Here is a 263955-nt window from a genome sequence, read left to right as displayed (position 1 = left end):
GAGATGAGTGGGAGATGTAGGCTCCATGAGAACAGGGACTTTGTCCTGGTTTTAGTCTCAACACTCGAAACAGTGCCTGACATGTGATAGACCCTCAGTTAAAAATATGCACATCCGAGACTGAGGGAGCATTGTAAGCAAATGAGCAGCGTGTAGGTATGTTCCAGAAAGAGCAGGTATTCTGCTGTGGCTAGAACTCTGTTGAGTAGAAAAGAAAGGAAAAGAAAATGGAAGTTGGGCCAGATTAGAGTCTTGTATGTTATACTAAGGAGTCTGAACTTGATTCTATAGGGAAAGAGAAACTCTTAAAGAATATTTGGGCCCAGGCATGGTGGCTCATGCCTGTAATCCCAGCACTTTGGGAGGCCAAGGCGGGCGGATCACTTGAGGTCAGGAGTTTGAGACCAGTCTGGCCAACATGGTGAAAGCCTGTCTCTACTAAAAATACAAAAGTTAGCTGGGTGTGGTGGCGCATGCCTATAATCCAGCTACTCGGGAGGCTGAGGCAGGAGAATCACTTGAACCCGGGAGATGAAGGTTGTAGTGAGCTGAGGTCACGCCACTGCACTCTAGCTTGGGTGACAGAGCAAGACTCTGTCTCAAAAAAAAAAAAAAAAAAAAAAAGACATTAGTGCTTAGGAAGATAATTCCGGTGTCTCTGAATAGCCTGCCTTAGGGAAGACAAGAAAGATTTAAGGGAAGTATGAGGGCAGTGGCCATGGCAGTTGCAATGGGGCATAATTTGACAGAAATCTCAACAATTACTTCATGATTGGTTTTGGGCATGAGGAAGAAGGGAAGAATTAAAGATGACCTTGAGGTTCAGGCCTAACCAAGATAGAGAACCCCTCAGGTGTTAATGGATGATAATAGTTTTTTACTTTTACTCACTTTTTATTGAGTTCAGTTACATATGAAAATATCTGTCTAGAAACGGAGTTCAGGAGAGGCGGATTCAATGTGTTGAAGAAATCAAAAATCATTGTTTCAAATGCTTAAAATCAGCTGGGAGTGGTGGCACAAACCTGTAGTTCCAGCTATTTGGGAGGATTGCTTGAACCCAGGAGTCCAAGACTAGCCTAGGTGACACAGAGGACCCCGTCTTTAAAAAAGAAAAAAAAGCTTAGGATCTATAGAGCCATGTAGAGTGAAGCTCTCAACCTTGTTGTCTTCTCACAAGAGATCTTAATGCCATCCTCTTTAACAGCATGACTACAAGTCTACACGTCAGCGTTTCTGGATAATACGCTACTGAGCTGGAGTGAATATGCTTTCAAACATACTCATTCCAGCTTAGTAGCGTAATGGGGTGTTCTCAGATGGGACTGAGCACATGAGCTTCCTTTCCCAAAGCATCTATTCTCTTCCACACCCCAGGACATCCTTTTAACCCCAGGCCCTTACTCATTCGTCTTGTGGTTCGTTCCTGTAAACATTTTTAGTTTGGCCTTTCTAGGAACCCAGTCTTCCTGATTTGATTCTTTATTTGAATTTTTTTTTTTGTTTTTTTTTGTTTTTTTGAAACAGAGTGTTGCTCTGTTGCCCAGGCTGGAGTGCAGTGGTGTGATCTCGGCTCACTACAACCTCTGCCTCCCGGGTTCAAGTGATTCTCCTGCCTCAGCCTCCCGAGTAGCAGGGATTACAGGCACGCACCACCATGCCCGGCTAATTTTTGTATTTTTAGTAGAGACAGGGTTTCGCCATGTTGGCCAGGCTGGTCTCAAACTCCCGACCTCAAGTGATCTGCCTGTCTCAGCCTCCCAAAGTGCTGGGATTACAGGCATTAGTCACTGCACCCGGCCTGAATTTTTTTTTTTCCTTTTGTTAGATCCCTTTAAAGAAGATAATTGCCTGAAATTTCATTTTTGCTACTTGACTATCCACAAAGGTAGCATTATAAGTCGGCATTCTAAGGAATTTTTCCACTTGTGTTAGCCACATTAGGTAGCTTATGAGGATCCTATGTGATTTCTGTGTTGTCTCCTGCTGGTAAATAGAACTTCAGCGCCTTCCTCCTGACCTCCCAGGCCAGCACCTTCTTTTGCAGTACTTGGTCTCAGTGATCAGGACAGGTGGTGGCATTTTGAAGAGCCCTTGCCATTCCAGATTATTCATACCCCGTTATTACAGTCCCCCCAACCTTCAGATTCTCCTTTCACTAATTTTCTCCACTAAATCCTCTAGGATTCTGTGTTTTAACAAAGGTTGCATTCCCCATCCAAGTAGATTTTGTTTTTACTGAGAAGGCCGAAGCTCAAAGGCATCTAATAACTAGCTGTCATATAGCTAGAATGAGGCAGAGCCGCCCTGAAATCCATCTTTCCCAGCCTTCTGTTCTTTCCATTACGATACAGCTGGGAATATCTTCCAAGCACTGTGAGTCTATGGTTTTCTTTCCCAAGCTCAAAGTTGAGATCTCTCCCTCACAGTAGAAAGGAATATCTTGCAGCCACTCACGGGATACTAGTGCCCAGAAGAGAGTCTTTCTCCTGGCTCCTTTTTGATTTCAGCCAACTTTAATAGACTCAACAGGTGGAGCATTCTCTTTGGGGCTTTCCTCACTTATACTCTTCTTCTGGTTGTGGGTGCCTGAGAGCCACTTCTGAATCCCTTCCATCCTATTCCATCTTAGCAATAAAAACAGCTGCACGCACAGCTTGACCATCGACAAGAGTACAAACACAACACTTCCTTCTCCTCAATTTTCCTTTCTATGTTTAGTTTTATTTCTATTCTAGGTTTTCTTTGGCTTTATACAGCTGCCATCTTGGTCAGTTGGCCCATGCCCTCAGAAGTGAATGCTGCATTTAAACCCTTTAATTAGAGACCATTCATTCCATCTATATCCCATACTCTCTTTTATCTCATTGCTCCTTGGCTATAGCTGTGGTGGTTATTGTTTTTCTTGCCCCAGTGCCTCTCTAGTTGAACTGACTATTGTATAGCTGAAGCCAATTAGGAAGAGAGGGAAACAGGAACATACAAAGGCTTCTGTGTAGGACAGGTAGGTCATGGAGATTTGGTCACTTATCCAGAGATTATCCAACAAGTCAGATCATTATAATAACATACTCTTCAGCTTTGTCTACTCACTTATTTCTATTAGCCACCTATTGATATCCCAGTAAGCAGATATGGAGGAAAATTGTTTCCTATAGTGTGTCAGTAACAGCCCTCAAAGGGATGGTAGTAGGAATAGAAATTGTGAAGCCTGGGAAGGAATCAAGATTCACCTCCAAGGCCTTCATAGTTCTCTTGGGGAAGCCAGGATCACAGAAACAAGAAAATCCTTTTTAGCCTCTGTGTCCATTTCTTGGCCAGTCTTGTCCAACCTAACTAGAACCAATGGAGAAGAAGGAAAGGCACACAAGAATAACTGGATGGCACAACAGGTTTTGAGCCAATCAGAAGTGATACCAAGGCCAGGCGAGTGCCTCACACCTATAGTCCCAGCACTTTGGGAGGCCAAGGCGGGCGGATCACTTGAGGTCAGGAGTTCAAGACCAGCCTGGCCAACATGGTGAAACCCCATCTCTACTAAAAATACAAAAATTAGCCGAGCGTGGTGATGGGTGCCTGGAGTCCCAGCTATTCGGGAAGCTGAGGCAGGAGAATCACTCGAACCCGGGAGGCGGAGGTTCCAGTGAGCTGAGATTGCGCCACTGCACTTCAGCCTGGGCGACAGAAGGAGACTGCGTCTCAAAAAAAAAAAAAAGAAATGATAGCGAAACCACAGACTGCAGCTGGAGTCTACCTCCTACTGAGATGTGGGGAATCAGTCTTGAGCAGGAGAACCTCTGAAACTTGATTTTACTACTACTGCAAATAGCTATCACTTATAAGTACCGATTGTTTGCCAAGCACTGGTCTAAGCATTTTATCTTATTTAAGCCTCACAGCAGTCCTATGAGGTAGGTATAATTACTGTTCCATTTTTATAAATGAGGAAACAAAAGCATAAGTTAATTACTTTGTTCAGGGTCACACAGCCCAGTAAGTGAGGGCCGGGATTCAAACTCAGCCCATCAGCCTCCAAGGCAGACCCCACTGCCTGCCTTTAACCAAGGACACAGTTATACATGCATGACGATGTTTAATTCTATTGTTACTTGGGTTGTTTGTTTTTGTTTTTGTTTTGAGACAGTCTTGCTCTGTTACCCAGGCTGGAGTGCAATACTGCAATCTCGGCTCACTGCAACCTCTGCCTCCTGGGTTCAAGTGATTCTGCCTCAGCCTCCCTAGTAGCTGGAACTACAGGCGCCCGCCACCATGCTGGGCTAATTTTTTTTCCTTTTTTTATTTTTGAGACAGGGAGGGTCTCTGACGCCCAGGCTGGAGTGCAGTGGCGGGATCTCAGCTCACTGCAACCTCCACCTCCCAGGCTCAAGCGATTCTCCTCCCTCAGCCTCCTGAGTAGCTGGGATTACACGCATGTGCCACTACCACCCAGCTAATTTTTGTGTTTTTAGTAGAGATGGGGTTTCACCATGTTGGCCAGGCTGGTCTTGAACTCCTGACCTCAAGGATCCACCCACCTCAGCCTCCCAAAGTGCTGGGATTACAGGCGTGAGCCACCACGCCCAGCCTGAGACCTTTCTTCTGTAGATCCAGAGAAACCAGATGTCAAGGGAAATGCAATTTATCAGCTATTAAGTGATAAGAAAATCTCTCCTCCTAAGGATCATGCCATCTCCCAAGTCTCCAAGAGCTGGGGCAAGTCATTGTAGCCGACTTGAGAATCAAGTTCAGGTATGAGGCCAAGCATGGTGGCTTATGCCTGTAATCCCAGCACTTTGGGAAGACAAGGCAGGCAGATTGTTTGAGCCCAGGAGTTCAAGACCAGAGTAGACAACATAGGGAAACCCCGTCTCTACCAAAAAAAAAAAAATTAGCCAGGTGTGGTACCATGCACCTGTAGTCCCAGCTACTCAGGAGACTGAGGTGCGAGGATCCCTTAAGCCTGGGAAGTCAAGGCTGCCGTGAGCTGTGATCACACCACTGCCCTCCAGCCTGGGAGACAGAGCAAGACCCTGTCTCAGAAAAAAAAAAAAAAAAAAAAAGTTCAAGAATGTGACCTCAGTGCCAGGCAGGAATGCTAGCAGTACCCACTAGGGCCACTAGATGTCCCCCGTGTTCCACATCTGGCTTACCTATCTGGAATTGCCAACACAAGACATCATCATTCTTACTTTGTCCTTATTTTGTTACAGGGTCTCTCCCCTAACCCCATTTAAGCTCTACCAAGTGTGGTGATGAAAGAAACTGAAAGCATTGAGACAGCAGAGAGAGAGAAATGAGAATGGGTATTTATTGAGGAGACAGAGAAGGAAAAAAATACCTCTAAATTTAAGGTCAGAGTTGGGGCCTTGCATCCAGGAATAGCGGCTCGAGGAGCAAGGATAAGAACCCAATCGAATGGGAAGTCAACCGAAAGGGAAATCCAGGGGACTGTGAGCCATCGGCAGCCACCCTGGGACACATGCAGCCCTCGCCAGGTGTCGTCCTTTGGGTGATCTCAGCACCCGCACTCAGGGCTGGGCCACCCCAGGGCCAAACTGCAAAGTTAGGCAAGCCACTAATGAAGCATGATGACACATTCACAGGGGCATGAGCGGTGTCTCATCACAGCCAGGGCGCAGCCCAGACCCACCAGATGACCCTTTTCTTGTGAGGATTCCCAAGTCTATGACTAATGCTAATTAACCCTGACTCACAGTAGCACCGAGCACACAGAGGTCATTATCTCCACTGGAAGGAGTGGGGAAACTGAGGTGTGGAGTGGGGAAGCAGCTTTGCTCTATCACTGTCACCAGGTAAGGAGTTGATCCCTGCCCTTCTCAAAAGCCCGTGAGGCTGTCCTTGGTAATCAGCAGTAGACACTTCCAGTGGGGCTAAGGGCGGAGGGGATAGGGCCTTTCCCCACTGCTGTTTCCACGTGAGTCAGAGCCGCAGAACTGGAAGCAGAGTTGCAGACTACTTGGTCTAATCCCTGAGGAGTCTGAAGGCCAGAGTGGGGAGTGAAGGCCAAGATCACACAGCAGGTTGTGGCTGAGCCACGCCTAGAATCCTAAGGCTTCTTGCTGAGTCCCCTTCTTGCACTACAGTCATGATGACAGAGCAGAAGAGAGGCAGTACCCTGTGAGAGTTAGGAGCACCAGCTCACTAACCAGAAGTGGTGGCATGTGCCTATAGTCCCATTATACTAGGGAGGCTGAAGTGGGAGGATCGCTTGAGCCCAGGAGTTCGAGACTGCAGTGAGCTATAATTGCACCACTGCACTCCAGTCTGGGTGACAGAGCAAGACACCTTGTTTATAAAAAAGAAAAATAAAGGGGGGAAAAAAAAACACCAGCTCTAGGTCAGGTAGCTTGGCAGGTGGATCTAGCAGGCTCTAGGTTCCATAGCCTGCGTTCAGATCCTGGATTCACTGGTCACCAGCTGTGTGTTTCTGAGCCTGTGACTCAGTCTTAGCTCCCTCATCTGTGAAACAGGGATAATACTAGTAGCTGTGTCACAGGAATGTTTTGAGAATTCATTGACACATGTGAAGTGCTTAGAGCAGTGCCTGGCACATGAGAAGTGCTCGGGAAATAGTAGCTGTTTGAGCTGGCTGTTTAAGCCCAGTCGCCTCTCTGGCCAAGTGTCTCCAGTTTGCCTGGTCTTTTGGGACTCCTGAAGGAAGGGAGCACCAAAACTATAGGTGTTGGGATCACAAGAAAGACACATACCGGTATCTCCTCACCAGATTGTCTGTGGTCTCAGTAGGGCTCTTTCAGCCCAGCGGCCTCCATGCCACCATCAGACAGCACAGGTGCTGGTGAATCAGCGCCAAGCCCAGCTTTAGAAGCATCGGGAAGCACCTTGGCAACAAGACGTAAACCAAGATAACCACATTCCTGCCAGTCTCCATGGACCCTGGCTCCGGGCCTGGCAAGGCCACCCTCAGGAAGTGGTGGTACAATGACGACAGGAAAGCTTATGACAGGCATCACCCTGCTGGGCTGAGAATACTGGCTTGTTTGTCCAGCACAGCTTACCTGAGTCACCCATTGTGGAGTCTGCAGCCACCTGGGCCTGGAGCTAGGCCAGCAGGCTGCTTGGAGTCTGGAACACCTTCTGCGGGCTGAATCTGGCTAGGGCCGGCACTTTCTGCCTGTCCCCTCCTCAGAAAGCAGGTCAAGGCAGTTTGGCTCCATAGATCTGGCTCCAAACAGTGAAGAGCCTGGTGGGGCCTGACAACAGTTCGGAGACGCAGAGCCCCCTCTGTGGGGAACAGAACATGAACTGAGGCCTCAGAGTGTTTGGAAAATCAGCTCCACGAATCAGAGATGGACCGGGCAGCAGCTTCCCCCTCTCCTCCATCCCATGCCACACCCGTAGCCACTCTCTGTGCCCCACTGGTCCTCAGGGGGCCCTGGGCTCTCTTGCCAAGCCTCAGCACTGCCCAGGCCCATGCAGCCGGTCAACAGTGACTGGGCTCAACTCCCACTAACTCAACCTGGGGGTTTTCCAAAGTGAAATAAGGAACAAAATAGGTGCTATGTTTCATGGTACCAAGTTTTAAAATACTAATAAAATTAGAAAATACTTTTTCAGGCCGGGTGCAGTGGCTCACGCCTGTAATCCTAGCACTGTGGGAGGCCGGGGTGGGTGGGCCACATGAGGTCAAGAGTTTGAGACCAGCCTGGCCAACATAGTGAAACCCGGTTTCTACTAAAAATACAAAAATTAGCTGGGCATGGTGGCGTGTGCCTGTAATCCCAGCTACTTGGGAGGCTGAGGCAGGAGAATCGCTTGAACCTGGGAGGCCAAGGTTGTAGTGAGCCGAGATTGTGCCACTGCACTCCAGCCTGGGCGACAAGGCGAGACTCTGTCTCAAAAAAAAAAAAAAAAAAAGAAAATACTTTTTCAAAAGATATAAAAAATGAGAATGAAAGTCCCCTGCCGCTTCTGACCCTTGAGGGGCTTTCTACTGGAGGGACCATTTGTGGCACAGTTGGCAAGGGCACCCAAGAAGGCCAGAAGGGGACGACCATGGGTGGGGACAGGAGCCACAGGAAGCAGCGTTTTAAGGTAGTGATCCCACAGGCCTGAGAAGGTGGCTCTGTTCCTCCAGAGCCACTAAAGAGCTGTCATAAAACAGTACTGACTGGGCGTGGTGGCTCACACCTGTAATCCTGGGAGGCCAAGGCAGGTAGATCACTTGAGGTCAGGGGTTCAAGACCAGCCTGGCCAATAGAGTGAAACCCTGTCTCTACTAAAAATACAAAAATTAGCCAGGCATGGTGGCATGCACCTGTAATCCCAGCTGCTTGGGAGACTGAGGCAGGAGAATCGCCTGAACCTGGGAGGCAGAGGTTGCAGTGAGGCGAAATCGTACCACTGCACTCCAGCCTAAGCAACAGAGTGAGATTCTGTCTCCAAAAAAAAAAAAAAAAAAAAAGACTGTCCTAGGGGACTTGGGATATGCAAGCTATGTGTGCTCAGTACTCAGCACGAGGTGGTGACCTGGCGTTGGGGAGGCCCGAGCTGGAATAGGGAGCCTGGCTATCTGGGTGCCCCACCCTGGTAACTGAGCTTGGGCAAGTCAGTTTCCATTTCAGTCCCTTTATCTTTGTTTTTTTTTTTGTTTGTTTTTTTTGTAGAGACAAGATCTCATCATGTTGCCCAGGCTGGTCTCAAACCCCTGTGCTCAACGATCTGCCCACCTCACCCTCCCAAAGTGCTGGGATTACAGTCATGAGCCACCACACCCGGCCTTCAGTCTCTTTATCTGTCCAGTGGGGTAGTAACAAGTATCTAACGTTGTTCAGAACAACATTAAGACGTTCAGAACATGTCAAAGAACCTTTGGAAGAAGTTTGAAACTCTCTCTCACACCCCCCACATGAGGTGTAACTTGGTTTGGGCATGGGGGGTGCTCCTCCAGGTGGGAAAGGTGGCTGGCACCTGAGTCGAGAACAGGGTAAGAGCAGAAGACAGAGGCAGCATGGAAAGCCAAGGATCACAGAAGAATGCCCCAAGAATCGGGCTGCCAGGCACCTAGGCTGTGGGTTGGAAGCAAGAGGGCCATCGGGTGGTGACAGGCAGAGGAAGTCCTTTCTCTCAGCTGCTGCCATCTTGCCTTCTGCAGTCCTGTGGGCCCGCCTGGCCTGCCACCCGAGGAGCAGGAGGTTTAGGCTCCGGCTGTGCCCCATCTCTGAGCCGGAAGTGAGCAGCAGAGCCTGCAGACTGTGCAGGACAGGTCACTGCATCCTAGGCAACGGAGACAAGGCTTTGAGAAAGAAGCCTGATGCTTGCCCCCTTGACTGCCGGAGAGGGAATTTAGTGCCACCCAGGGTCCCCAGATCTTCACCTGTGTCCAAAAGCCAGTCTGTCATGGACAGTCACCATGGTCACCTTACATCAGGTTCTCTGTCTCTGGCTTTGGCTCCTACTAGCTGACCTCACCTACCTCAAAGTCACTTGAGAGAGCCAAAGCTGCTATGTGTCTGGGTGCCCCAAGAAGCTGAGTTCCTTGTCTATGTGGGGATGATAACCCCCTCCCCAATTTAGTGCCCGACCTCATCAGTGCGCCCCAAAGCTGCAGTGCACCGTCCAAGTCTCCAAACCAGTTGTGAACAGTCAGGTTAGCTTCCGACCCTTACCCCCAAACCCCGGGGACTGAATGGAGGCCAAGGATCTACAGGGGAGGGGACACCTTCCTGGTCAGCCATCCTTGGTGAAACCCCATCTCTACTAAAAATACAAAAAAAATTTAGCTGGGTGTGGTGGCATGCGCCTGTAGTCCCAGCTACTCGGGAGGCTGAGGCAGGAGAATCACTTGAACTCAGGAGGTGGAGGTTGCAGTGAGCCGAGATCACACCACTGCACTCCAGCCTGGCAACGGAGCAAGACTCCATATAAGAAAAAAAAAAAAAGACACCCATTGGAACTTCTCAACCACTCCTTTCCCCTCCACCACATGACTTTCCCGTGATGGCAGCCCTGGCACTCAGCAGGTGCCTGGCACAGGGAACATGCTCAGGAAATATTTGTTACCTAAATGAACAAATACATGTTTATCATCAATGTAGGAGTTTGGAGGCGGAGCTAATTTTGCCTTGCAACCTTGGCCTGGGGACGAGGGCTTCCATTCTGGTCCCTTGAAGAACCTACTTTGAAAGAGGTCCGGAAGACATGACTGGCCTCCTCTTGATAAGAAGAAGGCAGACCAGCATAGGCAGTGGAAGAGGAAAGCAGCTGGAGATTGGAAAGAGGAAATTTAGAGCTATGCTTAGGCTAAGAAACAAAGAGCAGGACTGTGTGCCCCAGCAAGCATGTGGCCTGACGTTGATAGCATTAGGAAAATTTTGGGCCAGGTGCAGTGGCTCACACCGGTAATCCTAATACTTTGGGAGGCCAAGGCAGGAGGATCACTTGAGTGTAGTTCAAGACCAACCTGAGCAACATAGTGAGACCCCATCTCCATAAAAAATTTAAAAATTAGCCACTGCACTCCAGCCTCGGTGACAGAGACCATGTCTCAAAAAAAAAAAAAAAAAAAAGCACATTTTCACATAACATACACTTCTATAGCTCCTCTCCATCTCATTTGATGTTCTCAACATGGGAGAGCAAAAAGAGAGAACTTACATGGAAACCCTTGGGGTTTTTTTATGTCTTGTTTGAGACAGAGTTTCAAAAAAGATAAAAACCTTGTCCAAAGACTACAAACTTGTCGCCCAGGCTGCGGTGCAGTGGCGTGATCTTGGCTCACTGCACAATCTCCACCTTCTGAGTTCAAGTGATTCTCCTGCCTCAGCCTCCCGAGTAGCTGGGATTACAGGCACGCACCACCATGCCTTGATAATTTTGTTTTTTGTTGTTGTTTTTTTTTTTTGAGATTGAGTTTCACTCTTGTTGCCCAGGCTGGAGTGCAATGGCATGATCTCAGCTCACTGCAATCTCTGCCTCCCAGGTTCAAGTGATTCTCCTGCCTCAGTCTCCCTAATAGCTGGGATTACAGGCATGCACCACCATGCCCGGCTAATATTTTGTATTTTTAGTAGAGACAGGGTTTCTCCATGTTGGTCAGACTGGTCTCGAACTCCCAACCTCAGATGATTCACCCGCCTCAGCCTCCCGAAGTGGTGGGATTACAGGCGTGAGCCACCACACCCAGCCCTAGTTTTGTATTTTTAGTAGAGATGGGATTTCACCATGTTGGCCAGGCTGGTCTCGAACTCCTGACCTCAGGTGATCTGCCTGCCTCAGCCTCCCAGAGTGCTGGGATTACAGGCATGAGCCACTGCACCCAGCCCCCTTGGGTTTTTTGTTTTTTTTTTTAATTAAAATAAGGATAACTAACCTTGTTTGGAGCTTTATAATTCACAAAACCTATACACAAGCATTGTCTCATTTGATCCTATGATACCTCTACAGAATTAGGTCAACAGACATTATTCTCAACTTTCTTTTGCAGATGAGAAAATTTTGAACTGCCGAGTCAGTAAACCAAGTAAAGTCTCTAACCCAGGTCTATCCAACTCAGGGCTCTGTACTCTTTCTGCTGTAGTTTACTTTTTATTGATTGCATTAACACTATTACAACTCTACAACCAGTAATTAAATAAAAAGGTGGCGGGGGGTTTTTTTGTTTGTTTTGGAGGGTTTTGTTTTTCTGGAGACAGGGTCTTACTCTGGTGCTCAGGCTGGAGTGCACTGGTGCAATCATAGCTCACTGCAGCCTCGAACTCCTGGGCTCAAGTGATCCTCCTGCTTCAGCCTCCTGAGTAGCTGGGACTATAGGACCGCAAGCACGTACCACCACACCTGGCAGAAAAAGATAGTTTGAAAAGTATCTTGTAAAACATAAGGCTTTGGCCAGGCACGGAGGCTGACGCCTGTAATCCCAGCACTTTGGGAGGCCAAGGCAGGCAGATCACCTGAGGTCAGGAGTTTGAGACCAGCCTGGCCAACATGGCAAAACCCTGTCTCAAAAAAAAAAAAAAAAAAAAAAAAAACCCTGTCTCTACTAAAAATACAAAAATTAGCCAGGCATGGTAGCAGGCACCTATAATCTCAGCTACATGGGAGGCTGAGGCAGGAGAACGGCTTGAACCTGGGAGGTAGAGGTTGCAGTGAGCCAAGATTGTGCCACTGCACTGCAGCCTGGGCAAGAGAGTGAGACTCTGTCTCAAAAATAAAAATAAATAAGGCTTTATTTATACATTAAAAAATTTGTTGGCCGGGCATGGTGGCTCACGCCTGTAATCCCAGCGCTTTGGGAGGCCGAGGTGGGTAGATCACAAGGTCAGGAGATCGAGACTATCCTGGCTAAGAGGGTGAAACCCCGTCTCTACTAAAAATACAAAAAATTAGCTGGTTGTGGTGGCGGGCGCCTGTAGTCCCAGCTATTTGGAAGGCGGAGGCAGGAGAGTGGTGTGAACCCGGGAGGTGGAGTTTGCAGTGAGCCGAGATCTTGCCACTGCACTCCAGCCTGGGCTACAGAGCAAGACTCTGTCTCCAAAAAAAAAAAAAAAAAAAAAAAAAAAAAATTTGTTTTAGGCTGGGCATGGTGGCTCATATTTGTAATCCCAGCACTTTGGGAGACCAAAGCAGGAGAATCACTTGAGCTCAGGAGTTCAAGATTAGTCTGGGCAACATAGTGAGATCTCATTTCTACTAAAAATTAAAAATTAAAAAATTGGCCGGGTGCGGTGGCTGACACCTGTAATCCCAGCACTTTGGGAGGCGGAGGTGGGCAGATCACCTGAGATCAGGAGTTCGAGACGAGCCTGGCCAACACGGTGAAACCCCGCCTCTACTAAAAATACAAAAATTAGCCAGGCATAGTGGCACGCACCTGTAACCCCAGCTACTCAGGAGGCTGAGGCAGGAGAATCATTTGAACCTGGGAGGTGGAGGTTGCAGTGAGCGGAGACTGTGCCATTGCACTCTACCCGGGGAGACAGAGCAAGACTCCATCTCAAAAAATAAATAAATAAATAAAAATAAATACATAAAAATATTAGCCAGGTGTGGTGACAGGTGTCTGTAGTCCCAGCTACTTGGGAGGCTGAGGCAGGTGGATCACTTGACCCCTGAGATTGAGACTGCAGTGAGCTATGATTGTGCCACTGTACCCCAACCTGGATGACAGAAAAAAAATTGTTAATGAAATTGAGATACAGCACACAGTCAAAGCTACTTCTGGTCCATATGAAATCTATCTAGCAGAGCAAGGACTGTTTGTATGGTGAGCAACCTGCCCAACTGCACATACGTGGTGAATTATTGGGGGTGAGGTGGGGAGGCAGCACGAGATTTGAAGTCACAGAATCTGAAGCTTAGTTCCAGTTCTGCCTCTATTATTAGCTTTGTGGCGTTAAGCAAGTCATTTTGCCTCCTGGCATCTGTTTCCATGTCTATGAATCTCAGACGTTAATTATGCTGTTCCCTTCATCAGAGTATTTTGAGACTTAAGTGAGGTAAGATGCTGGATGAATGCTTTTGTTTTACAGATGACGAAAGACTTGCCCAGAGTCACACAGCCAGCCTGAGTGGCAGAACTAGGACTCAAAATCCAGCTCTCCTGGCTATAGGTCAGCTCTCTTTCTACCACGTTTGCATTTGATACATATAGTTGGTGGTCTACAAACTAACTTTCTGGGGAAGCCTATTATTATTATTATTATTATTATTATTTTGAGACAGAGTCTTGCTCTTGTCGCCCAGGCTGAAGTACAGTGGTGTGATCTCGGCTCACTGCAACCTCCACCGGGGAGGCCTATTATTCTTTTTTTTTGAGACGGAGTCTCACTCTGTCACCCAGGCTGGAGTGCAATGGTGCTATCTCAGCTCACTGCAACATCTGCCTCATGGGTTCAAGCGATTCTCCTGTCTCAGCCTCCTAAGTAGCTGAGATTACAGGCATGCGCCACCACGCCTGGCTAATTTTTGTATTTTTAGTAGAGATGGGGTTTTACCATGCTGGCCAGGCTGGTCTCGAACTCTTGACCTAAGGTGATCCGCCCACCTCGGCCTCCCAAAGTGCTGGGATTACAGGCATGAGCCACCGTGCCCAGCCTATTATTCTTAATTGTTTTGTTTTTGTTGGAGATGGATATGAGTTGTGGGTAAGTACTTCAGAGAGGGAGTTACTGGTGATCAGGCATTTCCCTTAGATTTCTAGTACAGTTTATCATCTGTCCAACACCCGTGCCCCTTTCTTCCTTCCCAAAATGACTGGGATAGGCTTGTTTTTGTTTTTGTTTTTTTTGAGACAGAGTCTCGCTCTGTCACGCAGGTTGGAGTGCAATGGCATGATCTCGGCTCACTGCAACCTCTGCCTCCTGGGTTCAGGCGATTCTCTTGTCTCAGCCTCCCGAGTAGCTGGGATTACAGGCACACGCCGCCACACCTGGCTAATTTTTTGTATTTTAGTAGAGACGGCATTTCACCTTGTTGCCCAGGCTGGTCTCAGACTCCTGAGCTCAAGTGATCCATCTGCCTCAGCCTCCCAAAGTGCTAGGATTACAGGCATGAGCCACCACGCCTAGCCAGGGGTTGGCTTGTTTACACACTCCCCAGCATTGGCAGGTAAGGGACATACAGCAGCATATCTATTGATATGATACTTATATCTACTGTATTTATCCTGTGGACAGAGATAAATGTGCAGCCCTCACCTGGCTTCAGGGCTGGAATTTTGCAGAGTGGATATCGAAGGACCTGCATGGTCCTCTTCATTCACCAAAGGGTGACTTCATTCACCTTTGTTCACCAAAGGGTGACTGGGTGCCAGTTCACAGAGAGGAGGAAGATATGAGAAAGAGCATACCTGAAGAAGAGTCAAGTTTCAAGTGGGGCCAGGCGTGGTGGCTCAGGCCTGTAATCCCAGCACTTTGGGAGGCCGAGGTGGGTAGATCACCTGAGGTCGGGAGTTCAAGATCAGCCTGACCAACATGGAGAAACCCCATCTCTACTAAAAATACAAAATTAGCAGGGCATGGTGGCACATGCCTGCAATCCCAGCTACCAGGGAGGCTGAGGAAGGAGAATCGCTTGAACCCGGGAGGCGGAGGCTGCTGTGAGCCAAGATCGCACCACTGCACTCCAGCCTGGGCAATAAGAGCGAAACTCTGTCTCAAAAAAAAAAAAAAAAAAGAAGAAAAAAAAAGAGTTTCAAATGGGGCCAGGTGTGGTGGCTCAGGCCTGTAATTCCAGCATTTTGGGAGGCCAAGCTGGGTGGATCACTTGAGGTTAGGAGTTCGAGACCAGCCTGGCCAACATGGTGAAACCCCATCTCTACTAAAAACACAAAAATTAGCCAGGCATGGTGGCACATACCTGTAATCCCAACTACTCAGGAGGCTGAGGCAGGAGAATTGCTTGAGCCCAGGAGGCAGACGCTGTGCAGTGAGCAGAGATCACACCATTGTGCTCCAGTGTGGGAAACAGAGCGAGACTCTGTCTCAAAAAAAAAAAGAGTGTCAATTGGATCATAGTTAACTCTGAGATATTCATTAGAAATTCATGGCTGGGCACAGTGGCTCATGCCTGTAATCCTAGCACTTTGGGAGGCCAAGGCAGGTCCAGAGTTGGAGACCAGCCTGGCCAACATGGTGAAACCCCATCTCTACTAAAAATACAAAAATTGGCCAGGTGTGGTGGCTCACACCTGTAATCCCAGTACTTTGGGAGGCTGAGGCGGGCAGATCAAAAGGTCAGGAGATCGAAACCATCCTGGCTAACACAGTGAAACCCCGTCTCTATTAAAAATACAAAAAATTAGCCAGGGGTGGTGGCAGGCACCTATAGTCCCAACTACTCGGGAGGCTGAGGTGACAGAATGGCGTGAACCCGGGAGGCGGAGCTTGCAGTGAGCCGAGATTGTGCCACTGCACTCCAGCCTGGGCCACAGAGCAAGACTCCATCTCAAAAAAAAAAAAAAAAAATTAGCTGGGCGTGGTGGTGGGTGCCTATAATCCCAGCTACTTGGGAGGCTGAGGCAGGAGAATCACTTGAACCTGGGAGGCAGAAGTTGCAGTGAGCCAAGATTGTACCACTGCATTCCAGCCTGGGCAACAGACCGCACCTGGCCAATAGTTTTGAGACTACAGAAATATCCCATTCCTCATCAAAACTCCCTCCCTGATTTAGCTTTCACTGACCATTCTTCCTTCAGTCATTTTTTAGTATGATGGGCTTTTTTTCTTACTTGTAGCCCAAGGCATTTTAACCAACTTATCTGATTAAATGTTTAGGATAAGGCCAGATGTGGTGACTCACACCTGTAATCCCAGTACTTTGGATCACCTGAGGTCAGGAGTTCAAGACCAGCCTGGCCAACAAGGTGAAACCCTGTCTCTACTAAAAATACAAAAATTAGCCAGGACCAGGTGCGGTGGCTCACGCCTGTAATCCCAGCACTTTGGGAGGCCGAGGCAGGTGGATCACAAGGTCAGGAGTTTGAGACCAGCCTGACCAACATGGAGAAACCCCGTCTCTACTAAAATACAAAAAATTAGCTGGCTGTGGTGGTGCATGCCTGTAATCCCAGCTACTTGGGAGGCTGAGACAGGAGAATTGCTTGAACCCAGGAGGCGGAGGTTGCAGTGAGCTGAGAATGCACCACTGTACTGCAGCCTGGGTGACAGAGCAAGACTCTGTCTCAAAAAAAAAAAAAAAAAATTTTTTTATACAGGTGAACACCTGTATAACTAGCTACTTGGAGGCTGCGGATAGAGGATTGCTTGAGCCCATGAGAGCAAGGCTACAGTGAGCCATGATTGTACCACTACACTTCAGCCTAGGTGACAGACTGAGACCCTGCTCAAAAAAAAAAAAAAAAAAGAAAAAGAAAAAGAAAAGAAAAATGCAGCCTAGTCCTTTCAAACTAAAAGGAAATGTATTCTAAATTGGACTAGAGAGGAGTCAGCCTTCCATCAGGGTGGCAGAATAAGAGTGTCAATTTCTGTCTAGCTGCAGACCTGGAACCTTCTGGCAGGTAAGGCCAGAGAGCTTTGGAGGTGCAAGTGGGGACTCAGGGTGCCACCCTCTGACGAGCTCTTGTTTTCTTTATAAGAAGATTTATTCCCATTCTTCTTTCTCATTTTTCTTTGTCTCTCAGCTCCACACCTACGTTTCTAACCACCTCCTAGATGTTTCCATCTGGCTGTCCTGTTGTCACCTCAAGCTCAATATGACCAGAAGCTACCTCCTGTTTCTGTCAGTGTTGTTGTTTTTGTTTTTAGACAGAGTTGTTGCCCAGGCTGGATGGAGTGCAGTGGTGGCGATCTCAGCTCACTGCAATCTCCACCTCCTGGTTTCAAGCAATTCACCTGCCTCAGCCTCCCGAGTAGCTGGGATTACAGGTGCCCACAACCACACCTGGCTAATTTTTGTATTTTTAGTAGAGACGGACTCTCAGCATGTTGGCCAGGCTGGTTTCGAACTCCTGACCTCAAGTGATCTGCCCACCTCAGCCTCCTAAAATGCTGGAATTACAGGCATGAACCACTGCCCCCATCCACTGTTGTTTTTTTTTTTTTTTTTTTTCTGAGACAGAGTCTCACTCTGTTGTCCAGGCTGGAGTGCAGTGGAGCCATCACAGTTCACTGCAGCCTACAGGTTCACGGGATCCTCCCACCTCAGCCTCCTGAGTAGCTGGGACCACAGGCGCACAACCACCACGTCCAGCTAACTTTTGTATTTTTTGTAGAGACAGGGTCTCACTATATCGCCCAGGGTTGTCTCAAACACCTGGGCTCAAGTGATCCTCCCCTCAGCCTCCCAAAGTGCTGGAATTACAGGTGTGAACCACCGCGCCCAGCCAGGTGTTGTTATAATTATCCCAATCACTCAGGCCGGAAATCTCAGCGTCATCTTTGATATTTGATGTCTCCCTCTCCCTCGCCTCCAGCCATCAGTCTCCAAACCGGTTGCCTCATCCCTCCTGCATCTCTTCCATCCTCAAGTGTCTCCTCACTTGTCTTGCTCTCCCAGAGACCAGGTTCTCATGGCATCATGTCTAGACTGCTCTCTGAGATAGATCTGCCTCCAGACTTTACCCTGTCTAACCCATCTTGCATACAGTCCTGCCAGATTAATTGCTTCAAAACGTCACTTTTACCAAGCCAATGCCATTTGCAAAATCCTTCAATGACTCCTCATTCCTAGGGAATTGGGGCTTTTCCAGCCTGATTTCAACAACCTGCCAGGCCTGGTGTCTCATGCCTGAAATTCCCACACTTTGGGAGGCCAAGGCGGGCAGATCACCTAAGGTCAGTAGTTCAGGACCAGGCTAGGCAACACAGCAAAACCCTGTCTCTACTTAAAAAAAATACAAAAATTAGCCAGGTCTGGTGGCACATACCTGTAATCCCAGGTACTCAGGAGGCTGAGACACGAGAAATCACTTGAACCCAGGAGGCAGAGGTTGCAGTGAGCTGAGATTGAGCCACTGCACTCCAGCCTGGGCAATAAAGCGAGACTCTGTCTCAAAAAATAAAAATAAAAATAAAAATAAAAACAACCGGCAGGGTGTGGTGGCTCACGCCTGTAATCCCAGCACTTTGGGAGGCCGAGGTGGGCAGATCACTAGTCAGGAGATCGACACCATCCTGGCCAACATGGTGAAACCTTGTCTCTACTAAAAATACAAAAATTAGCTGGTCGTGGTGGCATGTGCCTTTAGTCCCAGCTACTCAGGAGGTTGAGGCAGGAGAATCACTTGAACCCGGGAGGCGGAGGTTGCAGTGAGCGGACATCTCACCACTGCACTCCAGCCTGGTGACAAAGCGAGACTCTGTCTCAAAAAAATAAAAATAAAAATAAATAAAAATAAAAACAACCTTTGCCAACTTTAATTCTGTGAGAAGAGTCTTCCTCTAGCCAGCTGGTGTACGTATATACTTCCTGAACAAACCGCTTAGTGTGCTCACCATTCCCGTGTGTTTCTCCCAGGCTTTGAATGCTCTTCCTCGTGTCTCTCTCCCTATCTCAATTGTATTTACCCTTCAAGACTCAGTGCTAACCCCAACTTCACACCAGTTCACGATTCATTGCTCAGAACTCCTGTAGAATTCACTGCCTATAACATATACATTTATTTCATGTATATATGTTTTTATTTTTTTTGTACAGATGGGGTCTTGCTATGTTGCCCAGGCTGGTCTCAAACTCCCAGCCTTGCACAAGGCCTCCCAAGTATCCCCGTGTGCTGGAATTACAGGGATGAACCACTGTACCTGGCCTTTTTTTTTTTCTTTCTTTTTTGAGGCAGGGTCTCACTCTGTTGCCCAGGCTGAGTGCAGTGGCACAATCATGGGTCACTGCAGCCTCAACCTCCTGGGCTCATGGGATCCTACCACCTAAGCCTCCTGAGTAGCTAGGACTACAGGCACACACCACCATGCCCAGCCAATTTTTTATTTTTTGTAGACATGGGGTCTCACTATGTTGCCCAGGTTGGTCTCGAACTCCTGGACCCCAGCCTCAGCCTCCCAAAGAGCTGGGATTACAGGTGTGAGCCACCACACTCGGCCTATTTCTTTTTTATTTTTCTTCCAAACACCAACTCAAACTAGAACATACACATACATTTCTTGCTCACATATCTTGCAACATCTCTGTTTTTGTTTTTTGTTTGTTTGTTTTTTTGAGACAGAGTCTTGCTCTGTCACCCAGGCTGGAGAGCAGTGGCGCAATCTCGGCTCACTACAACCTCTACCTTCCGGGTTCAAGCGATTCTCCTGCCTCAGCCTCCTGAGTAGCTGGGATTACAGGCATGCACCACCATGCCCAGCTAATTTTTATATTTTTGTAGAGACGGGGTTTCACCATGTTGGCCAGGCTGGTCTTGAACTCCTGACCTCAGGTGATCTGCCCGCCTCGGCCTCCCAAAGTGCTGGGATTACAGGCGTGAGCCACCGCGCCCGGCTTTTTTTTTTTTTTTTTTTTTTTTTTTTTCAGATGGAGTCTCGCTCTGTGCCCAGGCTGGAGTGCGGTGGCCTGTGTCGGCTCACTGCAACCTCCGTCTCCTGGGTTCAAGCAATTCTCCTGCCTCAGCCTCCCGAGTAGCTGGGATTACAGGCGCCCACCACCATGCCCAGCTAGTTTTTATATTTTTAGTAGAGACAGGGTTTCACCATGTTGGCCAGGCTGGTCTCGAACTCCTGACCTCAGGTGATCCACCTGCCTCGGCCTCCCAAAGTGCTGGGATTACAGGCGTGAGCCACTGTGCCCAGCCAAGAAATTCATTTTTCTTTTTTTTTTTGAGACAGAGTTTTGCTCTTATTGCCCAGGCTGGAGTGCAATGGCACGATCTCGGCTCACTGCAACCTCTGCCTCGCGGGTTCAAACAATTCTCCTGCCTCAGCCTCCCAAGTACCTGGGATTACAGGCGCCTGCCACCATGCCCGGCTAATTTTTTGTATTTTTAGTAGAGACAGGGTTTTACCATGTTGGCCAGGATGGTCTCAGTCTCTTGACCTCGTGATCCGCCCGCCTCAGCCTCCCAAAGTGCTGGGATTACAGGTGTGAGCCACCACGCCCGGCCGAGAAATTCATTTTTCTAACAAACATGCAGGATCGAACTATCCAAAGGTGTACTCTCCTCCCAAAGTTGAGACTTTGAGAGCATGATACCCCGTACACACACTTCTAACAAGGGTTTTGTTTATTTTGTTTTGTAGCTTTTCTCATGAAATAGCTTTGAGAGCCCCTGGCACATTCTTTTAAATAACCTCAGTAGTGGCAAGGCCTTAAGTGGTTTACAGCAGCTCTGACTTTCAGAAATAGCTAAAAGGCATTCAGAGTTAAGTCTGGCAAATAATTCTCATGATAAAGCTAGGTAATAATACTGCAGGTAAATAAATATATAAATAAGACTCTCTGGAGACTGATTCTTGTCTTGCTCAAGAAGTGTCTCTGGAAGCAATTCCAAAACTGGAGAGCCAAGAATAATGGAGGCATAACAGCATCACTGTTGAGCTTCTGAGGGTGAAAAGGGCAGCAATTATCTGCCTGTGAAGCTCCACAGTGTGGCAGGGTTGTTTCACTCCACAACCTTCGAGCCCCTTTTATTTATTTATTTATTTTTAAAATTTTTCTTTTTTTGAGACGGAGTCTTGCTCTATCGCCCAGGCTGGACTGCAGTGGCCTGATCTTGGCTCACTGCAACCTCCACCTCCTGGGTTCAAGCGATTCTCCTGCCTCAGCCTCCCTAGTGGCTGGGACTCCAGGAGCCTGCCACCATGCCTGGCTAATTTTTGTATTTTTAGTAGAGAAGGGGTTTCACTGTGTTAGTCAGGATGGTCTCGATCTCCTGACCTCATGATCCGCCCCCACCTCGGCCTCCCAAAATTCTGGGATTACAGGTGTGAGCCACTGTGCCCGGCCATTCGAGCCCCTTTTAAACTTGAGAGCCTATGGCTCTATTTGTGTATTAAAAAACAATCTCAGGCTGAGCACAGTGGCTCACCCCTGTAATCCCAGCACTTTGGGAAGCTCAGGAGGGCAGATCACTTGAGGTCAGAAGTTCGAGACCAGCCTGGCCAACATGGCAAAACCCCGTCTCTACTAAAAATACAAAAATTAGCCGTGTGTGGTGGCACATGCCTGTAATCCCAGCTACTCAGGTGGCTGGGAGGCAGAGGTTGCAGCGAGCCAAGAGCATTTCACTGCACTTCAGCCTGGACAATACAGTGAGACTCAGTCTCAAAACAAACAAAAAAACCAAAACGAAACAAAAAAACACAAACAATCTCATTACAGGGCAGTCATAACTCCTAGGAGAAGGAAAGGGCCTTAGGCAGCATCTTCCCACCCCCAGTCTGTGCCAGCCACATTTGAGGACAGGGCAGCGCCAGGGTGATGATGGCCCAGCTACAGGTGCCAGCATCTAGATGCAGGTGCCAGCTCTGTCCCTCATGAGCTGGGACCGATGGCATGTTACTTAGCCTCTCTGTGCCTCAAAATCCTCCTTTTTAGAACGGGAAGTATAATTGCGACCACCTTGTACCCACTCCATAAGAGAGGGGTGACAATTAGATAAGTCAGGACATTGTAGGGCTTGGAGAACAGAGCCTGGCACACGGTTGGCAAGTGAGTATTTTTCCAAACAGATTTTTGGTTCTTCAGAAGCAGGGGCCATGTTTGCACTTTCGTTTGTTATGGGACCAGGCATAAAACTCAACATGACATGCTCAATGAAAATGTATTCCAGCCGGGTGCAGTGGCTCACGCCTGTAATCCTAGCACTTTGGGAGGCCGAGATGGGCGGATCACAAGGTCAGGAGTTCGAGACCAGTCTGGCCAACATGGTGAAACCCCATTTCTACTAAAAATACAAAAATTAGCCAGGCGTGGTGGCATGCGCCTATATTCCCAGCTACTCGGGAGGCTGAGGCAGAATTGCTTGAACCCAGGAGGTGGAGGTTGCAATGACCTGGGATGTGCCATTGCACTCCAGCCTGGGCAACAGACTGAGACCCTGTCTCAAAAAGAGAAAAAAAAAAAAAATTATTTCAGGGCTGGGCACAGTGGCTCACACCTGTAATCCCAGCACTTTGGGAGGCCATGGCAGGAGGATTGCTTGAGCCCAGGAGTTTGAGATCAGCCTGAGCAACATAGTAAGACCCTGTCTCTAAAAAAGAAAAAAAATTAGGCCAGGCACAGTGGCTCATGTCAGTAATCCCAGCACTTTGGGAGGCCGAGGCGGGTGGATCACTTGAGGTCAGGCGTTTGAGACCAGCCTGGCCAACATTGTGAAACTCCATCTCTACTAAAATACAAAAAATAGCCGGGTGTGGTGGCAGGCACCTGTAATCTCAGTTACTCGGGAGGCTGAGGCAGGAGAATTGCTTGAACCAGGAAGGCAGAGGTTGCAATGAGCCAAGATTGCACCACTGCACTCCAGCCTTGTTGACAGAGCGAGACTCCCTCTCAAAAAAAAAATTATTCCAGAATAAAGCCCACATCCTCCAACACCCCCAAGAGCTCTGTGTCCTGGTACTCACGTCTGCTTAGACACCAGCTCCTTGCCTTCCTCTTGGGGACTTTCACTGTGATCATGTCTCCCCTTGGGCTTTGGTTCCCCACAGTACAAGACTCGGAGGCAGTTCCCTTTCTGGCAGGCAGGCAGCAGCGAGGTGTGCGAAGTCAGCTGAGCAAGAGGCAGAGTGAGCACAGGAAACACAGGGCCCTCTGTCTTAAGTTCTCACTTCAGCTGTTTCATGGGGACCATATTCTCGTGATTTAAAATAGAGCCCTCCTGGTGGCCAGGGCAAGCTTGCAAGGCACACCGCGGCCTGGCTGGCCCAATGTGGCAGTGGGGCTGAATCTCCCAGCCCGCCAGCCTGCCTGCCTGCCTGTCTGGCTGCTCTGGAGAAGAGTGGCTTTGTTTTGGGGTCAGGTGCTGGCTACCGGAAGCTGCAGGAGCTGCAAGGAGCAGTGCTGGAGAGAAGGCTGTGGTTCCCTGGAGCACCAACTCTTCAGAGGCCTCTCCATCACTGGGGAGACCTCAGGATCCCCATCTAGCTGGCTTCTTGCTGGCTTGGTTCTATTTTTAGACACTGTGGTAGGTTGGATGATCTTCAGTCCTGAACATGCTCCCAAGGCACCAGCAGAATTTTCAGCACCTCAGGAATATGTTTGTCTCTTCCCCAGAACTGACCAAAGAGCAGAAAACCAAAAGGTTACGGTAAGGGGCAGGTCAATGTTCAGCTGCCTCTCATAAGGGCAGGTCTTGGCCAGAGATGAATGCTGGCTTTTCATGGATGATCTGGTCCAAACCCAGCCCGCTGTGCCTAAACAGAGATGTGATCACAGTCCTCCCAAGCCTTCTGCCCCTCCAGGGCCCAGTTCAAGGCCTCTCATAGTCTCATAGCCCTAGGAATTTTTTTTTTTTTTTTTTTGGAGACAGAGTCTCGCTCTGTCACCCAGGCTGGAATGCAGTGGCGTGATCTTGGCTCACTGCAACCTCTGCCTCCTGGGTTCGAGCAATTCTCCTGCTTCAGCCTCCTGAGTAGCTGGGATTACAGGCACGTGCCACCATGCCCAGTTAATTTTTTGTATTTTTAGTGGAGATGGGGTTTCACCATGCTGGCCAGGCTGGTCTTGAACTCCTGACCTCGTGATCCGCCTGCCTCGGCCTCCCAAAGTGCTGGGATTACAGGCATGAGCCACCGCACCTGGCCAGATTTTTTTTTTTTTTAAGATACGGAGGTGGGGCGTTTAGGGGAACTGGTCTCAAACTCCTGGGCTCAAGTGACCGTCCAGCCTGTCTCCCAAGTAGCTGGGACTATAGATGTGTGTCACCGTGCCCAGAGTCTTAGGACTGATCACAGCTGAATGCTTCCCTTTCCAGCCTTCCTCAGACTCCTCCAGCAGGTCCTCAACATGCAAGTGGGCATCAATGTCACCAGGGTGGTTTGTTATAAACAGATGCAGATGCCTGGGCCCCACTTTAAACTCGTTAAATCAGAGTCTGTAGGGTGGAGCCAGGCATCTGAATTCTTTAACAAGGCTCGGGGTGATTCTGATTCACACCAAACTCTGAGAGTCAAAGCCCTAATCAGTCATGTTCTCTTTGATCTTCACTTCCTGGATTGAGACTAGAAACCCCCGAGGCTCAGATTGGGGCCAACATCATTTCTGCCTCTCTAAAAAATAGTTTCTGTTGAAATTATGCAGATACCAGATCTCCAAAATGAAGGAGTTTCTGTTTGCCTGGGGACTGGCATTTCCCACACATCAGATTCTGCTTTTTAAATATAAAATGTGGGCAGGTCACGGTGGCTCACGCCTGTAATCCCAGTACTTTGGGAGGCGGAGGCCGGCAGATCACTTGAGGTCAAGAGTTCGAGACCAGCCTGGCCAACATGGTGAAACCCCGTCTCTACTAAAAATACAAAAAAATTAGCTGGGTGTGGTGGCGCATGCCTGTAGTCCCAGCTACTAGGGAGGCTGAAGCATGAGAATCGCTTGAACCTGGGAGCCTGAAGGTAGTGAACTGAGATCACGCCACTGCACTCCAGCCTGGGCAACATAGTGAGACTCCGTCTCAAAAACTATATATATATCTACATATATATGCATATATATAAAATAAGAAGGGTCACTGGCCAGGCGCAGTGGATCATGCCTGTAGTCCCAGCACTTTGGGAGGCTGAGGCAGGTAGATCGCTTGAGCTCAGGGGTTCAAGACCAGCCTGGGCAACATGGCAAAACCCTATCTCTACAAAAAAATATAAAAACCAGCTGGGTGTGGTGGTAGGTGCCTGTAGTCCTAGCTACTTGGGGGGCTGAGATGGGAGGCTCACTTGAGCCTGGGAGTTTGAGGCTGCAGTGACCTACTATTGCACCACTGCACTCCAGCCTGGACATCAGAGTGAGGCTCTGTCTCTTAAAAAAAAAAAAAAAAAAAAAAAAAAAGGCCAGGTTTGTTGGCTCATGACTAGAATCCTAGCACTTTGGAAGGCCAAGGTGGGAGGACTGCTTAAGCCCAGGAGTTCAAGACCAGCCCGGGAAGTATAGCAAGACCCCATCTCTAATTTTTTAAATTAAATTTATTATTATTTTTTTGAGATGGAGTTTCACTCTGTCACCCAGGCTGGAGTGCAATGGCACAATCTCTGCTCACTGCAACCTCCGCCTCAGGGGTTCAAGCGATTCTCCCACCTCAGCCTCCTGAGTAGCTGGGATTATAGGCACCCACCACCATGCCCGGCTAATTTTTGTATTTTTGTAGGGACAAGGTTTCACCATATTGGCCAGGCTGGTCTTGAGCTCCCAACCTCAGGTGATCCGCCCACCTCGGCCTCCCAAAGTGCTGAGATTACAGGCACGAGCCACCACACCCGGCCTTTTTTTAATTTTAAAAGAAAAAAAAAAAAGAGTAGATTAGGGCACAGGTAAAGAGGGAAGACCACGTGAAGACACACAGAGAAGATGCCGTCTACAAGCCAAAGAGAGAGGCCTCAGAAGAAGCCAACACCTTGGTCTCAGACTTCTAGCCTCCAGAATTGTCAGAAAATAAATATATGTTTTTTAAGCCATCCAGTCTGTGGTACTCTGTCATGGTAGCAAAACCCATACACCCACCACCAAGAACCCCTGAAGCAGACAGCTCTGGCTTGATTAATTCGGGGACTCAATGGCTTCATCACAGACCCTGCCCTTTCACTCTTCTGCTCTGTTGTCTGCTGGCGCCCCACGTGGTTGTAGCTGGCTCTTAAAGGCACCACACTCAGACAGGATGACACTCCCTGGAAGCCAAGAGGGTCTATTTCATGCCATGCATCCCCTTTTCAGAAAAATAAAATTATTTTCAGAAGCCCCCAGTAGAATCAAAATATTGGCCCTAATGTCCTCCCAGGCCCAATCCCAAACCAAGCACTGGCAAAGCGGTTGGGAGCACCATAATTGTCTGAGGCTAATTAGGATTTACTCCCGAGATGAGTGGGGCTAGGAAGAGTCACCCGAACAAAATCAGAGTTCTACCTGCGAGGAAGAAGGCCGGTGGCTGCTGGGAAGGCTGCCAATAGCATCTGCTCTGAGGTGCTGCAGGAGTAAGACGGCTGATGTGAGACAGAAGGGTAGGGTGAAGGACAGTGAAGAGGGGTGGGGGAAGGCCTCTCTGAGAACGTGATGTTTCAGCTGATGCCCGATTTAAGGGAAGAAGACAGCAAGCAAAAATTGAGGACCAAAGCATTCCAGGCAGTAGAACTGCAAAGGTTGGAGCAAGCTTGCGGCACGCCAGCATCAGAAAGAAGTGGAGCTGGCCGGGTGCGGTGGCCTGTAAACCATTTTGGGAGGCCGAGGTGGGTGGATCACCTGAGGTCAGGAGTTCAAGACCAGCCTGTTCAACATGGGGAAACCCCATCTCTAATAAAAATACAAAAATTACTTGGGTGTGGTGGCAGGCGCCTATAATCAAAGGTACTCGGAGGCTGAGGCAGAATTGCTTGAACCCCGGAGGCAGAGATTGCAGTGAGCGGAGATCGTACCACTGCACTCCAGCCTGGGTGACAGAGTGAGATTATGTCTCAAAAAATGAATGAGTTGTATATGTGTGTGTGTGTGTGTATATATATATATATACGTATACATACAGAGAGAGAGAGAGAGAGAAAGGGAGGGAGGGAGGAAGGAAAGGAGGGGAACTGCTCTATTCCTCCCCTGACAAGACCTTCCTTTCCCCATCCTTCCTCGCCTCTCCCTGCTCTCTGCCTCAGTCCCAACCGGAAAAATGGGACTTAATGAAGATTGTTGGTTCCTTCCACGTGCTTGAGCCATTACCAGGGGTGCACACCAGTCTGGCTGCTGCCCTAAGGATGTCAACAAGAGCAGGAAGCCCTGGACCAACCAGGCAGGCATTCTCTTCCCAGAACGATGGGAAAACTCCAAATGGAAGCCCATGACAGCCTCCACCTGGCAATCCTCATTCAACCCCAAACTCAGGCCCTCAATCCCCCTGTACAGCCTGTGTTCCATAGGTTGTCATGGGGAGGGCGCTAGGTGAAAACACTATATAAACTGCATGCTTATTTATTTATTTATTTATTTTTTCCAGACAGAGTTTTGCTCTTGTTGCCCAGGCTGGAGGACAGTGGCACGATCTCGGCTCACTGCAACCTCTGCCTCCCAGGTTCAAGTGATTCTCCTGCCTCAGCCTCCTGAGTAGCTGGGACTACAGACGTGCCCCACCGCGCCCAGCTAATTTTGTATTTTTAGTAGAGAGAGTTTCACCATGTTGGTCAGGCTGGTCTCAAACTCCTGACCTGAAGTGATCCACCCAGCTTGGCTTCCCAAAGTGCTGGGATTACAGGCGTGAGCCACTGCGCCCGGCCATAAACTGCATGCTTTTTGAGAGTGGTTCTTCTGTCCAGCCCTTTGACCCTGAACTCTCTTCCCCGTATGTAGCCCCCAGTAAAACCCCATGTCTCCTTTGCTGGCTCTGGGTCTCCTTTGGCCTCTTGAACCTGGTGCCTTTCCCATGGGAGTCAATAGGGGTTTGATACAACACCATCACCTCAAACATTTATCATTTCCTCATGTTGAGTATGTTCAAAATCTACTCTTCTAGTTGTTTGAAAATATAATAGGTATGGCCGGGCGCGGTGGCTCATGCCTACAATCCCAGCACTTTGGGAGGCCGAGGCGGGCAGATCACAAGGTCAGGAGATTGAGGCCATCCTGGCTAACACGGTGAAACCCCATCTCTACTAAACATACAAAAAAAAAAATTTAGCCGGGTGTGGTGGTGGGCGCCTGTAGTCCCAGCTACTCGGGAGGCTGAGGCAGGAGAATGGTGTGAACCCGGAGGGCGGAGCTTGCAGTGAGCCGAGATGGTGCCACTGCATTCCAGCCTGGGCGAGAGTGCGAGACTTTGTCTCAAAAAAAAAAAAAGAAAAAGAAAATATACAACAGGTCAGGCACGATGGCTCTCGCCTGTGATACCAGAACATTGGTAGGCCAAAGCGGGAAGCTCACTTGAGCCCAGGAGATTAAGACTGCAGTGAGTCATGACGGTGTTACTACACTGCAGCCTGGGCAACAGAGCGAGACCCTGTCTCAGAAAAAAACAAAAAAGAAAACATACAATAAATTGGTGTTAGGCCAGGCGCAGTGGCTCACACCTGTAATCTCAGCAGTTTGGGTGGCCTAGGCGGGTGGATCATCAGAAGTCAGGAGTTCGAGACCAGCCTGGCCAACATGCACTCCAGTCTGGGCGACAAGAGCAAAACTCCGTCTCAAAAAATTAAAAAAAAATTGGTGTTAAATACAGTCACCCAACAGTGCTATAGAACACTATAACCTATTCCTCCTACCTAGCTGTGCTTTTGTATCTGTCAACAAACCTTTGGCTAACCCTCCTCCCCAACTATTCTACTCTCTACTGCTAGAGAGAATCTACTTTTTCAGTTCCCACATGAGAACATGCAATATTTATCTTTTTGTGCCTGACTTATTTCACTTAACATCATGTCCTCCAAGCTCATTCATGTTGCCACAAACGGCAGAATTGTTTTCTTTTTAATTGCTAAATAGTATTCCATCATGTATATACATACGCCTTATTTTCTTTATCCACTGATGGACACTAAGGTTGATTTTATATCTTGGCTATTGTGAATAGTACCACAGTAAACATGGGGATGCAGATATCCCTTTGACATGCTTATTTCCTTTAATTTGGATGTATAACTGGTAGTCGGATTGCTAGATCATATTGTAGTTCTATTTTTGGAAATCTCCATACTGTTTTCCAGTATGGCTGTACTGATTTACATTCCAACCAATAATATATAAGAGCTCCCCTTTCTCTGCATCCTCACCAGCATTTGTTATTTTTTTGCTTTTTGATAACCATTCTAACTAGGACAAAATGGTATCTCAGCCGGACGTGGTGGCTCATGCCTGTAATCCCAACACTTTGGGAGGCTGAAGCGGGTGGATCACCTGAGGTCAGGAGTTTGAGACCAGCCTGGCCAACATGGTGAAAAACCATCTTTACTAAAAATACAAAAATTAGCCGGGCGTGGTGGCAGGAGCCTGTAATCCCAGCTACTCAGGAGGCTGAGGCAGGAGAATTTCTTGAACCCAGGAGGTGGAGGTTGCAGTGAGCCGAGATCGTGCCACTGCACTCCAGCCTGGGTGACACAGCGAGACTCCATCTCAAAAAAAAAAAAAAAAAGATATCTCATTGTGGTTTTGATTCGCATTTCCCAGAATGTCAGTGATCACGATTTTTTCATATACGTGTTGGCCATTTGTGTGTCTTCTTTTGAGAGATGTCTATTTAGCTAATTTTCCATTTTCTTTTCTTTTTTAAAAATAGAGACAGGAAGGCTGGGCACAGTGGCTCACACCTGTAATCTGAACACTTTGGGAGGCCGAGGCAGGCAGATCACCTGAGGTCAGGAGTTCGAGACCAGCCTGACCAACATGGAGAAATGCTGTCTCTACTGAAAATACAAAATTAGCCGGGCGTGGTGGCGCATGCCTGTAATCCCAGCTACTCAGGAGGCTGAGGCAGGAAAATCGCTTGAACCCAGGAGGTGGAAGTTGCAGTGAGCTGAGATCATGCCACTGCAATCCAGCCTGAGCGACAAGAGCAAAACTCCATCTCGAAAAAAAACAAAAATAGAGACGACAGGATCTTGCCACATTGCCCAGGCTGGTCTCAAACTCCTGATCTCAAGTGATCCTCCTGCCTTGGTGTCCTAACATGCTGAGATTACAGGTATGAATCACCGTGTTCCTAGCCCTATTCTGGATATTAATCCCTTGTTGGATGAGTAGTTTGCAAATATTTTCTCTCGTTCTGCAGGTTGTCTCTTTACTCTGTTATTTCCTTTGCTATACAGAAGTTTTTTGGTTTGATATAATCTCATTTGTCTTTAAAAATATGCATTTATATTTTCATTATGAAAGTAGTAAAAAAATAGAGCAAAAAAGGTAAATTTCACTGGTACATGGGTACAATCACTTCTAAAAAATAACCTTACCTAGTCAACTTGAACATGTTCATATCCTGGAATCCAGCAATTCCGGTCCTAGGAATACATCCAGAGAAACTAATGTACACTCGCACCAGATGATGTATATAGGAACAGTCATGATCACATTGTTCCTAGGAACAAAAAATTGGCAATGATCCAAATTCCATCCAAAACAATACTGGCCAGGCATGGTGACTCACACCTGTAATCCCAGCACTTTGGGAGGCCGGGGTGGGTGGATCACCTGAGGTCAGGAGTTCGAAATCAGCCTGGCCAACATGGCGAAACCCTATCTCTACTAAAAATACAAAAAGTTAGCTGGGCATGTTGGTGCACGCCTGTAGTCCCAGCTACTCAGCAGGCTGAGGTGGGAGAATCGCTTAAACCCAGGAGGCAGAGGTTGCAGTGAGCCGAGATAGCGCCACTGCACTCCAGCCTGGGAGACAAGAGCAAAACTCTGTCTCAAAAAAAAAAAAAAAAAAAAAAAAAGAATAAAAGAAAAAGAAAAATCTCCAAACACAATATGCTCAACACCTCATCCCACATTTTCCTCTCAAGGCTGCTCCTTCTCCACTGTGTCCCCTGTTCGTGTTCACAGCATCCCACCCTCCCACTCATCCAGGTTGGAAGCCTTTTCCCTCTGCCTCACCCCAATCAGTTATCAAGTACCACGGATTCCACCTGGAGACTGTCTTGCAAGACTCTCTCTGCCAGCCTGATTCAGATTGTCTTTACCTCTTGCCTGAATCTCAGCTGTGATAGCAGCTAACTGACACTTTTTCCTCCAAGCTCCCCTCTGATCTAACCTTTACCCTACTACCGAGCTTATGATCTTTCTAGAGATGGGGTTTGGAGATTTCTAACAGACAGTTGGAAATGTGGACCTAGAGCTCAGGAGAGAAGTCTTTCCCTTTATCTTCTGCCCTACTTTAGTGTCTCAAACATGTTCAGTAAAGATGCTATAACTTTTTTTTTTAGACAGGGTCTCACTCTGTCACCCAGGCTGGAGTGCAGTGGCACCGTCTCAGCTGACAGCAACCTCTATCTCCTAGGCTCAAGTAATCCTCCCACTCAGCCTCCCAAGTAGCTGGGACTGTAGGCGCATGCCACTACACCAAGCTAATTTTTGTATGTTTTTCAGAGACAGGGTTTTGCCATGTTGGCCATACTGGTCTCGAACCCCTGGGCTCAAGTGATCCACATGCCTTAGCCTCCCAAAGTGCTGGGATTACAGGTGTGAGCCACCGTGCCCAGCCAAGATGCTGTAACCCAGTTACCCTCTCAGTGTAACCAGGACTGGCTGCCTTGATGCCTTCCGGGGTTGTACCCCACTTTAGGCTGATATCTGGACCTAGAACTGTGGTCTCTGCCCAGATGGGATTATGATCCAGTATTCCTTTTTTTTCTTTTTTTTCAAAATCTACCCCAACATGGCTGGGCACGGTGGCTCATGCCTGTAATCCCAGCATGTTGGGAGGCCGAGGCAAGTGGATCACCTGAGGTCGGGAGTTCGAGACCAGCCTGACCAACATGGTGAAACCCCGTCTCTACTAAAAATACAAAAATTAGCTGGGCATGGTGGCACATGCCTGTGATCCCAGCTACTTGGGAGGCTGAGGCAGGAGAATCACTTAAACCAGGGAGGCAGAGGTTGCAGTGAACAGCAACTCCATCTCAAAAAGAAAAAAAAAAAAAAAAAATTAGCAGGTGTGGTAACTTACCTGTAGTTCTACCTACTCGGAGGCTGAGGCAAGAGGATCACTTGAGCCCAGGAGTTTGAAGCTGCAGTGAGCTATGATTGTGCCACTGCACTCCAGCCTAGGCAACGAGCAATACTCTGAATCAAAAAATACTAAAAATAAAAATGAATGGCTGGGCATAGTGGCTCATGCCTGTAATCCCAGCACTTTGGGAGGCTGAGGTGGGTGGATCACAAGGTCAGGAGTTTAAGACCAGCCTGACCAACATGGTGAAACTCTGTCTCTATTAAAAATACAAAAATTAGCCAGACGTGGTGGCGCATGCCTGTAATCCCAGCTACTCCGGAGGCTGAGGCAGGAGAATAGCTTGAACCCGGGAGGTGGAGGTTACAGTGAGCCGAGATCATGCAATTGCACTCCAGCCCAGGCAATAAGAGCGAGACTCCGTTTCAAAAAAAAAAAAAAAAAAGAATCTACCCCCATCTTTGAGTCTTTTCTGCTCAACCAACTTATGGTACTTACTCATATCATCCCAAATTACCCGAGTGACTCTTCTTTCTGTGGCCATTTCATTTCCTTCAGTAAGATTTCTGAACCCAAAGTGAGGAGCTCTTCCTCTTGACCAGTAAATCTCTCTCAGCCCTCCGGAGAAAGGAAAATAAAGGAGCAGGTGTAGAAGATAGACGTGGGGGTGGCTGGGACTCTAATTTACTCTTCCTCCAGCTGCTCTGGAAGCTTGCAGGTGGCTCCCTCTTGCCTCTCTGAAATCCACCATGAAGATGTCTCTGCTTGGGCAGAAGTTCCACCGTGACAGACTTTATTCTCCCACCTCCTCCGCCCCCATGGAATTCTCGCTCTCACACACACACACCTGGACCTGAAAGGAGGCTCTAGCAGCTTTTAAATCAGGTTCTCCAGACAATCTGGGAGACGGAAAGGAGCATTGCTCCACCCACATGCCAGGCCAGCTGTTTAGTCCTAGGGCACCCGCTGCTCCCACCTTTGTGCCTCCCTGTGGAAGAGGTATCCTCCTGACCTCCCTCTCCTCATGCCTTCTCTGAGCTCCTTCTGGGCCAGGCATGGTGGCTCACACCTGTAATCCCAACACTTTGGGAGGCCAAGGTGGGATGATCACTTGGGGCCAGGAGTTCAAGACCAGCCTGGGCAACATAGCAGGACCTTGTCTCTACAAAAAAATTTAAAAATTAGCCAGGTGTGGTCTAGGCATGGTGGCTCATGCCTGTAATCCCAGCACTTTGGGAGGCCGAGGTGGGTGGATCACCTGAGCTCAGGAGTCCAAGACCAGCCTGGCCAACATGGTGAAACCCCATCTCTACTAAAAATACAAAAATTAGTCAGGTGTGGTGGTACACGCCTGTGATCCCAACTACTCGGGAGGCTGAGGCAGGAGAATTGCTTGAACCTGGGAAGCAGAGGTTGCAGTGAGCTGAGATCACACCATTGCACTTCAGCCTGGGTGACAAGAGTGAAACTGCGTCTCAAAAAAAAAAAAAAAAAAAAAAAGCCAGGTGTCATGATGTGCACCTGTAGTCCCAGCTCCTCGGGAGGCTGAGGTGGAAAGATTGCTTAAAGCTGGCTGCAGTGAGCCATGATCACACCTCTGTACTTCAGCCTGGGCAATAGAGGGAGACCCTGTCTCAAAACTTAAAATAAAGAAATAAAGCTCCTTCCATCCTTACAGTTCCATCTTTCTTTTTTTCTTTTTTCTTTTTTTCAAGACAGAATCTTGCTCTGTCACCTGGGCTGGAGTGCAGTGACACGATCTTGGCTCACTGCAACCTTCGCCTCCGGGGTTCAAGTGATTCTCCTGCCTCAGCCTCCAGAGTAGCTGGGATAACAGATGCACACCCACCACTCCCAGCTAATTTTTGTATTTGCAGTAGAGACAGGGTTTCACCACGTTGGCCAGGCTGGTCTCAAAGTCCTGACCTCAAGTGATCACGCTACCTCGGCCTCCCAAAGTGCCGGGATTATAGGCATAAGCCACCACGCCCAGCGACAGCTCCATCTCACACAACTGATTCTGAGACTCAAGCTCTTAGACTGAGCATGGGAGGAGAACAAAGTTGCAAATATTTCCACTTTAACATTTTTGACCCTGTCGCATTCCATTTCAGAGTTTTATGTTATCTCTGTATATGTTTCTAAAACCATATATTGACCTTTAATTAAATTAAAAAATACATTTCAAGATCCGAGTACATAGTTATCTTAATGGGAATCTTGGCATCGAGCGAATGGAGGCCTGGATCATGGCCTTGTTCACCCTTGCTGAGTTAGAGGTGGCTTGATGGGAGCAGCCTGAAATGAAAAGATGTAGGCTCAGTCCCTAATTGCCTGTGTCACTCACAGTATGTGATGGGCAATTCACTTTTTCTCTCATCTACAACATTAGGATTGATAACACCTGTTCTGCCTTTTTCACAAGATTCCTGTGAAAATTAAATATGGAAACCTTTATAAAAGTCCCTTGTAGGCCAGGCATGGTGGCTCATGCCTGTAATCCCAGCTACTCAGGAGGCTGAGGCAGGAGAATCACTTGAACCCAGGAAGCAGAGGTTGCGGTGAGCCGAGATCGCGCCACTGCTCACCAGCCTGGGTGACAAGAGCGAAACTCTGTCTCAAAAAACAAAACAAAAACAAACAAAAAAACCCTTTGCAAAGTGTGTAAAATCCTGTACAAAGGTGAGATACTGTGATCATCATCTAGGGCGCCAGCATTGGGAGATGGGGCTTCTGCTGTTTCGTATCTGTGTAGGATTCCACGGCCCTATGTGACTTAGCTGCCTGACTGGGACCAGAGTGTCTCCTTGCCTATTCTTTTCTTTCTTTTTCTTTTTCTTTTTTTTTTTTTTTTTTTGATACGAAGTCTCGTTCTGTTGCCCAGGATGGAGTGCAGTGGTGCAATCTTGGCTCACTGCAACCTCTGCCTCCCGGATTCAAGCGATTCTCCTGCCTCAGCCTCCTGAGTAGCAGGACTACAGGCATCCGCCACCACACCCAGCTAATTTTTGTGTTTTTAGTAGAGATGCGGTTTCACTATGTTGGCCAGGCTGGTCTCGACCTCCTGACCTCAAGTGATCCGCCCGCCTCAGCCTTACCCGGCCTTCATTGCCTATTTTCTCAGCTTGCTAATGATCCAAAGCAGTACCAGCTCAGCTGGTGTTTGACTGAAGCGAGAGAGAGAGAGAGAGGGAGAGAGAATGAATCAGAAAGAAATGTGCAGACTTTGGTTTTAGGATTGAGATTTTGCAGGGTGGGTGTCAGAGGACTTGCATGATCAGGGCCTTACTTACCCTTCATTCAACAAAGAATGACTGTCAGGGGTTTGGTCTGAGCTCATGGAGAGAGGAGAGAAGGAAGATGAGAGAGGAGCATATTTGAGGGGGTGTCTACAGTTTTAATTTGACCACAGTTAAGTTTGAAATCCTTATTAGAAATGCATGGGAAAGGCCGGGCATGGTGGCTCACGCCTGTAATCCCAGCACTTTGGGAAGCCGAGGCGGGTGGATCACCTGAGGTCAGGAGTTCGAGACCAGCCTGGCCAACATGGTGAAACCCCATCTCTACAAAAAATACAAAAATTAGCCGGGCATGATGGCAATGCCTGTAACCCCAGCTACTCGGGAGGCTGAGGTGGAAGAATCACTTGAACCTGGGAGGTGGAGGTTGCAGTGAGCCAAGATCATGCCATTGCACTCCAGCCTGGGCGACAAGAGTGAAACTCCATCTCAAAAAAAAAAAAAGAAAAAAGAAAAGAGTAGAGAAATCTTTCCCAGAAGGCCTGCAGCCACCTCCCCTTCATGTTTCAGAGGTAAAAAAAAAAAATGCACATTTCCATTCTTAAACAGATCTCTAGCAAAAGATAATCATCATTGTCTTTAGCACTTATCTGGGTGGGGGTGGGGGTGGGGGTGGGGGTGGGGGTGGGGGCGGGGGAGTCAGTTTCCCACACAAAATTGGAATCCCAGCACTTTGGGAGGCCGAGGCTGGCAGATCCAAGGTCAGGAGTTTGAGACCAGCCTGACCAACATGGTGAAACCCCGTCTCTACTAAAAATACAAAATTGGCCTGGTGAGGTGGCGTGCACCTGTAATCCCAGCTACTCGGGGGGCTGAGGCAGGAGAATCGCTTGAACCTGGGAGGCAGAGATTACAGTGAGCCAACATTGTGCCACTGCACTCCAGTCTGGGCGACAGAGTGAGACTCTGACTCAAAAAAAAAAGAAGAAAGAAAGAAAAATAAAGAAAATAAAGAAATAAAAATAAAGAATAAAATAAAATAAAATGTTCTTGGGGCCAGGCGCGGTGGCTCACGCCTGTAATCCCAGCACTTTGGGAGGCCAAGACGGGTGGATCACAAGGTCAAGAGTTTGAGACCAGCCTGGCCAACATGGTGAAACCCTGTCTCTACTAAAAATACAAAAATTAGCCAAGCATGGTGGCATGCGCCTGTAATCCCAGCTAGGAGGAGGGTGAGGCAGGAGAATTGCTTGAACCCAGTGGGGCGGAGATTGCAGTGAGCCAAGATAGCGCCACTGCACTCCAGCCTTGGTGACAGAACGAGACTCTGTCTCAAAATAATAATAATAATAACAATAATGTTCTTAGCTTTAATTAGAACCACCTCAAACCTACTCACCTGGATTGGAGGGAGGCCCAATATTAACTATTCCAAGGATGGGTTCCACTCCCTTGGATCATCACTAACCCTGGGCACCTAGACAGGATCCCATGGACTCCCAGTCTTTCAGCACTTAGAGGCCCTGGTTGACTTTCCTGTGGCTGCTCTGCCAGCCAGAGCTGCTGCTTCAAATGCTGGTCCCCACCATCTCTCTGGCCATGGACGTTCCAGAGGATCCTACAGCCTCCTAGTCCAGCTCCCTGCTCGTAGCTTAAGGATTTCTTCCATGGAGGCTGCCACTTCAGCATCTCCACCCCTCCCCCAGGCCCCAAGGCCTCTACCAACCTAGTTCTTCTTGCCCGTCCTTGAGCCTTCCTAGGGTCTGGCTGCTTTCTCATTTCCAACCCCTGAACATCCTACAGCTCCGAGATGATAACATCTAATCTTGCTGATAGATTACACAAATGACTCCTCACCTCCTGTGATCACCTTCTAGAGGAAAAGGTTTCCCAGAAATCAGAATAAAGGCCTGTGTACCACACTGGGAGGGGAAAAATACCTTTCATTCCTCGTAAGGCATCCACAGCAGCAAAAACAAACACAAGCTGATTCTCAGTAGATTATTCTGCTACATATATCATGTATGCATTTACATCTCATCCTAACAAACAAAAAAGAAATGAAAGAGAGGTTTCACCTGTGCTGTAACTATGCATGTTTCAGTCTTCCTGTCAGTCTTAGAAATAATTTAAGGGGCCAGGTTCAGTGGCTCACGCCTGTAATCCCAGCACTTTGGGAGGCCGAGGCAGGCGGATCACCTGAGGTCAGGAGTTCAAGATCAGCCTGGCTAACATGGTGAAACCCTGTCTCTACTGAAATACAAAAATTAGCTGGGTGTAGTGGTGGGCGCCTATAATCCCAGCTCCTCGGGAGGCTGAGGAAGGTGAATTGCTTGAACCCGGAAGGCAGAGGTTGCAGTGAGCCGAGATCGCACCACTACACCCCAGCCTGGACGACAGAGTGAGACTGCCTCTAAAAAAAAAAAAGAAAAGAAATAATTTAAGGACAGATACTCCATATTACCAATCTTTGTATTCTCAAGGTGGGTGCTTAATAAATATTGGATGAATGAATGAATTGCCTGTCTAATTTAGAACCCTCAGTACAATATTGTATTTACTGGCCACTTTAGGAGGCTTAACTGCCAATGACTCTGGCATTCTATTACCAACAGAGAGCTGCTGATTGTCAGAGCATGATAGCAGCTCATCCTCCTAGACATGGGGCAAGTTTGCATCAGGTGAAATGTTTGTACTGGAATTTTCTATCGTTTGTGTCCAAATCTCTGCTATTTGTGAAGATCAGTTCCATGATTAGTCAATAGACATGACATTCCTGATTCCAGAAAGTTAATAGCCAAAGTGTCAATTATTTAGCAGATGCAGACTTATCTGAGTTTGTTTGTTTTTTTGTTTTTTTTTTTTTTTGAGACAGAGTCTTGCTCTGTCGCCCAGGCTGGAGTGCAGTGGCGCAATCTCGGCTCACTGCAAGCTCTGCCTCCCGGGTTCACGCCATTCTCCTGCCTCAGCCTCCCAAGTACCTGGGACTACAGGCGCCCGCCACCACACCCGGCTAATTTTTTTTGTATTTTTAGTAGAGACAGGGTTTCCCTGTGTTAGCCAGGATGGTCTCAATCTCCTGACCTCATGATCCGCCCACCTTGGCCTCCCAAAGTACTGGTATTACAGGCGTGAGCCACTGCGCCCGGCTTTTTTTTTTTTTTTTTAAACAGGTTCTTACTCCATCACCCAGGCTGGAGCACAGTAGCATGATCACAGCTCACTGCAGCCTCAACCTCATAGGCTCAAGCAATCCTCCCACCTCAGCCTCCTGAGTAGCACCACCATGTCCAGCTGATTTTTGTATTTTTTGTAAAGATAGGGTTTCACCATGTTGCCCAGGTTGGTCTCAAACCCCTGGGCTCAAGTAATCCTTCTGCTTCGGCCTCCCAAACTGCTGGAATTACAGCATGAGCAACTGTGCCCAACCTGAGAAATTTTACACCCAAGAAGAGCCCTGGAAGAGCATTCATATGATTGGGTAGGTTGGTTTGTTTGTTTGTTTTGAGATGGAGTCTCACTTTGTCGCCCAGGCTGGAGTGCAGTGGTGCGATCTCGGCTCACTGCAACGTCTGCCTCTTGGGTTCAAGCAATTCTCCTGCCTCAACCTCCTCAACCATTGTGGCTGGGATTACAGGTGCCCGCCACAATGCTCAGCTAATTTTTGTATTTTTAGTAGAGACAGGGTTTCACCATGTTGGCCAGGCTGGTCTCGAACTCCTGACCTCAGGTGATGCACCCACCTCGGCCTCCCACAGTGCTGAGATTACAGGCGTGAGCCACTGTGCTGGGCAGGGTAGGTTTTCTGCTTGTTCATTTACTTGTTTGTGTGTGTTGGGGTAGAGGGGTGGTTTTTGTTTTGCTTTGTTTTGTGGCTTGCTCCATCAAAACCCCGGCTTCAAGGTGTTAAAACTGACCAAATAATAAGCAGCTGAATCAACACTGATCTTGAGACAGAGGTGCCATGAGATGAAATGTTTCCACATGTGCTGAAAATGAACATTGTTAGCACAACTGAGCACACTGCAACTGGGGTTATTCCATTCCAGGGCACAGGGCCAAAGAGGTCTCCTTAGCACAATCTTCTTAGCCCTTGTGACTCAAGATCTCCTTCTCTTTACCCAGAAAGAGAAGTAGCTTGGAAACATGCTGAGTTATCTCAGTAACAAACAAATTGCTATCCCTCAGTGAGAAAATTTAATTCTGTGATTTGTGTGTGAGCTCAAGAGACACCAATCAAAACCCCGAAGGGTTTAAGAGAAAGATCTAACAACCAACACTCATTTCTAGAAAACAAGGTGTACCACACAAATTTATAGATTTTTTTTCTCTATTTAATTACTGATCTTGTAAGTAACTGGAATGCAGTGGGAAGCAAACCTCTGGACTATAATAAAAAATATTCCTGCCAGGCGTGGTGGCTCATGCCTGTAATCCCAGCACTTTGGGAGGCCGAGGCAGGTGGATCACGAGGTCAGGAGATCGAGACTATCCTGGCTAACATGGTGAAACCCCATCTCTACTAAAAATACAAAAAATTAGCCGGGCATGGTGGCAGGCGCCTGTAGTCCCAGCTACTCGGGAGGCTGAGGCAGGAGAATGGCATGAACCCAGAAGGCGGAGCTTGCAGTGAGCCGAGATTGTGCCACTGCACTCCAGCCTAGGAGACAGAACGAGACTCCATCTCAAAAAAAAAAAAAAAAAAAATTCCACACCAGGTGCGGTGGCTCACACCTGTAATCCCAGCACTTTGGGAGGCTGAGGCGGGCAGATCACGAGATCAGGATTTCGAGACCAGCCTGGCCAACATAGTAAAACCCCGTCTCTACTAAAAATACAAAAATTAGTCAGGCACGGTGGCACGTGCCTGTAGTCCCAACTACTCTGGAGGCTGAGGCAGGAGAATCGCTTGAACCTGGGAGGTAGAGATTGTAGTGAGCCAAGATTGCACCACTGCACTCCAGCCTGGGGGACAGAGTGTGACTCTGTCTGAAAAGCAAAAACAAAACAATAGAAAAGGAGGTGAGGCACCCTATCTAAGCACTGATTACATCTTTACTGAGCACTTGACTGTACACTCCAGTGACTCTGCTGGGCCTTAGGAATACATTGTAAGAGAGATCTGGTTTTAACACTTGTAGAGCTCCCAGTACCATCAGAGACATTAATCAACTGATTACACAAAGACAACTGAACTTTAACATTCTTTTTTTTTTTTTTCCAAGAGACAGGGTCTCGGCTGGGCGTGGTGGCAGTGAGCTGAGATTGTGCCACTGCACTCCAGCCTGGCAACAGAGCGAGACTCTGTCTCAAAAAAAAAAAAAGAAAAAAGAGACAGGGTCTCACAGTCTCACTCTGTCACCCAGGCTGGGGTGCAGTGGTGTGACCATAGCTCACTGCAGCCTCAAACTCCTAAGCTCAAGCCATCCTCTGACCTCAGCCTCCCAAGTATCTGAGACCACAGGTGTGCACCACCACACCCCGCTAATTTTTTGATTTTTATGGAGACGGAGTTTTGCTATGTTGCCCACGCTGGTCTCGAACTCCTGGGCTCAAGCCATCCTCTCACCTTGGTCTACCAAAGTGCTGGGATTACAGGCATGAGCCACTATGCCCAGCCTAACATTCCACAAATATTCTAGTCTCCTGGCTCTGGCCAGCACTTTGCCCTGGCCATACTCTGATTGTGCTCCAGCTGCAGCCAAAGATAGATTCCTCCCTACACAACATTATGGACATCTCAGAGGATTTTTCCTTTCCTCTCTTAACAGCCCAGAAAGACAATCTGTTGCTAATGAACAAAATTAAGCTAATTTTTTTTAGGTGTGGGTGGGTCAATTATTTACTTAAAAATATCTTCAGAGGTAGGGTGCAGTGGCTCACGCCGTAAATCCCAGCACTTGGGAGGCCAAGGCGAGCAGATCACCTGAGGTCAGGAGTTCAAGACCAGCCTGGCCAACATGGTGAAACCCCATCTCTACTAAAAATACAAAAATTAGCCAGGCATGGTGGCATGCACCTGTAGCCCCAGCTGTTCGGGGGACTGAGGCAGGAGGATTGCTTGAACCCGGGAGATGGAGGTTGCAATGAGCTGAGATCATACCACTGCACTCCAGCCTGGGTGACAGAGTAAGACTCCATCTCAAAAAAAAAAAAAGAGAGATGCAACAAGTTTCCATCAATTGACCAACAGTTAAATACATCATGGTACCTCCATATGATGGACTAGTTTGCAACAGCTAAAACAATGACAGGGGTAGGGGCAGGTGCTCGTGATATAGTAAGTGAAAAACGGTGATACAAACATATATATACAACATAATTCAACTATGCAAAAATACGTGAACATAAAAATAAACATATGCCAAATATTAGGGAAGTTTTCTCTGGGAGGTGGGATTATGATTTTTTTTCTTTTCTTTTTCTTTTTTTTTTTTTTTTTGAGACGGAGTCTTGCTCTGTTGCCCAAGCTGGAGTGCAGTGGCGCAATCTTGGCTCACTGCAACCTCCACCACCCGGATTCAAGTGATCCTCGTGCCTCAGCCTCCCGGGTACCTGGGATTACAGGCATGTGCCACCATACCTGGCTAATTTTTGTATTTTTAGTGGAGGCAGGGTTTTGTCATGTTGGCCAGGCTGGTCTCGAACTCCTGACCTTGTGATCTGCCGCCTCAGCCTCCCAAAGTGCTGGGATTACAGATGTGAGCCACCATGCCCAGTCTTTTTTTCTTTCATTTTTAAGAAACAGGATCTTGCTCTCCTAGGCTGGAGTGTCATGAGGTACAATCATAGGTCACTGCAGCCTCGATGTCCTGGACTCAAGTCATCATCCTGCCTCAGCCTCCTAGTAGCTGGGACCACAGACTTGCGCCACCACACCCAGCTAATTGGGAGGTGGGATTACAGATGGCTGTTATTTTCTTTTTCCTTTTTTTTCTTAACTGACTAAGCTCCAAGACCGTTCTTTTCTTTTTTTTTTTTTTTTTTTGAGAAGGAGTCTCGCTCTGTCATCCAGGCTGGAGTGCAGTGGCGTGATCTCGGCTCACTGCAATCTCTGCCTCCCGGGTTCACACCATTCTCCTGCCTCAGCCTCCCAAGTAGGTGGGACTACAGGCACCTGCCACCACGCCCGGATAATTTTTTGTATTTTTAGCAGACAGGGTTTCACTGTGTTAGCCAGGATGGTCTTGATCTCTTGACCTCATGATCCACCCGCCTCGGCCTCCCAAAGTGCTGGGATTACAGGCGTGAGCTACTGCGCCCGGCCTCAAGATCATTATTTTCTTTACATGTTCCAGGTTTTCCCCATTAAGAACATATTCCTTTTTTTTTTTTTTTTTTGAGATGGAGTGTTGCTCTGTTGCCTAGGCTGGAGTGCAGTGGCATGATCTCTCGGGTCACTGCAACATCCGCCTCCCAGGTTCAAGCAACTCTCCTGCCTCAGCCTCCCAAGTAGCTGGGATTACAGGAGTGTACCACCACACCCAGCTAATTTTTGTATTTTAGTAGAGACGGGGTTTCACCACGTTGGCCAGGCTGGTCTCAAACTCCTGACCTCAAGTGATCCGCCCACCTTGGCCTCCCAAAGTGCTGGGATTACAGACGTGAGCCACCATGCCCAGCCAGGAACATATTACTTTTCTTTTTTTTTTCTTTTTGAGATGGAGTTTTGCTCCTGTTGCCCAGGCTGGAGTGCAATGGCACGATCTCGGCTCATCGCAACCTCCACCTCCTGGGTTCAAGTGATTCTCCTGCCTCAGCTTCCCAAGTAGCTGAGATTACAGGCATGCCCCACCATGCCCGGCTAATTTTTTGTGTTTTTAGTAGAGACGGGGTTTCTCCATGTTGGTCAGGCTGGTCTCGAACTCCTGACCTCAGGTGATCTGCCTGCCTCAGCCTCCCAAAGTGCTGGGATTACAGGCGTGAGCCACCATGCCCGGCCGGAACATATTACTTTTCAAATCAGAAAGGAGGCTGGGCGCAGTGGCTCATGCCTGTAATCCCAGCACTTTGGGCGGATCACCTGAGGTCAGCAGTTCAGGACCAGCCTGACCAACATGGTGAAACCCTGTCTCTACCAAAAATACAAAAATTAACTGGGTGTGCTGGCAGGCACCTGTAATCTCAGCTGCTCGGGAGGCTGAGGTAGGAGAATCGCTTGAACTCAGGAGGCGGAGGTTGCAGTGAGCCGAGATAGCGCCACTGCACTCCAGCCTGGGCGACAGAGTGACACTTCGTTTAAAAAAAAAAAAAAATTAAATCAGGAAGGCTATTAAAAGTGAAAAATAATTTCAGTTCTACAAGCCGCTGTGGTTATTCTATTTGAATTCTAAATGTTCCCTCAGTTTTCCTGCCAGTCTTACTCTGTTTCCTTTTGAGGAACTAATGGCTTGTAAGGTAGGGGTGAGCGGTTGGATTTGTAAGTGTGGAGAAGCATCCTGGCACCTCTCTGAGAGTTTCCTCCCAAACCAGGCCACCTCCCCAGCCTTGGCTGCCCTCCGAGGGAGTGGCCCGCATGCAGGTGAACTTCACACTCCACAGTGTCCGGGCAGGAGGACTTCCATTCCATTGGCCTCTGGAAGAAGCCAGCAGCTCTGAGCCCAGTTGCCAGTGGGGGAGGGAAACTGAGACTGGGAACTCACTGCAGAGCAGACTCCAGGGACTGTCTTACACCTTCCCTACCCCTAAAGACAAGCATTTCCAAAAGCTACTGCACCCCTTCTCCTCCCCTTCAGGGTTGGGGAGAGAGATTTGGGAATTGAGGGTAACCCTGGCCGGGCACGGTGGCTCACGCCTGTAATCCCAGCACTTTGGGAGGCCGAGGCGGGTGGATCATGAGGTCAGGAGATCAAGACCATCCTGGCTAATACAGTGAAACCCCATTTCTACTAAATATACAAAAATTAGCCAGGCATGGTGGCAGGCGCCTGTAGTCCCAGCTACTGGGGAGGCTGAGGCAGGAGAATGGTGTGAATCCGGGAGGCGGAGCTTGCAGTGAGCCGAGATCTCGGCACTGCACTCTACTCCAGCCCGGGCAGCAGAGTGAGACTCCGTCTCAAAAAAAATAAAATAAAATAAAAAAAAATAAGGAATTGAGGGTAACCCGCAAGTCAGAAGTTTAACAAGATAAAATACCAGGCATGACAGACAAGTCCTGGCTAGGTCCTGGATGGGAGCAGGGAAGCTAACTGGTCATCGCTGGTGGCCGGGACCAGCCTTGTGAGTAACCAAGAGGCCAGGCCAGTGGTTCTGAGACCTGAGTGTGTTTCATGGATAAAGGTCTCGGATAAAGAATGTGGGAGGTTTACCCCTTCTTTGTGCACTGCTTGAAAATCCCAGGCAAGGAAGTAGCTTAGATAATGTAGCATACACTGAAATTCTTCTGTGCTGAGACACTTATTTCCTGTCTTTATTCAGTGCCAGTGAATACCAGAAACTTTCCTTTTCAGGAGTTCAAAATTCAGGCATTAGAAAGGTGAACAGAGCCGCAAGCAAAGGCACATGGACGCGTGTGAATCACACAAGCACTAAAAGCCACCAAGGAGTGGAGGAGGGGAAGGTGAGGCCTGGGTGGGGCCTTCTGCAAGAAAACAAGGAATATCTGTTTAGGGGTGGGGGTGGGGAGAGAAGGAAAATAGCCTCAGGGGACCAGAAAGTCAAACACTGACTTCAGGAAAGGCAGTGTCTGCACAAACGTTCCTTCTGAGGCAAGAAGATACAGGTAATGGCAGAGCACGGTGGCTCACATCTGTAATCCCAGCACTTTGGGAGGCCAAGGTGGGCAGATCACCTGAGGTCAGGAGTTCGAGACCAGCCTGACCAACATGGAGAAACCCCGTCTCTACTAAAAATACAAAAATTAGCTGGGCGTAGTGGCGCGCGCCTTAGTCCCAGCTACTTGAGAGGCTGAGGCAGGAGAATGACTTGAACCCGGGAGGCAGAGGTTGCAGTGAGCCGAGATCACGCCACCGCACTCCAGCCTGCGCGACAAGAGCAAAACTCCATCTAAAAAAAAAAAAATTCGTTGGTATCTACATCAAAATGGGCTTCCTATCTTTTCCTCACAGAATTCAACTTAGTCTCCCCCGACCCCAGTCTTAGACAACACTACTGGCTATGTGCAGGACAGTCACCCCCTGTCTTCCTGCCGAGGGCTGGTGCACACCCCATGGAGTACTGGAGGTTGGGAGAAGGGTGAGAGTTATTTTTCTAGTACCATTCCCTCCCAGAGAGGAGAGAAGTTTCTACTTAAGGGTGCAAGGTAGAAAAGCAGGAGGGTTTGTAAAGCTCCTACCCTCAAGTAAATGCATAGTGTGCCTGTCCTAACGTGGCTTCCTAGAAAACAGAGCTAGAGGCAAAGCCCAAGGGTTAATGTTTCACTGGGGTGGGCTGCAAGCCCAGGGCAGCAAGAGTGAGGAAGAGGGGAAGCTAGGCAGCTGAGGAAGGAACGTGTTCTCATTATGGATGACAGGTCGTTGTGTTTTCATTCATTCGGGGGCCTCCAAGTGTTAGAAGAATCACCTGGGGACAAAGCAGCAGCGGAACGAGCAACTGTGGGCTCCTTCCGGCCTCCTCTCTCTTTTCCATAAAAGTCCACCCCACGGTGTTAACTCCCCTTCATGTGCAGGTTGTGTTACTGGGCCCCTCTCAGCAGCTACTGGGGAGCCAGAAGGTCCTGGAGTCCAGTTTGGTGCTGGAGCTGCTGCACCTTGGCCCTCACTCCTAGGGGAGGTTGAGGCAGCGGCTGTGTGAGGAAAGAAGCCATGGCAGTGACAGCTGTGCCTGGAGGGCCACAGAAGGATGCAGCCAGCACTGCCCTCGCTACACGGGAAGCACAGCAAGACTGAGAGACTGAGGCAGGATCAAGGCCTGGGAAGGAGTGGGGCTTAGCAAATCTAAGGAGGTTTACAAAATGGGTCCAGAACATTGACTTAGGGAAAAACTGTTCAGATTCTAAATTTGATGTTCTGAGCAGCCAGATGTATTGTGACTACAACTTCTGTAAGCACTGGTTTTAAAAAAGCATGTGAATTGAAAGATTTCTTGTGTTCTCTCCTCATGACAAAATGATGCAACTATCTTGGCCGGGTGTGGTGGTTTACACCTGTAATCCCAGCACTTTGGGAGGCCGAGGCGGGTGACTCACTTGAGGTCGGGAGTTTGAGACCAGCCTGGCCAACATGGTAAAACCCCATCTTTAGTAACAACACAAAAATTAGCTGGGCATGGTGGCAGGCGCCTGTAGTCCCAGCTACTCGGGAGGCTGAGGCAGGAGAATGACTTTGTCTTAAAAAAAAAAAAAAAGAAAGAAAAAGATGCAACTGTCTGCAAGGCCTAGAGGTCTTCCAAGTTTGCGCTGGGCTTGAAACTATGCAGACAGCCTAGATCACTGGCCCAACCACTGTCCAGGTAACCAAAAATATGGTATTGGAACAGCTTCATTTATTTATTTATTTTTTTGAGACAGATTTTCACTCTTATTGCCCAGGCTGGAGTGCAATGGTGCAATCTCAGCTCAGTGCAACCTCCGCCTCCCGGGTTCAAGCGATTCTCCTGCCTTAGCCTCCTGAGTAGTTGAGATTACAGGCATGTGCCACCACATCCAGCTAATTGCTAATTTTGTATTTTTAGTAGAGACGGGGTTTTTCCATGTTGCTCAGGCTGGTCTCAAACTCCTGACCTCAGGTGATCCGCCCGCCTCGGCCTCCCAAAGTGTTGGGATTACAGGTGTGAGCCAATGCGCCCGGCCTGGAACAGCATCATTTTTTTTTTTTTTTTTTTGAGACAGAGTCTCACTCTGTCACCAGGCTGGAGTGCAATGGCGTGATCTCGGCTCACTGCAACCTCTGCCTCCCGAGTTCAGGTGATTCTCCTGCCTCGGCCTCCCTAGTAGCTGGGACTACAGGCACACGCCACCATGCCCAGCTAATTTTTGTATTTTTAGTAGAGACAGGGTTTCACTGTGTTGGCCAGGCTGGTCTCAAACTCCTGACCTCGTGATTCACCTGCCTTCGCCTCACAAACTGCTGTGATTATAGTCATGAGCCACCGTGCCTGGCCTAGAACAGCTTCATTTTTAGACAAACAGAATGTGATAGGAATCAAGCCAGTCATCCTACAGTTTGGTAAAAATTATCCTTCACCCCTTCCCCTGCTTGACGATACAGAGCTGTCAGCTGAAGGCATGATGGATCCTTTGCTGTGTGACCTCTGGAGGAAAGCCAAAGGCATTTACAGGTCAAGCAACCAGAGCACCCTGGAGAAACCAAAAAGGCTTTAGAAACAGCAGGAGAAAGTAAGAAAGGGAGAAACTGAGGAGGGGAAAGAAATCAGAATCCTGCTTTCCCACTTTAGCTTTTTTTTCCTTTAGCCAACTAAGCAAATTTATACATCTCACTTTCCCCTAATGCAACCTCATTTCTCCTCCAGCAAAATTAGCGGAGGAGTCCTGGCTTGCATTGTCGGGAATAAGAAAACTTTGGAGGCAGGGTGTGGTGCCTCACTCCTGTATTCCCAGCATTTTGGGATGCCGAGGTGGGCAGATCACCAGAGGCCAGGAGTTCAAGACCAGCCTGGCCAACGTGGTGAAACCTCGTCTCTACTAAAAATACAAAAATTAGCCAGGTGTGGTGGCACACGCCTGTAATCCCAGCTACTATGGAGGCTGAGGCAGGAGAATCGCTTGAACCCAGGAGGCAGAGGTTGAAGTGAGCTGAGATCACACAAAACAAAACAAGAAAAAAAATTTGGTTAAGTATTGCCAGACTTAACTTTTTCTTTTTTTTTTTTTTTTTTTTTTTTTTGAGACAGGGTCTCACTCTGTCACCCAGGCTAGAATATAGTGGCATGAACATAGCTCACTGAAGCCTCAACTTTCTGGTAGCCTCAACCTACCATGCTAAAGCGATCCTCCCACCTCAGCCTCCCGAGTAGCTGGCACCACAGGCACATGCTACCATGCTCAGCTAATTAAAAAATTCTTTTTGTAGAAATGGGGTCTCCTTGTTGCCCAGGCTGCTCTTGAACTCCTGGGCTCAAGTCATGCTTTCACCCTGGCCTCCCAAAGTGCTGGAGCTACAGGCATGAGCTACTATGCCAGGCCATACTTAACATTTTTTTTTTTTTTTTTGGAGACAGAGTCTCGCTCTATCGCCCATGCTGGAGTGCAGTGCCACGATCTCAGCTCACTGCAATGTTTGCCTCCCAGGTTTAGCGATTCTCCTGCCTTAGCCTCCTGAGTAGCTGAGATTACAGGCGCCACCACCATACCTGGCTAATTTTTGTATTTTTAGTAGAGACGGGGTTTCACCTTGTTGGCCAGGCTGGTCTCGAACTCCTGACCTCAGGTGATCCACCTGCCTCGGCCTCCCAAAATGCTGGGATTACAGGTGCCCACCACCACGCCTGGCTAATTTTTGTATTTTTAGTAGAGACGGGGTTTAAACATCTCTGTCTCATAACAAAAAATGATAAGCATGTGAGGTGATGAGTATGTTAAGTAGCTAGATTTAACCATTTCATCATGTATTCATATATCCAAATATTATGTTATAATATTATATGATACAATACACAATTTTGGCCTGGTGCGGTGGCTCACACCTGTAATCCCAACACTTTGGGAGGCCGAGGCAGGAAGCCGACAGAGTGAGACCCCGTCTCAAAAAAAAAAAACAAAAAAAACAGTTTTTATTTGTCAACTATACCTTAATAAAAAGAAATAGCTAATAGCAGAACCATATATATTATTACTATGTGTGTACATACATGTATACACATATACATACACATAGATACATATCAATACTGAAATTCACTTGTGTTTTAAATAAATATATATTCAAACTTAAAACATCTTAGGCCAGGCGTGGTGGCTCATGCCTGTAATCCCAACACTTCAGGAGGCCAAGGCAGGCGGATTACCTGAGGTCAGGAGCTCGAGAGCAGCCTGGCCAACATGGTGAAACCCTGTCTCTACCAAAAATACAAAAATTAGATGGGCGTGGTGCCAGGCGCCTGTAATCCCAGCTACTCAGGAGGCTGAGGCAGGAGAATCGCTTGAACCTGGGAGGCAGAAGTTGCGGTGAGCCGTGATCACGCCATTGCACTCCAGCCTGGATGACAAGAGTGACACTCCATCTCAAAAAAAGAAAAAGAAACGTCTCTGTGGCTCCTCGGTGGGGAATAGACTGTAGGGTGAGGGGGGAAGTCACTATGGGCAAAAGCAGGAGCAGAGAGGCCAGTTAGACTGGATCGCACAGAGGATGGTGTCTCACTTTAGGTGTGGGACACAGGGAGAAGGGCTCAGGTTTGGCAAATATGTTCAAGGGGGAGTCTTGTGGAATTTGCTGATGGACTGGGTATGGGGATGATAAAGAAAAAAACAGTAGGCCGGGCACAGTGGCTCACGCCTGTAATCCCAGCACTTTGGGAAGCCAAGGCAGGTGAATCATGAGGTCAGGAGTTCAAGACCAGCCTGGCCAACATGATGAAACCCCGTCTATACTAAAGATACAAAAATTATCCGGGCACAGTGGCAGGCGCCTCTAATCCCGGCTATTTGGGAGGCTGAGGCAGGAGAATCACTTGAGCCCGTGGGGGGCAGAGGTTGCAGTAAGCCGAGATCACGCCACTGCACTCCAGCCTGGGTGACAGAGCAAGACTCCGTCTAAAAAAAAAAAAAAAAAACAAACAGTCAAAAGAGACTCTAAGGTCTTAGTCTGGGCAGCTGGTTGAATGATGGTGCCATTTGCTGAGAAGGGGAACTCTGGAGACACAGACCATTTCTTTTCAGAGGAACATTAATGTGGTTTAGAATGGCCTAGATCCTGCGCGATGAAATTATCTGTACACTACACCCCCTGTGACATACAGTTTGCCTATATAACAAACCTGCACATGTATCCCTGCACCTAAAATAAAAGTTAAAAAAAAAAAAAATGGAGTGGCCTACTCGATTTCTGGTCATGAAGGAGGTAAAATTTTGGTTTGGCCTTAAAAGTAGTAAGTTTTGGCCGGGCGGGGTGGCTCACGCCTGTAATCCCAGCGCTTTGGGAGGCCGAGGTGGGCGGATCACACGGTCAGGAGATCGAGACAATCCTGGCTAACACGGTGAAACCCCGTCTCTACTAAAAAATACAAAAAATTAGCCGGGTGTGGTGTCAGGTGCCTGTAGTCCGAGCTAGTCTGGAGGCTGAGGCAGGGGAATGGTGTGAACCCGGGAGGCAGAGCTTGTAGTGAGCCGAGATCGCACCACTGCACTCCAGCCTGGGTGACAGAGCGAGACTCCGTCTCAGAAAAAAAAAACCAAAAAAAGTAAGTTTCCCAACACCTACAAATTAAACTGACTGAATTAACAAGGTGGCATAGCAGATTGCAAGTGGCATGCGCTTTGACGTTGGGGACTTGGATTTGAATCCTGATGCTTCCATTTACCGTCTGTGTGACCTTGGGCAACTTACATGACTTCTTTGAACGTAAGGTTCTTCATCTGTGCAACAAGCAGAATAACATCTGTCCTGCCAGGTTGGTTGGTTGTAAGTAATGCACCTTGGTACAGTGCCTGGTTCAGAGTAGGCACTCAGGATGTGAGGTTTCCTGCCACTTTATACAGACCGTTAGGAAGAATTAACTTTGTGAGCTTCCAAGGAGCTCCTTTAAGCTTTTAATTTTTTGTTGCCTTTTCAGCTGGTCTTCCTTCTTCATTTCATTCATTTACTATTTGAACACTTACTATGTACCACATACCACTCTAGACATTGGATATATAACAGTGAATTAGACAAAGGTCCCTCTCTTCATGCACTTACATCCTGAATTAAATACAGTATATGAGTAAAACACGGTATATGAGATGGTAGTGAGTCCTCGGGAGGAAAAACAAAAGAAAAAGGAAGAGGATGTACTGGGGTAGAGTTGGTACCGCAATTGAAGGTGGGTACAGTGGCTTGTGCCTATTATTCCAGATATTCAGGATGGTGAGATGGGAGGATCGCTTGAGCTCAGGAATCCAAGGCCAGCCTGGGCAAAATAATGAGAACCTGTCTGTAAAAAATAAATAAACGGCCGGGCGCGGTGGCTCACGCCTGTAATCCTAGCACTTTGGGAGGCCAAGGTGGGTGGATCACGAGGTCAGAAGTTCAATACCAGCCTGGCCAACATGGTGAAACCCCACCTCTACTAAAAACTACAAAAATTAGCCAGGCGTGGTGGCACGCGCCTGTAGTCCCAGCTACTTGGGAGGCTGAGGCAGAAGAATTGCTTGAACCCGGGAGGTGGAGGTTGCAGTGAGCCGCGATCACGTCACTGCACTCCAGCCTGGGTGACAGGGCGAGACTCTGTCTCAGAAAAAATAAAAATAAATAAATAAATAAATAGGCTGGTCTCAGTGGCTCATGCCTGTAATCCCAGCACTTTAGGAGGCCGAGGTGGATGGATCACCTGAGGTCAGGCGTTCATAGACCAACCTGGCCAATATGGCAATACCCCGTCTCTACTAAAAATACAAAAATTAGCCAGGCATGGTGGCAGGTGCCTGTAATCCCAACTATTTGGAAGGGTGAGACACGAGAATCACTTGAACCTGGGAGATGGAGGTTGCAGTGAGTGGAGATTGTGCCACTGCACTCCACCCTGGTTGACAGAGACTCTGTCTCAAAAATCAATCAATAAATAAGCTGGGTACAGCGGCTCATGTCTATAATTCCAGCACTTTGGGAGTCTGAGGTAGGAGGGTAACCTGAGCCCAGGAGTTCAAGACCAGCCTGGGCAACATAGCAAGACCCTATGTCTACCAAAAAAAAAAAAAAAAAAAAAAAAAAAAAGTCAGCCAGGTATGGTGGCACACAGCTGTAGTCTCAGCTACTTGGGGGCCTGAGGTGGGAGGATCACTTGAGCCTGAGAGGTTGAGGCTGTGTGAGGCATAATCGCACCAAGGCACTCCAGCCTGGACGACAGAGCAAGGCCCTATCTCTAAATAATTAAATACTAAGGTGCTCAGGGAAGGCTCTACTGAGAAGTGACATTTCAGCAAAAACTCAAAGGACATTAGGGAGTAGGTCATATGCTTATCTAGGGGAAGAATATTTTAGGCTGAGAAAGTAGCAAAGTGCAAAGGACCCCAGGCCGGGGCATGCTTGGTGTATATGAGGAACAGCAAGAAGCCCAATGTGGGCTGGTCTGAGTGCAGTGTTTAAAACTATTGATTACATATTTCTTTGTTCCTTCTCCACCCCCACTGCTTCACTTGACTAGTCTTAAAATATATATATACATGTGAAAAAAGAAAAAATGAAAAAGACCAGTGTGGGTAGAAAGGAGTGAGTGACAGAATCGGATAGGGCAGCTCCTGTAGGGCCTTGAATGCCTGTGATGGCTTTGACTTTTACATGATGTCACGATGTGAACTGGGAAGCTCTTGGAGGGTTTTGAACAGTAGGGAGACAAGATTTGCTTTATAGTCAGGTTTACTAGCTTCTGAGTTGAATACAGGGGTTGAAGAAGTGAGGCCAACTGGGAAGTGATTATAGCAATCTATGTAAGAGAAGATGGCTTGGTAGAGAAGGCGAGCAAAAGATTCTGGATATATTTTGATGGTAGGGCCAACAAGATTTCCTGATAATTGGATGAAGGGGCTAGAGAACGAGAAGGGTCGGGGACCGTAATTCAAGGCCCGTGGCCTGAGCAGCTAGAAGAATGTGTTAGGTTGAACCAAATGAAATCACCAATATTTGATAGTTCTTAACCTTAAAAGGCAATTTCATATATTTCAACTTAATAGTTGTCATTGACTGAGATGGGGAAAAGTATGTGAGGAAGAGGTGAGGAGGTGGTATCAGAAATTTATTTTTGGACATGAGATGTCGCACAGGCAGCTATGTATATGCCTCTGAGTTCAGGGGTGTCTTAGTCTTTTTTCTGTTGCTATAACAGAATAACACAGAGCCCTCACAACCTAATCACCTCTTAAAAAAGAAAAGACAGCTGGGTGGGGTGCCTCACGTCTGTAATCCCAGCACTCTGGGAGGCCGAGGCAAGTGGATCACCTGAGGTCAGGAATTTGAGACCAGCCTGACAAACATGGAGAAACCCAGTCTCTACCAAAAATACAAAATTAGCTGGGCATGGTGGCGAATGCCTGTAATCCCAGCTATTCGGGAGGCTGAGGCAGGAGAATCGCTCGAACCCAGGAGGCGGAGGTTTCTGTGAGCTGAGATCATGCCACTGCATTCCAGCCTGGGCAATAAAAGCAAAACTCCGTCTCAAAAAAATAAATAAATAGTCGCCGGGCGCGGTGGCTCACGCCTGTAATCCCAACCCTTTGGGAGGCTGAGGCAGGTGGATCACCTGAGGTTGGGAGTTCGAGACCAGCCTGACCAACATGGAAAAACCCCATCTCTACTAAAAATACAAAATTAGCCAGGTGTGGTGGCACATTCCTGTAATCCCAGCTACTTGGGAGGCTGAGGCAGGAGAATTGCTTGAACCCAGGAGGCGGAGGTTGTGGTGAGCTGAGACTGCGCCATTGCACTCCAGCCTGGGCAACAAAAGCAAAACTCTGTCTCAAAAATAAATATATAAATTAATTAATTAATTAAAAATAAGAAAAGAGAAGCTAGGTGTGGTGGCTCACGCCTGCAATCCCAGCACTTTGGGAGGCCGAGGTGGGTGCATCACCTGAGGTCAGGAGTTTCAGACCAGCCTGGCCAACATGGTGAAAGCTTGTCTCTACTAAAAGTACACAAAAAAATTAGCTGGGTGTGGTGGCAGGTGTCTGTAATCCCAGCTACTTGAGAGGCTGAGGCAGGAGAATTGCTTTAACCTGGGAGGCAGAGGTTGCAGTGAGCTGAGATGGCACCATTGCACTCCAGCTTGGGCAATAAGAGCTAAACTCTGTCTCAAAAAAAAAAAAAAAAAAGAAGAGGTGAGACCTTTAAGAGTCCAGGTGTCACTCTGTCACCCAGGATAGAGTGCAGTGACTCGCTCGATCATAGCTCGCTGCAGCCTCCAACTCCTGGGCTCAAGTGATCCTCCCACCTCAGCCTACCAAATAGCTGAGACTACCAGCATGCGCCACCATGCCTGGCTAATTTTTAAAACATTTTTATAGAGACAGGGGTCTCACTATGTTGCCCAGTCTGGTCTCAAACGATCCTTCTGCTTGGCCTCTCAAAGCATTGGGATTACAGGCATGAGCCACTGCACCTAGCCAAAATTCCACCTCTAAATATCATCACATTGGCAAATTTCAACATGAGTTTTGGAGGGGACATTCAAACAATAACATGGGGCAAGGGCCCATATCAGGAATATACATTAGGGAATCAAAGTATAGATGGCATTTAAAGCTTTGAGGTTGGGTAAAGTCACTTAGGTATTACCTGTAGATAAAGAAGAGTAGATAGAGACCTGAGAACTGAGTCTGGGGCTTCCAGCATTTCCAGATCAGAGAGACGAGAAAGCAGCGAAGGCAAGGCAGGAGGCTGCAACTGACAACATGTGGGCTCTGAACAGAGGAGATGGCCCAAGTGAGAGCTCTTTCAATGTAGGTGTGAATAATTTCCAGCCTCGCTTGCTCCTTGAAGCTTGGCATTGGGGAGTGTGTGTGTGTGTGTGTGTGTGTGTGTGTGTGTACAGGGAACCGGATAATACTTTATAGATGACTAGCACATCAGAGGTTGCATCATCTCCTATTTGATCCTATTTGACCTAGGCAAAGGAAGTACAGGTACTATCATCCTGTTTTATAGATGAGGAAACTGAGGCATAAAGGTTCAGTTACTTGCCCAAGTTATATCAATAACAGGTAAATCCTAGGCTGGAAGGGGTCTTCTGCCTCTAAGTTCCATGGGCTAACTGAATCATGCCGCATGCTCCCAAAATCTGACTACTTCTCTGGGGACAAACTGTTACGAAGTTACATGTAGATAACTTGAAACTTTTATTTCCACAGCAGCAAAGAAACTACTGACACGATTACCTTCTAGAAGGGCCTAGACCTGTGATTCCAAACGCCAAGAATGCCAGGTCAAAATGAACCACTTTCCCAGTGAGAAGCAGTGAAATGGAATTGGGGGGCTTTTTAGGGGGGATTTTCACACTTGGTGGGGACAGGGATCAATTCACTTTGGTTCCAGAGCTGTTGGAGTTAACAGGTAACTTCAGAGACAGAGCAGCTTCTGGCCTGGGCTCTGCTACTCATTCCACCAAATAACCAGTTTCATCTTACTCCATCTGAGTGTCTTGCTGAAAGCATTAGATTCTCTCCAAACTTGTTTTCTTGCCCTGGAGAAGCTGCTCCTGAGAGTAGAGGCTTCGTGGGTCAAGCTTGGCCCTGCCCTGGGCAGAGATAAACAGGCCCTGAATACATTTCCCAGATTGCAACACTGGTGAGTCAGGCAGGGTCGGACAGCTGTTCCTCACAGGCACCCCCTGGCTATACCTGATAAGGAAGACCGTCGCTCATTCCAGCACAGGGCACAGGGTGGCTGTGTGTGCACCACATATAAACAGACACTCCCAGCCGCAGTGTTGTCTTAGAGGAAACGACAGACATTCTGAATGGCAGAAAACATTGGTGGGCTTAGCAAACTCACTTCTGCTCAAGGAGGGTTCCAGTTTCATGAGCCAAAATAAGTAAAACCAGGGCTGTCATTTGGCTGTGCTTTGGGACTGCTTTTTGAACCTACCTGGTCAAGGGTGGGCTCAGCTCTGGAAAGAAAAAGGAAGGATTAAAGTGGAGGGATGAGGAGGAGGTCAGAAGAGGGAAGGTGGGTTTATGAAGGAACAAATGGCAAAATGCCCAGAGAAAAAAAATGTCTCATAAAAACGTGAACATACCTTCACCGCAAAGAGAGGGAATCAATGCCATGGCATCTTCAAAAACAGGAAAAAAGGCCAGCACAGTGGCTCCTGCCATTAATCCCAACATTTTGGGAGGCGGAGGTGGGAGGATCACTTGCTTAAGCCCAGGAATTTAAGAGCAGTCTGGGCAACACAGTGAGACCCTGTCTCTACAAAAAATTAAAAGTGAAAAAGTAGCCAGGTGTGGTGGCATAGCACATGTAGTACCAGCTACTCGGGAGGCTGGGGCAGGAAGATCACTTGAGTCTGGGAGGTTGAGGCTGCAGTGAGCTATGATTGCACTACTGCATTCCAGCCTGGGCGACAGAGCGAGACCTTGTCTCAAAAGAAAAAAAAAAAAAAGAGAGGCTGGGCGCGGTGGCTCATGCCTGTAATCCCAGCACTTTGGGAGACTGAGGCAGGCAGATCACCTAACATAAGGAGTTCGAGAGCAGCCTGGCCAACATGGTGGAACCCTGTCTCTACTAAAAATACAAAAATTAGCCGGGCATGGTGGTGGCGCACCTGTAATCCTAGCTACTCAGGAGGTTGAGGCTGGAGAATTGCTTGAATCTAGGAGGCGGAGATTGCAGTGAGCGGAGATCATGCCATTGCACTCCAGCCTGGGTGACAACAGTGAATCTTCGTCTCAGAAAAAAAAAAAGAAAAGAAAAGAAAAAAAAAATCCCCCTAGAAATGAACAGACAGATCTTGAGACCAAAAAAAAAAAAAAAAAAAAAAAGAGTGGCTACTCCTTAAATGATATACATGAGTAAAAAATGGGGCAAATGAAGGATTGATATTAATAATTATATGGTAGTACCACCACCACATTACACCTTGTAATCAACACTTCACATTACCTTTATGAAAGCCATTTATAGTTTACAAGGAGTTTTTACATTAATCTTTTCCATTTACTGCATCAACACATTTGAGTGGGTAAGACATTGTGAGCTACATTTTACAGATGAGAAAACTGAGGCTCAAAGATACATGAAATTAACTGAGATTTAAAAGCTGGGAAGGGGTAGGTTTGTCTTAAATAACCCAGACCTAGATACTTAACTAAAGACACAATAACTTGGCTGGGAATGGTGGCTTATGCCTGTAATCCCAGCACTTCGGGAGGCTGAGGCAGGAGGATCATTTGAGGTGAGGAGTTCGAGACCAGCCTGGTCAACATGGTGAAACCCCGTCTCTACTAAAAATACAAAAATTAGCTGGGCGTGGTTGCGTGTGCCTGTAGTCCCAGCTACTAGGGAGGCTGAGGCAGAAGAATTGCTTGAACCCAGGAGGTGAAGGTTGCAGTGAGCTGAGATCATGCCACTGCACTCCAGCCTGAGCGACAGAGTGAGACTCTGTCTCAAAAATAAATAAATGAATAAAATAAAGACACAATTTTTTTTTTTTTTGAGACAGAGTCTTGCTGTCAGGGCGGAATGCAATGGCGTGATCCCCGCTCACCACAACCTCCACCTCCCAGGTTCAAATTGGGATTACAGGAGTGCATCACCATGCCTAGCTAATTTTTGTATTTTTAGTAGAGACGGGGTTTCACCATGTTGGCCAGGCTGGTCTTGAACTCCTGACGTCAGGTGATTTACCCACCTCGGCCTCCCAAAGTGCTGGGATTACAAGCGTGACCCACCGTGCCCGGCCAAAAATAACCCTTCTTTGTTTTTTGAGATGGAGTCTTGCTTTGTCACCCAGGCTGGAGTGCAGTGGCGCGATCTTGGCTCACGGCAACCTCCACCTCCCGGGTTCACACCATTCTCCTGCCTCAGCCTCCCGAGTAGCTGGGACTACAGGCACCCGCCACCACGCCTGGCTAATTTTTTTTTGTATTTTTAGTAGAGACTGGGTTTCACTGTGTTAGGCAGGATGGTCTCCATCTCCTGACCTCATGATCTGCCCGCTTTGGCCTTCCAAAGTGCTGGGATTACAGGCGTGAGCCACCGCACCCGGCCTAAAAAAAAACCCTTTTTTAGGATGATTCCTTTATGTAAAAAAAAATTTTTTTTTGTAGAGGTAGGGATCTTGCTACATTGCCCAGGCTGGTCTCGAACTCCTGGCTTCAAGAGATCCTCCCATCTTGGCCTCCCAAAGTTCTGGGATTACAGGTATGAGCCACCATGCCCAGCCGGATTCTTTTTCAGTGACTGCTCAGAGGGCTAACTAAATCTTCATTGCATTTTTAAGTAGAGCAGCCCGCATTCTCCAGTATCATCTGCAACTAATTTCTCTAAACACCCTTTTGATTATTTTTTGCCTAGTAAGCATTGGTGAAGAGTAAAGTACCAGGGAAAATATCTAGGCTTTACTCCATGTCCTTGTTTCCGAAGTGTCCCTTCCTTAACCTGTTCTATCATAACCTAACCTGTTTCTGGACTCCACACTCTGGGTTCCAGAAACAACATCTTTGGGTCCTCTAAGCTTGCCACTGTTGCTCTCAGGTTGGGGGGAAACTTTGGAGGGCACTCAGACCTTCCCTTATTTGCACAGGACATTATGGGAGCAGTTAACTCACCTTGAGTAGTCAGACAGGTATTTTCAAAGTGGTGATGCCTGCTAGAATCTTAAAGTCAGTAGTTCTCAAACTTTGGCCTGATCAGAATCATCTGGGGAGCTTGTTAATGACTAGGATGTCCAAGCCCCACCCCAGACCTTCTGAGTCAGAATTCCCAGGGGTGGGGCCTGGACATCTGTGAGCTTAACAAGCCCCCCAGGTGACCCTGAAGAACACCAAAGTTTGAGAACCAGTTTTAGCACTGTCTTAGAGTTAATCACGTGAAAGACAGTGGGGAGTCATTTTAGGAGAGGAGGTAGCAGTAACAGAAGTGAAGAGAGCCCAAGAGGAGACATTGTCAGGAAGACAAATCTCTGCTCTGTCTTTATTTCCCTTGAACAAAGTGGTCAAATAAAGGAGGTTATAGAAATCTCTTCGTTCAGGCTGGGTGCGGTGGCTCATGCCTGTAATCCCAGCACTTAGGGATGCCAAGGAGGGCGGATCACCTGAGGTCAGGAGTTCGAGACCAGCCTGGCCAACATGGTGAAACCACGTCTCTATTTAAAATACAAAAATTGGCTGGGCATGGTGGTGGGCACCTGTAATCCCAGCTACACGGAAGGCTGGGGCAGGAGAATTGCTTGAACCCAGGAGGCGGAGGTTGCAGTGAGCTGAGACCAGGCCATTGCACTCCAGCCTGGGGGACAAGAGCGAGACTTCGTTTGGAAAAAAAAAAAAAAAAAAAGAAATCTCTTCGTTCAGACGTGTCCTCCTTCTCTGTGTGGTTTTCTATGTGCAGTGTATTTATTCTGTCACCCAGGCTGGAGTGCAATGGTGTGGTCTTGCTCACTGCAACCTCCGCCTCCTGGGTTCAAGTGATTCTCCTGCCTCAGTCTCCTGAGTAGCTGGGACTACAGGTGCATGCCACCACAGCTGGCTAATTTTTGTATTTTTAGTAGAGACGGTGTTTCAGTATGCTGGCCGGGCTGTTCTCAAACTCCTGACCTCGTGATCCGCCCCGCCTCAGCCTCCCAAAGTGCTGGGATTACAGGCATAAGCCACCGCACCTGGCCGTGCAATTAATTAATTTATTTTTTTTAAGGCTAGTCAAGTGAAGCAGTGGGCGTGTAGAAGGAACAAAGAAATCTGTAACTGGTTGTGATCAATTAGTTTTAAACAGCACTTCATCCGAACCGCAGCTATGTACAATTTGAAAGAACAATACACTCCTTTCAGAAACAGCTAAAATAGCCCACCTTTTTCAGAACATAAAGAGAGGTTATCAAGGGCTGGGGGGGAAGGGGTTATTGTTTAATATTTGGGATGGTGAACACGTTCTGGAAATGGGTAGTGTGATGGTTGCACGACATTGTGAATGTATTTAATCCTATTGAATTATACCTTTAAATATGGTTAAAATGTTAAATTTTGTGTTACGTATGTTTTACAATTTAAAAAGCACAGGTTTTTTGAGGCATGAAATGATAGCTGCAAAAGATGTTCAATCTTAGCGCATTGCTGCTGCCCCAGGTGTGTGTGCATAGGAGATTATGTAAGGAAGGCTCAACTCACAACACATGGTCTGACAAAGTACAAGTGTATGTTCATGGGAACGAGGGAAAAGATAAAACTTTTGAAAAGGTAGTGAAAATATGACATAAATATAGGCGATGCCTGGAACACTATTCACTGGCCCCTTTGCCTGGTTGACTGCTGGGTTCCATATCACTTCTTTTGGAGGACCTTATAGGGCAGTATCTTTCAGACTTCACTGTGCATAAGAATCACCTGGGGACCTTGTTAAAACTGCAAATTCTCATTCAGTAGATCTGAAGTGAAGCTCTAGCGGCATTTCTAACAAGTTCCCAGGCGATGCTGATACTATAGATCCACGGGCTATACTAGGGGGCTGTGTAAATTTAGTCTTTATTTATTTTTTGGAACAGTCTTGCTCTGTCGCCTAGGCTGGAGTGCAATGGCATGATCTTGGCTCATTACAACCTCTGCCTCCCGGGTTCAAGCGATTCTCCTGCCTCAGCCTCGCGAGTAGTTGGGATTACAGGCGCCCGCCACCACGCCTGGCTAATTTTTGTATTTTTAGTAGAGACGGGGTTTCACCATATTGGCCAGACTGGTCTCGAACTCCCGACCTCAGGTGATCCGCCAGCCTCGGCCTCCCAAAGTGCTGGGATTGCAGGCGTGAGCCACCGCGCCCGGCTAAATTTAGTCTTTCTTAGTTCACCATTATATCCCTCATGTCCAGCAAGGTGATTAGCACATAGGAGGTGCTTAATAAATATTTATTGGATGAATGAAGTATTTAAGGTTGGTGTAGGAGGTTCACACACTTTGCGAAGTTGCCTCATGCTCTGTAGAATAAGGATATTAGTACTAAATTATTTCTGACCTTCCCACCTTGCTGCGTCAACTCTAATCTTTGAAATAGTGGCCGTAGACACGTGGATTGTGATGAACCCTAGTATACAAGCCTGAGGAAGCCTTGCTGTGGTCTACAACCCTTGGAAACAAATTCTCTCCAGCCAACGAGGGAGCGGAATGCAAGGAACCTGCTGGTGTGGGGATTTCCAGATTTTGGTGCTTGAGTAATTGCTACCTTGGCCTCCTCCAAATCAAAGAAATTAACAGCTTGTTAAACAGAGTGTGTGGAGGTTCATTACCCTAAAATCCACGAATGTAATAATATTGCCATTATTTACTCTTATCGTTTAGGATGATGATAACGACACTGGCAGTTGAGCGATGAAGTAGGTGGGGAAGTTGGGGGAGGGGACAGAGGGTGTGAGACAGCCGGAGAAAGAGGAACTACAACTCCCAGAATCCCCCGGGAAAGCCCACGCCGCGGCGGCGCCCCACCCCTTTCGGCGACCAGACCCGCCCCTCCGATGACGTCACAGAGGTGACGTCACGGCGCCCAGAGCGAGGCTGGGGTAGGGAGGCCGACTGAGAAGGAGTCGTCCGCTTGTAGTAGAGGCTGCTAGGAGCCGGTCAGAGGGTGAGTGGGGAGCAGGCGAGCGAGCCAGAGCAGGCAGGAGGGGGCGTCGCGCGGAGCAGAGGAGTGCCGGGGCAGGGCCGCGGCGGAACCACAGCCGGAGAGGGGCAGCCCGAGCCGGGCGCCGCGGGGTCCCCACCCCCACCCGGCCGGACAGTGCCCGGTGTTCCCCCGTGCGGGGGGCGGCGGCGGCGGCTGACGGGACCGCCGGGACCGCGGGGGTGTTGCCACCTCCACCGAGGAGCCGGCGCGGCCGCGGGCTCCTCAGAGCCGGGGCCCCGGGCCCTTGACAGACGGGCCGAGGAAGGGAGAGAGGCGGCGGCGACACCATGTCATCTCCCAGTCCGGGCAAGAGGCGGATGGACACGGACGTGGTCAAGCTGTATCCTTCGTGGAGGGGAATTCGGGCTGTGTGTGGGGGGCGGTGTGGGGATGCCCAGGGCACCCCCGGAACCACTGCAAGGGCCCTGGGGCACTCCAGGCCACTGTCCGAGACTCCCCTCCTCCCCCAGTGCCTACGGCGGCTCCTTGGCACCTCCCAGGGGCCGAGAGCCTTTTCAGCTCGCCTTTTCTCCGCAGCACCCCAAAATATGCGTTGCTGCTCGCTCTTCCTGTATCCCCAGAGCCCGTGACTTTCCTCCGCGACGTTTGGACTCCCGAGACGGCATTTTTTCTTTTTGCAGGACCAGTCGCCTCACTCTCTGTCACCGAGCCCATTTTCAGGGTTTCTCTCTCCCGTTTGCTCGCTTTGGATTTAGGGACTCAAGGCAGAAATTCCCGAGAGGGAAGCCTTTCTCCCTTTCTTGAGATGCCCCCATTTCCTCCAACCACAATGCTGCTTGAACTGGGGTCACTCAAGCGACCTCTTTTATCCCTAATTCCTTTCTATATTAGGAAGAGAGTCGCCTGCTCAGGGCCCCCTCTTCTAAGAAAGAGCTCTGTGTGTTTTCAATCAGTCCCTCCTGTTAAGCTTTCTGGTCCCCGGGAGAACCCTACTGTTTTCCTTTCCACTGACAAAGCCTGTCCCACCCATAGTTGTATGTGATGAAGACCCCCGGGCCCTCCAGCAAGCCACCCTCCATATTGTGGGTATGACAGCTGGGGAAAGAGGAGCTCCTGGACAAAATAAATAGTCCCTGGACTGGCCACTTGGGCAAAACTTCCTCTGTGAGGGTCAGGTTCTTGGGGGAATACTTACCCTGATGTCGCCAAGTGACACCCTTTATTTTCTGCCCCCTCCCCCCAACTTTTGTGCACTCGAGATTGCAGTGGGAAAGCTATAACTGATAAGAGCCCTTCAGGCAGTGGTTTTGGTTGGAGTCCAGACTGATTATTTCAGGACCAGCTAGAGAAATTCGCGAAGGTTCCTGTGACAAATCGAGAATTTTTTTTTTCTTTTGAAGGGTAATTTAGAGAGTAGGGGGAGCCCAGAGTTCTGAACAGCTAGTCCTTGGGGAGGGGGGCAAGTGGAGGCTTAGAGGGTGGTAGTGTGGAACACAGTTTAAAAGTCCTGTCTCCTGTTTCCCTCCTCCCCATCCCCCCACCATTTCCCCCTGTTGCAGGGTTTTGTTTATATAACTCAAGTTGTTTGGCTAAATTCTTCAGGTGAATTCCTTTATTCTTCCTTTTATTTGTTGCTGTTTTTGATTGAGTGTTTTACCTCTTTGTAGAGGTCAGTGATTATTGTCAAAAAATTCAGTTAGGGAATTTGCTGAAGTTTTAAAAAAGTAGTTTTTGCATATGGTTTGGCAGTGGGGGATGGGAGGGAAGTTGTCTGGGCAAAGATTTTTTTTAAATAATCTTTTCAGAAATAAGGTGTTTTTCTCCTTGCTCAGGGAAAACTTGGTTAGAAATTAGGAGCAGCAGATAGACTTCTAAGTTTGTGGTTTGGAGTTTAGAATTTTTGGGGGAGTGGGAGATTAGAGCGGAGCAACTAATAAAGTATAGTGTACCCAATATATGTTCAGGCGCAAGTGAAATCAACTCTTTATGAGCTGTTTGTGGCTGTGATTGTTTTGTAAATGTGTGAATGATACCAGTAATGTTGGCTTTTCATAAGGCTGCAGGAAAACTTGTAACTATGACTGTGTGTACATTTTACACAAAGCAGTTTCGGGTTTTATTTTTGTTTAGAAACTAGGAAATGACATAGTGGCAGAATCTGAGTTATTTTTATCTTGAATTGAGAGTTATTGTCACACCTAATGCGAATTTCTACCTAATGTTTAATTAGGATGGAGTGGGGAGATAGAATTCCAGCTGTTTGTGATCGTTGTCAGAGTCTCAAATTATGTACATAGACATATTTTTAAAAGATTGAGGATAAAGAGGAGGGCCTAACTTGACCTGATGCCTTTTCCATACAGTGCCTTTTGTTCATTTAGTAGTTGTGGCATCTAGAATGATTACCGCATTTAGGAGTCGGGGTGTGGGGGGTGGAGAGGGAGAGGAAAACAGACAAAGAACAGCAGGGTGTCTTTTTTTTCTCCCCCTAAGTGGCTTATTTCATAGCTTATTTTTAGTAGAAGATGAAGAAAGGCAAAGATGCATTGGCCTTCTGTTCTTTCCCCACCTTCCTTCCTTTCTGACAAAAGAAAGCAGAGGCGCTTTAAAATTGTAGATCTCTGAGATAGGAGGATAACAGTTTCGAGATTTAAAAGCCAGAGGTTATCTTTGTTTCGTTTTTATTTTCTGGTATAATAGAGTTTGGAAGTTAAAATGTTTCGGATTTCCTTTTGTGTGTGTCGTATAGGTGAGAGATTTTGTGTCCTCCTTTCTCTGTTGAATTCACAGATCAGTAGGCCCAAATGGAGCCAACAATTTTTGAGTAAGGTATATTTAGCAGAAAATTTAAGGAAAAATTCCCCAGCCCTCTACTAAAATGAGTACAATTGTGTGAAAAGGCTGGGGGTTGAGAAAGATGGTGGAGAGGAAGTAGGAAGAAAAGGTCTGAAGGAATGCACTTCTTGCCCCCCAGTGCCCCTTGATGATTTCTTTGGTGTGGGGGGCGATAGCTGGTTTCCTTGCAGTCTCCTGTTTCAGCCCATTTTTGGATGTCTCCTGAGCGTAATTATACCACCACGATTTACAGCCTGGCAGGGAACCTATATAGTAGGAAAGTAGCAGTGTGGGGGTAGGGAGAGAAGAGGATGTGTAACTAATTGGCCGCTGCCTTCCACCACCTCGCTCAGTTCTTTTGGAGACACCGTCTCTGGTTGTTGTTTGGAGTCAGTGATATTTCTTTTGTGACGGGTTGGTAGGAGGAGAGCTGACTCCCAAGTTATGCAGGGAGTGAGTGTTTTGCACCAATGCACTTAATAATCTGCTGGGTGATTATGTTCTGAAACTCTGACTCATTCATTGTTTCTCTTCTGATCCTTTGCTAAGGGTTGTGCAAACCTCCCCAGGAGCCTAGAAACTGATTTACATGACTTTTGGATCCTTTAGGAATGTGTCCCAGTAAAAAAATCTTGCAGTTAGCCCAGATCCTATGGAATGGTCTCGAATAGTGCGGCCATTTGTTTGCAAAGTCAGGTAGATTGGTGATCTGTGCTGCCCAGAGCCTGGCAACCTTTGAGGTTTCCACCTCCAACCAGCTGATTATTTAGATTGTCTGAGAGCTGGGGCTCTGGTGACCTTAAAGCGTGATTTGCCCTAAAGGAATATCGGTTTAAGTTCTCCCTGGTGGAGGAACAAACAGCTCAGATTACACGGGTTTCCTTGTTGGTGGGGGTTACTTGTCTCACCCTGTTGCACAGCCCTGGTGATCCTTTCATCTGTGAACCAGTGGCCCCTGCTGAAGGCTAGAGCTGCTTGTTTGGATAAGCGTATGCAGGCAAAAGGCCGCAGGCACCGCTCCTCAGCGCTCATTGGCCGCCCTGTTACTACCCGGAAAAGGAGGAGGGGAGGAGCTACCAAACAGCTGATGGAGTATGTGACAAGAGAGTGTGTTTATATACAAAAGAGGTGGGGGCTGGGGAGGCCCTCTGAGTGGTGTTACAGGAAAAAGTGTGTTTTCGAGGGGGTAAAAAGAGGAGAGGAAAACCTGACCTGTTAGAATACAAGAAATGTTGAGAAAAATTAAGGTTAAATCAGAAAAGTAGATCGGATAATAATGGGGACCGGCATACACCATATGTACAATTTTGTAACTTACAATACCAAGACTTTTCAATGATTCTTCTTTTCAGAGGGAGTTCAGTAATAAAATAGGATTCCCCCCCGTTATTTATTTTTAAATTTTTTTATAGAGACCGAGGTCTGACTAGGTTACCAGGCTGGCCTATCAACTCCTGGCCTCAAATCTTCCTCCTGCCTTGGCCTCCCAGAGTGCTGGAATTACAGGTGTGAGCCCAGTGCACCTGGCCCAGGATATGCCACTTGAAATGCACTTAACTGACTCATTTGCAGGGATTCCAAACTATGGCAGAAATGTCAGCTTCCCTTAAGCAAGCATCAAGAGTGATAGAAAGGGATGGTGTCTTACACTAGATTCATTAACAGCCTGAGTTAATTTTACAGAATCGTTGGTGTCTGCTTTAGGGTTTTAGAAGCTTTCTCTAACAAATTCAAAACCTCAGATGTGGCCAAGTGTGGTGGCTCACACCTGTAATCCCAGCATTTTGGGAGGCTGAGGCAGGAGGATCACCTAAGTAGGAGTTTGAAGGTCCAGTGAGCTAAGACCATGCCACTGCACTCATGCCTGGGCAACAGAGCAAGACTCTCTTAATTTAAAAAAAAAAAGCTGGCACGGTGGCTCATGCCTGTAATCCCAGCACTTTGGGAGGCCAAGGCGGGCAGATCACCTGAGATCAGGAGTTCGGGACAAGCCTGGCCAGCATGGTGAAACCCCGTATGTACTTGTACTAAAAATATAAAAAATTAGCCAGGTGTGATGGCGCGGGCTTGTAGTCCCAGCTACATGGGAGGCTGAGTCACGAGAATCGCTTGAACCCGTGAGGCGGAGGTTGTGGTGAGCCGAAATTACACCACTGCACTCCAGCCTGGACGACAGAACAAGACTCTTATCTCAAAAAAAAAAAAAAAAAAAAAAAATCCTCATATGTTTGGGTACTTGCTTTGTGCCAGCATGGTGCTGGGAGTTTAGTAGTGAAAAATTCAGTATGGGTGGTCATGGTGCTTATGCAATTGGTTAAAACTTTTTTTAGTCGGAAAGGACAGGCTGTGTTAGGTCATTGCTGTGTGTAGTGCCTTTTTGAGTAACTTGTATTTACTCTTAGAGTGGACTTTTCAAGGAACAGAAAGGTTAAAAAGTGAATTCTGTGTGCTAGGATGTATATGGGGATCTGTACACCTGTTTAAAAAAATTACAAAACTAAAAATATGTAGCCATTTGTCTTTGACCTAACTTTGGTATTTTGCTGTTAATCAGTAGTTAGTCTATCCCTAAGTTAGTAGTCTTTGTTACTCTTTAATTTGTGTTCAAAGTGTAGACAATTCCCTAATCTTTTAACTAGTTCTAGTGTCAGTTGGGAACCTGTGGTTTGCCTCTTTATTTCCTGTGGCCTCTGTTTTAGTGAGATGATGAGATGAAAGTTGGCACAGCTTTATGGTCTTCAAGCTAAAAGTTAAAGATTTGGCATCTCTCAGTGTTCTGAATTTGTCTTCCCTGCCTAGATTTTGGTGACAAATATAACATACTGGTACTTATTTTGGTTAGGCAGGAACCTACATGAGTAAGCATTCACAGCTTCAGAACATCTGATTCCTGCAGTGCAGTTCTAGTAAATTACACGCAAGCCTAAAAATTCAGCTTTTTGGGAAAAAATGTTTCGCAGATGTGACCCATAAAAGTCCCTCCTGTATTTGTGTATGTATATTAGAACAACCTAGATTTGTTGGTTTTTCTAGTGTTGCAATTTTCTTAGCCCCTTGACCTGCATTTTATAGATATATTTAAAATTTGGTATTCTTTTCAGTCTTAACAGATTTGATGTTTCCAAGAATCACTGGATTTTTAGGCATGTAATCCAGACCTTACGTTACGTTATAATGTTTGCAATGTAATAGCTTTTTACCTGTAGACCTACAGAGTGTACCTGTTAGTAAAATACTTAAAAGAACTTAGTTGGATTTCAAAAGTAGAAAGATGATTGAGAAAAACATAGATTACAAGAAGGAAAACCAGTCACCTGTATCCTAGTTCTTTAAACAGTAGTTCTCAAACTTTAGTTTGAGATTGTGCCAGCCCCGGGGACAGAGCAAGATTCCATCTCAAAAAACAAAAAACAAATAATCACCTGGAGAGTTTGTTAAAACAGGTTACTGCATCCCACTCCTGGAGTTTTCTGATTCATTGGGTCTAGGGTGGGTTCTAAGAAGTTCGCAGATGATGGTCCAGGTCCAGGACCACTGTTTAAGAACTATTGGCCTTAAATGTTAACCTTATGGCTTTTTTCCTATATCTTTTATTCTCCCCAGGATGTATTGTTTTCAACCTGTTGATCATGCTGTATGCGTCTGCCCTGTTTTTGCTTAATATTTTTGCAACTGTTTTTCCCAGTTAAAAATAATGACTAGGGGCCGGGCGCGGTGGCTCACGCCTGTAATCCCAGCACTTTGGGAGGTTGAGGCAGGCAGATCATGAGGTCAGGAGATCGAGACCATCCTGGCTAACATGGTGAAAACTCATCTCTGTTAAAAATAGAAAAAATTAGCCGGGCGTGGTGGCGGGCACCCGTAGTCCCAGCTACTCAGGAGGCTGAGGCAGAAGAATGGTGTTAACCCGGGAGGTGGAGCTTGCAGTGAGCCGAGATAGCGCCACTGCACTCCAGCCTGGGCCACAGAGCGAGACTTCGTCTCAAAAAAAAAAAAAAAATAATGACTAGGCTGGGCACGGTGGCTCATGCCTGTACTTCCAGCACTTTGGGAGGCTGAGGTGGGCAGATCACCTGAGGTCAGGAGTTTGAGACCAGCTTGACTAACATGGAGAAACCCCATCTCTACTAAAAAATACAAAATTAGCTGGGCGTGGTGGCGCATGCCTGTAATCCCAGCTACTCGGGAGGTTGAGGCAGAAGAATCAATTCGCTTGAACCTGGGAGGTGGAGGTTGCGGTGAGCCGAGATCGCGCCATTGCACTCCAGCCTAGGCAACAAGAGCGAAAGTCAGTCTCAAAAAAAAAAAGTAGCTCATGTAATGTGCCATCCCATGGCTGTGCCATTGATTTAATTCTTTGCCATTTTTCTCTGATGAATAAGATTGAAATTAACATCTTTGTGCATAGGCTTTTCTTTGGGTTATTTCTGTTTTCCCGAAATGGGATTCTAGATCAAAGAAGGTAAACATTTGAATTAAAATATTTAATTAAAAATCTCAGAGCCCTACACTCAGCGGGCTCTTGTTTTGTTGTGTTGTGTTTTAGTTGGTATCGTTTTGGCACTGAAATAGCCTGGCATAGTGATTAAAGATGAATTCTAATTTCCTCATTGTTTAAACTTTGATGTTTTTTGTGATAATGGTGATCCTCAATTTAGGCATAATTTTGTATTCTCAGAGTGCATACTGCAAGTCGGTAGGTTAAATATATTTATGAGCAGATAGATTTAACAGGAGCTGTAGAATTGGTTTTGGCATCTTGGATTCTTTTTTGTTATTGAGGTATAATTGACATACAGTTAACTGTACATGTTTAAAGTGATACTTTTGATAAGTTTTAATTTTATGTATCACCCATGAAGCTTATCCTTATCAAGAGAGGAGACATATTTATCTTCCCCCAAAGTTTCTTGTGGCCCTTTGTGATCTTTCCCTCCTTCCCCTCCAACCATTGATCTCATTTCTGTCACTGTAGATTATTTTACATTTTCTAGAATTGTATATATAAGTGGAATCATTCAGTACATACTCTTTTTGTGTGGGTTCTTTCACTCATAATTCTGAGATTCACCCATGTTATTTAGTTCTTTTTTTTTTTTTATTGCTGAGTAGTATTCTATTATATAGATATACCACAATTTGTTTATGCATTCACCTCTTAATGCTTGGTGGCATTTGGGTTATTTCTGGTTTTGGGCTATTACAAGTAAAGTTGCTATGAACATTGTATGGATATACGCTTTTTTTTCTCTTGGCTAAGCTAGATCATGTGGTAGGGTTTGCGCGCGTGCGTGTGTGTGTTATGAGCGCGCGTGCACATGTGTGTTTTGAGACAGGATTTCACTCTGTTGCCCAAATGAGAGTTCATGGTGTGATCTCAGCTCACTGCAGCCTTGGCCACTTGCCTGGCTAATTTTATTTTTTTGCAGAGATGAGGTCTCACTGTTGGCCAGGCTGGTCTCAAATTCCTGGGCTTAAGTGATCCTCTGGCCTCGGCCTCCCAAAGTGCTGGGATTACAGGTGTAAGCTGCTGTGCCCAGCCATGTTTAACAGGTAGTTTGAGTTTAATGTTTACTGATGATGGTCCATATTTCACACTCAAATAAAATTGTGACAACTGTTGTTTCACTTGTGTGTGTTTTTTTGTTTGTTTTTTTGAGATGGAGTCTTCCCTCTGTCGCCCAGGCTGAGTGCAGTGGCGCGATCTTGGCTCACTGCAAGCTCCGCCTCCCGGGTCCACGACATTCGACATTCTCCTGCCTCAGCCTCCTGAGTAGCTGGGACTACAGGCACCCGCCACCAAGCCTGGCTAATTTTTTGTATTTTTAGTAGCGACGGGGTTTCACCGTGTTAGCGAGGATGGTCTCGATCTCCTGACCTCATGATCCACCCACTGTGGCCTCCCAAAGTGCTGGGATTACAGGCCTGAGCCACAGCGCCTGACCTCACTTGTGTATTTTTAAGGAATCATGTTAAATTACATGCTTTTAAAGCACCGATTTATTTTTTTATTATTAACCTTATTTTATAGTATATGAATTTTGTTAATTTTTTTATCAATAAAACAAATTTTATCTTACCGCAATGATTGTGATACCTTTCACTTGAATAATCGTTTACACACTTTATCTTCCTTTTTTTAAGACAGAGTCAGTCTCGCTCTGTCGCCCAGCCTGGCTCTCTGCAACCTCTGCCTCCTGAGTTCAAGCGATTCTCCTGCCTCACCCTCCCGAGTAGCTGAGATTACAGGGGCCTGCCACCACACCCAGCTAATTTTTGTATTTTTAGTTAGAGACAGGGTTTTGCCATGTTGGCCAGGTTCGTCTTGAACTCTTGACCTCAGGTGATCCGCCCGCCTCTGCCTCCCAAGTGCTGGGATTACAGGTGTGAGCCACGACGCCTGGCCAATCTGGTTTTTTGTTTGTTTTTGTTTTTTTAGACAGAGTCTGGCTCTGTTGCCCAGGCTAGAGTGCAGTGGTGCGATTTCAACTCACTGCAACCTCTGCCTCCCGGCGCCTGGCCTTAAAGCATTGATTTCTAGCTGAATTTGGTCAAAGCTGATTTGGTAGCTGCTCTTCTCTCCCCACCTGCGTTTGAAATTAGTAAATTGAATTTTTATTGTGAAATATTTTTGTTAGCCTAAGCAACATGGCAAAAGCCTATTTTTACCAAAACAGATAAAAAATTAGCCAGGTATGGTGGCATGCACTTGTAATCCCAGCTACTCTGGGGGCTGGGGCAGAAGGATCACTTGGGCCTAGGAGGCAGAGGTTGTGGTGAGTTAAGATCATGCCACTACACTCCAGCCTGGGTGACAGGGCAAGGCCCTGTCTAAAAAAAATGTTTTGTGGCCCTTTGAAATTATACTTTAGGAATCTGGCCGGCCATAGTGGCTCATGCCTGTAATCTTGGCACTTTGGGAGGCTGAGGTGGGCAGATCACCTTAGGTCAAGAGTTCAAGACCAACCTGGCCAACATGGCGAAACCCCATCGCTACTAAAAATACAAAAACTAGCTGGGTGTGGTGGTGCACACCTGTAATCTAGCTACTCGGGAGGCTGAGGCAGGAGAATTGCTTGAACCTGGGAGTCAGAGGTTGCAGTGAGCCGAGATTGTGCCACTGCACTCCAACCCCAGGGGACAGAGCAAGATTCCATCTCAAAAAACAAAAAACAAAAAAAAAAATGCATTATACTTTAGGATCATAGTCACAAACAACAATTTTATTTTTATATTTGCTAGTACGACTCTATATCTTTGTGAACAGGTAAGCACACTTTTTGTTGATGGTATTATTTTCTTTGTAAAGTATTGATAAGATTTTTTTTTAACATTTCTTTAGCATTTCTAGTGAAGTTTACAGCAGTTGATAAATATTTCTGGAGCACTCTGTCGAAGTCTGAATAATATCTTCAGTTTTCACATGGAATAAACTCAGGTGAAAGGAACTAACAGCAGCTCAGTGACAGAATGGGAAACAGACTATAAGAGTTAGGATATCCTTTGATATCATGCTTTCCTGGAATTTTTGTGTGTGTGTGTGTGTGTGTGTGTGTGAGAGACGGAGTTTCACTCTTGTTGCCCAGGCTGGAGTGCAATGGCATGATCTCGGCTCACCGCAACCTCTGCCTCTCGAGTTCAAGCGATTCTCCTGCCTCAGCCTCCTGAGTAGCTGGGATTACAGGCATGTGCCACCATGCCTGGCTAATTTTTTATTTTTAGTAGAGAGGTGATCCCCCTGCTTCGGCCTCCCAGAGTGCTGGGATTACAGGCGTGAGCCACCGCGCCCAGCCTGGAATTTTTTGAAGATTTTTTTTTTTTTTTTTTTTTTTTGAGACCAGGTCTCACACTGTCACCTAGGCTGGAGTGCAGTGGTGTGATCACAGCTCACTGCAGCCTTGAACTTCCGGATTCTGAACTCAATCCTCCTGCTTCAGCCTCCCGAGTAGCTGGGACTACAGGCGTGTGCCACCACACCTGGCTTATTTTTGTATTTTTCGTAGAGACAGGGTTGCGCCATGTTGGCCAGTCTGGTCTCTTAACTCCTGGGCTCAAGCAATCTGGCTGCCTTGGCCTCCCAAAGTGTTGGGATTACAGGGGTGAGCTACTGTGCCTGGCCTTAAGTTAATTTTTAGTGAAATGGTGCTTAAAATTTTTTTTTGGCATCTTAAGAGTTATTTGATAGATTATTGGACAATGCCATAATAAAATTAGACATTGATTTGTAATAGTTGTTGTTGTTACATTCTTTCTGATAAATTATAAACAATTTATCTTACGGACATTTACATGTGTGTTGCTAAAAAAAAAAAATTAAAGCTGGATTCAGTGGCTCATGCCTGTAATCTCACCACTTAGGGAGGAGCGCTTGAGCTCAGGAGATTGAGGGTGCAGCGAGCCATCATTATGCCACTGCACTCCAGCCTGGACAACAGAGTGAGACCCTGTCTCAAAAAAAGTTTTAGTTTGGAGCAATGGTAGTATGTTTGGTGAGTAGACTGTTTTGGTATTCAGACACAGGAATGGTGCCCTGAGCATATAAATTCCAGTGTGTTGGCTAGACGCAGTGGCTCATGCCTGTAATCCTAGCACTTTGGGAGGCTGAGGCGGGCAGATTGCTTGAACTCAGGAGTTCGAGACCAACCAGCCTGGGCAACATGATGAAACCCTGTCTCTACTAAAATACAAAAAATTAGCCGGGCGTGGTGGCTTGCGCCTGTAGTCCCGGCTACTTGGGAGGCTGAGGCAGGAGAATTGCTTGAACCCGGGAGGTGGAGGTTGCAGTGAGCTGAGATGGTGCCATTGTGCTGCAGTCTGGGCAACAGACTGTAACTCCGTCTCCAAAAAAAAAGATTCCAGTTTGTTATTTTCTATGCCGAAGTGTAATTTGAGTGCATTGTAGAAACTTTTGAAAACACAGTAGTCTGTTGAGAGGCTGTTGTTGCATTAGTGGTTCTCAATTGGGTATCACCTTTGAGAAGAATTAAGCTTTTGGGGGCCCAGGTACTATGGTTATTGTAATTTCTTCTCTGCACCTCACCAGATGCTTGGGGAAGGTGTCTGGTTGTTTATAGGCTGGTGCTCATGGGGGTATCTGCCCATGCCCAGTAGAACCCAAATCCTCAAGAGCCTGGGGAAGCCCCACATGGCGGCCATATGCTTATGAGGGAAGGAGGATCCTTTTTGCCTCTCCCTGCTTTGTAGGTATCTAGGATGTTAGGTAGGCAGTGTGAATAGTTGCTGCTGATCTTCTGACCTGTCCCTGCAGAGAAGTCAGGGAGGAGTAGGTAGCCCTTGTGAAGGGAGAGGCTTGGCTGGACTTTGCCATTCTCTGGAAGACTTTGTCATTCTCTAGAAGACAGGCATGGCTGGCGGGTCTGTCAATGGACTCAAAAAAGGCACCTGGTCTGTAGCACTTGGAGGATCCGTATTTAGGATATCAATTAATTGAGAATGTAATCTTTGTCTTTGGTTCAATCTCCTGGTTTCTAACTTTTAAACCATTTTTAGGGAAGCATTATATGTGAAGGTAGGAGATACTCCCTACATACAAAATCATGTTATTAATGTTGTTGTGAATTATGCATTTTCTTTTTAGTATTAGGCAACTTTTTTTCATATATCAAGTTTTTATCATGTACACTTTTCAAGGTTTTTTGGATTATAAAATCTTAAGTTGAGGTAATATAAATGGAAAACTCGATACAGAGTGCATGCCTGGTTTGTGTTACCTCAGAAGCAATTGGGCTGTCACTTAGCCTAGCAAAAAGTAAATTTAGTTGTTTTGTCCAAAGGGTGCCAGTATAACTTTGGCGATCTGGATTTTGCTTTTCTTTCCTTTTTTTTTGAGACGGAGTCTCATGTTGTTGCCCAGGCTGGAGTGCAGTGGCTCGATCTCGGCTCACTGCAGTCTCCGCCTCCCAGGTTCAAGCGATTCTCCTGCTTCAGGCTCCCGAGTAGCTGGGATTACAGGCATGTGCCACTACACCTGGCTAATTTTTTGTATCTTTAGTAGAGATGGGGTTTCACCATCTTGGCCAGGCTGGTCTCAAACTCCTGACCTCGTGATCCACCTGCCTCGGGCTCCCAAAGTGCTGGGATTACAGGCATGAGCCCCCGTGCCTGGCCTGGATTTTGCTTTTCAATCTGATGACTATGTTGCATAGACAGTTGCTGATAAGTTGATTAATTTAAAAATTCAGAATTGGCTGGGCATTTCCATTGTAGCATTTGTATGTAGAAGGTTGATTGGTTAGAGTCATATCAATAAGAGATCACCAGGTGTAATATAGTTGGATATAATGTTTTCATGGTCTTACTGCTGGATGTTTACTACCCTTTTGCTATTCTTTGAATCTAAGCCTGTAAATAAATTAGTGATTCTCCTTGGCAGCAAAGCTTGGAACTACATAACTCTTTTAATCTTATTCCAAAAGAAAGAAACTGGGTAACAAATGCTCACTTTCGCTGGTTGCAGTGGGTCATTCCTGTAGTCCCAGCTACTGGGAAGGCTGAAGCAGGAGGATTGCTTGAGTCCAAGGCTGTAGTGTACAATGACTGTGCCTGTGAATAGTCACTGCATTCTCCCACCTGAGCATTATAGTGAGACCCTGTCTCTAAAAATAAAAAAAAAACAAAAACAGTCACTTTTATATGGCCTTTGGTTCTCACAGCTGTGAATTGTACTTGATCAGATCATTAATTCAAACTAGAGGCCGGGCGTGGTGGCTCATGCCTGTAATCGAAGCACTTTGGGAGGCCAAGGTGGATAGATCACCTGAGGTCAGGAGTTCGAGACCAGCCTGGCCAACATGGTGAAGCCCCATCTCTACTAAAAATACAAAAGTTAGTTGTGTGTGGTGGCAGGCGCCTGTAATCAAAGCTACTCGGGAGGCTGAGGCAGGAGAATTGCTTGAACCCAGGAGGTGGAGGTTGCAGGGAGCCGAGATCGCATCACTGCACTCCAGCCTGGTGACAGACTGAGACTCTGTCTCAAAAAAAAAAAAAAAACACATCAAACTAGGAGAGCCTACAAGTACATAATCTTGTAAGGGGAATCTGGGACAGTTTGGGTCGGCTTTTTTTTTTTTTTTTTGAGACAAAGTTTTGCTCTTGGCGCCCAGGCTGGATTGCAATGGCGTAATCTCGGCTCACCGCAACCTCCGCCTCCCGGGTTCAAGCAATTCTCTCAGCCTCTCGAGTAGCTGGGATTACAGGCATGTGCCACCACGCCCAGCTAATTTTGTATTTTTAGTAGAGACGGGTTTCTCCATATTGGTCAGGGTGGTTTTGAACTCCTGACCTCAGGTGATCCACCCGCCTCAGCCTTTCAAAGTGCTGGGATTGCAAGCGTAAGCCACTGCGCCCAGCCTTTTTTTTTTTTTGATGCAATCTCTCTCTTTCTGTTTCCCATGCTGGAGTGCAGTGGTGCCATCATGGCTCACTGAAGCCTTGACCTCCTGGGTGCAAAGCAATCCTGCCTCATCCCCCTGAGTAGCTGGAACAACAGTCACACGCCACCATGCCCAGCTAATTTTTGTATATTTTTGTAGAGACGGTTTTGCCATGTTGCCCAGGCTGGTCTTGAACTCCTGAGTTCAAGCGATCCTCTTGCCTAGGCCTTCTAAAGTGCTGGGATTACAGGTGTGAACCATTGTGCCTGGCCATGGATTTTTATTACAAATTATATTAAAATAGATGAAAACAGGAGGGAAAAGAATTTTCAGTATGTGTAGTAGTTTTGACAGGAGTTTTAGGCTTTTATCTTGGTAGCTGATATTAATGTTGCTCTTAAGTGTACTTAAGCACACTAAAACATTGAACACAATATGTGTTTGATAACACAATTATCAAGGAAACTGAGGATAAAAGCACTCATCTTTGCATCACAATATGACATTATTAGCATCTGTTAACTTTACAAACCTGATTCATTTAGTTCTCCATAGCCACCATCTTGATAATGAATAAAGAAAAAACAAATGGTGTATTTTGTCACTCTATTCATTTTTATCTATAAAGATTTAAAATACCTTTCTTTTGAGTTAGGTTGGTTTTATGGTTGGAAGAAGGAAAGGAGGTAGACCTTTGAATGCCTTGATTGCTGCCCATTTCTCTAGGCAGTGAAGAAAGGCAGCTAAAGTGCTGTCTCTGATTATCAAATGCCATATATTTGAGTATACCTGTGTTATGCTGTTGTGAACACTCACTTGCTTTCATCTTTTTTATCCACGAGCTCTTGCATTAGTTAGTAACCAGTTCTTTCTCTTGGAGTAATTAATGTGACTTTTCCCTTGTTTGAGATTTAGTTAAGAGTTTTATATATAACATATAAACCATGATATATCTGAAAAACTGTATTTGTGGTTCATAAAGACTGTAATTGCATTTCATTTTCATAAATTGTATGTTTTCTTTTTCTTTTTTTTTTTTTTTTTTTGTTTTGAGACAGAGTCTCACTCTGTTGCCCAGGCTGGAGTGCAGTGGTGTGATCTCGGCTCACTGCAAGCTCTGCCTTCTGGGTTCACGCCATTCTCCTGCCTCAGCCTTCCGAGTAGCTGGGACTACAGGTGCCTGCTACCATGCCCGGCTAATTTTTTTGTATTTTTGTAGAGACGGGGTTTCACTGTGTTGGCCAGGATGGTCTTGATCTCCTGACCTTGTGATCCATCCGCCTTGGCCTCCCAAAGTGCTGGGATTACAGGCGTGAGCCACCACACCTGGCCCATAAATTGTATGTTTTCAAGTCTATGTGTGTGTTTGTTTTTTTGTTGTTTGTTTGTTTGTTTTTTTGATATGGAGCCTCACACTTGTTGCCCAGGCTGGAGTATAGTGGCGTGATCTCGGCTCACTGCAACCTCCATCTCCCCAGTTCAAGCGATTCTCCTGCCTCAGCCTCCCGGGTAGCTGGGATTACAGGCACCTGCCACCACACCTGGCTAACTTTTTTTTTTTTTTTTTTCTAGTAGAGATGGGGTTTTCACCATGTTGGCCAGGCTCCAGGCAGGTCTTGAACTCCTGACCTCAGGTGATCCACCTGCCTCGGCCTCCCAAAGTGCGGGGATTACAGGCACGAGCCACTGTGCCTGGCCTGAACTGGATTATCTTAATGGACATATGTATCTTTTTATTTGCTTAATGAGAATTAGAAATTCTGTTTTTTATAGAATCAGAAATTAGCTTGTGACTTGTGTGCTTTTAAATTGGGCATATTACTCACTTGAATGAATTGGATAAAACATCATGGTTTTAGTCTGCCAGTTCTGGCAGTTTTATTTCTTAAATGTCATTCTTAAAGTGTTTTGTCAGCTCTGATGAAGTTCTGATGGCATCTTATTATTTAAAGTTAAATTTTAATAGGTATTAGAGTCATAGATTTTAGCATGTTTTTATACTTCGAGAAAACCTGGACTGCAAATACTAGTATTACAAAGCAATGGTGGCTTTCCGAATATAAGGGCTCTTAGTGTGGAAATTAATAATCATATCCTCTCTAGGCAATAGCATTTGTGGCCTTAAGTAGTAGCTTAAGAAGTAATAATGCTTGACTGTACACTTCATTAATGCTTGACTGTACTGCTTCAGATTAGGAGAGTAAACTCTGGTAACTTTGTTATTATTGATAGAAAAAAATAGAGGTGAAAGTTGAGAGGATACTACTTTTCAACTGTGATTAACATCAGTTTTACTAGTAGTCATGTTTGTTGTGTGAAAAATAGAATGAAAACAACAGCCTAGTAATGTCTGTTAATCCTGCTTATCAATATAAGATTCGTAAAGAAAAATAAAAATGACTTAGTAGATTTTAATATCAGTGTTCTGGTACCTCTCTACAATAGATTAGATGGCATTGCATCTTTTCTTAAGGTGTCAGAATTGTATTTACCCTGTTAATTTAAAGAATAAAATAAGTCCTGTAAAAGTGCCTGATTTGTGGAAGCTTTTGTCAGGATAGAATGGCAGCATGCTGTTTCCTTTCAAAGTTTTATGTATTTAATTACCTGAGTTATATTTTCTTTCTTTTCTGTTTTTTTTTTTTTTTTTTTTTTTTTTTGAGACAGTCTCGCTCTGTCGCCCAGGCTGGAGTGCAGTGGCGCGATGTCAGCTCACTATGACCTTTGCCTCTCGGGTTCAAGCGATTCTCCTGCCTCAGCCTCCTAAGTAGCTGGGATTCAGGCATGCACTACCACGCCCAGCAAATTTTTGTATTTTTAGTAGATACAGGGTTTCACCATATTGGTCTCGAACTCCTGACCTCGTGATCTGCCCACCTCAGCCTCCCATAATGCTGGGATTACAGACGTGAGCCACCATGCCCAACCTTAAATTTATTTTTAAAATTTATATATGTATTTATATATATGCTTCTATGTATACCTCTATATACATATGTTTATTTTTACCTTTCACCTCTATTTTGTGGTGCATATATATATCTATCTATATATATATCTATATATACAGACACACACATATATATATATATTTTTTTGTAGAAATGGGGTCTTGTCCTGTCTGTTTTTGAACTCCTCACCTCAAGTGATCTGGCTACCTTGGCCTCCCAAAGTGCTGGGATTACAGGGTGAGCCACCCTGACTGTGTTTTTAAATTTTTATTTTTATTTTTATATATATTTTCGACTGCAGAATTTTCTAAGCAGTTGAAATTACTCCTTTAAATGAGAAAACCTTGATGATTTTTGATGTATGTATTTTTATTTCAGCTCTTTTTTTTTTTTTTTTTTTTAAGACGGAGTCTTGCTCTGTCGTCCAGGCTGGAGTGCAGTGGCATGATCTTGGCTCACTGCAACCTCTACCTCCCAGGTTTAAGCAATTCTCCTGCCTCAGTCTCCTGAGTAGCTGGGATTACAGGTGCCCACCACCATGTCTGACTAATTTTTGTAATTTTAGTAGAGACAGGGCTTCACCATATTGGCCAGGCTGGTCTTGAACTCCTGACCTCAGGTGATCCACCCGCCTTGGCCTTCCAAAGTGCTGAGATTATAGGTGTGAGCCACCACTCCTGGCCTCAGCTCATGTTTTTGTTGTTCTTTTTTGTTTTTAAAGCAAGGTCTGTCTCTGTTGCCTAGGCTGGAGTGCAGTGGTGCTTTCTCGGCTCACTGCAACCTCCACCTCCCAGGCTCAAGCAATCCTCCTGCCTCAGCCTCCTGAGTAGCTAGGAGTACAGTTGTATGCTATAATGCCCGGATAATTTTTGTAATTTTAGTAGGGATGGGGTTTCACCATGTTGCCCAGGGTGGTCTCAAACTCCTGAGCTCAAGTGATCTGCCCACCTTGGCCTCACAAAGTGCTGGGATTACAGGCATGAGTGACTGCCCGCCTTGTCATTGCTCTATAATGTACTTTTCATTCTAATACATTTCACGTTTATCCTTGCAGCATTTTTGCTTTGAGATGTTATGGCCCACTTTTTGTGGATTAAAAATCTGGACCACACAGGTCAGTTAAAGGTGCTGAGATCAGAGTAAGTCCTTATCACAGTGGATCTTGGGCTAACCATGGTTTCATAAGCTTTTGTCCCTTATAGCTTTGCCTGTGTAGTAGATGCTCAGCAAACACCTGTTAAATGGATTAGACTAAATTATATACTACTGGGTTTTCACCAAGTCCTTAGGTCATTTTTAGACTAAACTTTGGCACCTGCAATTGAATCGATATGGAAATCTTGCAGGAAAGTGTTGAATCTTCCTCCAATGATGGGGACTTCAATTCTCTTCTGTGCGGATGTCATTTGCCTTTTTATGTAGTGTTCATTTTCCCACATGTAATGTGTGTTTGTTTTCTTAAGTGGTCCTAAATGCTAATACCTTATAGGTTATTCAATACTGTTTTCAGATGGTTAAGATTGTTTGATTCCTGGTGTTTAAGATAAAAGGAAATTAAGGTTGTGCATTGGGGAAAGAAACAGCTGAAACTTGCTTTACTTCATTTGTAAAATAGAATACCTTAAACTCATCCAAATTGTGGAGCTTTTTAGTACCCTGTTTTATAAGTTGCAAAGTGTTTCAAGTTCCTCCTTACAAATTTAGAAGTTCTAAAAGGGGCTTTCCTTAATATTTGATACTGTCAACTTCTGAGTTTGCTCAGGACTTCATTAAGGACCTTTATTTTGTGTTTATTTTTACCTTTCACCTGTATTCTGTGACAAAAGAGGACTTGAGAACTACTTCAGCAGCTCACACCTTCCATAAAAGTAATATGTAGCCTTTTCTTAGTTATTCAGAATAATAGGAAAGATACTTAAACCAGATATTTAAAATCTCGTTTTACAGATGCAAAACCTGAAGTTTAGTGTTATATTTAAATGTATATACACATAAGTATAGCTTTTGTTTTTCTTTGTTTGTGGGCATGTGCTTGGTGAAAGAGGAACAGAATTTTACTCTTTGGGTTTTTAGTAAGTGACAGAGGTTCCAGCACAGGTGATGTCTGGAGCCCCCTAGGGATCCCCAAGATACTTTCAAGGGGAATGTGAGGTCAGAACTTGTTTCATAGTAATATTGATTCATTATATGCCTTTTTTGCCCAGCCAACGGTTTTCTGATGTAGACATTTCTGAGAGGAATTTTCTTTTTTTTTTTTGAGATGGAGTCTCGCTCTGTCGCCCAGGCTGGAGTGCAATGGCGTGATCTCAGCTCACTGCAACCTCCGCCTCCCGGGTTCAGGCAATTCTCCTGCCTCAGCCTCCCGAGTAGCTGGGACTACAGGCGCCCACCACCACGCCCAGCTAATTTTTTGTATTTTTAGTAGAGATGGGGTTTCACTGTGTTAGCCAGGATGGTCTCGATCTCCTCTGACAGGATTTTTAATGTATGATGAAATGGTGTCAACATTTGGAAGATCTGTGTAAGTCAGTGAAAACTGTTTTCCAAATGGCCAGTGCATGTCAGAAAAATTATGCCTGGTTAAAAGATCCATTAAAAATGCAAGGTAGGCCAGGCGCGGTGCCTCACGCCTGTAATCCCAGCACTTTGGGAGGCTGAGGTGGGTGGATCATGAGGTCAGGAGATTGAGACCATCCTGGCTAACACAGTGAAACCCCGTCTCTACTAAAAATACAAAAAATTAGCCGGGTGTGGTGGCGGGCGCCTGTAGTCCCAGCTACTCAGGAGGCTGAGGCAGGAGAATGGTGTGAACCCGGGAGGTGGAGCTTGCAGTGAGCTGAGATTGCGCCACTGCACTCCAGCCTGGGCGACAAGAGCGAGACTCTGTCTCAAAAAAAAAAAAAAAAGCAAAGTGGGCTGGGCGCGGTGGCTCACACTTGTAATCCCAGCACTTTGGGAGGCCGAGGCAGGCGGATCACGTGGTCAGGAGTTCGAGACTAGCCTGGCCAACACAGTGAAACCCCATCTCTACTAAAGTACAAAAATTAGCTGGGTGTGGTGGCGGGCGTTTGTAATCCCTGTTACTGGGGAGACTGAGGAGTAGAATCGCTTAAACGTGGGAGGTGGAGCTGAGATTGTGCCACTGCACTCCAGCCTGGGTGACAGAGCTAGACTCCATCTGAAAAAAATAAAGTAGAACAGTGGATTTTAATATAAGAATATGAAAAGTTCGTTGGTACAATTTAAGATTCCACATTGCAGTTAGCCTTTACGAGACAACTGCTTGTCAATTTTGGCATTTTATCAATAAAAAATGTCCAGAATTATCTGAAACGTCTATTAAAGTACTCTTTTCTAATTACATTCAAAACATACCAGATTCAATACAGAAGCACATATGAAAATCCAGCTTTCTTTTCTTAAGCTGGACATTAAAGAGTTGCAAAATGATTAAAAACTGTTCTTACTATGTTATTCTTTGTTTTGGAAATTAGTTTATTTTTTTTCATAAAGATGATTTATGTTTACATGCATAAGATTTACTTTTAAGTGAATTAATATTTTGTGTTTCTAAGATGGTAAATAACACACATAGAAAAGCTCTTTGAGGTCGTCAGTTTTTTTTTTTTCTTTCCCCAAGACAGAGTCTTACTCTGTTGCCCAGGCTGGAGTGCCATGGCGTGATCTCAGCTCACTGCAAGCTCCGCTTCCCGGGTTCAGGCAATTCTCCTGCCTCAGCCTCTCCAGTAGCTGGGATTACAGGTGCACACCACCACGTGCGGCAAATTTTTTTTTTTTTTTTTTTTTTTGAGACAGGGTTTTGCTCTTGTTGCCCAGGCTGGAGTGCAGTGGCACAATCTCAGCTCACTGCTGCAACCTCTGCCTTCTGGGTTCAAGCAATTCTCCTGCCTCAGCCTCCCAAGTAGCTGGGACTACAGGCATGCACCACCACACCCAGCTAATTTTTTTGTATTTAATAGAGATTGGGTTTCACCATGTTGGTCAGGCTGGTCTTGAACTCCTGACCTCAGGTGATCCCCCTGCCTCAGCCTCCCAAAGTGCTGGGATTGCAGGTGTAAGCCACCGCGTCCGGCCTTTTTTTTGTTTGTTTTTTGTTTTTTGTGAGACGGAGTCTCGCTCTCTCACCCAGGCTGGAGTGCAGTGGGATGATCTCAGCTCACTGCAACCCCTGCCTCCTGGCTTTACGCCATTTTCCTGTCTCAGCCTCCTGAGTAGCTGGGACTACAGGCGCGTACCACCATGCCCAGCTAATTTTTTGTATTTTTAGTAGAGACGGGTTTCACTGTGTTAGCCAGGATGGTCTCGATTTCCTAACCTCGTGATCCACCTGCCTCGACCTCCCAAAGTGCTGGGATTACAGGTGTGAGCCACTGCGCCCAGCTGTTAATTTTTTTATTTTTAGTAGAGATGGGTTTTCACCATGTTGGCCAGGCTGGTCTTGAACTCCTGACCTCGTGATCCACTCGCCTTGGTCTCCCAAGGTACTGGGATTACAGGCGTAAGCCACCGTGCCCAGCCGAGGTCTTTAATTTTTAAGAATGTAGGCCACATAAGGTGGCTCACACCTGTAATCCCAACACTTTGGGAGGCCAAGGTGGGCAGGTCACCTGAGGTCGTCGGGAGTTTGAGACCAGCTTGAGCAACATGGAGAAACCTCGTCTCTACTAAAAATACAAAATTAGCTGGTCATGGTGGCGCATGCCTGTAATCCCAGCTACTCCGGAGGCTGAGGCAGGAGAATTACTTGAACCCAGGAGGCAGAGGTTGCAGTGAGCTGAGATTGTGCCATTACACTGCAGCGTGGGCAACAAGAGCGAAACCCCATCGCAGAAAAAAATACAGAGTGTAAAGCGTGCTGAGACCACAGTGTTTGAGAGCTACTACTCCTAACAAATGTATATTGGAAGAGAAGTCATATTATGATAAAGTATAGCATGTGCTTTAATTGTAACCTAGCACAGTTTCTTGTATATCCGTTTTTGTTTTTTTTTTTTTGAGATGGAGTCTGTCGCCCAGGCTGGAGTACAGCAGTGTGATCTTGGCTCGCTGTAACCTCCACCTCCTGGGTTCAAGTGATTCTCCTGCTTCAGCCTCTCAAGTAGCTGGGATTACAAGGGGCCTGCCACCACACCTGGCTGATTTTGTTGTTTTAGTAGAGACAGAGTTTCACCATGTTGGCCAGGCTGGTCTCGAACTCCTGACCTCAAGTGATCTGCCTGCCTTGGCCTCCCAAAGTGCTGGGATTACAGGCATCAGCCACTGTGCCTGGCAATGTGTTAATATAATATTTGAACCAGACTGGATTTGAGTTATTCAGTGAACCATGTAAATACACATTTAGCCAAGAAGGAATATTGGTGGTGTGTGAAGATAGTAAGTGTTTTTATGTTAGTAAACAGTGTCTGGTTTATCTTGTATTTTATAGATTCTAAGACCTTTTTTTCCACATCTTAACATCTTTGAAATTGAGATGTCTTAAAATGGTGATAAGTCATAGTCTAATGGGCAGCTTTTTTCTTTCTTGGTGTGTCATAAAATAATGGTGTGTCATAGATGTGATGAAATGTGCTAGTGTCTCTTTTTGTGTGGAGAGGAGAAGGAAACATACCGGCTAGCAGTTCAGTTCTTGAACTACAGGATGTGGTGCATTAAATGTTACTCTTCTTTTTTTTTTTTGTGAGATGGAGTTTCACTCTTGTTGCCCAGGCTGGAGTGCAGCGGCACGATCTTGGCTCACCGCAACCTCTGCCTCCTGGATTCAAGCGATTCTCCTGCCTCGGCCCCTCAAGTAGCTGGGATTACTGGCATGTGCCACCACGCCAGCTAATTTTGTATTTTTAGTAGAGACGGGGTTTCTCCATGTTGTTCAGGCTGGTCTCAAACTGCCGACCTCAGGTGATCCGCCAGCCTCGGCCTCCCAAAGTGCTGGGATTACAGGCGTGAGCCACTGCGCCTGGCCCCTAAATGTTACTCTTATCAGGCACTTAATTGACTCTGGGCAGTTGACAGTGCACTCATTGTTGGAATATTCTACTCATAAAGCAATTATCTTTATTTCAAGCCAGAAAACTAGATTTCAGAATTCAAGTCTTTTAAAACAAAATGTAGAACTCATATTTGTGTATCTTTTTTAATATGCAGAGCGTTTTTTCTGTTTAACCATATTGTTGATTTTCTCATCTTTATATGTATATATATATTTAGTTTTAATTGACATTTATGGCATACAGTGATACTTCTATAGATGTATACAATGTGTAATGATCAAATTGGGCATATCTGTCACCTTATTTATCACTTCTTTGTGTTGGGAACATCCAAAATCCACTCTTCTAGTTATTTGAAAAGACAAAATACATTGTTTTTATTTATTTATTTATTTTTGAGACGGAGTCTCGCTTTGTCGCCCAGGCTGTAGTGCATTGGTGCAATCTCGGCTCGCTGCAACCTCCACCTCCCGAGTTCAAGCAATTCTCCTGCTTCAGGCTCCTGAGTAGCTGGGATTACAGGTGTGTACCACCACACCCGGCTAATTTTTGCATTTTTAATAGAGACGGGGTTTCACCATGTTGGCCAGGCTGGTCTTGAACTCCTGACCTCAAATGATCCACCCGCCTTGGCCTCCCAAAGTGCTGGGATTACAGGCATGAGCCACCGTGCCCAGCCATAAGTTGTGTTTTTTTGTTTTTTTGTTTTTTTTTTGTTTTTTGTTTTTTGTTTTTTTTTTGAGACAGAGTCTCGCTCTGTCGCCAGGCTGGAGTTCAAGCACTTCTCCTGCCTCAGCCTCCCGAGTAGACTACAGCGCGTGCCACCGTGCCCAGCTCTTTTTTGTATTTTTAGTAGGCACGGGGTTTCACCATGTTGGCCAGGATGGTCTTGAACCCCAGACCTCATGATCCGCCTGCCTCAGCCTCCCAAAGTACTGGAATTACAGGCGTGAGCCACTGCACCCAGCCAAATTTTTTTTTTTTTAATTTTGAGATGGTATCTTGCCATGTTGCCCAGGCTGGTTTTAAACTCCTGGGCTCAACTGATCCACCTGCCTTTGGCCTCCCAAAGTGCTGGGATTACAGGTGTGAGCACTGCACTCAGCTACAATAAATTGTTAATTACAGTCAGCTTCCAATGCACATTAAGACTTACTTCTCTTATCTACCTGTAATTTGGTATTTGTTAACCAATCTCTGGCTACCTCCCCACCAGACTCTAGTAACCACTATTCTGCTCCATTTCTATGAAATTAACTTTTTTAGCTCCCATATATGAGTGAGAATATGCAGTACATGTCTTTGCGTGCCTGCTTTATTTTACTTAACGTAATGTCCCCTAAACTCATTCATGATGCTGGGAATGATAAGATGTGGTTTTAATTTTTTTATGGCTGAATAGTAGTCATATATAGTGTATTACATACCGCATTTTATCCATTTATTTGTTGCCCACATTTTTTTGTTTTGTTTTGATTTTTGAGACGGAGTCTCGCTCTGTCAGCCAGGCTGGAGTGCAGTGGTGCAATCTTGGCTTACTGCAACCTCTGCCTCCCGGGTTCAAGCAATTCTCTGCCTCAGCCTCCCCTAGTAGCTGGGATTACAGGAGCCCGCCACCATGCCCGGCTAATTTTTGTATTTTTAGTAGAGACGGGGTTTCACGATCTTGGCCAGGCTGGTCTTAAATTCCTGACCTTGTGATCCACCCCCCTCTGCCTCTCAAAGTGCTGGGATTACAGGCGTGAGCCACCGCACCTGGCCAAGTCGCCCACATTTTTAAATTTCTAATAGGTTTATTAAAAAAGTTACTGAATTCCATTATTAACATTTTAGTGTCTCTATTTTATTCTGTATAAAAATAATAGGACCATTACATGGAGATACGAAGATACTGTATGAATAAAAAGCCTAGGCATCCTTAGAAGTACGTTTTAAAAAGAATAGGGCCTTGGAAAAGCACAGAGTTGAGTCTATCAGAGAAGGCTTCCTGGTGGAAGCAGAATGTCATAGAGACAGGAGGTAGATGAGCAAGAGGGCACTCATGAGGTATGAGGTGGTTGGTAGGTTATCTTGATTAAAGAATCAGGTTGTAAATAAGTTACTGTTAAGTACATATGTACTACTATGTACTAGAGCACGGCGTTTGTGACCAAGATTATGTGGGTTGCTGTATGGAGAAGGGGCTGAGCTTTTTATGATCTGATGCTCTGGAACCAGTAGGGCCATACCTGATACTTTTCTGGTGGTGTGATCTCTTATCAATCAGCCAGAGGAGGACTCTTGGTAAAGAATTTACCCACAGAGGTTGAAATCCAATCATGGTTGGCAGGGTTTTAATGAATTAGAAGACAGTGAATGGATTTGTGGCACATTATATGAGAATGATTGAGATAATTTTTTGAAATGCCTCTGCTTTTTCAGGTGGCTCATGACTGTAATTTCAGCGACTCAGGAGGCTGAGGTGGGAGAATCACTGGAGGCCAGGAGTTTCTTTTTCTTTTTTTTTTTTTTTTTTTTTGAGACGGAGTTTAGCTCTTGTCGCCCAGGCTGGAGTACAATGGTGTGATCTCAGCTCACTGCAGCCTCTGCCTCCTGGGTTCAAGTGATTCTCCTGCCTCAGCCTGCTGAGTAGCTGGGATTACAGGCATGTGCCACCACACCGGGCTAATTTTGTATTTTTAGTAGAGAAGGGGTTTCTCCATGTTGGTCAGGCTGGTCTCGAACTCCTGACCTCAGGAGATCCACCTGCCTCAGCCTCCCAAAGTGCTGGGATTACAGGCTCGAGCCACTGTGCCGGGCTGAGGCCAGGAGTTTCAGACCAGCCTGGGCAACAGCGCGAGACCGTTTATCTTAAAAAGAAAAAATCATAGACTTTTTCGGATGTGTGACATTTGAAGAAGTAAAATACAGTGGAATAACTACAGGCTTCAGTCACAGATTGGATTTATCATCTCTTTGCCTTGGTTTCCTCAACCGAAAAAGGAAGGAAATACTTATAATTTTGTTTTGAGGTTATTTTATATGAAATGTATGTGAATGTATTTAGCATGTAATTGCTTACTGGACAGATCAGTTAGGTAGTTGGCTGCTAGTAACAGTTCTGGAATAATGTAGTTGTGATGGTAAGTTAGGTAGGCAGATAAGGGCGGGCTTCATGTCATCAGGGAATCCAGATTGCCGCAGTGTGTATTCCCAGCCCTCTTCAGTGCATTACTTAATCTTAAAGGCATCGCTTCTGCCATCACGTCACTGTTTCATGCAGTGGGAGGAAGAAAGGGGTGAGTAGGCAGAAGGCTAAGAGTTAGCTAAGACTATTCCCTTCCTCCAGTGACCAAAGGAACTTTTCTGAGTGTCCCTCCCTACACATTGCCCTGATCATCCTGGGCGAGAAGTGTCCCGTTGCAAGAAAGGCTGAGAAACAAGGCTGACTGCCCTGAAGACAATCGGGGTTTTGATAGTAAGAAGGAGAGAATAGATACTGGGTTGGATCACGTACAGTGTCTTTCACAGCGAATGTTGTTTCACTTTTTTCTTTCATTTACATATTTGGAAGCATTATTATATAGGCATAGCTCCCATGAACTGTCCCACACTGTGGATTTTATTTTTTTCTTGTTTTTTCTCCACCTGGAGAACACCGTGAATTTTTGTTTATGAATATCTTTTTTTTTTCTTTTTTTTTTTTTTGAGACTGAGTCTCGCTCTGTCGCCCAGGCTGGAGTGCAGTGGCGTAATCTTGGCTCACTGCAACCTCTGCCTCCTGGATTCAAGCAATTCTCTGCCTCAGCCTCCCGAGTAGCTGGGATTACAGGAGCTCACCACTACGCCCAGCTAATTTTTGTTTTTTTGGTAGAGGCAGGGTTTCTCCATCTTGGCCAGGCTGATCTTGAACTCCTGACCTTGTGATCCATCCGCCTTGGCCTCCCGAAATGCTGGGATTATAGGCGTGCACCACCGTGCCTGGCCGTTTGTGAATATCTTATGTCTTTCGGGTTCTGCTTTGCTGGGGGACTGGGCTTATGTGATAAAATTACTTACCTTGAGCATTAAAGGAAAACAAAAAGTTAAACTTTTTTTTTTTTTATTCATAGTTTAGCTTGTACCCTCAACCTTTAACTCAGAGGACCTGATTTGGGAGTTCGGCAGTGGTTGAAGGTTGGTAGAGGAGAGGCAGAGTGTTGGGAGGAAAGGAGACTGCGTGGAGGACCGTCCAGGGCTTTCGTCCTTGGCTCTGTGCCACTCAGAGACCTTGGGGCTTTCACTTCCTTCTTGGGTTATCTGTGTCCTTATCTATCAAATAAGGAGTTGGTTTAGATGATTTTAATTCTTTCCAACTTGAATATTCTGATTTTATATGTAGACATTATACATGCAACTCTTATTTTCTCTCTGTGTGTGTATGTGTGTGTGTGTGTGTGTGTGTGTGTGAATGTAAAAGGCCTTCACAACTGTATGTATACCTGGTATTGCCTTCTGGGGAATACAGAATTGAAGGTAGAGTTATGACATAAAGTTAAAATCTCATTTTGAATCTTACTCTCTTTGCAGATAAATATGCACAGTAAAACCAGATAAATTCTGCAATTTATTACCTTGGTATGAATTTTTACTAGGGCTTTTTTAGAAGTTCAACGTAGAAAACCTTTAACATCTTCATTTGGGATTTTAAAATGTGGCAGTGAAATATTTCACATTCAGAAACCTGTGTTAATGTTAACTAGGAAAAGTCTCAGTCTTATGCCATTAGTAATGATGTGTTGTTATCCTTTCATTTCTAGAAATGGATCCCTGGAATTAGATGGAGTATTGTGGAAGTATAATTTAAAAAAAATGTTTTTGCAGAGACAGGGTCTCACTATATTGCCCAGGCTGATCTCTAACTCCCAGGCTTAAGTGATCCTATTACTTTGGCCTCCTGAAGTGCTAGGATTACAAGTGTGAACCCCCATGCCCATCCTGAAGGTATAATTATTAAAATGCTATCCAGTGTTCATAATCTGCTTACCTAATAATTCAAATGCTTTGTTTGCTTTGCTTAGGTCAGACTTTGTCCTACTCTGTGAATGAATCAGTTTTTGCTGTTGTTACAGATGGTAGAATTGAGTCAAGATGTTAATGGCCCTTGTCCAATATGGGGAGCTAGTTAAGAATGTCTTCTGATTCTGTCCTGTGGAGTGAGAGTATCTATTTGTTCACTTGATGGAAACTTATAGTTCCCTTGTGTCTTGTTTCAGTTTTGTTTTTCATGTGGAATACATCTAGAGAGACAGTATGGTTTAGTGGATGGGACAGACCCTTGTGAGAATTATTTCAAATAATTTTGTAATTTCAACCCAGTAAATTTCTCCATCACTGTTCCTGATCCCTGGCATTATGAACAATAGGTTTCAGAAAGCTTCCACGTTTTAGAACCTCTCCTACCTGAGATTACAGGTGTGAGCCACCACATCCGGCCAAGGTGTTGTAGATTCTTTAAGCTAAATTTGGCTTATTACTTGGAAATGTTATTGAGGAAATTGGTAATCAGTTTTATGATTTTCTAAATTACTATATAACTTCTAGTCACATAAAAAGTGTCTAAGCTTGTCCAGTAGCAAGAGAGGGCTGCTTCAAATTATGATTAATGATATTGCAGAACAAATTCTGGGTTGGTAGTAATATTTATTGGTTAAAATATAGTAGTAGGTCTTTAACATGGATATGACTGTAGATCTTTATTTTAGCTGCCACATATTTGTGAATAAAACCAAACTTACAAAAAGCAGGTAAAACTTTATTTTATTTTGGAAGTTAGTTGATAAGGGTAATTCAGATTGAATTGCATAATAATGGCAATATTAAGTTTCTTGTTTAACAGATATGGACTGGAAATTTTTCTTTCAGTACTTTGGGAGGCCAAGGCGGGTGGATCATGAGGTCAGGAGATTGAGAACATCCTGGCTAACACGGTGGAACCCTGTCTCTACTAAAAATACAAAAAATTAGCCGGGCGTGGTGACAGGCGCCTGTAATCCCAGCTACTTGGGAGGCTGAGGCAGGAGAAAAGCGTGAACCTGGGAGGTGGAGCTTGCAGTGAGCCTAGATCATGCCACTGCACTCCAGCCTGGGCGACAGAGTGAGACTCCTTCTCAAAAGAAAGAAAAATCTCAGATACAAGCCAGGTGCTGTGTGTGCACTTGTAGTCACAGCTACTTGGGAGGCTGAGGCTGGAGGATCGTTTAAGCCCAGGAGTTCAAGTCAGTCTGGGCAGTATAGCAAGATCCCCATCTCTAAAACAAAATAACTCAGATACATATAATTAGAATAGTATAAATAAATACCTGTATACCACCCTACTATGTAGACTCAATATTTTGCTATACTTGCTATCTCATATTTTTGGCTGAGCCATTTATAATTTGCAAATACCGTGAGACTTCAGCATAAATACTTTAACATGCATCTTCAAAGAATAAGGACTATTCTTCTGGGCACAGTGGCTCATGCCTGTAACCTCAGGATTTGGAGAAGCCGAAGCAGGTGGATCACTTGAGGTCAGGAGTATGAGACCAGCATGGCCAAAATGTTGAAATCCCATCTCTACAAAAATTAGCCAGGTGTGATGGCGTCTACCTGTAATCCCAGCTACTCAGAAGGTTGAGGCAGGAGAATCACTTGAGCCCGGGAGGCAGAGGTTACAGTGAGCCGAGATCATGCCATTGCATTCCAGCCTGGGTGCCAGAGCAAGACTCCATCTCAAAATAAAAATTAAAAGGCCAGGCATGGTGGCTCACGCCTGTAATCCTAGCACTCTGGGAGGCTGAGGTGGGTGGATCACCTGAGGTCAGGAGTTCAAGACCAGCCTGGTCAACATGGCAAAAACCTGTCTCTACTAAAAATACAAAAATTAGCCGGGTGTGGTAGCTGGTGCACACCTGTAATCTCAGCTACTCAGGAGGCTCCAACCCAGGAGGCAGAGGTTGCAGTGAGCCGAGATCATGCCACAGCACTCCAGCCTGGGTGACAAAGTGAGACTGTCTCAAAAAAAAAAAAAATTAAAAAAGAATAAGGACTTTTCTTACATAAACACAGTACCATTATCACACCAGAGGATATTAATAGTAACTTCAATTATATCATGTAATATCCATAGAGGAAATATTGAAATGGTGAGATGTTTCGTCTAGCCACTTTCAAAGAAAGAAAGCCTATATTTTTACATTTTAAACAACATTAATTAGACAAAGTTAGCGCCAAAAAGATTGCTTTGAAACCCATGCAGTGTTAGTGGGAAAAATGTTCTCATTCATTCTAATAATTTATGAAGTCAGCTTTTTTTTTTTTTTTTTTTTTTTTTGAGACAGAGTCTCTTGTTGCCCAGGCTAGAGTGCAGTGGCATGATCTCAGCTCACTATAACCTCTGCCTCCCAGGTTCAAGCGATTCTCCTGCCCCAGCCTCCCAAGTAGCTGGGACTACAGACATGTGCCATCATGCCTGGCTAATTTTTTTGTATTTTTAATAGAGACAGGGTTTCACTGTGTTGGCCAGCCTTGTCTCGAACGCCTGACCTCAAGTGATCCGCCCGCCTCGGCCTCCCAAAGTGCTGGGATTACAGGCATGAGCCACCATGCCCGGCGAAATCAGCTTTTAAATTAGGGTTTAAATTTGCTTTTGTAGCTGCATATTTTAAAAAGTTTGCTTGAGCCCAGCAGGTTGATCCTGCAGTGAGCTATGATTGCACCAATGCACTCCAGCCTGGGTGACACAGTGAGACCCTGTCTCTAAATAGATGAGTCCATTTTTCTGCCCTTAGAAAATATAGAATAATGAGTACAATTGGACCCTCAAGAGTAAAGACCAGAGACAGTGACACAGTCTAGTAGAAAATAATAGTACCTGCTGCAAAGGGTCATTGTTACCAAGTAAGTGAAATTGTGTAGTAGTGGTTAGCACAGTATCTAACACATAAGCATACCAATGTTAGCTTTAAAAAAAAAAAAACACATGTAATATGTATTGATTTGGAACTATAAACACCAGAACTTTTTTTTTAGGGGAAGAGAGTCTTGATGGGAAGAGAGTCTTGATAGGTTGTCCAGGTTGTTCTCAAACTCCTGGCTTCAAGTGATCCTCCCACCTTGCTCCTAAACAGTGAGCCACTGTGCCCGGCCAACACCAGGACATTTTAAAGGTTGCTTTTTTTTTTTTTGACTTCTAGTCACTTGGTTATTACATTTTTTTCAATAACAAAATATTTTAAGCACCACAACAAATATGTGGAATAAAATAATGGACAGCATCCATTTCCCAGTTGTCAGATTTTAACGTTGTCTTCAGAATTTTTTTTTTAGGGAAATAACACCTGAAGTTACACTAAAGCCTCCTGTGATGTCTTTCCTGTTTCTGCTTCCCTCCCTATCTTCTTGAATTGTCATCTTACCATTCATGTTTATTTTCTCATATACATATGTATGTAGTATTTTGCATGTTTATATAAATATACATTTTGATTCAATATTACTTTTAAGATTTATTGATATTTTAGAAGTATTCTAGTAGCTTTACTTCATTTGTTTCCAGTTCATTTATATTGAGTTATATGTGTGTACCATATTTTTTCCATTTTGTTAATGCACATTTAGGTTATTTCCAGTTTTTCACCATTATATACAGTGTCATAATTAACATTTATGAGTGTCTTTTTGAGCACATATGTGTTTTTCTGGGATAGTGTTTTTCAAGCCTTTTTGTTCACTAGAAACAGTAAGAAATGTACTTCACATTGATACCCAACATATGTGTGTGTGTTTATTTGCATAATGTTCATATATATATGCATAAATATTTACATGTAATGGAAATTATAGTTTTATAAAATATTTACCCTGAAAAAATATTTACCCATACAATGTGAGAGATGCATATTTGAGATATAAATAAATATCCCTTCATTTAAAAATAAGCCGATCAGGACAATATTTGACAAATAATAGTCTAATGTATGTAACCTGAAGCAGAATTGCTGCTTTTGATGGTGCTCATTTTCAGCTTGGCGAGAGATGAAAAATATCACTCTTCAAAGTAGTCTTACCAAACTCACATTCCCATCAGCAACATATGAGAGTTCCTGTTTATTCATATCCACACCAACATTTGTCCAGCTTTCTAACATTTTGCCTGTCTGATGGACGTGAAATGGTATCCCAGTGTTTTCTCAGTCTGTTTTCTAGTCAAATATTTTTAGTGCCTTCTTTCTGTCAGACCCTGTGCAAAGCAGTAAAAAAGATGCTAACAAGAGAGGTGAGACATGGCTTTCCTATTCTAGGGAGCTTGCATTCTAGGAGATGAACTTTGTCTCCCAGTGAGTGGCAGAGGGACACACAACGGGGTGCAATGTGCAGCCTGCCTAGGGATATGGGGCTGTTCCAAGAGATGAAGTTTGACCTTGGTCTTGAAAGATGAGTGGGCATTTTCAGAGAGCTGTGGAGTTGAGGGGCATTCCAGGTGGAGGGGAGGCAAAGGCATGGAGCTGTAAAACCACATTATTCAAGAAACTTAATGAGTGTTCATGACTGTGTAGAGTCCCAGGATTGGTGAGGCCAAGGGATAAGCAGAGGAGAGCCTGCAGACATGGAGGCAGGTGGAGTTGTATGCTGCCGGCACCCAGACTCACTGAAGGTTTTAAGTAGGGTGTTAACAGGAGTTTTGTTTTGTTTTTACAAGTCTAGGAATGGATTCTGGTATTAAAACAAATATGATGGTCTATCAAGTTTTTGTCTTAATTTCAGTTTCAAACTCATTAGCTTAGCTGTTTACTATAGTCTTTTTGAAACAGGTAGATAATAGAAATTATTATATTTCCTTAAACTAGTGTTGGTCATTTTCTATTCTTTCCTAGCATATGACACATTTCCTTTCATCCATGTGCCTTGTTTTTTGGTGCTTTTTTTTTTTTTTCTTTCTTTTTGTTTTTGAGACAAGGTCTTGCTCAGTCACCCAGGTTTGAGTGCAGTGACACAGTCATAGCTCGCTGCAGCCTTGACCTCTCGGGCTCAAGTGATCCTTCTACCTCAGCCTCCTCAGTAGCGGGACTATAGGCGTATACTACCACACCTGGCTAAATTTTGTATTTTTTTTGTAGAGATGGGGTTTCACCATGTTGCCCAGGCTGATTTCAAACTCCCGGGCTCAAGTGATCTACCTGCCTCAACCTCCCAAAGTGCTGGGATCACAGGCAAGAACCACAGTGCACAGCCTTCTTTCTTTTCTTTCTTACATGTTAAACATATACATAGAGAAAGGGTCTACATTGTCCAGGCTGGTTGTGAGCTCCTGGCCTCAAGCATCCAGCCCATGTTCCTTAGTTTTCAGTGGGACAACAAATGGTCTTCACAGGTGTTTTTTTATTGTCAAATATGAATAGGTATAGCTTTGTACAGGTTGGTAATTTTAAGAATTTGGATTTTGGGGCCGGGCACTTGAGCCTGGCCAACATGGCAAAACCCTGTCTCTATATTAATAAAAATACAAAAATTAGCTGGGTGTGGTGGCACATGCCTGTAATCCCAGCTACTCGGGAGGTTGAGCACGAGAATCATTTGAACCCAGGAGGCAGAGGTTGCAGTGAGTCTTGATTGTGCTGCTGCACTCCATCCTGGGTGACAGAGCAAGACTGTCTCAAAAAAAAAAAAAAAAAAAAGAATTTGGATTTTTTGGACAATGTCTTTCATGAGGATACTTTCAGTCTTTATCTCTTACTCTTGCTGCATTGTATGTAGCAAGTATGGATATAGTTAAAAGAACTTCCATTAGAAAGCTGGAGTGCCTCCTGTTAATCAACTGTATGTGCGTGTATGTATATATAAAGCTGATGATATGAGAGATTGCTTTGGACTTCTTGCAGCTTTTGGCATTCCTGGGCTGCCAGTCCCTTTTTAATAGGAGCATTTGTCTTGCTTTAAGACATGAAAGTTTGAGGCCTGCCAGTGTCTAATAAAAGCAGTTTTTGGAGAGCAAATTATAGAGAGTCGTGTTTTGAAATTCTCAGTGCCTTAAAAGAATAAATGTAAACCATAGCATGGAATAGTAAGCACTTATTCGCGTGTGCATACTTGATACTAGCTTTTGGTGTGAAGTCTCACACTTGTGCTAGTGTTAAGGAGCGTATTCAAAGGTATGTTGATATGTTCATTGAGATGCAGGGGCAACACTGAGCATTGCATAGATCCTATTTTTAATTTAGGAGAATCCTATGCAGGTAGGTTAACTTTTTTAAACCTTACAGTTCAAAGTTGTTTTTTTACCCCTCCTTTTCACCTCCCAGTTCAAAGTTTTAATTGTGTTTCCTAGCTCCTTGATATTTAACAATTATATACTTCCCTGCTCTCTCTAAAATAAAGGCTTTTTATTAGTTCAGGATTTAGTCCAGGGAGACCTTTTACTGCGTGAACCATGCTTGAGATGAAAAGAACTAGACAGAAGCATGTGTTGCCCAGTGTCCCTGCCTGTGCCCTTTCTTCTCGGAAAACCCTGGCTAGTTGATTGTCTCAGCCTCATGGTCTCTTGTTACCACCAACCTCCCTGCACCCCAGACTCCAGCAGGCACACACACATATGCACACACACAGTTTAGCTGGTGGAGAAGGAGTAGGGATGTGAGGGTATGTCCTCAGGGTAGGGGCTGGGATTATTTCATTTTCTTTCTGTCTTCAGCAAATGTAATGCATGTTAACACCTTGGCAGTAAAAGTGGGCTGGATCAGTTGGATACAAGGTGACTGTTCTAAAATAAACAAAGTGAAAAACAGCATAATCTCGAATTTGTAGGCAACATGTGAGACCCAGCAAATGGAACTTTTTCTTTGTTTGTTTGAGACGGAGTCTCGCTCTGTTGCCAGGCCGGAGTGCAGTGGCACGATCTCGGCTCACTGCAACCTCCACCTCCCAGGTTCAAGCAATTCTCCTGCCAGTAGCTGGGACTACAGGCACCTGCCACCATGCCCAGCTGTTTTTTTTTTTTTTTTTTTTTGAGACAGAGTCTTCTTGTGTCGCCAGGCTGAAGTGCAGTGGTGCAGTCTCGGCTCACTGCAAGCTCCGCCTCCCAGGTTCACGCCATTCTCTTGCCTCAGCCTCTGGAGTAGCTGGGACTACAGGCGCCCGCCACCACGCCTGGCTAATTTTTTGTATTTTTGGTAGAGATGGGGTTTCACCGTGTTAGCCAGGATGGTCTTGATCTCTTGACCTCGTGATCCCCCTTCTTGGCCTCCCAAAGTGCTGGGATTACAGGTGTGAGCCACTGCTCCCAGCCGCAAATGGAACTTTTGCAGGTGGTTTGGCCATTAGCCGTGTACATGCTCAGAGTGTGTTTAGGCTAGTGGACAGGATGTTCTCTGTACTGTGTAACCTCGAGGCTTTGCGTCTATTTCTATTTCCCTAGAAATGAAATCTAAAACAGGCTGCTTTCCTTCCCCCTAGCTTTCCAAACAAAAGTAAGGCTTGTAGATGTGAACTAAACCGTTGCAAAGTGCTGGAGAGGATGGCTGTGGTTTGGGATTTGATTTTTGGTAGGCCTTTTTTTTTTTTTTGAATTGTTAGAACTTGAGTGTGGTAAATGGCTTCTTTTTTTTTTTAAGTGGGAAGAAAATACAAGATCATTAACCACTTGTGCATATTCTATTTCAAATGGCTTAGAAATTTAAAGCAAACTTGTTAAAGTTTGTAGAAGCTGAGTGTGTTGATTTCTGTGGTGGATAAAAGCCAATGCTGTATCTGGAAACTGTTTTCCTATTTTTCTTAGATACCCCTTGAATCGGATCCATTTAATGGAAGAGGATTTCTCTGTTAAGCTGGTTATAATGCCGGTTAAACTTTGTGTTTAGGATATTAGAGTCCTGGAATGAATATAATTACCTGCCTATATAAAAAAAGCTGAAGTCATTTGATGAAAAGTTAACAAGTGCAGGCATGTGAGGCATTTGAAAATTTAAAATGCATCTGAGAGAGCTTTCTGAGATTCAGAGCGTTTTATGGATTTTTTCTGGCTTTTTAATAATTGAACTTTATATGAAATGTACATTTTAGCTAGATGGACTTACGAGGCTGATAGAGGTCAAGGAATTTTTAAATTATAGATTGTCTTTGCATTGCCTTTGGTCTGTTTCTGTATTCTGAACTGATGATTGAAAGAACGATCTGTGGTACTCAACATTTTTATGGATTTTGAGATACAAAGGGAGCTCAAAAGGAACTGCATGCTGGGGATGGTAGGAGTTCTCTTGAAAGACAGGCAGGGTTAGGAGGGTCTGGGCCACTTAGCTAAGCCGGTTTGCTTTTGCTTTGGCCACAGGTACAGGCAGGCTGTTTTACAAGGAGCTAAAAGTTCTGCTTCTAAACAGATGCCTTTCTTTTTCAATGTTTCTTCCTGGTGCTCTGAAAACCATATGTGGGGAAAATAGTTTGTTCTGTTTAGAGGTTAAGGGTGTTGCCTGCCTGAAAGCACCAGTAGTAGTATTTAGTATTTATTTTTTTGAGACAGAGTCTTGCTCTGTCACCCAGGCTGGAGTGCAGTGGTGCAATCTCGGCTCACTGCAAGCTCCGCCTTTCGGGTTCATGCCATTCTCCTGCCTCAGCCTCCCGAGTAGCTGGGACTACAGGTGCCCGCCACCACGCCCGGCTAAGTTTTTGTATTTTTAGTAGAGACGGGGTTCCACTGTGTTAGCCAGGATGGTCTCAATCTCCTGACCTCATGATCCGCCCGCCTCAACCTCCCAAAGTGCTGGGATTACAGATGTGAGCCACTGCGCCCGGCTGTATTTAGTATTTATTTTAAAGTGTGAAGAAGCAGATGAAGAAACCTTCCTACCATTTAACAAGAGGGAGCCAAGCCCGTGGTTTTTGTCGCAGGAAATGTGCTTCTGCCACTCCTTCAAAGCTATGAAAGTTAATTTCACAGCCTTGGGGAAAGACGTTGTTTCCCCTAAAGATCAGGTCTTGAAGTTGGAAGTTGTCATTTGGTCTGTAACTTACATTAATGAAAAGCCTCTTGGAGTGCTTACTGTGTGCCAGACACATTAATCATAGTAGTAACAGCTGACATTTGAGCGCATCCTGGGCCGGGCATTGTGTTTTTTAGCACTTTAAATATTTTCCTTAGTCCTCAGAATAACTCAAGAGGTAGGTACTATTTTCTTTTTTTCTGTTTTAAAGATGAAACCTTAGGCCCCTATCTCATGCCAAGTAAGTTGCAGAGCTGAGAGATAAGCTTAGTCTGTCTAACTCGGGAGATTTGACTCTGAACCACTAAATTCTCTATTATGGTACTGATAATTCCCTGGACTGTCTGGCAGAGAGGGTGGTTCTTTATTTCATCAAGGGAGTGGGCTCAGAGAAGATAAGTAATTTACTGTCATAAGCCTTGTGTTGAAACCAGAACTCAAACCTGAGTTGGTTTGAAGTGAAAGCTTATGTTCTTGCCACTGAGTGTATCATATGACCTCTTAGAGTACATTACTGTAATATCTGATTTACAAAGATCTTTTTATTTCTTGTGTCAGCTGCCCTCTGTTTCTGGAGGGGAGTTGTTTAAAAGGTTGATTTTTGGTCGGGCATGGTGGCTCACACCTGTAATCCCAGCATTTCAGGAGGCCGAGGTGGGTGGATCACTTGAGGTCAGGAGTTTGAGACCACCCTGGCCAACAAGGCAAAACCCCATCTCTACTAAAATACAAAAGTTAGCCAGGCATGGTGGGACGTTCCTGTAGTCCCAGCTACTGAGGAGGCTGAGGCAGGAGAATCGCTTGAACCTGGGAGGTGGAGGTTGCAGTGAGCCGAAATTGCACCTCTTCACTCCAGCCTGGGCAACAGAGCAAGACTCTGTCTCAAAAAAAAAAAAAAAAAAATTGACTTTTGAGGTGGCTGTTGGGAACTTGGTGTCTGCTGGCAGCTATGTTGCACCTGGTTGTGGTTCTGAGGCTTTCTGGCCAGAGCCCATTGGTACAGTCAATACGTGTTACCTTCTTAAGCTGCTGACATCAATCTGGCTTCCAAGATATGCATTGAATTCCAAGTGGGCAAGACAAGCAGATATGTGTTTCCTAGTGTCCAGATTGCATTTGTTGTTTTATAAGTGTTATCTCCTTCCATGTCGGTAACAAAAGTATGGGGTTGTAGTTAAGTACAGAGCCTCTGAGGTCAGACTTGGTTCTCTCACCCGCTCTCTACTAGGTGACTTGAGGCAAGGCTCTTAACCATTTTTTCCCCTTGAGAGACAGGGTCTGGCTCTTGCTCAGGCTGGAGTACAGTGGCGTAATCATAGCTCACTGCAACTTCCAATTCTTGGGCTCAAGCAATCCTTGTGCCTCAGCCTCTGGAGTAACTGGGACTATAGATGCATGCCACTGCACCCGGTTAAAGGCTCTTAACCTTTCTGAGGCTCAGTTTCCTCATCTGTAGAATGGATGGATGTCCTCATGAGTTATTGAGGGGCTCGAATGAAACGAACAGGCCTTAGATGCTTGGAATGGCATCTAGACATGGTGGGTGTTCAGGAAATGATGGCAGTGATGGTGGAGATAGCAATAACTTCTCTGCTGTGTGGCTCTTCTCTTCTGTTACAAAAGACCAGGACCTTTTGTAACAGGTCGAGGTGAATGCTTTCTGGAGTAGACTGTTGTGTTAATGCTCTGAATTGGATATAAAATAAAATTTGAGATTCCCTTTATTTTGTAGGCACATGTAAGTCAATAAATTGCCTTGTAATTTAAATCCTATATTGTCAAATTCTATGCTGTACTCTTTTTTTTTTTTTTTTTGAGACAGAGTTTCGCTCTTGCTGCCCAGGCTGGAGTGCAGTGGCATGATCTCGGCTCACTGTAGCCTCTGCCTCCGGGGTTCAAGCCATTCTCCTGCCTCAGCCTCCTGAGTAGCTGGGATTGCAGGCGCCCGCCACCATGCCCAGCTAATTTTTTGTATTTTTAGTATAGATGAGGTTTCACTATGTTAGCCAGGCTGGTCTCGAACTCCTGACCTCAGGCGACCCACCTGTCTTGGCCTCCGAAAGTGCTGGGATTACAGGCATGACCACCGTGCCTGGCCCAATGTTGTACATTTTTATATTCTTTAAAACCTTGACTTTTATTGGAAATGCACTTGGTTGTGTTGAACAAAATATTTGAGGAAAATTTTTAGTGATTAGCTTACATAATTATTAAAAATGAGCCTTTTAAGTTCTTGTTGAACTTGAACATAATGTACATTTCATTTCTCAAATGGAGAAATTGAGGTAGGAAGTAGGGATAGGCTTCGCCTAAAGGCTATTGAGTAAAGTATGAGTGAGCAGGCTTTATAAGGGCCAAAAACAGGTTGTGCATCCCTCATCTGAAAACCCAAAATCTAAAATGCTCCAAAATTCAAAACTTTTTGAGCACCTACGTAACACAAGTGGAAAATTCCACCCATAAGTGCTTAACACAAACTTTGTTTCATGTACAGAATTATTTAAAATATTGTATACAATTACCTTCAGACTGTGTGTATAAGATGTATATGAAACATAAATGAGCCCAGTGTGGTGGCTCATGATGTAATCCCAGCACTTTGAGAGGCTGAGGTGGGAGGATCGCCAAGCCTAGCAGTTTGAGACCAGCCTGGACAACATTATGAGACCCCATCTCTTTAAAAAAGAAAGAAATGTAAATGAATTTCATGTTTAGACTTGAGTCTCATCGCCAAGATATGTCATTATGTATATGCAAATAAATCCAAAACATTTCTGGTCCCATGCATTTCAGATAAAGAATACTCAGCCTGTAGTAAATGTTTTAGGCTTTGTGGGCTGTATGGTCTTTTTTGCAACTATTCAACTCTGCTGTTGCAGCACAGAAGCAGCCATCAATAATACATAAATGGATGGGCATGGCGTGTTCCAGTAAAACTTTATTTACAAAAACAGGTGGTGGGCCCTAGTTTGTGGACCCCTAAACTGTGAAGGAACATTTTAAATTCTATCTCATAATAAAGGCCTACCTTGGTCCTGCATCTCTCTGTGTACATGTATTAAAGGTTGTTTTTCCCATAGGCTTCATTCTCAGTCATCTTTTCACATAACACATCCTTTGCTATAAAATGATTCATAGACCCCGTATGGTGGCTCATGTCTGTAATCCCAGCACTTTGGGAAGCCGAGGCAGAAGGACTGTTTGAGGCCAAGAGTTCGAGATTAGCCTGGGCAACATATCAAGATGTTGTCCCTACAAAGAAAAATTTAAGAATTAGCCAGGCACGGTGGCACCCACCTGTAGTCCCACAGCTACTCGGGAGGCTGAGGCAGGAGGATCACTTGAACCCAGGAGTTCAAGGTTACAGTGAGCTATGATGATGCCACTGCCTTCCAGCCTGGGCAACAGAGTGAGACCCTGTCTCTAAAAAATAATTTTAAAAAATCATATATGAGCATTTTTAGTTGAGTTGTTGTTTCTTAAACTCTAGGTTAGTATAGGTGCCTGCCTTCCAAATATCTCTCCAAGATAATCCCAACAGGCCCCTAAAACTTTGCATGTCCAATACTGATTTCAGTACTATTTCTTCCAAACTCTCACTACAATCTGTTTTTTTGTTTACTTATCTATTGCCGAAGTGGGAAACCTGTGTGTCTTAACAACCTCCCTCATCCTGTTTGTTCTGTCCTCGTTTTTTTTTTTTAATTGAGACGGAGTCTCACTCTGTCATCCAGGCTGGAGTGGTGCAGTGGTGTGATCTCAGCTCACTGGAACCTCCACCTCCCAGGTTCAAGCAATTCTCCTGCCTCAGCCTCCTGAGTAGCTGGGACTACAGGTGTATGCCACCATGCCTGGCTAACTTTTTTTTTTTTGTATTTTTAGTAGAGACAGGGTTTCACCGTGTTAGCCAGGATGGTCTCATTTTCCTGACCCTGTGATCTGCGCGCCTTGGCCTCCCAAAGTGCTGGAATTACGGGCGTGAGTCACCACGCCTGACCTGTTCTGCCTCTTTATTCTCTCCCCCACACCTGTCCTCCATCACGACCACCACTATTTGATTCAGGGCCTCGGGACCTTACCTGGACTGTTGGAGATAATCTCACAACTTCAGGGCTCCCTGCATCTAGTCCGTCTCCTTCCAGTCTGCCTTTCATCTTGGCTGCCAGAGTGATCCTGTTTTGTTTTTGTTTTTGTTTTTTGAGATGGAATCTTACTCTGTTACCCAGGCTGGAGTACGGTGGTACGATCTCTGCTCACTGCAACCTCCGCCTCCCGGGTTCAAGAGATTCTCCTGCCTCAGCCTTCTGAGTAGCTGGGATTATAGGTGCCCACCACCACATCTGGCTAATTTTTGTATTTTTAGTAGAGACAGGGTTTCACCATGCTGTCCAGGCTGGTCTTGAACTGCAGACCTCAGACAATCAGCCTTCCTCGGCCTCCCAAAGTGCTGGGATTACAGGCATGATCCTGTTTTTAGTACATCTGATTATGCTACTTCTTGCCTAAAACTCCTTAGTTGCTCTTTAGCGCCCATGGTTTAAAGCCTAACCTTGGTATAAAAATCGGTTTGATGGAGTCTTGGTTTAAAAGTCAGTTTGATAAAGTAGTGCCTTCCTACCATCGGTCTAAGATACAATGCTGTGCTGTATGCCTCTCCCCTAGCCTTCTCAAGGGACACTTCCTAACTCTTCTACAGAGTCCCTTTCTCTTTTAGCTTTTTTGTTTTTGTTTTTTTGAGATAGAGTCTTGCTCTGTCATCCAGGCTGGAGTGCAGTGGTACAATCTCGGTTCACTGTAACCTCCACCTCCCGGGTTCAAGTGACTCTCCTGCCTCAGCCTCTTGAGTAGCTGGGATTACAGGTGCCTGCCATCACACCCGGCTAATTTTTGTATTTTTAGTAGAGATGGGATTTTGTCATGTTGGCCAGGCTGGTCTCGAACTCCCGACCTCAGGTGATCTGCCTGCTTCAGCCTCCCAAAGTGCTGGGATTATAGGCGAGCCACCGTGCCTGGCAACTTTTGTTTATTCTTCAGTATTCCCCTGAAGCCTTGCATCTTCCTCAAAGCCTTCCTTGAACCACCCCCCCCCCCCCCCATATTTGTCTTCGTCCCTTTTCGTGTCTTCTGTATGCTTTAATTGAACCCTTTGTTTTCCCCTCAGACCACTTTATATAATCAGCTGTTTGCTTGCGGCTCCAACTCCCACCTCTTTCAAGCTGCTCCTTAGAAGATAGATTCTGTGTCTTATCTCTTTGTCCCTAGATCCTAGAACTGTTTGTATTGCATCTGGGCTTAAGCATTGTGAAGAATGAGTGGAAAATGGTAAATATTTATTACTAAAGAGGTGGGGCCACATGTACATTTATATATTTTGTAATACAGACAGGGTCTCATTATGTTGCCTAGGCAGGTCTTGAACTCCTAGGGTCAAGTGATCCTCCCACCTCAGCCTCCCAAAGTGCTAAGATTACAGGCGTGAGCCACCACTCCCGGCCCATTTTTCTCTTTTTGAAGGGTTCTTATTTCTACTCTTCCAGGGCAATTAGAAGCAAAAGGAAAAGACCCTTGGACTGGAGTCTGGTAGAAAGAATGCTCAGTGAGCAAACCTGGGGCTCTGAACTGTCCCCTTGTATGTTTTTCACGGCCTTGCAGCTCACTTCTTGGAGCAGTGGTTCTTTGAGGTGTAGGTCAGAAATTCACAGGGTGCTTCATCAAAGTGTGCATGTCTGATGAATACCCCCTGCCTGCCCCTCTCTAGGTATCAGTGGGGCAGAGAATGTCACTCTCCTGGTGATTCTTGTACATGTTTCTTCTTCCCATTTCCAGTCATTTTTCCCACCTGACATTTTCTCCCTGCTCCTTATATTACATAGTTCTTTATGATCTTTCTCCTGTGTTTTGTATTCCTTCTCTGAGAGAGAGGGGCTCCAGTTGCAATGAGGTTCAAATGATGGTTTTAGTGTCTCAATTAAAACTCTGAATGCACTTACATTTTTTTAGTAAAAGCATTGGTATAGATGATGGCTAATATTCCAGAGTTAAATAGTGTATGTACTTAAGATAAAAGTGAGTTAAATTGGCTTTTATATCTAGGAAGTTACATTCTGAGTTCTAAGCAATGGACTTAAGAACTTTAGAAACAAAACTTAAGCCTGTTAGTTAAGGACTCATGGAGTCAGATCTGCAGTAGAGAACATCATTCTATACCTCCTGCCTTATTCCCCTCTTGTGACCCCCCATTTCTTCCCTTTACTGGTAAGAAACCCAGGAGCAGGCAGTCTTTCTTGGGGATAACCATAGATTGGCCCTTGGAAAGTGGGTTGGAAAATTTGAAGGTGGTGCTCATTTGTGTTTAAACAATTATTTGCTATCATATTTAGCAATATGCTTTGCTGGTTTTTAGATTGAACCTATGCAGACAGTTAGCTGGAGCCTCTAAAGAAGAAACCTTTTTATTCTTAAGTGACTGACTGCTTAGTAATCTACATAACAAATGAACCATTTTGCTTCAGAGACGTGAAATAGGCATCTATAAATGAATAGTTTTTGAAACTAAAGTTGTTAAGACAAAGTTCATCTTTTCACAGTAGGGTTTCTCCAGAAAACCCTCTTTACTCTATTGAAATGCAGCTAGTTGAACTAGGAAAGCATATTCCAATAATAGGCCCATGCAATTAGCCTTTAGTATAATGGAATGAATGGTGGAATTTTTTGTGCATTGTCATCATCAATTGGTGTTAGTCCCAAACCACATAATAGCTAGAAACCTTGATTGGGAGACACAAAGGTTTCTTATTCGTGGGCATGCTTTAATTCTTGAAACTAGTAAAATGTTAGACTCTTAAATCTTAACACTTTTTTGATAACCATCTACTGCTGGTAAGATTAAGATATAGTGCTTCGGAATTATGTCATTATTTTGAGTGAGAAGAAATGTCGAGGAACTCTTCATTTAGCACCATACCCAAGCCAAACCTCGTACAGAAATTACACAGTGGTGTGCTGGTGAATATTGAACAGCCACGCTGAGGAGGGGGATAAAGCCCTGATTTGTAATGTTTGCTGATTTCTGAGGTATAAATACTCTATCATGGCTGGTTTCAGGCTGCTAGTGTTATGTTGCTGAAGTTGGGAAAAAATGTGTGTAATCAGCTGGCTTGAATTAATCTCAGCTATCAAATGTTCAGGATTTTACAGCCTGATTTTTTTTCCAGCCTGTATTTTAATAATCTGCTTATTCTTGTCTTTACCTTTGTCCTTTGTTTTTAAAAAATTGGTCTTCCTGAGGTATAATTTATATGCAGTAAAATTCAGCAATTTTAAGTGTATACATTTGATGAGTTTTGACACATGTATACCTCACCACAATCATGATATTCCATTACCCTTTCTATACACAGTTGCCAGATTAATTTTCCTAAAATCGTGCTTTGCATCCGTCATCTACCTCAGCATAAAACCTTCACTGGCTATGTACTGTTCATAGGATAAAGTACAAAATTCTGTGGTCTGGCTCTCTACCGTCTTGCTTTTTGTCTATTTATCTGCTTTTATCTACCACAGCCTGGCTACACGAACCTCTTATTCCAATAAAACTGATCAACTGGTTCTAGGCACAGTTGCTGCATCAGTGCCTTTGCTGTCAGCTGTACCCTGCCTACGATATTCCTTGGACATCATATTCCTTCTTGACTGCTTGGCCTTTCCTTAAAGTCTGGCTCAAGCCCCATTTTCTTCTACGATCCAGGCTTTACTGATTACTTCTGCATCCCGAGAGCTGTCATACCACTTGTTTTGGCACTTAACTATCGCAACTTGTATTGAAATTCCAGAGGTGTTTTTTGGAGTCATTTGATCTTAACCAACAAAATTGCAAACTATGATGGGGTAGGAAACGTACAATGGAGTTTTTAGCACTTTGCTCACAAAAAACCAAGAAAACCCCCTAATAAATGCCTTTGATGATGATAAACCTTTAAGCAGCTCTTCCAACTCAGTGAGTCGCAAATTCAGTAACACTACTGGGGAGAATAGTACTCTGCTGTACCATTGATGTAGAGACTGAAGGTTTGGTCTGTCCCAGAGCACAGATGTGTAGTAATGTCTCTCAGAACTAGTATTAGTCATTAAAATGCACATTGGAGATTTTATCTCTGCCTTGAAAATTCATCCAAAGGTAGTTAGCTTCATGGACTTTGGACTTTTGGCAAGGATTAAGTGTTTAAAGTAGGTCTCCAAAGAAACTTCTTTGTTTCTCTCAACCAGCTTTATTGCACTTTTTGAAGTACTGGTAAGAGGTCAAGAGGGTGTATCTCATTGGTTTCCTTCCTGTACCAGGAAGCCATATTATGGTATTCTGAAAGAACTTTTTCAGTAACTGTACTATAAGCAAATTTTTTTTTCTTTTTAAAACTTGAGTTTTCTCTGTAAGACATTGCATACTTGTTGAAAGCAGACATTAAATGATAACCTAACAAATACTTAACATAATTCTAGATGCCTATCTGTTTCTCAGGATACCTTGTAGGTTCCTCTTCTCTTAAATACTGGCTTTACTCAGGGCTGGGCGCGTGACTCACAACTGTAATCCCAGCACTTTGGGAGGCTGATGCGGGTGGATCACATGAGGCCAGGAGTTCGAGACCAGCCTGGCCAACATGGTGAAACTGTGTCTCTACTAAAAATACAAAAATTAGCCGCATGTGGTGGCACACACCTGTAATCCCAGCTACTCAGGAGGCTGAGGCACAAGAATCGCTTGAACCGGGAGGTGGAGGTTGCAGTGAGCCGAGGTGGCGCCATTGCACTCCAGCCTGGGTGACAGAGCAAGACTGTCTCAAAAAAAAAGAAAAAAAAAATTGGCTTTACTCAGGGTTTCACAGTTCATCCTTATCTCTTGGTAGTTAGTACCCTATTCTTGAGTGATTTCATCTATTATTGCCTGAATGTGTTTTTAGAATAAAAATTCCATATCTCTTGAGCTCTGGTCTTGGATGGCCAAATGCCTACTGGACATCTTCTCTTTGCTGCTTTTCAGGGACCCCAGATTCAACATGTCCTAAATGGAACATCTCTATAAGTCTTTTTTTTTTTTTTTTTTGGAGACAGTGTCTCGCTCAGTGGCCCAGGCTGGAGTACAGTGGCACTATCATAGCTCATTGTAACCTCTAACTCCTGGCTCCTGGGCTCAAACCATCCTTCTACTTTGGCCTTCTGAGTAGCTGGGACTACAGGAGTGAGCCACTGTGCCTGGCCTCTCTGTAAGTCTTAGGCCCTCTCTTATTCCTCTATTGCTGAATGGTATTACCATCAGCAATACCAGGATAACTCAACTTGAGATAACTCAAGCCAGAAACCTTGGAATCATCCTTGGCTTGTCCCTCTTCCTTCTCTTTCTGTATCTGTGAGGTTCACCTCAAACATTTCTTACAAAAATCCTTTTCCTCCTCTGTTTTGATTTCTGGCCAACCTTATCCTTTGTTGGGAAGGGGACTCCCCTGCCTTCCAAGCATCTAATTTGTGAACTAAGAGCAGATCTACTTCCATGGCATCAGATGAACCAAGCTCATAAGTCTGAAAGGTACAACTGGAAAACCAGCATATAATTTTAATTGTGTACCAGTGTTTCTGCTCCCTATAGGTAAACATAGCTGGGATCCCATACTATCATTGGAAAGAAGGTTATTTGAGAAGGCATTAGAACAAAAACAATGAGATTAATCAAATGTATAATGGTCTGACATAATCTGATGATACCACCATCTCATCGTAGATCTGTTGTGACCAGAAACCTCATGTCTATGAACAAAGACTCCTTTTTCTCCCCTATCCAGTTGCTTCAGTGGCCCCTGCCAGTCTTTCTTTTTCATTCTTCTTCTGAGCTTGCAGAGGTGACCCTTTTATGAGATACCTTGATCCTTGATCCTTTGCATGTCTGAATACATTGATTCTGGCTGTACTTGAATCTTGCTATGTGGGAAACCAGATTTTCTCTTCAGATGGCTTGTACTCCCCTCAGTCGTGTGTTGATCTCGAGTTGAACTCTGAGGGGCCATCTTACTTCATGTCCTTGGAAAAAACTTCACTGTAGCTGCCATATAAGAGCAAAATGCTAATCTCCCATTGCATTTAGCCAGCATGACCACCTCTTGAAAACACCTTTGGCTTCCCCACCTCCTGGATTAGGACAGGAGCACCTTCAGTGTGCCTCCTCAGCACTGCTGAGTAACCCTCATATCACTCTTAACTGCCTCTTTGGTAATTTATTGATTGTTCATTTCCCCAACTAAACTTGGAGCTTTCAGAGGGCAGATGCTTTCTTATTTCCAGATCCTACTGTCTAGTGTAGTGCCTGGCACCTACTCACACTACTCATTTAACCAGTTTCTGTTGAGCATCCACTGACACGTAGCTGAGGCTAGGCACTTGGCTAAATGTCAGGAATAAAGGCAAATAAGGTTCTTGCCCTCTTGGAAGTCGAATTTCGTTCGAGGTGTGGGAGGATGTAAAAAGACAAAATAGTACTCATGATAAAACCTACAAGGAAATAGACAATAGAATGAGGTAGAGAATAATTGGGATGGTCTGTTGGGCACGTACTTCAGGTGATCGGAAAGGTCTCTAAGGAAGTGCCATTTAGACACACCATAAAGGCCTGGTGCAGTGGCTCACACTGTTAATCCCAGCACTTTGGAAGGCCAAGGCAAGAGGATCGCTTAAGGCCAGGAGTTTGAGACCAGCCTGGCCAACATAGCGAGATCCCCATCTCTATTAAAAAAAAAAAAAAGACACACCATAAAGGATAAGAATCAGCAAGCTATCTGTCAAAACAGGGAAATCAGGGCTGGGCAGAAGAAATAGCCATTGCAAAGGCCCTGGGGAGGAAGAGAGCTTATTGTGTTTGAGGAAATGAAGGAAGACCAGTGTGTCTAGAAAGGTAAGAGAGGAAGAATGTGGCAGACTGAGACCGTGTCAGGCATATTGTGGGCTTGGATGAGTGAAATTAGACAGCTGTCGATACAGTGAGTGATTCACGTACTTTAGATTTGTTTGGAACTAGCACTGTTATAAATTGGGATTCTAAAGGTTAATTTTGCACATTCTTTTCTGGAATGTTAATACTCAAAAAATAATGATTGAAAGATAACCTAGAACTTATTATTTTTTAAAAGACAGGGTGTCACTCTGTTGCCGAGGCTGGAGTACAGATGCCAGCATAGCTATCTGTAGTCTTGAACTCCTGGGCTCAAGGGATCCTCACATTTCAGCCTCCTCAGTAGCTTGGATAACAGGTGTGTAACACTGTGCTCAGCTAGTTTTGTTTTGTTTTTTAAATAATAGAGATGGGGTCTTGCTTTGTTGCGTAGGCTAGTCTCAAACTCCTGGGCTCAAGCAGTCCTCCTGCCTTGGCTTCCCAAAGTGCTGGGATTACAGATGTGAGCCACCACACCCAGCCATAGTTTTAAAATTTTTGTAGATATGGCGTCTTGCTGTGTTGCCCAGGCTGGTCTCAAACTCCTGGCCTCAAGTGGTTCCCCCACCTGGGTCTCCTAAAGTGTTGGGAGTACAGGCATGAGCCACTATGCCTGGCCGAGAATTTCAGTCTTTATGTGAAATATATCCTACAATTACAGACACTCTTAGGGTGTTCCTCTTCTTTTCTGAATTCCTATCCCTCAGGAGCCTGGAATAAAGCTATATTGAGATTTTTCTGTGTCTTATTGAGAATTTTCACATAGTCTTATTAACCGTCGTTGCATTCTGCTGGTTCATCTATTGTAGCACAACTGTTGAAATAAATACTGTTCATTTAATGCCGCATCCTTATCTGAAAATCAGTTCAAGGATAAGCACAGCTGAGTCATTTAAGCTTGTATGAGTACAGTTTTTGAACTTTGTGGATGGTGCTTTAAACTAGTGTTTAGATTCTCTGTAGGTGTGAGGCTTCTTTCCTCCCCTGCTCTCACACATTCTGTGCCCTTGGCTGCACTAGGATGCATATGCATTATTGAGGTTAATGGGAAGCCAAATGCAGAGCAGGGAGCCACAGTGAGTAGCAGCTCTGCGACTCAATAGCAGTCTGACCTTGGACGGGGTTGCAGCCCGACAGTGTATTCATTTTTTATAATGGAAATAATACTTGCATGATAGGGTTTTTGAGAGGATTAAATGATGTAACATATGTAAGACACTAACACCTCTTGATAGAGGCTTGGTAAATATTTGGCACGTGTTAATCCTCAGTTTCCCCGTAGGGTGAATATGCTTATCCCCACTTTTGTAAATGGTGGGGGGAGGCAAGGCTTAGAGATCATTTCACTTGCCTTAGGCTGGTGCTTCTCAGTTACTGGGGACTCTTGTTAAAATGCAGATTTTGATTCAGTTAGTCTGAAACTGGGGTCCAGTGTGTTCATTTCTAACAAGCTCCTCCATGTTAAATAGGTAGGCTCTAGGCTACTTCCTAGGAAATGGGGGAGATGGGCCTCAAACCCAGGTTTGCTCTGCTCCAAAGCCTTCCCCCGTCCCATGGAGCCTCCCTTATTCTCACTTGTGCAACAGGTTTTTTGTTTGTTTGAGATGGAGTCTCGCTCTGTCTCCCAGGCTGGAGTGCAATGGCGCATCTCGGCTCACTGCAACCTCCGCCTCCCAGGTCCAAGCGATTCTCCTGCCTCAGCCTCCCAAGTAGCTAGGATTGCAGGTGCCTGCCACCACACTCAGCTAATTTTTTTGTATTTTTAGTAGAGACGGGGTTTTGCCACATTGGCCAGGCTGGTCTGGAACTCCTGACCTCAGGTGATCCATCCGCCTCGTCCTCCCAAAGTGCTGAGATTACAGCTGTGAGCCACCGTGCCCGGCCATGTAATGGTTTTGTTAAGAGACTTGTATGTAATTTAATGATTCCTTAGACTACTAAGATCTAAAGTTACATTTTTTTATTCATTTGCTCAGCCTTTACTTAGAACTCTTTATATGCGGAGTTCCCTTTTTAAAGATCTACTTTGAAAGAAGTAAGACTAAGTGAAACGGGTTAATAATACTTAATGTTGTCTGTTGGACAATTACTTGTTGTCTCATCATGTTAAATACTCCACATTGTTCTCTCTCCCCCGCTCCCCCACCAAACTTGCTCCTGCTACTCCTGCCTGCCTTTTATTTTTGTTAGAACAATGTCATCAGCCGGGTGCGGTGGCTGACACCTGTAATCCTAGCACTTTGGGAGGCCGAGGTGGGTGGATTACTTGAGGTCAAGAGTTGAGACCAGCCTGGACAACATGGTGAAACCTCATCTCTACTAAAAATACAAAAAATTAGCCAGACGTGGTGGCGGGCACCTGTAATCCCAGCTATTCAAGAGGCTGAGGCAGGAGAGTCGCTTGAACCCAGGAGGCAGAGGTTGCAGTGAGCTGAGATGGCACATTGCACTCCAGCCTGGGCAACAAGAGCGAAACTCCATCTCAAAAAAAAAAAAAAAAAAAAGTGTCATCATCTACTAGATTGGAAATATCAGATATTCTTGAGTCTTTCTTCTCCCTCATATACAATTAGTCATCCAGTTCTTTTAGTTCTTCAAAATCTCGTTGAAATGTGGCTTCCCCTCCAGCCAGTCTACTGCCTGTCAGCGCTTACCTGTCTGTGCATTAGCCCCCACCGACCTCTATCCCACCAGCATCTCCCTGTGGCGCTGTGCAGTCTCGCTGTTGGTCACCTTCCTCATCAGAACAAGCCTGAGTGTGCCACACTCCTCTCCAGAAGCCCTGTGGTCTTGATAGAGAGAGGCAAATAGGGTGGCTCAAAGAACAGACTTGAACTAGACTGCCTGGGCTCCTGTCCTCCCTCCACAACTCACCAGCCACAAATAGTGAGAAAGGGAAACAAATAGTTTGCTAGGGAAAACATTTAAATACAAATACTCATCTTGATGTGTTTAAATGTGTTGAGACAGTTCTGTCTGAGGTGAGGAACAAATTAAGGATAGATACGTTGGTTTCTTATTAATTTAGTGTTTAAGACAGTGCTTATTTCCTTGGGGAAAAATACTGTAAAGAAAAAGAAAACACCTGGTGCGGTGGGTCACACCTGTTAATCCCAGCACTTTGGGAGGCCGAGGCGAGTGGATCATGAAGTCAGGAGATGGAGACCATCCTGGCTAACACGGTGAAACCCTGTCTCTACTAAAAATACAAAAAATTAGCCAGGCGTGGTGGTGGGCACCTGTAGTCCCAGCTACTGGGGAGGCTGAGGCAGGAGAATGGCGTGAACACGGGAGGCGGAGCTTGCAGTGAGTGGAGGTGGCACCACTGCACTCCAGCCTGGGTGACAGAGCGAGACTCCGTCTCAAAAAAAAAAAAAAAAAAAAAAGAAAACTTAATCATACAATTCTGTATAGCTCAGAAGTGAATAATATTAACATGGTCATAATATAATCTCTAAATAGTGATTTGGCCAACAATGGTGATGTGATTGTATTCCATGGAGAGGAAGAAGAAACATGGGGGTGAGGTTGAAAATCCTGATACTCCAATGTGAGAAAGTCATTTGATAATATTCGAAACTATAAAATCAAATAGTATATACAAATGTTATATAGATACAGTGAATTATCTTCCATGTGTTTGAGTTATCTTCTATGGGATCTCACATTTAAGTAGTCAAGGGTAAACTCTATGGCTTTTAGCAAATTGGAGAGTAACATATGTGTTACATTAATGTTGGATGTTGATGTAATTAAATCCATGTCATTCTTTTGTGAGAACACATTATTTTGCATGCTGTAATAGCACAGTAATTTGGAATAAGGAGCTATTTGACGTATCAGGTCCACCTAAGAAATAAGAAGTTAACTTCATATCCTATTTTGGGCATAGATTTATTTTATTATTTTAATTTTTTTTTTTGAGATGAGTCTTACTCTGTAGCCCAGGCTGGAGTGCAGTGATGTGATCTCGGGTCACTGCAGTCTCCACTTCCCATGTTCAAGCGATTCTCCTGCCTCAACCTCTCGAGTAGCTGGGATTACAGTTGTGTGCCACCACACCTGGCTAGTTTTTGTATTTTTAGTAGAGACGGGGTTTTGCCATATTGGCTAGGCTGGTCTCGTACTCCTCACCTCAAGTGATCTGCCTGCCTCGGCCTCCCAAAGTGCTGGGATTACAGGTGTGAGCCATGGCGTCCAGCCCTGTGGGGGCACAGATTTAGAAGTACAAATACTTTTTAAGTGTTTGAGATACAGGTAAAATACTACTCCTTGTTTGATTAAGTGATGCCGTATCAGACTAAACTCTGTCCTTATTTTTAGTTTTTTCTGATCAGGTTCTGGAGTTAACCTGTCTCACAGATTAAGTGAGATTTAATTGATTAGCCTTCTCTTTGAGATAGTTGATGAAAGATGCTTCATATCTTAGTAAGTTTTTGTTCATGAATCCTGAGCACATGCACGTGTTGTGTTAGGCAAGAAGGAAGGTCATTAGAGCGAATGCCTGTGAAAAGCATGCTTTTCCCCATGGGTCACCTAGCCAGGGCTCTGTTGGATTGGTGAACAGCATGAGAGAAAAAAAGCACTGGGCAATTTGAGCTGCATTTGACAATTGAGGTGGTGTTTAAAGGTGAACTTTATTTTACTATAAAAGCTTTAATACTGGTGTTGGTGAGAGCATGAGGGAAACAGGTCTGCTCATGTGATGGTAGTTAGAAAGTAACTGGATGCAACCTTTTTGAAGGATATTTAAGCATTATATGTCAAAATTAGGTATACAGCCCTTTGAATAGAAGTTCCACTTCTAGAAATTGCAAACAGATACTTGAAAAAGTATACCAACAGACATGTACTGGGATGTTTATTGTAACTAATAGCAAAACAAAACAAAACAAAACAATACAAAAAAACAGCAGACAACAGCCTTCCTATTCACTAATGGATATGAAATTATGGATAGGTAAATTATGGTATATTGACATTATACAGGCACTAAAAAAAGGAGCTTAGATCTATATGTCCTCAAACATATCCTCCATAGATGCATGGGCAGAGGTATTTACAGAACAGTTTGTACCTACATGTCTTTGTGTATGTGATGACGTGGATGTGTGTGTATATAAACGTTTCTATGGAAAGTGCATAAGCAATGGTAGTATCTAGGCAGTGGGACTAGAAGTTGCGGGGTGGAAAGGCTATTTTAAGCCCCAGTCATGTTTTTAAAAGACAAGAAAAAAAAAAGGCCTGCAACTCAACACTTGATCTGATGAGGTTATTTGGTTGTATTGAGGGTGCTCTTGTGTCTTTCAGGAGGGATTCTCCTCTGCACTGTGCCCTCTGATTGCACCAGCACATCTCACATGGTGGCACCTGAGCCTATCAGTTCTACTTGTCTCCGTGGTGCAAACACGAGAGAAGGAAACTCAATAGTTTTTTCACCTTTTCAATGTCAAGTTTTCTTACTATATATACATCCACTGTTGTAGATGTGTCTAGGTTTGTGTTCTGTTGTTTTGCTAAATAGCTTGATTTTTTTCATATTATTCAATTCTTCAGGAAGTACTACTCCTTGTGAGAAACTAGATTTTTAATTTCCTTCTCATACGTCATAACAATACAGCCTTTATTCTTATTGTTGATGCATATTTAAATCTCAGACTTCTATTTAGGTGATTAGGTTGGTTTCTATTATACCGTTTATCACTTCATATGTCCTAATTGTACCTGACAGATCATTTCTTAACTGTATGTTAATCATTTCTGTTGGTCTTGAGCTAGCAGTTTTGCTAATTATGGCCGGGTGGCTTTTTCTCTGAGATCTATCACCTGTTAGTAGTATGATGCTGAAAATAGCTCTGCCACTCTTGTTGTATCACATTGCACACCTAGATACAGTCTGCTTTCACCTCCCTTGACTTTCCAGGGTTTTCTTGCTTATTTACTCATATTGGTGTGATTTTCTTATGGCAGGGTGTTTCTTTAACAGCAGTTTTTTTCCATAAAATAATTCATTTCTTTTGCCTATTTTCACTATGGATTTTTTTAAAAAGCAGCATTCCAGTTTTTGTTGAAAGTTTTTTATCCCACTTCTTTCATCCTAAATGTTGATAAAGATAATAAATACAGGCAGCTTATAATAGCTATTTGAACGTATTATCAAAGAAGGTATTTTCCTATTAACTACACTTCTGTATAGTTTTTAAGCAGAATTTCAATCAAGAAGACACTGCTATTTTTCTATATCTCTTTAGATTACTTCTTGATTTTTTAAAACACCGTTTATACAAGTTTTTATCAGACTTCCAACAGATAATGGGTACTGCCTCTCATAAATCTTCCAAAGGGACAATGGAAACTGGGCCCAGTTGAATAAAGGCATATTCATTTGTTTTGGAACGCAGAGTTCTCTGCATGTAGGTTGCATTTAGCATTCTGTCTAGTGTATCCATTTGTAGTTTTGCTTTTTTCAGTATAAAACCTTGACAGTAATTTTGAACCTGTTACTTTCTTTTTGCATGTATTGCTTTAAAAAGGCCAAAGTCTAGTATTCTCTTCCCTTTTTTAAGTTTTATGAAATCAAGGTTAAATTGATATTAGTGCCATTTAATATTTGACACCTGCTATGCCTAATGAACTTGTAGTAAAGGGAGCAACAGGGGTCAGCCATTCATGTTATGCAAGATAACTGGAGAACGAGTGGACTATGATTAGAGCTTTAGACTAGTGGGTTCTAACCTCTTTATAAGAGCAAACTCATTGTTTATATGTGCATATGTGTTACCTTTTCCTTTTTCCTCTGGATTTATAGGTATTTAAGAATTTTCTTGAGATTATATTATAGAAGTCATTAAGATGGGGAATCGATCTCTAGAGACATAAACTGGTAATTAGCCAGTGTAGGGAAGGAAAGGAAGATGAGGCATGGTCTGGTTTGTGGACGTGGGTCTTCAAGGAAGTGGCTCCATGACTATGAGGTGCCCTGAATGTAATGTAAGAGGAAGGAGATGATGGCATATCTGGCATCTCTTCCTGCTCATTTTTTATGATCCATTATTTACACTTTGATCATCTTTATCTGCTGAATGGGTACCACAGCTTGGTATTTATTATCACCCACCACTCTACAGAGGTAACTATTTGTCACTATGAAGAATGCCAAAGAAAATATTTCCTCGTAAAATTTAACTGCTTACTGTGAATGATTCATAAATGCCTGATTAAAAGGTCTGTGAGTAGAGATTTTTATGCACTGACTTAGCTAAATGCTATCTTCATTGAGTGGCATTGCAGTCTATATGTCAAGTTAGAGTAAAAACTGTATTTAAAATGGAAAAAAAAAAAAAAAGGGCCAGGCAAGGTGACTCACATGTATAATCCCAGCACTTTGGGAGCCTGAGGTAGAAGGATCACTTGAGACCAGTAGATTGAGACTAGTCTGGGCAACATAAGGAGACCTCATCTATACAAAAAATAAAAAATGAGCCGGATGTGCTGCTGCATGCCTGTAATCCAAGCTACTGGGGTGGCTGAGGTGGGAGGATCATTTGAACCTGGGAGGGTCGAGGCTGCAGTGAGCTGAGCCGAGATCTCGCCACTGGACTCCAGCCTGGGCAACAGAGTGAGACCCTGTTCCAATCAATCAGTAAATAAATACAATGAAAATAAAATGAAAAATGGAAGCAGTGTTCTTAAAGTTTTTTTTTTTTTTTTTTTTTTTTTGAGACGGAGTCTCACCCTTTTGCCCAGGCTGGAGTGCAGTGGTGTGATCTCGGCTCACTGCAACGTCTGCCTCCTAGATTCAAGCGATTCTCCTGCCTCAGCCTCCAGAGTAGCTGGGATTACAGGTGCCCGCTACCACGTCCAGCTAATTTTTTGTGTTTTTTAGTAGAGACGGGGTTTCGACACATTGGAGGCTGGTCTTGAACTCCTAACCTCAGATGATCCACCTGCCTTGAATCCCAAAGTGCTGTGATTACATACAGGCGTGAGCCACGATGCCCAGCCAAGATTTTTCAAAGAACACTGGAAACTTGAATACCAAAGGCACTACATAGATACTCCATAAAGTCATATTAAATTTAGCTTTTTATTGAGAAGTTGCTTTGTGTTGAGCACTTTGAGTGGTATAGCAAAGACACATACAGCCCAAAAGGGGAAGTAGGATTTTTTCTGTTTTTTTTTTTTTCTGAGACAGAGTCTTGCTTTGTCGCCCAGGCTGGAGTGCAGTGGCGCGATCTCAACTCACTGCAAGCTCCACCTCCCAGATTCACACCATTCTCCTGCCTCAGCCTCCTGAGTAGTTGGGACTACAGGCACCTGGCTAATTTTTTTGTATTTTTAGTAGAGACGGGGTTTCGCTGTGTTAGCCAGAATGGTCTCAATCTCCTGAGCTCGTGATCCACCCGCCTTGGCCTCCCAAAGTGTTGGGATTACAGGTGTGAGCCACCGTGCCCGGCCTAGTAGGATGTCTTTAAATAGATATTTTGGGGAGGGGGAGTTGGGGGGAAGAAATAAATAGATGTTTTCATTAGGATTTTGCGGAGGGCCACCTGATTATTTGTATGTCTTTGTATCATTTACGGGGAAATTATATGTTGCCTATGACTTGGAAGTTTTCAAGGTGAGTTGCTGTTGTCATTTTTAAGGTTGTGATTTGTTTTCCTTGTCTTGCCAGCCTCCTGTGATTAGGTAGGTTCTGCCTTTGGAATGACAAGGTTCTTCCTGCATGTTTTTCTCATGTGCACAGTGGTTTCGTCTCCCCTCCACCCTTAGAATTTGCAGGTCTAGGTCTTCCGCCTGTGCTTCCCTTCATGCCATAGCCCCCATGTAACAGGTGCTAGAGACTGTGTGACAGCCATAACTAAATGCCACTTGGGACTTCTGCACAGCCTGTCAGATGCACAGCTCATTGTTTGCCTCCAGGCCTACAGTTAACAAGGAAAGATTTTTGTTGTCTAATTTTATAATTTCCTGAGAGCAGAAAAAGTGGATTTTAATTAAGTACCAGATGTCTTTTAAGGTCCTACCTTCTGAAAGTTTTCCAAAAAGTTTTTAAAACAATTTTTCTAGATTTGGAATTTCATTGTGGACTTGTTAATATCTCTGAAGTGTCTCATGTCTTGATAATCTTGTAGGACTTTATTCTCTGCAGTTCAATCCAAGTTTGCAGATTTTAAACTGAATGCTTGACTAGCTGATGGTTATTTGACAGTGAGTGTCTATCTTTCCATAGAAGTAGGATGTACTTTGAGAAAGGAAGTTAAAAAAAAAAATGATGGGGATGGGCCGGGCGCAGTGGCTTAGGCCTGTAATCCCAGCAGTTTGGGAGGCTGAGGCCAGTGGATCACCTGAGGTCAGGAGTTCGAGACCAGCCTGGCCAACATGGTGAAACCCCGTCTCTACTAAAAATACAAAAAATTAGCCGGGTATGGTGGTGCGTGCCTGTAATCCCAGCTACTCGGGAGGCTGAGGCAGGAGAATCACTTCAACCCGGGAGACGGAGGTTGCAGTGAGCCAAGATCATGCCATTGCACTCCATCTTGGGCAACAAGAGCAAAAACTCCGTCTCAAAAAAAAAAAAAAAGGTGAGATTAGATATGAAACAAAAGCACATCATTTATTTATTTAGAGACAAGGTCTTATTCTGTTGCTCAGGCTGCAGTGCAGTGGTGTGATCATGGTTCACTGCAACCTCGACCTCCTGGGCTCAAGCGATCCTCCCGAGTAGCTGGGACTACAGGCGCATGCTACCATGCCCAGCTAATTTTATTTTTTGTAGAGATGGCGTTTCACCATATTGCCCAAGCTGGTCTCAGAGTTCTAAGCTCAAAAGATCTGCCTGCTTTGACCTCCTAAAATGTTGGAATTACAGGCGTGAGCCACTGCACCTGGTCCCATTTGTTTATTATTTTATTTTATTTTTTTGAGACAGAGTCTCTGTTGCCAGACTGGAGTGCAGTGGCACGATCTCAACTCGCCACAACCTCTGCCTCCCAGGCTCAAGCAGTTCTCCTGCCTCAGCCTCCCGAGTAGCTGGGATTATAGGTGTGTGCCTCCATGCCCCGCTAATTTTTGTATTTTTAGTAGAGACAGGGTTTCGCCATGTTAGGCTGGTCTTGAACTCTTGACCTCAGGTGATCCGCCTGCCTTGGCCTCCCAAAGTGCTGGGAGTACAGGTGTGAACTACCGTGCCCAGCCCAAAAGTAGGCTTTTGATTAACCCTTTAGGAGTTAAGAGAGTAATATACTATTTAGCTAATATACTGCTAATTTATATACATGCATTTGTACATTATGTAAATTTGTAATTTTCAGTTGCAAGTAAGCAAATATGCACTATTGCCATAAAACAGCAAAGCAGTCAAGTTTGTTTATTAAGGAGCTATTGATATTTCATCGATAGCCTTCTAGCTTCTTTTTTTTTTTTTTTTTTTTTTGAGGCAGAGTCTCGCTCTGTCGCCCAGGCTGGAGTGCAGTGGCGCCATCTCGGCTCACTGCAAGCTCCGCCTCCCGGGCTCACACCATTCTCCTGCCTCAGCCTCCCGAGTAGCTGGGACTACAGGCGCCCGCCACGACGCCCAGCTAATTTTTTTGTATTTTTTAGTAGAGACGGAGTTTCACCGTGTTAGCCAGGATGGTCTCGATCTCCTGACCTTGTGATCCGCCCGCCTCGGCCTCCCAAAGTGCTGGGATTACAGGCGTGAGCCACTGCGCCCGACCAAGCTTCTAAATATTTTAAAGTGCGTAACTGAAGTTGGAACTTCTCTCAAAATCTTATTTTTGTTTTGACTATATTTCCTTGTTCTCAAGATGGTATCATTATTTTTCCCTATTTCCCTTCACTTTTCTGTCTCTGAAACTGTTTCTGCAATTGGATCATTTCTGACTTTGACTATCTGACTTTGTAAATCTGCTTTTAAAAATATTTTGTTGGGGATGGGGGTGTGGTACTTAGATTTCTTATCTTTCTGATAAACCTGTCTTAAAATGTTTCTGTGAGTTTTAATTTTTCTTTGAAAATTTTTTACTTTATTATTTGGAAGTCTGGTAGAATAATACATTCAGGGAAAAGCCAAGTTATAGTGATGATTTTCCTATATGAGTAACATTTACTTGGTTTTTGCCTATGTTTGGCTTGTGACATAGAAACTCTAAACGAAGCATAACACTAGAGAAGAAAAATTTTCACTCCTAAGGCTAGGCTAATTTAGTCTGCTAGGTGGTAATGAACATGCTTGCCATTTAACCTTACTTGTACCAGTTGACTCTGTAAAATTTTAAAACTGTATGTTACTCTTTACTCCTAAAATAATGGGTCTTTAAGTATTCAGGGTACCGTAGTAAGTTGCCAAATTTTTTTTTGCTTCTGGGCAATACATATTTATTTTGAAATGGCTATTTTTAAATAAGTGATACTTCCCTTATTCAGAAGCTGTTTGACAGCTTTAGCCAACTAATTTAGTTGTAAACCTGCTAAAAGTTACATATTTTATTGATTGGAGAGTGTCTTTCTTAGGATATATTTACCCTTTTTTTAAAAAACATAAAGTAATCTCATGAACTTCGGTTATCTGATTTTTCTAGCCTACTATAGATACATTTTAAAGGATAGTAGCCCAGTGTCATCTCCCAAACATAGCTAAAGGTTAAGAACAAAGAGAAACTAGGAAAAGAACCTCTCAATGCAAGGACTTTAGCATAACAATATGAGAAATTTTCTACAGCAAAAAATAAGTATATTCCTTATTTGTTCCTAAGGGTATCCTTGTATTTTGTAGTACAGTATAGCAACTATTATTCATAATGATGACCCAGCATCAAGAAAGGGTGTAGCTGGCCAGACGCGGTGGCTCATACCTGTAATCCCAGCACTTTGGGAGGCTGAGGTGGGTGGATCACCTGAGGTCAAGAGTTTGAGACCAGCCTGGACAATATGGCAAAACCCTGTCTCTACTAAAAATACAAAAATTAGCCGGGCTTGGTGGTGTGCACCTGTAATCCCAGCTACTCAGGAGGCTGAGGAAGGAGAATCACTTGAACCCAGGAGGTGGAGGTTGCAGTGAGCCAAGATTGCGCCACTGCACACCAGCCTGTGTGATGGGAGCAAGACTCCATCTCAAAAAATAAAAGAAGGGGTGAGGCCGGGTGTGGTGGCTCACGCCTGTAATCCCAGCATTTTGGGAGGCCGAGGCGGGCGGATCATGAGGTCAGGAGATTGAGACCATACTGGCTACGGTGAAACCCCGTCTCTACCAAAAATACAAAAAATTAGCTTGGCGTGGTGGCGGGCGCCTGTAGTCCCAGCTGCTTGGGAGGCTGAGGCAGGGGGATGGCGTGAACCTGGGAGGCGGAGCTTGCATTGAGCCCAGATCACACCCCTACACTCCAGTCTGGGCAACAAAGCAAGACTCCGTCTCAAAAAAAAAAAAAAAATGGTGTAGCATGTGTTTTTAGTATTCTGCTTAAGAATGTAGGAAAAAAACTAAAAAACACACACACAAACTACATTGTAAACTTTGAATTTTAGTTTTGTGGCAATTCATTTAGGTAAAGTTTTTTTTTTTTTTTTTTTGAGACAGTCTCGCTCTGTAGCCCAGGCTGGAGTGCAATGGCATAATCTCGGCTCACTGCAACCTCTGCCTCCCTGTTGAAGCAGTTCTCCTGTGTCAACCTCCCGAGTAGCTGGGATTACAGGCACGTGCCACCATGCCCAGCTAATGTTTGCATTTTTACTAGAGGTGGGTTTTCACCATGTTGGCCAGGCTGGTCTTGAACTCCTGACCTCATGATCCGCCCACCTTGGCCTCCCAAAGTGCTGGGATTATAGGCATGAGCTACCATGTCTGGCCTATTTATTTTTACATTAAAAAAATTAAGTTCCTGTTGTGTCAGCTGCTGGACCTTTGGATATACAGTATTTCATTTAATTTTCCACAATTCTGTGAGTGAGGTAATGTCCCTTCCCTGCAACCCCTCCCCCTTTGTTTAGAGATTAAGAAACAGGCTCAGATTTAGCCAGGTGTGGTGGCACATGCCTGTAATCCCAGCTATTTAGGAGGTTGAGGCAGGAGACTCTCTTGAACTGGGGAGGCAGAGGTTGCAGTGAGCCAAGATGGCACCATTGCACTCCAGCCTGGGCAACAAGAGTGAAACTCCATCTCAAAAATAAATAAAAAATAAAAAAAGAGGCTCAGATTTAAGTGATTTATAAGTTGACTGTTTTTTTTTTTTTTTTGAGAGAGAGTCTTGCTCTGTCACCCAGGCTGGAGGGCAGTGGCACAATCTCGGCTCACTGCAATCTCCACCTCCCGGGTTCAAGCCATTCTCCTGCCTCAGCCTCCCAAGTAGCTGGGATTACAAGCGCCCGCCACCATGCCCGGCTGATTTTTTTTGTATTTTTAGTAGAGACGGGGTTTTGCTATTTTGGCCGTGTAATCCCAGTATTTTGGGAGGCCGAGGCGGGCGGATCACCTGAGGTCAGGAGTTCAATCCCAGCCTGGCCAACATGGTGAAATACAAAAATACAAAAATCTAAAAATGCAAAAATTCGCCATGCATGGTGGCAGGCACCTGTAATCCCAGCTACTTGGGAGGCAGGAGAATCACTTGAACCTGGGAGGCAGAGGTTGTAGTGAGCTGAGACCACACCACTGCATTCTAGCCTGGACAACAAGAGCAAAACTCCATCTTTAAAAAATATATATATATGTGTATATATACATACGTGTATATATACACATATGTACATGTACATATATGTGTATATATACATACGTATATATACACATATGTACATATACGTATATGTGTATATATACATACGTATATATACACATATGTACATATACGTTTATGTGTATATATACGCGTATACACACGTATATATACACATACACATATACGTATATATACATGTATACACATATATGTATATATACGTATACACATATATGTATACGTATATATACATATATATATGTGGTATCACTTCACCTGTCTGAGAGGCTAAAATTAAGGTCTCAGACTGGCAACTTCATTCATGTGTTCATCTTATTTTTAAATTTATTTGTTTTTAAGCGACAGAGTCTATGTTTGTCACCCAGGCTGGAGTTCAGTAGTGTCATCATAGCTTACTACAGCCTCAAACTCCTGCAATTCTCTTGCCTCAGCCTCCAAAGTAGCTGGGACTACAGGCTCGTACCACCCTGCCCAGCTAATTTTTTGGTGTTTTTTTGTAGAGATGGGGGTCTCACTGTGTTGCCCTTGCTGATCTCTAACTTAACTCCTGGGCTCATGTGGTCCTCCCCTGTCAGCCTCCCGATTAGCTAGGACTATAAGCACATACCACCATACCTGGCTAATGTTTAAAAATTTTATTTTTGTAGAGACTGGGTTTTATTATGTTGCCCAGGCTGGTCTCGGATTCCTGGCCTCAAGCAGTCTTTCTGCCCTTGCTTCCCAAAGTGTTGGGATTAAATAGGTGTGAACCACTTCATCCGGCCTCATGTTCATTTATAGTCTACTATTTGCTGGGTACTCTTCTGTGAACAAAATAAACAATTCCTGCTCTTACGGAGCTTGCACTGCAGTAGGAGATAAAAGTCAAATACATAGTATATTGCATGGTGGGAATGTTAGGAGTAAGTGGTTGTAAATAGGATATCCCAGAAGGCCTCACTGAGAGGGAGACATTGGAGCACATATACTTTGTTTACACTTAGAAATTTAGAGCTTGAATTAGAAATTAGAAGATTGATTTGGAGATCTGATTTTTTGGTTTCTCATGAAAATTAGACATTGTAGCAACGTTGGAGCTTTCTACTGGCTCTCCCAGGTCTGTTCAGCTGTGAAGGCCTGTGAGGGCTCTGTTTAATGTCCCATGATTACTGTGGCTGTTATCTTAGTTGAGGTCTTGAATATTTCTTTTCTACTATTTTGCTTTAACTCTGCTTATTCCTACCTTCAGCCAGTCCTACACACCACAGTTGGGTTATCTTTGTAAAGCACAGGTAGATGCACTGTGCATGGAATACTGTTTCCCTGTTTGCCAGATAAAATCCACACTTCAGAGCCCTCCGTAATCTGGTCTTGGCCTACTTTCTAGTATTCCCTGGGGTCCACTCATCAAAATAAAAATGTATTGTTCTGTTTCCTGAATCAGTTCTATACTAAATCTTTGCATTAAATTCCTTCTCCCACCTCGACATGTCCAAATCACACTCTGTTTAGGACATTTTGTAAGTCCTTGCCTTCCATAGCAGACCATCCTTATCCCTCCCTCCGGGCTGGAAGAAATCTCTCCTACTCTAAGCTATAGTAGTACTTTATGCAAACTCTTTCTTTACTTCTTAATGAACAGATCTCGTGTTCCCTTGCTAGACTTCAAACTTCTGGAAGGCAGTCTCTGTGTAAGAGTAGTTTTTGTGGCTGGGCGTGGTGGCTCATGCCTATAACCATAGCACTTTGGGAGGTTGAGGCGAACGGATCACTTGAGGTCAGGAGTTCAAGACCAGCCTGGCCAATATGGTGAAACTCCGTCTCTACTGAAAATACAAAAATTAGCCAGATGTGGTGCCAGGCGCCTGTAATCCCAGTTACTCAGGAGGCTGAGGCAGGAGAATGGCTTGAACCTGGGAGGCGGAGATTGCAGTGAGCTGAGATCGGGCCACTGCACTCCAGTCTGGGTGACAGAGTGAGACTCCGTCTCAAAAAAAAAAAAAAAAAAAGACAGGGTCTTGCTATGTTGCCCAGGCTGGTCTCAAACTCCTGGGCTCAAACAGTCCTCCCACCTCAGCCTCCTAAAGTGCTAGGATAATACATATGGATTTCATCACTGATAGAAGCCCACTTCCCATTGTCTTTTCTCAATGCCATTTTCTTTTTTTCTTTACTTAGCAAACCTTTCCCAAGATAATGCTCATTTTCTGAAGAGCTTTTATTTCTGCCATTCAATTTCTCTTTTGAATAAAAGGCTTCCCCCTCTTCATTTGAAGAACATTAAAAGCCCTTAAAAATTTTTTCAGCTTCTTATTTCAATCAGGAGCCTTCCTATTGGACATGACCATTTTTCCTTGTAGTTTAAGAGCTTTGGTTAGGATGTTGCCCAGAGGCTGTTTGTCATGGATATACAGACACATGCTTGTCTTTCTTCCATGTGATTGAATTTTTCATAGACATCCTTATGAAACCACTTGAACTTGTTTCCTTCAGAATGTTAGCAGAGTATGCTTCTCTTTCAATGTAAAGTCTTTGGTTTTTTTGTTTTTGTTTTTGTTTTGTTTTTTGAGATGGAGTTTCGCTCTTGTTGCCCAGGCTGGAGTGCAATGGTGTGATCTCAGCTCACCATAAATTTGGCTCACCGTAACTTCGGCTCACTGTAACCTCCGCCTCCCGAGTAGCTGGGATTCCAGGCATGTGCCACAACGCCTGGCTAATTTCGTATTTTTAGTAGAGACGGAGTTTCTCCATGCTGGTCAGGCTGGTCTCAAACTCCCGACCTCAGGTGATCCGCCCACTTCGGCCTCCCAAAGTGCTGGGATTACAGGCGTGAGCCACCTCACCCAGCCAGTCTTTGCTTTCTTAAATACTGGATCACTTGCTATTTTTTTTCTTCTTCAAACTGTTGCACCTCAGGAAAACTTAGATTGTTTCATAAATGTTCAAGAGAGGCCAGGCACGGGCCTCATTAATAGTATCACCTTTGGCTGGGCGTGGTGGCTCACGCCTGTAATCCCAGCGCTTTGGGAGGCCGAGGCAGGCGGATCACAAGGTTGGGAATTCAAGAACAGCCTGACCAACATGGGAAACCCCGTCTCTACTAAAAATACAAAAATTAGCCAGGTGTGGTGGTGCCCACCTGTAATCCCAGCTACTCGGGAGACCGAGGCAGGAGAATCGCTTGAACCTGGGAGGCTGAGGTTGTGGTGAGCTGAGATCCTGCGACTGCACTCCAGCCTGGGTGACAGAGCAAGACTCCATCTCAAAAAAAAAAAAAAAAAGGTTAGCATTAGGAGATATACCTAACGCTAAATGGCGAGTTAATGGGTGCAGCACACCAGCATGGCACATGTATACATATGTAACTAACCTGCACATTGTGCACATGTACCCTAAAACTTAAAGTATAATAATAATAAAATTTAAAAAAAAGTTCAACAGAGCTCTAGTAGCTAAACTCTAGTTCTAGTTCTTGTTCTTAGCTCTAGTAGCTAAGCTTTATGCCTCTACAAAGCTAAACTTTTGATGATAACTATGTTATTAGGTTTTAAAGAACTTTTACTATATTATGGAAAACTTAAATGTAAAACAAAAATAGCGAGAACAGTGTAACAAATCACCATGTGCCACTGGGACTCGATCATTAACATAGGATTCAATCATTAACGTTGCCGGCCCTCTACTGTTTCTTCTACACCTCTTCTACCCACACTGGGTTATTTACTAGCAAATCCTATAAACATTTTTATTAGTAAATATTTCCATTTATGTCTCTAAAAGAGAAGGATTCCTTGTAAACATATCCTCCCAAAGCACTATTTTTGTGATACTTACATATTAATGGATTAACAGACATATCTTTTTTTTTTTTTTTTTTTTTTTTTACAAAAAAATAAACCAAATCAGGTAGTGAAAGTTGCCAAGTTTCTTCAGCTTTCCTAGTGTGACTCATCTCCAGGAGAGTAGGAAACAGGTGGGTCTGAACACAGAAATCCACACGACTTGCTTCTGCCCTCTGCACAGAAGCACGTTCTTTATGCCAGGACCTCGTTCCCTTCCACACAGCTCAGGGAGAGCACCCTTTTATTTTATGAACTGGTTATCAGTAAATTTAGGACTCAATGGTCCCTGAATCCTTGGTCCTTGAACTGTTATTGTCAGTCCTTAAGGCCCAGACTTCGCCTTTGGCTTCCTTTCTGGAAAATTTCAGAACTGTATAAAAATCACTTGTAAAACTCTGATAGACACATTTTGCCAAGAATGTCATTTATCTCTTGACAGTTTGGCATTTGCCTTTAAATATTAGATTGTGTAATCATAATGGCATTCAGGGAAAATAATGTGGTAGGTGGCTGGCACTTTAAAAAGTAAAATGGACTTGGGTTCTTGGGAATGTTAATCATTATTCTACACAAAATGGTGATACCCCTTGATAGTGAAATGCTAAGTGGGTATAAAGCAGTATTTGTGAATAAGATCAAAAAAGGTGAGTATAAAATGTGATTTATGGGTTTATTTAATGAGTTTTTATCAGAACAGTGTCTGAAGGATATTTTATATTTTTAAGCTGTGAAACAGAGAAAGTAATGAGGAATCTTCTAGTGAGTCCCACCAGTCTCCCAGCCTGACCAGCACATCCAGAAATAGATCATTATTTTTGTCATTTTAACCTGCCTTCTTAGTGCCTTCCTTGCCCTTGACTTTGCAGCAGAGAGGAGAAAGAAACTCATGGTCTCTCCCATAAATACACATGGTAACAGCAGTGAAGTAATTATTATGTATTTTGTGGCAAGTCATTCATTCAGTGGTGATGGAATGGCTTATTTTTAATGCAGTGTTTTTCTTTAGACTAAACCTAAATTCTTTTTTCTATCTCATTTAGTGCCTGTACCATTCCAAGGCAGCATAAAGTTAGCATAGCTTCTCATTTTACCGGTTTGGTAAAAGTTTTAAAGGTTTAGTTCAGTTTGCTTTTGGGTTTTCATAGGAGGTAGACTATGAGAACTCTTTAATTTATGATGTGATATATAATTAAAGACAATCCCATTGTATCTGGTATGTGGGCTCTACTGGGGATCATGGGAAAGAGAAGGCTTGGAGGATCTTCTTTATAAAATACATGTAAGTATGGACTGAATTCCAAACCGCAAAATGGAAGGAACCTCGTTTTATCGCATCCAGGTAAAGGATAGAAAAGGTATCTTCAGTTTTCCCAGAAGCAACATCCACGAGGACAACTCGTAATTTTAAATGATTAAAAGTAATTGCGGTAGATCAGTGTCATTCATAGCAAATTAGTTCTGATCGATGGAGAATGCTGCATCTGTGGATTTTTATGTTATAAAATTAGTTTAAGACTTCTTTTGTTAAACTCGTTTAATCTTCTGCACTACTCCGTTCTTTCATTATCCTTGTCAGTTTTAAGGGCTGGAATATCTTTGTACAACTAAATTCAGTTGACTTCTTCTGGATACCCAAGTTGAACAGACACATACATTAGTGGAGCTCTGGTTGGAAAGAGGACGCTAGTACACGCTATTAGTAGCCTACTGCATATGGTTTGTGTTTTTTGCCTTTTTTTTTTTTAAAGAGAAGTTCTCTCTCTTTCAGGCTGGAGTGGAGTGGCACAATCATAGCTCACTACAGCCTCAAACTCCTAGGCTCAAATAATCTTCCTGCCTTAGGCCTTCCAAAGTGCTGGGATTATAGGCATGAGCCAGTGCAGCCAGCCACCTATTGTATAAATGGCTTATAAGTCATTTCACCTGGCTAGGCATGGTGGCTCACGCCTATAATCCCAGCACTCTGGGAAGCTGAGGTGGGAGGATCACTTGAGCCTAAGAGTTCAAGACCAGCATGGGCAAAGAGAGAGACCCTGTCTCTACAAAAACTAAAAAAATTAGCTGGGTGTGGTAGTGCCTGCTGTAGGCCCAGCTAGGAGGAAGTAGAGGTGGGAGGATCACTGGGAGGTAGAGACTGCAGTGAGCCATGATCATGCTACTGCACTTGTAGCCTGAATGACAGAGTGAGACCCTATCTCAAAAAAAAAAAAAAAAAACAGTAACAGTAATTCATTGAACCAGTTTCTTATTGAAATATGTTTAGACTGTTTCCATTTTTAAACTTCAAATATTCCAGGAAACATATATGCAGATTTATCAGAAACACTTATTTTTGTAAACTTTTTATTAAAGAATAACATATATACAAAAAGTAGAGAAATTTTTTTTTTTTTTTTTTTTTTTTGAGACGGAGTCTTACTCTGTCACCCAGGCTGGAGTGCAGTGGCGCATTCTTGGCTCACCGCAAGCTCCGCCTCCCGGGTTCACGCCATTCTCCTGCCTCAGCCTCCCAAGTAGCTGGGACTACAGGCACCCGCCACCATGCTCGGCTAATTTTTTGTGTTTTTAGTAGAGACGGGGTTTCACCGTGTTAGCCAGGCTGGTCTCGGTCTCCTGACCTTGTGATCCACCTGCCTCGCCCCCAAAGTTCTGGGATTACAGGTGTGAGCCACCACGCCTGGCCAAAGTACAGAAATTTTTATTATTTTTTTTATTTAGTTTTTTGAGACAGTCACACTCTGTCACTCAGGCTGGACTGCAGTGGTGCAATTTTGGCTCACTGCAACCTCTGCCTCCTGGGTTCAAGCTATTCTCCTGCTTCAGCCTCCCAAGTTGTTGGGATTATAGGTGTGTACCACCACGCCTGGCTAATTTTTGTAGAGAAATTATTTTTGTAGTTCATTGATGAAATCTGTAAAACCCACACATTATGTGTATCAATTCATTCTTTTTTCTTTAAGTTATATTTTTTTGAGACGAAGTCTCACTCTGTTGCCCAGGCTGGAGTACAGTGGTGCAATCTCAGCTCACTGCAACTTCTGCCTTCCGGATTCAAGCGATTCTCCTGCTTCAGCCTCCTGAATAGCTGGGACTACAGGCACCCGCCACCACGCTCAGCTAATTTTTGTGTTTTTAGTAGAGATAGGGTTTCACCATGTTGGCCAGGCTGGTCTCAAACTCCTGATCTCAAGTGATCCACCTGCCCTGGCTCCCCAAAGTGTTGGGATTACAGGCGTGAGCCACTGTGCCCAGCCTATTTTTCTTTTTTAATGCTTTGTAATTTTCTTTTGGGTGACTATACTACAGCTTATTCTTTTTGCCATTGATGAACATTTGGATTGTCTCTAATTTTTGGATGTTACAAATAGTCCTGTGAACATTCTTAAACATGGGTTTCGGTGAATGTAACTATCCATATGTATTGGGCGTATCTCTGTGAGTAGCGCTGACAGGCATAGGGTATGCATATGTGCAGGTTTAGTACTGCCAACAGTTTTTCAAAGTGGGTGAAACCATATCACACTCCCACCAGCAGTGTCTATTTTTAAAAAAATAACTTCATATAAGTAAAATTTGAATAAAAGAGTAAATTCATTTTAAGTTTTGGAATATAGTGCTGGATTTGTCCTCAGAAGTACTAATTCGTACTCCACTGAACACTAGATTTTATCCAGCTCTTTTGTTGTTTTCATTGTTTATAGTGAAGAAATATCTTTTTAAACTTCTTTAATGAATTGGACTTTTTTATACTTCAGTTTTACCCATTTCAGTTTTCTTGACTTGGATGTTCTGGCCTTTTCTTTGTTGGGGTATTTGTATTTTTTTCTTACTGCTTTGTAATAACTTATTTTTAAAATCCACATTTTTGTCTTCCTAGTTTATCCTTTGTCTTTTACACTATAGAAGTGTTTTCCATGTCTGTTTTCTTTAAGGGCTGCTGTATTGTTGATATTTAATTTTATTTTAACTGGATTTGCCTTTTTTTATGTGACACAAGGATGCTTTTTTGGAAAAAGTATTAAAACATTTTAAACATGTTATACTTTTACTTATTACACTAACTTTGAAATATTTTGCAGGATGTCAGAGGGTGACTGGTCAGAGTAGGCATGCGTGTGTCATTTGACCAAGCGAGAAATAAAGCCAATTTTCCTATGTGGACAGTATTGAATCCTTGTAGTGTGCATGTTTCTAAGGTAGTAAGTTATCATTTAGAAAAGAATAAGATCAAATTAGCCTAGACTGAACTATCTTATTTAAATACCTCTTGTGGATACTATTCAGGGCTCTTGGGCAAGGACTTTACCAAAATTACACCTGGCCTCTTGCAGTCAGTTCTGTGTCTCATTGGACACGGGCTTGGAGTGCCAAATATTTAATTTCAAATCTTTAAAAATATTTATTCTCTATGAGATTATTAAAACTTTTTAAATGTTTCTGTTTTGTATTAACAGTATATAATTTGCACTGCTGATGGAGAAATATGAGACCGGTCTATCGTGTTTTCCTTTTTAATGTTACAGTGGGATTTGAGAGCTTCCCAAAGCCTCTGTCACCTAAAATTCCTACTGAGAGAATCATTTTTGGATTTCACCACAAAGCAGACACATAGAACAGATTTTAAACCAGTAGTCCTCTCTTCTAATATGAATTAATTTGGTTTCTAGAATTGAATCTTAGCACCTTAAAGGGGCAAGAATCTCAGGGGTAGGTAAATTTTAGAGTAAGGGAGCACAGCCATGTTACCCCTCTGTGATTAGAGCCCTGGAGCATACCAAACCTTGAGGCAAGTCTGAAGAAGGTGGAGTTTGGGGGGCAGTGAAAACAAATGCTATGGATGAGATAAGAAAAAAATTTTTTTTGTTTTGTTGGTCTTTTGCATTTGGCAGTACTGCTTGTGGCAAGGTTGTATCATTAACTGTGTTGATTATTCCATAAGCCAAGGAGATAATTGTGGGAACTCTCCTTAGTAAATCCCTCATTTTAGGAGCATAGCATTTCTACTTTAGGGGAATTTGTATTTTGCTGAACATTTGAATTTGACTAAAGAGAATACTGGGTTTATATGAAAGGCTCATTAGGGATAGATTGAGGAGGAGAGGGTAGAAAGAGAAAAGCTAAAATTAAGCACCTATTTTTCATGTATATTTTTTATTTTATTTTTGAGACTGAGTCTCACCCTATCACCCAGGCTGGAGTGCAGTGATATGATCTCGGCTCACTGCAACCTCTACCTCCCAAGTTCAAGCAATTCTTCTGCCTCAGCCTCCTGAGTAGCTGGGACTACAGGCATGCACCACCACGCCTGGGTAATTTTTGTATTTTTTAGTAGAGATGGGGTTTCACCATATTGGCCAGGTTGGTCTCGAACTCCTGACCTCAGGTGATCCACCCGCCTCGGCCTCCCAAAGTGTTGGGATTACAGGCGTGAGCTGCTATGTCTGGCCAGTTTTTTATGTATATAGACAAAATGCAGTCTTACACATTTTACATGTTTAACCTGTCTAATCCTCACAGAAATCCTATGAAATGCTGCTTTCCCAATTTGCAAAGAGAAAACAAAGACTCAGGGAGTAAACTGACATTATTTTGGCTAGGCTCAAAAACTCAGTAAATGGCATTCCTGGGATTTGAACAGCAGTCTCTGAATCCAAAGCTCATGCATATTCTTCTCACAAGAGTGTATATTGCCTCCTAAACTACCAGAATTATTATATATATTTTATCAGTGTCTTGCCAAATTTTGGTAACACTTTAAGTGGCACATCCCTGGGGTGTTATTGGTAATTCTGCCAGGTACTGTAAAGCCTGTGTAATTTCCTTTACTGTCCACCTTAGCATTGAGAGTAAACATGAGGTTACGATCCTGGGAGGACTCAATGAATTTGTAGTGAAGTTTTATGGACCACAAGGAAGTAAGTACATGTGTTGGTATGTGTTCTTCTATTACAGTCTTTTACTCTGTTTCTTAATAGAATATCAAAGACAGATGGTAGCATGTGTAGTTTCTGAAAAGCAAGTTTAGTTGGACTCCAGAACCAGTGAGGAAATCTTTCTCGTATCACAATTACTTTATATACAGTCGTCCCTTGATATCTGCAGGGATTGGTTCCAGGACCACCTCATACGAAAATCCAGATGCTCAAGTCCCTATATAAAGATGACATAGAATTTGCATGTAACGTACACACATCCTCCCATGTCCTTTAACTCACATCTAGATTACTTGTAATACCTAACACAGTGCAAATGTTATGTAAATAGTTGTTTATGTATTTTATTTATTTATTTATTTAGTGATGGAGTCTCACTCTGTCACCCAGGCTGGAGTGCAGTGGCGTGATCGTGGCTCACTGCAACCTCCATTTCCTGGGTTCAAGCAATTCTCCTGCCTCAGCCTTCGAAGTACCTGGGACTACAGGTGCCTGCCACCACGCCCAGCTCAGTTCTGTATTTTAGTAGAGACAGGGTTTCACCATGTTGGCCAGGCTGGTCTCGAACTCCTGACCTCAGGTGATCCACCCGCCTCGGCCTCCCAAAGTGCTGGGATTACAGGCATGAGCCCCACCGCACTTGTCCTTTTGTGTGTGTGTGTGTGTTATTTTTAATTGTATTGTTATTTATTATTGTTTGGATTTTTTTCTCTAATATTTTTGATCTGTGGTTGGTTGAATCCAGGGGTGTGGAACCTGCAGATATAGAGGACTGACTGTAGTTTTCTCTTTATCTCTATGTGACAGTACTAGACATGAGTTGTAAATTCTGGGTTTTGTTATGGATGGCCACGTGGATGGTTTCCAGGGAATGTTTTTTGTTGTTTTCTTTTTGGCCTTGGAGGGGGGATTAATATGGGGTTTATTGAGATGGGAGGGAAAGTAACATGGCTATTACTTACCAAATAATTGAATAGTATTTAGTACTTTTGAAGAATCAAGTAAATTGCAGAATGAATCTGCTTATTTTTTTGACTCTGGATCTTTCCAAGAAAACTATCTTAATCTGAACATGGTGCACCTATTGATTGTAATAGGTCCCTGACTCTTGAAGGAATTAATTTGGAAGGTTTTCAGAAGATTAGGGTATAATGTTTAATTTACACTCAGATTTATTTTCTAATTTGGAGATGTAGTTCTGATGAACATTTTTACTTTTATTTCAGCACCATATGAAGGCGGAGTATGGAAAGTTAGAGTGGACCTACCTGATAAATACCCTTTCAAATCTCCATCTATAGGTATGTGACTACTTGGTTTTTCTCCTTAGAGAGTTTTGAAATCTAAGGGGGAAAAATCTTACATTTCAGGGGAGGTAATTAATGCCAGAAATAGCTACCTAATTGAATTTTTCTTTTTTTGGCTTTGGTTAATTAATCAGTGGCTTTTGGGGGGACCTTCTATAGTGTGTTAGAAGACGTTTAAATATACCCTTTGCATAATTATAATGACCATTACTTTAGATTTTTGTCTTTCAGTGTCAGATTAAACCAGCTTTAAGGCCCCACTGTTCTTTAAGCTGTTGGCAGGAAAATAATAAACATATCTTAAGTCTAATTTTGAATGCCAGATTGCAAGAATGAATGTTATATAGTATGTGTTTTAATCCTATCATTTTCAGAAATTCTCCCTAGATCCTACTTTGCTTTTTTGTTCACTCCAACTCTGGGTACCTTACAATTAAATGACCCTTTGCAATCTTCCTACCTCCAGTCTTTTTAGCCCCCTAAACAGCAGAAGAAAGAATAGAAACCTCAGTGGGGTTGTACAAAGAGGTACTTTCTCCTCACCTTCATCTCCTTTTACCTTAATGGGTGATGTTATTTACCTGTCACCCCTATTAAGGCACTCAGTGACAGATCTATCTGATTGAAGGTGGACACCTTTAAATATTTGGAGACTGTAGAATGGTAGTAATTTAGTTAATTTAAGCCAACTTTTTTTTTTTTGCTTCATTTTATACATGTCTAAAATATTATAAAATATTGAACAATTTTAAGTAAGAACAACAAAATTGTAATGTATTGAGCATTCTCTGACAGACTAAGCCTCATGTTCAGAATTGCCAGAGTTCAAACATTTTGCTACTGCTGTGGGCTGTCTTTTTTTTTTTTTTTTTTTTTTTTTTTTTGAGACGGAGTCTCGCTGTGTTTCCCAGGCTGGAGTGCAGTGGCACAATCTCGGCTCACTGCAAGGTCCGCTTCCCGGGTTCACGCCATTCTTCTGCCTCAGCCTCCCGAGTAGCTGGGACTACAGGTGCCTGCCACCATGCCCGGCTAATTTTTTGTATTTTTAGTGGAGACGGGGTTCCACTGTGTTAGCCAGGATGGTCTCGATCTCCTGACCTTGTGATCCGCCCGCCTCGGCCTCCTGAAGTGCTGGGATTACAGGCATGAGACACTGCGCCTGGCTGCTGTGGGCTGTCTTAAGAAGTAATGCCCGATCTCCTGGAGTCTAGACCACTCCCCACTATACCCCCACTCCTAACCAGTCGAATCAGAAATTTCTTTCTTGCTTATAGAGGCCTCTAAGTTTCAGCGTTGTGAATGGTAAAGTGGGACTGGAGCTGTGGAGGTGTTGAGCCTTTGAGACAGCCCCTGAGCACATCTGACTTAGCACCTGTATAGGTGTAGAAATGTATACGCCTGTACACCCTCTCCTTTTGAGAGGGCTTTTCTGTTGTGTTGTGGTTCCCTGTCCCCAGTTTATTCATCTTCTAACTTTAGGGTGTTTCTGTGTACTCAGCCATTTAAAACTCTTATGTTGGTTAGTGATATGACTTTAAAGCCTTTATAGAAGTCCATGCAAGTTCATTCAGATACATTTCATAAATACCTATTTACCTAAAGGCTAAAAACTGGCATACTAAGTCTAGTTTTGTTAACCCCACATTCCTAGTCAAAAAGGAAACAATAGAGTTTGTTGAAACTAAGAGTGAACTTATAAAAATGCAATTTCATATCCTGTAGAAATGTTATTTCTCAGACCTTAATGTATTTTTCTAGATAATATGATTATCTCATCATAACTTTCTAGGTAATAGTGTCTAAACTTTAGGCATTGCTTATTTATTAACTAATGACACAAAAAGCCTCCATGCTTTCTTAAATTAATGATGCAATATGAAATTTGGTTGGGACAAATGACTAAGCTAATTTAACTTCTTCATAATTGTTTCTTTTGCCTTTTTGTGTGCTTTCAGGACTTGATAATGCCTACAAATATGTATCATCTTCTCTTAGGGAAGTAGATTTAGCTGAAATATTTGTACAAGCTGTTCTTGTTTCCTCTAGAGGAAGGTTGCATAAGAGAGTTTCAATCAGTTGTGCAGGGTGACCCATTTTCAGGTCGTCAACAATGTAATTACTGTTGAGATGTGCTTTAAGCATTCAGAAAGGTTGTGGCTCACTTAGAAAAGGCAAGGATTCCTTTTTGAGTTGTATAGATAGTTGTAAAATTATACAGAAGCGCGAGGAGGTAAGATCAACCCAATCTCAACGTTCTTTTTAAATATTGCCCCTGTTATATCTGTGTAGGTGTAGTATTCTTCCTGAGCCAAATTTTGAGCTTTTAAACAATCAGCTGTGCAAATTTAGATCAAACATCTTTAATGCTTGGATCTTGGAATTTTGCAATGTCTATGTACTTTGTTCTATTTTGTGTGTTTGTGTATGGATGTATATTTTAATTGTATAAATGACCCATATCCATTAGAGCAATGTAAGAAAATCTGTAAGCCAAAGTAAAGAAAAATCAAAATGTCTCATAATCTTATCCCTTAAAGGGTGTCATTATTTACATTCTGGAATATGCTTTTTAAGACATTTCTCTGAATATTTAAATATATATGTTCAGTATAATGTGATATGCTTATCTTTGGGACACTCTCCAAATATAGTTTTAGAGGGCTGTCAGTAGTTACATGATTGCATGAGATGTCCCTTTAAAACAATTTGCATCTATGAATGAGTGGGTATTCTAAATAATGGCATAGCTACTTTTTGGAAAGAAAAGGAATATAGGTAGACATCTTGAGAGGTTATGAACCTACTCTTACGATGCCATTATTGTTTCAAACACTTTGAGCTCTTTTTTTGGAATTTTACTTCTGTTTCAGTATCATAAATGATGGCAAATCTTGATGCTTTGAAGCTGGATATGAATTTTTGAAATGGCTAACAGTCATTTAAGCCCAAAGAATAAGATGAATGGAAAAACGAGTAATATCAATTGGGGTATAAAACCGGCCCTCTAGGCACTTTGAAAGAGTAATTATAAAACTCCTTTAATCAACTATAACATCGCTGAATATTTGCATAATTTTCCAGAGAGACTGCTTTGAGATGAATCATATTTGAATCTTTTTCTGATTTACTTGAAAATTCAGACTTTCATATTTTTCATTCAGAAACATTAGTTCCTAGAGTGCTTAGCAATACTGCTGGGTGTTACTGTGTAGGAGTTAGGAGAGTGTGATTGGTAGTGGACTGGTTATCTGGGTAGAGAAGTTCTGGCCCTGGTTCTCCTTGACCATGAGAGAGATACTGAGCTGAACCATTGTTTCCTCTGCTAGAAAATGAGATACTAGAATTAAACAGATTCTGCATGTTTGATATGACCAGTGTATTAAAACTCGGGGTACCTGGCACCCTGCTGGACATGACGAAGGCTATAGAAGATCTTTACTGGTTAGGAGAGAAGAAGAATGTAAATAAAATACTACGTGTACTTAATGGCATGGTTCCATTGTTTTTTAGGATAGGTGTGAGTCAGCACCTCAATTTAGAAGAGAGAGCGTAAGGAAGAAATAAGTTTCTACAAGAAAGATTGTCTTCACAAAAGCTTCAGAGTTGTTGAGGTGTACATGCGGACTTTAGAGATACTCATTCAGAATCTCAAGTAATCCCCAGTTCATGAAGATTTTGTTCTATGCAAAGAAATTGCTGCAGAGACTGCCATAGCTCACACTTCTTGAGGTTCACAGTTTTTAGCCTTTGATACTTGTGCTCAGCTGTTAAGTGAAAGCTTTCACCAAACAGACTTGCAGTTACAGTGTGGGTGAAATAAAGATGAATGATCTCATAGAAGAGGGTAATATAGAGTAATTTTTAATAAAAAAAAAAAAAGCAGAGGATACAAAATGGTTTTATGTCTAATCCAAAAGAATATGCAGATTAAAATGAAAGTACAGTATATGATTTGTCAAACTGGCAGATAAAACACTGTTGGCAAAGGTATTATGCTATAACCAGTCTACCACTATGTATTGCTTGGTGAATATTTTATATCCTTCGAATAATTTTATTTAAAAAGTTAAAAATTATCTAAAGAAATATTTAGAAATGTGCACTGTCAAAAGAATACGTAAATTTTAGTGTTATAATACTTAAAAGTCAGAAGCAACCTAAATGACCCAGTCGGTGATAAAGTAGCTAAGTGATAGTACATCTTAGTGGATAAAATGTTTTACCCATTACTCATGTTTTAACACCTCTTTGAAGGGGGAGACACAGGAAAATGTTTTTTATATAATACAACTCTAATTTTTTCCCATACATTTCACATTTGAATGCCAGACTATTGATGTTATCCTTAGCTGTTCAGTTAAAGGAGACGAAAAACATACTTTTTTGTAATTTCCAAATAGTCTACAATGTTTGCTTTTATTATAAAAGTAAATATTTTAAAAAATATTGCAAATGTATGTCTTTTGACTGTCCTGTCTGCATCATTGTCTGAGTCTACACTTTGCTGTCTTTTGCTCTAGAAAGCCATCAGGCTTGGCCAGAATTCCCCATGGTAGCTTGCTTAGGACCTGCCTAACCCACGTGTTTCCCAGCAGCCTCCCTTCTTTTTTCCTTTAAATTTTAATTATGTGTGTGTGTAAGTGCACACACTGTTTTCCTTCCTTTGTTTTCTGCTTAGAGTTTAGAGTTTAGTCCATCTCAGATACTGTCTTTACGTGCAACTTTCTTCACTTCTTTCTTCCCCCTTTTTCTCTTCTCTTGGGTGGTTACCTCAAGTACTTCTCACCTTTTTCTTTTCTGCCTGACTCTTCCACTTCCCCCTTCCGTTGTTCCATTTTTCTCTTCATATGAACTGAAAAATGCCCCTCTTTAGAGCTAATAATCATAATAGGGATACTTTTGATAAGCCTAAGCCAAGGGAAAAAAATATAAAAGTCTTCTAATAAAAGATACAGGGCCAGGCGTGGTAGCTCACGCTTGTAATCCCAACACTTTGGGAGGCCGAGGCGGGTGGATCCGACATCAGGAGATTGAGACATCCTGGCTAACATGGTGAAACCCTGTCTCTACTAAAAATACAAAAAATTAGCCGGGCGTGGTGGCGGGCACCTGTAGTCCCAGCTGCTCAGGAGGCTGAGGCAGGAGAATGGTGTGAACCTAGGAGGCGTAGCCTGCAGTGAGCCAAGATCGCGCCACTGCACTCCAGCCTGGGCAACAGAGCGAGACTCCATCTCAAAAAAAAAAAAAAAATTATATATATAAAAAAAATTAAATTCAGGGCTTATAGCCACTAAAGATCTTGCAACATCCAGAAGTTCTCTTCTGGATCTATTATATTCTCCTTCATATCATATCTTCTTTACTTAAACACTAGCATTCCAGATAAAATTAAGACATCATTTTATCTTACATTTAAATGATTATTGGCTACTATTAACAGAATTGTATCCTAATTTCAGATAGAACTATAGAATATTTTAGAATCTTTTGTAAATAACTTTAAGAGCAGCCTAGGAACCCTGTCATCATTTATACTTCTTAAAAAATAGAAAACTGTGTTTTAAGGTATAGGTAACAAGTTTAAAAACCAATTTGTGAAATGCTACCGACCTATATCTACGTATTTTCAGTGAGGAGGACCCTCTACTAGGAGCAGGCTGTATGCATTGCGTCTGGGTTGCAATTTGATGATACCAAAGCTGGGAAGGTAAGAGAAATGGTTGAGAACAGGATTCTGGAGGGACTGCTGAATGGTTTGCTGAATGTTGGTAGAATGGTCAGGTACAAAACCAGCAAGTTCATGCTGCCATAGAACTTGATGTGAGGCCGGGCGCAGTGGCTTATGCTGTAATCCCAGCACTTTGGGGAGGCCGAAGCAGGCACATCACTGGAGATAAGGGGTTTGAGACCAGCCTGAGCAATATGGAGAAACCTCATCTCTAAAAAAAAAAAAAAAAATACAAAAATTAGCTGGGCATGGTGGTGTATACCTTTAGTTCCAGCTACTTGGGCGGCTGAGGTGGGAGAATCACTTGAGCCCAGGAGGCAGAGGTTGCAGTGTGCTGAGATAGTGTCACTGCACTCCAGCCTGGGTGACAGAGTGAAATTGCTCTCAAGAAATTAAAAAAAAAAAAAAGAATTTGATGTCAGTGGCATGAAGCAAGAACTTGCCAAACCCATTTGAGTAAATGGAGACAAAATGAAAAAGTCATGGGCAATACAATAGTTAAAATACTCTGAGCTGGCTGGGCGTGGTGGCTCACGCCTGTGATCCCAGCACTTTGGGAGGCTGAGGCAGGTGGATCACGAGGTCAGGAGATTGAGACCATCCTGGCTAACACAGTGAAATGCTGTCTCTACTAAAAAATACAAAAAATTAGCCAGGCATGGTGGCGGGCACCTGTATTCCCAGCTACTTGGGAGGCTAAGGCAGGAGAATGGAGTGAACCCGGGAGGCGGAGCTTGCAGTGAGCCAAGATCGCGCCACAGCACTCCAGCCTGGGCAACAGAGCAAGACTCTTGTCTCAAAAAAAAAAAAAATACTCTGAGCTAAATTAATGGCCTTTAAAATTGGATCAAACTATCAGGATGGTTTAGGTTGCCCTGTTCCACTAGACTAGACAGCCTGTCAGAGTTCCTCTTAAATCTCCCAGTCTGACATATACTCTGATAACCAGTGTGCCATAATTCTTTTTTTTTGATATGGAGTCTTGCTCTGTCACCCAGGCCAGAGTGCAATGGCACCGTTGCAGCTAACTGCAACCTCCGCCTCCCGGGTTCAAGCAATTCTCCTGCCTCAGCCTCCTGAGTAGCTGGGATTACAGGCATGCTCCATCATGCCCTGCTAATTTTTGTATTTTTTAGTAGAGACGGGGTTTCGCCATGTTGGCCAGGCTGGTCTTAAATGCCTGACCTCAGGTGATCCACCCACCTTGGCCTCCCACAGTGCTGAGATTACAGGCGTGAGCCACCGCGCCCAGCCAATATATATATATATTTTTACTCATGCAAGTGATAAAGGAACTGCATTAATCTTTTTCATTGTCAGAATAATAGACTGTTCTGGCATTATACATTTTTTATTTCACTCTGGCCAGAAATGACCTCACACTATTTTTGGAGTGGAGGTTTATAATATGGCATGACTAAACTAACTGTAGAACTTAGAATACTTACCATTTTATCTTATGTCTTCCTAGATGGAATCATTCTAGAGTTACTCCCTCAAGAACTAGCATGAGTAACTTCATTGAGCAGTATTTAAGCAGGGATGGGCCAGTATTTGGAGTAGAGAGGAGTTTGTCATTCACAAGAGGTTTCAGGTTAGTCATTTAACAAAGGCCTACTTGTACCACTGTATTTCCACAAATAAAATGAATTCTGGTACTGGGCACGATGACTCACGCCTGTAATACCAGCACGTTGGGAGGCCGAGGCAGGAGGATCACTTGAGGCCAGGAGTTCAAGACCAGCCTCGCCAACATGGTGAAACCCTGTGTCTACTAAAAAATATATATATAAAAATTAGCCAGGCATGGTGGCGCGTACCTGTAATCCCAGCTACTCGAGAGACTGAGGAAGGAGAATTACTTGAACCCAGGAGACAAAGGTTGCAGTGAGCTGAGATGGCGCCGCTACACTCCAGCCTGGGCGACAAGAGTGAGACTCTGTCTCAAATAAAATGAATTTTGGGGCTGGGGGGCAAAATTCCATTAAGATCACCTATGTACTTCTCTAGTAACCGTGGTTATGAATTTAGTCCTGTCCCAAACAGTTACATAATGGCTACTCTGTAGTGATCTATATCTTATTTTCTTTTCTTTTTTTTTTTGATACAGAGTCTTGTTCTGTTGCGCAGGCTGGAGTGCAATGGCACAATCTCAGCTTACTGCAGCCTCTGCCCCCCGGGTTCAAGTGATTCTCCTGCCTCAGTCTTCCGAGTAGCTGGGATTACAGGCATGCGCCAACACGCCCAGCTAATTTTTGTATTGTAGGAGAGATGGGGTTTCACCATGTTGCCCAGGCTGGTGTGGAACTCCTGACCTCAGGTGATCTGCCTGCCTTGGCCTCCCAAAGTGCTGGGATTACAGGCGTGAGTCAATGTGCCCGGCCAATGATAAGTATCTTTTGAATTCCAGTAGAGAGAAACAAGGTTCTAGTAAGTAAGGAAGGTTTCGTAAAAAAATAAATAGAGATAATGCCATGAGAATATAAGCCATTGTTAAAAGCTCTTTTACTGGTGTTCTGAAAATGACATTTTTCAGGATACATTTTTTTAAAATTATGTCTGGCAGCTGAGGCTTTGGCTGTGGCCTACATCATTTCTTCCAATCAGTTTCACAAAGTTATTAGATACCTACTGCGAGCTGGGCGTTATTCTGGGTGCTGTAGATAACAGAAGTGAACAAATTGCTCTCTTAATACTTTATGTTCTTTTGGAGTACGAAGATAAAGCAAAATTTAAAACTTCTGATAGCTTTATGCAGAGAATTAATGGATAGAATAGGTACCTTGGATCAGATATTCAGGAAGGGTCTGACAAAGTAAATTTAAGCTGAGACTTAAAAAGATTAAAAAAAAAAAAAAAAAAAAAAGCCAGCCCTGATCCTCCAAAATCAGGGGTAAGAGCTTTCCAGGCAGAAGAAATTTGAGTCCAAAGGCCCCAGCCTGGAAAACCGGGTAAAATGTGAGGTGTGTGACACAGGGGCCAAGTGGCAGGCACGGTCGAGTTCACAGACCACTTTGTAGGCCAGGCTAAAGGCTCGACTTTCATTTTAAATGTAATAGAAAGATTACATACTTTTCAGCAGGGGAGTGAAAGGTCTGATTTTGTTTTTTAATGATCATTCTACTGCTGTGGGGCAAGAGACAGTGACGGGATAGAAGCACAGTTATAAAAGCTTTTGTAACTGGAGATGCTGGTGACTTCGACAAGGCTGCCAAGGTCAAGAAACTTTGTTCTAGACATACACCGCTCTGAAGAAATGTGGCTCCATTAAGGAAATCATCCAAGCTGGACTGCAGTGGCATAATCTTGGCTCACTGCAGCTTGGACCTCCTGGACTCCAGGCATGGGCCACCACACTTGGCTAATTTTTTTGCATTTTTTGTAGCCATGGGTTTCACCATGTTGCTCAGGCTGGTCTTGAACTCCTATACTCAAGCGATCTACCCACCTTGGCCTCCCAATGTGCTGGGACAGCAGGTGTGAGCCACCATGGCTGGCCTGTTTTTAATTTTTAAATGGAAGATTCTGAAGGATTTTAAAGTGCTTATTGTAGAGAGATGTTTAGAAAAGGGACAGCTTGGTGATGCTGGAGTTGGGAAGAGAATTGCAGGGGCACCACCATTGAGAAGGAAGGAGGGAGCAGGATCAGAACCCAGAGGCCTGGTGTTTCAGAAGAGGGGAACATTTGTGCAAGCTGTTGAGGCAGGGAGAAAGAGTGTGTGTGCAGGGAGGAGTTTAGAAATTTTTATGGAAAATGAGGGATCCTGCCAATTGGCTTTCATCTTCTCAAAGAAAAGGGACAAGGCTATTTAGTGAAAGAACTAGAGGAGAGGGTTAGGGGAACAAAGGGAGAGAAAGAAAGTAGATTTGCAGGATTGTGGTAAAATGTTAACAGTCATGGGAGACTGGGGGAGCGACCCACTAGAGAAAGGGGAAGGGAAGATTGTAGGTGATGCTGAGTCCAAGAAAGGCTGTTGAGCATGTTTAGATAAACTGGTATATATTTGTTTACTTATGTCTCTCCCCCCTGCCAGGTCAGTAGATGTGAACTCCATGAAGGCAGCCCCTGGGTCTGTTTTACTACCACCATCCCTGTCCTCCCAAATACTCACTACTCAGGGCCTGATACAGTGCCCTTTTCTGCAGAAGAATATTCGTGTGAGTGAATGAATGCCTACCTACTGGTACCCTCAAGTCCAAGTTGAGCAAATGTGAATGATGCTTCCTGTGGTAAATTTGCTAGATGGGCATTTTGGAGGGGAGAGGACGGGATTTGCAGAGGATTGCTTGAGAGTGAGGATGGTGATGGCTCTTAAATCTTAAGCTGAGTAAGAAGCCAGTGAAGGTAAGAGGGCTGGTAGTTGGGAAGAAAATGGGAGAATCTTTGGATTACAGTTAACAGGTGAAAGAATTAATGATTCCTGGGGTGGGAAGCTTTTGGCAAGGACAGGGGATTGGTAGGATAGGAGATGTCTGAATTTGTGATTGTGGAGGGAATGATAAAGGTCAGGGTATGTCCTGGGGAGCATGAAGTGGAATGGAATAGAAGAAAGGTCACTGGAGAAGCTTAAGCAACAAGCCGGGCACGGTGGCTCACGTCTGTAATCCCAGCACTTTGGGAGGCCGAGGCAGGCAGATCACCTGAGGTTAGGAGTTCAAGAGCAGCCTGACCAACATAGAGAAACCCCGTCTCTATACTAAAAATACAAAATTAGCTGGGCATGGTGGCGCATGCCTGTAATCCCAGCTACTTGGGAGACTGAGGCAGGAGAATCGCTTGAACCCAGGAGGCAGAGGTTGCAGTGAGCTGAGATAGCGCCATTGCACTCCAGCCTGGGCAACAAGAATGAAACTCTGTCTCCAAAAAAAAAAAAAAAAAAAAAAAAGAGAGACCTGGGTGTCAGGAGTATGGTTTGTATTGTCACCAAAAATGACAGGAGTTGGGGCAGAGAGCAACTTGGGGGCCAAGCCAGGTGCTGAGGTTCTCAGTGAGAGAAGCCAGTGGTCAAATGGGCCCTTTTAATGTGAAACCTGCTGTGAGCAGGCTGTAATGTCTAAATTCATTTACCTTCATCTTGCTATTAGCCAGAGTAAAAATAGTACATTAGCTTTCCCACCCCATTCCCCAGGCTGCCACCTCTAAGGATAACCCTGCTTTTGCATGTGCTTGTTACTATCAGAGGACTTGTCCATTTCTTTCCTGAAGTTGACTTATGCCAGTTTTAATTCTGCCTTTGACAGCTCATTATTATGTAATCTTTTCATTTGCTATTTAAAACTTCCATCACACTTGCTGCCTAGGTTAGTTCCTGCTCTGTATTGGGTGACCTCTAGCTTTTGAGCTGGTTATTCAGACATCTTTTTGGCATTAAATCTATTTCTTTCCCTTTAGGATTTGGTGTCATAATGAAAACAAGTATTTTTGGCTTCCTTTTTCTTTAAACTGAAATTCTTTTGAAAACAACAAAAGCAATGTTTTAGTTCTTTTTAGAAACCTGTTCACGGTTTGAGATTTGCTTATATTCCTGGTGTTGGTGAAAACTGTGTTGTTAGGTGGAAGTTTAGAGATTATGACATCCAATTTGCCTGATTTTAAGGATGGAAAAAAATGAGGCTGAGATGTATGACTACTCACTAGTTGCAGAGTCCATCTTCTGGCTTCCAGTTTAGTGTGTGTGTGCTTGTTTTTTAACTATACCAAATGCAGTCAGGATTTTTTTTTTTTTTTAATCTAATTTTTGCTTGCACATCAAGAAAGGATGGTCTTCTTAATAATAAATATGGGGCACATGTTCTCAGGACCTCCTGGGGCTGTGTCACACAAATAATAAATATTAAAAATAAAAATTATAATTGTATTTTCCATTTCTAGTGTGACAGAGTTATGGGAAACATATCTCTAAATCATAATATCCTCTCATGTTCTTGACACTTGTAAGAGCATTAAGAGATGGACACATAGGGTAAATATTAATCAGTTTTAGGATGAGGACAGTCAGATGAAATTACTTGTTCATTAAACTTATTAAGCTAATTCTAACATTACTGCATGCTTACTGTATGCCAGTTACTGTTCAAATGCTTTACATATATTAACTCATTTAATCTTCACGATTAATGATGTGTAGATACCATTATTTAACCTAGTTTTAGGAATAAGGGAACAGAAAGGCAAAGAGATGAAGTAGATTGCCCCAGAGGCTCACACAGCAGCATTTAGGCATTCTGACTGGAGCCTGGTCCTTTTTAAGAAATGTATTGTTACATTAGTTACACACATTTTTGGGGTACATGTGCTATTTTGGTACATATATGCAATACGTAATGATCAAAACAGGGTAATTGGGGTATCTGTCACCTCAAACATTTATCTTTTGGAGCCTGATCTTTGAACTACAACTCTAAGAGTGGTAGAGAATTGTAGTTGGGTCTTGTGAGTTCAAGTCCAATGTATTCTGTACTGTATTGTCTCTGACCATGAAAATAAGTACTGCCTGATCCCAACAGTGTGGTTATGTGAATGACCAAGCAATCGAAAGATAAACTATGAAAACAAAACAGAAGTTAGTCTCCCAAAAATGAAACCATAGGAAAGTAGGCCAGAGGTTTTGGAAATCCACTAGGTTGGTAGAAGGGTTATGCTATTGAAGGATAACACTTCACTTTTTCTTAGTTATAAATGAACTTTTCTTATCCATCTAGCCCATTCCTCAGACTCCATATTATCAGAGAGAAAGGAAGAAACAGAAAAGAGGACCCCTTGTTGAGTTTAGATCTCCTGAACACACACAGGATCAGTTCAGAAGTTCCCATGACACAGGGCATTGAGAGTGAGCTCCTTGCCTGGTTCCTCACCCAAGAAGAGACCGGCCCAGGTCCATCTCTCCTGAGTAGGAAAGGCTCAGCTTTCTGAAGAGATTTCTACCCAGGCACAGGCTGCCTCAGGCGGGGCCTGGCTGTCTGAGGTAAGATGAAAATCTATCAGATTGTGGACTCCTGCACACAGCTGGCCAATGTCTGTCACTAGTGGAGCTGGCAGCATCCCCCGCCCTTACTCAATTGGAACACCCCAACTCTGGTCACCCTGTGTGCTAGGAACAGAGATCCAAGTTATTACCCTTAAATAATTTATAGTCTGAGATAACTGCAAGGGAAGATGAGATTCAGTCTTTAATAAGAATATTTTAAACAATTATACCTACTCAAAAAATAGAATTAATCAGTTTGGTTGCGAATAGTCTACTTTATGTGGGCAGTTGTTCTGAAGATAGACAATCAGAATGACTTAATGTATTCACTTAACTATTTTCTCACAGGAATTCATAAGCTTATAATGAAATTGCATCAGCCACAGCTGTCTGAACCACCTTAATCTAGGCTCATTTTATCCCTGGGATGTAGCTGCTGTTTTGGCCTTTGGTGATCTGCACCCGTTTACCGTAGGGTGGATTTACCTTGATTCACAAGTCATTTGTCTAACCTCTCATTTTGTCAAGATAATTCTGACAGGTGAAATTTCTGGTGATTGGCCCAAAGTATTTCATCTACCCACAAATTTGACCATTAATATCCTCTCAAATAAAGGGAACACAGATGGAAAAATAGGTGAAGCTTGGCCTCATTTATTTACATATTGACCCCAATGTCAGAAGTTACTCAGAAGTGTGTACAACTCTGTATAGACCCCTTCCTGGGACTGGACACAGAGGCTGAAATAACCAGTTTTTCAGCATGACTTAGCACAATGTTATTTATTTTCGCTGCCTATTAGCCTATGGGTCATGAGATTTGTTATTCTAGAGCAGTTGAGTATTGGAGTGGAACAAGCAAGAGCAAGGCATATTTTTCTACTGTAATCTGTACTTTTTATTTTTTAAGATATATAATAATAGTTTTACATTAACTAAGTGTGGTTTGGATTCCTTCTCCAGAATTATAAATTACCTAATTCCCTTCTGCTAAAAGATGCAGGACAGAGAAGGGTAAGCATTTTAGCTGGACATTTATTCCTGTTGTACGATCCTCCCCATCCCCTTTAACGAGTGCTAGAACTACGCCAGAGAATAACTGTCCAAAAAACTTAAAGGAGTTCTGATTTTAATCTGGTCAAATCACTGAAATATGTCATTAGAAAATGTCTGGTAGTGGCCAGGCACGGTGGCTCACGCCTGTAATCCCAGCACTTTGGTAGGCCGAGGTGGGTGGATCACGAGGTCAGGAGATCGAGACGATCCTGGCTAACATGGTGAAACCCCGTCTCTACTAAAAATACAAAAAAATTTGCTGGGTGTGGTGGTGGGCACCTGTAGTCCCAGCTACTTGGGAGGCTGAGGCAGGAGAATCGCTTGAACCCGTGAGGTGGAGGCTGCAGTGAGCCAAGATCGCACCACTGCACTCCAGCCTGAGTGACAGAGTGAGATTCTGTCTCCAAAAAAAAAAAAAAGAAAAGAAAAGAAAAAGAAAATGCCTGGTAGTGAATAAAATCTTAAATCATGTAGATTAAAAATAACCTGCTACATCTACTTATGTTGCCATAAAAGCAGTTTTCAAAATATGTTCTCTTAAAATATCTTGAAAATAGTTCCTGGTCTAATGGAAACAAGTGTTGGGAAAATTCCCTTGTTGCAGACATATTCATTAGTGTGATGATAGCATTGCCAAAAGGAAGGAGAACATGCCAGGGCCAACTCACACAGTCCTGAGAACATTCCTTTTCCGAATTTCTGGCCCGTTCTTTCTCTGTCTCCCCGCTCCTTGTCCAGGAGTTCCATTGTTGGCATCATTATCCAGAATGTAAATGGCTTTGCCAGAAACACTGCCCACAGCTTGTCTAAGAACAAATGTCAAGGAGATATGCTCTTTTCCATGTATTTGCTTTGGATATTTTTCTAACAAGTAAAGAAGCCCGAGGGCCGGGTGCAGTGGCTCATACCTGTAATTCCCCACACTTTTGGAGGCTGAGGTGGGTGAATCACTTGAGGTCAGGAGTTCAAGACCAGCCTGACCAACATGGTCAAACCCCATCTCTACCAAAAAATACAAAAATTAGCTGGTTGTGGTAATCCCAGCTACTTGGGAGGCTGAGGCAGGAGAATCTCTTGAACCCAGGAGGCGGAGGTTGCAGTGAGCAAGGCGCTGCACCACTACACTCCTGCCTGGGTGACGAGGTGACCTTATCTCAAAAAAAACCAAAAACCAAAAAACACCTGGTATTGGAAGAGATCATTTTAGTTTAGAAAGTAGAAAGTTTCTTGATAGAGTTGGTCTGATTGTGTTCATTCCTCAAAGGCAAGGTTATAAACTGTTTCTGCCTACTTTGGAAGAGTCAGAGGGTTTGTTTTGTGGCTCTTTATGGTATTTTATCATGTTGGTGGTTTTGTATTCTCTAGAAAATTTCTGTACCTAAAAATGCTGCCTTACAGAATTAATTTCCTTTAAGGACTTAACTCTTGGATATTTCCCCATAATTCCTCTGTTCTCAGAGTGCTTGCCATTGTTATTAAATGCTAGATTTTTAGAGCTGATAGGGCCTTCAGAAATAGAGTAAGAGTGGAGATTTGGGAGATCATATAGTTCAACTATTTGTCTTCGTAGGTAAAGAAACAGACCCCACAAGGTGAAATGACTTGCCCAGGGCCTGCAGTTGATTAGTTGGGGCTAGAACCCATGTCCCTGTTTAGTACTTTGCTTTGTGGTGTGATTCTGCCTTCTGTCCTAATGCTCAGATGGTGTTCTATACTTAGCAGGGGCACTGGAGACTGAGTTCCAAACCATTTATTACTAAAACGTATGTTTACCAAGTCCTTTTTGGTTCTGTTATTTATTCCTGTACTCAACAAAGCCAAATCTAGATTTAATTGAAAACTGTATAGACACTGTTAATTCCAAGTGTGCTCTCCAGGTCATGTCCAATGAGGGAGGCACCTTAGTCTTTCAGAGACGTTTTGATAAACATTTAAAGCTTACCATAGATATTTTCTTGACTTAACACCTTTAAATGCCCCGTGGCCTCAGATCGTTGAAGCATAATGCCCTGTAGGATTCCCATTTTGTTTTGCTTGAGATCTGCCATTCCCCAGCACTCAGGTGCTGTGAGCTGATTGAGCTGTTCCCCAACTAGCCTATTTTAGGACGCAAGCCATTTGTTAAGCCAAATATGTGAATATGTCACTGTTCAGGCACTAGTCTCAGTGGCCCCCCCCCGCCATCTCCCTTGAATAAAAGCCAGTGTCCTTAAAAGGGCCCCAAATGCTGATCACCTCTGTGACATCACTTCTCATATTCTGCCCCTTTTTCAAATCCCTTCAGTTTCAGGAAAAAACTTCAGAGCATCAGGCAAGCTCCTAATGTGCTTTGCACTTGGCTGTTCCCTCTATAGAGACCTTCTCCTCTCCTCTTGGTACCAGGTGGCTCCTCTTTCACCTCCTTCAAAGCAAGTCACTTTCTCAGGAAGTCCCTTTCTGACCATCTCATTTAAAATTGCCACCCCGCTCCAACCTTTCCATTTCTGTTTTCCTCCTTTGCTGTGTTTTTCTCCATAATGCTGGTGACCTTCTAATGTAGGACTTATTTTTTCTAAAGACTTCTCCTTACAGGTATTTCCCCTTAAGTCCTGTGTTCTCAGAGTTCTTTGAGTATTGGTTTTAGTTTATTTAAATGAAAACTTCCCAATGCTTCTCATCTGTAGCCAGCATTGGGAACCTTTGCCATAGACGTTGCTTCATTAGGTGTTAGTTATGAGAGTTCTCACAGAGGCAGGATTTTAAGTATCAAGAACATATTTTTAATTCTTAATAGTAGCTTCAAGCAATATTTTTCATGTAGTAGGACCATTCTCTTGCATTAAACCACACAGTGGCTCAGCATTGTTCCCCACTCATCAGAAAGCTTCTCTGCAGTAGCGATAACAGCATACTCCTATATATAACTGATCTTGAGGACCCACGTACCTTATAACCTGAGGTTCCTCTGATTTTAGGGGGAGGGTAATGAATTTGTATTATTTGAACAAGAGTGTTAAGATACGAGATTTCAAAGAAAATGGTTGGTTTTACTGGCTTTTTCTTAAAATAGTTCAGCACTAGTTAATGCTTGTATAATTCAATCTATTTTAGAATGTTTGATACTATGTATTAACTTTTTTTTTGGAAACGGATGGAAACGGAGTCTAGCTCTGGCTTCCAGGCTGGAGTGCAGTGGCATGATCTCAGCTCACTGCAGCCTCCACCTCCCAGGTTCAAGCAATTCTCCTGCCTCAGCCTCCTGAGTAGCTGGGACTACAGATGGGCGCCACATGCCCGGCTAATTTTTGTATTTTCGTTACAGATGGGGTTTCATCATGTTGGCCAGGCTGGTCTCAAACTCCTGACACCAAGTAATCCGCCCATCTTAGCATCCCAAAGTGTTGGGATTACAGGCGAGAGCCACTGTGCCCAGCTGATACTATGATAACTTTTTATTTAGAATTTTTTTTATGCTCAACTATTAAAATTGCACATAATAGAAATGTCAGAGAGCCAAAAGTGCAAGTAGAAATAATGCGAGAATCTTGCAAAGATGACAACCATCCACACCTGTTTTCTTCTAGCCTTTTCCCATTGCTGTGATCCTAGTTCTGGTTCAGGTGTGGTGAGGTGGTGATGAGATTTGAAAAGTGCAGTGGAGAAAATACTACCACCACTAAGAATTCTGCACTGTTAACATTTGTACTTACTTTCAGTTTCTTATTTATGTGCATATGTTTTAAACAGAGCAAATAATATAGAAGCACATTGTCCCTTTTTAAAAGGAATATATTAATAGTGTTAAAGTCTTTTTTTTTTTTTTTTTTTTTTTTTAAAAAGACAGTCTCACTCCGTCACCCAGGCTGGAGTGCAGTGGCGCGATCTCGGCTCACTGCAAGCTCCGCCTCCTGGGTTCAAGTGATTCTCCTACCTCGGTCTCCCGAGTAGCTGGGACTACAGGCACACGCCACCACACTCAGCTAAGTTTTTATTTCTTTTTACTAGAGACAGGGTTTCACCATGTTGGCCAGGCTGGTCTTGAACTCCTGACCTCAGGTGATCCACCCACCTTGGCCTCCCAAAGTGCTGGGATTACACGCATGAGCCACCGTGCCTGGCCAGATAAAGTCATTTTTAACCACTGTTTCCCATTCTGTTCCCTTTTCCCATCATGACCCTGGCCCTGTGCCCTAACTGAAACAATTACTTTTGCAAATTTGGTATATGTTGGTTCAGTACAGTTTTCCTATACTTGTTACCATGGAGAATTGGTAGTTGTTTGTTTTAGTTTATTTAAATAACCTCAGGATGTAAATATAACATCCTGCAACTTAAAAAAAAATCTCAGCTTTAGATGTATACAAGTTGATACACATGGATCTACTTCATTACCTTTGGCTGTATAGAACTCAGGTAGATGGATGTACTCCCCTTTATCCAACCCTATCCCATTGAAAGGGCTGAATTTGGCTCTTGGCTTTTATAAATAATATTGCAACAAATACTCTCAGGGGTCATCTGGGACATGTGTATTAGTATTTTTCTAAAGTTATGTAGAATGTTTTTTACCCTAATTTTTCTCCTCTTAATACCAAGACATGAACATTTCCCGTTATTAAAATGTCTTCATAAACCACATGCTTCTTAAATCTAGACTTTGAAACATCTTTAATTTCCTTAATGAAAAATTAATATTGGACACAAAGGTTTTTTTCATCAGAGTAACTTAAACATCACATAGGCCCTCTTGATTGTAGTAGATAGAACATTATGCTGTTTCAACACAGAGCATTTAAAAACAAAAGTTAAAAGTGTGAGTGACTAGAGTGGTCTAAGACCGGACTACTTGGAGTTGGTGTTCTTATCCCCTGTTTTCTAATTCAGGGGAAGTTTCTCAGGTTTTTGGAGACAATCTCTGTAGCGCCTCACTTGAGGCTCCTCCTCCAGTGCCATTTCTCTGCATCTTTCCTGACTCTTCCCGTTTTACTCTGCCTGCTGTGTCAATACTTTATTCAGATTGCAGGTATTTATTGGTGTCTCTTGTCCCACTGCCACAGTGACCTCCTCAAGAATAGTGAACTGTCTTATTTTTGTACCCTATCCAAGCACAATGCCTGCGGTGTAGGTGCTGACCAAATATGTTCTGAATGAATGAGAGACTGTGGGGATGGGGGGGTGATGGAGGGTGGGGGTCGGAGATAGTGGTGGTGATACTCACCTTAATAAGGAACTTCAGATATTGAAAGTGTGGAACAGAATGAGAGTCCTAAAAGGAAATGAAGTGATAAGGATGACAAAATGACACCTTTGACAATGGATCTCTGCTTTAGGATATTGCCATTTGCATATATACTGACTGATTGAATAACTGGTTTTATTAATTTCTCCTTGAAGTTTAAATGGCCATATAGCTATTAAAGTGTGTACTTGGTTTGCTAGGAAAAATTTTAAAACCTTAAACCTCCAACAGATATAGCCAACTTAGAGTATTTTTTTTAACTCCTTGCTTCATTTCTTGGTTGCCCCAATTTTAATCAAAACTGGGTTTCCCTGAATGAGTAAACTAATGTTAAAGGAAATATTTTGGTCACTGTTCTTAGGAAATCCTTTGTGGTTTGAAGTGGTATTCCTTTAGCATTTCAACAGTTTCATTCATGTTCCGCGCACAGTGTAGCCAAGTGATACCAGTAAGTGAGCGTCAGAAGGAGAAGTTCAAATGCAGAACCTCCAGATTTAGAGTTTGAACAACAAAACTTCTGGGAGAGTGAAGTTTCTTAATTTTTATCATGACACTGGTTATGAACCATTTAGTAGTATAGTTTATCTTTGAGCAGTACCTTCATAGCTCAGAAAACAGTTGCTTTAATGGTTGTTTTGTATAAGAAGCTGCATTTCTCCCAGTTTGCTCATTTGTTAATAGAGTGCTGATGTATTCTAAATAATTGGAGCTATCAGGAGAATATAATGTTTATCAGTAACGAAAGATCTAAGGTTGAAAGTAGTGATTTATAAGTATTATCACCTTTTCCCAATACTGAAATTGTTTCCAGTGCTGAAATACTTTTATTGTTCTCTGGATACTTTTTGCTGCTAATTAACATCTCTTTTTACAGGATTCATGAATAAAATTTTCCATCCCAACATTGATGAAGCGTAAGTAACTATTTTAAAATGTTTAAATTTTAGCAGCAACTGCTCATGATTAGCGTTTCTCTCTGTGTGTTATAAAAAGCCTCGGTTATCTTTTTGGACCTTATCAGGAGTTAGGACTGTATGAATGGTCATGTAAATGACAGAATCCAAAGGATATGAGGTTCTCAATCACTTAGTTCACATTCTGCTGTTGTACCACTTAGTTTTTTCCATTGTCGTGACTGGGTCCTTCATTTTTCTTGTTATCCAGCGAACAGTAGTAATATTCCACATCTCACTTCTCTTTTTGGAGACACAGTTCAGAGATCTGTTTTCAGTCTACAGATTGACTATTTTCAGACCTTATAATATTTTCTCAATTCTTGAGAGTAAGGCAAAATGACTATAGTTTCATTTCAGTTAATGAATCTTATTTATCCCCTTCTTTCCTTTTAATATTTTATTAATGATACTTCAAAATATTCCAGCATATCCTGTTTTATACTTCTAGTGCTGTTTAGAATATATTATTGTTCGGGACGCAATTTTAATTTGTCATGGCACTAAGTTTTACTGTCTCTCACAAACATACCTAACAGATTTTTCTGCACCCTGTGTGAGTAGGTTGTATATATACATACATCATGCCCCTTAGTCCTTTAATATTAATATTTTATTGTATCAGTTATCCTAACAAGGATGTTCTCTTATCTATCCACAGTATATAGTTGTCAGATTCAGGAATTTAACGTTAATGCAATACTTATTTAATCTACTGCCATATTCCAGTAACTTACTTTTTAGCGCTTTTTTCTTTCAGTAAAGGATCCAGTCTAGAATCACACATTACATTTAGTTGTCATGTTTCTTTAAACTACTTTAATCAGGATTAGTTCCTCAGCCTGCCTTTATCTTTTATAAAATTCACTTTTTAAAATAACTTAGACCAGTTATTTTATAGATTGTTCCTCAATTTGTGTTTGTCTGTTTCCTGATCATTAGATTCGGGGCATGAACACACTTAAGGCCAGAAAACTACAAAGTAAGATTGTGTCCTTCTTGGGGTATCACATTCAGAGACACACAAGGTCTGTCTGCCCCTTGTGTTCTCAGCACCTGGTTCAGGTGTTGTCTGGTTTCTCCATTGCATAGTTACTATTTTCCCCTTTCAGTCTGTAAGGTAACACTTCAAGACCTTGTACTATTCTGTTCCTCATCATATTTTTCCCCAACTGGGATTCTTTTTTTCACAGATCTATTAAAAGTATTTCTCTTGATAAGTAAAAATTAGTTGCTAGATACATGCAACTAACTTTCTAATTTTTAAAAACATGCCATTCTTTCCATCTGTTTCAGGTCAGGAACTGTGTGTCTAGATGTAATTAATCAAACTTGGACAGCTCTCTATGGTGAGTTTGGCCATGGAATATTTTTTGGAGATGTTGAGACATTGCCTAAAAAATGTTGTTTGGCTTTTCTTTTCTGGTTTAAGATGTTTTGTTGGTAATGGGAAGGGATTTTTGAGGGACCGACTGGGAAAGTTTGATCAGTGGAAAAAATATTTTCTCTTAAGTACAAATATATCAGTTTAACTGTGGAAGTTTAAAATGATTTTTTGAGATTCCAAACTTAAGGTATAGTGATACATGTGCACACACATGAATACATGTGCAAACATTTTATATGTATGTACTCGAAGCACATAATATATACATATTTTGGTTTTGGAAAAAACTAGAACTACTTAGGAATGTCCCTCTGAAATGAGAGAGAAATGATATAGTAAGAGGTTTTAGGGGATCATCTTTTCAAAGGCCAAAACCTCCTTATGAAGGAAGAGTAATTTAGCCTTACCTTCAGTGCTGAAATTGACACCCCATCTCTTACAGGGAATCAACAAATGAATTGCCCAGCTCTGCAAAATACTATGCTGAATATCCCAGAGAGTTATAAAGAGCATCAGGCCTTTCCTCCTTATCAGCTGGTTGGGGAGCTGAAAATATTTTAAAATACAGTCATCCCTTGGTATCTGCAGGGGATCAGTTCCCAGACCACCTGCAGATACCAAAATTCATGCTTACTCAAGTCCCGCAGTCATCCCTGTGAAACCCGCTGACATGGAGGGCTAGCTGTATTTATTGAAAACCACATGTGAATGGACCCATACAGTTCAAACTGTGCGTGGACCCATGTTGTTCAAGGGTCAGTTGTGTATTTGAAGTTAATTAGGGATACAACAAATAAATCTGTTTTTCCCTCCACATGTCCAAATCTCAGTCTTCATAGAGTCTACCTACTCCAGTGCTCCTACCCCGTATACTTCCGCTGATTCTCCAGCTGGAAGTAATCTCTGGATACCATTACATTTTATAGCTCCTTTTTTATGATCCACTTTTACTTTCTACTGTGTATTTGTTGTTTATGCCTATTTTTTTGTGCTACTAGATTATTTCCTATCTTAAGGGCTATCAGGTGTGTGTCTGATTCATCTGTAAGGCCCAGGACTCTTATCACAGTGCCCTTCACCAGTATGGGTGGAAAGAATGAATGGTACAGGTAACCGTTGCTGAGAGGCACAAGAAAAGAAGGGAAAGCTCAGTTGAGGCTGAGCTTAACCAGGGATGGCTGCTTCTTGTTGAACTTGTACGACCTTTTAGTGGTCTGAGGTAGGTAAGACTTCTTAGTCCAGCCACAATCTGCAAGTTACTTTTGCCAGATATCCTTGAACTAGATTGGTAAATGAGTATCACAGAGAAAGGTTGGTCACCAGCAGAACACAGTTAATCCCTGCCTCCACCTGATTGTGCCATTCAACAATGATTTTCTCTACCTGGGATCTTCTCCCCTGATCTTTGTGTGCTTGGCACCTTCTTCACTCATCTCACGTGTCACTTCCTCAGAGCAGTCTCCATCTGAAATCACACCCCTCCATAGCACGGCACCCAGTTGTATATATATTTTTTAATTTTAAAATTATTTTTAATACATAGAAACAGAGTTGCACTCTGTTGCCCAGGCTGGAATGCAGTGGTGCAATAATAGCTCACTGCAGCCTTGAGCTCCTAACCTCGAGCAATCCTCCCACCTCAGCCTCCCCAGTAGCTGGGACTATAGGTGCATACTACCATGCCTGGCTAGTACCCCGTTTTCAGTAAGCTTCTAAAACTGGTATTTATTATTTATCTTATCCCCTTGGATTGTAAGCACCATGAGTGGGGACTTTGTCTTGTTCTCATCTCTCTCTCTCTACACACACGCACACGCACACACGCAACTATAACAGTGCCTGGTGCACAATAAGGGTTCGACTATTTGTTGTCTTAATGAGTGAATTAATCATGTCCAGTACTGTTTAACAAGAGAGTTTTAGGGGAGATGATGGCATATAGTTGAGGCAACAAGAAAGAACATACACTCCGAGCTTGATTAAATGGATTCCTTTTAAGATGGTTTTTTTGGTAAAAATGTCTCATGGCAGGCTGCCTGGAATATCTGATGTAATGATGTGTTTTCTTAAACTACATTCACATTTTAAAAATGTACATATCAAAATACTGCAATCTGGTTCCAATTACAATGAAGTAAATTGATGTTTAGTTTTGCTAAAGCTTTTACCATTGACCAGAAAAGCTTTGTGAAAGATGTTTGCTGACTGTCAAGTACCTCATGTCTCAGAACAGGTTTTTTAAAAAAATAACAGTTTCACTGAATTATAATTCACAGACATGCAACTCACCCATTTAAAGTGTATAATTCAGTAGTTTTTAATACATTCAGTTATATGCAGCCATCACCACAGTCAATTTTAGAACATTTTCATCACCTCAAAAATAAGTGTGTACCCTTTAACTATTCGCCCTAGGCAACCACGAATCTGCTTTTTGTTTCTGTGGATTTGTCTTTTCTGGACACTTCTTAGAAATGGAATTATATAATATGTGGTCTTTTGTGACTTTTTTTTTTCACTTTGCGTAATGTTTTCAAGGTTGATCCGTGTTGCATGTATCGGAATTTCTTATGGCTGAATAATATTTCATTGTATAGATAAACCACATTATTTGTCAGATAATAGACATTTGGGTTGTTGCTGTCTTTTGGCTATTATGAATATTATAAATATTTGTGCACAAGTTTTTGTGTAAACATGTTTGCATTTCTCTTGGGTATATACCTAGGAGTGAAATTGCTGGATAATATGTTTAACTATTTGAGGACTGATAGACTGCTTTCTAAAGTGGCCAACATGAGTAAGTTTTCATCACATTTATAAAATGTTAGTGTATGTTCTTATATTAGCTTGCAAAGCATTTAATAAGCAGCAAGAGTTAAACCACGTTGGTCCAAGTGAACTGAAAGCAGACTTCTGTGTTACATGTGTATGAGTTACTGAACATGTTCCATAATACAGGAGTGTGAGCACACTAACAGGTAAGTGCAGGAAAACAAGAAATATTTTCAGAGTATAGTCAAAAGTATACTGAGCATGGGAGAATTGTTTTGACATTTTGCTCAAAACTATTTCTCAAGAAAATTCAACATTTCTTTCACGGAAAGTTTTAGGCACAGGTAAATACAATTATATAAAGTACTGGTAGAATATGTTCATTCAGATGACCTCGAAGTGTTTTTTCAGACTTATCTGATCTTGAGATCTGAACTGAATTTTTATTAGAAACTGTTAAAGCCTCTGGCATTGAAGGTTAGTTCATAATTGGTGAGTTCTGAATCACTTCATTTCCTGCAGTGGTTCCTGAGAGAATCTTAGTTCAAAGGACCGCCCCCGCCAACCCCCGCCCCACCAAAAAAAAAAAAAAAAAAAAAAAACTAACACTAAATAACTAATAGGAGAAAGTTGGCGTGTCAACATAAATATTCAACTGAAAAGCAAAAGGCTAAGCCTGGCACCTAAAACTTGTTTCAACACTTTCCTCTGCTGTAGATTCGATGAGGGAGCAGGGAGTAGATTGTGAAATTTCCTGCCATTTACCTTGCCGCAGGACATGTGCTGTTCTGTGGGTATACATATTTGTAGCATAACAACAATTCACAGTTGAAATTTCAGATGTATGTTAATCATAGCCTGATATTAAACAACATTCATGTTAGCAGTAAATTTAGTCCTCTGTCCCCTCACACCCCTCCCCGCCATTGATTTCTGGTAAGCCAGTTGACTCATTGCTTCTGTTCTTATTCTGTTTTCTCTTTGCCAAGTGTGTGTGCAATTTGTTTATTCAGAGTTCAAAATTGGTATAATTGTGGTTTACTCACCCAGTAATTTTTAATTTTGTATTATTTAACCTTACAAGAGAGCTAATTATAATGAGGAATCGGATTAATTATGTAAAGATGCTTGCCATCAGTATGAAGTTATCAAGTATGAAGTTATCTATTGTTATTGTTATGACATTAAACAGAAAGTAGCAGATGACCAAAGTGATTGATTTTGGCTTCCTGCATGATAGCATCTTTTTTTTGCATCCCTTCCTGTTCTTCCAGACAGCAGTGACAGAAGCTCTGAGAAACGTAAAATGTAGCCAAAGGGATCTGGATTTCCATTTCAAAACAAATTAATTTTAAGGACTGATAGGAGAGTTCATTAAGCCACAGGTAGCTTTTTAAGCACTCTTCTATTTTCCAGTTTTCCTTTTTTCTCCAAAATATATTTTATCTATAGTTGGCTTATCACCCTGCACTCCTGGGGGCTCAGGTGCCTTCGCTGCAATACAGCTTTAATCTCTCTCTCATCCCACCCTCCTGGACCAGGCATGCTTGATCCTTGCAAATGTGTTTCTCTCTCCAGCTTTCGTTTTACTCATTCTTTGACTGACTTCATAAATTATTTATATGATGGATTAAGTTGTAGGCTGGGCACGGTGGCTCATGCCTGTAATCCCAGCACTTTGGGAGGATGAGGCGGGCGGATCACCTTAGGTCGGGAGTTCGAGACCAGCCATAACCAACGTGGAGAAACCCCATCTTTACTAAAAATACAAAATTAGCCGGGCGTGGTGGCGCATGCCTGTAATCTCAGCTACTCAGAAGGCTGAGGCAGGAGAATTGCTTGAACCCGGGAGGCGAGGTTGCAGTGAGCCCAGATTGCGCCATTGCACTCAGCCTGGGCAATAAGAGCAAAGCTCCATCTCAAAAAAAAAAAAAGTTGTGGAGAAGTGAGGTGGAAGACAATTTTCTTATGAAATTGGGCAGTTTACATTTTCACTCTTAGGGTTGCTAGCCAGTGGACTAGATACTTCTACTCTTATTTTGCTGGGGAGAAAAATCAACATTTGGGAAAAGTCTTCCCCTAGAGTTATCTGGGGAGTTAGTAACAGGCAAATGAAATATTCTACAACAGAAGGAATACTTCAAGGACTTTGAGATTAGGCAAGAGATATAATTTTTTTTTTTTTTTTTTTTTTGAGACGGGGTCTCGCTCTGTCCCCCAGGCTGGAGTGCAGTGGCGCGATCTCGGCTCACTGTGAGCTCTGCCTTCCGGGTTCACGCCATTCTCCTGCCTCAGCCTCCCGAGTAGCTGGGACTACAGGCACCTAAAATTTATTTTACCAGGCATTTAGAAATTTAAAATACAAATTTAACACTTATCCCATCTCCTTTTAAGTTAGATAGTCTGTGAATCTTCCCAAATAATTCAGATTTTGGCAGAAGGTATATCTTAAAATAATGCTTTATGCTGGATTAGTGCATGCTGTTTCCTAAACATTTTAGTGTAACTACACAGATAAGAAATACATGTATGTGTCTGCATGGATGATTAACTAGCCAACTACTATTTGAACAGCTTGAGAACTTCAGTATTGATCTGTTCATGTTGAATCACAAACGTCATCCTGCCTTTGGAACAGCTGGATGTCATTATTTGTAGACAGAGGCCAAGTAGAGCAATTCTGTCCAGTACTATTGGGATAATGTCACCTGTTGTACATAATAAAGAAATGTGCTCAGTTGTGGATTTGCGCTTCAACAGTGCATAGCTAGCTCCGTGACCAACCTTCTTTATCTGTCTGCTTGGAAATCTTCAGATGTGGTGTATATGGCTCAGGAGTCTAACTAGTTATATACATAAAAATGGAGTCTTGCTGGCTTTGAACAACTTAGTGGACATTCATTAAAAATACCACACTCACTGGTGGTCAGCTTTAAAACCATGGAGTGGTCCAGGCTTTTTGGATCATGGGACATGAGCCAGCCAGGGTATGGCTCTGAAAGACAGCCACAGCTATGCTCTACTTTCGTAGGGGCTGTGATTTTGGGGCTTGTTTCATTCTTGATTATATGTAAATTTAACCTTGATTTGTTTTATCTTCATTCACTTATGATTACTGAGTTACAAAGTCTTCCCAGTGTATGGACACTTGCAGGAAGTTACCTCTCGTTATTCTTTTCTGATATTAACAACTAAATTATTGTCTAGTAATTACAAGCTTGAATAGCGAGTTTTAGTATGACAGCAAGACTATCCAGCTAGCTAATTACACATTAACTGCCCTCATTTCTGGAAGGTTAATAACAAATCCTATTACCATGTTTTAGCTTACAAGCTCTTAAGCAGGGTCATAAGGTTTGAACGAGGATGAATTACCTCTAAAAAACACCCAAATAGACGAGAATTGTTTTGAGATTGACAATGCAACAAGAGCAGTGTTTTTGATGAACAAGAGCTTGTTTTCTTCATTGTGATCTATGCAGTAGCATTTATTTTCTTCTGCAGCTCTCTGAAGTTTAAATATGTTGGGGGGAAAGGGGCTACAATTAGGCAATGAATGGGAAATTACCTTTTAAGCAGGTTTGGAATGCTTTAAAAACAGTCCATGTCCTGTAACTACACACCTCAGTTTGGTGACCTGGTAGCCTGGCCCAGAGCAGAATGTGGCTGGTTTTCCCGGTTTCAGCACCCTGCATCCATCTATCCATCTATCTTTTCTCTTCTCTTCTCTTTTCTCTTCTCTTTCTCTTCTCTTTGTCTCTATCTCTCCCTCTCCCCCCCCCTTCCCTCTCTCTCTCTTTCTCTCTTTCTTTCTTTGTTTTTTGAGACAGAGTCTTACTCTGTCGCCCAGTGGCGCAATCTCAGCTCACTGCAACCTCTGCCACCTGGGTTCAAGCGATTCTCCTGCCTCAGCGTCCCAAGTAGCTGGGATTACAGGCACCTGCCACTGCACCTGGCTAATTTTTGTGGTTTTAGTAGAGATAGCATTTCACCATCTTGGCCAGGCTGGTCTTGAACTCCTGACCTCATGATCCACCTGCCTCGGCCTCCCAAAGTACTGGGATTACAGGCGTGTGCCACCACGCCAGGCCAGCGCCCTGCATCTTTTATATTGCCCTTTCCCACACAGCACAGGAACACCTGTTTCTAGCTTCGAATACTTAAAAACCAAAATGCTACTACTAAGTGAGATTTAAATGTATTTATCATGTATGTTGCAAACATTCTTTGAGTGTTTGAATTCCTACTAATTGTTCTTTTTTTCTTTTTTTTTGGAGACAAGGTCTTGCCCTGTCACCCAGGCTGGAGTGCAGTGTGGCTCACTGCAGCCTCAACCTTCTGGGCTCAAGTGATCCTCCTGTCTCAGCCTCTCAAATAGCAGAGACTACAGGCATGCACCACCACACCAAGCTAATTTTTTATTTATACTAGAGATGGGGGTGTCACTATGTTGTCTAGGCTGGTCTTGAACCCCTGGGCTCAAGTGATCTGCCCACCTGGGCCTCCCAGAGTGCTAGGATTATAGTCATGGGCCGCTGCACCCAGCCACCTTTTTTGAGAGGTGGGAGGAGGGAAGAGTTTGGTGTGTTTTTTAAGCATCCCACTTCTTTTCGGATAAGGGAGGTGTTTTCACCTGTTTTTGTTTTTTATTTTTTTTGTTTTGTTGCCTGCATGGCCCTCTTCATTAAGACTTTATCTTTAAAAGATCCCCATGGGCTAATATGAGAAGATATGTGAATCTGCTGAGCTTAGACTTTTTATATATTTTATCCACACATGAGACCCTCTCAGTTAAGTAATTGTATGAATTCTTTAATATACCTTTTAGTATTTGGTGGCGGGTTATATTATCTTATTTGCAGCTAGTTAGCGTTCAGTAAACTAAGTGCAGCATGGTGAGCCCTGTGGCCAGTTGGGCCTGAGCCACAGCACTGTAGGAAGTCTGGTGGGTTGCTTCAGCTCGCCACCTGTGTGCCCTCAAAACAGCTGGAGAAATGGGCTTTTTGACACTGAAGTTGAGTTCAAATTAATTATTTTATTTTATTTTATTTGAGATGGAGTCTTGCTCTGTCACTCAGGCTGGAGTGCAGTGGTGCAATCTCGGCTCACTGCAACCTCTGCCTCCTGGGTTCAAGCGATTCTCCTGCCTCAGCCTCCCAAGTAGCTGGGATTACAGGCGCCCACCACCAAACCCGACTAATTTTTGTATGTTTAGTAGAGACAGGATTTCACCATGTTGGCCAGGTTGGTCTTGAACTCCTGACTTCAAGTGATCCGCCCGCCTCAGCCTCCCAAAGTACTGGGATTACAGGCGTGAGCCACTGCGCCCGGCTCAAATTAGTTATTTTAGAGAATATTACTTTTAATCTCAAAACCGTTTCTTTGAAGTCTGCCTGCCTATCCGATTGGTTTTATTGAAGTTTTCCTTGAGGGGCTGTCTGTCATCTTTTAGGGCCCTCTGTTTGCAAGTTTTTTTCAAAAATAACAACTGCTTAGTTGTGTGCAGTGTAGGACTCTATAGGTTTTTGACTACTCTTCTTGTAGAATTTCACTGTCTTTTAATGTTTACAGACTGCAAGCAGGATAAAATTAAAAATTCAACCATTATTAATATTGCTGCTTTGTAGGAGCTGGTAAAGGAGTAGAAGGTAAAGATCTATTAATTATGGTGTCTAATACACCCTTGAGGAAAATCTGTTAACTCCAAATTATTACGTACCTAAAGAAATCTGGAGATCTTAATTTATTTGCCCTATTTCAGGCCTTACCAAAAAAAAAAAAAAGCTACCTGGTTTTTGTTCATGTAGTAGATACCCACCACCACCACCAAAAATAATTGTGGAATGAATGAGATTTTATGGTTTGCTTTATTTTGAGCACATATTGTAAAATTCATGACTTGCATGGCAGTTCATGACAAATTCAATACAGTTCCTAAAGTCAACCAATGGAATTTTGAAAGGTCAACAGCTGCTTTTCTCTAGTAGTCAAGGATGTGAATAACATGGGCGAAATTCCCAGGAGTTTCAACTATAATGACCAAAAGTGCAGGGAAAGAGATCTATGTAAGTCACAGAGGGAATCATCAGTTCTAGACAACAATTGACTTGTGATTTTTGTCCATCTTTTCCTCTAGGTGTGAACAGGATTTTTCTTTCCTTTCCTTTCAGCACTGTTACTTATTGAATTACAGAACAGATAAATACCTTAGACAGTAGTGACGATCCCTGTGATTTTCAGCTTGGAAAGCCAGGAGTCCTCCCCCAGAGGGGAGAGGGATGATGAAAGAAGTTTGGATAGCATGCTTCTGGAGGATGCAGAATTTTGATTGACATATAATCATTGTACATATTCATGGAGTACATAGTGTTGTGTTTTTTTGTTTTTGTTTTTGTTTGAGACAGAGTCTTGCTCTGTCATCCAGGCTGGAGTGCAGCAGCGTGGTCTCAGCTTACTGCAGCCTCCACCTCCCGGGTTCAAGCAGTTCTCCAGGATGCAGAATTTTGATCGAGGGCAAGAGGAACTTATTGTTTGTGGGAAATGACCTAAGTGATTGTTTTAAGGAAACTTTCTCTGATTACAAAGGCGAGAGTATAGAGCCTTTAAGGCCATTTAGTAGATGGCTGCCCTGATCCAGGGCTGGAATGATATATTGGTCTTGACATAGTTACACGCCAGGGGAAATAAAAGAAAAACTAGAGACATTTCTGGGAAACTGAGTGAGTACATGGAAGAAAGGAAGAACACATAGCCAGATTCCTTCCAGAGGCTTGGAGCCTGAGAGGCAGGAAGTTAGAGTCAACCTACTCCCTTCATTAGGTGAAGGGAATGGGTTTTCAGGAAAATAATCTTAGAAATGTAAAGTTTGATAAGACTGTAAGACTAGACATATGAAGGACCAGTTATATGGATTTGGTAGTTACCAACATAGACTTCTTATTTTTCTTTCTTTCTTTTTTATTTAAAGAGACTGGGCCTCAGCTGGGCAAGGTAGCTCACGCCTGTAATCCCAGCACTGGGAGGCCAAGGCGAAGAGGATCACTTGAGCCTCGGAGTTTGGGACTAGCTTGGGCAACATAGAACTTATCTCTGCAAAAAAAAAAAAAGAGAGAGAGAGAGACTGGGGTCTCACTGTGTCATCCAGGCTGGAGTGCAGTGGTTGTGATCATAGCTCACTGTTAACTTCAAACTCCTGGGCTCTAGTGATCCTCCCTCCTTAGCCTCCTGAGTAACTGGGATTACAGGTGCAAGCCACCACACCCAGTAAACTTATTTCTTTAAAATTGTAGGATGGCCAGGCGCAGTGGCTCACGCCTATAATCCCAGCACTTTGAGAGTCTGAGGTGGATGGATCACCCTGAGATCAGGAGTTCGAGACCAGCCTGGCCAACATGGCAAAACCCTGTCTCTACTAAAAATACAAAAAATTAGCCGGGCGTGGTGGCATGCACCTGTAATTCCAGCTACTCAGGAGCTTGAGGCAGGAGAATTGCTTGAACCCAAAAGGCAGAGGTTCCAGTGAGCTGAGATTGCGCCACTACACTCCAGCCTGGGGAGATAGAGCGAGACTCCGTCTCAAAAAAAAAAAAAAAAAAAAAATAGGATGATGGCTTCCTGGGGTAAGAGTGTACAAAGCTAGTTCTTAAAATGCAAATGCCACAGAATTTGAGCCGCTGTGCAGGATGCTGATGTCTTTCCCGATAAGTTTTTTGTTATTTGTTTTTAACAAACAGGATGTTGGGCTTCTGGGGGACAGGTAGTAGAAGTAGAAAGGGGATGGGGTAGGTGGGTTTGAGAACGGAAGAATGGCTTTGATGGTTCTTGGCACTTGGCACCACTTGGTGGTGGTTTCTGAGTTACAGCATATATTTTTCAGTATTAAGTCCGAAAAACAAATGAAGAATATTTAGGTAAAAGTCTCCAAAATGACTGCCTGTGTGCTAATTGTGGTTCCCAGTGAGGCAGAGCATGTCAAGGTTTGGGTGTCCACAGGATTTTAACCTGAAGAAAGCAGTGTATATTACAATTTTTTTTTTTGGGTTGGGGGTGGTAGAGGGTCTTGCTTTGTCACCCAGGGTAGTATGCAGTGGCATCACAACATACTGCAGCCTCGACCCACCCACCTGCCCCTGACTTGAGCAATCCTCTCACCTCAGCAACTACTGAGCACCTACTCTCCTGAGTAGTTGGAACCACAGGCACATGCCACCATGCCCAATTATTATTATTATTATTATTTGTAGAGACCGGATCTCCCTATGTTGCCCAGTCTGTCATTGAACTCCTGGGCTCAGGCAGTCTTCCTGTCTTGGCCTCCCAAAGTGCTAGGATTACAGACATGAACCACCTTGCCAAGCTTGAAATTTTCCATTTATTTCAAAGGAAATAGAGGAAAAAGAAATAACTTGTGGTCACTGGTTCATAAATAGCCAAGAATAAAACATGAGATGTGTGATTCATCCCCTCTTGTGTTTTCTCCTTCAAGCCCTGCACCATCTCATTGTGAGTCACCTGGAATAGGGCGATTTTACTTTAAGAATTGGTACATTTTTTTCAGTGTAACTCTTTTTAATTAATACATATTCTTTAATGGATACAGGTAGCTGAAATGTCTACCCTTTGAGGATGTCATATTTGTATTAACAGTTTAGTTCTCTGGTGCAATTTGAAGTATATCTTATAAGTCACTTTTAGTAATGTGTGTTACTTCCCTGTAAGGAATAGCAATGTTATACTTCTCCTTTTGCAGTGAAGAAATTGAGATGTAGAAAGGAAGAGACCTGCCCAAGGTCAAAGAGCAAGTCAGTGGAAAGCCTGAGATTAGACTTGTGGTCTTTTAGATTTTTCATCTGTTGTTCACCACTGAGGAGCCAGCTTTCTGTTTGCTGGAGACAGTTCAGCCTAATGGAATTTTCTCTGCCAGATGTCCACGTTGTGTTAGGTGATGATTCTAACCATCCTCTAATACCCATTCTCCTCCAAAGTGGCCCTTTAGTTCCCCTCCAGAACAGATCTGCTTTTGACTGCCTGTGGTTTGGCACACCTCTGCCTAGAGATAACAGTGGTAACAGCAGTGTGCAGAAAAGAAAGAGGGAAGAGTCAGGGAATGTCACTAAACCAGAGTCGAGCTGTTAGATGCAAACATTTTCTTGCACAAAAGAACCTACGAGCAAATGGCCCTTTCCTTCCCATCTATTCTTTGGGGATAGGGGATCATGGGCCAGGTAGTATTTCTTGTGCATTTGGCACACAGATGTCTGTATCACACACATACAGATCCCATCCAGTCCTAAACCAGAAGCCCTGGGGTAGGTATGAAGCTGCAACCTTAGGATGCTAAGCAAGTTTTTGGAAAAACTCCACAGGTAATTGTGATGGACAAGCAGGACCTAGACTTAGCCCAGAACCACTGCTCTAGACTGAGTGATGCTACTTTTGACGATAAGTTGTTATGATTTGGGAGTCTCACTCCATTGCTCAGGCTGGAGTGCAGTGGTGCAATCTCAGCTCACTACAACCTCTGCCTCCCAGGTTCAAGCAATTCTCCTGCCTCAGCCTCCCAAGTAGCTGGGATTACAGGTGCCTGCCACCACGCCTGGCTAATTTTTTGCATTTTTAGTAGAGACGGGGTTTTGCCATGTTGGCCAGGCTGGTCTTGAACTCCTGACCTCAGGCAGTCCACCTGCCTCGGCCTCCCAAAGTGCTAGGATTACAGGCATGAGCCACTGTGCCCAGCCTGTTTTTAAATATTAAATATGAATATAAATTATATGCCTAAACTGAGATATGAGTGTTATAATTTTAACATTAATATAAGATCAGACTGAAGAGTCAGTGCTAATGAACCACATTTTGGTTCTAATTGAGTCTAAGGCAAAAGTAAGAGCTGTTTGCTCATCATAAACCATATACTCAGGGATCTTGGGACTTCCTTTAAAAGTTAAGACAGGCGGAAATGGGGTCGGCTGACTGTACTCTACAGGTTTAGGTCAACTGTATCTGGCTCTCTTCCTTTAAAAAAGTTGAAGGTTAATGTTTTTAGATGAAGATCTTTGAACTGACACATTTTTATCATTATCATTATCGACACATTTTTACAGTTTTATCATTAACAAAAATCTAGGGAAAAAATGTTCTTTATTTTTCTACAGATGAGTATCTTTATTGTATTCTTGATTTATAGTTTTAGTCTTCTCTGCCAGTGTATTTATCTTGAAAGAAGACTTTCTGCACATCTGCACATTTGAGAGATGCTCCTTTCAGAAGCACCCTTAGAAGTAATCACTGTGTTAGCCACTTGCAGGAAGGCCTTATTGCTTTAAGATGGCCAGAGCCATGACATCCTGGCCTCCCAAAGTTGTCATCTTCACCCAAAACTGGGCCTCGTGTTTCCTTTTCTGCTCTTCTGTTTTACAGGTGTGACTCAGCACATCTGTAAAATGGATCAAAAATGTGTTAATGCAGGAAGACGGTAGATACAGGAAGGAAGAACCAATAATTAAGGGTTCTTTTATTTGTTTGGAACAAATTCATAGGCAAAGCCTTTTATTGGTAGCTTGAGGAAACTTAAAAATAGTAGGAAAGGGTATAAAATCTCGTTCTGGGACGCGTGAAACTCCTAGTTTTATAACACGTTGTCTGTAATATTTCTCTAGCCCTGAAGCACTTCTGAACATTACTTCAGAACATAAAACCTATGCTTTGTTTTTAAAGGTTTTCGTTGTTATGTAATAGCATCCAGCTGCTAATCCTTTTGAGCAGCACCTGTAATAATAATATGGCAGGAGGAGCCTTCCGTTCACTGTGTGCAGGTGTCTGCGGGTTACCTCCTGTGGTGGAGCTGCGTGAGAACAAGCACACCGTCTCTGTGAATAGCCACAGAAACACCTGAACGTCCTTTGCTTAGCATGCTTCTTTGCACTTGTGAGGGATTCTTTGGGGAGGAGGATGATCATCTCTGATCCATGGATTTAGCTTCCCTGCCAATGATGGTGTGCGATTTTGACCCAGAGACATGGGGAGCTTGCGCCTTCGTGAAAGTTGTGGCAGTGTGTGTTTTATCCATTAACAGAGGCAGCATAGTGGATGAGCTCAGGTTTGAGTTCCTGATCCATACTTAAGCTCTGTGTCCCTCAATTTCTCCATCTGTAAAATGGTACCTACCTCATTGACTAGTGAAATTAAGAGTGTATATGCAGACCATGGAAGAGTGCCTTGCTTGTAGTAAGCACTATGTAAGCATTAACCTGCCATTACTGTTAATATTACTGTTAATGGGCCAGGCGCGGTGGCTCACTCCTGTAATTCCAGCACTTTGGGAGGCCGAGGCGGGCAGATCACGAGGTCAGGAGATCAAGACCATCCTGGCTAACACGGTGAAACCCTGTCTCTACTAAAAATACAAAAAAATTAGCCGGGTGTGGCGGCGTGTCTGTAGTCCTAGCTGCTGGGGAGACTGAGGCAGGAGAATGGCGTGAACCCAGGAGGCGGAGCTTGCAGTGGAGATCACGCCACTGCACCCCAGCCTGGGTAACAGCAAGACTCCGTCTCAAAAAAAAAAAAATTACTGTTAATGTAACTGTTGTTTAACTTTTCCCTGCTCTGGGATCACATTCAATTGTAAAACTACTGTTTTTTGTTTTTGTTTTTTTGAGATAGACTTTTGCTCTTGTTGCACACTTGTTGCACAGGCTGCGGTGCAATGGCGCAGTCTGGGCTCACTGCAAACTCCACCTCCTGGGTTCAAGCAATTCTCCTGCCTCAGCCTCCCAAGTAGCTGGGATTACAGGCACCTGCCACCACACCCAGCTAATTTTTGTATTTTTAGTAGAAACGGGATTTCACCACGTTGGCCAAGCTGGTGTCAAACTCCTGACCTCAGGTGATCTGCCCATCTCAGCCTCCAAAGTGTTGGGATTACAGTTGTAAGCCACTGCGTCTGGCCTGTAAAACTGAATTTGCTTACCTTTTGGCATTTTCTACCACTGCCTTAATAACTCACCCACCCAAGGATAAAGATAAGAAAATAAAAACATTTTCAGACTTTTCATGTTTTATTGGATATTTCAAACATATACCAAAATAGAAAGGACATATTTATGGGAAAATGTTATTTTTATTTTATTTATTTGAGACAGGGTTTCACTCAGTTGCCCAGGCTGGAGTACTGTGGTGCAATCTCGGCTCACTGCAACCTCCACCTCCCCAGGTTCAAGCAGTTCTTCTGCTTCAGCCTCCCAAGTAGCTGGGACTACAGGCGCACACCATCACGCCCAGCTAATTTTTGTATTTTTTAGTAGGCACAGGGTTTTGCCACGTTGGCCAGGCCAGTCTCGAACTCCTGGCCTTATATGATCCACCTACCTTGACCTCCCAAAATGCTGGGATTACAGGTGTGAGCCAAAAACATTGATTTTTAAAGGCAAAAGAAATGTCATTTGAAATGTGAAAAGTAGAAGTTACACACCTATTGCCTTGATGTAGCTTTTTAAAATGTTCGTCTTATACATACACACTGTACATAGTTGTAATTCTAGAAAACATACCATTTTATGGCCTTTCTCTACCCAGCATTCAAGTATAAGCATTTTTTTCATCGAAAACAAATAGTTTTCAATGGTTTTGTACCATAATAATTGCTTCCCTTTTTTAAAAAATTGTAAATAAAACTGGTGAAAATCTTACTGCAGATAGTTTGGGGGTTATCTAGGAAGGTGATTTTTGTTTTGCTTTTTTGATTAGGAGTGTCAGCATTTCTTTCGTGGTACGTGAGAACCTTACTATAAAGTGGCTCTTTAGGACTGTTCTGAAGTCAGCCTTATGAAGGTGAAATAGACTCTGATGAAATCACCCCAAGTCTGTGGCTTTTGTTATAAGGCAGAGCTGCTCTGTGTCGATACCTGGTGTGTGAGAACAGGACGTGGTAGCTGTCATGGGACCCTCTAGCCCATCATTCTCTAGACCTGCACTGTCCAATACAGGATCTACTAGCCATGTGTGGTTATTTAAATTTAATTAGAATTAAATAAACTGAAAATTAATTTCCTTATTCACACTGGCCATATTTTGAGTGCTCAGTAGCCAGTTGTGGCTAGTGGCTATTGATTTAGGTGGGCACATATAAAACGTTTTTATCACTGCAGAAAGTTCGGTTGAGTAACACGGCTCTAGATTATTCTCTAACTGCTCAGCTTCTTAACCTTACAGTGATAAGAGCCACCTCTTGTAGGTAAGATTTTCTAGAGCAAAGTTGGGCAGACCTTGGGTACTTGTTTTTGTATATGTAGTTTTATAGGAATACAGCCACATCGATTTGTTGACCTATACTTTGGCTGCTTTTGTGTTACAGTGGCAGAGCTGAGTTTTGAGTAGTTACGACAGAGACCATATGTGGCCTGCAAAGCCTAAAAGTATTTGACCCTTTACAAAAAGGTTTGCCTACCCCTTTTATCTAGGTCAGGGTTTCTCAACTTCAGCACTGCTGACATTTTGGTCTAGATAATCCTTTGTTGTGGGGCTGTCCTGTGCATTGTAGGTGTTTAGCAGCTTCCCTGGCCTTCACCCACCGGATGCCAGTAGCACCCCTTAGATATGACAACCAAAAATGTCTCTAGACATTGCCAAATTCCATGAAGAGCAAAATCACCCTTGGCTGAGAACCACAAATCTCAAGCAATGTGGCTTGGGCAAAGCATTCATCTGTAATACTGCAGAGGAGCACCCATTGTTAAAAGCAAAATTGGTTGAAAGAGCTGACTAAATTAACGAGTAGTTTTTTATGCTACTTAGTATACTTCAGCATTATCTCCAGAAACAGGAATGTTTTATATAAAACATGACAAAGCAGCTGGAGTGGGGCAGAGACATGGAAGCATTCCCTTCCATTTCTCAGGGGTGCCGCAGTTCACTGAGGAGCAGAGAGTGGAAGTTATAGCATATCTGAGCTATGGGGCGTGTGGGTTGTGTTATACCCCGGTTCTCAGGGCTGCTTTTCTAAAACGCTGGGTAACTGCGGGTGTTTGTTGTTTGCTAACTGTGTGTAGATATCATCTGTGTATGCCTGGCAAGAAAGGAGTTAATAAATGTCACGTCTATAATCCCAGCACTTGGGGAGGCCAAGATGGAAGGATCACTTGAGTCCAGGAATTCAAGACCAGCCTGGGCAGCATAGGGAGACCCTGTCTCTATTAAAAAAAAAAAAAAAAATTAGCTGGGCATGGTGGCACATGCCTGTAGTCCAATTTACTTGGAAGACTGAGGCTGGGAGGTTGGCTTGAGCCCAAGAGTTTGAAGTTGCAGTGAGGTATGATCACATCTGTGCACTCCAACTTGGGCAACAGAGTGAGATCTCTCTCTCAAAAAAAAAAAAAAAAACTTTTTTAAATAAACAATTGCAGTAGATTGGTGCTTATCTGTCTTATGAATATTTGAAGTTTTATGTGGTCCATATAGATTCCTATCCTCATTACCCAGAATAATTGAAAAATTGGTTGTATTTACCTCCATTAGAAGTTGCAAGAATTGAATTAAATGTCAAGTCCTATAAAATTGTGTTCAAGGCTGAGCGCAGTGGTTCACACCTGTAATCCCAGCACTTTGGAAGGCCAAGGCTGGCAGGTCACTTGAGGTCAGGAGTTTGAGACCATCCTGGCCAACATGGTGAAACCCCATCTCTACTAAAAATACAAAACTTAGCCAGGCGTGGTGGCAGGCACCTGTAGTGCAAGCTACTTGGGAGGCTGAGGCAGGAGAATCGCTTGAACACGGAGGCAGAGGTTTCAGTGAGCCAGGATTGCGCCACTGCACTCCAGCCTGGTCAACAGAGCAAGACTCCGTCTCAAAAAAAACAAAAACAAAAACTATCTTCAATTATTTTAAGACCCAGCATTTGAATACCTTTCGGCGGGGGTTGGGGGGTGGTTTGTAAGCTGTAGAAAATGGCTGTGTGAAATAGCCATATAAATAGAGTGAAATAGAATTGGGAAAATTTTCTTTCAAAGTGAATGTCAGGTATATCTTTATCTCGTTCTTCAAATTAAAATTAAACTTAAAATGTTTAAATTGGTATTGAAATGAATGTGTAATACAAGTCACATGTAATAGAGCACACTTGTATGGAGAATCATCCCCGTGTGAATATCTAAGAAGGTAAGCAGCTTGACTACTGAATACAAGTGAATTTTAGGTGAACTTGCATTTCCCGTGTGTGACATGTTTGTTTGGTTTTTCAGATCTTACCAATATATTTGAGTCCTTCCTGCCTCAGTTGTTGGCCTATCCTAACCCCATAGATCCTCTCAATGGTGACGCTGCAGCCATGTACCTCCACCGACCAGAAGAATACAAGCAGAAAATTAAAGGTAAGAGGGTGGGTAGTTTAACCTGGAGACAAAAGAACTTAAATCTGTTGGGCTTCAGTCATTAAAAGTCCTTAAATTACTTAGTTCCTAATACTTTTTCTTAGGCCTAAAAAGAGACAGCTGTGGGCTGAAGTAGTGCTCACCAACCTCGGGTGGCAGTAGCACCAGTTTGCTCATCCTTTACGATTTAGAATCCTATTTTCCCATTCTTAAAACAGTTTACATGCTGATGGGATATGAGTTTCATTTAAATGAAGATAAGTTTGCTACTGGCCGTGGTGGCTCACGCCTGTAATCCTAGCAATTTGGTAGCCCGAGGCGGGCGGATCACAAGGTCAGGAGATCGAGACCAGCCTGGCCAACATGGTGAAACCCCATCTCTACTAAAAATACAAAAATTAGCCGGGTGTGGTGGCAAGCGCCTGTAGTCCCAGCTACTCGGGAGGCTGAGGCAGGAGAATCGCCTGAACCGGGAGGCAGAGGTTGCAGTGAGCCTAGACTGTGCCGTTGTACTCCAGCCTGGGTGACAGAGCAAGATTCTGTCTTTAAAAAAGAAAAAAAATCTAAAGCTCCACCTGAGTTCATTGGATTTTCCATTTTACCTCTGTGTATGTTTCAGAACTTTGATAGTGAAAAGTCTAGATACATGAAGCTCCACCAAGAAGCAAAAGGAATTCAAAGTTTGTGAAATATACCTGCTGTTTTTAACCAATGGCGGGCATTAGTATCTAGCCAGTTTTTCACATGATGGGCCTATCTGCATAGCAGTCCAGAATGTTGGCTTCCTCAAAATGTGTGACCTCTCTGAGGTACATTTGCAACAGGTGGCAGTAGAAGTAATTTACCAGAGCTTGAATGTGCAGGTCTTCACTCTGAAATGTGCAGGTATGAGGCAAACAGGGACTATTCGTGAAACAATAGCTTTTCTTCTATTTGTTTTCTAATTCTTCTTCCAAGGTCTCTATAGGGTATTGTTTGGAGCTGTTGTTGAGATAAAGCAGAAATAAATTTACTATAATTAATTAGATCTCAAGTGCTTTGCAAATTAATATCTAATTTATGTAGCAAAATATATAGCTAAGCAAACATGTATTTGAAGAAAAAGGCAATCAGTTTCAGCCAGATAAAGTGCTGTTATGAGACTATATTAAAATTTTGACATAGGAATCACTTAGCAATGTCTGCAAACCACAGATATCTTGGAGCAGAGTATATTTCTCTAGTTCACATATGCATTCTGTCTCAACAATTTAGCAGTAGCCCTGTTTAGTACATGTCTGCTATAGTCCCATTTACAAAAAGAACTGAGCCTACATTTATCTTAGAATGGCTCACTCCAGCGTATGGACCCCTAGCCTTCGGAAATGTTCATGTTGGCTATCATTTTGTCTTCCTTAGTAATCTCAGAAAATCATGGCCATCAGACCTGAGCTAACCCCTACTTCCTACTGTGCCTTGGTATCTTCTCCCTTCCCCCCTGCATCTTTTCTTTGTTCCTAACTATGGGAAATAAATAAGAGACACCCTTCCTCATTTCTCAAACTCACTCCCACCACCAACCTGTGATCTTGTTCCCCCAACCCCCCACCCCCTCCCAATGCAGTCTTCCTCCTCCACCCCGTCAGAGGTCTCCCTGTTTCAGAAGCAGTGATCTGCTCCTGTGGGCTCCATTAGGAGTCATGCTGTTTATTCCCTTTCATTTTCAAACTTCTTGCGTCCTCACCTTAAACTCCTCTAGTTTTTTTCTCCTCCTCTGCTTAATCTGTGCCCTCATTTCTTCTTAATCCTTTGGACTCTTCTCAAGTCCCATTTTGCTGGACCTTTCTGCAAGTGTTACATTTTACCCTCATCTTTCTGGAAACTTCTCATTCCGTTTCCTAAATGTGGTCATTCACTTAGGACTTGGTCCCTGGGCTCCCTCTCTTCCTTTCTCATCCCTGAGGAGCTGTTTCACCTCTCACAGCTTCAGTCAGTCCCCTCCAGGGAGATGATTTCTGAATGTGTGTCTAGGCCTGGCCTCTCTCCCAAGCTGCTGCTGGACATTTCCATTTGTGTGGCAATCACCACCAACCCAACACACCTAACACAGTCAGCGTTCATATTTAGTTGGCGCTGTCTTATAGTACATGTTTGAAAACATGTTTAAATATTGGATAGCCCGTAGCACTGGGCACCATTGGAGCTGTCTAAAGCTGTCACTTCCCTGCTCAAAACCCTTTGCTGGTGACATCTTTGCCTGCCATTCAGGGCTCTCTGATACTGAGTGAAATCTACATCTTTGCCTTTACTCCTTTTTTTTTTTGAGACGGAGTCTTGCCCTGTCGCCTAGGCTGGAGTACAGTGGCGTGATCTCGGCCCACTGCAGCCTCTGCCTCCTGGGTTCAAGTGATTCTCCTTCCTCAGCCTCCCGAGTAGCTGGGATTACAGGCGTGTGCCACCACATCCAGCTAGTTTTTTGTATTTTTGTAGAGATGGGGTTTCACCATGTTGGCCAGACTGGTCTCGAACTCCTAACCTGAGGTAATATACCCGCCTTGGCCTCCCAAGGTGCTGAGTTTACAGGCATGAGCCGCTGCACCTGGCCATAGTTCTCTCTTAAGGTTGTGTTTAAACATCCCAGCCACTTACTTTCAACAAAGCAAAGCCTTTCCCTGGAGTGGCCTCTCCTATGCCATAGCTGGCAGGACTTGGGGGTCAGTGTGGCTGGGACTGCCTCGGCCGTTTTTCTTCCGTAACTGCTTCCCTCTGGTGACACTCAGCAGCTCCTTCCTTTTATCTTCCTCTGTTTCCTCCTCATTGGTGACCTTGCTCTTCCTTTATCTCTCTCAAAGGCCTTGTCCTAGTAAGTACTTAATATACATTTGTTTCCTTGAATACATTAAAGAGGGCTGATAGTATCAAATTCTAGTGTCAAAAAAAAAGTCAATATTTATCTTCTACAAAGGAAGACGCAAAATAGCCAACCCATTAGAGGTTAAAAATAAAATTGTTAAAGTTTGAATAAACATTTCTCTCACTCTAAAATGTAAATTAAGGTAAATTCCTACCTAATCATGGGCTACTTTAATCTCATCAAAAATATTAGCATAAAATTTTGTTATAATGAATTTGAAGGGCTCTAAGTCTCAAGTCTGCAAACCTTTTCTGTAAAGGACCACATTGGCCAGATGTGGCCTTTATCACACATTCTGTTTATTATTTTTTAAGACAGTTTTTAAAATACAAAAACATTCTTAGCTAGGCCCTGTGCTGGTTATTCAAATCTGGTAGGCCCATTTGGCCATTTAGCTTATCTTCCCATTGCAGTGAGTCCCTGCAACTCTGTAGGAGGAAAAACAAAGCCACAAGGGTATGTTTTTGTGTGGCTTGCATTTTGAATATGTTTCTGTCTTGTCTTTTCCTATTGTGTGGAGGCTATTCACTTGAAAACAGTATGCACTTAGAGTTTTTAGGAACAAGTTTGTTTATTCAGCAGTTCTTAAAAGCAGTTTCAGCAGTCTTATTCAGCCTAGGGTTCCACCAAGGCTGTAGCAGCGGAAATCTACCTTCAGGTAAATTATACATGGAAAAACCACTCAGAGCCGAGTGGTGTCTCCATATAGCAGCTTAGTCCTGAGCAGATTGAGTGATGGTTTTTGCCAGCTGCTTCAAAAACCTGACAGGCAGGATCTGTTTAGACTAAAATCAATTCCTAAAATAATAGACCTGGGCTGACTGTAATTATGTAACTGCAGATCTAAAAATGATGAGGGATTTCCTTATAAATTACTATGGAATCATGACTGGTCCTATACTATCTGGGAGAATAAAGTAAAAAGAAAGTGTGGGGCTCCCATTTCCCCGGTCCCTGAAGAGTTCTTGGGGTGCTGCAGCGCACGTATTCCCCTGCAAGCTGAGCCTGCTGTGTTGCTCTTCCCAATACCCCTTCCCCCAGGGGGCAAAATGCGGAAACCCTGTCCTAAAGAAGTCTCCCTATGGGATTCTCCTTAGCTGTAGTGATCATGATTACTGTCATCTTTGTCCCCCCGGTGTTCAAGGTAAGTTTGAACCTCCCCAGCCTTGCCAGCTTTTTGGGGTCGCCAAAGCACATGCCTGCCCACTCACTGCCCTTGTTGTCTTTCTCCTACCCCGTGCAGAGTACATCCAGAAATACGCCACGGAGGAGGCGCTGAAAGAACAGGAAGAGGGTACCGGGGACAGCTCATCGGAGAGCTCTATGTCTGACTTTTCCGAAGATGAGGCCCAGGATATGGAGTTGTAGTAGAAAAAGCACCTGCTTTTCAGAAAGACTATTATTTCCTAACCATGAGAAGCAGACTATAATATTCATATTTAAACAAAGCAATTTTTTTTATTACTAAACAAGGTTTTTATGAATAATAGCATTGATATATATATATTATATATCACCCTTTAGATCTTGATTTCTTGGTCATTTCTCAACCTGAGGTGCATAGCATATTCCCACATTCCATTTGGTAGCAATATGCGGTCTGAATGCATGCATTCATGAGTCCATGTGGCCAAGTCAGCCTGTGTGCTACTGAACTGTCAAAGGAAATAGCCGCTCTGATAGGTAGACGTGAGTAAAAAGAACAGGAAAAAATTGCTTCTTTTATTGATGGTTCCAAAGAAACAAACCAAACCAACCAGCTCTTGGATGTGAAGATAAAATAGTGCTTTTTTGAAATGGAAAGGAAAAACTTGGGGAGGAAGAGGCCTGCTGTGGGGGGCATTGGAGCCAGCCACGTAAGAATCAGAGCTGCTCCTTCCTGTGAATCCTAGGTGGCCCTGTCTTCTGTGGAGTTACAGTATAAAACAGGGAGCTAATTAGAGTATTAAAACTTAAAACCATTTTTTGACTCTGATTTTAAGTACATTTTTATATGTCAGTTCCTGCCCTTCACACTACCAGGCCCTGTAGCCACAGTGTTCTGTTGGAGAAACTTGGAGAAGTGTTTTCTGAACCGGTTCTTTTTCTTGGGGTAGAGCGTGTAATCCAGACCTGTTTTTGAAAGGACAGCACAGGAGGAGAAAAGTGACTGGGACGATGCTTCCTGTCATCCAAAACACATGCAGAGTCACATCCTCATCCTAGTGTTTGGCAGTTTGAGACCGCTACCCTGAACTTAAGAGCTTTAAATATGAGGGTTGTGTTTCTTGGGGGGGGTTATTTTTTTGGTGTGTGTGTGTGTGTATTGTGCTTAGAAAGGTTGCAGATTTCATCTTCACCTACCAAGAGGCGGCCACCTCCTTGGACAAGCCGCTCATGGACCATTAGACTTGAGAAGAAGACCCATGTGGTGACTGCAAAGCCCTGGGTACTTGCCTTCATGTTTTGGTTTGGTTTTCCCTTTTTCTGCTGCTCTTGGCAGCATCCTGGTCATCATCTGCTTGTGGGAGTGGGAAATGGGTATTTTAGACCCAACACAGGTTCTAAATTTGAAACAAATAATAATTGGAACAAATAAAGTTTCTTGTACCCAGAGTGATTCTACATGGGAAAAACCAGCTTTTTTCAGAGAGTGACCTAATAGGAAGAAGGGATTCAGAAATATGATGTAGTAGAACATGCCCTGCAGGAAGAAAATGTTTTCTCTCCTGTGTATGTTAAGGGGAAATCAGTTTAAAATGCCTGCTAATCAAATGTCGACTCAGCTAACCATATGTCCAGGTTGCTGCAGAGTTTCTTTCAAATCTGAGTGTTGCCTGCTGAACTCGGAGGGGAGTTTGGAGAAATTTTAGCAGCTCTGTATTCTTTTTTTGCCGCAGCCAATAAGATAATAGCAGAATTAGCCAATCCTAAAACCTTCTAAAGACGATTTTTGAGCATCCCACTGGGATTATTTAATTTTTCCTTTTGACGTGTGTTTTTAGTTTAGAATGCTGTATTCCACAAGGTTTAAGTCAGTGAGGTTGGAAGATACCCTATCTTTTTTATTCAAAAAGCACAATCAATCTTTTGTTTGAAAATCTATATAAAGTACAACTTGCTTTTAGCATGACTATTTTCCTAAATAAAAAGACAAAGAATTTACTTACTTTATGTTAATTACGGGCATGAAGCAAAAGGTTTTCTTTAAAAAAAAAAAAAAAGTGCAGTGATGTAGGGCTGTGGTTAGTTAACCGTACTGAGTTATCCATCTAGCATCTGTGGCTTGCTGGAAGGGTAGTATTAACTATTTAACATGTAATGGTGTACTTCACTCTTACCTAGCACGCTGTCTTCTCATTGCTTTGGGGGAGGGAGGGTCTCTCTGCTGGCACTGTCTAACTTGCTTACCTGCTGACTTTGCAGTTTGCTTGTGCTATGACATTTATTGTAGGTGCTATTTAGGGTAGGCTTAAAGTGCTGGGTGGTGATTTGAGTTCAAACAATAAAAAATTGTATTTTTTCAATATTGTATAAACAATAGTGTTCTAATTACCTTAAAAAAAATAATGACCAGTTAAGAATTGCTTTTGATCTTGTCAAAAAACTGAATAGACCCCAGTTTCGGGAAGGTGTGTGAGCAGTGCCATGACTCTGCCCCTTACCTAATCCCACATCTCTCTAATGATAAGACATTGGCTCGCCTCTGACCAGAGCCCCAGCACCAGAGAGCAGAAGATGCAGAATTGTCAAATGACCTGCTGGGGGAGGTTGTAGGAGTTAAGCAGATTTGAGTGTGGCTGCAGAGAGAGAGAGTGTGTGTGTGTGTGTGTATGTGTGCACACGTGTGAGCGAGAGTGTGTGTGTGTGTGTGTCCATCTAAGTCTGTATGATGAAGGTGGGATAAGGCTCCTCTGTTAGCGCTGGAAGCTCCTGTAATTGCCGCATGGATCCCGCTGTGCCCTCTTGTTCTGTGCAAGTCTGTCCTGTCTGGGCACTAACCTTGGTCCCATGCATGTTTACGTTCTGGGTGGGGCTTTGCCTCTCCACTGGGAAACTGACTTTTGCTGGGTTGAACAGAGTCCCTTATGCGTTTTGTCCTCTCCCTGCGCCTGGGAGAGGTGGGAGTAGGAGCCAAACACACAGGTACAGAAAGATCTGGAAGAAGGCCTGGCAGTGAATCCAAGGACTCTGGGCCCCCAACAATAGATGGTAGCGTAAGTCTGGAGCCAGGGGTGTTTCACCACCAAATGCCTTTCCAGGCTGCCCTTCCAACACTCAGGAAAGCATCCAGATCCCTGGGCAGAGGCTCTACATTCTTGGCTCTAGAGGTGGTGGCAGCAGCAGCAGGTCAGAGCCACTTCTGGCAGTTTCCCTCCCCTTTTTAGTGCCCATAGTTTTTGAATCCTCCCTTGTGTTTTACCAGCACAAGCCATTCTTTGCCCCTGTTCACATAACTGAGCTCAAGCTCTTGCCAAACGCCAACAAGCAAGATGGTTGCAGCCTGGCAACATTGAATTCACCACCCTTGGGCTCCCTCTGGAAGCCCCAGCACCGGGGGCTTGTGGGCACAGGGTCAGTGATAGCCATCTTAGACACTGGCATTTGGCTTTGTCTTCAATCTCATCACCCTCCTTGAGGTTACTGTGCAGTTTCAACCAACATTTTATACTAGTGAGGTCATTATCAGGAGTTGCCGTATCATCTCTCCAGTACCTAACATTTCTCATCCACTTCAAAAGCTGTTCTGACTGCCAGCTGGCTGATCTAAGCTCCTGAGGAATGTCTCCTCTCAAAGGAATTTTTCCCTCCAAAGGCCCCCTGAAGCCCTAGTTGGCATTGGCCTGGCACGTGCTTTATGTTAGGCCTCCCGTTGGGATGGCTGAGAATCATGAAAGACAGATCCTCCGCTGGCCTCTATGGGTCAAGTTTCTAGACACCAAGTCTCTGGGAACTAGTGTTTGATTTTAAATGGCATGTGGCCCTTCCTTGTTTCAGTGACTTAGAAAAGTAAAAGCCATTTTAAAAAGTTAGCAAGATTTTTTTATCGACTTCCCAACTGGGCTTCCAGCCTTGTTGAATAAAATCAAATATCTCTGATTGGGTGCAACGAACTACTTTTCTTTGGACTTCTGAATCCATATTTGTGCTTTCTCTGGCCCGTGAACACCTCGGCGATTCTGTTAGGGATGGGATGAGTGGGAGGAAGCCCTTTGAGAAGGGGGAGCCGGCCCTGTCATGCACAGGTTTTCCACTCATCTGAAGAAGAGCCAGGGCTCTGAATTTAGCCTAACACTCATCTTGGCTGTGGGCTTGGGAAGAAATGGCCATTATTTACAGATTGTATTTGGTACATATTGTGTGATACTTGAAAAGATAAAAGGGACTGCCAGCCCCTAACTGAAATCTGAAGCTTTTTATCGCTTATTTTTCCTTGCCCTGTCTCCTCCCTTCCACCTTTCTCCTTGCATTGTGATGATCTAGTAGGCACGTCTGTCAACAGGACACATGCCTCCTCTGACTATAACCTCTTAATAGTTGTGTATAATGAAAACTGTAAACTTTTTTAAATAAACGTGTATATACCTTGGCAAATGGCTGGACCTTGATCAATAAGATAATATTCCTCATGATTAATCTCAGCTGGTTTTCTAAAATACCCTCTCTGTTATCCTCTCCTTAGAGCAGCAGACGCTGGCTTCTTTTGGCTGAGCAGCTCTTAGAATGCAGATGACTAAATTAGTTTGGGAAGGGAGTGTCACCCTTAGGCAGTAAATAACCAAGAGGCTCTGCCCAGAGGCCTGTCCTTGAACCTGGAACTCAGATGCACGACTGCTGGCTATGAACGGGGCTGTGAGGCTCCTCCACTAGAGCCATGTAAAGCCCGAAGGTCTCTATCTACCCCCATGCCTAAACCTTCTAATCCCTGTCAACTCACACCGAGTGAGGATACTCCGTGGCCTGGAGTTCATGGACAGTGCAGCTTCTGCTGGGGCCGATCTGCCTAAACAGGTGGTCCTCTGCCAAGTGCTAAGCCTCCTGGGAGATGAGGAACGGTGGATTTTGCATGGTAAAATGCTAATCACTGGATTAGACCAGCATTTCGATTCCTTTCTAAAGCATTTGCCCTTGGTTACCACCAGATGGCGATGTCACTTAGTCTAATGGAGACGGTTTTGTTAGCAGGACCTTAAGACAAAGGAAATAGTGTTGCTTTGTTCTCGTCTTCTCATTCCAGCTCTTTTCCACTGTTTTCTCCTTGTTCCTCTAAACTCCTTTTTCTCCTTCCCTACATCGTGATGCATTCGCGTCAGTTGACCCGGCTTCACACCTACCTGCCAGATTGAATGAGGTGGGGCTACTGAGGAATGGTGTGCCAGTGCCTGCTCCCTCCTCACTGGCAGGGAACCCCCAGCTACCGTGGATGCCTCCAGAGCCCAGAAGCAAAACATTCAATACATTCTTTGTGGGTGGCGCTCATGGACCCTTTAGCCTCAGGACTGATCCACAGAGCCATGAGTTCGAGTCCCAGCCCTTCCTTTAGCTGTGCAACTTCAGGCTCCTCACTGGGCTTTCATGGACCTTGGGTACTGAGCTGTAAACCGACATCCCTAGACTAGTAGGTTCTGACTCTGCCACCTTATGACTCAACTCCACCCAGGTTGCGAAACAGTGCCCCGTCATAGGATAGAGTAACTGAGAGAGGATGCTGTATATTAACCACGAAACACCAAGGTTTCAACACAGGTTTAGAGTTTTTAGACTCAAAGAGCGTTGGGGGTGTAGAGCACTTTCCAGCCTGAAGGGGACTTAAGAGGTACATGGGTCACGTGAGCAGTCATTCCATTCATCTCAATAAGGCAGCTGCTTTTAAACTCCTCCCAGGAGAAGTCTCAGTGCAGTCGCCGGTACTTGGATCCCCCGACCTCCCCCCTCCACCAACCCCAATAATTTCACCCAGCACCACTCACCCTCTGAGCCTCAGTCTAGCTGTTTACCAAGTGGCAGGTGGCTTGTCACTACCTGCCTGAGCATTGTTCCTTTCTTGGGAAGGGGACCGGGGTTTCTGAGGCACATTGTCCTGGAAAAGAAAGCTAGTGGGCTCTGAGCCCCACAGCTTTCTTGCTGACTCTGAAGGCTGCTCTGTCCCCCTGGGAATGAGTGGCTGTGACACTGGATCTGGGGGTGTCCCGCTTCCCACCCAGAACCAAGACAAAGGATTTTTCTGACTCCCACAATCCTTGGAGCTGCAGAGGCCTTGCAGCCCCCTGGCAGGCTGAGCAGCCGTATTTGTAAGTAGCATCTCAGGGACTCATCCCCCCTGAGTCCCGGACAGTGCAACTTGGGCCCAAGCCTGCTCTCTCGGGCCTCAGGGTGTACTATGTGTGCACCCCCCAACGTCTTGGAACTGAATAGTTATCCTGACCAGGGATTTAATGTTAGAAGATAAAAGATAGGAGCATTTCCCTCTGGCTGTGTGTATGTGTGTGTGTGTTGTGTGCGTGCGTGCGCGTGTGTACCTACGTAGTGAAGGGTGTTTATTTTTGAAAAAAGGGCACTTCTGTGGACCTGGGCTCCTCAGAGCTCTTTGGGGCTCAAGACTTGGCTCTCAGGACCTGGTGTCAAGGGGTCAGAGGTGGCAACAACGGACTTGGACTCCCTAAGAGAAAACTCCACCCTTCTGGCTGCCCGTACTTGACAATGAACCTAGAAGGGGGTGCTGGATGCCAGGTGCGGCTGGCATTCAGGCCTCCCTCAGCTTCCTCTCCTGGGGTCCTGGCCAACAAGGCCAGCCAGCACACAGCAAGAGGCTCCTTGGAGAAGCTTCAGCCTCCTCATGGGCAGCCTCGCCTCCACTTTCCTCAGTTCTGTAAGCAGCACATCAGGGCCTGCTGCACGCCACTCATGTGTGTTCACTTGCGTAGGACAAGGCTTTTAAAAGATGCATTTCTTTTTTTCTTTTTCTTTTTTTTTTTTTTGAAACAGGATCCCACTCTGTTGCCCAGGCTGCAGTGCAGTGGCATAATCATGGCTCACTGCAGTCTCAATTGATACTCCCACCTCAGCCTCTTGAGTAGCTGGGACTACAGTCACAAGCCACCACGTCCGGCTAATGTTTGTATTTTTTATACAGATGGGTTTTGCCATGTTGCCCACGGCTGATCTTGAACTTCTAGGCTCAAGCGATCTGCCCACATTGGCCTCCTAAAGTACTGGGATTAAATTTTAAAACGAGTGTAAATTGTTCTTCAAAACAACTGTTTTGTAGGACTACGTGTCACTTTAAATGTTGAAAATGTAGCATCCAAATTGAAATGTGCTTTGTGAAATACCCTCTGGATTTCAGAGTTAGCACAAAAATAAGAATGCTCTCATGAGCCACTGCACCCGGCTAAACGATGCATTTCTGCCAATTTGAAAATTATGTGCTGGTAACAAATCAGGATTCCAGAAACATGCCCTCCTCCAGAGAGGACCACCATGGGCAGGGCTGAAGAGGGCTTCCCCTCGCGAGCCTCACTCACTGCAGAGAGCCCTTTGGTAAGTAGACCAGGACATTAACTGCTTGTGCTGTGCCAAGTGGCTTAGTCACACAGTGGCATAACCATGCTAGAACCTGGGTCTTCAGGGCCATCCATACGTGTTCTTTCCAAGAATCATGCTGTGCCAAGCTCAGTGCCTGCCCCCAATGCCCGCTGGGGCTGTGGGTACCTATGTCTGTGTGAACCTCATGCCGCCGGGGCCCTATGAGATGCTCCCTGGCTGACCTCCTGCCCAGGGCTCACTCTATGGGCGTGGTCTCTGAGGATCAGGACCTTTCCCCATACACATCCCCATTTCCATTGACAATGGTGTCCCCAACCTCCGGTGCCTGCAGTAGGGTCAGAAAATAAAACTAGATTTAACTCAAACCCACTTCCTAGTGCAGAAATATAGAAATAGAATGTGATCTACATTATGATTAAAAACATTCTAATAGCCGCTTTTTTAAAAAGGTTAAATGTTTCATTTAACTCAATATATCAAAAATATTTCAGTGTGAGGCCAGGCGCCGTGGCTCACTCCTGAATCCCAGCACTTTGGGAGGCCGAGGCGGGTGGATCACCTGAGGTCAGGAGATCGAGACCATCCTGGCCAACATGGTGAAACCCTGACTCTGCTAAAAATACAAAAATTAGCTGGGCATGGTGGCAGGTACCTGTAATTTCAGCTACTTGGGGGGCTGAGGCAGGAGAACCAGTTGAACCTGGGAGGCAGAAGTTGCAGTGAGCCGAGATGACACCACTGCACTCCAGCCTGGGCAATAGAGTGAGACTCTGTCTCAAAAAACAAACAAAAATTTCAGCATGTAATTCACAGTAAAGGAATGAGATAGTTTGGATTCTTTATTTTTGTGCTAACTGAAATCCAGGGGGTATTTCACAAAGCACATCTCAATTTGGACGCTACACTTTCAATATTTAAAGTGCCACATAGTCCTATAAAACAAAGTTGCTTTGCAGAACAATTTACACTCGTTTTAAAATTAAAAATTAAAATTATATACCACGAAAAATTTGATAATCAATAGCCACAGCTGGCTACCTATTCAGAAGCACGGGCCCTAGCAGCCTCTCCGTGCTGCAGGGATCTTTAGAGAAGCAGGCCTGGCGCGGTGGCTCACGCCTATAATCCCAGCACTTTGGGAGGCCGAGGCAGTTGGATCACTTGAGGTCAGGAGTTCGAGACCAGCCTGGCCAACATGGTGAAACTTCGTCTCTGCTAAAAATACAAAACTTAGGCGGGCATGGTTGCACACATCTGTAATCCCAGCTAGGGTGAGTCAGGAGAATCGCCTGAACCTGGGGAGGTAGAGGTTGCAGTGAGCCGAGATCGCGCCACAGCACTCCAGGCTGGGCGACAAAGCGAGACTCCGTCTCAAAAACAAAAAACAAAAACCACGAAGCAGGCAAGTGACAAGAGCAAAGGAGCAACTTTGCTTAGGAATCTAGGGCAGAACCCAGAACCTCCCAATCCGCAGAGAATGTTCCAGGGACTGGAAGGGTGGACGGCGCACCCAGTCCGGTCCCTGGGGGCGGACTGGGTGGCCAGGTCGGAGCTGGCAGTCAGGGGAGCCTGGGCAGCGCCTCGGTCCCCTTGGGGCCTTGACTTCCAGGACGTGAGAACGCCGCCAGCCCTGCCTCGTGGGCCGGAGCCTAGCAGGCCCGGGTAAGGGAATCTTACTCTGTGGGTTACACCTGTCCTCCGCAGAACTGGAGCTGCCCGGGCTTGAGGCGTGGACAGTGCAGCCCAGCAGGTGAGCAGGCAGGGGCGAGAAGGGCGGAGCGGGTGGGATTGGGCGGGGCGGGCTGCGGAGTCCGCGCGGCAGTCCCCGCCACGGCCACCAGGGGGCGCACGTGCTTCGTGCTTCGGCACCAGCTCGCGGGCGGGAGTCTGGGTGGGGCGGGGTTGGCTGGGGCAGGGCGGTCCAAGCGGCCCGCGGGCGTGGACCCGGGAGGCCTCTGGCATCTGCCCCACCTGAGAGGTGGGAACTGGGCAGGGAGGGACGTAGATTCCTCATCGACGTGACCCTTGTAGGGAAAGAGCCCCCAAAACAGGGAGTTCGGTAGAGGCGCCAGAGCTGACATGGGCACTGCCGCAGTGCCAGCCACTGCCACCAAACCCTCCCAGCAGGGCGGGGCGGCCAAGGCAGGGGTGACGACGAGGGGGCGGCTCAGCCCACCTCCCCCGCTGATCTGTCGGGAAAGGAGGAAGAAGGGTCATGAAAACCTCACACACCGCTAGGAGGGGGCATCCTGGAGTAGGGGGCTGGATCAGGACCCGGCTGGACGGGAAGGAGCTGGGTAAAGGGAGGGCACCCGGGTAGGGCGTGGCTCGGGCTGTGCGGGAAGCGGGGAGCGGGGAGTGGACTCAGGGGGAGGAGTCAGCGTTCTGGCTGGCCTGGGAGCACGTGGCCGGGGGGCACTGTGGGAAGGGGGTGGGATGGTGGAGTGCTGGCTTCGGGCCAGGTCAGGCATCAGAGGCCCAAAGTAAAGGATACAGAGAGAGGGAAAGGGAGAGAAAGGGAGAGACCCGAAGCGGGAGGGCCGAGCGGCAGGGCGGGAGGCGAGGATAGTGGGTGGGGCTCGGGCTGCAGGGCTGGAGCCTGGGGGACCTGGAGCACAGGGGCAGGAGGAAGGGACAGGAAGGATACCTGGGCCTGCAGGGCGTTCCCTGCGGAGATTGATTGAGTGAAGACTGCGACGTCCACCTTCAGGGCTCTCTCTAGCTCCCTCTTCCTGTCTGCTATCACTTGCTCTGGGGGAAGCCAGCGGGTTGTTTTGAGCTGCCCTCTCCTTTGGAGAGCCCCACCTGGCTGGGAACCGAAGCCCTGAACCAACAGCCAGCAAGAGCTGAGGCTTGGCGACCAACAGCGCGTGAGCCGGCTGTGGATGCCTGGACCCGGTGCAGCTGAGAATGGCTGCGGCAGGCCTCATCAGCGATCCTGAGCCGCAGCAGCCTGGGCGCAGCTTCCCGGGCTCCTGACCCTCGGAAACTGGGAAATAGATGGGAATGCGGATTTGCTGCTTTAAGCTTCTAAGTTTTGGGTGTAATCCATTATGCAGCAATAGATACCTAATAGTCTGGTTTTTTGGAACCACTGTATTTTCCCCATACTGCTTATCTCTTAACTAGTTTTATGTGAGATAGAAAAACAGGCCGGGCACAGTGGCTCACGCCTGTAATCCCAACACTTTAGGAGGCCAAGGCAGGAGGATCACTTGAGCCCAGGAGTTCCAGACCAGCTTGAGCAACATAGGGAGACCCGTCTCTACAAAAAAATGTAAAAATTAGCCCAGTGTGATGGCACATGTATGTGGTCCCAACCACAAGAGAGGCTAAGGTGTGAGGGCCACTTGAGCCCAGGAGGTTAAGGCTGCAGTGAGCCAAGATTGTGACATTACACTCCAGTCTGGGCTGCAGAACGTGACCCTGTCTCAAAATAATAATAATAATAATTTGTAGCATATTTAAGGCACTGCTATAAATTTTTTAATTTTCTACTTATTACAACTAAACCTAATCTTAAATGATTCTATAATAAAGACTGGAAATAACAATGGAATGGGAAATTCGTTTCCTATTCTTTCTGTCTGTCATTCTAGCTTTGACTTCCATTTGGAAGGCCACTTCATGGTTCAATACAGTGGCTGGAGCTCCAGAGAAAAGGTGCTCATCTCTCAGCCGACAGCTCCTTTTTTTTTTTTTTTTTTTTTTTTTGAGACAGGGTCTCGCTCTGTCATCCAAGCTGGAGTGCAGTGGTGTGATCTTGGCTCACTGCAACCTCCACCTCCCAGGTTCAAGCAATTCTCCAGCCTCAGCCTCCAGAGTAGCTGGGATTACAGGCGCCCACCACCACACTCAGCTAATTTTTGTATGTTTAGTAGAGATGGGGTTTCACCATGTTGGCCAGGCTGGTCTTGAAATCCTGATCTCAAGTGATCCACCCACCTCGGCCTCCAACCAAAAGTACTGGGATTACAGGCGTGAGCCACCACACCCGGCCTGACAGTTCCTTTTAAGGAGTCTTGGAAGCCTCCTCCACGCTTCCACTTAAACCTCTTGGGCCAAACTGAGCCACAGGCCCACACCCTGCTTCGGGGAAGTTGGGAAATATACTTCTTCACCTGGGTACATTGCCCCCTTGAATAAAATTAGGGTTCTAGTGTAACGTGGACCTTGCATTTTTGGAACCTATTGGAACAAGTCAGCTCTTTAAAAAATTCTGAGACAATTGGGGAAATTTAAACAATAAGTAGTATGATATGAATAAATTAAGATTTTTTTTTTTAGAAAGGATCTTCCTCCATTGCCCAGACTGGAGTGCAGTGGTACAACCATAGCTCACTGCAGCCTCAATCTCTGGGGCTCAAGTGATCCTCCCACCTCAGCCTCCCAAGTAACTGGGACCACAGGCGCACGCCACCATGCCCAGGTAATTATTTGGGGTTTTTTTAGATGTGAGGTCTCACCCTGTTGCCCAGACTGGTCTCAAACTCCTGAGCTCAAGCCATCCTCCTGCCTTGGCCTCCCAAAGTGTTGGGATTACAGGTGTGAGCCGCCACACCTGGTGATTATTTTTTTATAGGTGATAAAGGTATTGTGTTTTGTGATAAAGGTATTGTGTTTTATATGATATTGTGCATATGTATATATTTACTAGTGTATATGTTCAAAAATTACCTGTTGGAAATACTTACTGAATTTATGGATGAAATTATATGTCCAGATTTGTTTCAGAATAATCCAATAATGGGGTGGGAATGTAATAGAAGAAACAAGGTTAGCCATGTGTTAAAGCTGAATGACGGCTATGTGGCCATTCTTTATACCATTCTCTCTTTTAAATAGGTTATACATTTTTCATAATAAAAGTTTCTTTAGTCTGTTTTTATGTTTGTTGGTTTTTGAGATGAAGTCTCGCTCTGTTGCCTAGGCTGGAGTGCAATGGCACAATCTTGGCTCACTGCAACCTCCGTCTCCTGGGTTCAAGCGATTCTCCTGCCTCAGCCTCCCGAGTAGCTGGGAGTACAGATGTGTACCACTCTACCCAGCTATTTTTTTTTTTTTTTTTTTTTTTGTATTTTTACTAGAGAATGGTTTAGTAGAGAAGGGTTTCACCATGTTGGCCAGGCTGGTCTAAACTCCTGACCTCTAGTGATCCACCCGCCTCAGCTTCCCAAAGTGCTGAGATTATAGGCATGAGCCATTGCACCCGGCCTTTAGTCTGTTTTTAGTAAAAGTCTTAAGGTCTATATTTGAAATTTTGCAATTCTAAAAAACCAGGATTCTATTAATATTACTAAGGAATAGGAGAGGTTGGCTTTACCAACATATAGAACAGGCTCTGTCACAGTGACTAGCAGCGGACCCCAGTCCTTAACTGGCAGAGATGGACCAAATGCCCCATGATCTGATGTCCTCCCTCCAGGCCTTGCCACCAGCTAGACCCCTCAATTGACTGGGACTTACTGGATCCTGTGTGTGGCCAGGTTTGCATTCTAGGCCTTGGAGAAAGGGGTTTAGCTGGAGGCATGTAGGACCCTGGCCCCAGTCCCAAGCAGTTTATAATTTATTTGAGCAACCATCACAAAGCAACAACACCCACACTCCAAGTAGTCACTCGAAGATAGCAGCTAAGTACGTGGCAAAGTACATGTGGGTTCTTTCAGTGAGAAGGGTGAGGCCAAGGTGTGACACCTGGAGGAGGAGGCAGGGATGAACTGGAGAATGATAAGGAGAGGAAACCCATCTGAGAGAAGAGCATGGGATCAGGAGGCTTTGCTGAGCCTCGCTGCCAACTGCATGGCCAGGGGGCCGAGGGAAACAGGCTCTGTGCCTGTTTCTGGCCCTAGCAAAAGAATGTGTTGTTCAGGATAAAAAGGCGAGCCACAAAGTCTCCCTGTTAACAGTGACAGTCGTAACAACAGCAACAGCAGCTAGTGTTTTAATGTTTCAGGCACCCGGCTAAAGGGTTTAACTTACAGCAAGGCCGTGAGGCTGGTATGATCACCCTGCAGTGGACACCTGTTATTTCTGCCTACCCAGCATCCGTTCCCCCTTCTTCTGGTATCAGTACTGCAATGCTATTTGAGGGAACAACCCTGCCTCCCTCACCTCATCCAAGTGGTTTTTGGAAGCTAACTCCAAAACTCCCCCTCCCCGCAGTGGTGGGGCCCTCTGACCCAGCCAGCCAGTCAAGTCCCCTACTCAGTTCAGAGAGGAGCACATGACTGGGGCTTCTGTTGAAACCACTGGGAAAGTGAAGAGCCTCTTCCCTCTGGGGCTGCAAAGCTCAGAGCTGGTGAGACTAGAGCCAGGTTGTGGAGAGCCTGCCTGAGAACCTCCCTGGACTTCTCCTTCAGGGGAAAACATCAAGCTCCTTCCTGTCATTTGCAATCAATAATCCTGACTAATACACATCTTTAGTATTCAGGTGAGGAACAGAAAGGTGCAGTTATGAGCCCAAGCTTACCATGTCCTCTTAGAGTCAGCAGTAGCCAAAATGGGAAAAGCGGTATCTTGACCCTTAGGAAGAGAGACTTCCAAAAGTGCAGATAAAAGAATAAATCTAAACCAAAGCTTTAAATAGAAGAAGGTGGCCTTCAATTAAAGATGGCCAGTGGCCAGGTGTGGTGGCTCATGCCTGTAATCCCAGCACTTTGGAAGGCCAGGAGAGGTGGATCACTTGAGGCCAGGAGTTGGAGACCAGCCTGGCCAACATGGCAAAACCCTGTTTCTAGTAATAATACAACAATTAGCCAGGCATGGTGGCAGGTGCCTGTAATCCCAGCTACTCAGGAGGCTGAGGCAGGAGAATCGCTTGAACCCAGGAGGTGAGGTTGCAGTGAGTTCAGATCGCGCCTCTGCACTCCAGCCTGCTGACAGAGTAAAACTGTGTCTCAAAAAAAAAAAAAAAAAGATGGCCGATTGACCATACAGGTTAATCTCACTCCTCCGACACCAAAACCCCACTAAAATGACAGTAGAGGGTTACAAAAGTGGGCAAGGCACATAACCCACAGACACAAAAAGTAAGGAAGAGTAGACATTGGCAAACCAACAATAGCACAACAACAAAAAGATTCTTGTTGTTGGAGCCCAGGAGTTCCAGGTCACCGTGAGCTATGATTGCGCCACTGCACTCCAGCCTGGGGGACAGTGAGACCTTGTCTCTAAAACAAACAAACAACCCATTGAAAACTGGAAAACAGGTGTACATGTAGTAACTAACTTAATAGATTAAAAACAAAACACTGCAAACTGCCACCCCAAAGATCAGTGGTTCCAGGTTCCTCTGATCAGTGAGGGGTAAACGAAGGACTGTAACAGGAGGTCAAGTTGAAAGCTTAAGACAGCAGGTGCGGTGGCTCATGACTGTCATCCTAGCACTTTAGGAAGCTGAGGTGGGCAGATCACTTGAGGCCAGGAGTTGGAGACCAGCCTGGGCAACATGGTGAAACCCCATCTCTACAAAGAAATTAGCCAGGTGTGGTGGCATACGGCCGTAGTCCCAGCTACTTGGGAGCCTGAGGTGGGAGAATCACCTGAGCCTGGGGAGGTTGAGGCTGCAGTGAGCTGTGATGATGCCACTGCATACCAGCCTGGGTAACAGAGTGAGACCCCGCCTCAAAAAAAAAAAAAAAAAAAAAGAAAGAAAGCTTAAGACATTTTGGGGATCTAGAGCTCCTCCTCACTTCTGTGTACCCAGGTTACTGACCCGTTCCCAGCTGAGCAGAAGACTAGAGGATTCTGCTAGGAGGGGATATGAACACAGCTGAGGGGAAATTACCATACCCAAAATCTAGGTTTGAAGTGGCAGTTAACGTGCGGAATGGTATCACAGTCTCCCTCCCTAACTCATCTCCCACAAGCCTGGGAGCAAGGCTTATTGCATTCAGGTAGGAAATGGAAGGGCTCCTCTGTAAGTACTCAGACCAACTCAAGAGGAAGGACCCAAAGATACTAACATTAGGAGTTTCCCAGTGAAATGGCCGAATCAGATTACAATTGGTGGTCACCAGTTGACAAGCTCACCCATGCACGCAGCTTCTAATCAGCTTTATTTTTATTTATTTTATTTATTTATTTATTTTATTTATTATTATTATTTTTTGAGATGGAGTCTTGCTCTGTTGCCCAGGCTGGAGTGCAGTAGTGCCATCTTGGCTCACTGCAAGCTCCGCCTCCCAGGTTCACACCATTCTCCTGCCTCAGCCTCCCAAGTAGCTGGGACTACAGGCACCTGCCACCACGCCCAGCTAATTTTTTGTATTTTTAGTAGAGACGGGGTTTCACCATGTTATCCAGGATGGTTTCAATCTCCTGACCTCGTTATCCACCTGCCTCGGCCTCCCAAAGTGCTGGGATTACAGGCGTGAGCCACCGTGCCCAGCCTTATTTTTGTAATTAATTAATTAATTAATTAATTTTGAGACCGAGTTTTGATCTTGTTGCCCAGGCTGGAGTGCAGTGGCATGATCTCAGCTCACTGCAACCTCTGTCTCCCAGGTTTAAGCGATTCTCCTGCCTCAGCCACCCGAGTACACCACCACGCCCGGCTAACTTGTATTTTTAGTAGAGACGGGGTTTTACCTTGTTGGCCAGACTGGTCTGGAACTCCTCAGGTGATCCACCTGCCTCGGCCTCCCAAAGTGCTGGGATTACAGGTGTATGCCACCATGCCTGGCCTTAATCAGCTTCAAAAATATGAATAGAGCAAGATTCAACTATATGCTATTTATGGGAGACATATTTTAGATTTAAGCATACAAATCGGTTGAAAACATTTTAATGGAAAATGATACAAATGGTAACCATAAGAAAGCTGCAGTGAGTTTACTAATATCAGACAAAATAGACTTTCAAACAAAATATGGCCGGGCGCAGTGGCTCATGCCTGTAATCCCAACACTTTGGGAGGCCAAGGCGGCAGATCACTTGAGGCCAGGAGTTTGAGACCAGCCTGGCCAACAGATGAAATCCCATCTCTACTAAAAATATAAAAATTAGCCAGGCATGGTGGCTGGCGCCTGTAATCCTAGCTACTCGGGAGGCTGAGGCAGGAGAATCGCTTGAACCTGGGAGGCAGAGGTTGCAGGGAGCTGAGATTGTGCCATTGCACTCCAGCCTGGGCAATGAGCAAGACTCTGTCTCAAAACAAACAAACAAAATATGTCACTAGAAGTAATGAGGGACATTGTATGATGATAAAAAGGTCAATCCATCAGAAAAATATAACAATGATAAACATGTACCTAAAAACAGAGCTGCAGAATATATGAAGCAGAAAACAGAATTGAAGGGAAAAATAGACAATTCACAATATAGTTGGAGACTTTAATATCCCACTTTTAATAATACATAGAACTAATAACAGAACTAAATATGTAGATAGGCAGAAGATCCGTATGGAAGCAGAAGACTTGAACAACACTATAAACCAACTAGACCTAACTGACATCTGTAGAACACTCCACCCAACAACAAGAGAATACACATTCTTCTCAAATGCACATGGAACATTCTCTAGGATAGATTATATGTTAGGCCACAAAACTAGCATCAATACATTTACAAGGAATGAAGTTGTACCAAGGATGTTTTCTGTTCATAATGGAGTGAAATTTGAAATTAATAACAGAAAGAAATTAGGAAAATTCAAAAATATGTGGAAATTAAACATATACTCATAAGTAATCAATAGGTCAAAAAATAGACCACAAGGGAAATTAGGAAATACTTCAAGATGAATGAACACAAAAACTCAACATGCCAAAATGTATGGAATTCCCTATAACATAGTATTTATAGGGAAAATTATAGCCGTACCTGTCTATATTTAAAAGGAAGAACAACCACAAATCAATAATCTTAAGTTTCTGCCTTAAGACACTGGGAAAAGAAGAAGAAACTAAGCCCCCAGCAAACAGAAGAAAGGAAATAATAAGGATTAGAGCAGAAATTAATGAAATAGAGAATTAAAAAAAAAAAGAGGAAATTAACCACACCAAAAGCTGACTATTTGAAAAGCTCAACAAACTTTACAAACCTTTAGCTAGACTGACCAAGCAAAATACAAACTAACTAACTAAAGGAGGGAAAAAGAGAAAAGAAAAAAAATTGTGAAAATCAGGAATGAGAGAGGGGACATTACAACCTCATTTTACAGAAATAAAAAAGATGGAGCTCAATGCAGTGGCACATGCCTGTAATTCCAGCTACTCGGGAGGCTGAGGCAGGAGGATAGCTTGAGTCCAGGAGTATGAGACTAGCCTGGGCAACACAGTGACACCCTGTCTCTAAACTAAAAAGAAACAATGAAAAGGGAATACTATGAACAACCATAAGACAACAAATTAGACAACTTAGATGAAATTGAGAAATTACTGGCAAGACATAAACTAACATAAACTAAGACATAACTAACAGTTAGTTTCACTGGTGAACTCTACCCAAAATTTAAAAAGGAAATAATACCAAATTTTGACACTCTTACCAAAAGATAGAAGAGAAAGGAGCACTTTTCAACTCATTTTATGAGGCTAATAGTATTGTAATACCAAAATCAGACAAAGATATCATAGGAAAAGAGAACCACAGACCAATATCTCCTATGAATATAGGTGGAAGAATCCTCAGTGAGATACTGGCAAACCAAAACCACTAACATGTGAAATGTATTATACACCATGACCAAGCAGGATTTATCCCAGGAATGCAAGGTTGGCTTAACATGTGAAAATCAATTAATGTAATACATTGTATTACTAGAATAAAGGACAAAACCCACATAATCATCTCAATAGATGCAGCAAAAGCATTTGACAAAGTTCAACACCCTTTAATGATAAAAACATCTGACAGCTCTCCCTCTCCCTCTCCCTCTCCCTCCTCTCCCTCTCCCTCTCCCTCCTCTCCCTCCTCTCCCTCCTCTCCCTCCTCTCCCTCCTCTCCCTCCTCTCCCTCTCCCTCTCCCTCTCCCTCTCCCTCTCCCTCTCCCTCTCCCTCTCCCTCTCCCCTTTCTTCAGTCTCCCTCTCCTTCTTTTTTCGGTCTCCCTCTGTTGCCGAGGCTGGACTGTGCTGCCGTGATCTCGGCTTGCTGCAACCTCCCTGCCTCGGGCTCCTGTGACTCTCCTGCCTTGGCCTGCCGGATGCCTGGGATTGCAGGCACGCGCCGCCACGCCTGAATGGTTTTTGTGTTTTTGGTGGAGACAGGGTTTCGCCGTGTTGACCGGGCTGGTCTCCAGCTCCTGGCCTCGAGTGATCTGCCTGCCTCGGCCTCCCGAGGTGCTGGGATTGCAGACGGAGTCTCGCTCACTCAATGCTCAATGTTGCTCAGGCTGGAGTGCAGTGGCGTGATCTCGGCTCGCTACAACCTCCACCTACCAGCCTCCTGCCTTGGCCTCTTAAACTGCTAAGATTACAGCCTCTGCCCCGCCGCCACCCTGTCTAGGAAGTGAGGAGGGTCTCTGCCTGGCCGCCCATCGTCTGGGATGTGAGGAGCGTCTCTGCCCGGCCGCCCATCGTCTGGGATGTGAGGAGCGCCTCTGCCCGGCCACCCCGTCTGGGAGGTGAGGAGTGCCTCTGCCCCGCCGCCACCCCGTCTGGGAGGAAGTGAGGAGCGCCTCTGCCCGGCCGCCCCGTCTGGGAGGTGAGGAGCGCCTCTGCCTGGCCGCCACCCTGTCTGGGAGGAAGTGAGGAGCACCTCTGCCCGGCTGCCCCATCTGGGAAGGGAGGAGCGCCTCTGCCCGGCCGCCACCCCATATGGGAAGTGAGGAGCACCTCTGCCTGGCCACCCTGTCTGGGAGGTGAGGAGCGCCTCTGCCCAGCCGCCCCGTCTGGGAGGTGAGGAGTGCCTCTGCCCGGCCGCCACCTCCTCTGGGAGGAAGTGAGGAGCACCTCTGCCCGGCTGCCCCGTCTGGGAGATGAGGAGCACTTCTGCCTGGCCGCCCCGTCTGGGAGGTGAGGAGCGCCTCTGCCTGGCCGCCACCCCATCTGGGAGGAAATGAGGAGCGCCTCTGCCCGGCCGCCCCATCTGGGAAGTGAGGAGCGCCTCTGCCCGGCCGCCCCGTCTGGGAAGTGAGGAGCGCCTCTGCCCGGCCGCCCCGTCTGGGAAGTGAGGAGTGCCTCTACCCGGCTGCCACCCCGTCTGGGAGGAAGTGAGGAGCACCTCTGCCCGGCTGTCCCGTCTGGGAGATGAGGAGCACCTCTGCCCGGCCGCCCCGTCTGGGAGGTGAGGAGCGCCTCTGCCTGGCCGCCACCCCGTCTGGGAGGAAGTGAGGAGCGCCTCTGCCTGGCTGCCCCATCTGGGAAGTGAGGAGCGCCTCTGCCTGGCCGCCACCCCGTCTGGGAGGAAGTGAGGAGCGCCTCTGCCCGACCGCCCCGTCTGGGAAGTGAGGAGCACCTCTGCCCGGCTGTCCCGTCTGGGAGATGAGGAGCACCTCTGCCCGGCCGCCCCGTCTGGGAGGTGAGGAGCGCCTCTGCCCGGCCGCCACCCCGTCTGGGAGGAAGTGAGGAGCGCCTCTGCCTGGCCACCCCGTCTGGGAGGTGAGGAGCGCCTCTGCCCGGCCGCCCCGTCTGGGAAGTGAGGAGTGCCTCTACCCGGCTGCTACCCCGTCTGGGAGGAAGTGAGGAGCACCTCTGCCTGGCTGTCCCGTCTGGGAGATGAGGAGCACCTCTGCCCGGCCGCCCCGTCTGGGAGGTGAGGAGTGCCTCTGCCTGGCCGCCACCCCGTCTGGGAGGAAGTGAGGAGCGCCTCTGCCTGGCTGCCCCATCTGGGAAGTGAGGAGCGCCTCTGCCTGGCCGCCACCCCGTCTGGGAGGAAGTGAGGAGCGCCTCTGCCCGGCCGCCCCGTCTGGGAAGTGAGGAGCACCTCTGCCCGGCTGTCCCGTCTGGGAGATGAGGAGCACCTCTGCCCGGCCGCCCCGTCTGGGAGGTGAGGAGCGCCTCTGCCCGGCCGCCACCCCATCTGGGAGGAAGTGAGGAGCGCCTCTGCCTGGCCACCCCGTCTGGGAGGTGAGGAGCGCCTCTGCCCGGCCGCCCCGTCTGGGAAGTGAGGAGCACCTCTGCCCGGCCGCCCTTTCTGGGAGGTGAGGAGCGCCTCTGCCCGGCCGCCCGGTCTGGGAAATGAGGAGCGCCTCTGCCTGGCCACCCCGTCTGGGAGGTGAGGAGCGCCTCTGCCCGGCTGCCCAGTGTGGGAAGTGAGGAGCGCCTCTGCCCGGCCGCCCTGTCTGGGAGGTGAGGAGCGCCTCTGCCTGGCCGCCACCCCGTCTGGGAGGAAGTGAGGAGCGTCTCTGCCCGGCTGCCCCGTCTGGGAAGTGAGGAGCGCCTCTGCCCGGCCGCCCTGTCTGGGAGGTGAGGAGCGCCTCTGCCTGGCTGCCACCCGGCTGGGAGGAAGTGAGGAGCGCCTCTGCCCGGCTGCCCCATCTGGGAAGTGAGGAGCGCCTCTGCCCGGCCGCCCCGTCTGGGAGGTGTACCCAACAGCGACCATCAGGACAGCAACCATCGGGAGTGGGCCATGAGGACGATGACGGTTTTGTTGAAAAGAAGAGGGGGAAGTGTGGGGAAAGGAAGGAGAGATCAGATTGTTGCTGTGTCTGTGTAGAAAGAGGTGGGCATACGAGACTCCATTTTGTTCTGACTAGGAGAAATTCTTCTGCCTTGGGATGCTGTTGATCTATGGCCTTTCCCCCAGCCCCCTGCTCTCTGAAACATGTGCTGTGTCAACTCAGGGTTAAATGGATTAAGGGCGGTGCAAGATGTGCTTTGTTAAACAGATGCTTGAAGGCAGCATGCTCTTTAAGAGTCATCACCACTCCCTAATCTCAAGTACCCAGGGACACAAACACTGCAGAAGGCCGCAGGGTCCTCTGCCTAGGAAAACCAGAGACCTTTGTTCATGTGTTTATCTCCTGACCTTCTCTCCACTATTATCCTATGACCCTCCCATATCCCCCTCTCCGAGAAACACCCAACAATGATCAATAAATACTGAAAAAAAAAAAAAACAAAAAAACAAACAAACAAAAAAAAAACACCTGACAAACTAAGAATAGAAGGAAAATTTCTCAACCTGTAAAGAGCATCTACAAAAGAACTCACAACTAGCATAATGCTTACTGGTGAAAGACTGAAATCTTTCCCCTACATCAGGAACAAGACAAGGATGTCTGCTCTTACTGCTTCCTTTTTTTTTTTTTTTGAGACGGAGTTTTGTTCTTATTGTCCAGGATGGAATGCAATGGCTTGATCTCAGCTCACTGCAACCTCTGCCTCCCAGGTTCAAGTGATTCTCCTGCCTCACGCTCCCTAGTAGCTGGGATCACAGGTGCCCGCCAGCACACCCAGCTAATTTTTCGTATTTTTAGCAGAGACGGGGTTTCACCATGTTGGCCAGGCTGGTCTCGAACTCCTGACCTCAGGTGATCCACCCACCTCGGCCTCCCAAAGTGCTGGGATTACAAGCGTGAGCCACCGTGCCTGGCTGCTCTTATCACTTCTATCTAACATTGTGCTAGAGGTTCTAGCCACAGAGGTTAAGCAAGATAATTAAATAAAAAGCATTCAGATTGGAAAGGAATAAATAAAATTGTCTCTATTTGCAGATCACAGTCTTGTATATAAAAAGTCCTAAGGAATAGATTGATCAAAAATCTGTTCGAATGGGCTGGCAGAGTGGCTCACACCTGTAATCCTAGCACTTTGGGAGGCCGAGTTGGGTGGATCACCTGAGGTCAGGAGGTCAGCTGTAATCTCAGCTACCCAGGAGGCTGAGGCAGGAGGATCACAGGAACCAGGGGTCAGAGGCTGCAGTGAGCTGAGCTTGAGCCACTGCACTCCAGCCTGGGCAACAGAGCAAGACTGTCTCAAAAAAAAAAAAAAAATTCTGTTAGAATGAATGAAGACGTTTAGCAAAGTTGCAAGATACAAGATCAGTATACAAAAATCGATTGTCTTATTTCTACATCCTAGAAATGACCAAACCAAAAATAAAATTAAGGAAACAATTCTATTTTCTCTTGTTTTTCTTTTTCATAGAGACAGGGTTTCTTTCTGCCACTCAGGCTGGAGTGCAGTTGGTTCATGATCATAGCTCACTGTAATCTCAAACTCCTGGGCTCAACTGATCCTTCTGCCTCAGCCTCCCAAAGTGCTGGGATTACAGGTGTGAGCTACTTTGCCTAGCTCAATTCCATGTTCAGTAACATGAAAAATAATAAAATACTTAGGAATAAATTTAACAAAAAAAGCAAAATATGACATTGAAACTATAAAACATCATTGAAATAGCATAAAGAAGACCTAAATAAATATTAATAAGAAGATATTCCTTCTTCATCTGTTGGAAGACATCTGTTGGAGATCACACCACTGCACTCCAGCCTGGGCGACAGAATGAGTCTCTGTCTCAAAAACTAAAAATAAATAAATAAAATAAATAAAAAAGTAGCCGAGCATGGTGGCGCATGCCTGTAGACCCAGCTACTCAGGAGGCTGAGGTGGGAACATCACTTGAGCCTGGGAGGTCAAGGCTCCAGCGAGCCACGATCATGCTGCTGCACTCCAGCCTGGGTAACAGAGTGAGACCCTTTCTCAATTTTCTTTTTTGAAAAAAGTAACACACAGTGCTGGGACAACTGGCTATACATATGCAAACAAATGAAGTTGGATCCCTATCTCACATTGTATACAAAAATTAACCAAAAGTGAATCAGAGACCTAAATGCAAGAGCTAACACTATAAACTGTAGAACTTTTACAAGAAAACATAGTTGTAAATCTTTGTTGGATTAGGTAATGGGTTCTTAAATATGACACCAAAAGCATAAGCAACCATAGAAGAAATAGATAATTTGGAACTTCATCAAAATTAAAAACTATTGTTCTTTAAGGACACTATCAAAAAGGTGAAAAGACAACCCATAGAATGGGAGAGAATACTTGTAAATCACATACCTAACATAGGGGCCTAATATCCAGAAAATACAAACAACTAGTACAACTCAACAATAAAAGATAACACAATTTTTTAAATGGGCAGAATATCTGAAGAGACATTTCTCCAAAGAAGATATACAAATGGCCAATAAGCATATGAAAACATCCTCAATATTATTAGTCATTAGAGAAATGCAAATCAAAACCACAATAATTAGTCAGTCATGGTGGTGCACAACTGCAGTCCCAGCTACTTGGGAGGCTGAGGTGGGAGGATCTCTTGAGCCCAGGAGTTCAAGGCTGCACTGAGCCATGATCCTGCCACTGCATTCCAGCCTCCAGCTGGGGTGACAGAGACCCTGTCTCTAAACAAACAAACAAAAAACCACAATAAGATTCACTAGAGGCCAGGCACAGTGCCTCATGTCTGTAATCCCAGCACTTTGGGAGGCCGAGGCGGGTGGATCATCTGAGATCAGGAGTTCGAGACCAGTCTGACCAGCATGGTGAAACCCTGCCTCTACTGAAAATACAAAAAATGAGCCAGGCGTGGTGGCAGATGCCTGTAATCCCAGTTACTCGGGAGGCTGAAGCAGGAGAATCGCTTGAATACTGGAGGCCAAGGTTGCAGTGAGCCGAGATCTCACCATTGCACTCCAGCCTGGGCAACGAGAGTGAAACTCCGTCTCAAAAAAAAAAAAAAAAAAGAAAGATTCATTAGAATGGCTGTAATAAAAAAGATGGACAATAACAAGTGTTGATAAGGATGTGAAGAAATTGGAATCCTCATACATTGCTGGTGGGAACGTATAATGTTGCAGTCACCTTGGCAAGCAGTCTGGCAATTTCTCAAAAGGTTAAACAGAGTTACCATGAGACCCAGAAACTTCATTCCTATGTGTATACCCAGGTGAATTGAAAACATGCATCCACACAAAAGCTTGTATATTAGTGTTCATAGCAATACTACTCATAATAGCTCATTAAAAAACCCAAATGTCAACTGATGAATGGATAAATAAAATAAAATTTGCCCATATAATGAAATATTATTCAGCCATTAAAGGGAATAAAAAATAGTGCTACATGCTACAACATGGGTGGACCTTGAAGACATTATGCTAAGTGAAAGAATTCAGACACAGAAGGCCACATATTTGTATGATTTCATTTATATGAAATGTGCAGAACAGGCAAATCCATAGAGACAGAAAGTAGATGAGTGGTTGTCAGGAACTGGGCTGAGGGGAGAATGAGAAATGATGGCCAATGGGTAACAGGTTTCTTTTTGAGGTGATGAAAATGTTCTAATATTAGATAGTGGTCACAGTGGCATGACTGTGTGAGTACAGTATACGAAAAATCACTAAATTGTTTGCTTCAAAAGAGTGGATGTCGTGGAATGTGAATTATATCTCAATAAATCTGTTATAAAATGTTATTAGAAATGTTTCTGAGCCAGGCATGGTGGCTCACACCTGTAATCCCAGCACTTTGGGATCCGAGGTGTGTGGATCATTTGAGGTCAGGAGTTCGAGAACCGCCTGGCCAACATGGAGAAACCCCATCGCTACTAAAATACAAAAAAATTAGCCGGGTGTAGAGGCACATGCCTGTAGTCCCAGCTACTCGGGAGGCTGAGGTGGGAGGATTGCTTGAGCCAGGAGGCAGAGGTTGCAGCGAGCCAAGATCACGCCACTGCACTCCAGCCTGGGAGACAGAGTGAGACCCTGTCGCAAAAAAACAAAAACAAAAACAAAAACAGAAATGTCTCTCTTAATGAAAGGATTGGGGTGTTTGTTTTGTTTGTTTGTTTTATTATTAGTTTTTATATCCATGGTTTAATAGGACAAAATTCAGGAATAATTTTAATCTTATTTATTTTTTATTTATTTTTTGTTTGTTTGTTTTTTTGAGGAGTCTTGCTCTGTCACCCAGGCTGGAGTGCAGTGGCGTGATCTCAGCTCATTACAACCTCTGACTCCCGGGTTCAAGTGATTCTCCTGCCTCAGCCTTCTGAGTAGCTGGGACTACAGGTGCCGGCCACCACGCCCAGCTAATTTTTTGTATTTTTAGTAGAGACAGGGTTTCACTGTGTTAGCCAGAATAGTCTTGATCTCCTGACCGCCTCAGCCTCCCAAAGTGCTGGGATTACAGGCATGAGCCATCGCGCCCAGCCTATTTTTTTATTTTTAAAGATGTGTGCATTGAGAAACTTTGTTCACATAAATAAGGAGATGGGAATGGAAAGCATTCGAATACAGCAATTTCTTTTTTTTTTTAATTTTATTATTATTATACTTTAAGTTTTAGGGTACATGTGCACAACGTGCAGGTTTGTTACATATGTATACACGTGCCATGTTGGTGTGCTGCACCCATTAACTCATCATTTAGCATTAGGTATATCTCCTAATGCTATCTCTCCCCCCTCCCCCCACCCCCCAACAGTCCCCAGTGTGTGGTGTTCCCCTTTGAATACAGCAATTTCAATCAATTCCCTGAATTTTTTCTGAATTATAGCCAAAATCATAGCGTAATCTATCATCACAAATGATTTTTAATGATCTGTCTGCTGACAATCTGTTCAGTTCTCTTCTAATTTGCTGAAAGCTAAGAAGTAGAACCCACCTGACTTGCAAAACAATTTTTTTTTACTCAATCACTAAAGTTAATTCCCTTCATCAACTTCCGGCAAGTATACCAAGAAAGCTTAACTAAGACTTATTGAGTAGCTGTAAATTATACATGTTATTTTTTCACTCACAGGAATCTTGCCTGCCTAACCTAGCATATTCCAAAGGGTTAGGAAACTAAGGTGTGCACAGTGACTCACACCTGTAATCCCAGCACTTCAGAAGGCTGAGGCAGGTAGATCACTTGAAGTCAGGAGTTCAAGACCAGCCTGGCCAACATAGTTAAACCTCTTCTCTACTAAAAATACAAAAATTAGCCGAGTGTGGTGGTGCACACCTGTAGCCTCAGCTACTCGGGAGGCTGAGGCAGGAGAATTGCTTGAGCCTGGGAGGTGGAGGTTGCAGTGAGTCAAGATCATGGCACTGCACTCCAGCCTGGGCAACAGAGCAAGACTCCATCTCAAACACACACACACACACACACACACACACACACACACACACCTGTAATCTTTGAGGTTACCTTCTCTACACAACAAAAAAAATTTGCATCTCTCCTGAGCAAACATATGCAAGTTCACAAGTACCTTCACAGAGTGTGGTCCCTAAGCAGCACTCAAGCAGTCAAACATAGATACCTTCTCCTAGAGAACTGAGTAATCCCACAGCGGACGCGATGGCTCACACCAGCAATCCCAGCACTTTGGGAGGCTGAGGTGGGAGGATTGCTTGAGCCCAGGAGTTTCAGACCAGTCTGGGCAATAAAGTGGGATCCCATTTCTACTTAAAAAGTTTTTTCAAGGTGGCAGGGGTGAAAAGACAGCCATGCTGTTGCCTTATTTCCATGTTTTGGATAATTTGTCCTTACATTCATTATTTATTGTGTATCCATGCAATTTAATGTGTTACTAAGATGATAAATAATTTATGACTTGAAGGTTATGGGAAGAAGGTATAGTATTCCTTCAATAAATGTGTGCTCAAGTGTGTTTCATACTCTAGGTTTCCCTTTGGGGAATAATTAACAAAAATCTTGTATTAGAAAATCAGGGGGCCAGGCTGGTGGCTCACGCCTATAATCCCAACACTTTGGGAGGCTGAGGCAGGAGGATCACTCCAGCCCAGGAGTTTGAGGCTAGTGTGGGCAACCTAGTAAGACCCCCAACTCTACAAAAAATTAAAAATTATATAGGTGTGGTGCACCTGTGGTCAAGGGGCTGAGGTAGGAGGATAGCTTGAGCCAGGGAGGTCGAGGCTGCAGTGAGCCGTGATTGTGCCACTGTACTCCAGCCTGGGAGCAAGATCCTATCTCAAAAAACAAGACCAGGTGTGGTGGCTCATGCCTGTAATCCCAGAACTTTGGGAGGCCAAGATGGGAGGATAACTAGAGTCCAGGAGTTCGAGACAGGCCAGCCTGGGCAATGTGGTGAAACCCCATCTCTACTAAAAATACAAAACAAAATTAGACAGGCATGATGGTGCACCTCTGTAGTCCCAGCTACTCAGGAGGCTGAGGTGGGAGAATCGCTTGAACCTGGGAGGCAGAGGTTGCAGTAAGCTGAGATCACACCACTGCACTCCAGCCTGGGCAACAGAGCAAGACCCTGTCTCAAAAGAAAAAAAAAAAAGAAAAAAGAAAGTCAGAAATAATGCCATTAATTGTGTTAGACATCATGATCTAACTTTTATAGTAACTTTAATAAAAAAGAAAAGCATAAGAGCTAATTAGTTTGTCAGCTGGCAAATAATTTTATTTTTCCTGATGGGAGAAAAATATTAAACACTTTATTAGACAAAATAAAATGAAGGTTAATTATAATTGGAACAGTATTTTCAAGTCATATTTTATGACATGAGGTTTTAAAATATGTCACTCATTAAAGCACATGTTCATTTAAAAAAGAAAACCCAGCTGGGCACGGTGGCTCATGCCTGTAATCCCAGCACTTTGGGATGCCCAGGTGGGCAGATCACAAGGTCAGGAGTTCGAGACCAGCCTGACCAATATGGTGAAACCCAGTCTCTACTAAAAATACAAAAATTAGCTGGGCATGGTGGCGGGCACCTGTAATCCCAGCTACTCAGGAGGCTGAGGCAGGAGAATCGCTTGAACCCGGAAGGCGGAGGTCGCAGTGAGCCGAGATTGCGCTACTGCACTCCAGCCTAGGCAATAGAGTGAGATTCCGTTTCAAAAAAAAAAAAAGAAAGAAAGAAAACCCCATCATATAGAATTTATGAAACTGAGTTTTGGCCAATCTATCTTCAAAAAATGTGGTAGCCTCCCAAAACATTGCAATTACGTTTAGAAAAATCAGTGTCTCTAACGTATATTGTTTCAATTCTTTTAGGAAAATGTTCTTCTCAGACAATGGTCTGTGTGTTAAGAATGGATACTGAGACTAGCCTAAAAAGAATTTCTTACATTTAAACATGGCTGTGCAGTGGAGTGGGGTGGTGTGGAGATGAAGCTATTTTTAATATTCAGTCTTTGTTACTGATGCCAGCTTTGCCCTGGCCTCACAGGACTTTTTCTTTTCTTTTCTTTTTTTCTTTTTTTTTTTTTTTTGAGATGGGGTCTCACTGTGTTGCCAGGCTGGAATGCAGTGGTGTGATCTCAGCTCACTGCAACCTCTGCCTCCCGGGTTCAAGCAATTCTCCTGACTCAGCCTCCTGAGTGGCTGGGACTACAGGCACACACCACCACGCCCAGGTGATTTTTGTATTTTTAGTAGAGACGGGGTTTCACTTATTTTGGCCAGGATGGTCTTGTGACCAAGGTCAGGATGGTCTCCTGACCTTGTAATCTGCCCGCCTCAGCCTCCCAAAGTGTTGGGATTACAGGCGTGAGCCACTGTGCCCAACCGGACTTTTTCTCAAAAGCAATAACACTAGAGTATGAAAGAGGTGAAATGTCATCATCCCTGCACCTCCCACCCCCATTCTACAATGTACCTGAATTCTGAAGCCCCAACAAGGACCGAAGAGCAGGTTTGTTTTTTTTTTTTAGAGACGGGGTCTCACTATGTTGCTCAGGCTGGTCTCAAACTCCTGGTCTCAAGCCATCCTTCCCTCTCGGCCTCTCAAACTGTTGGGATTACAGGCGTGAGCCACAGACTACAGGTTTTTGATGTTGTTGTTTTTTGTTTTTGAGACAGAGTCTCACTCTGTCGCTCAGGCTGGAGTGCAGTAGCATTATCTTGGTTCACCACAGCCCTCGCCTCCTGGGTTCAAGCAATTCTTGTGCCTCAGCCCTCCAAGTAGCTGGGATTACAGGCACTGCCACCATGCCTGGCTAATTTTTGTATTTTTAGTAGAGACAGGGTTTCATCATGTTGGCCAGGCTGGTCTTGAACTCCTGACCTCAGGTGATCTGCCTGCTTGGCCTCCCAAAGTGCTGGGATTATAGGCCTGAGCCACCACGCCCGGCCAAAAGTATAGTTTTTAACCCCTGCTTCACCCTTAGCAGATACACAGAAATGACAAGGAAAGGCCCAGAACCTTATAGGCCTGATTAAGCTTTTGGGAGGCATCCCCAAAGCAGATTTTCAAATTATTTGTTTGCATCTCTGAAGGTTTTTGTACCCAGTGGCAATGAACCTTCAGAATGCCACAGATGGGAGCAGGGTTCGGAAGAGTCGTGGGGGAGCCAGGCCAGGTGGAAGTGGATGTGAAAAACATTTTATTTTATTTTTAAAATTTATTTTGAGACAGTGTCTCGCTCTGTCACCCAGGCTGGAGTGCAGTGGCATGATCATGGCTCACTGCAGCCTCAACCTCCTGGGCCCAAGTGATCCTCTTACCTCAGCCTCCCTGGTAGGTGGGACTACAGGCTTGCACCACCACAGCTGGCTAGTTTGTTTTAATAGAGACAGGGTCTCTCTATGTTGTCCAGGCTGCTCTTGAACGTCTGGGCTCAAGGATCCTCCTGCCTTGGCTTCCCAAAGTGCTGGGATTACAGGCATGAGGTACCTTGCCTGACTGGAAATATTTTAATGTTATCTCCAGCTGCTGTGTGGAAAATATATTGGCTGGGTGCCGTGGCTCACGCCTGTAATCCCGGCACTTTGGGAGGCCGAGACAGGTGGATCACCTGAGGTCAGGAGTTCGAGACCAACCTGGCCAACATGGCAAAACCCCATCTCTACTAAAAATACAAAAATTAGCCATGTGCGGTGGCGTAGGCCTGTAATCCCAGCTACTTGGGAGGCTGAGGCAGGAGAATCGCTTGAACCCAGGAGGCGGAGGTTGCAGTGAGCCGAGATAGTGCCAGTGTACTCCAGCCTGGGTGACAGAGTGAGACTCCATCAAAGAAAATAAAAGAATAGAGAGGAGGGGAGAGGAGAGGAGGGGAGAAGAGAGGAGGGGAGAGGAGAGGAGGGGAGGGGAGGGGAGAGGAGGGGAGGGGAGGGGAGGGGAGGGGAGGGGAGGGGAGGGGAGGGGAGAGGAGAGGAGAGGAGAGGAGAGGAGAGGAGAAGAGAGGAGAGGAGAGATGAGATGAGATGAGATAGAGGGCATGCATGGAAGCCAGAGGGCAGTGTCACAATCCAGGCTGGAGAGGTGGTGGCCTGGGCAAGGATGGGCCAATGGAGGGGCCGGCTTGCTTTGGAGCGGATGTGCTGGGGAGAGAAAGAAGAATTGATGGTGAAGCCTGGACTTCTATTTGAGCAACCAGGTAGTGAGAATTCCACCTACTGAGATGAGAAAGGAGGCAGAGGAGGAATTTGGGGAGGGAAGGATATGGTGAGTTTAAGAGGATCACTCAGCAGGTGAAAATGTCAGGCAGGAAATTATAGAAATGGGTCCTGTGTTCAGGAGCAAGGCCTTGTGGATATATCCAATTTGGGAGTCATTCGCACACAGATAATATTGAAAGCCTGTGGAATTGAATGAGGTTACCTAGGGAGAGAGATGGATAGAGATTCACTTTTCCTACCTCCTTGCTTTTAAACGTGCTTTCTCTCACATCAATTATTTATGTTCATTAACTCTACTTCCAAACTCTTCATTTTGTTTCAATTATTGAAGCTTTTATTTTGCTGGGCACCATATTGTTTAAAATACTGCTATGGTTTGAATGTGTCCCTCAATGATCGTGTGTCAGAAACTTAATCCCCAGTGCAGCAATGTTGAGAGTGGGACCTTTTGCAAGGGCTCTGACTTTTTGTGTGGATTAATGTCCTTATCAGCGGAGTGGGTTTATTATAAAAGCAAGTTTGGTACTCTCTTGCTTTCTCTCTCTCTCTCTCTCTCTCTCTCTCTTTCTCTTTCTCTCTCATGCTTTTTTGCCCTTCCACCTCTTGTTATGGGATGACAGACACAGCCAGAAGCCCAGATGCAGGCCTCTCAGCCTTGGATTTTCCAGCCTCCAGAAATATAAGAAATGAATCTCTGTTCCTAGCTGGGCATGGTGGCTCACGCCTGTAATCCCAGCACTTTGGGAGGACAAGGCGTGTGGATCACCTGAGGTCAGGAGTTCAAGACCAGCCTGGCCAACATGGTGAAACCCTGTCTCTGCTAAAAATACAAAAAATTAGCCGGGTGTGGTGGCGGGCACCTGTGATCCCAGCTACTTTGGAGGCTGAGGCAGGAGAATCGCTTGAACCAGGAAAGCAGAGGTTGCAATGAGCTGAGATTGTGCCATGGCACTACAGCCTAGGCAACAGAGTAAGACTCTATCTCAAAAAAAAAAAAAAAAAAAAAAAATGAATCTCTGTTCTTTATAAATTACCTGGTCTCAGGTATTCTCTTACAAAATAGACTAAGACAAATACTGTTGCTTTCTCATACATCCGGATGGTACATACTGATGGTGTGTGCCTAGACCATCATTTTGTCATAATATCTGAAATGATTGCCTGTTTAGATTTCTTTTGTTGTTGTTGTTGAGACAGGGTCTCACTTTGTCGCCCAGGCTGGACTGCAGTGGCATGATCACAGCTCACTGCAGCCTCTGACCTCCTGGGCTCAAGCAATCCTCCTGCCTCAGCCTCTTGAGTAGCTGGGACCTTAAGCACATGCCACCATGCCCTGCTAATTTTTAAAATTTTTGGAGAGATTAGTCTAGCTTTGTTGCCCAGGCTGTTCTTGAACTCCTGGGCTCAAGTGGTTCTTCCACCATGGCATCCCAAAGCACTTGGATTACAGGCATGAGCCACCCCACCCAGCCATTATTTTTAAATACTATTTTTAAATAGGTAATATATAAACACAGTACAAAATTTCACAAAGAGGCCAGGCTCAGTGGCTTATGCCTGTAATCCCAGCACTTTGGGAGGCTGAGGTGAGTGGATTGCTTGAGCCCAGGAGTTCAAGACCAGCCTGGGCAACATTCGGGGACCCCATCTCTACAAAACAAATACAACAATAACAAAAAATCAGCTGGCCAGTTTCGGTGGCTCATGCCTGTAATCTCAGCACTTTGGGAGGCCAAGGTGGGAGAATCACTTGAGGCCATGAGTTCAAGACCAGCCTGGCTAATATGACGAAACCCTGTTTCTACTAAAAATACAAAAATTAGCCTGGCATGGTGGCGTGCACCTGTAATCCCAGCTACTCAGGAGGCTGAGGCAGGTGAATCATTTGAGCCAGGGAGGCGGAGCTTGCAGTGAGCCGAGATGGTGCCACTGCACTCCAGCCTGGGTGACAGAGCAAGACTCTGTCTCAAAAAAAAAAAAAACAAACAAACAAAAAAAAACTAGCTGGGCGTGATGGTGCATGCCTGTAATCCCAGCTACTTGGGAGGCTGAGGCAGGAGAATTGCTTGAACACGGGAGGTGGAGGTTGCAGTGAGCTGAGATCGTGCCACTGCACGCCAGCCTGGGCGACAGAGCAAGACTCAAAAAAAAAGTACTTTTTTCAAAAAGTTGCAAAAAATTACACAGTGAAAAGCAAATCCCCTGTCCCCAGTACTCCTTCATGCTCAGATTCCTTTCCTAGAGGTAGCCAGTATTGACGGCTTCATAGATACCCTCCTACAGATGAGCCTTGTGTATACAAGCGTATAGTAGCAGATTTTTTTTTTTTTTTTTTTTGAGGTGGAGTCTTGCTCTGTCACCCAGGCTGGAGTGTAGTGGCACAATCTCGGCTCACCACAACCTCCGCCTCCCAGGTTCATGCCATTCTCCTGCCTCAGCCTCCTGAGTAGCTGGGACTACAGGCGCCCACTGCCACACCTGGCTAATTTTTTGTGTTTGTTTTGTTTTGAGACGGAGTCTCACTCTGTCGCCCAGACTGGAGTGCAGTGGCACGATCTCAGCTCACTGCAAGCTCCACCTCCCGGGTTCACGCCGTTCTCCCGCCTCGGCCTCCCGAGTAGCTGGGACTACAGGCGCCCGCCACCACGCCTGGCTCATTTTTTTTTTGTATTTTTAGTAGAGACGGGGTTTCAAGGTGTTAGCCAGGATGGTCTCGATTTCCTGACCTCATGATCTGCCCGCCTCGGCCTCCCAAAGTGCTGGGATTACAGGCGTGAGCCACCGCGCCCAGCCAGTCCTGGTAATTTTTGTATTTTTAGTAGAGAGGGGGTTTCACCATGCTGGCCAGGGTGGTCTCGAATACCCAACCTCAGGTGATCTGCCCCCCTCAGCCTCCCAAAGTGCTGGGATTACAGGCGTGAAACACTGCACCTGGCCAGTAACAGGTTCCTTATGTGCAAATGAAAACAAATCACACATACTGCATTGCATCTTGCTTTGTTTTACGTAGTAATACTTTTATATCAGCACATATAGAGCTGCCTTGTTCTTTTTAACAGCTGTATAATATTCCATTGTGTTAGATATATTTAACCAACTCTTTACTGTCTTGATGCACCATATTAAGACTAACCAATCTTTTGTGGACTCAAATATTGTACACCAATTTACATAGCAGCCTTATTCACAAGAGCCAAAAGGTGGAAACAACCCAAGTGTCCATCAACAGATGAATGGATAAACAGAATATTTATATACATGCAATGTGATAAATATACATACACAGTTATTATTTAACCTTAAAAAGGGATGATGTTGGGCACAGTGGTTTACACCAATAATCCCAGTACTTTGGGAGGCTGAGGCTGGCGGATCACCTGAGGTCAGGAGTTTGAGATCAGCCTGCCCAATATGGTGAAACCCCATCTCTACCAAAAATACAAAAATTAGCTGGGTGTGGTGGCACATGCGTATAATTCCAGCTACTGGGGAGGCTGAGGCAAGACAATCGCTTGTACCTGGGAGGTGCAGGTTGCAGTGAGCCGAGATTGCCCCACTGCACTCCAGCCTGGATGACAGAATGAGACTCAGTCTCAAAAAAAAAAAAAAAAAAAAAAAAAAAACGGAATGAGGCCGGGCACGGTGGCTCACACCTGTAATCCCAGCACTTTGGGAGGCCAAGGCGGGTGGATCACCTGAGGTCAGGAGTTCGAGACAAGCCTGGCCAACATGGTGAAACCCCGTCTCTACTAAAAATACAAAAATTAGCTGGGCCTGGTGGCAGGCGCTTGTAATCCCAGCTACTCGGGAGGCTATGGTAGGACAATCGCTTGACCCCGGAGGTGGAGGTTGCGGTGAGCCGAGATCATGCCACTGCACTCCGGCCTGGCGACAGACAGAGAATCTGTCTCAAAAAAAAAAAAAAAGGAATAAAATTCTGATACCTGTTGCAACATGGATGAGCCTTAAAATCATTATGCAAAGTGAACCAGCTAAACACAAAAAGACAAATACTGTCCGATTCCACTTATATGAGGTACTTAGGTAGGCAAACTCATAGAGGCAGAAAGTAGAATAGTGGTTACCAGGGGCTGGGGGAGGGAGGAATGAGAAGTTACTGCCTAATGAGTAAAGCATTTCTGTGTGGGATGATAAACTCTGGAAATGGATGTGGTGACAGTTGCACGACAGAGCGAATGTACTTCATGCCAATGAATTGTACACTTAAAAATCATGAAAATGGTTTATTTTTGGTTATGTGTATTTTACCAAAAAAATTATAAATGTAAAAAAAAGGTGGAACATATGATAAATTCATAATATAAGTTCGAAAAGTTAAAAAATAAAATAAAATAAAAAGCACATACCCTGGTGGGCAAGACAGACGCCAGATATTTATAAACGCCAGTGGGATAGGGAAGGGCTGGAATAGAGGTGCGAGTAGGGCAAGGGGGAGTGCTAGCATCCTGGGAGGGCTCCTTGAAGGAGGGAGGCCTTAACTGCTAAGCAGCAGTTGGACAGGCAGAGGGCAGGGGTTGGGGGGAGTGGCAGATGAGTATCCCAGGAGATCCAGGGAACAGGGAGTTGTTCCCAGCTCCTGCAGTGGGAGGCAGTAAAAGGAGGTGGAGGGGCCGGGTACGGTGGCTCACACTTGTAATCCCAGCCCTTTGGGAAGTCAAGATGGGTGTTTCACCTGAGGTTAGGAGTTCCAGACCAGCCTGGTCAACATGGCAAAACCCCATCTCTACTAAAAATACAAAAATTAGCCAGGCATGGTGGTGCACACCTGTAGTCCCAGCTACTCAGGAGGCTGAGGCATGACAAACGCTTGAACCCGGGAGGCGGAGGTTGCAGTGAGCCGAGATCGCACCACTGCATTCCAGCCTGGGCAACAGAGCAAGACTCCATCTCAAAAAATAAAATAAAATAAAATAAAATAAAAGTGGTGGAGGACAGGCAGGGCCAGGGGCCAGGCGGGGGCTGCAGAGCCTCAGGAATGAATCCTGAGGCCCAGGAGCCAGGAATGGGCCTAAGGCAGGAAGGAGATGGCCGGACCAGGTCCTGAGCTGTCACGTGCAGAGCAGATGGCGGGCGACTCTGCAGGCAGGGAATCCAGCTGGGGCTGTCTCACGGTCCAAGAGAGGAGATTGCAGGCTTGGACCAAGCTAGAGACCAGGATGGAGAGGTGCAGAGGATCAAAGGGCTTCTTGGTGGAACTAGAAAGGCCTGGTGGTGCAGGAATCGGGAGAGGCAGACGACAACGGTGGCAGCGTCACAGCTGCAAGGAATGCAGAGGTGCGGAGAGCAGATTTGGACATGGTCCGGGGTGGAGCCTGTGGGGTGTGACACCAGGGGGGAGGCCGGAGATCTACCTCGCTGCCCAGGTGGAGGCTACAGGCTGCCAGTGGGCCTCCCACGAGGAGTGAAGCGACTCAGCCCTGCTGAATTATTCAGCCACTGCCTCTCAGCTGTGACTGCCATTGGGCAGGTGCTGGGGACTTGAGCTTCTCTTGCTGGCTCCCAGGGACGCAGAAGACAGGGGGCCCTGAGCCTCCATGGAGAGTCACCCGTGGCATCCCGCAGGGCCTCTGAGCTGGGCTGAGATGCACCATGCCCTCCTCAACACCCTCCCCTCATGCCTTCTTCCAAAGCTCTGAGGGCAGGTTGTGCCCTCACTCTGGTCCAGGGCTCAGCTCCCACCCTCCGTCTGCCCATCTGAGTCCCAGTCCTGCCACCAGGGTCCCAAGGCTCAGAGGTGATGCTAGGCAGCTCCAGGGACTGGGCAGCGTGGGGTACAGGGGGCAAGGCTGCCAGGTGCAGCAGGTCACACCTGGGGACCTGGCATCAGGCAGTCCATCAAAACTCATGGCCCTTGTGAAAACTTCAGCCAGAGAAGACCACTCCAGTCCCCCTGCCCCTCAGACACTGGCCCTGCCTCCTGGCCACTGCCCATCACCACCCTCGTACAAACCCCATGCCCACAGAGGGAGGCAGACCTGTTCAGAGCCATCTTGGCCCACACTCAGGTCACAGGTGGGTGAGCAGGAAGTGGCTTGTGCTGTCCCCCTTCCCTGGGATCGTGGCCTCTCTGAGGTCACACAGCAGGCCACCCCCACAGCCTGGGCTGGTCCCACTCTCCTATGAAAATGTGGTCTTCCCCACTTTCTCAGTGCCCTCAGCTGTCCCACACCCCCACTTCCTCCAACTGAGAGGCTGCCCTTCCTACACAGGCCTGCCCATCCCCTGGCTGGTGGCCTAATTCCTGGAGGCGCTTTCTCTGACAGTGTGATATGAGTTCATGTAACCATGCCTTATCTCTCCGGGGAGAATTACAGTCTCTTAGGAAAAACATCTGGGGCCAGCCAGGACCTTCCCACCCAAGGGCAGCTGCCGGAGACAGGCCACAGGCCCAGGACAGAGCCTGGGTCCCTCGAGGGACATCCCAGAGCTGCTGGGAGTGAAAGGTTTGTCAGGTGGGTGCAGGGGGAGAGGCAGGGCTGAAGGCCCTTCCCAGGAAGGGAAGAAGAGCTGCCTCCAGTCCCAGGCTGGACAAATGTCCCAGGGCTGTCCCCCATCCCGCAGGTCTGCCCCCTGAGCTGAGGCCCCCCCTACTCACCAGTGCTCTCTGCATCCACCCATCCTCCAGGCCTGCTTCATCCCTAATGCCCCCACCCCCAGGAGCCTCTGCCACTGGGCCATGTTGCTGTCACCATACACGGTCTAGCCTGCTATGGTCTGACGGGGTCCCCTCCACCAGAGTGACCCCCCGCATTAGGGCAAGGAATAGGCCCCGGGGACCCAGAACATCAGTGCCAGTGACGGCCTCAGAACAGACCTGTCCACCCCCAGTGAGGAAACTGAGGCGCAGCCCAGGAAGGCCTCACATCTGCGCAAGGTGTCCTCAGAGGCCTCCCTGGGTCTTTCCTAACGCTTCCCATCTGGAAACCTCCCTATGAAGTGACGGTGGGAACAGCTAACACACAGGACATTGAGGAGACATCGCTGGTTTGTGTTTCTCTTCATTTCGACGCAGAGCTGAGAACAAGGAAAAGTAGAGGCGTTCAATGGCCTCAGCAATGTAGGGTGGAGCCTGGAGGCAGTGGGCACCCGGGCTCAGATTACTGCCCCACTCTGGAAACAGGGCACGGGGCCAGCAGGATCGGTGGCCATTACTAATGCATATGCTGGCTGGGGCCGAGCGGCCATCTCAGCCTCCCCAGCTGGGCGGCCCGGAGAGGCCTGGAGGCCTTAGGGCCTGGGGTCGGCCCAGGGCCCCCTTTATGCCAGCCCTGGCTCCAGCTATGGCCCTGGGGCAATGCCGAGAATGACCTGGGCGGCGGGACAGTCAGCCCCCACAGCCTGAGGGCTCAGAGTCACAGGAGGGAAGGGTCAGGCTGAATCCTGGTCCGGTGCTCTCATGTGACATGATCCGCTGCCCCCAGATCCTCCCAAGACACATATGTGCCCAGCTGCCTCCCCTGGCACTGATGCCACCTCAGATTTGAATTTCATCTTTGCAAGGGAAATGGCCTGTGTTCCTGGCAGGGCCTCCACCTGGGATGTCTCCTTGCTCTTCCCAGGGTGCTCTACGCAGACCCTAGCTGGGTAGCTTGCTTTTCCCTAGAGGCAGGATGGAGACAATCCCCGGATCCTTGGGCACAGGGCTTTCCTGGGCTGGGCCTCAGTTTCCCCACCAGGATTCCTGATGCCTTCAGTTTTATTGATAGGTCTGTGTATGGCCTGCCTTGCTGTGGAAAGGACTTCAGGCATTTTGTACCTAGCAACCCACTCAGTCTCCTGAGGTACAGAGGCCGATCTCTGGCCTGTTTTCCATACGCGGTCACATGCTTCAGCACAGAGAGCTTAAGCGACTTGCTCAAAGCCAAACAGAACTCACCCAAGGTCACAGGCCAATCTCCTTATCGCCAGCCCAGGGTTCTTTCCACCAGACTTGTATACCTTCCCATGAATTATTTGTACCCGGCTGGCAGGGCAGTCGTCGACCACATCCCTCGTCTCACTTTTCTGGAACATCGACACCGGCCTCTCTGTACTCCCTCTAGCTGCTCTCTACCCACTCCTGTGAGCTGGAGGACCTGAGTGTTTAAAATTCGTAGCCAAATCCTTACCCTCCGGAAAGAAGACAGCCAAATAATGTCTCTGTCCTTCTCCGGGGAGGTCTCATCCCTCGAAAGCTGCCTGTGTCATCCTCATTAGAGTTTCATTCTAAAGTCATTCATTCAGGTCTGGCCCAAATGCAAATATGAGACAGTCACACACACACACACACACACAAACACACACACACACATTCACATTGCAAGAGCAGCTACAATAAAACATCTTTAATTCATAATTTGACATTTGTGATAACAAGAGCGGGAGAGAATGTACCTTTGCACCCTATATGAAAAAAAAAAAAAAAAGACTGGGTGAGGTGGCTCACACCTGTAATCCCAGCACTTTGGGAGCCTGAGGCAAGCAGATCCTCACCTGAGGTCAGGAGTTTGAGACCAGCCTGGCCAACATGGTGAAACCCCGTCTCTACTAAAAATACAAAAAATTATCCGGGCAAGGTGGCAGAGGCCTGTAATCCCAGCTACTCGGGAGGCTGAGGCATGATAATTGCTTGAACCAGGAGGCGGAGGTTGCAGTAAGCCAAGATTGTGCCACTGCCCTCCAGCCTGGGCCACAGAGCAATACTCCGTCTCAAAAAAAAAAAAAAAAAAAAGTGTTGAGTAAATAAATAGCATGACTACGAAAAGAGACATATTTAATATCCTACAAGAATCACATCCACTGGTTCAAGATTGTCTTCCAGAGTCATGGCAGGGAGACCCGAGGACAGGAATCTGTCTCCTCAGCTGAATCCTGGCCTCCGAGACTCTTCTTCGTATGAAACAGACCTCAGCACCATTTGGGCTCCTGCAGAGCATTTATGAGCTTCCTCTGTGTATGCTAATGGAGTCACACTTCCTAAATCCCAGGCTCCACTCCCTCCTGTGTTACCTTCCAAGATGAAGAGCCCTAATTAGGCAGCAGGACTCCAAACCTCCTCAAAGGCTGTGGGCCTCCCTGAAGTGCAGTTTGTGGTTGAATGTCTGGCTCAAGCATCAGTTCTTGGTGCCCTCGATCATGGACAGGATGGTGGGGGATTGCTCCAAAATCGGGGCATGTTCTGAAAGAGACACCCAGGAGGCTTGCACAGAACAAGGCTGCAGGTACAGAACCTCTCTAAAATGCCAGAATTCACTGCTTCCAAGTGCTTCAGAAATAGACCTGACAACTCAAATGTCCACAAAAGGGAGTAGTCATAGGGTTACTCCCTGAGAAGTGCATGCTTAGGTGATTTCGTCATTGTGTGAACATCATAGGGTGTCCTTACACAAACCTAGATGGTGGAGCCTGCTACACATCTAGGCTACTACAAGCCTGCACAGCACTGCACTGAATACCTTAGACAAGTATAACATCATGGTAAGTATCTGTGTATCTAAACATAGGAAAAGTACAATAAAATATGTTGTTATTAATATAATCTTATGGGACCACCATCATATACGCATTCCATCATTGGCCAAAACATCATTTTGCAGCACATGAGTGTATTTACGTAATGCAATACTATGCCAGCTGGTTTTGGAAAATGGAATGAGGAGGTCAGGCATGGTGGCTCACGCCTGTAATCCCAGCACTTTGGGAGGCTGAGGCAGGTGGATCACGAGGTCAGGAGACCAAGATCATCCCGTCTAACACGGTGAAACCCCGTCTCTACTAAAAATATAAAAAATTAGCCGGGCGTGGTGGCAGGCGCCTGTAGTCCCAGCTATTCGGGAGGCTGAGGCAGGAGAATGGCATGAACCTGGGAGGCAGAGCTTGCAGATCGCACCACTGCACTCCAGCCTGGGCGACAGAGCAAGACTCCATCTCAAAAAAAAAAAAAAAAGAAAGAAAGAAAATGGAATGAGGTATCACTCTATTTACTTCTAAGGAGTGACTTCCCAGACACACTAAATAAAGCTAATCAATCAATCAATAGGTAGAGCACTTTCTTTTCCTCTTCTTTCTCATCCCTTCCCTTTCTCAACAGTTCATTCCATAAGCCATGAAGTAGGCTGAACAAGGCAGCTATCCATACTATGGCAAAGGTGGGGCCCTGAGGAGGCAACGGTGAAGGAGGATTGACCTGGGGTTCAGAGTTGGAGCAGGTAAGGAAGGCATCACTAGCCAGTCCTGCCACCCACTACAGGTGGCAGAGTCCAAACAGGATGAGAAGGGCATCCCTAAGGGAGGCCCAACCCAGCATGCAGTATCAGAGGACAAACAGAATGAGGAAGTTGCCCACATGGGAGGGAAGAATCAAATAGATTCTGAAGCCCAGTAGATGTGAAGAAGCTGGGCGAGGTGGCTCATGCCTGTAATCCCAGCACTGTGGGAGGCTGAGGCGGGAAGATCACTTGAGGTCAGGAATTCAAGACCAGCTTGGCCAACATGGTGAAACCCCATCTCTACTAAAAATACAAAAATTAGCTGGGCGCGGTGGCACATGCCTGTAGTCCCAGTTATTCGGGAGGTGGAGGCAGGAGAATCGCTTGAACCCAGGAGGTAGAGGTTGCAGAGAGCCTAGATCGCACCACTGCACTCCAGCCTGGGCAACAGAGTGAGACTCTCTCTCTTTCTCAAAAAAAAAGGTAAATTATTTATAATAGTAAACTATATGAAACAACCAAAATGACTATCAGCAATGAACTGGTTAAATAACTTACACGTTCATAGAATGATTACTGTAGGGCTGGGCTCGGTAACTCACACCTGTAATCCCAGCACTTTGGGATGCCAAGGCAGGTGGATCACTTGAGTCCAGGAGTTTGAGACCAACCTGGACAACATGGAGAAACCCCATTTCTACAAAAAAAAAAAATATAAAAATTAGCCCAGGAGGTGGAGGTTGCAGTGAGCCGAGATCGTGCCACTGCACTCCAGCATATGTGACAGAGCAAAACTTCATCTCAAAAAAAAAAAAAAAAAAGAATCCAGACACTAAAGAGACCCGCGAAAGTATAAGGCAATGTCATTCTTCTTATTAAATACAATTTTTTGTTTTTTAAAATAGTTATTTTCATAAAGTGTTATTTTTGTTAACATGTAATGGTTTTACTATTGTTATTTTTCTTTTCTCTTTTTTTAAGAGACACGGTCTCTCTCTGTTGCGCATGCTAGAGTACAGTGGTGCAATCTTGGCGCACCACAACCTTGAAGCCCTGGACTCAGGCCATCCTCCTAAGTCAGCCCCCTGAGTAGCTGGGACTACAGGCACACACCACCACACTCTGCTATTTTTTTTTTTTTTTTTACTTTTTTTCTTTTTTTTTTTGGAGACAGGGTCTCGCTCTGTCACCCAGGCTGTAGTGAAGTGTGATCTTGGCTCATTGCAACCTTCGCCTCCCAGATTCAAGTGATCCTCCCACCTCAGCCTCCCAAGTAGCTGGGACTACAGGCACGTACCACCATGCCAAACTAGTTTTTGTATTTTTTTGGCAGAGACAGGGTTTCACCACATTAGCCAGGCTGGTCTCAAACTCCTGACCTCAAGTGATCCACCCGCCTCAGTCTCCCAAAGTGCTGGGATTACAGACGTGAGCTGCCGTGCCTGGCCAATAAGGGCATGTTCTGAAACCAGGGCATCTTCTGAAAGAGACACGCAGTAGGCTTGCACAGAACAAGGCTGCAGATACAGAACCTCTCTAAAATGCCAGAACTGACTGTTTCCGGGTGCTTCAGAAATAGACCTGACAACCTGAATGTCCACAAAAGGGACTAGTCATAGGGATACTCCCTGAGAAGTGCATGCTTAGGTGATTTTGTCATTGTGTGAACATCACAGGGTGTCCTTACACAAACCTAGATGGTGGAGCCTACTCTAATTCATGATGAGGTCTGAATGTTTTGTCCAGGCTGGTCTCGAACACTTGGGCTCAATCCTCCTGAGATAGGAGGCAGGACTCCACTCAGGAGGTGAAACTTGACTCCAGAGGCCGAGCTGGGACACCACACCGAATTGACTTGACGACTCTAGCTACAATAGAAATGGGGCGAAAGCACCTCCCCATGTGACACAGCCACAGATGCCATGGCAGTTTACTGTTGCCATGGCAACAACCGGAAGTTACCACCCCTTCCCATGGCAATGACCTGATAGCCTGGAAGTTACCACCTCTTTTCCAGAAATGTCTGCATAATCTGCCCCTTAATTTGCATGTACTTAAAGGGAGCATGTACTGTAGGAGTGCAGAACTGCCTTTGACCATAAGTCACCTCATTAGCAGAAACTCAAGTGGTATGGAAAGGGCTTCTTATCAATAACAAAAGAGGCTTCCATCACTCAGAAAATTCCAAGGGTTTGGGAACTCTGTGCCAGGACCCAGGGACAAAGACCAGATACTTTTCATATTATACCACACTGCCCACGGGGCCACTGGGAATAGAGATCTGAAATTTGGATGGACACCATCCTGGAGGGACAGACTTGCCATCAACAGTTTATGGTGATCGTGGACATTGGGGGTTTGGGTGACATCCCAGAACACCAGCTACATTCGTTTCCCGAGGCTGCTATGACACGTGACCACAGTGAGGGGCTTCAAACAACAGAAATTGGTTTTCACAGTTCTGGAGGCCGGAAGTTCAAAATCGAGGCATGGGCAGGGCCTTCCCCACCTGCTGAGTGTGTCTGTTCCAGGGGTCTCTCCTGGCTGGTGGGAGCTATGGCAGTCCCTGGCGCTCCTGGTAGACGCATCACTCCAGGCTCTGCCTGCGCCATCACCTTGTCTCCTGCTCTGCTGTGTCCATCTCCCCGTGTGTCTCTTATAAGGACACTTGTCATCGCACTTAGGAACCACCTGATAATCCAGGATGACCTCCTCATCTCAAAACCCTTAATTTAATTACATCTGCAAAAGGCCCTTTTTCCAAATAAGGTCCCATTCACAGGTTCTGGGGATCCAGATGTGGATGTATCTTTTGGGGGACACCATTCACTCCACTACACCAGCCTTGAAGAAGAAGAACCCAGGCAAGGACCCTGGCTTCCCAGTAGGGAAAGAGTCTGCAGGCACAGGGACGCTGTGGCCCGGTGTGATGAGGGCAAGGGTGTGGGAGATGGAGCTGGGAGGCATTGGGGTAATGATTTGCCTCTCCAAGGTCCCTCGACCTGGGTAAATGGGAGTCTGGGTGCTGAAAGCAGAGAAGCCCCTTGGTGGAGGAACATCTTGGCAGGTTCCCCTACTCAGGTCACTGGACGCTGTGCAGATGAGCACATGCCTGGGGCAGGAAGGCACCTTGTCCAGTTCTGATTCCCCAGGCCTGACACTGCTTTCCCAGAGAACTGTCGGGAAGAGAGTGCACACCCTGCCTCATGCTGCAGATGCTGGTCATCAGGAAGTCCTGCTTAGCATCTCTCCTCATGCCCTCATGCTGCAGCCCCATGTTGCGCTGGGAGACATAGGCACAAGGTCTTTTGTTTTATTTTTATTTTGGGGACAGGGTCTTGCTCTGTCATCCAGGCTATAGTTCAATGGTGCAATCTCAGCTCACTGCAGCCTCGACCTGGGCTCAAGCGATCCCCCCACCTCAGTCTCTCGAGTAGCTGGGACCACAGATGCGTGTCACCATGCCCGGCTAATTTTTTATTTTTTTGTAGAGAAGGGGGTCTCCCTATGTTGCCCAGGCTGGCCTTGAATTCCTGGACTCGAATGATCCTCCTGCCTCAATCTCCCAAAGTATTGGGATTATAGATGTGAGCCTATAATCCTGGGCAGCAGAAGGTCTCTTGGAAAAAAACACGTCAGGATTGGAGGCTGCTGCCCAGCTCCCTGGTGACAACTACATGTCTTTGGCTTTGGGGGACAGGTGGGTGGGAAGGGACCCAGCTGCCACCTGGAAGAGACGGGCCAGTCGGTCTTGGAGCTTCATTCCCAGCCTCTGTCAACTTCAAAAGCAATTTCCTTTATTGCTGGCGCCATGGGCTGCAACTCTGGATGAGCAAATCAATGGCAGGAGCAGGTGGGCACAGTTAATACCTGTGTTCAGCTTTATGTTTTCTCAGTGGTAAACAAAGATAACCTGAACTCTAAGTCAGTTCCAGGCGGCCCGCAGAGTTCCCCACCCACACTCCTCTCCCTCATTAGATGATGGGCTCATTTGAGCAAAAGGCCTCAGAGCCCTTCCTGGACACCAGGACTAGGGCTGGGTGGGAGTGCAGGGTTCCAGGATGAGGGTCCTGGCACCCCAGCTGGTGGGAGAAGCGGCTCTGCCTGAGGAAACTTCCTGCCACTCTCCCGGCCCCCGCCTGCTCCAGCATCTCAGTGCTCCACAAGCAGGGAGTCCTATGTCGCTGCAATTGCTGTGATTATCTCGTAACTCCCGGGGCCTCCAGGCCTGGCTGGCAGTAGGGCACAGGGGCACCTGGGCACCCCTACCACCTGCCCCCCCCATCCAGTGGGCAGGGGCTTCGTCTGCGTCCTGCTGGACGCAGGGCTGGAAGCTGGGGGCAGCTCTCTGCTGGGTGGGCACCTGGGCCTGTGTTCAGTCTCCTGAGGCTGCTAGGGGCGGGGTCCCTCCCCTCCCAGCCTCCTCCCTACCCATGTCTCTGAGGGCAGGACATCATAACTTGGCAGGCCCTCCCTGGCTGACAGTGCACAGCCCCTTAGGGGGCGCCCCTGCAATATCCCAGATGTCAACCCCAGGCTGACCACGGGGGTCCCACAGCAGTTCCCATGGGCTTAAGGAGTAAGCCCCCTAGTTACTAGGCTTTTGAACTCTTACACCAAATGTGCTGAATGCTTTCCACACATGTGCTGAACGCCTGCAAGGCAGGCACGTTAGCCTCATCTACTCCAGGTAAGGAAATAGACCCAGAGACTGGTGGTGCGAGCCCAGGGCACTGAGGGGTCCCTGAACTTTCCACCCATTGCTTTGTTTGACCCCACGTAGCCCCTTAAGGTGGGCACGAGGTCAGCCAGCCAGGGCATGGCAGCCACCATGGTGCCACGCTGCATGGACCCGAAGGAGGCTGATTTGAACCCCACCTCTCCGGCTAGGGACACCTGGACATTGGGCCTTTGACGCTTCTCTCAGCCCTGACCCCACAGTCAGCAAAACAGTCAATTCTAGAAGCCGCCTCTATGAAGCCCCACACACTCTCTCTCCCATGCTTGCACCCAGCACCGTCCCTGGGATTTCCAGCTTTCTCCTCTCCTCCTGCCCTCGGCTCCTGTCCATCCTCACCGCGTGTCACTGTCGTCCCCCCACTGCCTACGGGATCACATGGAAAATTCTTACCCTCCAAGACCCACCATAATGTGACTTTCTGGGCCTCCTGCCCAGAGAAGGAAGGGTCTCACCAACCCAGGCCGCTCCTCTCCCACCTCAAGCCCCGGGCCCATCCCCCAGGAGGGAGGGGTCTCCCCCATCCTCACTGGGGGGTCTGTCCCAGGTACTGCAGGAGGGAAGAAGCACTTCTGGCTGAGGGTCAGAGAAGCTTTCAGTAAGAAGCAGCTTTTCAGGCGGGCCTGAAGGTGGGCTGGGGGTGGGTCGGGTGGGTCGGGGCAAAGCTGAGGTAGGAAGGCTGGCTCTCTTCTGCCACCCAGCCCAGCTGGCCCCAGGTCCCCAGGTATCAATATTGAATTATCCATGTTTCTGCGGGTGCAAGACCCCTGCAGCCTGAGGTAGGGGGATGGCCAACCTCGAACCTGAGGACAGACAAGCAGGGCAGATCCCACCTCTCCTCCCCATGAAGAACCTTCTAGGCTCCCTAGGCAGCAGACCCAGATCAGCTCAGCCCAAGTCAGCCCTCCTCAAGCCTCTGCCTACAGCCAGGGCCCAGTGCTGCTGGAATTATGACAGTGTGTTTGTGTGTGTGTGTGTGTGTGTGTGTGTGTGTGTAGCTTCTGTAATATGAACCAATAAATGTTTTCGATTCGCACACCTTTGACCGGAAGACACCACTCACCAGAATGTATCCTAAAGAAATTCGCTCTTTTGCAACAGCCAGAAATTGGAAACTGCTCAGCTGTCCTTAGGATGGGCTTTAAATCAATCAGTCAAAGCCAGAAGATGAAACACTATGCAGCTGGTCATTGTTACAGAATAGAATTTTCCCAAATGGGAAAAGGTTACGCAGTTAGAAAAGGAAGATACAAAAACAGTGTATACAAAATGGTCTCATTTTTTGTTAAAAGGAAGTGCACATTGGAAAAAAGATGCAGGAACCTGCAGCCGATGGCAGCCAGCGCTTTTCTGGGGCTTGTGTTGTCTGCCGTGGGTTTCTTTGCGATAGGCAGGACTTCTGTAATGGAGGCCAAACATATGTTTTCAAAGGAAATTAGAGAAAAAAGAAAAATAAAATCCCAAAGCATCCAACAAATTCTGCTGGGCCAGGCACCCAAGGCACACAGGCATGCGTGGCCTGGCACCACCCCCAACACCCTCCCACCCCCGCCCCCAGCTTTTTCCCCAGCTTCTCTCACTCAGGTAATGTGATCCCCCCCAGGGAGGGTCTCCTTCCCCAGACTCCTCTCCATAAGGCCAGCCGTGTTTCCTGGGCTCAGGCCCAGAAAGGGAAAGGCCTCCTCAGGCCTCGTCTGAGAGCAAAATTCTCTCTGCTTCCCACACATGGTACTTCCAGGAGTTGCAGTGGGTCTGCAGGACCCTCTGAGATTGGGTGGGGGGGGGCGCTCCCTGCCTCCCCATTGGTTAATTATTGTATAATAAGATAACGGAATTGGCTCCTGGCCAGCAGAGACAAAGAGAAGAAATATGCCTCAAGGGTGCCCCATTTCTGTGCACCGTGCTAAGAGCTTGACCTAGATGATTGAATTGAAGCCCATCATGCTCATGAGGTAGGTATGTTTCTAGCCCCATCTTGCAGGTGGAGGAAACTGAGGCTCACAGAGCTTAGGTAACTTGTTTAAAGTCACACAACGCCAGGCGTGGTGGCTCATGCCTGCAATCCCAGCACTTTGGGAGGCTGAGGCGGGCAGATCGCCTGAAGTCCGGAGCTCGAGACCAGCCTGGCCAACATGGTGAAACCCTGTCTCTACTAAAAATACAAAAAACTGGCTGGACGTGGTGGCACACGCCTGTAATCCCAGCTACTCTAGAGGCTGAGGCAGGAGAATCACTTGAACCTGGGAGGCAGAGGTTGCAGTGAGTCGAGATCACACCACTGCACTCTAGCCTGGGCGACAGAGCGAGACTCCGTCTCAAGAAAAATAATAATAAAATAAAATAAAAATAAAGTCACATGAGCCAGGAAGCCAGCACAGTGCTGGTCTCCCAGGCTTGTCCCAGTGGTGCCAGGTTCTAGCCCCTTTCCTGGGTCATCACGGGGGAGATCACTTCTGTTGCTTAGCTGAGGGCCGTGGGTGGGACAGGTCTGGCGAAGCCCTCTGTTCCCAGCCCTTGTCAGCTCTGCCACAGGCAGGTGGGACCTGGGAGCCCAGCCATGGACCGGCTGTTCCTGCTGCCTGCTCCTCTCCCAGGACAGAAGGGACAGAGCTTACCCCTTTAGGGCACGTGCCTGATTGCCCTCTTGATGGTAGAATCTGTTCCCAGGTGAAGCGGGCTCTCCCAAGTGGCTGGAGTGGGAGGGGCTGGAGTTTGGAGTCCTGGGTTTTCCCCATATCCAGGGGAGCAGGGACCAATCCCCCACGCTCCTCTCACCCTCAGGGGACCCCCTTTGGCTGTGCAGGCTGGCCCCTTGTGGGGGTCTGAGTCCTCAGCACCAGGTGTACTAGTCATGTTGCTCAGCGTCACCTTGCAGGACAGCAGGGAATGCAGCGGAAGGCTGAGGAGGGACTGTCTGAGGTAGACAGCAGGGGACAGGAGGGCAAGACTCGAGCAGAGAGAAGTGAGAGAAACAGAGCCTGCAAGATCAGGAGCACACAGATTCACAGAGACACTCAAAGCTTGGGAGGGCGCCCACTGGGCACCGGCAGCCTCTGTGGGACATTTTAGCAGCAGGGACTGAGGGGTGGGCCAGGGGATAGGACCAAGGTAGAGTCACCAGACTTAGAAATAAAAATACAAGGCCAGACGCAATGGCTCTTGCCTGTAATCCCAGCACTCTGGGAGGCCGAGGTGGGCGGATCACTTGAGGTCAGGAGTTCAAAGCCGACCTGGCCATCATGACAAAACCCCATCTCTACTAAAAATACAAAAATTAGCCGGGCATGGTGGCACACGCCTGTAATCCTAGATACTTGAGAGGCTGAGGCAGGAGAATTGCTTGAACCCAGGAGGCGGAGGTTGCAGTGAGCCAAGATTGCACCACTGCACTCCCAGCACGGGCAACAGAGCGAGACTCCGTCTCAAAAATAAACCAAGAAAAAGAAATAAAAGTACAAGATTCCCAGTCAAATTTGAACTTCAGACAAATAACAAATACTTCCAGTATAAGTATATTCTGTGCAATATTTGGGACATACTTACACTAAAAAGTTATTCATTGTTTATCTGAAGTTCCAATCTCAATGGTGTCCTGTATTCAACTGGGCACCCAAGACCCAGGGCCTTTTTCTTCAGCTGCAGAGGGCACTTGGAGGGCATCTCATTGCTCCTTTGGGCCAGGGATGTCCATCCCCATGCGGCTGGGAAGGGGCCTCCAGTCCTGTGCACACACAGTGGAGGCCAGGCCTTGCCCCAGTGGGGGGAAACACTGAGCCCCCATTCCCCCGACCAGGACCCCGCCCTCGAGTGCCGGCTCAGACCTAGAAGCCACTCTGCACGACCTGTGCCGCACCGTCCTATGGTCCTGGAAACGTGTCAAGGAGCTTGGGTGGGCTGAGGGACTAAGCCTGTGGGTTCCTCAAGGGGTGGGACAAGTGCCCAGAGGAGACACAGCCTCTGCTAAGGGTGTCCAGGGGCCCAGGCCTGGTGGGGAGTGACCAGGGAAATACCACCACCCCACCACCCATAGGCAGCTTGGAACAGCACAGAGTGCCTGGCTGGAAGGGAGCTCTGGCCCTTTGCTTTAATAGATGAGCATCCGAAGGCCTCCAGAGGCCACTCAGGGTCTAGAGCCCAGGCCCTGGGGCCCTCAGGGCAGTGCTGTCTGCTGTGGTGTGGAGTGCTCCCTTACCTCGGTGGCCTCTAGCCATGACATGTGACTGCCCCTCATGGGGGTCTAGCATTTTCTTTCTTTTTTTGAGACAGGGTCTTGCTCTGTCGCCCAGGCTGGAGTGCAGTGGCATGATCTCGGCTCACTGCAACCTCTGCCTCCCGGGTTCAAGCAATTCTCTGCCTCAGCCTCCTGAGTAGCTGGGATTACAGGCACCTGCCACCACTCCTGGCTAATTTTTGTATTTTTAGTACAGCCGGGGTTTCACCATCTTGGCCAGGCTGGTCTTGAACTCCTGACCTCGTGATCCACCCGCCTCAGCTTCCCGAAGTGCTGGGATTGCAGGGTGTGAGCCACCACGACTGGCCGGGTCTAGCATTTTCTACTTAGCAAAGTTCTCTCCCCTCCTCTGTCCCATTTGAGGTGCATAGCCACTCCAGACAACAGATGGACTGGCCAGCACTGCCCTGGTGCACAGCTGGAAACCAAGGCACACACGTCTAGCCCAAAGTTGTACAGAGAGATGGTGGAAGAGCTCCAACCAGAAGCAGAACCCATCTTGGCTGGGGGCAGAAGGAGGAACCGAGGGCAATGTGTTGCTCATTCTTCAGCCAGTCTGGGGTGGCCTGGGAGCCCAGAGCTCAGAATTCCCCAGTGCCTGCTGGGCTGAAATGGATTACTTCTGACCCTCTCCATCACCTCAGTTTCCCCACCTGTGAAGTGGGTGGAACTACGCTGTCATCTCAGGCTCATAGGGGCCCAGAGAGATGCCCTGTTTGATTACAAAATGGATTAAAAGTCTTGGTGTACTTGATACAAGTAATTCTATCCTGTACACAGATAGTTTCGTTGAAAAGCAGCCTTGGGTGGCCTTTCACCGGCCTCCCTGTCCCCTGCTCAAGCCCCTGCAGAATGGCCTGTGAGGGAGAGAGACAGAAAGGCGATAAGCTCCTCCTGGAGCCCCAGACGTATCGCTGCAGCTATGCGTTCCTACTGAGGGTTCCCAGCTGGGCAAGGGCTTCCAGGCTGGGCCCTGATCATGCCCTGCTCCTGCCCACTCTGGGAGCTGGTCTCTGTGGGAAGGGCCATGGTGGCCCTGGCAAAAGGGCTGCAGGCCAGAGGGCACGGTGCCTGCAGGACACAGGGAAACGCTTGGGTGCCAACCGCCTGGCCACAGTGTTCCCAAATTCCACTCACACTGGGCACCGTTGCCAGAGCCTGTGTCTCTCAATGCGAGAGAATCCTGAGTGAAACGTGCTCAGATCTGGCATCTGGCCAAGACCTGGTCCCCTCATGTCCCCTGGACTATCAGGTGGAGGAAAAGTGTGAGTCAACCCCGGGGAAGCAGCCACGCTGCTACAAAGGCCACCTGAAGACTGTTCCTTGCCACATGTATTGCAGGGGGCTGCTGGGACCCCTGAGGTCAGCGTGTATGTAGGTGAGCATTTAATCACCACCATTGGCTGGAGGTTCCGTTGTAACTCTGTCACCTCCTTCTGTGGGGCTTTTGTTATTCTTTTTTCCATGAACAGCTCTTTTTTTTTTTTTTTTGACACAGTTTCTTCATTTTTTTTTTTTTTTTTTTTTTTGAGATGGAGTCTCGCTCTGTCACCCAGCCTGGAGTGTGCAACGGCACAATCTTGGCCCACTGCAACCTCCGCCTCCCAGGTTCAAGCGATTCTCCTGCCTCAGCCTCCCAAGTAGCTGGGATTACAGGTGCCTGCTGCCACGCCTGGCTAATTTTTTTGTATTTGTTATTTGTTTGTTTGTTTGTTTGTTTTTGAGACAGAGTCTCGCTGTGTCGCCCAGGCTGGAATGCAGTGGCGCAATGTCGTCTCACTGCAACCTCCGCCTTGCGGGTTCAAGTGATTCCTTTTTTTTGTATTTTTAGTAGAGACAGGGTTTCACCATGTTGGCCAGGCTGGTCTCAAACTCCTGACCTCAGGTGATCTACCCACCTGGCCTCCCAAAGTGCTGGGATTACAGGCGTGAGCCACTGTGCCTGGCCCGTGAACAGCAATTCTGTCGGTGGTCTTTCATTGTCTGTTCCTCGGAGCCCTTCTGGAAGCAGGCCTGAGATAAACAAGCACATAAACGAAATGTGTCCCGGTGGTTTTCAGGAAGTTGGACATTCATGGAGCAGCATTATCATCTCCACAATGACCCCCTCTCTTCCTCCCCAGGGGTGGCTGGGAACCATCATGCTGGTATCTGGGCCTCTGGTGACCTTGGCCAGTAGCAACCACAGGCTGCAAATGGCTGCTGAGTGTGGCTTGAGACAGGCACAGGCTGGGATGGCAGGGGCTGGACTGCTGATTTCAAAATGGTTGGAAAGTCCCCTGGATTAGACACTGCTACTTTGGAGCAGAGCGGCTTTCTCTGTTGTTCAGCTGATGCTGTATTGGAATACAGATCTAGAGTAAAGTTTGAAATTCATAGTTTTTGACCAGGATCTGTGACTGACACAGTCAGCCCAATGAGGCCAAGGCATCTCTAGAGTCCAGGATCTCAGGCTGGCTCCCTGCCCACTGGAAGCCTCTGGGCTTATCCAGGGACACCTAGACTTTCTCTCCTCACATACAATGGACAGAGGGTCAGTGTGGCACTCAGACCCCTCAAGCTTCCATTTTCTTTCTTTCTTTTTTTTATTTTTTGAGATGGAGTCTCGCTCTGTCACCCAGGCTGGAGTGCAGTGATGTGATCTCGGCTCACTGCAACCTCCGCCTCCTGGATTCAAGCCATTCTCCTGCCTCAGCCTCCCAAGTAGCTGGGATTACAGGCGTGTGCCACCACATCTGGCTAATTTTTTTGTATTTTAGTAGAGACAGGGTTTTGCTATGTTGGTCAGGCTGGTCTTGAACTCCTGAGCTCAGGTAATTTGCCTGCCTCGGCCTCCCAAAGTGCTGGGATTACAGGCGTGAGCCACCGCACCCGGCCATATCTGGATTTTCATGATTAAAACAGAAGATACAACAAACATGAGAAGAGTCTTTGGGAGGAATATCTTGGTTTTCTAATCTCGTGACTGAGAGCAACCTGAGTGAGGTGGCCAGGGGTCTTACAGGTAAGGTCAATACCACCATGTTAACAGTTCTCTAAATGTGGCTCAGCTTAAACTAAGTTGGGACTGGCTCAGCACCTAGGACAGGTGGTCTGAATAAGCAGGGCAGAGCGGACTCCATCAGTTCCAACAAGAGAGGTGGAGGTCAGATGAGCCCCTCTAGGGACAAACGGTGGAGCCAGAGGAGTCTCCTCCACTCTGCAGCTCACTAGCTGGACGACTTGAGCAAGCCACTCAATCTCTCCAAGCCTCAGTTTTCTCACTTGTAAAATGGGGTTATCCTGAGAATCAGATGAGATGATGTCCATGAAAGTGCTTTGTAACCAGCAAAGTGGCACTATGGAGGCCGGGAGCGAGAACGCTTGGATCTGAGCCTTCATCTGCCAAGTGCCCTCTGAGTGAACTTGGAAAATGCACACTCACAGGAAGCCTCAGCTCTTCCCACCCTTCAGAGATCTGAGGGGAAAAATGAACAAGTGTTTGGGGCAGGGCACAGTGGCTCACGCCTGTAATCCTAGCACTTTGGGAGGCTGAGGTGTGCAGATCACTTGAACTCAGGAGTTCAAGACCAGCCTGGCCAACATGGTGAAACTCTGTCTCTACCAAAATACAAAAATTAGCCCAGGTGGTGGCGGGCACCTGTAATCCCAGCTACTCGGGAGGCTCAGGTAGGAGAATTGCTTGAACTCAGGAGGCAGAGGTTGCAGTGAGCTGAGATCAACCCCCTGCACTTCAGCCTGGGCAACAAATGTCTCAAAAAAAAAAAAAAGTGTTCAGGGAAGAATTTTGTGAACCACGATCCATCTGGCCTCAGTTGAAGCTGCTTGCTTCCCTGGCTGTCTCTTGGCTCACCTGTTCCCAGTTTCCACAGTGAGCTCCGAAGTGCCTGGAGCCCTTCATTGTGGCATCTCACTCTGCAACATTCCCCTAACACTCCAGAGCCAGGCCTTTCTTCTGTCTCCCTCACACTCAGTCACACAGGCACGTAAGCCCATGAAAAGATGCTCACATCATTTCTCATCAAGGAAATGTAAATTAAAACCATGATGCCATGATGAGATATTACCACACACGCACTGGAATGCCCAAACTAAGACATGTTAACATGTATGTGATACCAGTGAATTCACATGTTGCACACCCCAGTACCAATCCGGGATGTGCACCATAGCAGTGAATTTGCATGGTGCATACCCCAGTTTCAATCTTAGAGAAAAATCAACCCAACGGCTGTCTCTATAGGATAGGCAATGCGGGGAAGCTATTTTGAAGCAGGAAATTTACCTCCTCCTCCAAGTTACACTTACTCCAGGATAGGCCAGGGCTAGCTGGTGTCAGGGATGGCAAGAGTGGGCAGAGGCTACTCCCTGCCTCAGAGACCACCCCCTCCACTTCCTACCCTCCCTTGAAGAAGTTGGCACCCTGTGGATGCTAACTAACTAAAGCCTTGTCATTTCCCCCAAAGGCTGGTGGAACAGAGATAACTAGGGTCATTGACGCTTAGAGGAAAGATGATGGGGGAGGGGGCTCTGAGTGCAGGAGGGACCAAGAACATGCCGCCATTCACCATGTGTGCTTGGAGGGGGAGCATATGGCTAATAATGACCAGCTGTTCTCTGTCAATTCCAGATGGAATCAGAGAAAATGGGCTTCCCCAGTAGCAAGAAACATTTAGGTGGGACATAATGATGAACTTCCTGAGAGGGTTCTTGAGAACAGTGGATGTGTGCGTGCATGCTCATGCAGGTGCATGTGTGTGTTGGGGTGTATGTGTGCTGTCACTGCAGCAAGGGAAGACGGCTCTTGGTATAATTCTCCAGAGCACTTTAGGAATTGGAAAGGCAAACGTCGAAGTGACATGAGCCTGGGGTCCCTCTGGCCTGGGGACAGAGAGATGGACTCGGGCCCTTTCTCTAGGTACCTCCGAGGGCAATTAGCTAGCTGGTCCATCAGTAAGATCCCCAAACCAGAAATCTGTGGAGCCAGATGGGTACTTACTTTCATGGCCTGACCCCTCCCAGACGGCCTGTGCATCCTCCTCCCCATCAGAACAGAAGAGTCCATCCATCACTATTGCAGCTGTGATGTGACCACTGCAGGTCTCCACTGCACAGGAAGACGGTTCCAACCCCTCCGAGGCGCTAAATCATTCATGGGCCAGAAAGCCTGGGTGGCAGGAGATTTACTGCCAAGAAACACTTTAGGGACTTGTGGAAATCAATTCCTTAAAGAGACCCCATCAGCTGGCAGTGGCCTAGGGCTGAGGCTTGGGTTTGTGTTGGGGACCCAGTGAAGTCGGGTTGGAGGGGGGCAGCTCCCTAACTCCAAAACCAAGTATGGAAGGGAGCCCAAGGCTAGGCCCAAGGTTAGGATAGATTCCTGACACCCTAGCTTGGGGAGGTGGGAGGAAGAGGAAGAGGAGGGTTCCCAGAATCCAGCCCTGGCTCAGCCGCTCCTCCTGTCACCTGATGGCTGGACTTATAACCATGGGGGCTCTGCTGGTGAATAAGACCGAATGAGGAGGATTGTCAGCATGTGTTTGCTGAGTCTGATGGCTCCTCAATCTCGGACCACCCCACTTAGTCTCTGCTGGCAGGGGAGCAGGCCAGCTTTGGTTTCTCTGCAGCAGAGGCTGGGAGCTTTATCCAGCATGCTTCCTTTTCATCTCAAGGAGAATGTGAGCTCCTCGAAGGCCCACATGGTCTCTGCTTTAAGATCCAGACCAGCCGGGCGCAGTGGCTCAGGCCTGTAATCTCAGCACTTTGGGAGGCTGAGGCGGGCAGCTCACTTGAGGCCAGGAGTTCAAGGCTAGCCTGGCCAACATGGCAAAACCCTGTCTCTACTAAAAATATAAAAACTAGCTGGGGTGTGGTGGCATGTGCCTGTAATCCCGGCTACTTTGGAGGCTGAGGCACGAGAATCACTTGAACGGAGGTTGCAGTGAGCTGAGATTGTGCCACTGTACTCCAGCTTGGGCGACACAGAGAAGACTCTGTCTAAAACAAACAAACAAACAAACAAAAACAAAAACCCAGACCTGTGGGACTTGATGATTAAGTTATTGGGGTGGCATGTGCTAGTTTTTTTGTTTTGTTTTGTTTTGTTTTGTTTTTTTGTTTTGAGACGGAGTCTCGCTCTGTCGCCCAGACTGGAGTGCAGTGGCGTGATCTCGGCTCACTGCAAGCTCCGCCTCCAGGGTTCACGCCATTCTCCTGCCTCAGCCTCCTAAGTAGCTGGGCCTACAGGCGCCCGCCACCACGCCAGGCTAATTTTTTGTATTTTTAGTAGAGACGAGGTTTCACCGTGTTAGCCAGGATGGTCTCGATCTCCTGACCTCATGATCCGCCCGCCTCGGCCTTCCAAAGTGCTGGGATTACAGGCGTGAGTCACCAAGCCCCACCGCATCTACTAGTTTAACCAGTTAGAAGAGCACGTGACATCCGGAAGCGGCCTGGGACGTCTGTTGTCCCATGCATATCTAGCACAGTGGGCTCCGTTGGTCCAAGTGCAGCCCAGCTTGTCTGCCTGTTTCTGCCTCAACATGTCTTGGAAAAGAAAAATAAAGGGATGAAGGAAGACAGGAAAGGCTTTTCCTTCCAGCCCTCACTTTACAAATGAGGAAACTGAAGCCTAGAGGGGGAATTGGCTCACTCAAAGACCATATCCATGAGACAGGAAAAAGAGAAGAGGAGAATACCCCTAAAGTCATACTGAGGAGTTTCTGCCTCCCTTGAAATGACCTCCCAAGAGGAAGCCCAGGCATGGCCATTGCTAGCTAAAAGGGGTAGCACAGAGCAGGTGGCTGTGATGGACAGAAAGAAGTCCAGGCCAGCATGTGCTGCCTGGCCTGCCTGAGCCTTAGTTTCTCCACTCACTGTCCTGCAGGGAGAATCACACTGGCCACTGGTTGTGACTGCACCCTGTACAGCCCTTGCTCATTAATTCAAACACATATTCATGGAGCACCTTCCCAGAAAGTCAGGCAGGGGATACCGCAGTGCACAAGGCAGATGTGGCCCTTGCCCTAGTGGGGCTTGCATTTTCCATTAGGAGGGACTCATGCTAAAGGCTGGGCAGGAATTCCCCCAAGCTAGCCCATCTGGAGGTTGAGGCCAAGTTCCGACCCAGCGTCTGCAGGGAGGTCACAGCAGCTCCAAGTCCTTGACACAGGCCACAGGCTGCTTCCCTTAGGGCGGGGCCTGCTGTTGCTGTGGGAGCTCCATCCCCGCTGCTTTGGCCAGACCCTCCCCTCTACTGGGGGCCCAGCAGGTTCCCACAGCAGGTACTGTGGAGAGACTGCTGGATTCTGGTTATGGGGGGGGGGGGAGGTTCCTAAAGAGCAGATCAAAGGATTCTGGTTATTGGTGGAGGTTCCTAAAGAGCAGATCAAAGGGCCGGGCACAGTGGCTCATACCTGTAATCCCAGCACTTCGAGAGGCCGAGGCGGGCGGACCACTTCAGGTCAGAAGTTCAAGACCAGCCTGACCAACATTGAGAAAGCCGGTCTCTACTAAAAACACAAAATTAACTGGGCATGGTGGCGCATGCCTGTAATCCCAGCTACTGAGGAGGCTGAGGCAGGAGAATCTCTTGAACCCAGGAGGCGGATGTTGTGGTGAGCCGAGATTGTGCCACTGCACTCCACCCTGGGCAACAAGAGTGAAACTCCGTCTCAAAAAACAAACAAACAGCAAAGAAAAAAAAAAGAGCAGATCAAAGAACGGGGATTCTTGATCATTCTTGATCACTCCCCCGCCCCCCGCAACCCACACCCCGCTCCCTTCCCAACAACCCAAACCGCCTGTGGTCGTTCTCCTCCATCCCCTCCTTCCACACCCGTGCATCCCCTACCCTCTGCCCTGCCTTTTCTCCAAGCAGGAGCGGCGGTGAGCCGGCAGCCAGGGACCCCATGATAACCCTTTTTCTAGGCATCCCAGCAGGAGCTTCGCACCTACCCCTCAGGAGTGTCCCCAGGAAAATCTCTGCAGCTCCCGAGGCCTCTGCTGCCCCACTGGTCCAGAGACTGGAGCCTGCCCAGGGGACCAGGGTGGCCCCACCCCCCAGGTTTCTCTCTGCATTTCTTTAATTTTCGGCTGCGGGAGTTCTTTCCAGACCCACCCAACCTGGCCCAGTGAAAAAAGCCCCAGGAAAGCATCCAGAGAACTGGGCTCCGTAGGGCTCTGTCTGGAAGTAGGAGCCTAGCTGGGCTTCAGATCCCTCCTCTTAAAAACGAGGGGTTGGACCACGCGACTCCCCGCCAGGGCCCAGACACGAACGCAGATGCTCTGCCCCTCCTCCCGCGCCCTGGGAGGGTCGGAGGCGGTGTGGGGTAACCCGGAGGGACGCCAAGGCAGACAGCAAGAGGGGATATTCGCGAAGACGCCGCGGGAGAAAGCAACCCCAGCAGGGCCGGCGGCGTTCAGAGGACAGAGGAGGCGTCCTGGGGAAGAGCGCACCGCAGGCTGGGGGCAAAGAGGCGGTGCGCGTCGGGGGAGCTGCCTGCTGTGAGCCGAGGGTGGAGGGAGAAAGGGACTCCTAGGCCCTGGACAGAGCGCATCGCCCTCTCCACAGCGGACTCCCAGCAAGGAAAAGACCGTCCCATCCCCGGGCTGGAGCCAGGCATCCTCATCCAAGAAAGGCACAACGATCTCCCGAATTTGGGTGGTGACTTCAGGGCTAAAAAAAAATTGACCCCTGAAGAAGCGCTTTGCTGCTTACAAAGCACTTGCAAAAACATTTCCTTATTCGAATATTTCCAATTCCAACAGTCCTCCGACCTGGGCAAGCTCCCAATTTACAGACGAAGAAACTGAGGCTCAGAAAGGTCAGGCAGCCAACTAACAAATAAATGTTAAGTGTTTAATAATGCAGATTATTCTAATTTGAGACAGAAAAATCCCAACTCCGAAGAATCCCCAAACGGAAATAAGAGCGTTTAGCTTGGTTTGGGGTCTGAATTATTCAGCTAAATTCTGCTTGGGGCACAGGAAGTGAAACATGGCCCGTGGCCAAAACCATATCTGGGTCACTGACCTTTGGATAATCTGCTGAAGGCTGCGGGGCCCCTCCCCCAACGACCGCAGACACAATCTGCGAGTGAACCTCGCTGGAGTCTTCTGAGCCCTGAAACCTGGTCCTTAGGGCTGGGACCCGGGCTCTACGCATGTGGTGCGTCGAAGGCCGGCTCTTGGGTCTGGGTGCAGAGGGTTGGGGGGGCGTTAGGGGATGCAGCGCGGGTCCGTGCTGGGTGGGGGTGGGGAAGCTGGGTTTCTAACCCTGGAGGGACCCAGCCGGTGCAGAGTTCCGCAGAGGCCGGACGGTCTCCTCGCCGGGGCCAGCGCCGGGGCCCGCGCGCAGTTTCTCTCTGGCATCCGCCCAGCCTTCTCCAGAAAGAGGCGCGGATGTTCTCGGCTTATTTTACAGATGACGAAACCGAGGCTGGACTCGATCCTCTAACCTGGCAGGCCACCTTCTCCGCTGACTTGGGTAGGGGACCCCTCTGGGGTGGAAGCTCATGTTTCACCTGCCCGGGGGTCAAACTCGACCGGGGTGTCGCCTGGTAAAAAGCAGCAAGGGCCGCACCCGCACGCTTCCGTCTCCTCTTGCCTTTGCTCCGAGCGAGGATTCTCTACTCATCGAGGATTCATGGGAGCCAAGAGCCCAGCGAGGCCCGCCGCCCCAGTGCCTCCGCTCTGCAGCTCGCCCTCTGATTCAACTCCTGCAGGCTTCAGCATCCCGAATGCTTATTTTATTTTATTTTATTTCATTTTATTTATTGAGACGGAGTTTCGTTCTTGTTGCCCAGGCTGGAGTGCAATGGGGCGATCTCAGCTCACCGCAACCTCCTCTTTCCGGGTTCAAGCGATTCTCCTGCCTCAGCCTCTCGAGTAGCTGGCATTACAAGCGAGTGCCACCACACCCGGCTAATTTTGTATTTTTAGGAGAGATGGGCATTCTCCATGTTAGTCACGCTGGTTGGTCTCGAACTTCTGATCTCAGGTGATCCACCCGCCTCGGCCTCCCAAAAAGCTGGGATTACAGGCGTGAGCCACTGCGCCCGGCTCAGGTTGCTTTTTAAAAAATCAATTTATTGGCCGGGCGCGGTGGCTCACGCCTGTAATCCCAACACTTTGGGAGGCCGAGGCGGGCGGATCACGAGGTCAGGAGATCGAGACCATCCTGACTAACACGGTAAAACCCCGCCTCTACTAAAAAAAAAAAAAAAAAAAGGGAAAAAAAAATTAGCCGGGCGTGGTGGCACGCGCCTGTAATCCCAGCTACTCGGGAGACTGAGGCAGGAGAATCGCTTGAGCCCGGGAGGTGGAGGTTGCAGTGAGCCTAAATCGCGCCACTGCGCTCCAGTCTGGGCTACAGAGCGAGACTCCTCTCAAAACAAACAAACAAACAAACAAAAAACAATTCCTGCAGTTTCTTTTTTTAATTGAAAATTCAATGCAAGAATATGGTAAGCAACACACATTGGCTTCGAACAGTCCCGAAAGACATACCATGAAAAGAAAAATCTCCAACCCCCTGCGCTGAGACCTTTCGTGCAGAAAAAACCTGATGTTTAACCCCCTGACCCATTTATATTTTTACACAAATAGGAATCCACATGCCTTTTGCGTTTTTCACTGAACGCCTAGGCGACTTTCCAGGATATACAACGACCCCATGTTTTCCTCATTCTTTTAAAGAGCTGGGTCGATTCCGAAGACAGAATCTCCTTTCATTTGACAGTCTCTGTGTTTCTCCTTCTTTCGAATCTCCCACTGCATCCTCCGACTCCGCAGCCGGGACGGAACCACTCCAGCCTCCCATCCAAATAGAACCCTACAGGGCCCTGCCTCGATCAGAGGAAAAACGCACAGAAGCACATGCATACGGTTTTTCGAAAAATGTCGGGAAGTTCGTTGGGTTTCCAGTGACTTTGTTGACCCACAAGAATCTACATGCTAGAGCAAAGGACCGAGGGCTAAGGGCTGGGCCAAGATCGAAAGACTCCCGCTTTGGCTTCCCCGGCACGTGGCCCTGGCGGAGGAAGCACCAGGGACACAGCGGCTGGGGCGGGCATGCGGCTGCAGTCGCGCGGGCAGGGTGCAGGGCGTGCTGAGGCCATCTCGCTGGGCCTGCAGTTTGCAGAGATCTCTGGGTCGCCAAGTACCCGCGTGCTCACACGTGCATTTTCTTCATCCCCAGAGGTGCGAGTCATTCTGCCCATTTTACAAATGGGAAACTGAGGCTTAGAGAGGTGAAGTGAATCCCTCGAGATCGAGATCACACATAGAGGGACTGGAGCAGGGGAGGACTGGAACTCTGGATTCCTCTCACTGGGGTTATACTAGTTATGCCATGGGGCCAGGGTTAGCAGGAGAACCTCACCATTCGGAAAGGGGCCAATGGCAGAACCACCGCCGCATCAGTGGGTCTGCGTGAGGGGCTTGTATCCCGGGCACCCTTCCCCCCAGTCCTGCCGCCTGACGAATGGGAAGGGAGGGGAAGACCGATGGTTACTTCTTTGCCCAAGGTCTTCAGCACGAGTGGGACTGTCATGGAGCTGGCGAAGGGAGCCGTGTGGGGTAGGGACTAGGAGGGAGCAAGCCAGAGGGACAAGCCGCGACACCAGAAAAAAGGACGGAGCGCAAGGCGCCGAGTCTCCTAGGTGGGGGCAGCAAGGAAGACAGCGGGTCTTTCCTAAACCTGGCCAACGTCGAGGAACCCAAAACTACCCGTCCCGGGGCGCACGACTCCGGGCAGCGTGGGACGCCGGTGGCGAGGGGGAAGGGATCTCTCCAGCGAGGGGGAATGCGGCAACTGCCAGACGGACATCGGATCTGCAGAGGAGGGTAGGATACACACGGGCTTAGGATGCGCTGGACAGGCCAGCAAAGTGAGGACCCGAGGTCGGCCTGAGCCACCTCTTCCCCCGCCTGAGCCCTGAGCCGTAAGGGATCCAGGGTATCAGGTCCCCGGGGGCCGCCCCCTCACCGTCCGAGTCCAGCTCCGGTTACCTAAGGGGCCTGCTCCTTAAAATATGTATGAGGCCCTTGCGGGTGCAGTTTCGCGGCCCTCCCGGAGTGGGGCTGGGGGACTCGGGGTGCGAGGGGAGCTGCGGGGGGAGGAAGCGACGCGAGCTCCCCGGCCGGGGCCTTCTCGACTTTCAGCAGCGCATTTAAGAAAAGGTGGAAATCGGATCTGTCTCGGAGGCGCCCCAGCCCCGCCCGCTCCGACGGCCGGACCTCGCGGCCCAGCGGCTAGCTTTCTGCTGCGCGGTGTCTGGTTCTCGACAGCAGGTGAATGGGCCAGGGCGGGGCGCCCGGAGCGCGGGGGGCGGGGCGCGCGCTATAAAGGGGAGCAGCAGGCCGCGGGGGCCACTCGCAGTCCGCAAGGCCTGCGCTTCCCGCTTTGCGGTCCTGGGCACACCCGGCCCAGGCTGCCCAGCATCCCATGGGTCTGAGGACCAGGTAGGGCGCGGGTGCAGAGACAGCCAGGGAGGCTCAAGGCGACCTAGATGGGCGGGGGAATGCTAGTAGGACGGGGAGGGGTTAATGTGGAGCAATCACCCCCTTTTGGCCCGTCGGGCCCTGTGACGTGCTCATTATCTCCGCTGTCCGGGTTCTCGCTCACCGTGCCCATGCCTGGCTGCATGGGGAGAGGGGCCCCGAGGCCCTGAGACTCGTCCAATTATCCACCTGGGGTGGGAATCTTGCTTCCCGGTCCATCTGGCTGCGACATCTACGGCTTCAGCAGGCCCTGCCCGGGAGTCCGGCATATTGAAGGGTTCGTATCCTTGCCGTCACCCTTGGCCCCTCCCGGCTCGGCAGGAGCCGGGGGTGGGGAAACTATAGATTTCCCGGGACCCGCTTCCACTGCCTCACCCCCTTCTTTTGCTCGAGCCCAAGACAAGTTGTTAACGGTCTTCAAGTGCAAGGGTTAGGTTTGGTGGGAGCATAGGCTAAGCACCACCCTCATTTTATAGGGGCTTCTAGGGTGCCAGATCTGCGGGGGTCGATTGGGAAGAACTAGGAGCTAAAAAGGAGAAGGGCGGATTAACGTTTTATTTTAATCTGGTTTTGAGCTGCCGTTGCCGTCTGGGGCGGCCGGGCGGGGCGGAGCTGGGACTGGCAAGAGCAGCCAAAGCAGCAGGAAGGGAGGGGGCGCTCCGGTGCTCAGGATGCTGGGGAAGAAGGAAGAGGCCACCCCAACGCTGACAGCTTGGAGGACCTAGCCCCTGCCCCCCGGTCCCTTCTGAATGTTCCGGGTGATGTCCGACCAAAGGACGGTTGAGAAGAATCTAATCCGCGTCCGCGCCCCAGCCCCGGCCGGCCCCGCCCCGTCCCGAGGGAGCCACTGTCGCAGTGGGGGGAGGGGGAGATGGGAACGGGTCTGGGGGCGGCTCCTTTCCCCCTCCCTCTCTTGGGACAGACAGCCTTTGTTCCCGGCGGCGGCGGCAGCGGTGGCCAGACACCTGTGAGGCCGCAGAACTGGCCGAGGGTGGGCGTGTGAGGACGTGGAGGCCCCTTGTCCCCATTCCAGCCCTGCGCCCCTGGGTCCGGGTGCGCCCCCGAGACAGGTCAGCGTTGAGCCCCTTTCGGCGGGGAGACTGCGGAGATCGTCCAGTGGCCCCACGGTGCGTCCCAGCTCCCAACGCACTTCCCCTCCCCCCTCCCAGGGTCGGATTTCCAAGCACGCCACGCCACACACACCTCGGCTAGCTCCGGGCTCAGAGGGCGCTGGGGTGGCAGGGCGTCCGGGCGCACCTCGGCTAGCGGCACCCTAGCCCGAGGGCAGGAGGCGGGGATAGAAGGCGGGCGGCGGGACCCCTTGGGGCCAGACCCGGCCGGGCTGGGCAAGCAGGCGGGGCTCCCGGCGTCTCCGCAGTCCCGGACGGGCGTGCCCTGCGCCGCGCACCAACCGGAGCCACATTCAAGGTGAATCATCCCCGGCCCGCCCCCTGCCCCTCCCCGCCTCGCGGCACCTGAGCCAATGGCGCTGCGCGAGGGGCGGGCGGGGCCAGGGGCGTGGGGGGGCGGTAAAACCCTCCTGGAGTCATTCTCTGTGCACTCCGTCGAGCCACCGCGCAGCTGCGCCGGAGCCGCAGGGCCTCCGTCCAGCCGCGCGGTCCCGGGCAGCCCGCGCCCCCGTTCTTCCGGCCCTCGGGCCCCGGTACCCCTCCAGACCTCCCCCGCCTGCCGCGCGGAGGCGGCTCCTCTTCAGGTGGCCGGGCCGGGGCCTTCCCTGGCAGACCTGTCACCCGACACCCAGGAAGCGCGCGGCCGGGTCCCGGCTCCCCTTTGTTCCCCCGCTGGGCTTGGCGCTCCGGCGCCGCCCCCTCTCGCGGGGCAGCAGAGGTTTGGGCCCGGGCCGGGCGCGCTTCAAGTTCCGTCCATGCGGCTCTTTCCGAACCCGGGCCGTTTTTGCCTGGCTTCTCTGGTGTGGACTCCGCGCTGAGCTGAGAGGCAGCGGTGCGCCAAGCCTGGAGCCGGCGCAGGTGAGTGTCTGGGGCCGGGAGCCGGGGGGCGGGCCGGGCGGAGCCAGAGCGGTGCTCAGCAGAGGAGGCGGAGGCGGGCGCCCGGGGCCGGCCGCACTAGAACCCGGGTGCAGGGCAGACGTCCCGGCGCAGCTGGCTTTCGGGGATGACGCGGCAGTGCCGACTCGCTCTTCCGCGCCTTCAGGCGGAGGCGCCCACGGGGCGTCTGGTCCCGGGTCCCCCAGTGGCGTCTGCCCAGCGCCCAGCGCCGTTCCCGGGCGGGGGCGGCCGCCGTCCGAGTGCGGCGGGTTCTTGCGAGGTGCCTACCCGCGAGGAGTTTGGCTGGGGTCGGGCTGGCTTTTCGCCGCCCTGGTGGGCCCAGGTGGAAGCGCCAGGCTGGGAGGGGGCTGCGGGGAGCGTCGGGGCCCCGGAGCTGGCTCCTCCAACGCCTTGTCAGGGCTGCGCGGCTGGTTCGAGGCTGCTTCCGTGGCCCGGAGCCGCCCCGCCCAGTCTCTGGGGGAAAGCAGCTCTCAGACCTCCCGTGTGCCTCCACTTCGCGGCCACTCATCCCGGGAACCCCGGCGCACGCGAATGAGACACCGTCCCCCGCCCGCACCTGCCCCATTCCTGTTAATAGCGCTAGCGGCACCCAGGCTCCCAGCCCTTCCCCAAGATCGGCGGCTGGACGGCTTGCCTCTGGCGCCTCACCGGTCAGCGCATCCTAGGACTATGGGCAGTGAGGGTGTCACCCGGGGTCAGGGGTCGCCCGATTCCGCGGAGTCCTCCAGGCTGAGCCATTCGTTTGCTCTTCCAGCCCGGGCTCCCGGACACCGTGTACAGTAATACCCGCCGGGGGCAGGGGCACTGAGGCCGGCTCAGAGCGATTAGGGCCGAGGGCGGGCGGTGCCCTAATCGACCTCCCCACCCCCACAGGCGAGGTGCGGCGGCGCCTCCCAGGTTTGCGCCCGTCTTCGCAAAGCTCCTGAGGGCGAAAATCCTGCTAGCCAGGTGGCGGATTCTCGGGCCGGGTCACTCAGCTCTACGGGTGCGCATCACCCTCCACCTGTCACCCAGTGAGCCCGACCGATGGGCACCGAGTCGGCGAATCTCTGATCCGAGGCCGAGCCTTCAGAGAAATCTGTCCTAGAGGCCTCATCGTGGCCTGAGCGAACGCAAAGGAACCTGCCCCAAGCCCAGCTGTCAGCCTTGACCCCCACATTCCCCGCGCGGCTCTCGGTTCGGACCTGGGCTCGGAGCGGCAGCCTCCACCACTGCTCGTTTCTTTGCCGCTCACGGCCGCCCCTTCATGCTCCTGCGGGGGAGTTAGCGGGACCTCTGGAGTCGGCCTTACGCAAAGAAGAGAAAATTCTAGGATGCCGGCCTCACTTGTGAGGATTTCGTTTATTCTTTTTCTCCTACCGGGGCCCAGTGGCTCTTGGAGTGAGCTCCGCACCCCAGACACCTGAGTATTTAATGGGTCGGTGGCAGCCTGGGCTTCGGGGAGAGCAGCTCTGGGCCCCTCTCCCAGCACCTCATGGGGACACAGGACGACAGGCGCAGCGTCCAGGGCATGCCCGTTCAAGGGCCCTCGCAGCCTCTAGCCCCTGGGACCTCAGGGGCATTTGATAGATACTGGAGGGATCAGGACCAGACCGGTTGTGGGTGGTGCGGCTGGGACCCTGGACTCCAGATTCGTTGTGTAGAGGTCGAGAGGAGAGCTGGGAGTCGAGGGGTGGGCTATGTGATGTCTAAGGACCCCGGAGTACCCATAGCCCAGAGTCCTGCAACACTCACCTCTAACATTGGAAGGGATTGGGGGCCTGCCCTTTGCATTGGGCACCAGTGCCCCAGGGAGGGACACCCCTAGGGGAAAGGGGACTCTTGAGTTTTAAGAAGGCCCAGGTGGAGTTCAGGAGGGTGGGGCTGAGAGCGACTGAAGGTGGGAGGGGGCGCTTAGTAGAGACCTCCTAGGATGTGTAGGACCCCCACACACCCTGTGAGTCCCTGGCTGCCCTGCCTGGCCTGCAAGTTGCGTCTCTTTTGGTCCTCTTCCATTGCCAGGCGCTGACACCCAGCGGGTGTGGGAGACCTTGTCTTCATCTTCCCACTCCAGAAGCGGATTTCTGTGCCTTTGATCTCAAGGTCAGGGCTGTGTCCCGCAGGGAGGGCAGAAGAGGCTGCTATCCTGACTTGCCCCAAGCCATAGGCCTCTGTTTTCCCTTTTGAGATTCCGAGTGGGCATTCTGCTGCTGATGTCGGAGAGCTCCTCTTACCCCCTTTTCGAGAGAGCTGGGAGACCTTGCTTCCCTAGGGCCCAGGCCCCAGCCTCCCTCCACCGGGATGGAGAGGCCCCAGCGGACGTGGCACCCCCCCAGGCACTGCGGCACTTGGGCTTCCTGTCGCATTTGGTTAGGAGGGGCGAGGCAGGCGCAGGGGAGGAGCCTGGCCCAGCCGACTAGAACTGGAAGGGGAGAGGGATTTTGGCTTTGGAGCTCCTCCCTGTATTCCATCCTGTCAGTTACAAAGATGAGGAAAACAGACCAAGGAGCTCGACAGAGATGCCACAATTAGAAGGAGCGTATGTGTTTGGGCTGCTTTGTTACAGGGCTCTCTCCTCTACCTAGGGTCCCTTTTATTCCTTCCTGGGTTGGGGAGAGCAGAATCCCTGGCTCCATCCTCTGTTCTCCAGCTCTAAGTCCTCTGTGGCTCCTTGGTTGCAAGGTGCTGCGTGTTCCCCTTCCCTAACACCTGCCTCTCCCCATCCTTGGCTGTCCCCAAAAGAAGAATGAAGAATTCTTTTTTCTTTTCTTTTTTTTTTTTGAGACAGAATCTCGCTCTGTTGTTGCCCAGGCTGGAGTGCAATGGCGCGATCTCGGCTCACTGCAACCTCTGCCTGCCGGGTTCAAGCGATTCTCCTGCCTCAGCTTCGGGCGCCTGCTACCACGCCTGGCTAATTTTTGTATTTTTAGTAGAGATGGGGGTTTCACCATGCTAGCCAGGCTGGTCTCGAACTTCCAACCTCAGGCGATCCACCCGTCTCCCAAAGTGCGCTGGGATTACAGGTGTGAGCCACTGCACCCAGCCGGAAGAAAGAAGAATTCTGCATTCTGTTTAATTATCCTGGGGTGAGGCTTCTTGGGAAAGATTTCTCAAAGTAGATCCTTCCCACCCCCACCCCATGCTGAGCTGTCAGGGTGCTATTAAAATGCAGATTTCCAGGCAGGCTCAAGAATCTACATTAACTACCCACCCCATACTCTTTGCTAACACCCTGCCATCACCCCTTCCCCTCCCCACCTCATGGCTGGGAAGTCTGGTCTCTCTTCCTTAGTAGAGTTCAGAAAATTGTAGTAGGGGAAACTGAGGCAGAAGGCTGAGGAGTGACTTCCCGAGATCACCACCTCATCAAGCTGGATTGTCCTCTGGAGAGACAGACCAGCTAGAAGAGCAGAGCCCTGCAGTGGGGGTGTGTGGAAGCAGGACAAAGAGTCCTTGGGAACAGGAAGGGTGGAGCATTAAGCAGTGTCTAGGGGAGAGCGGATGGCTTTGGCCAAGGTACCCAGATGGAGCTCTGAGGTCCATGGGAGGTAGTTCCTGGGGGTAACATTGCCAAGAGGTCTGCATAGTTTCTGGGCCAGGGCACTCGCTCTGACCCTTCCAGGATGTTTTCTAGCCACCCTGCCTTCTGGGCCACCGCTGACCTGGAGTAGGCTGAGACTCTAGTGGCCACTCTGCGGAGGCCCCAGCTTGCCTGCCCTGGGTGCCAGCTCCTCGGAGACCCTCCCTCCCACCCTCTCCCTTCTTCCCGTCCTTCCCCAGGGACTGTGACACCAGAGGCAGGGCCTCCACAGCGACTTCTCTCTAGGCAGCTGCTCTGGCAACCACTGATGCAACCTTCCCAGCCCCTCCCTCGCTCCTGAGCCTCCGCTTTCCTCCGCAGTCACTCCAGAGCCAGCCAGGAGCCACTCCCTTGCTAGAGGGCATCCGTGCCTCCGGTGGTTGCAGGACTTCTCTTCTGCCCTCCTTTCCTGGCCTTTTCCTGCCTTGATCCTAGGCCGGCAGCAGAGATGCCCAGCCTGGGCGGTTCACAGTCTGGCCCAGTCTGGTCTGGTTTGGGATGGGAGTGGGGGTGAGCAGCAGATTTGGTTTGTTCCTGGGGCTCTGTTTCTGCCACAGGGCAGGCTGGGGGGTGGGGGATAATGGACACCAAAGCGCCTAGGAGCCTGGTGTCTGAGCTCAGAGGCTACAAGAGGCATCTTGGATGTCCCACTGGTCACTGCCCCTGTGGCAGGCTGGGTAGAGAGGAGGCTCTGGCCAGCTGCTTGCCTCTCCGAGCCAGAGTTACCCTGGCCAGGAGACGGACGGTCCTGACCCTCTCCCTCCCCAGCCTGGAGGTGCAGCCTGGGTGATGTGAGGGATGTGGGCCTTCGGGTGGAGACAGGAGACACCTTGGTGTGGTCTTAGCCCTCTACCCTCTGCAAGGCCAGAAGGTCAGCCCCTCTCCCCCACTGTCCCTGTCTCCTTGAAGGTCATCTTGGGCTGATGGGGCATGTGGATCTTGTGAAGAGGTGGGATGGGGTGGGGGGTGGAGACCGTAGCAGCTGCTGCTGAGGGCCTGCTGGGGGGCCCCCAAGGGAGTGGGCGGGCAGGCTGGGAGCAGGGAACGGGCATCGTGGGCCACTGGTCTCTCCGCAGGGTCAGCAGGCCACAGAGTGTGACTCCTGTTCTGTGTATGGCACTGGTAGAATTCACTGTGAACAGTCTCAGTCAGTGAATTACCGAAGGGCCATAAACAGAGCAGAGACAGATCCACGAGGGCCTCCGGAGCACCTTACCCACTTCTGCCTTGAGTGCTCCTAGACGTCGGAAACAGGCTGCTTCCAAGGGTGCAGGGATGCAAGGCCCCTTGTCCAGTGTGTCCCCAGAGAGCCCACACCAGTGCCATCTGCTTGGCCGATTTTGGCACTAGCACATTTTTGCTTGTGTCTCTCCGCTCTGAGCAATCATGTGCAGTGCCAATATGGGAAAAGCAGGACCCGCAGCTGCGTCCGCCTCCCCTGCATCCTTGTGTCAGGGCCCCAGCCTGCTCCTCCTCAAGGCCTCGTCACCGCCTCCCCAGCCCATCTGGCTCAGCTGCTGTGTGAGGGCCCAGCGCTGGTGGGCAGCCAGATCGCCTTACACTGCCTGGGGCCACAGTGGAGCTGGGAGCCCAGCAATCTGAGCTGGGCCAGCAGATGGGGCCGCCCAGGGCAGAGGTGGGGGAGTCTGAAACCATCTGTAGGGCCATCCTGAATGGTGCTGTGGGTTGGAAAGGCCCAGCCAGGCTCCCAGCACACGCTTGGGGTGAGACCTTGGCTGGCAGCACAGGGCCTGGCCTTCTGCTGCAGGTTCTGAAGGGGGCAGCTCCAGGCAGGTGGCCTGCCCTTGAGGTCAGCCTGGGTGTTTCCAGGGGGGCTACCGTCCCCGGAGCTAGAGCCTGCTGTGGAGTGGGTCATCTCTGAACAGCTCCGAGAGGAGGATACTTAGTGGGGCTCGGAGTTAGAGGGCATTTTCAGGCCTGCCCCTGGAAGGTTCTGGAGCAGAGGCCAATGTTCCCCTTCATACACCACACACTGGTAATGCAGCTTCCTGGGTCCCTGGATCTGGGCTATGACTAACTGGCCTATAGCCTCCATCTGGGTGTCAGGTGACATTACATACGTAATCCCAACAGTTCCCACCTCAGCCCTGTGGGGCTTGTAATTTTTTAAAATAGTTGTCTCATAGATGGGGAACCTGAGGCTTTGAGAGGAGAGGCTTGGCTGAAGAGGTTGGTGAGTGGTAGAGCTGGGTCACTGTGGCTCTTCCGCCACCAGCCACACCTTCCATGGAGGCACTCAGGGCCTGGAGGTGTCTCAGCTCTGAATCTACAGGCCTGGGCTCCCAAGGATGCCCCAGATGGCAGAGACTGAGGCTAGGAGGCCTGGACTTAGTCTGTCAAAGCTGGGGAGAGCCTGGCCAGCCAGGCTGGACCCATGTGAAATCTGGTGGTCAGCAATCAAGCAGGAGGCCAGTAGCCGACTTGGGACCAGCTGGGAGCTATCATGCCCCAGGTCACTGGACCAGCCCGTGATGGGGCTGCTTCTCCCCAGGGAGCCTCAGGCAAGGGCTGGTGGACTTAGCCCAGATCAGTGAGAGTCATTTTAGGTGTCTGAGCCAGGGAGTGCCAGGGTGAGGGATGTGTGTGGTTGGAGCTGGCAGCTGGAGGATGACGGGTCCAGCTGACTGCGCAGCAGGAACATGGTGACCAACGCTGCCTGCCTGGGTGCCCTGCGGACTGCCTTGGGTGGGTTGGGCCTTTTTTTTTCTTGCCAGTTTGCTATCGCCAAACAGCGAGGAGCCCCCAATAAATTCCCTCTGGGGTGTGGTGCCCGTGTTTCTCTGCAGAAGCTCTCCAAGCCCCTGCAGAAAAAAGGAGAGGCTTGTTTATTTCAGGATAGAAGGGGACTTCTGCCCTGCTGAGGTGTCCCTGTAGCTAGGTCTCCCTTCTGATGGCCCCAGCTCTCCCTCTGCCCCTCAGAACCTGGCTGTCCTGTCCCGCACCCTGTCTCTGTGCCCCAGTCCTCCGCCCCGGGTGCTTCCTTAGGGCGTCCTGCTGCAGGTCCCATGGGATAGGAAAGAAGGGATTTCCCAGCCTGAATGAGAATGAGCCCAGCAAGGCGGGGTGGAAGGCCCCTGGCAGTGACCGGTTCTAGAGCTTTTCCCTGGAGCCTCTGAAGTGTCTGGCCAGGGTTCTGCTCCTTCCTGCCTAGCAGGGAAGGCCGGATGACAGAAGCTGCCCTCAGCCCCTGGGTGGTCTGCAGCTGGGCTCCACCTCCTCACACCTGCCCAGGTGGGCGCCTTTGCTGAGCCCCGAGTGCAGGCACTGGTGTGGGGGCATGCCTCCACCAGGCTTCAGGCCCGGCTGCTCTGGGGCCCTGCTCCAGCGCTCCAGGGGAAGACCTCAGGCCAAAGCTAGTTTCTAGATCTAATTTACCTAGTTCTGGGCCAGGCCTGGGTGGTGAGTTCACCCACAACAGTGACTATCCCAGAGAGTGGGGGCCACCGCTGCTGGCCCTCCTCTCCAAAGATGCAATTTCCCACCACTCAGACTGGGGGCACTTAGGATAGGAGAGGGCCCCTCTTCACCTCCCCACCCTGCAGAACCGGTCCTGGATCATCCTCCCTTGTGTGGCTTCCAGAAGTTCTGTGAGATGGGCAAAAGGTTCTGCCCATGATCTGTCCAATGGTGTCCAGTGTTAGGCAGGAACGCTGTCCCACTGCAGCGAAAGCCTTTCTTGCTGGAGTGGGAGGGTCACTGAGAAGCACTTTTTGCTTTGTTTTTCTGTGTTTGTCAAAAGCAGCGGCTCCCAGATGCCCGGGTTTAGGGCGTCCCCCATGTCGGGCACCTTGCTTGGCCTGTCTGGGTGTGTGGAGCGGCAGGAGGGGCAGCTCCCTGGAGGGCTGTATGAATGGGTTTTCCAGACTCCCCGCCTCCCCCACCACTCCATTTGCTTATTCAATCCAGGCCATTATCCCAGTCTCTGCCCAGCCTCAGGCGGGTTGAAATGCTATCCGGCCCCATTGATCGCCTGCAGCCCCCAGGCTGCCGATGGAGCCCGACTGGTACGGCCACAGCTGGGCAGGGAGGAGGACAGGACCCCCCACATACACGCTGGAGGAGGATGGGAGTGGCCTCCTCATCAAGTTCCAGGCTTGGGGGCTCCATGGGACCAAGAGAGCCCAGTGCTGCTGATGTCCCAAAGCAGGCCCGCCCACCCTCGGAGAGGCTTCCAGGGTTGTGCCTCTGCTCAGAGGCCAAACCTTCCCCACCAAGCCTCTCCTTTCGGGGCAGAGGTATCCTCCCCAGCATCCAAGCCTAGGCTGCCGGTCCGGTTTGGGTGCCAACGAGGTCCTGGACTTGGCCCTGGGGATGGCCTGGATCTGTTTGCATCTTAAGCCATCATCCCATCTCACTCCACCCTAAAGGGCAGGGAGGATGGAAGGGGTGGTGGCGGTGGCGGCGGCAGCGGTGTCATCTCAGGGGCCCTGCCAAGTCAGCTGCTCCCCCAGCTGGGGCTTGTTTGGAAAATGAGCCTGCTTATGGTGGGCTCATACTGCCCAGGAGGCTTAAGGGCAAAGAGTCCCTTCCAGGCTGCAGGGGAGGCATGGGGGGTGCAGGGTGGGGGGCAGGTGGCCTGCACCCTTGCTAAAGACTTGAGATGCCTTCAGGGCACTTCAGCACCCCTTGGGAAAGGACCTGGCCTCATCAGGGGAAGTGGGAACACGGAAGTGTGCTGTCCTTGGGTAAGTGACTGGCGGTCTGGGGAAATGCCACTCCGAGAATCAGATCGCAGCCAGCCCTCAAAGGGTCTGGGTGTGTGCGGGACTGCTGGGTGTGTGCAGTGGGTTCTGTGGTCAGGAGAATGCCGTCTGGATGGGAGATATTTGGTTGGTTTTAGCTTGGCCCATTCCTGCCATTGACTGGCCCTAGAGTCTGCCTGTTCCCATTCCTGGGTAGAAGGTCCCAGCGCCATTGTTTGTCCACTGCTTTCAGGGAAGAGGCCTTGGCAAGTGGAATGCTTTTCCTCCCTTGGACTTGATAGGGAGGAGGAATGTTTTGTGCAGCAACTTCCCTCTCTCCCTTTGGGGTGGGCAGCCTGTGAGCTTTAGGCTCTGGGGAATGGCTTGGGAGCATCTCCCTGGATTAAATGGAGCACTGACGTGGGCTTAGTAAATAGCAAAACCCAGACCACGTTAGCCATCTCTTCCCCAGCTCCCGGGGGCAGGGCTCTCTGGCCTGGCTTGTGCTGGTTCCCAGAGTCCCTGCTGTCAGGTTCTGGGAGTGGAGGTGCCCTCGGGTTCCCTTGGGAGTGGTGACCACAGCTGGGGGCCTGGGTTGGATCCTGGTGGCTGCCCTAGGGATGGTGTCTGCTCCATGCCTGCCCGCAGGAACTGCAGGTTAGAGATATGAGGGGAAGGGAGGAGAGGAGGAGACTGAGAAGGGACTGGGACCAGCAGGAAGGGGGACTGTGGGGTTGGGCCTCCACACCAGGGTGACCCTGCAGGAAGGACCTTGTCGCAGTTGCGGGGATGGGCGCCTCTGTCCTGGCCCTGCCTGGACCATCCTAACTATCTCTGTCTCTTCCTCAGCACAGACCGAGGCCTCCCTGGCTCCCTGGTCCCACAGCTGCTTGCCTTCCCCCGTTTTTGGCAATGGTAGAACTCACACTGGTGAGGTAACAGGATCCGGTGGTTCTAGACTTGCCAACTATGGGGCGAGGACTCAGCCGGCACCCTATGCACAGCCAGCGAGGGAAGGGCCGGCCATGCTGGACCTGCTGCTCCGCGAGGAAGGAGGGGACTCAGGTCCCGGGACTGCTAGGTAGTGGCAGAGGGCAGGTGCAGCTGGAAGTGACACTCGGTGTTTCCCTGCATCCCCCTGAGGTCACAGGTCCTCAAGTCAGCTGGGAAGCCGTTCTCTGGCCCTCAGGGGGTGCTGCCAAGAGGAGCTGGGGTCCAGCTCTGCTCCAGGCTGTGGCCCTTGAGTCTGAATCGAGATGTGAGGGAGCTGGGGGATGTTTGGTTTCAGGGCTTTGGCCTGGCTTCTCTGGGTGGTGAACCTTCTCACCCCCTCCCCTGAAAGGCCTTGTTCAGGGTGGGCTCTGGGGCCCCGAGGGAGGGTCTCCTAACCTTCCACAGGTCACCAAGAGTGGTTCCTTCCTGGGCTGCTGGCTGGGAGGATGAGGGCAGGGAGGGCATGCTGTGCATCACGGACATCCAGTGATCCTGCTGAGGCCATGGAGGGCCAGATGGGATGAGCCTCCAGAGATGTGCAGGAGGGGAGAGCGTACAAGTCACTTGTGTAAATGCGGGACTGGCCCCCTGGGGTGCAGGTGGCCCATGGGCTGGATCTCTGTGCCTCCAGCATTCCGCTTCATGGATTTGCTCCTCCTGATGCCTCAGAACCTGAGACAAAGCCTCCACTCACCTTCCCAGAGCTTGTGTTTGCAGCGGGAGCTCCTCTGAGCCAGGCCACGGGGTCATGGGACGCGGCTCTGGGATCAGAGTGAGTGGCATTTCCCAGAGAGTTGGGTTTGGTGGGCAGACCTGCTGGGGAAACCCGGCCCTGGAGTCTCCTGGCCTGCAGATGGCTCAGGAGCCAGAGTGGGAGCTGCGCGTGTGGTTGAGAGGGTGTGGGTGCAGGTGTAAGTGTGTGTGTGAGTGTGGCCTAGCCCGCAGTGAACGGTGCAAACGCGAATGTGAAGGCCTGTCCCCTGCTCCCCAGCCCTCGGCCTGCCAGCCTTCCTTCTCTGGTGCTCCCCATCCCCCAAACCCCTTCTACTGGCCCCCATCAGCCCTCCTTTCTCCTCAGCTGCCCTCAGAGGGTCATGTGTGGTTCCATGACCCACCAACCCCTGTGGCTGGGCAGGGCGGGGCAGACGTCTGTCTGGTGGCTCCAGGCTCGACCGGCTCCATGCAGCTCACTGCGCTCTTTTGGGAACACACAGGCCGAGTAGGGAAGGTCTGAGCCGGCAGCTCTTGAGACAGAAAGAGAAGGGAACTGTCTTCCCGCAGGCTGCACTATGCATGTTACATGCCGTGGGCACAAGCGGACGCTGTGTAAACAGGCTGGCTCTGCGGGGCATGAAGAAGACTGCTCTGAGCTAGGGCCACACGGCACCTGCTGGGACACGGGGAAGGGTGGGGAGTCCTGGAAGATGAGTGACCCTCAGGGAGAGGAGGAGACTCCTGTTGGAGAGCACACAGATTTCCTGGGGTCCATGCCGGGCTGGAAGGCTGGCCATCTTAAGGCTGCATTTGTTCCCGAACCTAAGGACCACGGGAGCCATGCAGGCAGAGGGGGTGTGATCAGATGTGTGTTCTGGCTGGATGGCTCTTGTGGCTGTGTGCAGAATGAAAGGAGGAATTGGACTTGGCCATTAGGTCCACGATGGCAGAGGCAGCAGGTGCCATGGGAGAAGGACCTTGGATACATGCCCAGGAAGGTGAGTGGGGGTCTGCCGGAGACCAGGGCCTGAAATGGCTCTGCTCTCTGTTCTTTTTTTTTTGAGACTGAGTCTTGCTCTGTCGCCCAGGCTGGAGTGCAGTGGCGCCATCTCCACTCACTGCAAACCCCACCTCCTGGGTTCACGCCATTCTCCTGCTTCAGCCTCCTGAGTAGCTGGGACTACAGGCGCCCACCACCACGCCCGGCTAATTTTTTGTATTTTTAGTAGAGACGGGGTTTCACCATGTTAGCCAGGATGGTCTCGATCTCCTGACCTCGTGATCCGCCCGCCTTGGTCTCCCAAAGTGCTGGGATTACAGGCATGGGCCACTGGTACCCGTCCTGCTCTCTGTTCTTAAGCTTGTAAATAACAAAACCAGGAGATGTGGGCTGAACGGTTTAGTGTAGTGATCAACAGCAGCATAATCATGGTGCCCAAGTACTGCTAAGTGCTAAGCATGGAGGTAAGGTCGGTGATTAGAATGCGTTTTATAGTCCAAGCTGGCGTGGAGGGGCCTTGCGTCATCTTTGTCCCCCGACCCACATAGCCTCATTTGGCTGGTACAGCTGCTGGTGCTTCATGCTGGCAGGAGTAGAATTATTATGGGGCCTCAGCAGGGTGGGCGCTGAAGAAGAAATTGGGGGCTTTGGGCAGATTGAGTCATAGTAAAGCTATTGATCTTTGAGCACGGACTGTGCTACATTTTCATGATTTCAGTGAATCCTCACAACCACGGGCAGAGCACAGATGAGCAAACAGGATCAGGACAATGAAGTGTTTAGCCAAGGTGAGTGGTGGAACAGGGAACCCGGGCCCTGGCAACTGCTCCCAGAGGCTGCAGGCCCCGTGCCACACAGCCAGGGGAGGGGGCTGCACTGTGGCCAGTGGACCCTGACCTCCCTGGTGCCCCTTTAGCCCCTGCAGAGACTTCTGCCTTTCCCTGGGAGACATGGTTGCTGGGGGTGGCAGAGCTAGAATCAGGGTGGTGGGAAGGCAGGACTGATCAGTGGGATGGTCCCCACGGAATGGAATGTCCCAGCTGCCATCACCACTGCCGCCTCCCCGTCTCTGTCCTGCCCTGCTCCACTGACCGTCCTCTGAGCTAATCTGACCACAGTATCCCCACCCTCTCCCTTGGGATAAGCCCAAGCGCCTTACCTGGTTTATGGGGCCTGGTATGACCCAGTCCTGCCATGCAAACTACCCTCCTGCCCCCCTACACCTGTCTTCCTGCTCGCCAGGAAGAAATTATTTCGCCTTCCTCATGTGGCCTGCCCTCCCCGCCAGCTCCTCCTCCCTTCGAAGCTGGTCAGGCAGCATGTCTCAAGTGCCCTGCGCACACGTTCCCAGCCTGCCGGTGCCAAAACCACAGGGCTAGGGGTGAGGGTTGAGGTTAGTGGGTCAGCTTCACCCATCAACTGGAGGCTCTTTGGGTCCAGGCTACGTCTCACTCACACTTTCATGCCCAGGGCTGGCCTCAGCCTGATATGGTTCCTGGCATGTGGCAGGGAGGCTGTGGAATTCCAGACCTGGGTGATACATTCTGACTTCCACACTCTGCATAACCTCTGACCTCAAGCATCTCTGAAAGTCTTGTCGCCCCCTCAAGAGTCTCAGTTCCCGTGGTGGAAGGGACCCTCGTGCATGGGTAGCCCATGGGCCCCCTGAGGTCATAGGAAGGCCTGCCTGGCTCTGACCTCCAAAAGGGAGGGGCTGCCCTGGTGTCAAGGCCTAGGGCGTACAGATGGCTCCACAAAGCAGCTCTTCCAGGTCAGGCAGCTGGAGCCTGGGCACCTTTTGGAGCACAGAGTAAGTGTGCACAAAGTACCATCAAAACCACGTGTGAAAGGCTCTCACAAAGACCAGCTTTCTAGCAGAAAGAAGACGGCTGCATTAAGTCCACCAATATTCTTTTTTTTTTTTTTTTTTTTAAGAGGCATCCAACATTCCTGCAGGGGAAGAGGCTGTTAGGGATGAACTCATCTGTTCTTTTTTTTCTTTTTCTTTTTCTTTTTGAGACAGAGTGTTGCTCTGTTTCCCAGGCTGGAGTGTGCTGGCACGATCTTGGTTCACTGCAACCTCTACCTCCTGGGTTCAAGCAATTCTCCTGCCTTAGCCTCCTAAGTAGCTGGGATTACGGGTGCCTGTCACCAGGCCTGGCTAATTTTTGTATTTTTGGTAGAAACGGGGTTTCACCATGTTGGCCAGGCTGGTCTCGAACTCCTGGCCTCAAGTGACCTCGGCCTCCCAAAGTGCTGGCATTACAGGTGTGAGCCACCGTGCTCGGCCCCCATCAATATGCTTGTTAAACACTAACAGCAAAGGGCTGGGATTGCCGCAGGAGGCATGGCACCCAGTGCCAATGGGCCTGCCCTCCTGGTACACACAGCTCAACGGGGGAGCTGGGCCGGGCACTGTTACAAGCCCCACTGGGCAGTGTGGATGGGGCAGGGGCATGTAATACAGACAGAAGAGGTGCTGGGGCTGGAGAAAGGCATGGCCTCCAGGGCTGGGGTGGTGCATGGGCTCTGAGTGGAGGGAGCCACCTACATTGAGCCTGAGTGGAGAGAGAAGGGGGAAAGAGCAGGTCCCAGGGGGAGGAATACGGGGGCAAAGTGTGGTGCTTGGAAGGACAGCCTGCAGCCAAGTTACGGCAGCACATTCCCGGAGAAGAATCATGGGAGATGAAGGTTGTGAAGCCCTTGACGTTACCCCTCAGTCTGGGCTCAGTTTGGAGGGCACCGGTGCTGTGGTGTGAGCTGGACCAGACCAGAGACGGTCTGGCTATCCAGTTCCCTTCTGCAGCTTACTCACTGTATTGCTGTGCCTTGGAAGACATTTCAAAACATATAAAACCCAGGATTTTTGGTTTTCATTGGGGGGCCACTCAGGAAATCCCAGTTCACTCCATTTCTGGAAACAACTCACCCATCTCCAGGAAAAATGGAAACTGGAGATTTTAGCTATGAAAGATTTGGGTGGGAATGTGAGGCTATTTTCAAGTAGTTAAAGGAATTCTAGTTCTCTATGACTTAAGAGAGCAGAAGCAGGGGCAGTAGCTGACCCCAGACAGGCACATTCTATACATCACACAGAGCTTCCTGACTGTACCACTGAGGGCCTTGGGCCTGAACCCTCCATCTCTGGAGATGGCCAAGCAAAGGTGCTGGAGTGGGATGCCAACCTCAGGTGAGGACCAGATCAGATGCCCTGTCAGCATGACAATCGTAAGTTTATGTCGAGGCTGGTTCCTCACCCAAGTTGGGGCCTCTCACAACTCCCTAAATTCCCCAGCCATAATCTAGGCATTTAAAAATGTATATAATTGGGAGGATGAGGCAGGCAGATCGCAAGGTCAGGAGTTTGAGACCAGCCTGGCCAATACGGTGAAACCCCGTCTCTACTAAAAATACAAAAATTAGCTAGGCGTGGTGGTGGGCACCTGTGATCCCAGCTACTCCGGAGGCTGAGGCAGGAGAATCACTTGAACCCGGGAGGTGGAGGTTGCAGTGAGCCAAGATCGCACCACTGCACTCCAGCCTGGGTGACAAAGCGAAACTCCATCTCAAAAAAAAAAGTATAAATGCTGTGATGAGAAAACTGAACACGAAGAGTTTTGCATTCACAGTGGATGTGTCTTTTCTCAAAGAGCAGAAGCTGAAAAGTCAGCCCCTGTAGTGGGAGGTGGGCAAGTCCCGTAGGGAGGGTTCTCCAAGCTCTGCTACACGTGTTGGCCCAGGCATGACCTCAACCTTCCAGGGATTGAGGCCTCTCCTTGCACTGGCTTCTCTGGTGTTTCCTGGGGTGAGAGGCCGGCTGGAAAGGGAGGCAGCAGGCCTTGGAGTGGCAGAGAAGGCTCCATCATCAGATGCTAAAACTGCCAGTTTTAACTTTTCCTGGAGATGGAGGAGTTGTTTTCAATAATGGAGTGAACTGGATTTCCTGAATAAGCCTCCCAGTGAAGAGGAAGCACAGCGCCCACTGGAGCTTGTCAGGGGAGGTGAGCCACAGGCAGAGGTGCCCATCCCCCATATCCTTGGGGCAGGGTGGGGCTCACACTTTTATGAAAACGGATTTGTGTCTCTTAAGGTTGGGTGGAAATGGAAACTTTCGTTGCCACCGATTAACCCACAAGTCTGAGGTGTCTTCTGTACATGGAACCAAAGGCATCAGGCATCTTGATTTGGTGGATCTGGACACAACATGGTTTTATTTTCTATGGTCACTGCCTTGACCTTGTTTGACCTTGTTTTGTTGACTTTCCCTTCTAGCTCCTTTTTTTTTTTTGAGATGGAGTCTCGCTCTGTCGCCCAGGCTGGAGTGCAGTGGCAGGATCTCAGCTCACTGCAACCTCTGCCTCCCAGGTTCAAATGATTCTCCTGCCTCAGCTTCCTGAGTAGTGATCCGCCTGCCTCGGCCTCCCAAAGTGCTGGGATTACAGGCGTGAGCCACTGTGCCCGGCCCCTTCTAGCTCCTTAATGACATTTTGGGTTAATTCTGTATCTGTGTAAGCATGTACCATCATTCAACTCATCACTTTCAAGCTTCAGTCTCAAACTTGAGTTCAAGTACATTTGCTGCCCTTTTCCTGAGGGGAGGCAGGACCTCGGTGTTGGGAATGTGGTCTGCTTGGTAGACACCTCCCTTCTCTGCTCATGGTCCAGATCCTCCAGAAGCAGGGGGTGGGGGTTTGGATGGGGGATAGAGGGGTGGGCAAGGAGGGAGGATGGGAAAGGGAAGGCAGAAATCCTTAAGCACTTTCCCCCAGACCTGCGACTCTAATAGCTCCACCCATCTTTGCAGATCTTAGATGGCGCATGGCGAGACCATTGGGGTGGTGGCCAGGGGCAGCTGAGCCCGTTGTATCCTTGTGCTCCCATGGTTGGCGGTTCTCTTGAGAATGTGGGGTTCCAATATGGGGGAGAACTCTGTGTCCACAGTTGTGGCTCTGATCACCCATCCCAGGAAATGGAAAAAGTCACACGCCATTCCTTGCTCAAGCAGCCATTTCAGATGGCCAGTTCACCATACCCGTCTCCCCTCCATCCTTTCCTTAATGCTCTGTAAATAAACACTGAAATGCCACATTAGTTTAGCCCCTCCCAGAAAACTTTCAAAATTGAGGTGTTAAGGTCTAAGGAAATAAAGCTATTTCTTTGGCTATAAAAATGTTGTGAAAGATGCTGAATATAAAATAACTTGGCGTTCTCTTAAACTTAAAAAAAAGAAGTACTTAGTGCTTTGTTTCTTCAAGTAACTGTGTCTTGTTCCCTTTCTAGTAATTCGAACCTCTTCGATTTAGCCAAGACCAGAGCTAAAAGGGCACCTTCATCACACCGCTGACGTTGACCCCAGGCTGACAAATGTGAACTGCTTCCGTTGGTCTTTGAATCCTCATTTCTATTTGCTTTTCGACTTTATTGTATATATCTTTTATGTAACTTACTTCAAGTTATTTTGTAGGGAAATGTGTAAAAAACCCCTGCTTTTTGGGATCATGAAAATATTTCAAAGTTAGATTATGGTGATGGTTGCCCAACTTTGTAAATATACTAAAGATTGTTCAATGGTACACTTTAAACGGATAAACTTAATGGTATGTAAATTATCTCAATAAAACGATTTGAAAAAATTCTTGAGGCTACTGGGGATGGTGGGAGGCGGGGACGGCACACAGCTACCCAAATGACCCCTAATTTACTAAGGCAGGCCTCCACAGACCCAGACAGGCAGTGTGGCCCGTGCGGAAGCCGGGCATGCCCGCGCCGTCATTCCCCGGCTGCAGCACCCTGGGCCATAAAGGCGGCCACTGGCACTCGGGGGTTGCTTTTCCCAGCTCGCTTTCCCGAGAGCGGCCCCTACCCTGCCGTCTGGACCAGGCCTTCCGGATGTCCTGCCATCGCTGATTGGGCCGCAGATGGACACGTGGTCTCAGCCGGCCAATCGGGTGCCCCCCCGACGGCGGCTCTGGGTTCGGGATGCGCTCGGGCTCTGAGTGACCCCGCGTCGCGCTCGGGCTCTGAGTGACCCCGAGTCGCGCTCGCCCGCACCCCGGCCCTCCGCCCAGGCCATCCGCGGGCTTCCGCGCTCACGGTCGGGCAGGTGTTGAGCCCCGGCAGGCCCCAGGCGCTTCCCTGCATCGTGGCGTTCAGGCTGGCCTGGAGGACAGGGCCCGCACTGGCTGGGTCCTACGGGAGGACCCAGGGGAGGAGTGGGCGTCGGCATGGACGGGAGGACCCTGGGCCAGGGACCCTCAGCTCGGCCGTGCCCGACAGCCCCGCGCGAACGCCCTGCTCCCAAGGACCTCAGCCGGGCCCACGAAGTCTTCATCGTCCTTGTCGTTTGACCGCTGTTTTGGACAGATGAGTACCCAGAGGCCCAGGTTAGAGAATCCTATTATGTGATGAGTTACCCTGAACTTTGGCCAACTTAAAAAACATTATTCTCTTAAAAAAAAAAAAAAAAAAAAAGGTCTATCTTCATGTTTGTTTTCTGCAACCATTTTGGTAAATTCCAGAATTATACATTAATTTATTTGGTGTAAACGTTGCTCTTGCTTTCTATAAAAATAGCTCTGGTAAAGGAAATACCTAACTTCTAAATTAAAAATTTCAGATTTTGAGAATCTGGATGGTAACCCGGGCAGGAGGAGCTGAGTAGGAAAGGGAGCAGAGTGATTTGGGGGATGACCCAGCCATGTGACCCGGGGCTTCAACTTTCATAGCCCAAATGAGGAGTGGTGGCTAACTTCCCTCGCAGATTAAAGTCCACTATGGGAGGGCCAAGCTTTGGCTTGGTTTCCTGATCACCCAGGGGTTTTTGAGTTCTCCCAGTCTCATTGGGCCCTGGGGTCTTTAAAGAAGACAACACAATGCAACTGTTAGTGACCAAGAATGTGTTCAGCATCAACATTTCACTATCCGTCACCCCTGGCAGGATATCACATAGCCAGATTTTTCTTAAGAATAAAATCAATGTTATTTTTACATAAAATTATTTAACATTGGATTTTTGCAGAAATATATATACACACATATATATATATGTGTATATATATATATGTGTATATATATATATATATATGTGTATATATATATATATATTTTTTTTTGTAGAGACTGGTGTCGCTCCGTCACCCAGGCTGGTCTCGAACTCCTGGCCCTAAAGCTGTCCTCCTGTCCTGGTCTCCCAAAGTCCTGGGATTACAGGCGTGAGCCACCACGCTGGCCAGACTTTTTTGAGTAATGAAAATGTGTGGGAATAGGTGTTTTGGGTTCTCTGAATTTTCTGATTAAACAACCACTGGAAAACTAGGTTCACTCATCCTATGAGATGTATTGAGGCCCTGCTGCATGCAAGCGCACGTGTGTGTGTGTAGGGGGTGGGGAGCGATAAAAAGGTCCAGCCACGGGAGGCTGTTCCAGGTCTAGCAAGCTCAGGACACATGTGGAGGTTACTTTATAATCCTGATGTGCAGTTTTGTCCTCTGAGTGGTTGGCATAGAGAGCAGAGCTGTAACAGACAGACACATCAGGCCTTATTCCAGCCCTCCAGTTTTTAGTTCTTGGGGAAGATGCCAAGTCTTAGTTTCCACCCCCATAAAATGGAGTATCTCCTTACTGGATTGTGAAGAGGATTAGAAATAAGGGTATAAGGTGTTTTGCATAGTAAAATGCTAGTAGCCATTTAGTAATTGATAGCTGTAACTTATTATTTTTTGGAGAGAGTCTTGCCCTGTCACCCAAGCTGGAGTGCAGTGGCATGATCATGGCAGTCTCAACTTCTTGGGCCCCAGCGAACCTCCCACCTCAGCCTCCTGAGTAGCTGGGACTATAGGCATGGACCACCACACCAGGCTGATTTTTATATTTTTTGTAGAGATGGGGTTTCACCATGTTGCCCAGGCTGATCTCAAACTTCTGGGTTCAAGCAATACACCTGCCTTGGCCCCCTAAAGTGTATTAAGTTTCTTAAAGGGTAGATAAATTCAGAAGTTTCAGTTGAGACCCAGTAAACTTAAATTTCACTAATAATTTTATTTGCCAAGTGCATAAAATCCGGGGAGAACCTCCCAAATATTAATTAAGCTACTTAAAAAATAACTGAATGCTTTTTTTTTTTTTTTTTTGAGATGGAGTCTCGCTCTGTTGCCCAGGCTGGAGTGCAGTGGCACGATCTCGGCTCACTGCAAGCTCCGCCTCCTGGGTTCACGCCATTCTCCTGCCTCAGCCTCCCGAGTAGCTGGGACCACAGGCTCCCACCACCACGCCCGGCTAATTTTTTGTGTTTTTAGCAGAGATGGGGTTTCACCGTGTTAGCCAGGATGGTCTCGATCTCCTGACCTCGTGATCCGCCCGCCTCGGCCTCCCAAAGTGTTGGGATTACAGGCTGAGCCACTGCACTCGGCCCCAACTGAATACTCTTATACCCTCCACTTTCATCCATTCCAGGCCACAAGAAAAGTGTATCATCAGGGCCTGGCGCGGTGGCTCACACCTGTAATCCCAGCACTTAAGAGAGGCTGAGGCGGGTGGATCACTTGAGGTCAGGAGTTCAAGACCAGCTTGGCCAACAGGGTGAAACCCCATCTCTACTAAAAATACAAAAAAATGAGCTGGGTGTGGTGGGCGCCTGTAATCCCAGCTACTAGGGAGGCTGAGGCAGCAGAATTGCTTGTACTCGGGAGGCGGAGGTTGCAGTGAGCCAAGATCACGCCACTGCACTCCAGCCTGGGTGACAGAGTGATGAGGCTCAAGTCATGTTTTTCTAGGCACAGATTCTGGGACCAGCCAGCCTGCCCGCCCAGGTTTGTTATCTTAGCTCTGCCTCTTACCAGCAGTGTGAACTTGGCTCAGTTGTTTAACTTAACCTCTCTGTATTTCAGTTTGCTCATCTATAAAACGGGGATAATAGTATTTTGTAAAGGTTAAATAAGTTAATATATAGGTAAATTTTTAAATACAGTACAAGGCATATTGTAAGGGCCAAGTGTTCACTGTTATCATTGCTACCATACACTCTGTAGACAAACCATAGTTCTCGTAAGCAAGCCAGCAAAGCTTGAGCCCTGGACAGGGCTCAGGGCCCAGGTCTATTCCTGCCTCCTAAGGAAGCTCTAGGTTCTCAGGGCACCTTGGTTCCCCTCTGCAGATGACTGTTATCCCTTCTTCCTCCTTTCCCCACTATATATTCCAGGCCACCAATACTCAACAAATGTTTAGTAGCAGCCCAGTTGTTTTCAGGATGGAGAAATTCAAATTCAGAGGGGCTTGGGGACTAAGAGGAAACCCACGCTCTTCAGCGATTTCAGTCGGAGCCCAGTACTGGAGCCCTGCCTCCCCTCTCTGTTGTATCTCTTCCTCCATGCTGCTGCCAGCATCCTGAGTGATCTCCAAGAGCTGCCTCCTGGAGTAAACAGCAGAGGCCGGGTGGGAGTGCAGGGATGGGGCATCTGAAGCCCCAGTTGTGATGACCTAGGTGCCACCAGCCCGCTAAGGTGGAGTGAGAGGGAAAACACGGACTCTACTCCCTCACCCCACGTAGCTTTTGCTCCAAATAATTAAGCTCCAGTTTCCTCCCTGATGAGTTTTGGTGCTGACACCAAAAGGAAACACCATGCCATGCCCAGAGCTCAAGCTTGGAGGCATTACTGAGAGGGGGAGAGAGTCTTGCTTGGGCGTGAGTGAGGCCCAGGGCAAGGAACCCCTCCTCTGCTCTGCCCTTCTGGTTCTCCTCAGCTAATTTGTTCAAGTTTGGATAATGCCAGTAGTCATCTGTATCACCAGTGGGCCTTCTCAGATGCAAGACTTAAAGCCAGTAACTTTTAGACCAGTCTCCTGGTTTCTGTGAGCACCAGATCCTTGTGTGGAGCCTAGATGATAAACTATGTAACAGAGGACATTTGAGGGCTCACACGCGGTAAACAGCTCATTCTGCACTAGTGCTCTGTCCAGATGGTGCCTCATCACCTTGGACTGCAGCGGTTGGTTTATGTAAAGGTCTCCTCCTCACTCCTTGTTTCTCACAGGCAACTACCATGCTTCATTCACCTGGCACATGACAGGCATTCACGTAGTTAAGTGCAACTGACCGTCAGGTCAGCTCTGGTCTACAGATGGGTTTTATCTTGCTTGCAGAGTATGTAAATTTTTTATTTGTTGCACTCATATCTCGTACAAAAATCTGGATTCCCCAGATTCTCTGGACAATTTTGAAGATGGGGCATTAGGGTCCATCTTCCTGCATGGTGACAATCAGCACCTAGGACAGGCTGCCCTGTTTAGATGGATGCTGTCCACTCTGCCTGTCCCCATCACTCCTTCCTCTCACATGGGAATTGCCTCAGCTTCCCTCATTGATTTGACCTCCCTGGTCCCTATAGACAGCAGAGTTAGCAGCTCCT

At 46.6% G+C, this 263955-nt stretch overlaps 1 protein-coding gene and 1 long non-coding RNA gene across 3 annotated transcripts; both read left to right on the top strand.

Annotated features, from left to right (window-relative positions):
* The first annotated feature begins 61726 nt into the window (after positions 1-61726).
* On the top strand, positions 61727-182660 carry UBE2H (ubiquitin conjugating enzyme E2 H). 2 transcript variants are annotated; one of them, XM_054497258.2, is made up of 7 exons: positions 61730-62199; positions 133348-133424; positions 134669-134743; positions 154594-154633; positions 155969-156021; positions 174065-174193; positions 178330-182660. In XM_054497258.2, exons 1-7 carry the CDS (start codon positions 62147-62149, stop codon positions 178452-178454), a joined length of 552 nt encoding a protein of 183 aa, XP_054353233.1. In that variant the 5' UTR covers positions 61730-62146; the 3' UTR covers positions 178455-182660. The 2 variants fall into 2 exon arrangements, with proteins under 2 accessions (XP_054353234.1, XP_054353233.1); XM_054497259.2 differs by lacking the exons at positions 154594-154633; positions 155969-156021 and having other exon boundaries at positions 61727-62199.
* Positions 182661-187808: 5148 nt separating this feature from the next.
* On the top strand, positions 187809-197043 carry LOC134739834 (uncharacterized). The gene is made up of 3 exons (XR_010126863.1): positions 187809-187928; positions 189900-190041; positions 196637-197043. It is a non-coding gene; the product is annotated as an uncharacterized LOC134739834 (long non-coding RNA).
* Positions 197044-263955: the final 66912 nt, after the last annotated feature.

This window comes from Pongo pygmaeus, chromosome 6, assembly GCF_028885625.2.
Source record: "Pongo pygmaeus isolate AG05252 chromosome 6, NHGRI_mPonPyg2-v2.0_pri, whole genome shotgun sequence".
NCBI lineage: Eukaryota > Metazoa > Chordata > Mammalia > Primates > Hominidae > Pongo > Pongo pygmaeus.
Note: the sequence above shows the minus strand (reverse complement) of the source record. Positions and strands in the feature narration are given on the sequence as shown.

What these genes read in the sequence shown, in the direction of transcription:
- UBE2H (XM_054497258.2), top strand. Translation starts at nt 62,147, where the DNA reads ATGTCATCTCCCAGTCCGGGCAAGAGGCGGATGGACACGGACGTGGTC. An exon ending in GACACGGACGTGGTCAAGCT is followed by an intron (nt 62,200 to 133,347) that starts GTATCCTTCGTG and finishes TGTCCACCTTAG; the next exon opens with CATTGAGAGTAAACATGAGG. An exon ending in ATACAAGCAGAAAATTAAAG is followed by an intron (nt 174,194 to 178,329) that starts GTAAGAGGGTGG and finishes TACCCCGTGCAG; the next exon opens with AGTACATCCAGAAATACGCC.